At 44.1% G+C, this 279242-nt stretch overlaps 1 protein-coding gene across 1 annotated transcript; it reads right to left on the bottom strand.

Moving 5' to 3' along the window:
* Nucleotides 1–47191: 47191 nt before the first annotated feature.
* LOC147692409 (olfactomedin-4-like) lies at nucleotides 47192–229698 on the bottom strand. The gene is made up of 5 exons (XM_086939526.1): nucleotides 229642–229698; nucleotides 199107–199259; nucleotides 154188–154394; nucleotides 150180–150327; nucleotides 47192–49095 (listed from the first exon to the last, which is right to left on the bottom strand). Exons 1-5 carry the CDS (start codon nucleotides 229696–229698, stop codon nucleotides 48284–48286), a joined length of 1377 nt encoding a protein of 458 aa, XP_086795652.1. The 3' UTR covers nucleotides 47192–48283.
* Nucleotides 229699–279242: the final 49544 nt, after the last annotated feature.

Genomic DNA, 279242 nt, shown 5'->3' with positions numbered 1-279242 from the left:
ACACAGTCTATAGGGAGTTGTAGTTGTAATTACGCTCAACAGTGTCTGCCCCCCCCAAAAATAGTATTATATAGTGAACGTCCAGCCATTTATTACTCCACAAATGCTTGGAGCAGGGGGAAAACATTCGACGTAGTTGTAATTACGTTCAACAGTATCTACCCCAAACAGATACTGATATATACTAAGAGTCCAGCTAATTATTATTACGCAAATAACCGGATGGGATGGAAAACCTAAATTAATCAGGGTATATATGATTTCTCTCTAAGTGCTTCATTTCATAACCCTGACTGTATGATTTTTTTTTGGAGCTCTTTAAGATAGGAAAGCTTACTGTTTGAACTTATATCGGCACTAGAGTCAATGCAAGATGGCAACTCCCTCTGTACCTCGTCTAAAGTACATCACATTATACACTGATCCAGATATATATATAATTGTATATAAGTGTGTTTCTAATCATAGGGACTTCCAAGGCATGTCTTCATTCAGACCTGCCTTATCAGTATTGAGTTTGTAGACCCATTTTTGTTCCTTACTAAAAGATATTTACCGGTATCTACAATGTGAGCAGGGATAACCGGTTGTTCAATCACTGTCCAAGCGAAATCAGTGGGGCCATGACCAGTCTACAGAAAGTGGTTGGTTAAACGGGTCGCTTGCTTCTTGCACCGAATGGTGCTTTTGTGTTCTGATATGCGAACCCTGATTTTTCTGGTGGTCATACCCACGTATTTCAGCTGACACGGACAGGTTATCAGATAGATGACATTTTGACTGTTGTAGTTTGTGAATCGCCACTGCTGCCAGGGGCGATTACTGCCAATATCAATACTGGTTGATTTGGAGGTTTGTGGACATGCTGCACAGTTACCACATGGGTGATGTCCCTCCACAGCTGGCATGTCCCATAAGGTGCCCACAGGACGTGCAACTCTGGTCTTCGGTCTAGTGTGCACTAGTCTCTCAGATTAGAGCCACGTTTGGAGGCAAAGAGTGGAGGTGGTAATTGCTCTGTGCCTGTATTGAGGATTTTCCAGTGTTTCTTAATGATCTTCTGAATGTTATTAGATTGGGTACTGAAGGTGTTGACACAGGTAATCCTTTGGATATTTTCTTTAGAAATAGGTGGTTCAAGTAAAGCCTCCCTGTTGTTATTTGCTGCTCTCTTCATGGACTGGCGCACCAACTTCTTAGGGTACTCCCTTTTACACAACTGCTGCTCAAGCGTCTTTGCATGCTCACGAAAGGCTTCCTTAGTGGAACAGTTTCTTTGAATGCGCAAAAACATGTCCATAAGGTAGATTGTCCCTGAGTGCCTTTGGATAGCAACTGTCGTACCGCAATAGAGAATTTCTGGTCATGGGTTTCCTGAAAGGTTCTGACCTCAGACCTCCTGGTGTAGTTGTTATTAACAGGTCGAGGAATGCTAGCTCCTGTTTCTATGTTCAATGGTGAAGTTTAGGAAGTTATTTCTAGAGTTCATCCACTGATGGAATTGTAGTAACTCTTCCCATGTGCCTCTCCACACGACCAAGATATCATCAATATATCTTCGCCATACCCGCAGCGAAGCATGGTACGGGTTTGCTGCTGTTAAAATGTGGTCTTGTTCAAATCTATGAACATATAAATTAGCTAAACTTTGAGCAAAAACACTGCCCATACTGGTCCCAGATGTTTTTAGCAAGACAGTGTCCTCAAAGTGAAAGAAATTCTCTTTCATAGCTATGTTATTAGATTCATGATCAGATGTACTGAAGTAATAGAATCCCACTCTCTCTCCAGAAGAAGGTTCTCAATTACTTGTAAAGTCTCATCCTGTGGGATTGATATATAGAGAGATTCAACGTCGAACGACACCAGAGTGTCGGTCAAGATGTTGAATTCTATGTCAGGAAGGATACAGAGAACATCTTTTGTATCCTGGAGATTGGTGGGCATCTCCTTGACTATGGGTCGTAAAAATACATCCACAAATGTTGATAATGGTTTCAAAAGGGAACCAATCCCCGATATTGTTGGGCGTCCTGGAGGGGATCTTTGAGCTTTATGTACCTTAGGCAGCACATAGAAGTCTGGCATTGTGGGGTTGGTAGTTCGCAGATATTGTGCTTCATTGGCAGTTACCCATCCTTCAGATGAAGCTTCATCTACTATGTGCCCTATGATCTTAGTCAGCCTATCTGTGGGGTCTTCTTTTAGGGGTTTGTAGGATCTAGTGTCCTGCAATTGTCTTAGGCATTCATCACGATACGTAATAGTATCAAGCAAGACCACCCCCCCACCCTTGTCTGCAGGTTTAATTGTAAGCGAGTCATCATTAGTAAGGCTCTTCAATGCTTCCTGTTCTGCTTTCGTTATAGAGAAACAGGGTTATACCCACTAAAGTCAAAGGGACCTGGGTAGCTATCAGTACAAAAGGAAGGGGTCTCAGACAAGAAACAAATAATTCAAAATATAACTTGGTTTGAAAAAATATACAATTATTTCAAGAAGCAAAGATATTAGATGCAAAAAAGTTTAATTCAGTTTTGCATATATTGCCTTTCATTGGTTAGAACACATAATACACTTTTCAAAGTAGCAAATTTTATTTATATGTGTCCACATTCACAGCGGGGAGGGGGTGAAGTGAGGGAAGTGTCAAGGATAGGAAAGGATAAAGGGATAGTCTGATTCATTCAGTGACAGGTATTATTCTCAATTCAAAAAATGAGTACATGTGGTTCCTTTAGCCAAAGGCCACAACATAAGGCTCATAGAGAGTCCATAAAACAACTGATGCAGACAGCCAAACTCCACTTCAGCCGCTAGAGTCTTGCTTGGGGTAGGAGTTGGTGAGTGTTGTGTGGTCTACGTTTCGACCCAGAATATATGTAGGAAAGTGGTCCTTACAGAACGGTTCTTCTTCAGGACAAAGGAGTTGTGGGTGGGCGACCTCCTAGCGGCAGTTAAAAAGAAATCAATTAGCACACACCCATCCTGTTAATTATTACAAGGAGGCCGGATTTGAGAATTTTTTTTAGTTAAAAACGTGTTGTCAAAATTTACACAAGACACATAGTGAGGGGTTGTAATTCAGATACACAAGATCTGGTAATAGCTTACCTATCGCGGAGGGCGAGAGGAACAGAATCACCAGGGGCTGATGTCTCCCGGGCCACGTTACAAATTTACAACTGAAAATTAGAAGGAAAGGGATTATCATCTCCTATTTCGCTAAAGGTCACATCTCATTGGGTTTAATCTCTGTACTTCGGAAAGTTCATTAACCAACAGATGCAACTCTGGACATTTTAACTTCGGGCTTTAATCAAAAAACATAAGGGAATCCCCAACACTTGTTAGACCGATTTTTATTAATTTGAATACATAGGGCAAAGATCTCCAAAATTTAAATCGGTGGTTCGGGAAACAAACCAAAGATGTCTAGTCACATAGGCTTTGAAAATGATATACCTCAAGTGCATTTGCATGATGTCAAGAGGCACGTATATTATGTGTGCAATATATCGTCTCTCTGTAACCAATTTTTGGCAAACTTGGGTCTACCAATCTAAAAAGATTATCTGGTTTTACATTCAAAGAATAACGTATTGTAACTGTAAAGATCATACCTTCTGGTGCTAAGTTAGTTCATGGAATCAAGTTGATGGTTGTTGATTCCTGATTAAAATACACCTGTATACGGGGGACAAAGTTGGAAAATAGTGCTATCGGTAGCTTACATGAGCACAATTTTAAAGGCCTAGCTGTACACTAAGTCAAAGGCATACCTCTGAACTCAGGAGGGTTCTAGAGGCGTCTTGCCGATAGATATTCTTTTATTTCATATTTCTTCTGCCTTAAAGTGAGGAGAAAGGCATTTAGCATTCAAGCCGTATTACACCGTATTTCATCCAACTAGCACGGTTTCTCACATGAGGCTTACCTCATATGCTCAATTGGGTTGCAGGCAGGGTAGATCCTATATAATCGGCACACCTTTTGGTGTTTGATTAGTTCGTGTTATCAAATTGATGATGGTTGATTCAAAATACAACTGTGTATGGGGGACACGGTTGGAAAATAATGCTATCGGTAGCTTGCATTTGCACAATTTTAAAGGCCTAGCTGTACATCAAATCAAAGATATACCTCTGAACTAAGGAGGGTTCTCGAGGCGTCTCGCCGGTAGATATTCTTTTATTTCTGATTTCTTCGGCCTTAGAGTAAGGAGAAAGGCATTTAGCATTAAGGCCGCATTACACCACATTTCATCCAAGTAGCACGGTTTCTCACATGAGGCTTACCTCCGATGCTCAATTATGTGGAGGCAGGGTAGATCCTATGTATTCGGCACAACTTTCTGCAAAATAACAAAGTGCCAGTGGGTTCATATATTCGACCCATGTGTAGCTCGTTTTTTTGGTCCCCAACCAAAAGCGGGACAGACCCTTACCTTCAAAGTGTTTAATTGGACCGGAATATATCCCGCAACTCAACGTGTTCAAAGCTCTGCCACAAAAACGGGGCCTCGTTCACTTCCTGGTTGGTTTCAAGGGGTGGAGCATAAACGCGAGACCTCAATGGAGGTAGTAAAAAGACTACGTCCCTGCTAGTCGCAGTAATCTAAGCCGATTCAGTGCCCTCCAGTTATTATCGGAAAATAGCCTATTATTGAAGGCAATTACGGGCATAGATATTTAATTAGCAAAAAATAAATATTGAACCTATATTATTCAAATGGGCTCAGAGACCTTAAAGGGACATTGTTCATCTAGACAATTAAGGGGAATCATTTATAATGACTTTGTTTAGAAAAAATTATATATATAACACCAATCGAGCGCACCGCGCCTCTTCTTATTGAGTAATTTTTTGACACACATTTTATGTTATTCAAATAACATATAATAATGGATCTCAGGTTGACACATTAAGTACACACAATTCCTTCATTATGACATAGGATCTATGGCTTGCCCACCAGACAGGTTAGCAAAAATCACATATTAATGACAAAGTAGTAGTATATACAGAGGTTATACATCCAGGCAATATGCACTTATCTCCCATGATATTATAAATCAAGCCATTTTCTAGATTTTTCATCGGAAGTACATGTCATATTTGGAGGGCAGAGTGCACTTATCTCACAGGATAGTGTAACCCATACCCCGTTTCAAGGTTTTGTCCACTATCGTGCAAATCTATGAATAATGCATTTTTCACGCAGAGTAATGTAGATTGTTCAACGTGTTACCCTGTTGAAAAAATCAAAGATTAGCCAACTGTACAAAACTGCTTTCAGATGTGTTTAAGTAATGTAGATTGTTCAACATGTTACCCTGTTGAAAGAAATCAAAGATTAGCCAACTGTACAAAACTGCTTTCAGATTCATTTAAGCCCTCAACTACAGAATTGAAAATATGGATCCACTTCAGCTCTCTGACATTTAGAATGCTGGATAAATCACCACCCCTTGGGCCTAGTGTCACATGTTCCAAAACCACCCATTTCAATGTTTCAGGCATGTGGTTTTCTTTTGCGCAGTGTTCAACCAGGGGAGCCCCAGGCACCTTACATCTAATACGGCTGCAGTGTGCAAGGAATCTTGCTTTTACACGCTGCTGGGTCTGACCTACATATATGAGATCACATGGACAAATTATGCCATAGATCACATTCCTGGTGTTACAGTTCGTGTGGCTCTTGTGTGTGTGTGTCGGTGATTTTTGAAAAGAAAGTCCTTAGATTGGATAGTAGAAGGGCAAGCCTTGCAGTTCCCGCATCTAAAATGTCCAACTACAGGTGGTTGTTTCCAGCATGAAGCCAAGGTTGGCGCAGATGGGCACTCTAAAAAAGATGATACTACATAGTCTTTTACATTCCTCGCTTTTTTGAAAGCGTGCATTGGTACATTTTTAATCTCCAAATCATCTGCAATTAGACCCCAGTGCTTGTTTATTGTCTTTTTAATTGCATGACTCTTTTTTGAAAAGGTAGTCACGCAAATCATGCGTTCTTCTGATTGACAAATACGTGAGGTGGGTTCCAAGAGTGTTTCACGGTGACAGAACCATGCCCTCTTCCTGGAGCGCTTGATCAACCATTTTGGGTAGCCTCTCTCTATCAAACGCTTCATCATTATGTCGGATTGTGCCATATAGTCTTCTTTCCTAGTACAGTTTCTCCGAACCCGAAGAAACTGGCCATAGGGCAAGTTATCTCGAAGGCTCCGCAGATGATGACTTGAATATTGCAACAACGAGTTTCGTTCCGCAGGCTTTCTAAAGAGTGTGGTATACAGTGTGCCTTCCTCTGCTACTATCGTGATGTCCAGGAAATCAATTTTGCTGTTACTGGCTTGCATCGTAAATTGAATGTCTGGAGATTGCAGGTTTAGCCAAGAGTGGAAGCGTTCAAGTTCACTATCGCTACCCTTCCAGATCACCAAAACATCATCAATATAACGCATCCATAGTTGTATTTGATGCCGAAATGGATTGTGATCACTGATGACAAAAGTCTTTTCATAAAAAGCCATGAACAAAATTGCCAGGTCCGGGGCAAAGGCTGCCCCCATTGCCACGCCCTTCGTTTGTAAATAGAATACATTTTGGAACATAAAAACATTTCTCATCATGGCGATCTTCAATAGAAGGATGATAAATGAAGTAGGTACTTGTACCGGGGCTTCCCGACTGTCAAGGGCTGCAGTGCTATCATAAGGGCCTCCTCCTGGGGGATACTTGTATAAAGTGACACAATGTCGCAGGTTACTAGTAGTTCCTCATCAGGATTGAATGGTTTCCCATCTACCAAGTTAATGGTGTGTGTGGTGTCTCTCAAATAGGTAGTAGTTGCCTCCGCTAGAGGTTTTAGGAAAAAGTACACATAACGGCATATAGGCTCAAGGATGGATCCACATCCGGAGACGATGGGTCGTCCTGAGGGGTTATGTATGTCCTTGTGCACCTTTGGTAAGGTATAAATGGTTGGTATGCGTGGGTGGCTCTGATTAATGTACTTGTTGAACTCCTTCCTGCGTAACCCTCTGGATCTCAGCCGCCATGTCTTTTGTTGGGTCGGATGTCAGCTTCTTATAGCTGACGCCATTGTTTAGTTGACGCCAGATCTCTTCTTTGTATTTCAATACATGCTGGATGATGATGGCCCCACCCTTGTCAGCTGGCTTCACCACAACATTGCAATTGGATTTTAAAGTTTCAAGAGCTGTTCTTTCGGTCTTCCTAATATTGTATTTCACATATGTCTTCTCACTCAGGATCTTCTTGACTTCTCCAGTGATGATGCTTTCATATGCCAGTATTCGATGGCTCATTGTGTTAGTAGGAGGTACAAAAGTGGATGGTATCCTGAATCCGGTTACAGATATATTCTTGGGTGGTGGTCTGTTCTTGAAGAAGAATCGTAATCTTATTTTTCTGAAAAATTTGGAGAGTTCCATTAGTGTATTGAAACAATTGGGGGTGTTGTTGGGACAAATGACAAGCCCTTGCTCAAAACTCTGAGCTCATCTTCATTGAATTGTTGCGATGACAGATTGATGACTGGCGTGCCGGTATTGTTCACCACCTGTAGTTCTTGCGCCTGGCCGTGCGTTCGCTGTGCTCCTCCGGTTGGAATCGAACCTGTTTCATCCCGCGACCTCTGCCGCCATCATTGTCCCACTGCATCGGAGGACCTTGCTGGCCACAACCAGTTCCTCGGTTCCAGTTGTTGCCTCGTCCACGGGCGGTCTCCATGTCCCTTGCTCTAAAAAAGAATTGGGTTGATATTGGGGACGATGTGTATCCTGATAGCCGTAAGAGCCACTGGTGCCCGCTTGGTCGGAGTCTTCTTCAGAACTATAAGATGAGGCTGAAAACGTGGTGAAACACCCTCTCGATCTGCCGCCTCTGTAGCCACGATTTGTAAAGCGGCCCTGCTGATCCTGTCGGAAATAGTCATCGGATAGGTAAGGATAGGTTTTCTTTTTGTCATAAAATTTTAGATCTCTAGCTAATTTTTCAAGCTTCTTCTTGATGGTGATGGTTTCAAAATCCTGAAGGGTAGCGACGAGCTTGGTTAGTGCCTCTTTAGAGTTGGTGAGAGTACTGTCGCCCGAGATGGTTGCCTTCAATTCTGATATCTGTTTGGTAAGGGCCAGGACCTGTTCAGCCGCAGTCTCTATCCCCAACACCATCCAATGACGGGAACAATTGTTGGCAACAAAACTGAACCCCTCACAGAATTTCGGAATATCTACAAAGATGGCAGGTTCTTCTCTAACTTGTAAGCCTGAAGGTATGATGTTTTGTTGAAGGCACTGTGCGAGAAAATGTCCATGTAATTTGGTGCGAATTAATTTCTTCTCTAACCTCTCCAGCTGGGAGATTTTATCATAAAGAGTAATGTCAATAATAGGTGTACTAGCTGACAAGAAATTGTTGGCCGGATCATGCAATTATTGATCTATGTAATCTTCTGTGTAGGTAAGTATTTCCTTATCTACCATGTTTGTGAATCCTAAACAGTTTAAAAAGGTGACAACACGCAAGGACCTCCAAGAGGAGGTAGCGTAACCTCACAGGCCAGCGCCTGTACAGAATACGTTATAGAGAAACAGGGTTATACCCACTAAAGTCAAAGGGACCTGGGTAGCTATCAGTACAAAAGGAAGGGGTCCCAGACAAGAAACAAATAATTCAAAATATAACTTGGCTTGAAAAAATATACAATTATTTCAAGAAGCAAAGATATTAGATGCAAAAAAGTTTAATTCAGTTTATGCTCCACCCCTTGAAGCCAACCAGGAAGTGAACGAGGCCCCGTTTTTGTGGCAGAGCTTTGAACACGTCGAGTTGCGGGATATATTCCGGTGCAATTAAACACTCAAAATTCCCCGCATTAGGAAAGCCAGAATGGGTGGTCGTTCCTTCCGGGTAATGGCCGCCAGGGAATGGAACGCTCTCCCTATGGGTATCAGACTAGCGGACTCTGAGACCACCTTCAGGAAAAGCTTAAAAACCCATCTGTTTTCCCTGTAACCCCCTCTATTGGCTTTTGACTCTTCTCCACAGCGCGGGGACACGCCGGGATGGCGTCACCATGCGCTTTACAAGCCCCTTTATTATTATTATTATTATTATTTGAAGGTAAGCGTCAGTCCCGCTTTTGGTTGGGGACCAAAAAAACGCGCTACACATGGGTCGAATATATGAACCCACTGGCACTTTGTTATTTTGCAGAAAGGTGTGCCGAATACATAGGATCTACCCTGCCTCCACATAATTGAGCATCGGGGGTAAGCCTCATGTGAGAAACCGTGCTACTTGGATGAAATGTGGCGTAATGCGGCCTTAATGCTAAATGCCTTTCTCCTTACTCTAAGACAGAAGAAATAAGAAATAAAAGAATATCTACTGGTGATACGCCTCAAGACCCTCCTTAGTTCAGAGGTATATCTTTGATTTGATGTACAGCTAGGCCTTTAAAATTGTGCAAATGCAAGCTACCGATAGCATTATTTTCCAACCGTGTCCCCCATACGGATCTATGACAGAATATCGACTACAAAAATATCGACCTACAAGAATATCGAGTCAACAATATCGAGGGCAAAAATATCGACATCCTATCTACAACATGGTAAGTACAAAAATATCGAAAAAATAATATCGTTGTAAAAAATATCGATGTTAAAAATATCGATTTTTTTTTAATATATATAAATGTAAAAGTAAGTATATAACACTAATAAATAAAATATACATATTTAAAAGTATCTAATAATGTTTAAAATTAATAAATAAAAATATATACAGTAAAGATATAATATATATGTACTGAACAATAAGTATTAATAATTAATTTACTAAAAATACCCCATTACCCAAGAACTGAAAACTGACCCTGAACCCTAAAAATACCCCTTTACCCAAGAACTGAAAACTGACCCTGAACCCTAAAAATACCCCTTTACCCAAAAACTGAAAACTGACCCTGAACCCTAAAAATACCCCTTTACCCATGAACTGAAAACTGACCCTGAACCCTAAAAATACCCCTTTCCCCATGAACTGAAAACTGACCCTGAACCCTAAAAATACCCCTTTACCCATGAACTGAAAACTGACCCTGAACCCTAAAAATACCCCTTTCCCCATGAACTGAAAACTGACCCTGAACCCTAAAAATACCCCTTTACCCATGAACTGAAAACTGACCCTGAACCCTAAAAATACCCCTTTCCCCATGAACTGAAAACTGACCCTGAACCCTAAAAATACCCCTTTACCCATGAACTGAAAACTGACCCTGAACCCTAAAAATACCCCTTTACCCATGAACTGAAAACTAACCCTGAACCCTAAAAATACCCCTTTACCCAAAAACTGAAAACTGACCCTGAACCCTAAAAATACCCCTTTACCCATGAACTGAAAACTGACCCTGAACCCTAAAAATACCCCTTTCCCCATGAACTGAAAACTGACCCTGAACCCTAAAAATACCCCTTTCCCCATAAACTGAAAACTGACCCTGAACACTAAAAATACCCCTTTACCCAAAAACAGAAAACTGACCCTGAACCCTAAAAATACCCCTTTACCCAAAAACCCAAAAATGACCCTGAACCCTAAAAATACTCCTTAACCCAAAGGTAAATAATATTATTTAATTAGCAATTAATAATTAATTAACAATAACAATAAAATAAATATATTAGCACATAAGCTGTAATTAATATAATTTAATAATTAATATCATTTTCCCCAATTAATTAATTAACAGTAACTAAAAATTATATATATAAATAAATTACTCTAATAATGTAATTAACTAACTAATATTATTTAATTACCAATTAATTACTAATTTAAAATATGTACCAAATTATATTAATTAATTAACTAATTAATATTAATTATTTGCCAATTAATTAGTTATAAATATTTAAAAACATATATTAATTAATTAATTATTATTAAATTACTCCCCACCCTATTCCCCTATAAACCCACATCCCGCTACAGAATATATATATCAATTAATCAATTAATTATTTCCCAATTAATCAATATTAATTAGCAAATAATTATAATTAATTAATTAATCCTACTAATTATTAATCAATTTACCATAATTAAATTACTTCCCACCCTATTCCCCTATAAACCCACAACCCGCTCGGTACTAAAACATCAAATTTCCTTATAAATTTCTATATTATTATAGAAAATGTATACACATATAATAGTAATTATTTTAAAAACTTAAATTAAACATATAACACATACATAATAAAAAACTATAAAATAATACAAATATCGATATTAGTGTCATCGAAATTATTAACATCGATATATATGCTATCGATATTACTAACTTCGATATTACTTACATCGATATTAAGTATTTCGATATTACTTACCTTGGGTCGATATTCTGTCCTACGATATTCTTGCCTTCGATATTATGCTCCTTCGATATTACAGACTCGATATTATGGTAAGTCGATATTTCCAACTCGATATTTTGACTGTCTACCCCCCCATACACAGGTGTATTTTGAATCAATCACCATCAATTTGATAACACAAACTAACCAAACACCAAAAGGTGTGCCGGTTATATAGGATCAACCCTGCCTGCAACCCAATTGAGCATCTGAGGTAAGCCTCATGTGAGAAACCGTGCTAGTTGGATGAAATGCGGTGTAATACGGCTTGAATGCTAAATGCCTTTCTCCTCACTTTAAGGCAGAAGAAATATGAAATAAAAGAATATCTATCGGCAAGACGCCTCTAGAACCCTCCTGAGTTCAGAGGTATGCCTTTGACTTAGTGTACAGCTAGGCCTTTAAAATTGTGCAAATGTAAGCTACCGATAGCACTATTTTCCAACTTTGTCCCCCGTATACAGGTGTATTTTAATCAGGAATCAACAACCATCAACTTGATACATGAACTAACTTAGCACCAGAAGGTATTATCTTTACAGTTACAATACGTTATTCTTTGAATGTAAAACCAGATAATCTTTTTAGATTGGTAGACCCAAGTTTGCCAAAAATTGGAACAGAGAGACGATATATTGCACACATAATATACGTGCCTCTTGACATCATGCAAATGCACTTGAGGTATATCATTTTCAAAGCCTATGTGACTAGACACCTTTGGTTTGTTTCCCGAACCACCGATTTAAATTTTGGAGATCTTTGCCCTATGTATTCAAATTAATAAAAATCGGTCTAACAGGTGTTGGGGATTCCCTTATGTTTTGTGATTAAAGCCCGAAGGTAAAATGTCCAGAGTTGCATCTGTTGGTTAATGAACTTTCCGAAGTACAGAGATTAAACCCAATGAGATGTGACCTTTAGTGAAATAGGAGATGATAATCCCTTTCCTTCTAATTTTCAGTTGTAAATTTATAACGTGGCCCGGGAGACATAAGCCCCTGGTGAATCTGTTCCTCTCGCTCTCCGCGATAGGTGAGCTATTACCAGACCTTGTGTATCTGAATTACAACCCCTCACTATGTGTCTTGTGTAAATTTTGACAACACGTTTTTAACTAAAAAAAATTCTCAAATCCGCCCTCCTTGTAATAATTAACAGGATGGGTGTGTGCTAATTGATTTCTTTTTAACTGCCCCTAGGAGGCCGCCCACCCACAACTCCTTTGTCCTGAAGAAGACCCGTTCTGTAAGGACCACTTTCCTACATATATTCTGGGTCGAAACGTAGACCACACAACACTCACCAACTCCTAAAAAACAGCTTGGAGGTCTTTTAGTTTTCCAGAATTACTAGGCGCACTACCTGGGTGGCCGCAAGGTGATATGTTAAAACGGTAGTCAGTATAGGCAATGAGGCGAGCGGTAATACCTCACAACCGCTCCAAGATGGACCAGCAAGCTGATCCACACAATTTAGAAAAAACAACAATGCCCCTGCACTATACACATTCAATAAGAGGATAGTATTGGTGTAAGTTTGTTTAGGAAGATAATGAAAGTTGTTAGGACAAATCTAAACATTTAGTGACTCTCCAAGAATGAGTATCAAAGAATGAAGATACATGGATGGAGAAACAATCTGTTCTTGGTGTAGTCACTTCTGTTTAATGTCCATTTCAAAAGCCAGCGCGTGTTTCATCGCAGGGAACAAACTGCGAATCTTCAGGGCTTGATTGAAACACTTCTAGGATTAGATACATTCCATCCGGATGTCTAATCCTCAATCATTAAGTGATAATGAATTTGGTGGAGAAGGCCGGTCAGTGTGTAGAGTCTGTTGAGTGTCCTCGTGGAAAACGATAAAGGATGAAAGTTTGTTTAGGTAAAAAACCCAGTCCGGGCGTTGTTTGGAATCCATAATTCGGATTTCCAAAGATTTGTTCATATTCGGGCTGTGCGGGATTTCGATTATTCACGAGTAATGTGAAAACCGGGAGGAGAAATAAGTTCGTGGTTGGGCGGGTATGCCTTTTCGTTCACGTAGGCAGTTCACCTAGTCTGTGTAGTTCCCCCTCTCTTGGTTTCCCGGCGCCGTGTAACGGACGTTTTTAACTAAAAAAAATTCTCAAATCCGGCCTCCTTGTAATAACTAACAGGATGGGTGTGTGCTAATTGATTTCTTTTTAACTGCCGCTAGGAGGTCGCCCACCCACAACTCCTTTGTCCTGAAGAAGACCCGTTCTGTAAGGACCACTTTCCTACATATATTCTGGGTCGAAACGTAGACCACACAACACTCACCAACTCCTACCCCAAGCAAGACTATAGCGGCTGAAGTGGAGTTTGGCTGTCTGCATCAGTTGATTTCTGGACTCTCTATGAGCCTTATGTTGTGGCCTTTGGCTAAAGGAACCACATGTACTCATTTTTTGAATTGAGAATAATACCTGTCACTGAATGAATCAGACTATCCCTTTATCCTATCCTATCCTTGACACTTCCCTCACTTCACCCCCTCCCCGTTGTGAATGTGGGCACATATAAATAAAATTTGCTACTTTGAAAAATGTATTATGTGTTCTAACCAATGAAAGGCAATATATGCAAAACTGAATTAAACTTTTTTGCATCTAATATCTTTGCTTCTTGAAATAATTGTATATTTTTTCAAACCAAGTTATATTTTGAATTATTTGTTTCTTGTCTGGGACCCCTTCCTTTTGTCCTATTCTACTTTCGGCAGATTCATAAAAGGGCGATGTTCTTGTCGGAATAGTTTTTTCAAATCACTCTCTACGGCTTGCTCAAAAGTCAGGACTTTGGCTGGTAGGCCCGCTGTTGGAGGATTAAAACTGGATGGTCTCTTAAGTCCAGTATTCTTGTCTATGACAGTAGCCTCATCCACTGCGTTTTTAGTGAAGAAGAAGTGAAGACGAATTTTCCTAAAAAACTTCGCCATCTCTATTTGGGTCAGAAACGGGTCTCCGGTATTAGTAGCCACAAACCCGAGACCCCTATTGAGGACCTTCTCTTCGTTTTCAGTAAGTTGTCTTGAGCTCAGATTAATTACGAGGCTGTCTCCACACTGGGTCCTGCCTGCTCCTGTGGAACCTTCCTCCCGCTCCGTAGATCCATGGAGGGGGGTTCCAATGAACCTGACCTTGCTATGCCCGTCTCCTTCCCCGTGATCGACCCAGGCCATACCCTAAAAAAGGCTGCATATTAAAATCGGGATTGAATGGGAGTGGACCGTAGGCACCTATTTGCCCTCAGGTTCACCAGGTGTTCTGAGTGTCTGCCTACACCCTCATCCTCGCGCTCGTATTGGAGTAGCTGTGCCTCTAGGTGAGAGAGTGACAGTGCTAGCCGTTTGCGTATGTTCCATGTGGCTCCAAGACAATGACCCCTGACAGTCGTTTTGTGGGCTTCCTATTCCACCAGTGCATTTCCTGCCGTCCCATCATTTTTAAATTTTTTTTATTTAGAAAGTTTTGTAGAGTGCGAACAAGATCCTCACGGATATCAGAGTGCTTTACACACTTATGGGATATAAAGACAAAAGAATCATTAACAAAGCATTTTGTGCAAAGATGAGCAAATAGTTACCCATTGAGTCAAGGCAACAAAGGTGCCTAGGTGGTCTGGCTGGTCATTGTCATAAAAGGAAAAATATTGAGTCTCGAGATTTCCTTAGCCTATATTCATGTGAATTTAGCCAAGAGGATCGATTTTACCTCTTTTTTGAAGGATGCCGTGGATGAGATAAGTCTGGTTTCTGGAGGGAGAGAATTCCAGATACTAGGCGCCATCCCTGAGAAGGAGGGTTTATGTTTTTTCTTGTGGAATGTTTGTGGTTTCAATAGAAGATTTTCTGCGCTTTTTGTGTCTCTAGAGCCACCAGAGATTGTCAATTTCTGAGCGAGGTAACTGGGCGAGTTGTGATGTATAGCCTTATGCGTCATGCACGCGATTTTCAGGTGTATTCTAGCTTCGTATGGCAGCCAGTTCAAGGATTTCAAGTCTGGAGAGATGTGTGAGCGTTTTTTTGAGCCAGTGATGAGTCTCGCTGCAGCAGTAATAGAGGCTCTTAGGGGTGCGGTTGTCAATATGGGAAGGCCACAGAGGGTGACACTTCCATAATCTACTCGAGGGATAACTAGGGCTTGGACTGCAGTCCTGAAGTCATGGGCTGGGAGGAAGGGTTTCAGCTTCCTCAATGTATTGATTTGGAAATTAGCTCCCTTCATTGCATTACTGTTATGATGCTGCATATTGAGATTGCAGTCAAGGGTTATGCCTAATGATTTCGCTGAGTCCATGATGGTTGGTTGAATGTTGAATGCACTACTAACACAGTGATAATTAATGGGTTTAGTGTTCCCATGAGGAAGGCCTCTGTGGCTAAGTTGTCTTTGATTTCTGACACAGATTTTTACGGAAACATTTGAAGGGAAAGATCAATTGTGTGATACTAATGTGATATGGGGTGGGCGGAGTTGGCAGAGTGCCACTAAGTGGACTTCCACTTTGCCCTAATTACCATGCATGAAGGCAGTAGACCTGGAGAGTTCCTGACTCCCAGACTGCCACCTGCTTTACAAGGCTTACCTGGATCTGGCTTTCTCTGCCGTGCCTGGACTGTACTCCTCCTGTTTCCTCGTTGTTGCAAAATCCCTATGCTATACGACTTGGGGAGAATGCACATGCATTCACGTGCATGCGTGTGCAGTCCTCCCAAGACGTACAGCGTAAGGCTTTGCACCGACGTGGAGACAGCCAGGAGGAGGACAGCCTGGGCATGGCGGAGAACACCAGTTCCAGGTAAGTGTCCACCTGGGACCAAGCCACTTAGGGGTGGGTGGCAGGGGTAAACTCTGTCATGCTGCAGAATCAGAGTTTTTGCCGGCCCCCGCATTCCCAGCGGAGCTGGCAAACTCTACAAACTCCGCTGGTGGAGCAAAGTTCGCCACCCACCCTTAGATATGACTCCTTACAGCTGTGGGGTAAAGCCTATTGACTTGATAGGGTATTTTGAAGCTAACATAACATTTTGAGGAAAGGTATATGTGCCTGTGAAAAGGGGATACAGTGTTGAGTTGGCCCCATCAAAAGCTGTTAGGGATTTATCTTGATCCAATCACAAACCCACAAGTCCAAATAGGAAATATGAAGGAGAATCCTAAAGTGTTGTCTACTAAGGTGGGGTGCATTAAGGAATACATGCATTGTATCCTCTTAAATGAAGATGCTGTGCCTGTCTCTAGTAAGGTGAGGAATATCCTATTTAGACAACAAGGGCCTGTTGAAACAGAATTGAAGAAACTATAGGAAGAAGCGATCATAGAAACTGTAGAAGCTTATCCTTGGGATGCTCCAGTGGTGATTACTTCTAAAAACTCTTGGGACATTAGGCTGTGTGTCGATCTGTGCCAATAAAACAAGGAGGTTATTGAAAACAGGTTCCGGTTACCTAACATAACAGAACTGAGCAGCATACTGGTGAAAGTTAAGAATTTCATAAGCATTAAATATTAGTTCTGCTTACCATCAGAGGAAATTGTGTGATGATTCCAAAGACCTAGCGGCCTTCATAACCATTTGGTGTTTATAGATTTAATACAATGCCATTTGATCTATGTTTGGCCTCTTCAGTATTCCAGAGACTTCTGACCAATTTGTTAGGAGAAGTTTCTGGAGTAAGATTTTTCCAGGATGATGTTCTCATTTTCACAGATTCTTTGGAGGTACACAAGATAAAAGTCAGGGAGTTTTTACATTTTTTTCATTCTAATGGAATTACTCTAAAGAGTGAAAGTGGAAATCTTGTTGTTTGAAAATAACTTATTTGGGAAAGGAAATTAGCAGAAAATTAGTCAAGCCTAAGGATGAACTATTGAACGCCATTGTGCAGCTCCTGCAACCCACAAAATAAGCGATTTTTTTGGGGTGTGCAGTTCGTTGTGCAGTAAATCTACAAACGTTTGTAGGAGATTTTGGGCAGGGAAGGCTTGATAGTGTATCATCTCTCATATGTAAGTTGATAGTTGGATTGCACGATTTTCAATTTGCTATGAAGTACATCCTGAGTGTGGATAATAAATCTGCGGACTGTTTATCAAGGCTACATTGTGGTGTACAAGACTTAGAGTCAGCAGAAGAAGCATGGCAGATGGAAAATTGCATCAAGGTGTGTGCTGTCACTATACGTTGTGCTACTGAAAATTAATGGTTGATTGAGTTTGCGAGAGCTGAGGCATTGAGGGGTGTATAGGATGGAGTGATGTCTGGGTTGGAAAGATGTACTCAGGATAAAAAGTTCAAGGGATTTGCTAAAGTTTTTGGTGAGTTAGCTGTTGCCATTGTTGTACAAAGAGGTTGCAAGTTGATACCTCCCTCAGAGTATTGAGAGTGTCCCACGAAGGGCATCACGGCATTTGTAAAACTAAAGAGAGACGAAGAACTGATTACTGGTGGCATGCAATGAGATTTAAGAGTGGTAAGAATAGTCAGGAAGTGTACTGAGTGCACATTGGCAAACAAAACCCTGCAAAGCAGGACACCACCTATGGTCTGCAGGGAAAGGCCTAATTATGTGTGAGAGGAAGTTGCATTAGGCATAATGGGACCTGTAAATTGGGTATTCACTGTCAGACACTTATTAGCATTAATTGACACTCTCTCTAGGTGTTCAGAGGTTATAATTACTGCGAGAAAACTGCAATATCAGTATTGAAGTTTTTGACAGAAGTGTATGGTCAGGAATGCAATCCTAATCAAATTTTGATGGATAATGGAGTGCAATTTACTTGTAAAGCCATAAAAAGAGTTTTGGATGGCAAAAGGGACTAGTCACAAGAAATGTACCAAGGAGGTGTATTGTATGGACATGGTGAGATGCAGGGTGGAGGAATATAGGTATATACCACTTACCACCACAGGGCTAAGTCCATTTGTACATTTTAGGTAGTTCAATCCTTGCACCAAGGTAGTTCAACATGGATGAGTGTATATCATGACTCTCACTCTCGGATGACTGAATTATTGATGGGAAGTAGAGTGAGGGTAGTTCACATTCAAGGAGAAAGAAAAGCAAAGGATGATCTTCACAATGTAGTCAAACAAATGGATGTTGATGTGGGAGTTGCTGTGAGAGTGAAGCTGCCAAGGTGCACAGGTAGTTCTTTTCTACACTTTAGTAAATCTCACAAAATGGTCAGGGTTTTCCAGGGGGAGGTAAAATTGGATGAAGGTAGGACCTGGAACCTCAATCCAGTGGTGGTGGTGTCTAAAAAAGGAATCTGTACTTCACTTTTGATTCAGACCATGCTTCCTGTGCTGTCATTTTGCGCTTACGTTTTTTAAAAATTGTTCTAAGTGTACAAAACATTGCTTTTATAATAATTATAGGACATTTTTATGGTTGTTTCTGGCCTTCTAGGTCTTTTTTGCATTTACGTTGTTTGGATTAGGGAGAGGGGTGTGTGTTATCTCCATTTTGATATTCCCTACTAGTGTCATCCTTCTACCCTGTTTGTTCTTTGAATACTGCTCTCCAGTTCTAAGATGGAATATTTAGGTTTGAGTATGTGGGGTTGGGGCAGGTGAGGGGAACTGGAGCCATGAACTGCTTTTACCTGTGGCTGGAGCTTCGTGTATGAAATAAAATACTTTATGTTTCAACCCTGATTCAACCCTGACTTATTGTCCGCTGTTCCTGGCATGTGTCCTGCTTTAGAGGATTCCTCAGCTCCCTTGCAGGAAATCTGCTCTACCCATGGCAAGCATGAGAATTCCTTGGAGTCCCTAATGACTTCCTACGCCCCCAAAAACAGAGCCCACACTTACATAGGAGAACACTGTGAGTCATTGTTTTTACAGTTTATTCCCACCATTGGCACAGGCAAGAAACCACTGGAAGGGTGAGTCGGAAAAGTACCCAGAAGTAGCTGATCATCCCCTAGGGGTTTGCACCAGGAAGGTGTGAGGTCCCTGAGAAATTGTCACCTGGTTGGGGTGAGAGAAAGTTGTGGTTCCCATGGTTTCATTGGTTATCTGGGGGGAGCTATCCAAGGGTGGCCCATAGTAGTGGGTTGCCCTGTGAAGGGATGGTTCCAGAGGTTGAAGGTGTGGTTGCTGAACCTGTGGAGAGAAGAGTAGGACTCCATATTGACTTGGGATTGATTAGTTGTGGACCCTAAGTCAGGGTAGGGTAGGTGACTGCCCAAGAACAGTGAAGGTGTCTACCTGAGGTGGTGGCTGTGGCGATACCCAGCTGGATGTCCAGTCAGGCAGGTCCTTTGAGTACAGATCCCAGAATGAAGAAGCCGGCCAAGTAGCTGGTGGATGTAGCCGCCAGCATGGTGTCAGGGTGTGCAGGAGAATCTGCCCCAAGTAAGCCCCTATAGAATACAAGTGGTCCTAGACTAACATCGTATTAATTCATCAGCAAAACCTAGCTAAAGGATAAATATATATACGTCAAAAGACTGATAAGGCACCAACAGTCTCTACAAAATGAAGAAGAAAAATAAATAGAGAAAAATAAAGAAAAATCAATTCAATGCCACTTTGATTGATAACATTGTTTAATCAATCAAATGAAGTATTATGTCAACATACAATTCTTATCACATGGTTATCGTCATCAGACAGGAAGTGATGAGTGAAGGGGCCTTGGGCTTTAGTCTGGGATCGTGGTTGCACTTCTGTCCGGCGGGTTGCCCTGAGCTGTTCCAGGAGCAGTTGACAAAAACTGTACCCAGCAGATTTCTGGTGGATGCACTTTAAGTGTACTGGTGGATCGGATGCCCATGGCGAGTGTATATGGAAAGTGTGAGCCTCCACAGTGGAGGTATCATGTGGCCAGGTGAGCACTTTTGCAGGGGAAGGGACCCTGTGCATCAGTTTGGAATCATGCTGGCCTCTTCTGTGCAAGAGGTTTGCTTTGGACTGTCAAATGGACAGCTGTTGAGGACTGAACCGGGCAGACACCTGCAAGGTGCACTCTAGGTGTGCCAGTCTAGGGTGCATCCCTAGACTCTACGAAAGTTCTGGTTAACCAGGCAAGGACTCAGCAGGTGGGGCCAGCCCTCTTCTGAGGATTGTGAAAGGTGGCAGTGTGCGCCTTAAGGTGACATTTTGAACCTTTCGCTGAGGGATCTTTATGCTACCTGATTGGTCTTTGTTTTGATAGTACGGAGGCTCGGAAGAGGCTTTAAGAAAGGCTTGAGTGAGGTACGTCTGACACACTATCCCACAGCCCTTCCTGTTTACCCGGGATAGCTAGTCGTGATGAGCTGAGAGTTCTGGGATTGCAGATGTGTCTTAAAATGTCGGATGAATTGAGCAAGGTTGATGTCTTTTCATTGAATCATTACACTTCCATTGTCTATGAGTTATGTATTACATACATTTTAGAGGGAGAATTATGTTGGTGAGTTAAAAAAGGGAAAGTCAGGATTCTTCTCGTTGGGCCTGTGCCTTGCATCTTGAAAAGAATCGGTTTCAATGCTTTATCAAGCATAGCATTCTAGTATACTACAAACGTTTTCTTGCACTTGAGGAAATCTTGATGTTTGTGTTTTAGGATATCAAAGATCCCTCTTCTCCAACTCACAAGAGGGGGAACACGATCCCACTGTGATCATCAACTGCAAAGTGGACTACATCCATATTGCTGTTAGGTGCACAGAAACTTTTAGTTGCACAATAATTACTAATTCTGTAATAACTCACTTGCCAATATCATCTCTGACAGATTTACGAACATTTCTTGTAAATTGTTCCATAATTTTACTATAGTCATAGTTTATTAAAGCATCTTGGACTCTGATGGATTTCAAAGAAAAACCGTCTTCTATGTGCCTATGGAGTTTAAGGGTGTCTCCAGCAGAATATGAAAAATGTCTGTGAACGTCAAGATTAACGAGGTGGCAATTTGTAGTAGGAGAGTTTGAAAGACAGGAAAGGGGGTTTAGATGTTTTGGAGGGGAAGCACAAGACATCTGTGTTTATTTAGGTATCTATAATAAAGAAAGGGCAGATATGACATTCATTTAGGTCTTTATTCCAACTAAGTCAGAAGCAAATATTAAGTACCATTACCACAGGGTGAGGTATGCACCAGTTGTGGTAAATACTTCATTTTCCAAGTTTTTCGTTTGAAATTATGGAATCAGTTTCTAATGCACAGAATTCTGTATGTTTGCTTTTTTTCCCCCGAGCCATTTTTCTGATGACCGAAACCTCATATGGAAAACCTGTGGTGTTCAATTGGTTTTGTAGAGGTTGGAATTTCGATCCTGTGAAAACCTGTGTTTGCATAGAGATCAGAGCTATCATACACACTTAAAATCAGGATGTCTTTGAACATGTAACTCAAAAAGACGTGTGGCAAACCTTCAGTTCAAGTCAAGAGAGTAATTAAAGCACGACTGACACTGGCTCTGAAATATGGAAATGCAAACTTCTTAGTGAGATTATTTAAAAGGGTGTGTCTGTCACAAAGCTGTACATTTAGATATGTAGGTGAACTATCTAATGCCACAGTGAAGGAACAAATCAGATTAGAATTTGGTCTTGAAAAGCAACCCAGTGCCCTTGAAGCCCATTTTCTTACAGCCTAGTTTGGAAAAAGGGAACCGTTTCAAATGCTTTTCCGGGATACATTACACCCTGCAATCGACTTATTAACAACTCATGGGGAATCTATCTGTATAAAAGGTTCTACTCGTTAAAAATTAATGGGAATGTTATTTAAGGAAATAAATGCTGATAAAATGAAAATAAAATAGTATGACGAGGAAAAACACGCTTGGCTCTCCATAGATATATAGAACCTGGGTAAAAAGGGAGACTTGCATGTATAAATATTTTGCCCTTACTGTAGAATTCAAATTAATGATGCTTAGATTTTGATCCATTTACTTGGGTAATTTTAGAGCAGGTGTTCCTACCCGCGTACTATATCCCTGCCCGGTTTTGGAGAGGTAATGTAGGCTTTTGTGAAAGCCTGTATTCCACAAATTTGGACTGCATTCTTTTTCACAGTACTATTCTACATTATATGATGGGCTATTTTCACAGACTGCTGAGGAGATCTGTGTATTACATGGCTCCCATAAGGAGACTTTTTTCATAATCTCTTGTAATTGCTCATGGGAATAAGAAATTTTATGTGGTTAATGATATCTTAATAAGCATATTTACATTTTGTTTATTTGTTCCTTTTATATTTAAAATGTGCTCCACGTGTAGCTTTTATTTAAAAGGCCAGGATTATGGCTGATGTCATTTTGTTGTAAATGTATATTACTATGTGTCATGATTTTAAGTGACATATTAAATAACGTTTACATTTCATTAATGCACTTTAAAAGGCCTCGAAAGAAGATTTTAAAACGTCCAAAATAAATATTACCTCACGTAGGATTAGAGTCATCCGTCGTAGTGGCCTTGATATGAAGCAAGGTTTTGACTTTACATTGCGGTTTAGCAGCATTTTGGAAAAATAAAGATTACCACTGCCTATTTCCTGGTTGTACTTTGATAACTAAGTGGCACTTTCGGCGGCATATAGAAAGCATATGTAATCATATATGTTAGGTAATTAAGATTAAGTCAGTCAGTCAGTCAAAAGCTTTTATTATCGGTTAAAAACCAAATAAAATACATAGATATTACATCATATACAACAACAGTACTATATACAAATAAGTTAATAATTTTAAGATTCATAAAAGACCTTCAGAAAGCAGCGTGCTGAGTTGGTAAGCATGCATTGGTGTCACTAACACTAAGGCAAATTACAGTCTGACCTACCACAAAAAGTAGATAAAAGGACGCCACCCATGTTATAACTTTTTAGACCCTTTAGTGTTGCACACCTTCTAAACCACATTGACAAAAGAAATTTTGAAGTGGCGAGGACAAACATAAAGGACGTGTCTGATTTGAAGAGTCTAAAAGCTTCTCTATAGTCCCTTATGCCTCTAGACCGACAACACTGGATTAACCATTTGGTTCTATCCCTAGTGTAAGAGGGGCAGAAGAGGAGAACATGAAGATCTGTCTCTCTGCTGGCCTCGCATCCTGGGCAAGAACTTGCAGGGGATGGAGTTTTTAACCACTTATCAGTGGTTTCCCTTAGAGGGAGTGTGCCATGCCTAAACTGGAGGTAGAGTTTCTTAGCCAAAGGTGGCTGGACTTGGTCTAAGAATCTTTCAAAAGAAGGGTGGGACTTAATCTCAAGAAAGGTGTTGGTGAGCCTGCCCAAGGACGGGTTTGATGAAGTCGGGAAAAGCCTGCGGGATTCTGGTGCATTAACGAGGTCTTAGGGGTGGGCGGAATTTGCGGAATATACTATCGTGGAGAGGCACGGAGATTGAACAAATCTCCGTGCCTTTCAGCGATATCTCCATTTCGCAGAGCCCGTCCGCCCACCTCCAGCCTCTCGCCGGCCTCCCACTTCCCGCCGGCCTCCCGCTTCCCGCCCGCCTTAATAATTATATTTACAGGCTGGAAATAAAGTTAAGTAAAACGTACCTTATTATTGAACTGCAAACTTCCCGATCCGGCTTCTTCTTTGAAACTGCGCATGCGCGGGAGCCTGCTCATGAGCATTCTTGGTGAGGAATGTGCATGCGCAGGCTCCCACACATGCGCAGTTTAAAAGAAGTAGCCGCAATCAGGAAGTTTGCAGTTCAATAATAAGGTAAGTTTTATTTAACTTTATTTCCAGCCTGTAAATATAATTAATAAGGCGGGCGGGAAGGCGGGCACGAAGCGGGAGGCGGCTGGACGGCCAACTTCCGTTCCGCCTGGGATTGTGCGGAAATTTGCACCGTTTTTCCTCCTTCTTTGCGGAAGGCGGAAAGTGCAAATTATCGCACATTCCATGGGCGGAACAGAAATGTCCGCCCACCCCTATAAAGAGTAGTATATCTGTCTTTGGATTTAATAATTTTTAGATTGTTAGAGATATATCCTCAAGGTAAATGTATATTAGGGCTCAGAGATATATACATGGCAATTGTATATGAATTATTGGACCAGTCATTTTTCCTTACTTTTTTACCCTTTGGTGTTTTCAAATGTGCTTTTATGGTCAATATTGGCCGAATAAAGTTTACTTGACTTGACTTGAAGCTGGGTTCAACCCCATGATACAGATTCTATCAGGTGACTGTCAGTTGGTGAATGACAGTTCATGGGTACCGACCTTTGACCTGGTACCTGCTCCCTGGAAGAAAGGTAGCCTAAAAACACTACCCATGTCCTTTACAATCCCAGGATACAAGTGATATATGGAGGAATGTGTTAGATATGTTTGATTTGTGTGGGACCAAGAAACAGTGTTTGGGGTAAATAGTGCCCATAGACGACATAATAGATGGGTCAGCACAAAATGGTGATCAAACATTTGATGAGATAGAGGGGTCGCTCCTTCTCTTTCGTGGCAGCAACAGCATGGAATGTGCACCCTCTAGAACTCCAGACTATGGGGTCCGAACTGTTATTTCAAATAAACTAAAGACATGGTTGTTCTCATCGTTTTAACTGAATGTAGGGCCTGTTTGAGTTTTACAATCTCCAGCTCCGGGACACTCTGTGGAGTAGCTGTGTGCTATATATAACGCACTTCATCAGCCATTCATTCATTCAACTAGCATATTGCTCTCATCCTCTGCAGATAAGAACATCTGTGTGTATTAGTTCTCCTTGATCTATGCCACTAACCTGTAACTGACAAGTTCAGAGGGGAAAACAAGTGTAATCCAATGCTATATGAGCTTATTCCATTATTCCAGAATCCAACGTGTTCCCTTTCCTGTGTTGTGCTGAGTGTTGCTTATAATCAGGGAAATATGGCTGAAGCGTCCTGGTCTCATTCAGCAAGCACCCTGCACTGGTTGGATCCTGTCCTGATTCTGCCTGCCAGCACAGCCAGTTGCAGATATAAAAAAACACTGGCAATACCCCTCACTCCTGATTGGACAAGTTTTGGATTTTTTTTCTAATTAAGTTTACAATTTGGTTTATTCCGACATACTGTTAGTGACTAACACAAGGATATTTTCTTGCTCCCTCAGAAAAGTATATTGTAATGCAACTTGGCTTCAAGGAATCTCTATGGACTAGACCAGAGAGGATGTTTGCAAGGAGCAAGATCTTGCTGTTAGGTGGTATTCCTCCCACGTCCAGAACCAGTGCTACATATTCATGAAGCCCATTTGCTTCTATCTGATTGGAATAAGATATATTGCCCAATGAGCAGACCTGTGATCAACAGGATAGCCAGCACATAGCACAGGAGACTGAAACCTGCATTGTAGGAAATTAGGATCTGCTACTTATGGTTAACCCAACTTTTTGCTGAATGCACTGCTGTTTTTGACTAGTCTGGATAGGATCCTGCTAATCAGGACACCAGCCTATCTGCTTTCTCCTTTAAACTGTTATGTTATGTACCAGGTACACTCCAGATTGGATACTGGGGTAGCCTTGTCAGTCCCTAGTATATGGTATACACATACCCAGAGCATAGGTACCCCAGAGGCCACCCACGGGCTGCAACATGTATTATGCCACCCCTGAGAGGCCATGCAAAATGGAACTACAGGTCTGTCTTTGCAGCCTCTGTAAGCTGGTGCTTGCACCACTTATGGGAGATTTAGGTTTACTATATCTATAGGTCACTACACTTAAAACAGTCACCCCTCTAGCAGGCCTTAACAATCCTGAAGGCAGGGTGCTGGGTTTTATGTGAGAGGGTTCCCCTGCATGATCAGAGCAATCCTGCAGCCTTCGGAGACCATTCTCCCAGGTTGTCTGTGATGCAGCCAGACATATATGTAGAGGTGCAATATATGCTTGCGTAAAATGCTATCTCGAAAACGGCTGCAAAAAAACATGTTGTGCTTGGTATCAAACACCTTGGAATCATACCTCCACACCGGTATCCGGTGTGGGAGGTATGATTCCACTCTTCTGAAGCAAGCTTGGTGGGGTACCTGGTCTTCTCGGTACCAGCCTTCTCGACCCAGACAGCACAAAATGGTTGCTGCCAACCGGAAACCCATTTCTGCCCTCCTGCTGCTGATCCAAACTCGAGCAGGGGAAGGCAAAACAATAGGCATCCTGACATAGGGAGCTGTGACCACCTCCCAGATAGGATTTAATATATTGGGTCTGGGTGGGTGCACTTCCAAAATGCCTGAAAGTCTAAATGAGGGGCACATTTGGTGTCCCTGTGCATAGTCCAGATCAAACCAGTTCAGGGAGCTGTTGCTTCCTGCTCTGGTGCAAAACTGTACAATGGACATGGGAGTATCCTCCCCACTGTCTAAACCCTCCCTTGGGAGGGTACACTCAATCTGCTCAACCCTATCCTGTGAATACTTAAGGGCTTACCTGGCTGTAGGACCCTGGATTTGATGTGGACAAGATTCTGAACAAGAAACCACTGACCTTCGACCCCCTGGACACTCTGGAATTCGCTGGACTTTGACTGGGTCCAACTTCGTCTCCCTCTCTATCCAAAGCATTGTCTGTGCCTGTTCACCTTACAGGCTCTGTGCAGGACCTGTGGAGCATCAAGGACAACTGACGTTGTTCCCTCGGGGTGAAGGAGTCCCTCCCCTGCATTCACAGGCACCATATTGCAACTGACCGGTCTGCTGATCCGGAGCTCCTGCGGACTCTGAAGGCTCCAGCAACACAGGAAATGGGTTCCTATGTATATTGAAGTGAGCTGCCCTCTCACCAAGTTTGAGGCCAGAATCCCTTATGGGGACTGCATAACCAGATCCCCTGTGCACCGGGTACTTTTGCAAGTGCTTATGCTTGTTGGTGTTCCCCAACTAAGTGCATTTGGCTGTCAATAGCCCCAACCTCTGAGCACATTTTGTACAAAGGGCTTCAGCCCCCTCTCACTGAGTGCCCTGCAAGCTGCTACTTTGTGAAACTGCTTGAGGTACCTTTGCGACTCCTGTGCCTCTGGCCTGTGGGTCCACTTGAGGGTCAACACTGCTTTTCTTGGGCTCCCCTGGTTGCTTCTGGCCTGCCCTGACTCCTCTTGTGTGGTGATCTCCTGGTCCTTGCTGGGCCCGACCGTAACCTTTCTTGTCTTTCTTCGTGGGTTGCTGTTGCCAAGGTTTGTTGGTGCTCCCGCCGAACAGCGACCCACTCAGCACTCTATATCTTTTGTGGGACAGCTCGTATCCGGCTCCTAGTTGTCCTTGACATCTTCTGGTCCCCGTGGCTGCAGAGTCAAGTTCTCCATCAACACACCTGCAGCACCCGATATCGGTGGGCATTCGTCTACCGAGCCCCTGGTCAGTCCTGAGTGACCCATACTCTGTCCCCTCTGCTTTCATGTTCCTTCCATCAAGAATCCACCTTTGGGGTCAACAAGACATTCTCTTTCTTTCCAGCAGTGGCATTTCTTTGAAGTCTCCAATTGAGATCGACAACGGTTTCCGACACCACTTCAGCCCTATGCACCTGGCTCCCTGGGATAGGTAACTCTGGTACTATGGTATCTACAGGTGGGATGGTTCTCCAATCGTCTAGGATTCAAAGGGTTTCTTCGTACTCCAATGGGAAGGGTCCGTAAACATAAAAACTTCAACCGCGACTTTCCCATAGAGATGTACGGAGCACGCTGTCATGTTCACACACTGCACCCGTCCTCCGGGGGGCCCCTACTTACTCACCTTGGGTGATTCCTTGGGGTCCTAGCGATTCTACATACCCTAAACACTGTCTTGACTCAAGTTGTGGTTCTTATACCACTATTTTAGTATATGCTTTGGTCCCCCACTGGGGCCCACTGTGTATTATTGCTACTTACTGTTTATTCTATACTATAGTATTGTGTATTGTGTTGTTATCTCCGTGTAGGAGATACAGTGTTATACTAGAGAGTGTTATATTAATAAATACATATTCGTATAACTACTGTGTGGTTCTCCTTTCATTTAATCTATACTAAAAGGTTGCATTCTGGTAAAACAAGCTGCTTAATATTCCTTCAAGACAATGCTTGAAGGTTGCTCTCCACAGCTACCACTAGGATAACTTTCTAAAGGTTATCTTTGACCTCTTAATCACTATAAGGGTTGTTGGGACTGGTGCAAGGTGCCCACTTAAATTAGTAAACAGCATATACCAGGCCAACTTCTCACATGCATGGAATCTGTCTAAAGAGTTTTGTATACGCAGGTTTCAGGAGGACCAAGTGGTCTAGCAGGCCAGAACCACCCCAAGAAGAAATTGATACACCTGAGTCTTTGAAGCTGCAAAAATATATTCTTGACTGTTCACGAAGAGAGACAGCACAGTGACTAACCTTCTTGAAAGATCTTATCATTGTATCAAATTGGCTGTAGCCTATTGCCATATTTCTGGGACAATTAGAAGAGTCTTTCTACTCCATACCATTCAGGATTTACGCATGTATACATTTGAGCTAGTTATATACTTGAAATGTAAGTTTCTGGTTTCAGCTTGTTTTTCTATTGGGACTAGTATTAATTTCCCATCCCAAGGACTCCCCTCCAGGCTGAAAATAATGATCATTGCGTGTGAGTTCTATGTGTGATCCACCGAAGTTAAATATTCCCCTGTGTGAAGAAGCCTTGTCGTGTTAAATTAATTATTTGGGGGTGAAACCCTACTCAAACGGAAACCACAATCCTTGTCAGGCTCTAGGCACAAGCAAACCCCAAATTAACCTGTGCCAATCCCTCTAGCAGCAGGCACAGAGCAGTCAGGCTTAACTTAAACGTAATGTGTAAAGTGTTCATGCAGCACTTCAATCAGTAATGAAGTGAAAATACAACACAAGAAAAATCTCACACCTATTTAGGAAAATAGAGACAACTTTTACAAATAAATCAAGATAGAAACGTCAAAAACCAGTAGAACCAGAGATATGCATTTTTTTAAGATATAAGTGAAAATAGCGCCAAAAAGCACAAATCACCACTCATTGCTATCTGGTTTTGTGATACTGGGAAAAAGTCACAAGTTCAGGCCGACAGCGATGGAGCAGGGTTGGATACAGGGACCAGGTTAGTTGTGCTGAAAAGTTAAAATCTCAGACCGGCGCAGAGAGTCCCGTTCGTGGTAAAGTGGGCTACTGAGAACTGAGAAGTGTCACTGACAGTCACCAATGTAGCACGTAGAGCATGCCTGGTGTCATGGATGATCGTTGCTGTCGTGCAAAGATCGTCATCATGAGCAGGCAGGCTGGTGCTTCACGATGGCACTCTCAGCGAGTGGCCAATGCTATAAGGGTCGGGCTGACAGAGCTTTGCTTTGGTGGGCTGTGCCAGTAACAAGGTTTTGGCACCAATGGGCCAGTTCACGGTTGTGATTGGCCCAAAATTTCAATTCAGTCTCTCTGAGGCCACACCAAGGGTCCGGGATCTGAGGGACACCACTTGGGGGTCAGGTGCTGGCTTCAGCTGGTTCTCTGTGCTGGTTCAGGTGGATATGAGCCTGTTATGTCCCTGTGGCTCTGAACAGTAATCCATCAGACTAGCCATTATAGTCACTCTGGGAGTCCTGGGTTAAGGTGCAGATCCAAATATCTATGACTCATGCAGCAGGGCACCGTGGCAAAAATGTAGTAAGGCAGCATTTCAGCCAGGAAGTAGTCCGACAGGGAAGCAGAGTGGCAATCCTCTAAGCTGCACAACAGCCCTTTATCCTGGCAGAGTTTCCACAGGCCCAGAAGTGCACTGAAGAGTTGGTGTTTCAAGTCCCATATTTATACCTGGCCTTCATTTGAAGTCAGAGGACCTTCTAGAGGATTCTCTTTGAAGTCCACAGGCATCCTGCCTTCCCCTTCCTGGCTCCAGATCAGCTATATGGGGTATGCAGCCCTTTGTATGACAGCTAAACACAGCCTATCTAAGTGTTGGTAGGACTATGTCTAGCTTCACCCTCCCATCCTGCCAGTGATGGCCAATCCTGGCACAGCTAAGCTCTCTGTTGTGTGTGCCTGACTAGGAGGAATGCACAAACCTCAAATATGAGCTACCCCCATTCGTGTGACCCAGAGACAGGCTGCAGGTACTAAATGGGTAAGGCAGAAAAATGCCAGCTTTCTAAAGTGACATTTTCAAAAATGGAATTTACAATCTTAATTCACCATGAAAGATGATTCCTAATTCCAATTCCAAGGACACCATGAATTGTTTCCCATAGGAAGATTATCACTTATTAAATGTAATAAGGTAACTCCAATGTAATCCCATGGGCGAGGCAGACCTTACAGTAGTGAAAAACAAATTTAAGTGTTTTACACTACTAAGATTTTTAAATTTTAATAGTGGATGTTCAACTTCTTAAATACACAGCACATTCCCACTCCACTGTCCAGGGCCTACCCTAGGGGTTGACTTATACATATTAAATAGAAAGGTTTGGTACTAGCCAAAGGTTTACTTTTCCAACAGGATGTGGCAGTTTAAACTGCACACACAGGCTGCATTGGCAGGCCTGAGACTAAAGGGCTACTTGAATGTGTGGCTCAATCAGGGGTGCAGGCCCACTAGTAGTATTTAATTTACAGGCCCTGGGCATGGGGTGCCACTTCACTAGGGACTTACAAGTAAATTAAACATGTCAATTGGATGTAAGCCAATTCTACCATGTTTTAGGGGGCAAGCACTAGCAGTTTACCATTGGTTAGCAGTGGTAAAGTGTGCAGAATTAAAGCCAGCAAAAATATTGGGTCATATTATCAAGAACGGCGTTAAAAATTATCGCTGGTTTAGCGGCAGAAAACTGCCGCTAAAGCAGCGATAATGGGCTTGATAATATGCCCTTGAGAATTTCAATAGAAGTCCATGTTCTGGTGTGAACATGGGCTTCTATTGGAATTCACCAAGACATATTATCAAGCCCATTATCGCCACTTTAGTGACAGTTTTCTGCCGCTTAACCGGCGATAATTTTACCGCCGTTCTTGATAATATGCCCCAAAGTCAGCAAACGAGGCACCGTGAAAGCAATACGTTGGAGGGAAAACCACGCCAAGAATGCCAGATCTAACAATCGAGATTATACTAAAGGCCAGCCCGCATTCAATTTGGTTTGGGGAGACCACAGTCTATGCAGTATGGCTGCTCCTTTGGCATTGCAACTAAGTATCCATACTGCCTAGATATACATCAGGTTCTCAATCTCTTGTGCATAGGATTGTAAGGAGTCACACAAATCTATCATTTTGACATCTTTAGACGTTATTGCAAAGCCACTCTATGAACTCCAGAATTCCTACAAACACAAATGTTGGCATTTTATAACATATTAGAATTTATGATGAATTATTCTCATGCAGGTCATTCTAATCAGAATTATCATTATAATATTCAGAGAAATCAAAATTGAAACAAGGGAGAAAACAATCAAAAATGAAATGATGGTGAATGTCAGATACACCACAAGTTGTTTATCACACATTTCTCACCACAGAAACTGAACAAAGTTCAAGCAGATTTAGGTAATGTGAAGCAGAGAATGAAAAAAACAACTTCTCTGGCTATTATAACATGATCAGCAGAAAATATGTGGCAATTTCACACATACAGATTCTGTTAGCCTGCAAAATATATTAAGTTCAGGAACCCATGCTAACAGAGGTCGGCATTAGGCCTAGCACAACTATGAATATAAATGAAGCAAAGCCAGCCCCTGATCTCAGTGAAAGGGGTGTACTTTATGCACTGCTACTAAGCAGAACAATGTTTTCGCTATTGCATGAGCTGTAGCTTGGCAGTGAGCGGTATCCAAAGCAACTACAGGGATCTACCACTGCTAGTATATACTGTTAACTGGTTTGAGTGGACTGATATTGGAATAAAGTATTCTGAATGACTGAGCAGCTTTTAGGAGAGGCATTTTAGCTGCTGGTTTTGATGGTTTAGGTAGCTAGGGGATTTTACACTGCATTACATACTGCTAGTTGCCAGGGCCAATATTGGCCACCAAAAATCAGCAGTAGCATACACAGAGCAGCCAAAGCTCTTACATGACCTGAACCTATTCATTTGTGATCAGATATGATCATGTTGAATTAATTTGGAATGCTGCTGCCACACACGGCTTTTGGGTGCTTATCTTGTCACGGGAAGTAAATGTAATTCAAATGAAAGCCAAGCAGCTTGTAACTTGTCAAACCTATAACGATGTGGTCCTTCGGCTAGTCTGCCGACTTTGGTGCTGGCAACCAGGGTTTGATCCTCGGGGTCGCGTCCACATCCTGTGATTCTGGGCAAATCACTTAGGGCCAGATGTAGGTAAATCTAATTTACCACTTCTAAAATACCGAATCATACCGATTCGGTATTTAAGAAGTGGTAAATTAGAGGGGGGGAAATGTAGGTAATTCTGAATTGGTAAATACCGAATCGGTAAGATTCGGTATTTACCGATTCTGTAAATACCAAATCGGTATCCCCCATTGATTCCTATGGGCCTTGAAGCCCATAGGAATCAATGTGGAATACCGAAACGGTATTTACCGATTCGGTAAATTCCGAATGTTGCAAGGGTGCAGGGGGTGTCACTTTGACACCCTCTAGCACCCCAATTCCGGACTTGTGTGCCATGTGGCACACAGACATGCCCTAAGGGCATGTCTGTGTGTCACATTGCACAGGTGTGCATGCACAGATGTGCATGCACACCTGTATTCGGTATTTTACCACCCAATAGGATTGGGTGGTAAAATACCGATTCTAAAGGGCCTTTGGGACTCAGAAGAGTCCCACCTACATGTAGATTTACCGAATCGGTAAATATACCGATTCGGTATTTTACCGATTCTGTAAATTTACCGATTCGGTAAATTTACAGAATCGGTAAAATATAGGCCCCCTACATCTGGAAACCCTAATACCGGTCGGTAACGGCCGAATTCGGCCGTTACCGACCGGTATTAGGGCTCCTACATCTGGCCCTAAATCTCCCCGTGCCTGAATGTGTAAGTAACCGGTGCTCATGTAAAGCGCTCCAATACCTTCAGGTCGAGTTGGCGCTATATAAATATGCAACAAAAAAAAAAATAAAAACCAGGTTACGTCAAGAGCACAAGCAGCCTCTGCTTTAGAGGGAGGGCTCAGAGGTAATCCTACTTCTCCTACAGTAAAAAGATCTTCCCCCTTGGAGGGAAATCCCAGACCTCAGAGACTACTTAACTTCTGTTTTCACCCAAAATAGGGATTACAAAGCCTTACCTTTTCAGACTGTCTTTCACCTCCTGATTCCTCTGTGCTGTGGTACTCTTTTTACAGTCTAGTTCTTTCAATCTTATGGTTTCCACCACGAACATTCATTCATTAATCTATAGCCTTAGGTATCACAGCTTCTTTTTTCACTGGCAAAGTCAGATGCTTTTTAACCATCATCAAAAGTCACTATCTTCTACCTGACTCTTTGGGACTGCTGGTGCCTCAGTCCCTACCATGTCAGTCTGCTCAGAGCACACATCATCTGAATCAGGTCCTAATTATTGGGTGGGAAACCACTGTGGGATAAACATAATGGTCCCATAGTCACAGTGTAAATAGTTGGTCATGCTTGTTCAGTAGACATTGCTCTGATACCACTATCGGCACACTCACATTTGAAACAAGAAATTAAAAGATGGGACAAACCTGCCTAAAGTCTCCTGGAAGCACTCATTGGGCCACATGTATCAAGCATTGTAGTGTTTGAAAAAAAACGGTCCGTTTGTGAACACAAAAAATGATTTTCACATGTATCAAACCCTATTTTGTGATTCGGTAACCTGTTACCGAATCGCAAAATGGGTTTGCGATTCGCTATTTGGAAGGGGCATGTTTAGGGCATCCCTTCCAAATAGCAAATCATAACGGTATGTATGAATGTTTTGTGACTGTGAATGCAATCGCAAAACATTCGCATTTTACCACCTACTTCAAGTAGGTGGTAACCCATTCGCAAATGCACCCCTTCCCTTCTGGGAATGGTAGCAAAAGTGATTTTTAGGTCTCTTCCTATTAATCCCGCAAGGGATAATAGGACGAGAGTATTGAGGGCAAACCAAGCTCTGAAACCACCAGGCGGATTACGTCGAGTGCATGTGCTCGTGCACGCGCTTGTCATTTGCTCCCCGAGCCACCTGCCTCCGAGAGTTTCACTTCAAAGGGATCCGCTCCCCCGCCCCCGGCTTCACACTTCAAAGGAATGCGCCCCCCGCCCACGCAATGCCGAGAGCCAGCGCTTCCCTCCCACTCGCTCACTCCCATTCTCCCCCGCCCCCCACCCCATCCGACTTGTTTCTTCTTCATATTAAGTACTGCTCCCTCTAATCTGGTAATAATGGATTCTTTAGCACATTAAACCCAGACCTACTAGCTTTGCCAATGCTTATTCTACTTGCCCTTCCATTACTGATGGTTTTTTGCCATTTTCTTACTTTTGAAAGCAAAGTTTGTCATCTCTCCAGCCGCTTTATAGTGCATCACTGGCAGTGCATCTGTCCCGCGCTGCATCCATAGCGCCACCTGCAGGTGGAATCTGTGAAATAACTGCCTTCGTAGCACTAAGAAAGGAAGACCTCCAGCTGGAGCACAGAACAGTTGGGACTGCCTGTAGTACTGAAAAGTTCAAGACCGTAACTAAATAACGCAGTTTATGCCTGACTAACTAGGTGCTATATCCTCTGTAGCGGGTGCTTTCTAGATTGCTACGCCGACACTGCTTCTACCACTAAGACACCGATGCCGTTCTTGGCGAAGGAAAACTGGTGTTTGCAGCACTGGATTTCTATAACCTTAAAAACTTACAACGGGATTGAAAAGATGAAAAACATGTTTTGCGCCGGGAGCCACACATTGCACGCGCTAAGCCATGCACTTTACGCTATTTGCTTTCTTCGCCGCACTAAGAAACTTTCACACAAGTTCCGGTTTCCTGGTGCACTTGAACACTTCTGAGCTTTTAATTATGCAGACGAAACGCCCAGTTTTTGATTCTCTCCAAGTTTCTCGACTTTGAGTTCAACCGCGAATATTTTTTTCCGACGCTCTTCAAAAAAACGTCAACACACCGTAAGTAATGTTGACACTAATTAAATCCAGCCTAGATGCAAGTAAAATCACTGCTGTGGCCATTCTCTTAGGAGGCTGCTGGCGGGGCGGAGGCACAGGGGCGCAATATCAGGCTACCTGGGTTTGATTCCATCACCCTACACTTCCCGCAATCTCACGCTTGTGGATTCTTTAAAATGCCTGATTTTCTTCCTGTGTCACTCTTTTCCTATCTTTCTCTTCCTTCTTTCTTGCCTGGGTGAAAGTTTGAAGAGGGAGACAAAATCACTGTCCCCGGATGAGCGGCGGTGTTTCCGGATTGCAGGTGTGATCCTCGCCTCATCTGGCAACCATTGAGGCAGGTAATGTTGGGCAAAGTCCATCTAAAGCAGGTCTTCAAACTGGGGGGGAGGCCTTAAAGGGGGGGGGTTGAGGCTCTAACCAAGAGAAGCATCATGCTTTGTTTTAAGTGGTAAAAAATGAGCAGTACTTTGTGAAGGGCCATCACTAACATGTTTGTCATTTATATCCTCACTGGGAGGATGTGTAAAAGGGGTAACAGAACTTAACTTCAATGTTTCAATATGTTTAGACATATCTAAACATTGCCAATTTAACAGAATAATTGTGAAAATTTGAAGGCTGGGGCGATTGTTAGTTTTTTGTTTTTTTTTTAACATCGAGGCACGGCCTCAAGATTGACGACCACTGATCCTGCCAAGGTAATTCACAGTTAACTATTCCCTACTCCACCCATGTGGATCCACCCTTTCGGCCTCAGTAGCAATTATTGCAAAAATTAAACCAGCAATAACTCTGGCTGCTTACAGCGGGGATGGGTGACCTGTCACTGATTGCCTACCACACCCACAAAAATAATCACAGAAGGTGTTCAGACAGTGCCACTTCTGTCCCTTTCTTAATAAAAGTTTTTAATTCTCCCCGACCCTTTAAACATACAAAAGATACCAACAGGTGCTGGGGCATGAGCACACCCCGCCATAATGAAGCATGCCACCTAGCGTGCGAGAGGTGCTGTGTTCCGTTTAAAAAAACACTTTATAGATCCCAATATGTGTACATTTACCATCAAAACTGGAAGACATATACACAAGCGCTTCCATGGCCGTACTTTCACTTTCACGGCCGCCAGGCCGAGTCTCTTTCAACATCCTCCCCCCTCCCACTTGTTGTGCCTTTCTGCCCTTTGTTAGACTCGTTTTTTTTGTGCCTTTCTGCTCTCTGTTAGACTCGTTTTCCCTTGTTTTTTTGTGCCTTTCTGCACTCTGTTAGAATCGTTTTTTGGGCCTTTCTGCCCTCTGTTAGACTCGTTTTTTTGTGCCTTTCTGCCCTCTGTTAGACTCGTTTTCCCCTTGTTTTTCTGCCCTTATGCCCTCTGTTAAACTCGTTTTTTGTGCCTTTCTGCCCCCTGTTAGACTCGTTTTTTGTGCCCTTCTGCCCTCTGTTAGACTCGTTTATCCCTTGTTTTTCTGCCCTTCTGCTCTCTGTTAGACTCGTTTTTGTGCCTTTCTGCCCTCTGCATCACCACATCATCACTCAGCGCTACCCCAGCATACTCAGCACCACCACATTATCACTCAGCACCACCACATTATCACTTAGCACCACCATAGCACCACCACAACATCACTCAGCAGCACCACTCAGCACCACCACATTATCACTCAGCACCACCACATTATCACTCAGCACCACCACAGCACCACTCTGCACCACCACAGCATCATTCAGCACCACCACAGCACCACTCAGCACCACCACATTATCACTCAGCACCACCACATTATCACTCAGCAGCACCACAGCACCACTCAGCACCACCACAGCACTGCTCAGCACCACCACAGCACCACTCAGCACCACCACAGCACCACTCAGCACCACCACAGCACCACTCAGCACCACCACAGCATCACTCAGCACCACCACAGCACCACTCAGCACCACCACAGCACCACTCAGCACCACCACAGCATCACTCAGTGCAACAACAGCATCACTCAGCACAACCACAGCATCACTCAACGCAACCACAGCATCACTCAGCGCAACCACAGCATCACTCAGTGTAACCACAGCATCACTCAGCGCAACCACAGCATCACTCAGCACCACCACAGCATCACTGGTTCAAATATGTTCTCTCAATGTTTCAAGATTTATTACAAATTTCACAAAAAGATGTTAATATTTCACTTCTGTTCTTGGATTTTCGTCACAATAAAATACACTGAACATAATCTTCACAAAAGTTATTTACAAAAGTTTAAGCTATTGCCATTGTAAATTACAATCACTTTTATTTAAGTATTAACTATTTAAAAAAATTAAAAGGCACTGTTATTTGTAATATCAATACTTCTAAGTCACGTAAATACAAAACATGTTGCATTACAAATGCTATGGGTGTCACATTTGCGAAAGTTATAACATTGGCATTGTAAATGACAAAGCTATTAATTTAGCTATTTTCAAAAACAACACATAAATAAAAAAATTGTCATTTACAAGACCAAAAGCTCAAACTTTCCTAATGCAAGTCCTATAGCATTGCAAATGCTTTTTTTCAGAGCAGCAGGCAGTGGTCCCACGGACCACTGCCTGCTCTTAAAAAAGGAAAAGAAAACTTTACATTTTTCTTTATTAAATGCAACCCATTTTCCGTCCAGGAAAATGGGCTGCATTTAAAAAAATGTTTTTGCTTTTTTTAAAAGCGATCATGGACATCGTGGTCTGCTAACCCCAGCATGCCACCATCCCTGCGATCTTAGCGATTCCTAGGCGGTCGCAAATTGTGATTTACCTCAATAATATTCAGGAGGTAGGTCATTTGGGACCCCTGGGTATCGCAGAAAGTGTTCAACACACTTTCATACATGCCGTTTCGTGATATCCTAAATGTGAATCGCAAGGATTCGCAATTAAGGAATCGCAAAACGGTTACTTGATAGATCTGGCCCATTGTCCCTTATTTGCTGACTCGGGTCACCCCAAAACTCCTTATTCTAGTAATTCTCAGTGAAGCCAATGAGAAGGAATACCTGCTACTCACCGGCTTTCAACCAAGTGCTCATAACCCTCCTACATCTACCATGCCCACCCCCTGGAAGAATCAGGCGGCCTTGAGTACTCTAGACCCATACTTCCAAATATTAACAAAACTGGGTTTCTCTCATCTGGATGAAAAAACTGCTCAAAGAGGTCACCATGCTGATGATTTGCCGGTGTATCACAATAAGCAGCTGAGCAAATTGATGAATACCCTTCTTGGTAAGCAGAGCAGAAAAGCGCAGTTGACAGAGGAAAGCACTGGGAAGATACTGCCATAGGAGAGATAATTTACCCCAGGTAGTAAGTAGGAGAGGGTTTGGGAGACGAAGGGTGGTGGAGGATAAGTTTCACGCATCAGAAATATAAAGATATATTAGAATACCTCATTCTAGGAAGCATGTGAAAGAGAGGAAACGGATTATAAAACATACTATATGTAGATACATATACTTACCTGCGATGTAACGACTACTTGATGTACTGGCTGCCATGTAAAGGTAGCTCAATAACTAGTGCAGTGGGGAGTACGTGAGAAGTAGAAAGGTTTCAGGGAAAAGGGAACACTTCTTTGGCTTCTTTTCTTCAACTCAGAACAGGTTTAAAAGAAAGTATTTTATGCTTTTCAGGATTTTTCATCGAGGGAGAGTATTTGTGAAACAAAAGGCTGTAAGATGTCAACTTGTATTCTAACAAACACCATTTAAACAGCTTGTACAAGTATATCAAAATATATAAGGAATTTTAAAATAATATTTTTTGTAATTCAGAAGTGTAATGTAAACAGAGATTTCAATAGGAGCAAAACAAATCAGAACACTTTGCTTGGTGATGTGCCATTGACACATATTTGCAGAAACTTGATTTCCAAACATTGTACACTATAACGTTTTACCCGGTGAACCACATTAGTGGAAAAAGTTGTTGCCATTTCAATGGAAAATCTGCTGATTGCAAATAAGTGTGCTACAACTTTATGCCTCAGGTATGTATTTATAAAAAGTGATAGCTTTTAAACATGATTTGAGAAACATTCTTGCCCCCGCCATGATGGCAATGCAGTTAATGAACTAAGAGGTAAGTCAACGGTCATGTGTATCCTATATGTGGCTAGATTTGCATTATAAATGGTGCAAATGTTTAGTCAATTAAATCAAGCAAAAGTGTTTCTTTGTTTAGTAGATATGCTGAACTCTGGTATATGACGGTGCTAACATATGTGATAAAGGCGTCTCAGTGAATTCAAATATTTACCCAGGATCACATATTTTTAAACCATTTTATGGGTCAAGAGCATTATAATTAGATTGGGTAGATTTTTTTGCGTCAGTATACCTGCAGGTCTAATAAAATTTGTATAATTTTTTCGGGGCCTCAAAATTATATTACACAACTGTTGTGTAATATTAAGCAAGATTACATTGATTTGTGTCTAGAAGGTCACCTTTTGTGAATGTCTTTTTGGTGTAGGTCTGACCATTTTGACAAAAATACTTTTAGTAAAAATGACTTTGGCAGGCACTATGTATGTTTAATGCCCAAGTTAAGGGACTCGTGTTTTCTGAAAAATATAAAATTGAGTTACTCCTACCAGGGTTTGAATTTGTGACGTTGTTACTGGTGTGAAGACAGCATTCAACTCACTGATCTTAAACCTGTCCTTTTGGGATTTCAATAAATCAAGGATTCACAGGTCTACTGCAACTGATCCCTTAATACAATGCACAATATTTGTTTCATCACTTCCAAAAATCCTCTTCTCTAAACATACAGTATTTCACTCCTTTATCACAATTGGTGAATACATATGTCTCTTTTGTATAGTAGTGCTCCAGATGTACAAACTTTAGGAACACCGATTTGCTAATTGGGATTATCTCTGAATCCCAATTCGGAAATTGGAATTCCTAATGTATGAATTTTTGAATTCCCAAATAGCGATTCCTAGCAGGTCGCAAAGCAACCTACCTCATGAACAATAATGAGATAGAACTAAATTTGCAACCTATATGCAATCTCCGCCATCACAGGGATGGTGGCCTGCTGGGGTCAGCAGACCATCATGTGTATGATTGTTTTTAATAAAGTATTCCTTTTTTAGGTCTCGCCTGTCAATGCGCATGCGCATTGAGCTTGCGAGACTGTAGGGGCTTAAACAGAGTTTAACTAGACTGGCGAATTGATGCAGTGCATGTGCGCTTTTAGCTCAATGCACAAGCGAAATGAGTTAAAATGCGCGTGCACAGCATCAAATCGCCAGCCATCTGTTGCCCAGCTTGGTGCCGCCAGCAGCTCTTCCCGCTCCACCCCCTGCTGCATCAAAGGCTTTCACGGCCGGCCGTGCTTTCAGTTTCACGGCCGCCAGGCCGTGTCTCCTTATTTAACTTGTGCCGCCAGAAGCTCTTCCCGCTCCACCCCTTGCTGCATCAAAGGCTTTCACGTCCGGCCGGCCGTGCTTTCAGTTTCACGGCCGCCAGGCCGTGTCTCCTTATTTAACTTGTTTACATTGTTCTAAACTCACTAAGTACACCATGGCACTTATCATGCTAGACCTCAGCGCCGCGTTCGACACCGTAGCACACTCCACCTTGCTACGGTGTCTGAGCAGCGCCGGGGTTACAAAGGCTGCTTGGAGATGGCTCAAGGATTTTCTCTTGGGCCGTAGTTTCCAGGTTCAGAGAGGTATGTTCCTCTCCGACAGTGTGGCCTTGGAACAGGGGGTGCCTCAGGGCTCTGCCCTGAGCCCCACCCTGTTTAACCTGTATATGGCTCCACTGGCAGCGGTTGTTCAGTCATACGGCATAGATCTTGTATCCTATGCCGATGACACGCAGCTGCTCATCTCCCTGTCTCAGTCTCCGAAACTAGCAGCGGCGAACTTTAAAACCTGCATGCAGGAGCTTGCTGGATGGATGAATCAGCACTGCCTCAAGCTCAATGGGGCTAAAACGGAGGTGTTGGTGATAGGGGGAGATGGGGCGAGCTGGTCTCATGAATGGTGGCCGCCTTGCCTTGGCTCCCTGCCCATCCCTTGCAATGAGGCTAAGAACCTGGGGGTCTGGGTGGACCCTAAACTCTCGTTTGAGAGTCACGTGGACAAGGTGGTGGGAAAATGCTTTGGGGTTATGAAGACCCTGAATCGCACTCTGGACCTACTGCCTCTGGAGGCCAGACGTATTATGATCCAAGCCCTGGTCACCTCTCGCATGGACTATGCGAATGTGCTGCTATTAGGCACTACGGAGAAGAACCTGAGGAGACTTCAAGTGCTGCAAAATACGGCGGCCCGGTTAGCCCTCAGACTCCCTAAAAGAACAGCTTCCAAGCCTACTTTGGCTGCCCTCCATTGGCTGCCTGTAAGGAAAAGAATCCTTTTTAAAGCCCTCCTGTTCTGTTACAGAATAACCTCTGCAGAAGCGCCTGGGTATCTGAAGGATCTGGCCATCCCCTATTGTCCCCAAAGAGCACTTCGCTCGGCGGGCAAGGGTCTCCTGAAAGTTCCTCATGTCAGAAAGGCCAGGCTGGGAGGCCGCTCTTTTCGGGTGCTGGCCACTACCCAGTGGAACAGCCTTCCACTTGGGATTAGAATGGCCAACAATGAAACCATGTTCCGAAAACTGTTGAAAACACATCTGTTTGCTAAGGAGGGATAGTTGTTCCTCCTCCTCTCTGACTCTTTCTCCACAGCGCGGGGACACGCCGAGATGGCGTCACCAGGCGCTTTAGAAATTCCTTTATTATTATTATTATTATTATTATTGTGTAGTAAGTAACATGAGCGTGCTTTCATGCATTGCTTTTGAATGCATAGTGCCGCATGCAAATGAACAATTAATAACAATTGTTTTTAGAGTTTTATATATAGTGCGAATTACACCTGAACCAATCTGATATCAGAGCGCTTTATATACCATCAGTTACGTTACATGAGGACACACATTCATTTTTGTTAGGCACAAGGAGATTACGTCATTTGAGCATATGCACATGATGTTAATTTTGTTTAGTGCCCTTACTGAGACTGGAACCTAGGTCTCCAGGTCCGAGATCGAAGCATTACCTAAACTTCAATGCTAGCATTCATTTAAAATTCAACATATTGAAAAATCGCTTTTAATATTTTTTTTAAATGCCATCACATATTTCTATACGCCGCATGCATTTCCTGTCATGTTAATTGTTATCGTAGCTTAGCATTCCTATGCATCTTAGCTGTGATCATATTCATCTTTTACATGCACACTTGCATGCAGTCAGATTTGCTGCGCAACAAAAGTGCAGTGTTAAAATGTACTGATTACGGCAGGTAGTGACCCTTCGTACAGCCATATACTCTGCCCATGCTAATTCTGTTGTTGTTTACACATAGCTACCAAACTTTCGATTTGCTTGTGTGTAACATTGTAATAATTTCAGTGCAATTAAGAGTAACATTAAAAGACTATGAGTAACAGTATGTCGCAATCACATTCAAACCATGAAGAGGAGGCAAATGTGTTAATATCTGTAATTGCGCCTATTACAGTAATAGCAAACTTTTGTTCTGGTTAAAACGCAATACTTAGGAAGCGTAGCTTCTCTTTTACCATCCTTTGAGCCAACTACTTACAAATGCTGTGCAGCTAAGAGGAAATGTATGCTTTCCCGGGCACATTGCTCCTATAGTAACGTCTTCAACCAAATATTGTACACAGTTAGGTCTTTAGATTTTAGAATAGAGCAGAGCGATGACTTGCATATACATATTTCTCTTGCACTAGCATTGCCAACATTGCTGCTTGCCGATTTCTTCTGCTTTCAGGTGTGCATGTTATGCTTCTATAGATCCAGTGAATTATATGTTTTACTAAAGTTAGTAGTTTGGCTAACATGTTTTACATGGGGTTCTAAGGTTTTACAGAGATGTGTACATGTATTAGTAAATCAGCGTGTGATTTTTATGGGTTAGCTGGTGCAATAAAGTCACATGCGGCTGCAGATTTATGTGGCAATATTAAGATTAGTCTTTTGTTTAAGCGTGCAGTAGCACCCTCTCTTCGATTGACACCTAACTGCCTGTCTGTGTGACCAATGCACACCTTTAATCGGTAGTCTATATCATGTCGAACATACGTTTGTTTCATTTAGATTTATGTAGGGTGACAATTTGAAGTTCTCCAATTAATAGATGGAACTCTTATGAAATCACATGCTATGACAACATCCTAACATGTTTAATGTGGTCGGCAATATCAGTATTGTGTTACAAATAAGTAAAACATAAGGTATGCCTCTTTTTGAAGCAAGGCTTCCCAGTTTTCTATTTTTCTTTACCTCTCTCCCTCTCCCACTCCACGCCCTCTCCTCTCCCTCCTTCCCTCTCGTCCTCCCTCCCCTCACTTTCTCACTCTCCCTCTCTCCGTCTACCTCTCTCCCTTTCCCTCACTTCCCTCTCTCCTCTCTCACCCTCTCCCTCTCTCACTCCTCTCTCCCCCTCTCCCTCTATTTACCTTCCCCCTGCTCTCCTGTTTCTCTCTCTCCCCATCTCTCCCTCTGCCTGCTCTCCTCTCTCTCTCTCCCTCTCTCCCTCCCCTCTCTGTCCCCTCTGTACTTCGCTCTTGTCCTCCCCCTCTCTCCCTCTACCCTCTACCCTCTCTCCCTTTCCCTCTATCCCTTTCCCTCACTTCCCTCTCCCTCTCTCCCTTTCCCTCTCTTCCCTCTCCTTTCTCCCCGTCTCCGTCTCTCTCTCCTCCCTCCCCCTCTCTCTCCTCTCTCCCCCTCTCTCTCTCTCCTCTCTCCCCCTCTCTCTCCTCTCTCCCTCTCTTTACCCTCTCCCTGCTCTCCTTTTTCTCCCTCTCCCCATCTCCCACTCAGCACCACCACAGCATCACTCAGCACCACCACAGCATCACTCAGCACCACTCACCATCACCACTCAGCACCACTCACCATAACCACAACATCACTCAGCATCACCCCGCACCAACACAGCACCACTCCGCATCACCACATCATCACTCAGCGCTACCCCAGCATCACTCAGCACCACCACATTATCACTCAGCACCACCACATTATCACTCAGCGCCACCCCAGCATCACTCAACACCACCACAGCATCACTCAGCACCACCACAGCATCACTCAGCGCAACCACAGCATCACTCAGCGCAAACACAGCATCACTCAGCGCAACCACAGTATCACTCCGCACCACCACAGCATCACTGGTTCAAATATGTTCTTTCAATGTTTCAAGCTGTTTTCAAGCTTCCAAGCTTTATTACAAATCACAAAAAGATGTTAATATTTCACTTCTGTTCTTGGATTTTCGTCACAATAAAAAACACTGAACATAATCTTCACAAAAGTTATTTACAAAAGTTTAAGCTATTGACATTACAAATTAAATAAATTATTTAAGTATTAATTATTTAAAAAAATTTAAAGCCATTGTTATTTGTAATATCAATACATCTAAGTCACGTAAATACAAAACATGTTGCATTACAAATGCTATAGGTGTCACATTTGCGAAAGTTATAACTATTGGCATTGTAAATGACAAAGCTATTAATTTAGCTATTTTAAAAAACAACACATAAATAAAAAAAATGTCATTTATAAGACCAATAGCTCAAACTTTCCTAATGCGAGACCTATTGCATTTCCAATGCTTGTTTATGCAGGCCATTTTCCTTAAAAGAAAACAGAATGTGTTTAAAATATGAAAATGAAACGTATATGGTTTCATTTTGTCGGAGCAGGCATTGGTCTCAAGGGGGCCCCTTCCCATTTACGAATGGGTTACCACCCACTTAAGAACTGGTGCTAAAGAATTTCAGCTAGATTCATGAAAGGAAATTGCGCTTGCAAAGGGCCAGGTTCTGAGAATCTGGCCCTTTGCGAGCGCAATTTTTGCATTTGGGATTCATCATCCCAAATGCAAAAATCGCTATTTGCGAAATCGCATATTTGCGAGCAATTGCATGTAAGGAATCTCTATTAGAGATTCCTTAAATGCAATTTATTAACCAATTTTAAATTGCAAATTCGCAATATTTGGCCGCTATTTACCACGAAGTCTGACTTCCTGGTAAATAGCGAAAAATTGAAAAATGCACTTCAGTGCATTTTTCTGTGTTGCATGGTACACACACATATGTCCTTTGGACATGTGTTTGCGCAACACCTGTGTAAATTTGCATTTCAGGGGTGCTACAGGGTGTCCTTTGGACACCCCTGGCACCCTTGAAATCGCTATCTTATTTGCGATTAGCAAATTGCTAATCGCAAATAAGGAATACTCCCCATTCATTCCTATGGGCCTTTAGGCCCATAGGAATGAATGGGGAGTTATTCCTTATTTGCGATTAGCAAATTGCTAATCGCAAATAAGGAATGTGTAGGAATCGCAATGTATTTAGCGATTCCTACATGAATCCCGTTTTGCGAGTCCTTAATACCGATTCCTTAATAATCGCTATTAAGGACTCGCAAAACGGCTCTTTGATGAATCTAGCTGTTAATGTTTTGTGACTGAAATTTGTTGCAAAACTGTAATATATACAATACTCATTCGGTATTTGGAAGATACACCCTAAACGGGCCCCTTCCAAACACAAATAGCAAATGCAAATTGCTATTCAGTAACAAGTTACCGAATCTCATATTGCCTTTTGAACATTTGAAATTGCATTTTTGCGGTCCCAGACGGATTGATTCTGAGAAACGGGCCGTTTGCGACTGCAAAAATGCTTTCTGCCAGATTCATCAAAGACCCGTTTTGCGAGTCTGTAATAGCGATTCATAAGGAATCGCTATTACAGACTCGCAAAACGGGATTCATGTAGGAATCGCAAAATAAATTGCGATTCCTACACATTCCTTATTTGCGATTAGCAAATTGCTAATCGCACATAAGGAATAACTCCCCATTCATTCCTATGGACCTTTAGGCCCATAGGAATGAATGGAGAGTTATTCCTTATTTGCGATTAGCAATTTGCTAATCGCAAATAAGGATGCGATTTCAAGGGTGCTAGGGGTGTCCAAAGGACACCCTGTAGCACCCCAGAAAGGTAAACTACATTGGTGTTGCGCACACTCATGTCCAAAGGACATGTGTGTGTGCAACATGCAACTTAGAAAAATGCTTTTAAAAGCATTTTTCAAAGTTTTCGCTATTTACCACGAGGTTTGACCTCGCGGTAAATAGCGGCCCGAAATTGCGATTTCGCAATTTAAAAATGGATGATGAATTGCATTTAAGGAATCTCTAATAGAGATTCCTTAAATGTTAATCCTCGCTAATTAGCGATTTCGCTATTACCGATTTTTGCATTTGGGATGATGAATCCCAAATGCAAAAATTGCGCTCGCAAAGGGCCAGATTCTGAGAATCTGGCCCTTTGCGAGCGCAATTAAGCTTCATGAATCTGGCCCTTTGTACATCTGGCCCTTAGACAAGCTACCCCCATGTAACTAAAAAACCATACCAGTAATCCATGGAACAAGGCAACAGCGCAAAGGTGCAACACCTGTGGCAGTAGTACGTTATACAATCAAAGATGAATGGCAACCAAGACAACAGCAGGGCAAATGAAACTAATAATAAAACTTAAATGCTTTATTAATACATTACAATAAACATTTTATTCAAAGGCATGTAGATAACTAGTTACCTGTACAACGATAGCAAAGCTCTTTCACCAAACTGATTAAAGCAAAGTCTTTTTGAGCCACTGGCATTTCTGAACCATTTAGTCACAAACATTGTTGCTAAAGTCTGATCCTCGAAACAAAACTTCTTGAGACAGCAGACACTAACACATATGTAGATAATGAGGTAGAGGACTGTAGGTGGTAAGTTTTACATTCAGAATTTCTAGGTTTTAGTCCCAGCTTCCCACAGTTTCCCGAGCACATCTTTTGCATTTTCTTGTGAACTTAAACAAAATGTTAGTTGGAAGTTAAAATGGAGTCCGATGTGGAGAACATTTTTATCAAATAGTAAATTGGGGTGCCTTTGATGTTTATATTACAAGGATATGAAAAAAGGTAAAATAAATACTACTGCCTAAGATCACAGGAAGGTAATTTCCCACTTCTGGGCCGTGGTCTGTTAGTCAGAGGTAATCTGTGCTTGAAGAAGCAGTCTTATGAACCAGTTTGGGCTGTCAGACCATGAGGTTCATGCCCAACTCCAGGCCCAGACTTAAAACTGAAATAAGACTAGGTAAAATTCTTCAAACCAAGCTGCAGGAGCCCATGACTAAAATGGGATAGTGGAGGTTTTTGTGTTTGGGCTATGGTATTTCGTCCTGCCCTGAAGCAGTTCTTTAGCCAGCAACCTACCTGGGAAATGGCAGAATGGCCAAACCTACACTGCCCAGCTCTCAAAGACTGTGTTTGTAGAGTAATGCCTTATGGTTGAATTGCAATGAGTGCCTTAGAGGCGTCACGTCAACAACTGTTCTTCATCTATAGAAGCTTTTCATGTCAACACAGACACAGTAACTTACAACTCTAAATGAAAGCTTAAAGTGCGGACAGTTAATATAAGGTGCCCAAAACGTAAACTCTGTAGCAAAAAAAGTCACTATTTAAAAACCTCAACACCCATAGCTCATTAACTACAGCCCCTCTTTTCCTTAGATTGCATGCACAGTAATTCCCTAGTTGTTCCAGGTGGAGATGAGGTGGATTATCAGTTCTTGACTGAATCGGTTTTGAAGTTTACCTCGTATGTGACCTCATAGCCATCGTTGTACATATAGAGCTTGTGGTCATTGGGGTTGTAGCTCAGGCTCTGCACCGTCTCCATCATCTTGTCAACAGCAATGCTTAACGTGCCCTCCTGGCCTATATTGGTATCATACATGTAGAATATCTCCTCAATGCGGGTGGTCACTGACCGAGTTGCATACATCACCCCGCAGATCATGAAGGCATTGGATGCTGATCGTTTGTAAAGGGTGGTGACCCAGCTCTTCTCTAGGGTCAAGGAGGTGGGATTCAGTTTACCAATGACAATATTTCCAACACTATCCTCTGTGGCATAAATAACCCAAAGCCCAGATTCATCAGCAGCAAAGTCTATATCCTGGTAGGACACACCAGCATAGGAGAAGCGGTTGTTGAACACTGCATTAGGCAATACCTGGCATTGCTCTACACTGCTCTGTACATTATGAGTGCAAATGTCCCCCTTGGTGTAGCTGTTGAAGTATAGAGTATTATTATACATAATCATGCCACCACCCTGCCCAAAGTTTTTGGTAAGCTGCTTGTCAGTTGGCTTTTTATACAGTAGTAAGTCGTCTAAGGTAGGATAGACACGGAACATTTTCACAACGCGACCATCTGTTTCAAGTGGAGCTACCCAATATTGGTGTTCCTTGCTTGTATTCAGTAGTGAGTCCTTGCCCCAGGCACCATATTTGTAGCTAAATCCTTTCCAGTTCAGCTGCACCATGTAGGGTTTGCCTACACTCAAGATACCTCCATGGTCACAGGTACCTAATGAAATAAACAGAAAAAGACCATAAGACATGGTTGCAACACAATATAGTGGGCACATTCTGCTGACTACATCTGTCAGTTGACTACAACATATTCAATTCTCAAGTCATTTAAGCAGGAAACCCTATGCAATATCTTGTCCTTCAGTGACACATTGATGAACCTCTTAATGGGATTCTACATTCAGGGATGTCACTGAATTCCATGGCAGGTTCATAATGTGGTGTGGAGTCAAAAAAAACGATGGATTTAGGCCCAGGTCTTTGTACTGGGGTGAATGTAAGACATTGTTCTGCATTCTGGCCATCAACTGTGTTTTTTGCATAATGTGGTTGCACAATGCTAAAAGGCTCTTTGTCCAATTAAAAATTTAAGGAGGATATACTCTTCAAGGGGCACAGGACCTTTCATCAAGGTCATGTAGTAAAGGTCATAACCCTGACTGTTTTCTTTGTATTATAGGCGGAATATTCAAATACTGTTGCAATATGATGGCAAATGAAACATTTGAAAGCAACACTTCTAAAAATACTGCTTCCCGATAATTAGTTTAAAATATACATCTTGTGAAAAGGGAACACTTGCTATAGTGGTTGTCACTAAAATATATTGAAGTAAGGACAGAGTGAGAGGGCCCAATAGGTTACGACTAAGGTGAAAAGCGTAGGATATAGGGCATAGGATGTAAACATTAAGGTTATGAGTACATGGTTGAGGGCATAGGGCTTTGGTCGCAGGCTGTAGAGTTAAATATTAAGTGCGTCAGTTATAGGCTAAGGGGTTGGTGTACAAGGGCTAGGCTTTAAGAGTTAAGTGTTAGGGTGAAGGAGTAAGGGTTTAGGGTTAAGAGCAGAGTGATAGGTCTTAAGGGTGTAGGATTAAAGGTACAGGTCTGAGGATTTGGTATTTGTCGTTTTAGGTATAGTGGTTAGGGATACAGGGTTAAGGGAGGAGGGTAGACTAGTCAAGGTTATTTGGTTGTGGGAATAAGTGGATCTAAGGGTTGCGGTTAATGGTTAGGGTTCTGGATAACTGTGTTAAGCATTTGGGTTAAAAGGTTAAGGATTAAGGGTTGAAGTGTAGTGGTTAAGGATTACGAGTAATTGGTTGATGTTGTAAGATTAAGGGTTCCAGGTATAAGGTTAAAGCTCAGATACATAAGGTTAAGGGTTCTGGGGTAAAAAGTTAACGGTAAAGAGGTTTGGTCCTAGCCTAGGCTTAAAGAGTTAGGAGTTAAGGATATAGTGTTAAGGATTAGGAGCCAGATGTACATAGAATGAGGTTTACGATTCCCTATTACGAAATTGCACACAGCAATGTACAACAGTGTGTTTCATACTGTTTATGATTCGTAGAGGGTCACAATTGACGTACCTCATTAGTGGGACCATTGCCTGCTCTTAAAAAACGTTTTTGCTACCAATGGCATAGGGTGAGGGGTCCCCTGGGGACCACTTCCCCTTGCAAATGTGTTACCACCAACTAACCAACTGCGAATGTTTTGCGACCGACTTCCAGTTGCAAAACATTCATACATCTCCCTTCAACTCGCTATCAGGAAGGGACGCCCTTGACACGCCCTTTCCTAAAACCGATTCACAAACTCAATGTGCGATTCGGTAAAAGGTTACCGAATCGCATATGGGGCTTTGAACATTTAGAAAAGCATTTTTCCTGTCGCAAACAGCCTTATTGTATGAATTGGGCTGTTTGCGAGCTGGGAAAAACTTTGTACATCTGGCCGTTAATGTATAGGGATTAGTGCTATGTCAAGGGTTATAAGTATACCATTAATTGTTTGGAGTGTAGGATTAAGGGTTTGGGTATAAGGTTATGGGTGTGCAATTCCAATATGAAATTAACCTCTATGATTGCATTGGTGTAGCGTCTAAGTAAAAAAAAAATACTTAATTTGTGATGTGTTAATGTGTGCTTTTTTGTAGTCTATCAGCATGAGAAAAAACAAATCTAAGCGTTCCTTTTTGCATTTAGGCTGCATTTAAATGATTTCAATGTAACAAACTACAATTGTGAAGTGACACAATTACAAGAGTGAAAAATGAACGTGTGCAATTCCTAAGTAATAAAAATGAAATTAATTTTTTACAACCGTTCAAATAGATCTGGCTTGTTATTTATGGGGTAGGCAGTAATTGTTAGTTTTGTTGAAATTCCGGTTTAAAGTGACGCATGTTCTGTTATATTTTATTTAGTTGAACAATATTTTTTAATAGTAATCAATACATATATTTATTTAAAATATTGGAATAGAAAACATAACATGGAACTGTAAAACATTTAAAGCAAATAGAAAGTGTTAGAAATAATGTGGTTGTTTGACTGGGGTGTATGCCCTGGTCAAGCAACAACCACAATCCTAGTCATGATAAGTCACAAGCAAACACCTGTGCTCACCTCTGGAAGCTTGCACAGAGCAGTTAAGCTTAACTGGGAGGCAATGTGTAAAGTATTTGTGCAACACTTTAAACAGTAAGAACAGTAAAAACACCACAAAAAAGATCCCACACCAGGTTTTGAACGATAGATTATATTTTGATAAATAAAAAACCCCAGAAAGATGAAACTCCAATCAAGCAAACCAAAGATATTGAATTTTGAAGTTTTAAGGTGATAAAGTGCCAAAAAGAACAAAGCACCAACAAGGGATATCTTGCTGCATAGGACCAGCAAAAAGTCACAAGTTCAGGCCGACCAGGACGGAGCTTGGGCTAGATACAGGGACCAGGTTAGGCCTGCTGAACAAAGTACTCTAAATACTGGTTGAGGAGCATTGCGTGAATATGAGGCAAAGAAGAGTCATTCAGGCAAAGCGATGAGTTGGTTCCAAGAAGCAGCGAGGCTGCGGTGCGAGATCCTGTTGTGTCATCAACGAGGATCTCATGGATGGGGCTTGCGATGCAAAGTCCGGACGTCAAGAATGCGATGCACATCTGCGATGAGGAGGCCGTCATCGAGCTGCCATCGACAAGAGATGTGAGGACCTGAGTTAGAGATGCATCATGCCATCAATGATGTGTTTGTTCCAAAGATGAGAGGGTGATGCGGACCTTCTGCAGTAGGACTAACCCACACACCTGCAGCAATACATTGGTACTGCTCGTAGATGCACTGCTCGGCCCACAGGGTCCAGGACTGGGGTGGCACCACTTGGCAGGACAGGATAAACTCAGAGTCCAGGTGCAGATGCAATATTTTTGGAAGGCTGTTATATCCCTGAGGCTTCAGATCAGGAGGCAAGCCATCTAGATCTTGGAGTCACCCTGTGTTCTGGGTTTAAGTAATGTAGGTCCAGTTTTACTCACCCAAGCAAGAGGGCAGCAGGTAGCAGGCCAGCACTGCTGTGTTGGCATTTTCTTACCGTAACCATTATATGGCTCTGCCTGTCTCAGAATACTTTTACAGCTCTGGGTTGGGTGACAGCTGGGCTTTGTTCATTCCCTCCAGATAGCCACACCAAGGGAGTTTGGGTGAGACTGATGGGCCATCAACATCCTTATGGGCCTTCCTAAGCAGGTTGGGAGGGAGGAGCTGACACTTACACCTGAATGGGCTGTGCCTGTCCCCATAGAAAGAGCTGCATACCCCTATGTGGTGAGTCTGGAGCAAGAGCAGGGACTTTGTGCATTTCAAAGGCCTCCCTTAGAAGTCTCACCCACTTCAAAGGCACAACTGGATATAAGTACTGGACCTCAGACACCACCACTTCAGGGCACTTCTGGGCAGGAGGACATTCTGCCAGGACTCTGCTGTACTCCTACTTTGCCTGCCCTTCTGCCTGCTGCCCTTCTGGCCTGGGAGTGAGAAAGACTGGACCTGCATCTCTACATTCCCAGAACCTGAGTGACTCCAAGGGCCTGCTAGCTTGCCTCCTGTTTTGGAGTCTCAGTGATATCAAAGACTTCCATCAACTCTCCCACAACTTCTGTGAGTCTTACCCACCAAGTGGTGCCAGTCCAGTCCTGGGCCCCTGGAACTGAGTTTTCTGAGTTTTGGCAGCAAAATCCAAACATTGCTGTTCTTGCACCAGTAAGAAGCAACGCATCTTCTCCAGCCCTCATGCATCACCTGCTTCAAGGACATCGCATTGCTGGCTACATGGCTCAATGACATCACAACACATCACCTACATCACAAGGAGGCTGTCGCATCTTGGATAGCACGGCTCAGACCTGACACATCGCCTACATCCAGCTGGATCGATGATGACACATTACCTTGCCTGCTCCATGCATCATGCCCTTTGACAGCGCATCCAATTTACCTTTTTAGCGGTATAAGGTTGGTCCCTGTATCCGACCCACACTCAATTGCAATTGGCCTGAATTTTTGGATTGACCCCGGGTCAAGCGCGACCAGATGTCTCAGATTTGCGCTTTATGCTTTTAAGCACTACATTTCAGTTTAATCTTTAAAAGTCATAACTCTGGTTCAAATTAAAGGGACTAGGTGTGGTTTCTTTTTGTATGGTGTTTTCATCATTTTACTGTTTTAAGTGTTGTACAACTACTTTACACATTGCCTCCTATGTTAAGCCTAACTGGTCTGTGTCAAGCTACCAAAGTGTGAGCACAGTTTAATTTAGGGTATGTATCTAACCTACCCTGACTAGGATTTTGGTCCCTACTTGAACAGGGTGTGTGCATCTACCATCTAGAGACTCAATTTCTAATAGTATTGAAAAGGAACATTTGGACCTGTCAAGAGGTTTAACTTGCCAAGCCGACATGGAAGTTTAAAACTGCACATACAGGTTTTGCAAAGGAATGCCTGAGATATGCTTGCAGGACTACTTAAGTGGGTGGCGCAATCAGTGCTGCAGGCCTACTAGTAGCATTTGATTTACAGGCCCTTAGCACTGCACTCTACTAGGGACTTATAGGTAAATTAAATATGCCAATGATGGGTATGCCAATCAAACCATGTTTAAGGGAGTGGGAACAAGTACATTAGCACTGGTCAGCAGTGGTTAAGTGCACAGATTCCGAAGGCAAACAGAAGCAAAAATCCAGCAAAATTGGAGACAAGCAGGCAAAATGTTTGTTGGAGGGCCACCCTAAGGCTATTGGGTCTAACAGAAAGCAAATTAAGCAATATTTTGCACATTTATGTGTCTATTCACAGAAGTAAATCTACATATCTTGATGTGCTACAAGTCAATTTACTCTTTTTTTGTACATTTACAACTTTTGGCTATCCACTATTAACACGTGTGGCGGTAAACACAAAAGTGTAGGCTTAAATGTCCCTATCCCCTGAAATAAGGTAAGGGAACCAAACCTTCTAAAGTTTAGACATTTTTATAATTCTGGACATTAAACTGCAAAAAAGCCATGAGCAGTGAATGTAAAATCACAACTCTCTGACTCCAGATGACATTACATGACTGACTCCCTGTCTCATGTTTATTCCCTAAATTGCCTCCTATTTATCCTGCAATGCAATGGAAAAGAGAAAGGACAAGAAATGGTAAACTGCTCTTAGACCTTCATTGTGAGTTGAATGGAGCAGAATCTCAGTGGGAGACACTACTCCAGCAGTAGTGGGCTGGTGTTACCACATCAAAATTAAATGGTGTGGAAATGCAGGGACTGTGGATTATTACAGTAATGATTTCAACACAAACGGTACCTCAGATTATCAGCTGCTAGTTTCTGTTAATGCTGTAAAACATGAAAAATGTGATCCAAAGCAATGCACCTTTTGACGATAAAGATTGTATGGGGTAGGATTATTGATTTTGGAGGGGGGTAATTTTGGAAGGGGGTACCCGGGATAATTTAATAAAAACACTCTGGAACAAAATTCTGAGAGAATTCCAGCTCAACCCTTGGTAGCTATGCAACAAGCAGTACACAATCTCTAGAGAAGTATGTGCTAAGTTAAAGAAGTACCAACAAAATCAGATAAAACAAAAGAAAATTCCCAAACAAATTTAGAAAAATATAATGTAATTTATGATCAAAAAGGTAACAAGGTCTTCAAACTAGGCTACAGGGAATATGAGCTATAAAGTTTTTAAGTTTTAGGGAAACAGCACAAATAAAAAGTAAAGCGTTAATCAAAAGTCACTGTTAAAGGTTGACTGAGACCTAGGAATGATTACAGGCCAATCATGATGGAGCAGGGATAATATACACCAAGCAAGGTAACCCGAGTGAAAATTTCTACTTTCTGATTTGCTCTCAAAAAAGGAAGTTATAATTTTCTGCAGCGCAAAGTTTAAGGTGTTAGCTGGCAAAAGTCCCTCAAAGTTGAATATGTTGTTGTCGAGCTCCAGCTGAAGTCAATGGTTTTGGCAACATTAGCTCCAAATGGGACAAACCAGGATTTTGTAGCCACCAAGGTTGCTTTTTGGATTGAATTTATATGATGCCACACTGTGGTCCAAGATTTTACCTTAGGGCTTAGTCACTTTTTTAGAAGTTGAAATCCTCCAGTGGGGCAAGACTAGAAGCTACAGCTGAGCACCCCTCCATGAGGATGGATTCCTGAACAGTGAGGTCCCACTGAACTCGTTTTCAATGAAGCAAAAAAGCTCTGAGTGGGACAAAGCTGTTTTTCTTGCCCTCCTTGGATGCTCCCTTCCTGGGCAAGTCTTAGCACCCTGTACTGGTTCTCCAGATGTGGAAAAGTCCCAGCTTTTCCAAAGTGCTAGGAAAGTTCCTCCTGGTCAGCCCTGTATTTATTAGCTCCTTAGGACAGGCTTCTTTGCAGCAGGGGACATACTTACTAACATTTTACTCTATGTAGTTCAGCAAGGTAAATTGCTACACTTGCTGAGCTGCATTGCATGAAAGAGAGACATCAAAAATGTGCCATATTTACAAAAATATGGAGCTTTTCTGCTGCCTCCTTGCTGCCTATCACTATCACCAACACACTTGCACCAAGGAGCAAGGGCTCCCGCATTATGAGCAGGATTGTTTTGATGCAGAAGGGACAACTTCTTGCACAATAAACAATTACCTTTTTTTTATATGTGATGCAGAATGCATCACACATATAAAAAGAGGAGAAATTAAGCTATTTATCCTTGTTGCACCTGGATCTGGGAGGTGTACCATTTTGACGCATTCCCAGGTTTACTCTTTGTAACACCCACACTCCACCCATGGGTCGCCTCCCTGCCGCAAGGTGATGCATTGCGGCAAATGCTTTGCCTTGTATTATGTTTGATTTACTGAACGATTTAGAGCCATGCAAGGTGACTGTGCGTGGCTTAGTAAAAACCAGTTAAGACCTTGCTTTGACTTGCGTGACACAAGGGCAACACAGGTCTTGGGTAAATTTGGCCCCATGTCTCTTCCAAGCAAGGTCTCCTGTAGGGTGCAGTTCTCAGTGTCCAGCTGGGCTCTCATTGAACCAGGCGTCCTTTTGTTTTTCGTGTCCTAGAAGCAGGCAAACAGGATACTAAGCACTTGACTACTGGAGAGCAGTTCCAGTCCTTGGGAGGCGCAGGTTTCTGGAGTCCTGGAGTCCTGGGGTGAGTCCACTTCTTCCAGCAGGAGTCAGGAGGAAGATTTCTAGGTCAAGGAATATTATGAAGAGGTGGTGGTTGAGGTACCATATTTATCCTGTGGACTAGCCAGTAACTAGTGAAATTTACCAAGCAATCCTAACAATTTTCTTGCAGTCCCGACCACCTTTGCCAGCATTTCCCCCTTGTTACTCTGTAAGATTACCCAGATTCCTCTTTGGCAGAGCCCTACTGCACCAGGCAGACCTGTCATCAGCTCCTTAGCCACATACCTATTTAGATGAGTTCTCCTCCCAACTGAGAAAGGTCAAACTGGGTCTTTCCTCTAGTGTGACTAGAACCTAGATGTCTAGGAGGATCCTGAGAATGAATAGGTGAAGCCCTCACAGGTATTTCCAAGTCAAAAGAGGTAGTGATCAAGTTTCCACTTATTCTTCCAACTATTCCTGTCCACTACTAGGTTGCCAATCCCTGCTGCGCGGTCATAAATTAACTACTGTCCATTCTTACTAGGCACAGAGGAAAGTTATTATCCCCTAAGCCAGAAATGTTAACTCTCCTGACCAAGGATGTGTATACAAGCTCTGATGGGCCTGAGTGCGATAACTGTTTTTAAACCAGTTTTACAAAGTTACTTTTCTGCTCAAGTTATCAAAACCCTGATTTCACAATTAAATATGATTTTGAAATGTAAGTAGGAAATAACTTTCAAGCATCTGCATAACATCTTCTCCGGCATTTGTTCAAAAGAAATATTTGATTCCAATCTAGGCCTGTTCTGTGAAAAGCTTACCAAAGACTATACAGTGAGATAGTTTTTTTTTTTTTTCACTGTGAGAACACAGTATCCTCAAAATGTAATATATTCTATTTCTATACATTAGCACCCTGCCCTATCCGCTTACAAGGCACACTTTACGGGTTACTTATGAATATATAAAAAATAGGCGTTTCCCTGTGTTAAAGATTGCAGGAATCGCTGTTAGCATGAGCTGAAAGCCATTTTGTACTTGACAGCCATCTTAGTTACAAAATAGAACATCTTATCAGGCCTGTCTGATTTGGCAAATGGCAATAACTCTAATCACAATATTAACTATGCAGCATAGATACACAGAAGAAAATTGACTTTCATTTGCATTGTGTTTATTTATAAAAAAGTTTTTTTTGTATATTTATTTTTTCATATTTTCACACTTTCTTTATCAAAAGATTTTTTCATTGATAAACACATTAAATAAAACATATTCACAATGTTATTTCAAAGGAGAAAAACCTTTCTTCACTTTTCTGAGTATGAATTTATCTTTCGGTAACCCCCAAAGAAGAAAATATATATTTTTTTAACTTTCCATCATTCAATTCAATTCATAAGCTTTTATTCGATTTGAAGGTACAAATCATACAAGCGACATTAAAAATAACACCATATATATACAATTAATACTCAATATTCACATTAATGGTGCAGAAAAAAGGCTAAGATAAAAGAAGCATATACATCTATCATTGGGCAGCAGCTAAATTTTTTTTAAAAAGGAAGCGATATAGGGATATATACAAATATGTACAGACAGGAAATCAGTAGATTTAACACACAGGTGGAGTTTCCTGGCAGCTGTACGTTAAAACAAACCAAGTCCAAACCGTTCTAATAACATAAAAAAGGGCAAATGTTTTTGGTGTAAAAAAAGGACCTTACAATGCATACTATGGGCATAAAACACAAGTGACCGTTCCAAAAGTTTTAGCTAATAAAATTTGTATGTACAGACAGGGATGCATAAAAAAGTAACAACACTATACATTTCCTGGCAGCTGTACATCTCAAAGAATTACAGACAGGTAAGTATAAAGGTAAATATAAAAGGTTACAATACTATACTTTTCCTGGCAGCTGTACATTTCAAAATATAGGTGGCCATAAAAAAACAAATATCCACATTCTCCATTGAGGATAATAGTGTTAATGCGGCCTTTGTGGTTCGAGTATTGTATTTTATAAAAATAGGCTTAAGGTATTTTAACCTAAGAAAGTAATAAAATTTACAAAAAAGTAAAAAATGGCAACAACTCTGGCGTGAAATGTTATCACACGGACAGGGAGTCTCTGATCTGACTTTCTGAGTTGGAAACGCAACAAGGTGGTGGACGATTCCCAATCTGACCCGGGTTAAAACAAATTGGTGGGATGGGCGAGTCACAAATACAAGGTAAGATTGTAGCCCCGGAGTTAAATTCAGGTCTTTATAAAACTTCACGGTGGCTAATTTACCATGCTCCTGGTCCCGCTCCCCTTTTTTAAAGTTTAAGAATGTTAACTTAATTTCTTTTTTGGGGATGGCGACAGCCTGCTCTGGATCAAGCAGAACATCGATGTCAAATAGAAGGTTATACCAGAAATGAATATATCGCACCCACTGTATGCGTAATGAATGGTCAAGACCTATACAATCAAGAATAACCTCTTGAGTGAATCGAGTCTCTGCCTTAGCCCAAATAGAACGCCACAATAAGAGTGGCCGAACGGCTGCTAAGTCAGATATAAACTCGATCCCTACCTCGTCATGGATCAATTGTACTGAGGCGGAGGGAGGAACACATAACAATCTCTTTAGGAATTTGTTTTCATCAGCTTGGAGCGAAGGACCTACACTGTGGCCCCATACACCTGCCCCATACAGTGCAGAAGATACACAGCGAGCGTTATAAATATTAATCATATCTGGTATACTTCTAGAACCAAGTTTAGAGGTAAATCGGAATATGCTGCTGGTGGACCGCAACATTTTCGATCTGATGTTGTCAAATTCAGAGATCCAGGACCCACTGTTGTTATAAGTAATACCCAGGTAACAGAAAGTTTTGACATGTGTCATTTTATCTTTATCCAGAAAGAAGCTATGCTTGGTCTTATTTACAGCCTGCCCGCATGCCATGACATACGTCTTGGATTTGTTCACACAGAGTCTCCTATTTTGAATGAACAGCATAAAACTATCAATTAGGCGCTGAAGGCCGATCTGTGTGCGTGATAAAAGAACAGCGTCGTCCGCATAAAGTAAAAGTGGGATAGGTTTTCCTCCTATCGATGGGGCATCTGCAGGAATATCAACCAGGTTGCGGTCAACACCATTAATAAAAAGTGAAAATAAAAGAGGGGCCAAAACGCATCCCTGGCGAATTCCCCGTGAAACTTTGAAGAATGGTGTACATTCGCCTAGGGTGCCGTAACTGACCTTACATGAAAGCTTTTCATAAAGCCTGGCTAAGAAATGGACTATTTCCTTTGGTGCCCCAGATTCAATTAAAACCTCCCAAAGAATAGCATGGTTAACTAAATCAAACGCGCTGCTCAAATCAGCAAAACATAAAAAGAGGTTGCCTTTTTTGGCCACAGTATATTTGTTAATAATAAGGTCCAAGTTAACACATTGTTCCAGGGTGCCCATACCTTTACGGAACCCATATTGTACTTTAGTTAAAATATTCGAATCGGTTGCCCAGGTTTCTAGCCTTTTAAGCAGGATACGACTCATAACCTTAACCAAAGCATCCAGCAAAGAGATTGGACGGTAGTTGGATGCCTCGGATTTACTGCCTTTTTTAAATAGGGGGATTATAACTGATTGGCCCCAGGAAGGGGGGAAATTATCTACTGCCGCACAATTAAAGATCCGCACCAGGATGGGGGCCCACAAGTGAGGTTCGGCTTTTAACAAGTCGATTGGGACCCCATCCGGGCCCGGGGCTTTTCCTCCTTTGCTATTGGAGAGCCCATCATAGACTTCCTCCAGTGATACTCCCAAAGGTAAGGGTGTCCAAGATGTAACCTCGATAGTTAGTACCTCGAGCGGTATCCCATCGGGGTTAAAGATGTTGGTAAAATGGGTTATCCAGTCATTGCATGCGATATAGGAAGTTAGTTCCGGGATATCGTCTTTATTAAGAAAAGGGCTATTAATTGTTTCCCAGTATAATTTGCAGTTTTTGGTTTCTGCTGCTTCCTTTAACTTATCCCATGCCTCACACTGCATAAACTTTTTCCTGTTGGTGATGGCCGTTTTATAGTTGACCCTGAGGAGTTTTACACTGTCCCTGTCTCGTGGTTTGGTACCCAATGCCCTCTTCAATTCCCGGAGTGCAACCATGCAAGGTTTGTCAAACCAACCCTGCTTTGCCCCTCGGGCTGATGAGGGTGCCCTAGTAAAGATACTTTCGATGATAGAATTGATGTTAATGAAATTTGACAGTAGGGACTTGGGAATAACTGCATCGCTTAGACAATAGCTAATTTGGGGTTTACAGCTAATTATTATCTCCTTCTGTTTAGCCTTTGAATTTGTACCAGACCATCTGATCCTTGGACCATTAGGTCTGATGGGTGCTAGGTCAGTAGAGCACTTTTCTCCTGGCTCTGATGATGGTATACCATGACCCAGAAGTGTAATACAAATACTATTGTGGTCACTGAGACTTTCTACTTTAATATATAAGTTGGTGAAGTCTCCAGTGCTGGACAGCAAGATGTGATCTATAAATGTCCCAGCATCCCTTCCTGTAAAAGTAGGACATATAACTGCCTGTGCATTTCTATTACAGTTTAACAGGTAAAGGTCTAGCTTATTTGACGTTTTATTGAGCAGTGAGCCGTAATGGCAATGTGGGAAATGGGGGAATTCCTCCCTCTCTCCCAGTCCCCCCCATTGATCAGACATTACTACTCCTAGACCACAGGAGTTCCCATTGGACAAATGACATGGCTGTAGGTTAAAATCGCCTGCCCATATGATCTCAGCCTTTCTATTCGAGATGCCCATGACCCTTTCAATCTCTTTTTCAAGGGGGTATAGAATGTTCCCTCTAGTGGCATCGAAGATATTGTTATAAAAATTAACAATAATCAAATCGATCCCCTTACTGCACTTAACCCTCACTACCTGGCTGTGAGTTCCCACAGTCGTACTGCTTCTAACTACCCAGTTATTCAACCTGTTAGACAGGAGCAGCAGGAGGCCCCCCTTAGCCCTGCCTGAACTGGATTTGGTAGCTTTGTGGCAATGGGATGAGTACCCTTCGATGTTAATTTGTTCCTGGCACCAGGTTTCCTGGAGGAGGATTATATCGTAACCTTCCCCAATAAACCTGGTCCAAAAGGGTGAATCTAGTTTCCCTGCAATGCCAGCGATGTTCCAGGAGATAAGGGTAACACCAACTAGCTTGGTGGAATCCTGGGTGGCAGCTCCAGGCTGTGTAACACAGGATATAGTTGAGATAGTTTCCGAAGGGCTGGCAACTAGACCTATTGTGGGGACGTCAATTGGTGTATTCACATCGGGACTAATACAATGGGTACCCTTAAAGGGAGGAGTGTTTAGGTCATTACTAGAAACAGTGTGTGCTGTAGGTTGTACATTGGGACTACCCTCGTTTACCATATTGAATCGTCTGCTCACCCGTGCAACAGCGGGTACGCAGTCCGACCTGCGGGATGTCGTAACTTTAGCATAGACTGATACCTTAGTGGCAAGCTCGCTAGAGGGTGTTGGGGCACTACGTCAATCGACCATCTCCAGACAATCGAATCTGTTGCTAGTATGGATACCTTGCCATCCGTTCCCCATATGTTGGCCTTTATTGGGGTACCAGGGACGTGATAACCAATCCTTGTTTCTGCTTTTTTGCGTTACCCAGGAGCCTCCAAGATTCCATGGTTGTTCTTGAGGAATAACCCAATTAGGGGCTGGTATAGGGGCATGAAAATTAAATACAGATGGGTAGAAAAAGGAGATCCGCTGAGTATCGATTCCCCCTTTCTTCTCCAACTCAGGCCAAGAACAAATATGGTTCACAGAGGATGCGTCTTCGCAAGTAACAATGATGCAATCCCCCTGAATGCTCTTTGGAGTCGCCCCCACCCATGGAACCCTACGAACAGAAGAAATTCTACAAGTATTAGTAGGCTGTAGTGGCCTGTTGATACTAAGCCATTGAAGGATTTTGTTCAAAAGGGACCAGGAAGGTTCATCAGTACCCACTGGAAGTTCCGGAACTCCTGTTAGGATAACCGTGAAGGGTGTAACCTCTGGTGGAAGGTGAACTGGGCGTTTAGACCTCGGCCCCCTCTTGGCATCCGTATGATATGATTTTTGAGTGACAGGGGCTTTATCTTGGGACGGCTGCAGTGACCCCTGTGCAGCGGTGTTATTAGCAACAGGGGGTAAAACTGCAGGGGATTGTTGGGTAATGTTTTGTTGACTGATGGGATGTGGCTGCGATGCTGGTTGTGACTCAGGTTTGGCATTATTTTTGGCGGATACACTCTTATTTGGAGCAGGTACAGAGGTAGTTGGAAGCTCTTTGTTTTTGCCCTGAACTTTAGGCGTAACCGGCGGCCTAGCTGGGTTGGTTGGTATGGTCCCTGGGTTGGTGGTAATGAGTCCCCCTCCGGTTTTGGTAATACCCGCCCTGGTCTGATTAGGTAGTTTGGTGAGGAGTGTGGCAAGCTGTTTTTCTATTACCATAATACTCTTCTCCAGGGGTTGGAGGTGGGTTTTTAATATGTCCCTGAAGGCAGCAAGAAGTTGTGATGTGTCGCAGTCTGGCGAACTATGGCCGCCTTCTTGGACCTTGCCCAGTTCAGGACATTGTAAGGTAGAAGGATCTGAAATAACAGAAGTTTTACTGGGAGAAGTATTCTTGGATGAGGCAGTAGTTGGCCCGTTCTTTTTACTGATAGTAAGGGGGTTTGGCTTAGTATTCCTCTTTTTGTGCTGTACATGCAGCTTTGGGACTGCGCCTTCCCTGGCCCCCCTACGGTTGTTAGTTAGTACAGGGTCCTGAGCCGGATCTACTGAAAGAATATGCTCAAGGTCAGGGGTGATCTCGAGATTCTCAGCCGAATCCAAATCTAAGTCCAGTGACAAATTAGTTGCTGACAAATCCACCGCACTGGGGATGGAGTGGACTTGTACTGTAGTGTCAGATTGTATTAGGATAGGAATTTGGGTTACTGAAGGTAATGGGGTTAGGGCAGTTGCTAAGGGACCCAATGAAGATCTCCGGGCAATTGCAAGGTCCTGTGAGACCCTGCGTTCTAGGACAGCAATATTCTGATTGATAGCCTCAGTTGTTTTAGAAATAAATAGGTCAATAGGACCTGTAAATGAGGCAGCTTTGAGGGCTGTTTTGCTTCTTAAACCCCTAGTCATAGTTATAATACTTTGAGGAGTTCACAGTAAATTAAACAAGTGTCCAATGTCAGTGTTTGGATAATCAGTACCTTTAGGCGGTGTCCATATAGAGATGTCGAAGGCAAGGGGGGTGGCCCAGCCCAGCCTGGAGCAGTCTGGAACGGGCTGAAACGGGCCCGCCCTTGGCCCGGGCTTCGCCCGGCGTCCCGCTCGCGTCCCGCGAGAGGGAACGGGGACGCCCTTTATGCGCCTCCTGTCGTGTCGTGAAGGGGGTGTGTCTGGAGACCTCGAGGGCTGCCGGGACTTGTAGGCTGCCCCTCGCCTCGCTCCACTCGGCGGCCCCGCTGTCAGGTGGAAACAGACTGCAGGACGGCGGGAGGGAGGCGGTGGGGGGTCTCGACAGCACAGGGACCCGGTGAGCTGGCAAAATCTTCCTCTCTCGTGGCGTTGCGCAGGTCAGAGTTTACTGCGGGGCAGATGTGGCTTAACAGCGTGACACTACCTCCTGTAGCGGGGACGCCCTTTATGCGCCTCCTGTCGCGTCGTGAAGGGGGTGTGTCTGGAGACCTCGAGGGCTGCCGGGACTTGTAGGCAGCCCCTCGCCTCGCTCCACTCGGCGGCCCCGCTGTCAGGTGGAAACAGACTGCAGGACGGCGGGAGGGAGGCGGTGGGGGGTCTCGACAGGACAGGGACCCGGTGAGCTGGCAAAATCTTTCTCTCTCGTGGCGTTGCGCAGGTCAGAGTTTACTGCGGGGCAGATGTGGCTTAACAGCGTGACACTACCTCCTGTAGCGGGGACGCCCTTTATGCGCCTCCTGGCGCGTCGTAAAGGGGGTGTGTCTGGAGACCTCGAGGGCTGCCGGGACTTGTAGGCAGCCCCTCGCCTCGCTCCACTCGGCGGCCCCGCTGTCAGGCGGAAACAGACTGCAGGACGGCGGGAGGGAGGCGGTGGGGGGTCTCGACAGCACAGGGACCCGGTGAGCTGGCAAAATCTTCCTCTCTCGTGGCGTTGCGCAGGTCAGAGTTTACTGCGGGGCAGATGTGGCTTAACAGCGTGACACTACCTCCTGTAGCGGGGACGCCCTTTATGCGCCTCCTTCCATCATTCATTCATTCTCACCTTTCATTCGTCTCATACATACCAACTATCAAACTACACAGACAAATTCACAGAGAAACCACACCTGAGCAAGAGTCCTACTACAATAGTGCTGTTAGTCTTATATCAGTACATTTTACAGTTTAAACACAAACATGAGTCCGTCACTTTGATTTTGAGTAATCGTTTTCTTGACTTGATTCTTAGGTGGAGCTCACAGATGTGTGTTGCTGGCCTACGCACGTTTCGGTGAAAACAAGTTGTTATCACCTTCTTCAGGGCCAATTATGTAAATGTTCCATCTTTAAAATTGTCTGGGGGTTTCTATATGTCTTAAAAAGAGCAGAAGGCGTTTGTTTGTTTTCCAGAGTATGGAGATGTCCACACTATATATGGAGACAACAGACTTGGGTAAACTTCGGTCTTCTCTGCGATATTAGAGACTTGGGATCCCGAATTAGGGATTTTTCAACTAGCACTGATTATCCAGATATTAAAAGATGTTGTGGCTTCCAACTACGAACTAATTTCAAAAACAAGATTTAGTATTACTTCAAAGTCCTTCTGCAATTCTTATTCATAAAGAGCCAATTGTAGTCTGAGGCTTCCATTAACGTCTGTTACCGTCCGGGACAACTCTGCCTGATGTAAGGAGAAATGTATCTCCTCCCACTTTGTTGAGCAAGCAAATTTTGTATAGCCATATTAATCAGTAAGCATGCTGGTATGTGCCAGGACCTCACCTTGGTTTTATGCTGGCTATTGTAACCTATGCATATATAAGGCCCCTGTTCTCTGTACTCCTTAGAATGCCTCCTACAGTGGCCTGAGGGTACCGTACCGTGTGACGTAGTCTCCCTCATCTGAGGTTAATAAATATGTTTTCTTGATATTACAGCTTCTGTGCCAATCTCTTCTTTGTTGGTTATAAGGACCAGGTGTATCAGTGAACCACTTGGGAGGTTTTTATTACTTCAAATGGCGCCCGACGGGGACCTCATCAGAGAAGCGGCTATCCAAGGGAGTGGTCTTGATGGGAGACAGGAATCTACTGAGGAGGACAGGACAGGAATCTACTAAGGAGGTACCCTGTGCACGGAAATTCTCTGTCTCTGCAGCCCAGTATATTTCTGTCTTCCTGATTTGATCCTCCAAATGTTTACCGCTCCTGACTGAGAACCTTTTTGGCTTGAGTATTCTAAAACGACCGTTAGGTCACTCAGAACTTGGCAGTGAGAGGCTGAAGATTTGTGTTTGGAAAGGTCGTCGACATGTGATTTTCTTTGGTTCGCCAAAGATTTTGGAATTTGAAAATATATTAATTGCAATTTGTGTAGGCAGGTAATGAGGAGACTTTTCTCTAACTTTTAAATAATTCGTAATGGCACATATGGTGTTAGTTTGAAGATTACTGTGCAAAGGCTGAGATAAGAAGCCAATGGGATTTAGTTTGAATTCATTCACCCTCATGTTACAACTACTACAATTGCTAAGGGATTGGTGGTTGGATTTTAATGTTTTCTATCTAGCTAAACTTGCTATTTACCTCCTATAACTGTGTTTATGCCCAGTTGCTACAAGTATGGGTTGATAGTGTCGACAGAAGTGAAACCTGTTTCAGGTTTTCCTACTGTCGAAATGGGGGAAGGAGGTTAGCTCCACTACAAATTAAGGGTAGGAAAATGTATGTTTTCTCTCTCTTTTTCTTAATCTCTTTTGAGCCTGTCTAAGCTGTCTGTGAAACAGTCATCAGACATTCAATTGGCTATTCTGTAATACTGTTTTAAAAATTGTTAGCATTAATAAAATGAATAAAATATATATGCCATGTTACTGCCCATTCAGTCTGATGAAATGATGAAAGGATGAGTAGTCTAGATTGCTGTTCCCTTATTTGCCTTTCAAGGGGAACTAGATGTGGGTAGATTTTGTTCTAAAATTCTCAGGTGATAACACCATTATTATTAGCTAGTCTGTGTAAATAAACTGACAGTCCTTATTAGAGCTGATGTTGCATAGTCTGGATTGTGAAAAGTAGAATCCAGGAAAGACGCCCATGTGATCCTCAGCAAACATTTTTGAAGAAAATATTGTTTTATAGGAGTTTTTTTAGTTCTTTTTGTAATACGAATCCCTGTTAAATTAGCAGTTTTAGGTTGTCCTGCTGCACCTATAATAAGAGAGCATGGTCCTAAGCGTACAATGCAGGTGCTTTTATCAAGAGAAATCATTTTAGAAGTGTCTGCAGTCCTGTACAAGTAATGTAAAGTCTATGAGTAAAAGTGTAGACCATTTCCTTTTTTCTTGAGGGTCTTTAGATGAATAATATAGGAATACACAAATGTAAAGATTTGGGCCCATATGTCGGTAGAATAGATTTACCGATTCTTAATTACCGAATTTTACCGATTCGGTAATTAAGAATCGGTAAATCTGAGGGGTGGATATGTAGGTATTCCAGATGTGCTGGAATACCGAATCGGAGCCATTCGGTATTTACTGATTCGGTAAATACCGAATCTGTAATGCCCATTCATTCCTATGGGCTTCAAAGCCCATAGGAATGAATGGGCATTACCGATTCGGTATTTACCGAATCGGTAAATACCGATTTTCACAAGGGTGCAGGGGTGTCACTTTGACACCCTCTGGCACCCCCAAAACAGGCTCGGGTGCCATGTGGCAGACATACATGCCCTATGGACAGGTCTGCCAGTCACATGGCATAGGTGTGCATGCACACATGTGCATGCACACCGGAATCGGTATTTTACCATCAAATTGGATTTGATGGTAAAATACGGATTCGGTAAGGCCTGTGGGACTCAGAAGAGTCCCACCTACATTTCAAAATTACCGATTCGATAAAATACCGATTCGGTATTTTACCGATTCGGTAAATTTACCGAATCGGTAAAATGTAGCCCCTACATCTCAAATGGCCATTTACCGGTCGGTAACGGCCAAATTGGCCGTTACCGGTCGGTAAATGGCCACCTACATCCGGCCCTTGGAGTATGTCTGTATTCTTTTACTCTTTTCCTCAGAATTTAGTGAATGAACACAGACTTCCTCAGCTGCTTCAAACAGAGTAATAGGTCCAGGGGTTTTACTCTCAGATAGATGAAGTGGTTCTTGGGTGCCTTGCTAATATATGGGGCGTCCCAAGACTAGGAAGTATTCTGAGACTATCCTCTCCGTTGATAGATTATTTTTATGCCTTGTCTAAAGACCTTTTGTTCTGTCCACCAATAGATATTTGCTGCCTTACAACCATTGCCAGAGGGGCCGTACATCAGATCCAGCCCGGGGAGTCAGCACCAGTCCAGCTTGAAGACAAGGTGAAGGTACCCAGAACAGGCATTGTTGGCAACTAGGAACTCAGTGAAGGCGGAAACACTGGGATGTGAAGTGTGTGCCCCTGCCACTGTCTTGGGCGAAAGATGGGGTCACAAATCAGAAAGAAGAAGTCATGGATCAAGTTTTTGATGCCCAGCTGAGAGAGTCACAGACCGACCAGAACGGCAAGGAGGTTTTTTCTTGCGGTGCCCCCTTTTGAAACGAGGGTTGCTTCAGAGATCCCAGCATCAGGCCTCTGAATCCTGGTCCCAAAGTGAATGCAAGTTTGCACCTTTGTTTGTTGATCAAGAGTGACTGGGCATACTGGATAATTTTTGGCCCCAACAAAAGAGCAGTGCGCCAGCAGAGCAATATAGGGGTTAGGGAAGGACTTGAGTTTAGGGTACAGGTGCTGTGTCTTTGGTGTCTGTTAGATTGAAGTGAAGAAAACTGGTGCACTGCCTGAGACACTGGACAGGATCGTTGAAAGACTTTTTCTTCTTAAACTGGGCTGTGAATTCTGATTTGCGAGTTGTGCAGCTCCACATTAGGAACAACAGGAGCCTGCCTGTGAGGCTCAAATGAACACAGAGAGAAGACTCCCCTCTGGCTGGTTGTTCAGCGGCTTCAATTTCCCAAGGACTTCTTGTTAATAATGTACCCTTTTGGATGTCCCATTTTTGAGGAGGTGCAGCCCTTTTGCGGCTCCTCGTCCTAATTCCTATGACCCTGTGTGGCCCATTGGTCCCCTGGAACCAGGATTGTTTTTGTAATATTTTGTCTGACTGCTTTAATATTTACATTAGTTATAATGTTTATTCTATGTGATAAACGTTTTTCTGAGCAATTGATAAATATTACTTTGCCCTTCCTTTGAATATAATAATTAATACTCTAGCCCTCATAAAAGGAACACTGGAAAAGTCTATTGAAAATGTTCTTTACATAGAATTGGACTAGATGGTTCTAAGATTTGCTTTTAGCTTAGGGCTGGAAAAATTGATAATTCTGTTTGTGATAATAGTCATTACTCTCTCCTGCTATCTGCATGACCCAATGCTCTGTTCCCTTTGTACTCCTGCTTATACCTTATATATACCCGCTTAATGAAATGTTTAGAATGAAAAATGCACAACTAGCAATGAATTAGGATATTGATAAATTTATGAAAATAAATGTGCAAAATATTTTCTATGTTCCTACTAGATCAAAGGAATGTCTTTAACTCATGCTAAAATGACTATCTGTTAAAGATTGCAAGGATCGCTGTTAGCATGAGCTGAAAGCCATTTTGTACTTGGTAGCCATCTTAGTTAGCCATGTGCCTGCCATGTGCTTTCTCCCTCTTCCAGAGCCTTTCACATGGTCAGAAAGGCCTAGCTGTCAGAATGCATCGGCTCTTATGTTATAACAGTCAGGCTATTCTTGCAGATGTAAGGAGAAATGTCTATCCTCCCACTTTGTTGAGCAAGCAACTTTTGTATAGCCATATTAGTCAGTAAGCATGCTGGTAGGTGCCAGGACCTCCCCTTGGTTTTATGCTGGCTAATGTAACCTATGCATATATAAGGCCCCTGTTCTCTTTACTCCTTAGAATGCCTCCTACAGTGGCCTGAGGGTACTGTGTGACGTAGTCTCCCTCATCTGAGGTTAATAAATATGTTTTCTTGATATTACAGCTTCTGTGGCATCTCTTCTTTGTTGGTTAAAAGGACCAGGTGTATCAGTGAACCCCTTAGGAGGTTTATATTTCTTCACCTGTGCGAGAAAGGACATTTTCCTTGCATGTATCACTACAGTGCATTTAAACTGCAGCTCCATCAAATGACGCCTTTGGCAAAATATATTTTTGTCAAATGCGGGTAGTGTAAATACACTCTGCAACCCACATATGACATTTAACATCCATGCAATAGGTGCATTTACAGCGTCATCTACAACGGAATTACTGTACAGTTGAACAGACCGATTGGGTGAAACACATTTTACTAATACAATTTTAGAGCCAAAGGTCAGACACTATGGGACTGAATAACAGTGTCCCTGTACACAACATTCTAATGCCCTCAGCAATAGGGTCCAGAAAAAGGTGGAAAATCTTGATTGACGATGCAGAAAAGGCAAACTTGCTACAAGAATCCTTACCTCAGTCCAGAAGATTACAAAAGCCTGTTCTGTTATCATTGTTATGGTAATTGGTTCAGTAGTTGGTACAGTCACCAATCTAATGGATGCCAGTGAAGACAGGAGGGGTGCTTTTTGCCTCCAAAGACCCCAAAGAGGAGTGGGGACTCCGACATTTAGCAGCCCAGGTGCCAGGAGTTTCAGCTGCAGATTTTCTGTAAGGAGGTGGGGCTTCCGTGATGAGCCATATAGTCCAATCACCATCCCTGCAGCACGGGACGCCAGTGAAGACAGGAGGGGTGCTTTTGGCCTCCAGAGACCCCAAAGAGTAGAAGGTACTCCAACATCCAGCAGTCTGGGCGCCAAGAGCTTCAGCTGCAGACTCACTATAAGGCATGGGACTTCCTGTGACAAGCCATATAGTCCACTCAACAGCCCTGTAGAAGGGGACGCATACGGGTGTGCGTTCGGGCAAAGCCAGGGCCAAGGGCGGTCCCGTCTGCTCCTGTCTGCGCCTGGACAAGGCTGAACTGGGCCACCCCCCCTGGATTCTGTTGCTGTGAATTTGGCAGGGGTCTTGAACATTTACACAGGACTATAGTACTGTTAGGATCTTTGTGACCTGTGGTTGCTGTGAAAATTTGCGTTTTTGTTTATGGGGGCCAAGTGTGTATCTTTTGCCTAACTCTCACTATTGCAATATGGGTACTAGGAAAGCTGAGGTAAAAAATGCAACTGTTAAAAGACCAAGGAACTGCACCTCAATTGTGTCTTATTTGAATAATGCTGTGGGGGTTCTTACTGATTAAATCCTGTCTGTCAAAGAACAACTAATTTCTTCTAAAGAGGATTTTGATTCAGTTTCGGTAGCTGTAGCTCCCATTCCCGTTGACCTGGGAAGCGTTAATGAAATTCCTTCTGGGGAGATTCCGGCAACCTCTTTGATTGACACACCACCACAAGAGTTGCAAAGCACAGTGACTGTGGGGGATTGTACAGCTAAGTCAAATGGGGAGGGTAAAGGTAAAAACCTATTATGAGCTTCCTTGCTCTCTAAACCCTCTATTTCAGGCACTCCATAAAGAGTGTAGAGAGGAAAGCAGACCCTGGTTAAAGAGAGCTCTACTCAGAAAACCCCCAAGAGTTTGCTTAATAACGTTTTAACAGCTATAGATAATCTTTCTTCTAGATTTGAAATTTTGGAAGATGGAGTGGGTACCCAGGCAAACTCTATAACTATTCTGAGAGCTGATTGACATCATCCTGAATAGATCGCGTGTGGAAGCGCGGGCCAAGGGCGGGCCCATCTGTGCCTGTCTGAGACCAGAGGAGGCTGGGCAGGGCTGGGCTGGGCTGGGCCTACCCTCTTAGTTACCTTTGTTTTTGGACGTTCTCCTTTTATTTCATCTTGGATAACACCTCAGAGCCCTGATACAACTAGTTTGAGCTTCCTATAGTCCCATCTATAGTGACAGCAGCAATGGTAGAGGAGCAGGCGAAGACTTCGCAGCTGGGATGGAGATCTCCACATGGTTAAGTATAGGGAAGAGCACCATATACCCACATTCGTGGGCGCATATACTTGCCAAGATTGTCTGCTGCTGTTGGGACCTTGAACTTTGGAGGCACTTGCTGGCATTGCCACTGGGGCGTGGGGGTATTCAGCGTGGGTCTCCCCTGCTGTCGCTGCCTTTTTCGAACCCAGTGCGCAGCCGCCGAGGGGGGAGACTACATACCCCAAGAGTCCTTATGGCCAGACACCGCATACGCCCATTCCGCGCCCGGTGGCGCATAAAACACCGTCAGAGCTCCGGTGGAGCGGGTGCTCTGTGTAGCATGGGCACATATACTTGCCTGAATTGTCTGCTGCTGTTGGGACCTTGAACTTTGGAGGCTTTTGCCGCTGGGGCTTGGGGGTATTCAGCGTTGGTCTCCCCTGCTGCTGCTGCCTTTTTTGAACCCAGTGTGCGGCTGCCGAGGGGGGAGACTACATCCCCCAGGAGTCCTTGCGGCCGGATGCCTGTAATGGCTGCCTTTTTGCTAGCTCTTTGGAGAAGGAGAATGATGGAGAGTGACTCCAGCCTATTACCCCCATAACATAGGGATTAGGCCGATAGACAGGGACCCTGTCTTACATATATTAGGGCATTTTCGTACCATTTTCCTTAAAGTAAGGCTTATGAATTTAAGTTAGGGGATAGATATATAAGTATTAGTTATGATTTGCTCATTTACTAACATGCTGGGCTATTTTCTATGGAGCTATGCATATTGTGGGCTCCGTAGGCCTTAAACGAGACAGACTCCATTTTGCTTTTTGCCCGGTAGCCGAGAAGGCTTTCTAGGTCAAATGTAGTGTTTTAGTTTCAAGCTGTTGTTCGCTTGGAGAGAACCGGTTCAGGCTGACCCTTATCGAAGGAATGTATTTTTCTCCACTCCGAAGACACAACTTCAGGCCGGCCGGCTGGGAAAGAGTCCTTGGTACGGGGAGGTACAAGAATTTGGTGGGCGGCAGGTTACTGGCCGTGAATTTCCATGAAGGAACGGGCTTTGATATTAGCGAAGGTGTTAGTCAGTTTGTCAGTTAGTCCGTAGGCGGCATCTAGCCGTTAGCATCTCTGCCATTATTCATCTCATGGTGGACAAGTCGCCATCTTTGAAGTCGGAGAAAGATTTAAGACCGAAACTCTCTGAGAAAGACTGAATGAGAAGCAGCGCGGAGCGCACTGCCAGAGAGAGAGAGAAACGGTAGCTAATAATCAGCAAGGTTCCGGTGTCCTGAGGGGAAGCAGACGAGGTTGAGCCTAGCGGTGCAGACGTGTACTTGTGACGGCTGAGGGTGACTGCAAGGCGAGCCAGGATACAGAGACGAGAAGGGAACCTAGATGACTGCCGAGTCCAGACTTCCCACTAATAAGGTGACCTCTGTCTAACTTTAATAGAATGTGCACTCTAATCTTTACCTTTTTCTTGCAGGAGTTATGTTGCATAGTAATGTGATTTGTGTCTATTGTTAATAAATACCCTAATTCTTACAGAATTATTGTGTACCTGGTGTTCGTGTTCAATCTTGGTAAACTGCATTCCTAGTTGAAAGCTGTTTAGGTGAACGGATGAGAAATCCCGATCAGGTAAATGGTGATCGAATAAAGAGGGAGTGAGTGGACCTTTGATGCCAAGAGCAGGGAGTACACTATACAATCTGGAACTATATTCAAAGTTATTATTGAAGTCTTATCCCGAGTAGAACACTGAGATATTATCCCAATAATGATTCATAGGAATGTGGTCGTCGTTGATATGCGGCGTTAGTGAGAACGTTGGGGGGGAGACCAACGCTTATACCCACTGGATTGTGGCTTGAATAAGTGAGAACGCCAGGGAGGATACTGGCGCGTAGTTTCGCAGGATTGCGAACAGTTTGGAAAAGGGAGCATTAGGTTCTGCAGGCCCATGTGTAGACGCACCGGATTGTGTGTCAGATCTGCCCTAGGGTAGAACGGTCTGGGTCGGGGTGGCCGCGAGACCAACTGATGTGAATAAGATATTGTAGAAAATCCGTACATGTATATTGTCATTCCCCATCCTTAGGTGCGACCTGTATATATATCTGTATATCTATTCATTGTGAATACGATCTGAGGAGGGAAGGTGAGTACGTTTTGGCTGGGTCATAGGGGCCCCTGGGGGCTGATCCCATCTAAACAGAAAATCCAGCCATTACATCGCCGCATAGCCCATTTTGCGCCCGGTGGTGCATAAAACACTGTCAGAGCTCCCGCGTCGCAGGACGTGCTTGGGCGGTGCCGGGCTAAGCCCGGGCTAAGGGCGGGCCGTCTGTGGCCATCTGGGGCAGAAAGGGGCAGGGCAGGGCCACTGATTTTGAGCCCGACAAAAGGTCATCCTGCCTACAAAACTGAACTTGGTTAGTGACTTTTGCACCATATTGCTCTAAACTTCGTCTACATTATTTGGTTCAAGTAGGAGTGTTGGTACCTGTAAAGGGACAGGGGGCCAAGGGGTTGTGGGTACTCTAGACGCCTTCCTTATTAGGGCAGAGTCGGTCTTGAGGGCAGAGTCGGTCTTGATACACAAAATAGAACTTACACAAAGAAGACTCTCCCTGGACACACGTAGAGTCTCCATGGAAGCTATTACAGCCGGGCCCATTCTTAATGAAGTGAGCCCGGTTGGATATAACTCGGCTAGTGTGCACCAATTGGGTCCAGAGCCCTTGGTAGTAATCTTAGAAGACTTACCTATGTCAGCTACTGAATCAATTCCTATACATCTACCCTCAGCACTATCACCACCCGCCATTGAGACTCGGTTGACCCTACAATCACAGTCTAAAGTAAAGGTGGGTACCGACCCAGTGATCACAAGGAAAAGAAAGGCGGGTGGTGTACCTCTCACTGTACAACGAACTGGCAAAGTGGCAAAAACAAGAAGTACTGCTCGCGGCAAGATAGAACCCATTAAAGAAGTAGCGGTTGGCAGTCCGAGTACACCCAGGAGCCAGTGTCTCATCGTGCATGCTCAAGTTGAGCTGGAAGATGCTATACTGGCGAAACTTGAGGGGAAGTTAATAGTTTTGCTAAAACCTTTACTAAATAAACTTGTAGATATAGACACTCGCTTAAACAACATAGAACAAAAACTCCTCTCATCAGTTAGTCAACCACCAAATGGAGGCACAACAGTTCAGGGTGATCAAGAAATACGTTTGGCTGTCGACTTGAATCGGTCCCCAGTCATTAATGATGCCATCACTAATGCAGGCTCACAGGCTCCCACACCAAACACTGCTAATATCCAACCACCACAAATTAAGCCCGCTTGGGCAGGAGTAAAACCGGGGGAATTCACAAGGGCTTGAATAGGGGGGCCTCGGCCGCTACTCATCGTAAGGGACATCTTAATCTACACCCTGAGTCCACACCCTATACAGTTGTGCTCTCAAATGTACCACCATTACCATCTAACTCTGAGGATTATTGGACCACTTTAAAAAATAGGGCACTCCATAGGCTAGATACTAAAACGGGACTGGGTAGGCATTTGTTTCAGGAGTTCAAAATGATTCGTAGGGTCCCCTGGATAGGGAAATCGAATATAACTAGTGGGGGTGATTGCAAAGTTTTGAGTTTTGAGTCTCCCGACCTAGTCAGAACAATCCTAGAAAGAGGAGGGGCAACACAAATGAGTAGGGAGGGGATTCATATTTTACCTTTGGGTTTTTTCTATCGTTACCCCCTGACCCTACCTATATATACATGCAACAACCCAATTATTTCCCAAACCCAGGGAAGGTACGTATATAATGTTCCAACCTTCAACCGTTTTGATAAGGCCTTCTCAGATTTAGATACACAAGACTGACAATCGGATAGGTTGGTCAGCGCTAATGGTCATGAGGGGAAAACATTAGGGAATATACTAGCCCACCGATCAATTGTCAGAGTGATGGAGCAAGAAGTACAGGAACCTATAACTACACACCTAGCTACTCTAGTTGATCACCACCCACAGGTAGAGGGCGCCATGGGACCTGTACCAGTCACTAGCGTTGAAACACCTAAGAGCTCACATAATCTAAAAGGAAGCAAAAATGACTCCGACCTCAAGATTTTGAGTTGGAACGTTGCAGGTCTTGAGCCGAGATTAGCTGACACAGACTGGATGCACATAATATCCGCCCAAGACATTATAATGTTTCAGGAACATGGGCCACACACAATCTGTATATAGAAGGATATCATTGCTTTAGCATGACAGCACCTAAACCAAACTTTTGGCGCGCATCTGGAGGTCTATTTATTGGGATCAGGATAGCCTCTGGAGGGAGTATCAAGGTGATATCAACTAACAGTCCCAATATACAGATATTGGAATATAAAAGACGGGTTCCACTCTACCTAATTAATTTTTATAACAACAATTTTTATTCTGTCCCGAATAGGAATTTTATCGAGCTTTTTAAAATTATTTCAAATTTAGATAAACATCAAGGCGCTAATGACTGTATTTGGATACTCTTAAGAGGGGACTTCAACACTAAAGTCCCGATGGATCACAAGGATATGGATAAATCATATGCAGACCCAGCAGTACGAAGGGGATTCAAACTAGATACTTTTCTTAGTAAACAGATCCTAAGTAATGTAATGGATTTGATTTAACCCTCCACAAACCAGCGGGTACCGACTTTTAGAGGCAGGGACTGTTTTTCAATTATTGATTACATCTTCGTCTCACCTTGTCTTGCAGATTGCCTAATAACCGCTGAGGTGCATGCAACAGATTTTGGGGATCACAACCCTCTGACAGAGGTATTAAGATTAGCATCCCGCCCAGTGTATACCATCTTTCATAGGGCTAGGGATGTTATTCCATCAACAGACAATCTGAGGTTGAAGTGGAGGGGAGTAGACAGTGGTAGAATAATTGAGACAGTAATAGAAGAGTATTCGCACCTAATAACTTCATGTTTATCAACTAACTGCCTAAGTACAATTGAGGATTTCACCAAACTCTGCTCTGTGATTAGATCCCTCCTGTTAGTGCCATTATCCCAGGTTGACAAAGAACGGAGATGGTTTGACCATAAATGTTCGGAGGCAAATAAGAACTTACGTAAGGCATTAACCTCCAAACCTAGGTGCCCCATGGAAGTAAGAACGGCAAGGAAAATGTACAAAATAGTAATTAGAGAACGGAAGGATATTCTCCTGGGGGAGCGCTGGGAGGCACTAGCTGATTCAGGTGGGGGAAAGAATGGCAATTCATTCTGATCCGCAGTTAGGGACCTGGGTAATATGGGCAACCAATTAAAACCAGTCAGCTGTACTATCGCCAGCAACTCATGGGAGAATCACTTCTCTGAAATCTATGCTACACCATTACAAGGCACAGATCACTATGTGCATGGACATCTCTGTTGCCTACAGATCACGTTGCCGGAGGTAGAAGAGGCTATTGCACAGAGCCTTGGCTACAAGGCTTCGGGCTTGATGGGTTACTCATTGATATAATAAAGTGGAAACCGGAATTTTGTGCCCCAATTCTCTTGAATGTTTTTAATAGCTTACGCCAAGCTCCCATGCCGGATACCTGGGCAACAAGTATCATCGTCCCAATTTATAAAAAGGGGGATAGATCTGATCCAATTAATTATAGACCGATTTCATTACTCGACAATACATTAAAGATCTTGGGTCGAGTAATATATAACAGGGTCCTTGAATGGACAGAGGAAAGTGGAATGTTGGAACCATGTCAATTGGGTTTTAGAAGCAAGACCAGTACGATAGAACAGTGCTTGAACCTTAATCTATATCAGAAGACAGAGCCACCCAATAATCCCACAAGGACTGGGTATAATCAATAACAAAATTACAAATTGTCCCCGTAGGAATTAATTTATACAATATTCTTCAATCAATTTCCGTCACAACCGTGATCATGAATTTATAAAGCAGCAAGGAAATTAAAGTTTTAAGAACTGTTATTTTATTTTGTTTTTATCAAAAAGTTTTTTATGGCAACAAGGAATACTACACAATATATACACTTTTGATTGTAGTATTGGACACCTTTTGTTTTTTAGCATAGGAAACACATTACCATGCAAAACAATAGTAATTATAACAAAATTCATTCATTGTAACAAACATTCAAACAATGAAACAAATAAAGTGGTGTCGTGCGTCGACGTTTCGGTCCCTCGTTGGTTACATAGAATCCATCGGACCATCATCAGGACTGGTTGCACGTATATATCTAAAAATAGATACACCAAATTATACCTTGCCTGCTAGGTATCGTCTAATCACCCAAGGGGGAGAGCAACAGAAACATTCTCTAGAAAGTACTTTCTAGAGAATGTTTCTGTTGCTCTCCCCCTTGGGTGATTAGACGATGGATTCTAGAATTTAGCCTACAAGAAACACTTGTGGCTATTAACTCAGTTAAAGCTAGTAAAGCTCCTGGATTAGACAAGATTCCGGGAGACTTATTCAAACACGCCCCTAGCGTATGGGGTCCCTATATCAACCGCCTATGTAACTCTGTAGCAGCCGGAGCAGAAATTCCTGAAACATGGAGGGGTGCTGAAATCATTTGTGTTTTTAAAAAGGGTGATAGGAACGATCCAGGGAACTACCGCCCGATAAGTTTAATCGATATTTTACAAATTAGTTTACCTGTACTCAAGTTTAATGCTATTCACTCACTTTCTAAACTACCTGTTGCCGGAGCTGAGTATAATTTCGTAAAGTGGTCTACCAAGGTTGTTTTGTCCAAGTATACTTCCCTGGCGTCCCTTTCTTTCCTATTACCATTTTTGGCAATGTTCCAAAAAGTTCTATGAGCCCCGCTTTTTGCTGCCTCCAGCATTGCTCTCCATTTTACTTCATCCCAGGCTAATTTAGCATCCTTTAGTACTTTCCTATATCTGGCCCTGGCTTCCCTGACTGTCTGACCTTCTTTATGCTTGATGGCTAATAATAGTTCAGTTTTGGCACTACGGCATTCATTATTGTACCAGGCTTTTCCATTCGATGTGTGGTTACCTTTTCCTTTCTCTTTTTAGTTATTCTTGTAATCAGTGGGACAATTGCCTTAGAATAGCTGTTATGTAATTCCATAAATGTTTCCATATTCTCTTTTTCCATGCTATATGGACTGAAGGTATCCGCCAAGGGATTGTAAATTTGTGCCAAAATGTTACCATGCTCCAAAATATAGGCCCATTTGACTGAGCGACAGTTGTTGCTCACTATAACATTGTCCGTTTGATTGGGTGGAATGCTCTTGTTGTTCAAAGAGCTGGGTAACAACCCACCATCTAGGACAAGAGTAAGTGGGCGATGATCACTCTCCATCCTCAACTCAATTACAAGGTCAACAGCGTGTGGCCATACATCATAGGATAGCATTATATAGTCTATTTTGGTTAGGGTAAGACCTCTGCAAAATGTGGGGTGTTTCCCACATCCGAGGGAAGACGAGGACGACCATTACATGCCCTTAATCTGTGTGACACAGTTAATCTCAATATTTGCAGGGCTAGAGCAGAGCAAGGGACCCTTTTCGTATTTATTAGAACTGGGATTTTATTTGCCAGGTCTTCATCATCTAGGATCTTATCGAGCCCATTGATGTGTTCGAAGTTGCAATTGAGGACTCCACAAATTACTATTCCTACGCCTGAATCTACTGAGTTTAATATGCTGTCCAGCTGCCCAATTGTCTTTGACTCCTTTGACCCAGACCCTGGTCGGTTATATACATTGTAAATATGGATTATCCTCCTGTTTGCCCTGGTTGGGATTTTAATACCTAAAATATCTAAGGAGTCAATCACTATTTGTTTTATATTAATACTTAGACTGACTTTCACCCAGATTACTAGACCTCCAGAGGGTCTTCCTCTTTTTGACGGAACAGCTGGTATATAAAAACTTTTGTAGCCCACTCTATGTGGGGTCTTGGTTGACCAGGTTTCCTGCAATGTGCATATATCACAAGTGTCAATGAAACTGTTCCACTCGGGGTCACTGATGTTCCTATTCAATCCCGCTATATTCCATGAGATAATTTTCATATTTGTCTGCTCTATATTATTTAACACTCTCATGGAATCTCCAAGGGTTATTTGGTTGCTGTCACTTAGTATTGGGGGTTCATAATCATTTGCACAGCTATTTCTGTTCTCATCACTCCCTTTATCCCTAGTCCCTGATGGATCATTATCCGACATCACCAGCTGGCTGACTTTGGCTATGGCTACGCCTGACCCTTGCAGTCAGTCTACTTCTTCTAGTTGGGATAAACCTTGGAATCTGTTATGTGTTTCTGGGCCGTGGGATTTGTTTTCATCTTTATTCCTTTCTTGTTCTAAGGGTTTATAGAAATAACCCAGTGGTAGAGCACATATATTTGTTTCCCACGTTAGAGTTGCATCATGGGCTCGCAAAAGGGAACGGATTACACGGGGGTGTCTAAAGTTGACAACAACGCAGTCTCCCTGTATGTTTTTCTGCGTGCTTCCTACCCACCCTACCCTTCGTACCATTATAATTTCATAAGCTTTATTAGGCTGGAATTTTTTGTACTTGGACAACCAGTCTACCACCTTATTTTTGAAGTTTTGCCAGGTTTCTTTCTGATCCCTTCTTAGCACTGGTACGCCTGCTAGGACTAAAACGTATGGACACGTGGCGGGGGCAAATTTAAAATGTCTGTATTAGGGATAAGGTCAGTCCCATTTGAGCTATAGGTCCTTTCCCTACGTGGGGGGGCTTCTGAGTTAGATGTAATACTATTGGAGTTAGCGCAGGCCCTCCCACCAAACTCATGAGCCCCTACAAGGTCTCTTCTATCACTTGAGTGTACCCTGTTAGGGCCTACATCATTTTGCGTCCGGTTTTGTTCCCCATCCTCATTAGCCATGTTGGTCCTTTTAACTGATTGCAAATCAGCAATACGTTTTTCCCCCTCTGCGATGATACCATTGCCTTCTTTTATATTCTTGCTTAAGTGGTGCACCATGTCACTTAGTTGAGCGATCTCAGTGTCCAGAGTTTTTAATTTACTGTCCATACAGTCATTATTTTGTACCTGGATAGAGGCTAGGGCAGTGTTAAAAATATCAGCCACTGTCTGCTCCATAGCCCCTATTATCTCTTGATCTCTACTTGCTCCAATCTGGTCAATAACGTCTGTTTGCACCGCTATTGATCTCGTGCTGGAGCCCTTTTTAGGTTTTGCCTCGCCGAAAAGATGCGCTCTGCGCATCTTTTTCGGCGCAGGCGAAAACCTGATGAGAACTGTAGTGTGCTTTGGGTCGGCCCTCGTCATTCATTGGCTGGCTCCGTAAATGGAGCCTTGCCATTGGACGAGGGGCCTGTCCGTCAATGCCGGACCAGACACGGGGGCGTTCCCGACATTCTTTGGCTTTTGCCGACGTCACGCGACGCCGGGAACGCCCACGAGTCTGGTCCGGCATTGCCGGCACCTGCCTTCCTGTTAGCAGTAAACACGGGTCATATCAATTACAAGACACTTAGGATTGAGGGCAAAGGTGTGCTTTACAAACACACACTATGCTGCTATGTTATTCGCTGTTCTAGCTATTGAAATTAAATCGTGTTTGTCACAAACGACTTTACAGTAACAACGCAGGGATTATTTGCCCACAACCCTCCTAATCATGGTTTCAGATTGGTTTTCCGCAGTAGACTGTATAGATACATTTGAGCCCAGTTTTAATGGACCGGTAAAGTTTTCAATGCTCTCGCTGCTCACTTTAAAGTGGATTTAAACGTGCGGTGAGCAGGCTCAGGGCTCGGCTTGTACTTTCCCCTGCAGCAGCAGACACACCCTGGTCGGAAACTGTTAGAGGAACCCATGCAAAAGTTCACTCTAGCGCGCGCACACATACCCCGAAGAACCAGCGAGCAAGCTTCAGCGTGTGAAAGGCTCCAGGAAAAATGCACCGCAGCCTGTGCGAGGTGCGGGTTCAGTTGCAAGAACGGGCCCCTTCTGTAACCCATGTGAAGGTAAAAAGAGAGACTTGTGCCCGCGCTGGTCTAAAACTGGAATTGTCTCTCTGTCAGCAACTCCCTCCATCCAAGAAATCCGTGCGATTCGAATCCCGACACCCTGACCGCACCTTTCATCCTTCCAGGGCAGATAAGAGTGTGAATGGGCTTGGTACTCGCAACTGTTTGTCAAGATTAAAACTAAGTTGAGTCTATTGTTGAACCTTATAAAAGCTGTTAATATATAACGAGAGTGCGACGGTGCTGCAGAAAACCAGGCAGAGACAGGCAAAGGCCAGCCTCGGGGCCCATAAAAAGACCTGCTGCAGTGTGAGCCTTTCTTTCGCGAGTCCAGACAGTTTGAGCGTGGAGAGTGAAGGAGAAATGCCAACAGCAGCACACGCTGCATTCACAGAGCTGGATGACTGGAGTTAGATGCACTTCTCCGGTTCTCGCAGGACCGCACGTACGCAAAAACACACACGCGTGCTATCGCAGCATTTACAAGGCGTTTACTATCCATAAGCGGGGCTTCCATACACAGTCACGTGCATGGACCACTTCAGCTGTGACAGGCCAGGGGCCCAGCCTTCCTGGGCTCAAACAGATGTCTGCTCTGAGCCGGATTAGCCAAAAGGGAAATCGGAGATTTCCAGACAGGCCTGAGCTTCTGAAAGGCCAGAAGGGCTGAGGTTAAATCAGTCGATTGCCACTCGCACTTGGCTTGCAGAGACTTTAATCCAGCCATACAGAGGTTTCAGGGGGAGGGGCTTGTGCAGAAATATGTTCAAACATGCCGGCCAGCCTTCCCTTAAGGGGGCCGCAGCCGTGATATGTACACATGAAGAAGTGGCAGGTGTTTCGGACCCTCGGATAGAGGGGCTGGCTCTCACGAGGGAGTCTCAGACCCTCGGCTAGAGGGGCTGGCTCTCACGAGGGTGTCTCAGACCCTCGGATAGAGGGGCTGGCTCTCACGAGGGAGTCTCAGACTCACGGATAGAGGGGCTGGCTCTCACGAGGGAGTCTCAGACCCACGGATAGAGGGGCTGGCTCTCACGACCTGCCCAAGCATGCTTGTCCACCGCACTGGAAACTGAAGGTTTGGCCGCCAATATACTAAGAAATGAACCTCCACACAGCCTTGAACAGTCGGTCTCCCTGCACTGCGTGGCCGGGCAGAGGTCAAAGGACTCTATCGGGGGCAGCTGCGTGGCCCTCCAAACTTCATACTCAAGCGCCTCAATCTAGCGCCAGAGGCGCTATGCACGAACTAACCGCTGATGGTCGCTCACACAGCTCCCCATGAGCGCGACTTCTCGCAGGGCCCTCTTGAGCCGGACGATCATGCTTCGGGGGTCCTCGGCGCCATGGATCCGGCGCAGCCTCTTGGAGGGCGGCGGGGAGCAGGCCTGAACTGTGCTCCCTGAGCTCACCTGCGCCAAAGTGTTTACCTTCGGGGATGGGGCTGGGGGTGTGCCAGGTGGCCTCGGGGAAGTGGAGCAGGCAGGCGGCCCAGCCCGTTTAACTCCTTCTGCGCCGGGGTTCCTGTTTTTCTTCCCTGACTGCAAGGCACACCCCGCCCCGGTGTACCCTCCGCAGGCGCGCTCCGCCAGCCGCTCTTATCAATGGACATCCATTCACCTTTGGTGCGCCTCGCAGTCTCAGCTCCAACTGCTTCTCCATAACTTCAACTTGGTTAATGCCGTCACATGAATTAAAATAATCCTAAACAAAACACATGTAGGTATATATATATATATAAAATAGCTCTGCTATTGGGTCTGTAACCTCGATTCAGATCTCCGACCCCCGTATCCCCCCTCCGTCCTTTTCAACAGCTTTAGACACACACTTATGCTCGACTTGCCAAGTCCCATCTTTCTCTGTCGTAATACGTAAAATCCCAAAGCGCTCCCGTTCGTGATGACATCAAAATTCAGGTGATAGCCCCCTCGTCCCAAAGCACTTTCGCTTTGCCCTCATTTTCTCTGTGTCTCGCCCTTCTGTACAACAGAACTGTGATAACACATCACCCCTCTCTCCTCGTGTCACTGCCCCCCCCCCCTGCCATCAGCACCCTCCACAGTGACAGTTTCACATCGCCCACTCCCAAGTGCCAACAACGACCACAGAAATTCTGGATACGATTGGCAGCCACAGATGTGGGCGTGGTTTAGGTCGCTCTGAAGCACCCTAAGTGATTTCCACTTGTATTTCCTGTTTTACATCTTTCGTCAACAATATAAAATAGCTTTGGATGACTTTTCAATTGTCTTTCACAAGTCTTTAGGTAATCGTATAATTGCTTCTCTCTCTCCCTGGGGCGACTTTATAATGCCTCAGAAACACACAACAAAAAAGTATTTTGATAAATATGAAAGGTATGTTTGGAAGACCGTCACCAAGCGCGAGCGAGCTCTCCTCTTCACGGCTCCTGGTCCAAGGTCACTCCATGGTCTCTCCACCGTTGTCCTTCTTCTCCTCTTTGAAGCACACTCTTCTCTTTTCTACCGCCATGCCCTTATCTGACCAGTGCGCTCTTCACCCTTGCTCCGTTCTGAACCCCCTTGAACCCCATCCTGCTGCTGTCTGTTCACAGGCCACCCTGTTGACTCACCCCTCATCTTCTTCTGTTCTCAGGTAGTTCTCTTGTCTCCCCAGGTTTTTCATTTCCTTGTTCTCAGTTATTCTTGTCCCACTGTTCAGCTCTTTGTTTATGTTCTCAGGCCATGTCTTTTCCTCACCACTCTTCCATGATCAGGGCCACTGGAATTATGTGATTTGGCGGGTGCAGCGTTTTCTGCATAATTATGCATTTGCCCTATACGTGTATCAACTGCCGGCTGCATAATATCAAAAGCACGACACGTTACTAAACAAGATGCGGTGCCGCTCGTTGGAAGGCCCTTCGCAAAGGTTGACTGGTGACCTTTCTGGTGCTTTTTAGGTTTTGCCTGGCGAAAAGATGCGCTCTGCGCATCTTTCTCGCGCAGGCGAAAACCTAATGAGAACTGTAGTGTGGGTTTGGGTCGGCCCACGTCATTCATTGGCTGGCTCCATAAATGGAGCCTAGCCATTGGACGAGGGGCCTGTCCGTCAATGCCGGAAGAGACTCGGGGGCGTTCCCGAGATTCTTTGGCTTTTGCCGACGTCACGCGACGCCGGGAACGCCCCCAAATCTGGTCCGGCATTGCCGGCACCTGCCTTCCTGCTCTGCGTGTTTGTTCCCGCCCCTGCCCCCCCCGCCCCCCCTCCCGCTCTCCGCGCAACTGCCTTCCTGCTCTGCGTGTTTGTTCCCGCCCCTGCCCCCCCCGCCCCCCTCCCCCCTCCCGCTCTCCGTGTGTTCGTTCCCACCCTCCCCTCCCGCTCTCCGTGTGTTTGTTCCCACCCTCCCCTCCCGCTCTCCGTGTGTTTGTTCCCACCCTCCCCTCCCGCTCTCCGTGTGACCCACTGTTGACACTATGGAAAGAATGGAGGAAGTATCAAAGAAAGACAGGTGGAGCATAAGAACCGCGCTAGGGGATGCTCATCCATGAAAAAGGAGACTGCTGTTCTTTCCATGCCCTCAGAAAGTTCTCTTTAGGCCACAGCCCCCTAGATTTGAAATGGCTTGCTACCTACCATTTTCAGAACAAAGAAAGGGGTGTGGCAGTTATTTTGATGAGGAGAAAAGATAATGGGCCAGAAGGTGTGTGTGTGGGGGGGGGCTCTGTGTGGGTGTGTGTGGGGGGCTTTGTGTGGCTGTGTGTGGGGGGGCTCTGTGTGGGTGTGTGTGTGGGGGGGTTTGTGTGTGTTGGGGGGGCTCTCTGTGGGTGTTGGTGTGTGTCATTTGCGAGAGATAAAGCTAGTGGCATTGTAAATGACAATGCCATTTATTTATGTTAAAAAAAACCATAAATAAAAATAATGTCAAGAGCAATGCCAATCGCTCTAACTTTAACAAAGGCAAAACCATTGCATTGTAAATGCTTGTTTCCTAATGTGGTGTTATAGTGCCCATTACGAGGATTCCCTATCTCTCCTGCTTTGCCTTTCTTTAACTGGTTTTTCCTTCCCTTCTGTGTTTTTTCACTTTTTTCTCCACTTGGTTGGCCCAATATCCCTGTCTTTTTTTGTGTTCTTAATCTACATGCTATCCCTGGGCTTGGCTGTACATTTTCCCCCTGTTGTCCCAATGTATCGTCTTCTGGGGTATTTACTGGTAGGCTAAGGTTGCCAATAGATTGCTGATTTTCAGGGAAATGGCTGGGTTCCTGAGTATTTACTAGGGATTGCCCTCCTGTTGTTATATATGTGGGTAATTTGGAGGGATCTAACGAAAGTCTCCTTTGTGCGATTTCTATCTCACGGGTCAGAACAATCTCTGCCCGTGTGATAAAGTCGTCCAGGGTCCCAGCAGTTCCCTTCCTTGTGCTCATCATAGTTGACATGGCCATGCTAGTTTAATTACACAAATAACCCCAAGTGGTGCGAGTACACAACCACTGTTATCCTAAGTCATATGTGTGCCCGCCACCCGAATTGTACAGAAACCAGCAGCACTGATATATAGTGATATATAGTGAGGCCCCTTTAGTTGTCCCCCAGTACCAATACAGTACAGTAATAATTGTCCAATAGTGTTCCAAATGTCCTAAATATGTATCAAAACTACCTTATTCAGTTCCAAGGATTAAGAGGGGGGGCTCGGCCCGACCTCCTCTGGCCTTCGATGGCCACAGACGGCCCTCCCTACGCCCGGGCTCAGCCCGTGGGCAGTCCCGCGAGGCGGGGACTCTCCTCCGTTTTAAGCGCCTCCAGGCGCGGAATTGGTGGTGGCGGCTTCCGCCAGAAAAGAATCCCGGGAGATGTAGTCCCCCTCCTCACTGCGGCCGCAAGATGGAAAACTGTGGCAGCGGGAGGGAGACCGAGGCGACCAGCGGAGATGTCAGGAGTACAGGAGGTGAGTTTGTCCGCCCCAAAGAGTGTCCAAAGAGCACCCGCTCCACCGGGGCTCTCCTCCGTTTTAAGCGCCTCTGGGCGCGGAATTGGCGGTGGCGGCTTCCGCCGCAAAGAATCCCAGGAGATGTAGTCCCCCTCCTCACTGCCGCCGCAAGATGGAAAACTGCGGCGGCGGGAGGGAGACCGAGGCGACCAGCGGAGAAGTCAGGAGTACAGGAGGTGAGTTTGTCCGCCCCAAAGAGTGTCCAGAGAGCGCCCCGATAATTAACTCCTATTAAATATTAAATAACTCCTGATTCCCTCGGAGGCGGTCGCTCCTCACGCTGCTCCCTGCCTCGCGAGACTGATTGGTATCGTAGCGCCCACAGCCAGCCAGACTTGTGCCTGCATTGATTAAATATTGCATTGCTCGTTGTGCCAGATTGACTCAGAACGCTTTAATTACATGATCTATTGTGCTGCGCTGCCTTGCCGATTTCACGAGCGCTAATTTGCATAATATTGTGGCGCTAGTCTGCCAAAGCGCGCTGCAACACTCTGCTCAATTGTGCTGCCTGTATCTTGGATTTTTGTGCCTGATTGTGCCTTGTGCCGGTTCCACTGACATACAGATCGCGTTTTGATGTTCGTAGTGTGCCCCAACCCGGTTTCGCTTTTGGGCTGACTGCCATTTTGTGTTTTGTTGTTGTTTGTGCCTCCCTGCCCGGCTCTCCGCCCCGCTCCCGCCTCCCAGCTGCTCCTCCCTCGCCTCTCCTCCTCCTCTATCCACTTATGACAGATGCTTTTGCGTGCAGCGTTCACGCGCAGCGGTCGCGCCCCATGCGCGCCAAAGACGCCCCAAAGGTAAGCCCGTCTACGCCCGTCCGCGCCTGGACCGCGCCCAGTGCCAGACCCCCTGTCCATCGCAAAACCCATCCCTCCCGCACAACGTATGACGCCGCTACCCTCTTCGCCCTCAACCCCGGACGCACACCTCAATGCTGCGAAGCTGCTCCATGACACACGCATTGTCCATTCGCCTGCCACTCCTGCAAGTTCACATGCATCAGGACCCACACCAAATCCACTTCCACCAAACACAGCTCCGACTCTAACCACCTGAAGTGCTTCCTGCTGAACACCCGCTCTGTCCACAAACACGCCACTGAACTCTGGGACTTTCTCGACACCACATCACCGGACTTCGCCTTCCTTACAGAAACCTGGATGAACGCCTCATCAGTGCCCGACATCGCCATAGTCATTCCGGACACTTACAAGATCATCCGAAAAGACCGCACCAACCAAACAGGAGGAGGCATCGCCATCGTCCATAAGAACACCATCCGAATCACAACCAGTTCCGACGATAACCTCGTGACCGCCGAACACCTTCACTTCCAGATCCACACCGACCCCAGGACCACACTTAGAGGCACCCTTATCTACAGACCACCAGGAACCCGCACTCAATTCAACGAGGACATCATTGACTTCATCAGCCCACATGCCCTCACCTCAGAGAACTACATTCTACTGGGAGACTTCAACTTCCACCTGGAAAAGAAAAACGACAGCAACACAACCACCCTCCTCGACAACCTGATCAATCTCGGACTTAAACAACTTGTTGATACACCCACCCACCTAGCCGGACACACGCTCGACCCTATCTTCACCTCCAGCAAACACATCTCCTTCGATCACACCACAGCTCTCCATTGGACGGACCACAGCTGCGTTCACTTCAGCTACAAAAAGACCACGACCCACAACCCCCTACTACCTATTCCCCGAAGAAACTGGAACAAAATCACCACCGACCAACTCTTCACATCGCTTAACCAAAACCCTCCCGGTATATCATCGGACCCAAACCAAGCTGCCACCAAACTCACACAATGGATCACCCACAGCGCTGACGAACTAGCACCCTTGATAAACCACCAGATCAATCAAGTTAGCAAAAAGGCCCCCTGGTTCAATGATGACCTTAAGAAATCCAAGAAGTTATGTCGTACCCTCGAGAAAACATGGAGAAAAAACCCAACCACTGACAACCTGACCACCCTCAAAGACGCCACCCGCAAACACCACCAAACGATCCGATCCACCAAGAAATCAGCATTCAAGGATCGACTCAACAACAACGCTCACAACAGCAAGGAACTATTCACCATCGTCAAAGAATTTACCAACCCCACCGCCGGCACCAACAACATCACTCCCTCCCAAGACCTCTGCAACTCTTTATCCTCTTTCTTCTACAACAAAATCGCCGACATACATAACAGCTTTGAAAACCAGTCCGATGAACAGTCCACTCCACCCACCTCTGAACCAAAACAACACTCTCACAGCATCTGCACCTGGAACCCAATCACTACCGAAGACACCATCCGCCTGATGAACTCCATCCACTCAGGTTCACCAACCGACCCCTGTCCCCACCACATCTTCAACAAAGCAGACTCCATCATCGCACCTCATCTCCGCGATGTCATCAACTGTTCCTTCAACTCCGCCACCTTCCCGGAAAGCTGGAAACATGCCGAACTCAGAGCCCTTCTGAAAAAACCCACAGCAGACCCCACTGAACTTAAGAACTACCGCCCTATCTCACTCCTCCCATTCCCTGCCAAAGTCATTGAGAAAGCCGTCAACAGTCAGCTCGCCGCCTTCCTTGAATCCAACAATTCTCTCGACCCCTCACAGTCTGGCTTCCGAGCCAAGCACAGCACTGAAACCGCCCTCATCGCTGCTACAGACGACATCCGAACGCTACTGGACAACGGAGAAACAGTTGCCCTCATCCTACTTGACCTCTCCGCCGCTTTCGACACAGTATGTCATAGCACCCTCATACAACGCCTCAGCAACGTCGGAATTCAAGGAAAAGCTTTGGACTGGATCATTTCTTTCCTTGCCGGAAGAACCCAGAGAGTCCGCTTCCCCCCTTTCAGATCGGAGCCCACTGAAGTCATCTGCGGCGTACCACAAGGATCATCACTCAGTCCCACCCTCTTCAACGTTTACATGAGTCCCCTCGCATCCATCGCGCGACAACACAACCTTAACATCATCTCCTACGCAGACGACTCCCAGCTGATCCTCTCCCTCACCAAAGAACCAAACATCGCCAAAACCTATCTACACGAAGGAATGAAAGAAGTAGCCGATTGGATGAAGAACAGCTGTTTAAAACTAAACTCGGACAAAACGGAAGTCATCCTCTTAGGACCATCCCCCTCTGCCTGGGACGACTCATGGTGGCCACCGGCCCTGGGTACAGCACCCATACCTACAGATCACGCACGTAACCTGGGCTTCATCCTAGACTCCTCCCTCTCGATGACCAGGCAAGTCAACGCCGTCTCATCTTCATGCTTCAACATCCTTCGCATGCTCAAAAAAATCTTCCATTGGATCCCTACCAAAACAAGAAAGACAGTCACTCATGCACTGGTCACCAGCAGACTGGATTATGGAAATACCCTTTACGCTGGAACCACAGCCAAACTTCAGAAAAACTCCAACGCATCCAAAACGCCTCAGCCAGACTCATACTGGACATCCCCCGTCAAGCTCACATTTCCGGTCACCTGAAAGACCTCCACTGGCTCCCCGTCAACAAGAGAATAACGTTCCGTCTCCTCACCCACGCACACAAGGCCCTCTATGACCTAGGACCCGAATGCCTCAACACACGACTGTCCTTCTACACACCCACCCGACAGCTAAGATCATCCAATCAAGCACTCGCCGCAATTCCGCGCATCCACAGATCCACCATGGGAGGAAGATCCTTCTCCTACTTAGCGGCCAAAACCTGGAATTCTCTCCCCACTCACCTCCGCCTTACACAGAACCACCTCTCCTTCAGAAAGCAGTTAAAAACCTGGCTATTCGATAAGTAATGCACTCACACTCCCTCAAGCGCCTTGAGACCCTCTGGGTGAGTAGTGCGCTATACAAATTCCTGAACTTGAACTTGAACTATAATTTAGTCAAAGAGGTATCTGGGCCCCTCACTAGGATAGAACCAGTTGGTCATGGAGGTCCACTGCATTCTCTGGTGTCTATAGCTGGGGCTCTAGCCATTGGTTCTTCCTCTCAGCATATTACACCTCTTCCCCCGGCCTGTACAGCTTATGTTTTGGCCAACGTTCCACCTGTAGGAGCCATTGAACAGGACGATTTTCAGTGTCTAAGAAACAAGGTAGTTCCTTGGCTAGTTGGCCAGGCTTCTCCAGAATTAAGATTGCTACTCAATAATTATGGTATGCAGAGTAGGTAGGATAGGGAATACTCCTAAATCTCTTAGTGGGGATTGTATTATAATCAACCTCTCTAACAACTATAGGGCAGGTCATTTGTTCTGTGCATTTTTTGCATTTCTGCCTTACCACTGTGTTATTTCTATAAACCATTGTTTCCCCAGTTGGTCCATCAGGGGGCTTCATCTTAGCTGGCTCCACAACCCTCAGAATGGGTTAGAAGTAAGAATTCTGATTGGAACATTGCTGTGTCCAACCGTTATGAACCACTACATGGCCAAGATTGACAGGAGTCGATGTCTATACTCAATGTCACCTCTGAGGGCCCGCTTGCTATCAGATCATTCCAGGTTACGTCATGGAACATTGCAGGGCTGCATGAGAAACAAGACAACCCTGATTGGATTTCATCACTTGCTGTGTATGATATTATAACTTTGCAGGAGATGTGGGACATGAGGGGAGGATTGCATTGGATGGCTATATTTCTTTTACAATCAATGCCTTTCCTTCAGTAAGGGGAGGACCAAACGGGGCCTTGTACCCTTTGTCAAAGTGGATGTATGCCATAAAGTTTACATCTTTTAAAGGCAACTCCTCGCACATTTTAGGTGTTCTCTTTTCTTTCACGAATAATACCAGGATCTTCTACATTAATGTTTATAATGCAGTCCATGATAGGGAACCAGAGGATGTGTTGGTTTCTCTAGATATTTATCACCATACGTTTTGTGGTTGTAGCCTTGCCACCTATACCGCACTTCGGATTTTGGTGGACTCAAAGTACATCCTTGTTCAGACTGTTATTTATATGAGGTGGGGAGCCTGATGGGGGGGGGCATTTTTTTTCAGGACCAACTTCATCTGAAACAATGCGCTCAAGGATAAAATGAATGAGATGTTTGCAGAATTTCATCTGGTAAACCTTTTTAGCCACAAGTGTTTATATAAGGAAGGAATACCACCCACGTTTACCGGTTTTGGTGGCGGCTCTATTATTGATGACATTTATGTCTATGTCTCTGCAGGCATATACTGCTCTCTTAATTCTTTGTCTGTTGAGTGGAACCCACTTAGCAACCATAATCCCTTGGTCACTATTTGTTGGTGGGAAACTGATCCAGTTGAACTTTTCCATCACTTTAAGGCCCAAGTTTAGACTATTGATCAAAGGCAAAGACTGAAATGAGAAAATATCTCCCCCATTATATTTACCAAGAAGGTAGTCAATTACTGCTGCTTAGAGATTCAGACTGGCCTGAATGTAGAGGCTTCCAGTTATGCTAATTTGATGGCTTGTGACAATGTCAGATGCTATATCAGTAGGACCTTTTCAACTCAGCCTAGATCTGGCCCATCCCCCCCTTGATGGTGGTTTGATAACAGCTGTACCATTTCATATAAGACAATTCCTGCTGAATTTTTTAAAAAGCATGTGATGGGAAACAAGTGAGATAAAGTAGGTTGGCTTACAAAGTAGCTATCAATAATAGGAAGTTAGAACTTAAGCAAGAGCTTTGGGAGGAGTTAACTTTGGCCATCTCATTAAAAGATGTGCCCGGTTCTGGAAGGTTGTTAACCATTCTATCTTTAAAGAAGATAAAAGGATTGATTTAGCAGCTTTAACGCCAGCCCAGGCTTGGGGGGGGGGGTCACTTTTCTGTCCTATATCAGGAGGATTGCCCTGCTGATGAATCTCTTCCTTTGGGTCAGGATAGAAAAATTGTCACTAGAATGGGAAGAGGTTATAGATGAAATTGTATCCTTACCAACGGGTAAGGCTCTGGGAGCCAATGGGATCCCTGGTGACCTGCTTAAGACATGCAGATCTCTAGGCTCCACTTTTAACACTTTATTTTAATGCTGTTATTAGTACTTCTAATCTGGATTCTTAGCAGCATTCTATTATTGTTATTATTTACAAAAATGGGAGCAGAAGCAATCCCTCCTGGTATTAGCCTATTGGTTTAGTAGAAATAGAGGTAAAATTATAAGCAGAGTTATACTGAACAGGTTAACTGCGTGCTCTAATGCACAGAATATATTATCTGATATTAAGTATGGCTTCCACGAGGGAGGGTGTGTTGAGCAGAACCTTAATCTTCAATAAATTTGTTTGGGCAAAGAAAGGTTATCTTCATCTTGCCTTCGTGGATCTCAGCTCTGCATTTGATTTGGTTAACAAAGAGCAACTCTGGACAGAGCTGAGGTCCATGGTGGTTGATGGGTGTCTGGGTAATTTCCTCAAGGACCCCCATTGCGGTTTGACAGCCTCAGTGCACTATGGTGACAATGGCGAATGTACTAAGAACTCTAAATGTCGGGAAGGGGGTCCAGCAGGAATGCATTTTGGCCCCATTTCTTTTTATTATGTATGTTAATCACCTTGAACAAGCACCCATGGTACAGGGTATAGACATTCAAAGAGCCAAGGGCAGATTGCTCCCGGCTCTCTTATACGCAGAAGATGCTGTTTTAATTGACCGCTCTGCTAGAACCCTACAACAGCTTTTAGATTTGTTTGTTGACTTCATGAATACTTTGGATTTGCCCACTAATTTTGGTAAGTCTCATGTAATGATTTTAGGACCAAATAATACTAAAAGCTTAACTTTGTTCTGTTCAGCACCACACATTGTCTAAGGCTCGACAATTTTAGTTACTTAGGTGTTTTAATTAATTCAAAACTTAATTGGGAACCTCTACTTAAGAAGAACACTGGTAATTTGATAAGAGCCTCCGATGGTGGGAATGGATTTTGGTCCCGCCTAGGTCAAAAGCCATTAAAAATCATGTAGAATGTCTATAAGGCCAAGTGTACCCCGATATCAACGTTGTCAATATTGATACTTTGTGTATTGTAGAGAATACATTTCTCAGAGGGCTCTTGGGTTTGGAACAACCAATTCCCATTGATATTCTTCATGAGGAGTTGGGACTGCTGTACATCATAGATTACATTTGTTTTTGCCCTCTCTTGCTTTGATGTGATATCTGGTTAACAGTTGTGTTAAATTTGAACAGATTAAGTATATTAGATTGCATGAAATTGGATCAGGTATCTAAAATTCCCTGTCTGGTATATATTTGTGAGAACTACACATCTCGGTATACCCAAATTCGAATTTAATACTACAAGCTTTACTAAACATGGTGTTGTGTGGCTCAATGATACTTATTTCCTTAGATCAACATTAGAGAGGGAAGCAAAGTCCTTGAATAAGTTGATAGTTCACAATTTTATTATGGTTAAATCAGTGCTTGGGATTGGGATATATTTACCCTATGACATGCCTATCTGTCACCTGTGTCTTTTGATATTTTTTTAGATTAGGTTTGTTTCCCCAGCTGTTGTATCCTGAGTGAATATGGTATAAGTATACCGAGCCCCCTTTATGTACTTGCAACCTGCGTTTTCAATGCAATACTTTGCCCATTGTTATATTGTGCCCTTTGTATGCACATCCTTGACACAAGTTTTTAAAACCATTTTTTTACTCATGGTTTTATTAGGCCAGGCCAACCTTTTTATTCTTGGAACTTCTAGATTCACATGCAGTTTGTTACAATGTGTCAATGCTTCTTGTAGGGGTTTATAAAGCTATTCGGCAGGTACAACATTAAGTTAGGATGTCTGATGAAACTATTATGATATGCCCTTGCTTTTTATCATGGTGATTTTTATGTGTTGCTCTGTTACTAGTGTACTTGTATGATTTTATTGATAAAGTCGAGTAGCGTTTATGATGATGATATTTACCATTCTAATGCCTCTGATGACCTTTTTAATTGCAGATAGTGGGAACAAATCGCCACATGTGGACACAGTCCATACCATTTAATCCCTTCAGTGGTGAGGATGTGCTGGAGCTGTCCTTAGCACCTGTGCTCAGGTTCTAAGGATGGCTCCAGCATGTCCTAACACCCATCCATGTTGGAAGCGCTGGTGCTCCCCTCATGTATCCCCCCTCATGCCCCCTCTGGGGTGACAGCAGAAACATTTCTGCTGCCACGCCGGGTTCTCTCTCCTGGTGATCCAATAACGTCAGCGCGCGCACTGTGCGCCAGTGTCATCAGTAAGCATTGGGGAAGCCATTGCTTCCAGCGTGTCCAGGAAGTGGTACCCTTGGTAAGTTCTCGCTCTCGGGAGGAATTGGGAGGGCAGAGAGACTCTGGGAAAAAAGAAAGAGTTTTTCCTTACCCCAATGGCTCTCTAAAGTTCATTCCTGCTTGGGAATCGCTGGTGGGACCGTGATCGTGCAGCTGGAATTCACCCAAAAGACACATGGGATGTCTTTTTTGTTCAGGTGTGGCACATTGGGCAAGAGTCTCTCTTCATATTTGGGACACATTTTTGGACCTTTTTCTGCTCCCACTGGGGTTAGATCAGCCATTTTCTAGGCCATTCTGCCCCTTACAAGGGCAAAAAATCACTAGACACTAGTGAGATTATTTATGTATGTTGGGTAGCGGCCCCTTAACGGTTGCTCCTCATTTTGAAAATGTGATCTCCTTTGTTTTGTGCCATCCCCAGGGGCAGAGCTGCCTTTACTTAGAACTATCTCCCACCAGAAAACGACTAGACACCAGCGAATAATTATTCATATATGTTGGGAGAGCAGCTCCTTTAGCAAGAATTGCTCTCCATTTTGAAATATGCATGTCCTTTTTTTCCCGGCCACTCTTAGGGCTAATTGGCTACTTGTTAGGCCGATCTGTCCCTGTGGGGGTGGAAAACCACTAGACACCTGGAATATTAATTTATATATGTTGGGGGAGGGCCCCCTTGGGCAAGGGTTACTCCCCATTTTTAAATGGACAATTTCTATGTTTTCGCCACCCCCCTGCCTGAGGCAGATTGCCCATTGTTTTAGGCCTCAGATTGACCATTTTTTTAGGCCTCTCTGACACCAGGGGGCTGAAACTACTAGACACCAGGGAATTCTTTTTTATATATTATGGGAGAGCAGCTGTCTTGGGGAAGGGTCGCTCACCATTTTGAATTGAGCGTGTCCTTTGTCTTCCATCCCCTTAAGGGCAGAACAGCCATTTGTAAGCTGATCTGCCTATAGGGGCTTTCTAGACACCATGGAATGGGTTTCTGTACGTGTCTGATCTGGCATTTTGCTGGCGGTGTGTGTGAACTGCTGATTGGCTGGCAGTGTGTGTGGACTGCCGTGTGGCTGGTAGTATGTGCGGCTGCTTTTTGGCTGTCGGTGTGTGAGAACTGGCAATTGGGATTAAGCTGTATATGCTAAGTGAAAGTGTCACTGGATAGCCGTATGATTCAGGGTGTACACTTGCAGGTATTCTTCAATAGTCCTCGCTGGTTGCCCTTCCACTTTTGGAATCAGTGAAACAAATGTGTGAACATTTGCCAGAGGACATTTTAATAAAGGTCACCATTTAAAAGTGGACAATTTTAACACAGGTGTGCAATTATATGAGGAATTTTTCAAAGTGGGCACTGTGACATATGCCACAATCTGCTCTAGTTCAGTTAAAAAATATATTATTTTAGAAAAGCCATAAAGGTTTTTCATCAATACAATTAATAATCGACATTTCTCATCCATTCCCCATTAGAAGAACTTATCATGTAGTGCAATCTAAAACCATTTTGCATTATATACTTATACACATTAATATACACAATAAAACCTATTTAAAACTAGCATAAAAATTGATAAAACCCATACTTAGCGATCATCACAATTTTTACTAGAATCAACCCTTATCATTGAAAAATGTCTCTTCTTTTAGCCCACATCTGCCCCAGAAAGTTGATAATTGCACTATCATACAGTGCAGAAGAATCAGTTCTTAGTATCCACAAGGTGGTACAGTGGCACAATTAGCATAAGCCTACACACATGTGCCAACCCCGCTGAGCAAGTCTGGGCATAACCTGTGCATGCAAACAACATATGTGACGCGGTCTCCTCTGGTTAGGGCAATGAGAGAAGTTACCTGTATCAGAGCCTGACCACTGAGCCATAAACAATTTCAAGTGGAACACCCCTACTCTAAATTGATGATATAATTTCCTATCTAACGGGATTAGGGGGCCCTATGGGAGATTTATGAAGCTAGGGAAACGTAATTGAATTTGTGTGTTGTTTTTCTTAGTGTGAAACAAAACCCAATAAAATTTGCTTAAAAAAAAAAATCCTATCTTACGGGACCATAATTAAATCCCGGCACATCTCTATCTCATGTGCTACTTTAAAGTTCAAAAATTGCCCCATCAGTAAGGTGCCTACCATGATTTGTCCTCCCTCTGTGTTACCAGTGCCCAATACTGATGGTTCAGTGCCCCCTTAGATGGAAAATAACCCATAGCTGGATGGTACCAGAGGTTGCCGTGGCCTACTGAAATCAGCAACTTCTTGATCAAATATAGCCAAGGTATTTTATGGACTATTTCAACGTTAGTAATATCTTGAAGGGCAGCAGCATAAGGGCTAAATTTTGGGGTCAACCATGATATTTGCCAAAACAGCAAGGAACATAAGGGGGCCTTAGGAACAATCTTTTTAACACCCATTTCCAGTAGCAAGGTGTACGGGGGGTATTGGATGGAAGGGAAAACGATGCTCTTAAGAAACCATTTTCTGCCCTTTACAGAGTGGAGACCTCTCCAAAACTCCACAATTCTGCGCCATATAGCGCAGCACCAGTAGCCTTAACCTCATGAACCTGGAGGGTTGGTTTCACAGGTTTGGTTAAGGATGTACAATGTTCTTTTAAAATAGCTCCAGTAAGCTGTCTATGCTTTTAACAAGTCTTTTTAATATGCTTAGACCAGGACATATTAGAGGACAGTTTTATCCCCAGGTAATCGAAAGAGAGTTGGCCCTCTCTAGGACCTTGTCCCTCAGCCTCAGTTTACCTTAACCTTTTTTGAACTGCTAAACACCATAAATGTAGTTTTAGCTCGTTGATATTTTTAGCTTGTGATCCTTTAAAAAAGAATTGAATTTATTCAAAAACATTTGAAGGCCACTCTGGGTTTTTGAAAGTAAGAGTGTCTTCTGCAAACAAAAGTAGGGGGGTGGTGTTGGCTATAGTTGGGGCGTACGCTAGGCACTCAAAGAAATGATCTACCATCCAATTCAAATATAAGAGAAAGAGAGTGGGGGCTAAAATGCACCCTTGCCTTACACCTTTAGTTAATGGAATCCTGTCCGTCAGTTGGCCTTGTGACCCCCATCTAAACCTGGCAAAGTTATTCTCATGAAGCCTGATCAACAAAGCTACAATTTCATGAGGCATACCCATCTCCAGCAGGACCTGTCACAGCCTACGCCTTGGGACCAAGTTGAAGGCAGATTTAGGATCAACAAAAGCAGCAAACAAGTCACCCCTCCCGATCAAGACAGTATTCCAGTAGATTAACACAAACCGGAAGACCTGGTCTATTGTGGATGTTTTGGCCTTGAACCCTGCTTGAAGATTGCAAATAATGTCCCTGTCCAATATCAATTCTTGAATTTTTACTAAAATCATATGGCAGAAGACCTTTTGTATAAATCTATAAGGCTAATGGGCCTATACTTAGTCGGTATGGATTTATTCCCTTTATTTCTACACCGGGATCACTTCAACTCCCTGCCATGATTCTGGAATAGAGGCCCCCATTGCTATAGCATTAAATAAAGTTGCTATGCAATCTCTCCAATTATCACTATCATATACTAGCACTAGCAGCCCGTCCCGACGTTGTCCGGGTATGAATTGCTGCCAGCCAGTAGTATATTGTTTTGTAGGATTTCGTTTAGATAGCATTTCTCATCTGTGACAGGCCTGTGAAACTCTCCGATTCACAGTGCACTGCTGATGCACTTAAGAGTGTGCATTCAGTAGTGTGTGAACTCGAGTATCCCTACTTTATTTTTCCTTGCAATATTATATAGCGCAAACTCGACAACATGGCATGAGCACAATTTACATTAGAGAAGAACACATTTATTTGTGGTAGTCACGGGGAGACAAGGCGATTTGCCTGGAATCACAGGATGTTGAGCTGATGCCGAGATTCAAACGTAGCTCCCCAGCTCTAAAGTTCGCAATTCTAGAACTTGTGGCGGGAGGTGTGTCTAAAAGTGTATGTCAGTGCTGGCCATCAATGAGAGAGACCTGTGCATTTTTCAAATGGGTGGTGAAAAAATATGAGTTTGTTGCTGGAGATGTGGGCCGCCGTGCCACCAATGTACTGAACGGGGAGGGTAAACCCCCATTATTACGCAACTTTCTTTCCGCATACCATCCCTCTGCATACTTTCATTACGAAAGTACCATGACTCCGCAATGCCATTATAACGCATGGCATTACATTTTATATGCTTTTACCACGCATACATTTACAACGAAATTCGTTGTAAATGCATGAATGGTAAAAGCATGTTTTTTTTAATGTTTGGATAAGGTATGTATGGGTATAGGGGTATATGTTTTGGGGTACTGAGGTATATGTTTTGGGATGTTTGGGTATTTTAAGGGTTCATATATAGTTTTGGGTTATGGGGTACAGGGGTAGTTTTAAGGTTTAGGGATAGGTATGGGTTTTGGGGTACAGGGGTATTTTTAGGGTTCAGGGCTAGGTTTGGGTTTTGGGGTATAGGGGTATTTTTAGGGTTCAGGGGTAGGTTTGGGTTTTGGGGTACAGGGGTATTTTAAGGGTTCAGGGCTAGGTTTGGGTTTTGGGGTACAGGGGTATTTTATGGTTCAGGGGTAGGTTTGGGTTTTGGGGTACAGGGTTATTTTTAGAGTTCAGGGGTAGGTTTGGGTTTTGGGGTACAGGGGTATTTTAAGGGTTCAGGGCTAGGTTTGGGTTTTGGGGTACATGGGTACTTTAGGGTTCAGGGGTAGGTTTGGGTTTTGGGGTACAGTGGTATTTTTAGGGCTCAGGGCTAGGTTTGGGTTTTGGGGTACAGGGGTATTTTTAGGGTTCAGGGCTAGGTTTGGGTTTGGGGGTACAGGGGTATTTTTAGGGATAGGTTTGGGTTTTGGGGTACAGGTTATATTTATAGGGTTAAGATGGGTTAGTGTTTAAGGGTGTTGGGGTATTTTAAGGAGTAAGGGTGGGTTATGATTATGGGGTGCAGGGGTATTTAAAGGGAGCAGGGTGGGATTAGCACACCATATGAGACATGGCATGAAGGGTGGAATGTACCACACGCCCCCAGTGTTTCTCAGGCTCCCAGCACATGCCTACAGCACAACGCAGACACGCCCACAAGGGACTACTTTGCTGGAACGGTTCTTTTACCTTTTAAATGTATATGGTGGGCGTCTGCATAGCCTATGTCCTTCTGCTGCAACTGCCCTTTCCAACGCTGTATTGGGTGTTGTGATTGGTGCTGGTGTTCCTGAGATTACCCGCCTCAAAGGTTTGGGCTCTCTCTTTATTATATTAGTATGGATGTCTTTGGGCAAACCATCTGGACCAGGAGCTTTCCCTCTCGCAAAGGAGGCCATGGAATCTATAACATCCTGCTTGATAAACGGATGTTGAAAACCTTGAGTCCACTATGTTACAAAGTACCCTTTTCATAATACAAACCTGAGAAATGCAAAAACCATTGCGCAGCTGGGACATGATTTATAGGCTCAAACCCTGCAGTGGTCCCCCCGCTGGCAGTCAGCTTCCAGAAACGAGTTTAGTCTCCGGCCATACAAGCATCAGATAACTCTCTCAATGTTATCTTCCCACTCTTTCTTGGCCCTCAACAAGAAGTCCTTATACTGCTTCCTAGCCTTAACAATCATATTTGGGTCTTTTAGTTTAACCAACCCTTAATCACCACTGCTCTAACCTTAAAGAGTACCCAAAAGCGCTTGTGTGCAAAAAACCTCAAAGGGTATATAGCAGTGCCTTGCATAGTAATAAACTTTTTACTTTGAAATATTTAGACAGAAGTGATCTCCACATGCATAGAAAAACTAGTCATGATGAAAACACATCACCTGTGCCTGTTTAGTGTCCATAGCAGAAGTGTGCAAATCTGTGTGCATTTTATATTACAACAAGCACTTATGGGGTGTAGATAGAGTAGATCAAAGGTTTGAGCCTTACAATGCTGCTCGAAAGTAATACATCATGTAAAATAGTTAACTATTCATTTGTTTCATTGCATTCCTTCCTTCAATGCTATTTTGTTTTCAAACATTCTAATTACACAATCAGGCTTTAATGCGGGCTACAGCACAGAATCTGCTCTCCTGGAAGTGTCAAATAAATGACAGACAACCTCGATCAGAATGCAATGGCTATAGTCATGCCTTTTAATCTGTCTTTGGCATTCAACACTGTCTTGCATTCAATCCTCCTTAGCAGGTTATGGTCTGCTGGAGTCCAGGGCCAGAGTGGGCAGTGCTTACATCCTACTTGGAAGGCAGGTCTCAGGTGGTTTTCCTTGCCTCATTTACATCCAATTTCAAACCTCTTGACGGTGGGGTGCCCCAGAGCTCGGCCCTGAGACCTACCTTTTTTTTTATGTCTTTCTGACAACCAATGCCAGCCTGATAGAAGCCTGGGGCATATGTGTGATCTTGTATGCTGACAATACCCAGTTAAGGCTGTTCTTTCAGAAGAATGAGGTGGAGACTGTGAGGTTTTCGTCACCGCGCCTGCCTAGACTACAACTTCCATGAGCCTTTGCTGTAGGAAGTATTTGAGGAGAAGCGCCCGGACGTCGGTGCGCGTAATTCGGAGTCCGTCGTTTGTTTTGGCGGTTAGTTCCAGTTTTCGTCGTCTGCAGGAGCGGCTGCTTCTGCCACGGAGTTAGCGGTTGCGGAGCCATGGAGATTGGAAGGTACTGATTGGGGTTTTAACTGCTGGGAGCCGTAGCTTGCGTTATTCCCCTGAGCCTTAATTCTTGTACTGTTGTGCACTCGTATCGGCTGATGCGAGGTAGGATCGTTCTGGTTGTTTGCTCTGCTTCGGAGCGCTGTGGCCGGTGCTGCGCGCTGCATTGAAATCTCCTGCATAGGAGTCTTTCGGATACAGAAAGGACTAACATCGGAGCGTGGTGGTGTTCCACACATTGCCGTGTGTTGTTTGTTTACAGGTCTGGGGTGGTGAGGTGGTCGCAACTTCCCGCTGCCGGATAGTTAATTGTGGTTTCTAGGATTTATGGTTTAAGCGGAGCATAGGGGTGGTCTCAACTCCATGCTGCCGTTTATTTGTGTTTCTCGATTGGATAGCTATCTAGAGGAGCATAGGGGTGGACGCAACCTCATGCTGCCTTTACACCTTTAAGGAGAACTGATTTCCATTTACGTTAATATATTGGTATTACCTTTTAGAGTGCTACGAGAGATTTATCTCTAACTCTTTAGGTCTTTCTATACTGGGGACAAAAAACTCACACTGGATTCTCTGTGAAAGGGGTCATTTAGAAGTTCATCTCCTCATAAAATGGTGTGTGTTTACACATAAGGATTCATATATGTATTATGCTGCTATTGTGGAATTGTATAACGTGTGGTTTTCTTTATAGGAGTATAAACCAGGACTTACTTGTCATTGCTGGAAGACTGATTACAGCTTGATAAGGTATAGGAGTTCTAGCGAGAATTAATGAGTGTAGTGTAGTATGTTGCCTAGTATTTATCCTTGTCCTGTGTTTTGTCATTGCAGAACCCTTGTCCCTGCTGACCCCTTCCCTTCCCCGGTCCTTTTTGTTCTCATTTCTCCCTCACCTGCTGGTTCGAACACCCTGTGATTTACACTCGGGGTGTTCTTAACAGCTGGAGGTGGAGCCATTTATTCATCAACCGGATCCTGCAAGGCGGGCCCTGACAGAGACTCTATGCTTTCAAGCATTGTTTGAAGGCGGTTTGGGGCTGGATGACTGATAATTTTTTTATTTATAAAAGACCTATATTAACATCAAAGTCATCGTCGTTACATATGCACTGACAAACGTACATTGCTTGGCTACACAAATCTCAATAACTCCACAATCAAAAGTTTTACACAGCCATAGTAACCGGCATCCCGGGGGCCCGGCGGCAAAATGTAGTGGAACCAGCCCAGTATTGTTGGTATTGTCTCCCCCTCAGAGGTGGCTCGTAGTGCAGCACGACAACTGACCATCCGTTGATAAAAACTCGTAGGCAAGGTCTCTTGTTATGGAAAGGTCAAAGGGAAACAAAAACAATCAGGAACCTACCAAACCCCTATTCCCAACTCCCCCCTACCACCCGTGTGTGTGTCCGTGGAATGTCAAGCAGGTCTGAACAAGAGTAAACGTGGTGTGTGTGTACCGTGTCCCGTCCTATCCCGTACCCCCGTGTGCCTAACCCCTTCAGTGGCCCTCCCTCCATACCCCTCATGTGCTCCGAAGCGTCAAGGCTATCCCAGCACCCCCCCACAACACTCGTCACTCCTCATCCCGTAGGGAGAAACCCCCGTCAGTCCAGCCCTCTACTCTGAAACTTGGTCCTGAAGATCCACCACCTCAGACGTGTCCGAACCTCCCTCCTCCCCCTTCTGTAAATATTCCTTATAGAGGTCCCAAAAGTTTTTCGGTCTGCTCCTAGGCGGTAGCAATTCACTGTACAACTCGGTTTGGGTACAGCAGTACCGCAGATCCCTCTTCCATCTCTCCACGGTAGGGAGCGGCCCACGCATCCAACAGGCCGCCACAACTCTCCTGGCAATCAGCAACGCCATATCGGCCAGCCGGCGAAGTGATGGTGGGAGTGGTTTAGAAAAGCTGAGTAGTGCCAGTGCCGGAGCACGGGGCAGCGCCTCCCCTAGCATCTGATCAAGCACAGCGAACACCTCCTCCCAGAATGCGCGCACCCCGGGGCAGAGCCACGCCATGTGAAAAAAGTCGGCAACCGGCGTGCGACAACGCTCACACTCCGCCGAGGGTCGTAGGCCATAGCGGTGCAGTCGTTCGGGAGTGTAATACACCCTCTGGAGGAACTTAAAATGCACCAGCCTGTGCCTGCCATTAAGGGAGATCTTACGCGTACTGGAGCAGCAGTATCGCCACATGATGTCGTCTATAGGCGATTGTAGATCCTCCTGCCACGCCTCTCTGGCTTTAGATCGTAGCAGCCGCTGGTGCACCACTCCCATCCTGTTAACATTCGAGATTAGCTCAGCCGGAGTTTTAGTTTTAATGATATAGGTCAGCTCAGGGACCTCCTCAGGTTCCTCCACAGCCAAGCCCATCACCTCCCAGTAAGCGGAGCGCAGTCTGTGAAACTGGAATTGCTGGAACAATGAGGGGCACGAGGTCTGTGGAGCAAGCTGATCCCAAGTTTTAAGTGTGCCCTCAACAAACAGGTCCTCCATCCTCACGATTCCCAGAGAGCGAAGGGACTCAACAACGCCTCTCTCTCTCAGGGGGCCCAGCCAGAGCGCCCACTCAATCGGCATCAGAGGTGAGTATAACCTTGCACAGTCGCGTGCATGCATCAGGGCATGCCATGCATGGTTGGTCACCTTAAGGGAGTCCATTCGCCCGACCGATCGATCCAGTGGGAGGCTTTTCGTGGCTGGAAGAGTGAGCGGGTCTGCAAACAGCCGTTCCAGGATCAAGTGCGGTGTGCGTGCTTCGCCGTGGACCCATGAATGCAGGTGAGCTGCCTGCGCTACTCGGTAGTAACGTTCCATGTCCGGGGCACCCAAGCCCCCCATTTCGCAGGGAAGAATCAGCGTCGCCCACTGTATTCTGGGTTGTTTGCCGCCCCACGCCAGCCGAATGAGAACTTGTGTGAGCTGCTTGAAGAAAGCCTTCGACAGCACCACTGGTATATTCGTGAAGAGAAACAGAAACCGGGGCAGTACGACCATCTTCATAATGGCAATCCTGCCCAGGAGGGACATTGGGAGTTTACTCCAAGCGTCCACATCCTCTACCAGTTTAGTAAAGGCCACGCCGTAGTTATATCGTACTAGGACCTCCGGGCCAGTGTGTAGCTGTATACCCAGGTACCGGACCGAATCAGTGGTCCACCTTAGGGGGTACTCCATTGTGAAGGGTTGTGTCACAGGGGTGAGAGGGAAAGCGATAGATTTATCCCAATTCACCCGCAAACCTAGAGTGAGCCAAAGCGGACCACCTCTCTGAGGACCGAGGACAGGTTCGACTCCGGGTCTCGGACGTACAGCAAGGTGTCGTCAGCGTACGTCGATATCCCTATCTTATAGCAGGGGAAGCTGATCCCCTCCAAACTGTGGTGCTCCCTGATAGCGCAGGCCAGAGGTTCCGCCACCAGCGCATAAAGTAGCGGCGAGAGGGGGCAGCCCTGCCGAGTCCCCCTACTAATATGAATCGGTGCCGACACCCTATCCCCCAGTTTTAGTCTGGCCGACGGATGGTGGTACAGGGCGCCAACCCTCTGCAGAAACGGTTCTCCCAAGCCCAGCTTCCGAAGCACTCGAACCATAAACGGCCATTCAACAGAGTCGAATGCCTTTTCCATATCCAGGAAAATCGCCAGCGCACTGTTCTCCTGCCACACATGCTGCATGGTGCCCAGAACTGTGCGTATATTATACGTCAGATTCCTGCATGGAACGAACCAAGACTGTTCAGGTGCCACCAGCTCCGGGACTAAGAGGGCCAGCCGATTGGCAAGCACCTTGGCGTATATCTTAGCATCCACGTTGAGCAGACTAAGGGGCCTGTATGAACTGCACTGATTCAGAGGTTTCCCCGGCTTTGGAATGGTGACCAGCAACGCCTCCCGCATGGAGAGGGGCATCTCCCCATCTTCACAGATCTCGTCGAAGAGGGTGACCAGGTGCGGGAGCAGGATTCCCTTGTAGGCTTTGTAGAAGCCCACCGTGAGCCCGTCAGAACCCGGTGCGCTACCCGCCCGCATGCCAGCGAGGGCCTACAGGATTTCGTCTTCCTGAAAGGGGGCCATCAGGAATTCCCTGTCCGAATTCCGCAGGAATGGCATAGCGATGTGTCCCAGATAGTGGTCCATAGCATCTTCAGCGCCCAGAGACTTGGACTGATAGAGGTCAGCATAATATCGTCTGAAGGTTGTCAGGATTTGCTCCTCATCAGCGACCACGTCACCCTCTGGGGTGGTCAGCTCGTCAATTACCAGAGGTTTGCGAGAACCCCGGACCATACGGGCCAGAAGGGCGCCCGGCCTATCCCCCTCTCCGTATACCCGGGCCGTAGCATATTTTCCCATGTAGAGAACCTCCCTGTCAGCCAGCGTCTGATACTCCGATAACAAAGGGGTGAGCAGCAAGTCAACGTCAGGGCCAGGGTCCCTAAGCTGCCTACTCTCCAAGTCTGCCAGCTTGATTTCTATCGCTGTTAACTCCCGTCTAATAGTGCGCAACGTACTGGAGTGTTTAGACATAGCCATACCTCTGATAAAAACCTTGAACGTCTCCCAGACCGTGGAGAAGTGATCTACAGAGCCCAGATTCGTAGCAAAGAACCCTTCAATATCCTCCGCCAATTCGCCCCTAAATAGATCATCCAACAGGGCGAAGGGAGGGAACCTCCAGGTAAAGGCCGGGATACCCCTCCTAACTGTGGTGAAATGCACCAGAACGGGAGAGTGGTCAGAGAGGGTACGCGGGAGAACCTCGCAAGTGCCAATGCAACGCAGGACCGAAGGAGTCGCCAACCAATAGTCTATCCGAGTGTGGACATTATGAAATGCCGAGTAGTGTGTGAAGCCACCGAACGTGGGGTGTTTCTCCCTCCAGACATCAACCAGGTCAAGTTTAAGTAGTTCGGCCCTCATATAGGCAGCGGATGCCACCGGCCAGGGCTGGAGGAGCGGTCCCTCTCAGGGTCAAAAACAAAGTTAAAGTCACCCCCCCAGAACATCCCAGGCTGTGCGTGTGTTCTACATAGCGCGGACAAGGCAGCATAGAAGTCAGGGTTGTCATAATTAGGGCCATAAACATTAACAATTAGCAGGTCCAGTCCCTTGCCCACACATCTAGCTAAGACATATCGACCCTCCGTATCTGCCACCACTGGGATCAATTTTAGTTGCGAGGAAGGGCTAACCCAGGTCAGTACCCCCCAGGAATGTGTTGTGAAGCCAGACGCCACTGTGTGTCCCGCCAACCCTCGTGTCTGTAACATCCTACTGTGGGTAGGCAGATGAGTTTCCTGCAGAAGGGCCACATCAACCCTATGTCGGTGTAGATAACTAAGGACCTTCCTCAACTTGCGGTGATCATTCAAGCCCCGTACATTCCATGTCATCATTTTGAGAGTGTGCGGGGAGAGTGCGGGATCATTCAGGGCGGCATTCGACATTGCAATTGTGTTTGTACCATCATAACTCTAAAGATGGCGAGAGCTGCGCCCCCCAGGCCGAGGGCAGCCACCAGCAGCACCAGACAATAAACAAGACACAGCAGTACACATTTCCCCATCGCAGGCCGCAGTCCCCTCAATACTGGAACATCCCCACATGACCGACCACACAAGACCCCCCCCCAACTACCCCCAATCATCATACACAACATTCCCAACAAAGGAATAAGAGAACAACCTCCCGCCCGCCCACAGCCGACCATCCCCAACCCGGTCAGACAGACCCCATCACCACCCACCATCCCCCCCCTGTCCGTCAACAAACTCTACAAATCCCAAAGAGCTCCCGAAGGAGCCAAAAGCCAAAAGCGCAGGGGCGGAGGTACCCAGCCAGACAACAGCTCAAAAATGGGTCTATGACCTTAAACTCCTTACGCTCCCCCACCCCGCCCAGCATTCGACATCCCTGCCAGCTCTTGTCTTCTCAGTCAAACAATGTAGCTCCCGCACGCGGGAAGGCCCTCCCCACAGTAACACATAGCTAGCTGAGCGTCACGCCACCCACTCCACAGCACAGTCAAACCGTTCCGGTAGAAACCAGGAAGATCTCACCCCAAACTCATGTCTCGACGGACCCGCACCGACTGTGCCCCGGCCCTAGCGCAACCCGGCGCTGTCAGACCATCAACGTCACCCACACTCTCAGTTACTCCTGTTCGTCCATGTGGGATGTAGCATCCATGTCCTCCCGCTGACTCCTCGGACTATTGCGTTTGTCCTTTGCCCACTCCTTCAGGGATTTCTTGAGTTCCGCGGGGTCGGTGAAAAAGTGAGAGTGTCCCTGCCTGTTGATGCGAAGCCTCGCAGGGTACAGCATGGCGTAGTCAAGCCCTAGGCCTCTCAGTTGTTTCTTGTATGGGGCAAAACGCTTCCTTTCCTCCTGCACTCTTGCCGTGAAGTCCGGGTAGAGGGAGATGTTCATACCCTCAAACTGCAGCTCTCCCTTCTCCCTGGCCAACCGAAGCGCCAAGTCCCTGTCTCGATAGTTCAATAGCTTCGCTATGATCGGCCGCGGCGGGAGTCCTGGTTGCGGCCTCGGCCCCAGAGTGCGATGGGCCCTCTCGACAATGAACATAGGGGAGAAGACATCCTCCCCTAAGAGGGTCCGAAGGAGTTTCTCAACAAACAGCTCCATTTTACCGGTGCTAGTGGACTCGGCCACCCCCGTAATGCGAACGTTAGAGCGCCGCGAGCGCGCCTCCAAATCCTCAGTCTTATCTTGAATGACTTGGAGGAGCCGTCCGAACTGCTTGCGGTCTGTATCCCATTCCGTCTGGGTCTCCTCTGCCTCCGTCAGCCGCCTTTCTGCCATGTCCAGCCGCTCCGCGTGCTTATCAACCCTCTCGGACATGCGGTCCATCCGATATGTCAGAGCATCAATTTTAGTACTGATCACTGCCATGCTGTCTTGCAGGCCTTTTTCCATAACCCCCAGCATATCGCGGATTTCCAAACACAGGGAGTTCTCAGAGGTGGCGGGACGCGGCGAAGTGGCCGGAGCCGGCCCTTCAGCCCCCTTCGTATTCCGTTGGTCGAACGACAGCTTGGGCTGGGTTCTGTCGCCTTTTCCCATGGCGTTCCTGGTGGTCATGGGGCCGATGTGCCCAGTCGCTAGGAACACACCACATGTGACTGGTAGTTGGGCAAGCAGTGGGCGCTGTGGCAGCGGCTACTCCGGGCCGGGGTGTTGCGCAGCAAGCCAGGTGCACAATATGGCGGCCGTCCGCACTGGGATGCGGATAGGCCCTGCCTCCAAGAAGCTACACTGATCAGTGTCCCTCCTTAACCTCACGTATACTGGGCAGCCAGTCCACCTCTATTCCAGGGCGCCGTACACTCACAGTCTCGCCGTTCTCCTCTCACTGCGTGGGGCCAGGCACAGGCAAACAGGGCGCCCCTCCAGTAGGCTGGCAGGTCACTTGGGCCTCCCTCCAGCGATCGCGCGCCTCTCCCACACCTTTGCTGCTGTCCCTCTCGAGGCTTCACAGGACGGGAGCTGATCCGCTCCAACACCGCCCAGAGCCAGTCGTGCGAGCACCGTCCAGGCCCAGCCGATCAGCAGCTGTCGAAGAAGGCCGAGCCCGCCTCCACTCCGCAAGCCGCACGCAGTGCGAAGCAGCCCGGGCAGCCCCCTAGGATAGTCCGGGGATCGCGGCCTGGTCCGTCCCAGCGCCGTCCACCAAGCAGCTAATCTTCCCCTCACCGGATTTCAGCAGGGCAAAGGGCCGTCACCAGACCGGAGCTTAGACCAGAGGTCCGCCACAACTTTGAGCGCTGGCAGGGTGTCAGAAGGATTAGTTTGGCGAAGTTTGGCGGGGCACAGGCGAGGAGCTCAGCACTCACACGTCTTGCATGGACGCCAGCTAGCTCCGCCCCCCCTGGGTGACTGATAATTGCCTTCAACTAAATTCTGAAAAAACAGAACACTTTTTTTCTGTGCCAGCATCCACCCAGACTCTCACAATTTGGTGGCCATTGGAACTGGGCCCCACTCCTCTACTCTACACGTGTGTAAGAAACCCTGGGGAAGATTTACGAGTTCTGGCGCATCTCTTCAAACCAGCAGGGGTGCGCCACAAAAGATGCGCCCTAAGAAATTCCCTTCCTGCGCCACCACAAATGTGTCACATTTACAATGCGGCGCACCGTGGCGCAAGGGTAGGGTGATGCATCTTGCATTCTGTGGTGCAAGAGCGGCCCATTGCTGGAGTAGTGCCGCAAGCGTGATGCGGCTCCAGCAATGCTCAGGGGTGCCCTATGCCTAACATGCTGCGTCGCTTCTTACGCCTGCTTCAAGCAGGCGCAGGGTTTTGATGTAGCATGGACGTAAAAGTGACTCAGGGAATCTTGTAGATTTCACTGCGTCACTTTTACAAGGGGTTCCTGCGACGGAACGCCCACCCTGCGTCAGAACGCCCACATGAAACCTAACGCAGGTTTCATGTGGCGCAGGGCTTTACAACGTGGTGCATCTCCCTAGGTGCATCACGTTGTAAATAAGGCGCAATGCCGCGCATGGTTTACGCCACCCCTGCATCACAGAAGTGACGCAACAGCAGCGTAAATGTGGTGCACGGGGCTTGAAAATATGGCCCCTGTTTTCAAATTCGATTCTAATCTGTCTTTTGTGCCACAAATTAAGGCGGTCTCGAACCGTTGCTCTTTCATTCTAAAATCTCTCAGGAAAATGCTTCATCTAGTTCTGGAAACTAATTGGAAGATATTAGTTCATTCCTTGGTGATATCCAAACTGGATTATACAAACTGTCTGCGCCTAGGCTTGCCTTCTTACCTGCTCATCGCCTATGAATCATTCAAAAAGCTACAGTGCATCTAATTCTGAAGGTGCCTGCATGCCTATCAGTTTCCACCTCCCTTTGCTGTTTGCATTGGCTGCCTATCAGCAGCCTATCAGCCGCCGCATCAAATTTAAAGCACTAATTTACGCGTACAGAGTTTTTCATTGAAAAAGTGCTATGTATCTGAGGAGAAGACTGAAAGTGTACTCTCAGAGCAGAGCAGTGCATTCCGATGCTATGATGCAATTACAAGTTCCAAGAGTGAGCAGGGCAAGAAGGGGTGGAAATCTTTAATTTTCCAGACTTCTAAGTGGTGGGGTGACTCTTCCAACCCTGACGTCGCTATGGCAATCCCTCCTGATTATAACATCTACAGGAAGGATAGAGCCAAGGGTAGGGGTGGTGGAGTGGTGATAGTGGTCAAGAAAGGAACCCCTTGTGCGATCCTGCCAGCAACGGACATCCGAGGCTCGGAGACCCTAGCGTTCTCTATTAATCTATCGCCTCATCAATCCTTTAAGGGACTGCTCGTGTACAGGCCACCTGGTGCACCCGGTACTTTTTTTGAAGATCTGGATTCGGTGCTGGTGGAGTTGGCCCTGAAAGCTGAACATGTTATTGTGGCAGGTGATTTCAACTTTCGGATGGATGATCCATCCGACCCGGCTGCCATTAAACTCTCTGAGGCGCTGACCCCGCTGGGGCTGATCCCTTACCTTCAGGAGCCTACGCACGAGAAGGGGCACACCATTGACCAGATATTCTCGTCCTCCCCTCTCGAGGGCATAGAGATTACTCCTGTCTTATGGTCAGACCACTTTCTTGCCAATTTTGTGATCAAGGGCATAGTCAAATCTGTGCCTATCTCGGCACATCAACAGGGTCGTGTCCACAGGGCATACCACCGAGTGACCCCAGAGATGCTGGCCCAGGCTGCGGTGGTCCACCCCTGCCTCCTTTCAGGCGATCTTGACAGGGATCTGCACACCATGCAGGACTGGCTTCTTGACAGGCTAAACGATCTTGCCCCGGAATTAACATCCCGCCCGACGCCGAAACGGGTCTCCGCGCCCTGGTTTACCGCTGCACTGTCGGCTACGCGTCAGCAGTGCAAGGTAGCCGAAAGAGCCTGGCGGGCACAATATGATACTGCTGCCAAGGTGACCTACAAAACGGTGGTTAAGGCTTACTACCGGGACATCCGCCTGGAAAAAAAAACTTATCTGGCCAGGAGAGTAGAGGCTGCCTCCAACTCCTGCAAGGAGATTTTCTCCATTGTGAGAGAATTTACCTCCCCTTGGTCTAACACCTCGGACGAAAAACCTTCAGGTACCTGGGCTACGGACCTTGCTGATTTCTTCACGAGCAAGATCCAACGCATTCAGGAGTCATTCCTGGTACCAGTGTCTGCGGGCCAGACTGAACCTGACAACATCATATCGCCACAGGCCGGGCCAGGGGTGACGCTGAGTGTGTTTCCTCCACTCTCTGCTTCCGACTCCCTGGCTCTAATGGGAAACTTAAAATCGGGTTCACCCCTTGACCCATGCCCTGCTAAATTTCTAGCGAAAGTCGCGGAGGTGATCAACCCGCTGGCTAACCCGCTGTTAAATCTTTCGCTGAGGCTTGGTGTGGTCCCACAAGCCTGGAAACAGGCGATGGTGATCCCCTTGCTCAAAAAGCCTGGTTTAGATCCGAAGGCCCCTGTTAATTACAGGCCCATCTCTCTGCTGCCGGCTCTCACGAAGATTCTGGAAAAGCATGTTCAAGGCGTGCTTTCCAATTTTCTTGAATCTAATGAGATCCTGCATGCCACCCAATCGGGCTTTCGTCCCCATCTCAGCACAGAGACTGCGCTCCTTGAGGTCTCGAAAACCATTAAAGGGGTTCTGGACTCTGGGGGCAAAGTCATGCTGGTGATGTTAGACCTGTCGGCGGCGTTCGACACCGTTCCCCATGATGGTCTTCTCGCTAGACTCTTCGAGATAGGTCTACGGGGGACGGTGTTCGACTGGTTTTCCTCCTTTCTAGCCGGCCGCCGGCAAACGATCTGGGCTCCGCCTGATTCCGCCGCGATGCCGCCTCTGGGAGTCGGGGTCCCTCAGGGCTCTATCCTGAGCCCGACCCTCTTCAACATCATTATGACCCCATTGGCGGCGTTGGTGGAGTCGCATGGCGCCCAGATCGTATCCTACGCGGATGACACCCAGCTCCTCTTTTCTTGTAAAAGAGGAGGTGACTTTGATGGGGAGAGTATTCGGGATTGCCTTGGGGCTGTGTTTCATTGGTTCCATCTGAACAGCCTCAAGTGCAATTCCGACAAGTCCGAGGTGCTTTTCTTTGACACAGAGCCAGACTGGCAGACCTGGTAGCCAATGAATATGTTCCCTCCATCTTGTTCCTCTCAGGTTGCTAAAAATCTGGGGGTTAGATGGATAACAGGCTAACCTTGAAATCCCAGATCCTGGGGGTGTCGGGCACCTGCTTTGGCATCCTTAGGATGCTGCGGAGGTTTCTTCCCCTGCTATCCGAGGAACATAGGACGCTGACAGTCCAGGCTCTAATTGGGTCCAGGTTGGATTATTCCAACATTCTTTACCTGGGCCTTCCAGAGTACTTGCTACAGCGGCTTCAAGTGGTGCAGAACGCCGCTGCCAGGGCAATTTTTGGTCTTAATAGGCGTTCCAGTGCCTCGGGCCTGTTGGCAACTTTGCACTGGCTTCCCATCCGCAAGCGGATCGCCTTTAAGGCATTGACCCTGGCCTACAAAGCTCTTCACAAGGAGGGAGCTAAGTACCTCCAAAAGAGACTGGTCTTTTATCAACCGACCAGGTCTCTGAGGTCGGAATCCCTGTACCTGGCTGCTGTCCCACGGGTTAAGAAAGCGCGCCTCGGTGGCCGCTCTTTTGGACTGCTGGCACCACAGCTGTGGAACTCTCTGCCGCTGAGTCTGCGGGGAGCCACTAGCCTGCTGGCTTTTAGGAAGGGCCTTAAAACTTGGCTGTTCACTCAGTAGCCTGTCTTTTGTAAATTTTCTGGCTGATTCTTCTTCTTTTTTATCTGGTGTTATGTTAGTATGTCGCAGTTTCCTTTCTTTCTCCTATAAAGCGCCGGGACACTCTTTTTGAGTAGCCGAGCGCTATAGAAAAGATTAAATAACATAACATAACATAACATAACTCTGCGCCGCTCGCTCTGAATATATATTATTGGAGTTGTCTTATTATATTATATAGGTATAATTTCCAAATTGGTAGAGATCACTTGTTCACCATCATACACCATATTGGTCTGCAGTTGGCAGGGTCCTCTCTAGCCCCCTTTTTATATATCGTGACCACTTCTGCTCCTTTCCACGACTCGGGGACTGAAAAGCCCTGAGTCCGGAGGTTCATTAGAGGAAGAATAAGATTAGCCCATAGGGTCGGATCATGTAATAAAAGATCGCCAGGCAAGCCATCCGGGCCAGCAGCCTTTCCCGGGGCTATGTTTTTAATATCTGCTTGGACCTCAAGAAAAGTGAAGGGATCAGCTAGTTCAGTATTCAAGTTGGCTAGCTCAGATTCTAAATGTACGACTGGCAGTTGTTCGGAGTCAGCCTCACAAGAGTAAAGATTCAGGAAGTGGGAGTGCCATTGTTGTTCAGTTATATGGTATAAGACAGAGTCCACTCACCTTCTTGATGATTTATTTATTAGGTCCCAAAAAATGGTTAAGTCCTTTAGGAGGGCGGCCCTCCTAAGTTCCTGCCAATGATCTTCCTCCCATGTCCGTTTTGCCAATTCTACAGTTTTTTGTATTCTTTTTTAGCTACCCTTAGAGCTACTGGGTCCTTTTTTCGAACGGCTAATGAAATGTTTTTTCTCTTTTCCCTGCAGTCTGCTGTGAACCAAGGATTGCCCTTTTTAGATATGTTGTTTTTCCGTCCGCTGGGTCCTGTGGTCTTAAAGTAAGAGCCTATTTTTTCTATAAAGTCACTATAAATGTTACCCAGGTCTGGGCTGGGGATATCAACCTGTAAAATGTTAAGCTTACTAAATTCCAAGCCCTTGGATGCCACTAAGAGGCCTAAACTTTCCAGAGTTTTCTCATGGGTTGCCACCTTGTGCCATTTTAACCTTCTATTACAGTTAGATGGGACTACTTCTTTAGTGTATGGGAAGTTGCTTAGAGTTTTCCTTTTTAGGTCCCATCTAATTTCTGCACAGAGCGGGTTATGGTTGCTATCCGGCATCTGCTTATCTTCCATATCAACAACATTCCCCCATAATCTTGTGTCCAGGAGGATGTAATCAATACGAGATTGGCCATTGGGGCCATTAGAGTCTGAAATCGTTCTACCATTTAGTGCTCGTAAGTTGTGTTCCAGTGTCAGGGCATTATTCTGCAATGCCCTAACCGACCATCTCTTAATGGGTCTTAAGTTCAATGGGGGAATAGACTGTTTAATGTCCTCCTCAGTAACCCCCAGTAGATCATCCTCAGTTAAGGGTTCATACGAATAATTAAGGTCTCGTCCCACAATGATGTTGGATCGTGGGGGGGTACCCTCTAGGGCGATTTCCAATAGAAATATTGTTGCCGAGTTTTTACTGGCTAGCGTTCCTCTAGCATAAACATTAAGCAAATCTATTCTGTTACCATTTAGTGGGCCCCTAAATGATAGATGCAAGATATCTTCTGAGTTTGAATTATGACAGGCAATATCCAAATTCAGTGTTACCTTGACCCATATAATGAGACCACCTGATGGACGGCCCCTGCCTTGGCTAACAGCAGGGACAAAAAAGGTGGAGTAGCCTGATTTATACAAGGGTGTCGTACTCCAAGTCTCCTGGAACATGCAGATCTCATGCTTCTCAATAAAATCATTCCATTCTGGTATTACCAGATTTTTTTTAAGGCCTGCAATGTTCCAGGAGAGGATATGAATTGTGTCTAAAGTGTCCCTCTCTTCCATGTTGTTTCCAATTCTGTTCTGCTTTGGGGGGTCTATACTGTGAGGGCTGTGGGATTCATTAACTGTAGTAGGTATAGTTCCAACAGTACCCAGATCGATACTAGAATTGTCTTCATGTAGTCAATCTATTCTATTTAAATATGAAAAATCATCATCTTTAGTAATTGACCACCAAGGGGAAGATCTAATCTGGATATTAGAATGTTTCGGGGGGGAGGTTCGAAACTCTAACGCCACTAAGTTTTCTGCCAATAATTTATTACAAAATTGGATTTCGATGCAGTCAGTGTGGGAGCTGGGCAGAGACAGTCTCTTGATACTAGTTATATCATCCCTGATGATGGATCTACAGCCCCTCACGTGTCTAATCCAGTGGGTGGCTTTGTTGAGGATGGATTCTCTTAGCTCGTGCCCTGAGTTCAGATTTAGTTTAGGAACCCCTGTCATGTAGACTGTTGTATCCGGATTACTTATAGCACTTAATTGAGATGTTGTGTTTTGGCCTGTATTGGGATTCCCAGGTCTTCCCAGCCTTGTACCCTTGAGAGGAGATGCCTGATGATTTGAGGGCTTATTTCCCAGTGTAATACCCTTTGACTTCGTAATTCCAGCATATGACATAGTACTATGACTGTGCTGCGCCATGGTCGTGCTTGTTCCTCCCACACTACTATCCAACTGCCCTTTTTTTGGTAAAACATCTTTATTGGGCATTCCAGGGGTTAAAGATTTTGTTAAAATAGATGTTGTCATGGGTAATGCAGATGTTTTAGGCTGCTGAATTTTATTTCTCGTATCAATCTTTCCTTTCTGGGTTGGGGGATTGAGTAGTTTTTGTATAAAAACCATGTCCCTTCCTAGCTTCTCTAATTTCTTCACGATCGCCTTAAAAGATCCACATTTTAGGCAATCTTCTTCTAAATCTATGCTAGCATCAATGACTCTAGTACCCCTTTTGATAGCCTGCGCAATTACATCTGCGGCTTCCCCTGATTCCCCTTCCAGCACAGCAAATTTGTTGTTACATATAGTAACTAGTTCCCCTACATTTTTCGGAGTGTCCCCCTGGTCAATGCTTCCGCAGATAGTATTTACAGAATTAATCTCTTCAGGAGAGTCAAGAATGTCCAAACCAGGGGCACCCTCTTGAGGATTGTGAACAATGCAAGTTGTTATAATTTGCGGAGGCTTTTTATTAAAGATAGAGGGTATCACTTTTTCTCGGCACTGTCTTTGGCATTCTGCCCCACAGTCAGGGTTCTTCTCCTGTTGGGTGTTGGGGTTATCTACCAAAATTTCCTCAAGGTCATTCACGAGAGCTTCAATACGAGTCAGAGTGCAGTTTGTACCAGGATGGGTGATCTTTTTAGCCTTTTTCCCTTTTTTTGATTGTGACTGTTGTGCCACCCCTTCCATAGTCTTTCTCTTGCCCATTGTTAAAATGAGCAAATAATTGGAGGCACTCTCAGGACCTAAGTTAAGATGAGTCAATACGAACAGGGTAGGTTATGTGGACAAGATTTCTGGATAGACAGACCCCCCCTAGACACCCCACAGTACCTTTTAGTCCTTTGTTCTTTAACCGCGATACAGCGATACAGTGTTGGATGGGCAGATGTTAGATGTGTGGTCCAGCCCAGCCTCGGTCGGCCCCGGACGGCCACAGACGGCCCGCCCTTTGCCCGGGCTTAGCCCGGCGCAGTCCCGCTCGCGTCCCATGACGCGGGAGATGTTCTGCGCTGTTATAGCGCCTGTGGGCGCTGCAGGAGTGTCACGGGAGCGCCGGGGTGCCGGGGCTGCTGGGGGATGTAGTCCCTCTGACGCGGCTGGTCCCGCTGTAGCCGTTCCCCTCACGGCAGAGATGTGCTCGTTGCTGGCCGTTCCTCTCACGGCTGGAGTGTCACAGGGAGTCGGCCGTTTCCCTCACGGCAAGGTAAGGCTGCCAGATGGTGTATGATCATACTTAGATTTTAAATTCTATGACAGGACCTGGAGGCGAGGATTAGGCGGAACTCTCTTCGCTTTATTAATGATCATGTTTCACCAGCAACCATTTTTTTATAAGATTATTCAAAGCGCAAACTACAACTCCCATGAACACTTGGGAAAAAAAGATAGAAATAGGCCATCCACTCATGGAATAGAACACAGTATAATGCTCCTTATAGACACTCCATCATCCTCTTTCCTCACTGCTCCAGCATAGGTTCAGATAAGTGCTTTGCTTCTTTTATCTTTTGATTGCTGATTGTGTTTATTATGCACAAGGCGTGATCCTGCTGTGGCTGTCAGTTGAAAGTGACCGCAGGAGCTTGCTCGCGCCTACGCAGTCACGGACCTGGTGTCTAGACGTCTTGCGTGTGTGGTGCGATCTTCTGAGCACCAGAGTGCTCCGCTCACTGGCGAATTAGTGCACTGTGCTTCTATAACCCCCCGGCAGCCGGAACACCTCAATTAATCTGTTAGATTACAGTGAAGTGCTCCGGCTGTGGCTGACACTGGGGAAGATCCTGTTAATTACCGTTCACATTTAATTTGAGCAAAGGTTTCTGAGAAATTAACCCTTAGCAAGCCACCGCCTGAGGCATAACACCCTTCGGGGAAAGACCTGGCTATACTTGGGACAGCCCAGGTGTTTATTAATCCGAGATACCACAGGGGTGCTGTCCCACCTGTCGTGCTTTCATTTGAATTAAGGGCTTAGCCCACTTACTGCCCTCTTGTTAGTCTTGCACCTGTGTGCACCACATCATGGAGTTTGAGGAAGCGGGGGACTATATTGAGGAAGAGGAGGATTCCTACCTCCCAGTGGATGACCGCTTCTGTGAGGGATGGTCGCATCCATCCTCAAAGCAGTCTCCTAAGTGGTAGTCCCCTGGAAGGGAAAATTCAGGCGCTCCAAGCACAATGCCAACAACCCCTTCAAGGGAGGGAAGACCTCACAGGCCCACTGGCCCCCTTACCTCCAGGGAAGTCAGCTACCCCAACTCTCTACTCTCCCCAAAATGTTGAGAAGCACAAGTGTTTGGAAGACCCTGGAGTCGACCTAGATGCTTTTGTGCTACTGAAGAAGTTTTTCCTAGCTTCACAACCCCTGCTAGACTTACAGTCTCCTGGCCCTTCAGGGATGACCGCGATTACACCCTCTAGGGACCAAGGGGATGAGGACGATTCACCCAACCCCTCGGATGGGGATGGAGACAGATCAAGACCTTGATGCCATATGGCCAATCCCTCGCCTGATTCCCCCTCACCTTCTGATCGCATGCAGACTCTGGCTGCAGATCTGCTGGGCCCGATGATTTGTTACATCTGTGCTCAGTGGAAGGGTCCCCTGCACCCAAGGTGGCAGCCTATATGGCAAGTCACCTGAGAAAACCCCTAGATAAAGAAGTGAGGGGCCTGCCTTAAGTCGGAGTGTCTCAGACCATCATTGGAAGGGAAGGCGACCGCCACTCTGGATATTGTCTCCAAGATGGCTACCTTCCTTGCCAAGTTTGTACGGGACCCAAAGAAAGGCATTGACAGGTCATGGCACTTCATGCCAAGATAAGCTTTTAGATGCGGCCGGGCCTTTGGTGAAAATAATGGATATTTCAGAGGACACGAAATCTCCGCTGACGCTTTATCCAGCTGGGCTCAGAAGGCTATCATCTTTTTGGGGAATGCAAACTTCACAATTTCTACAGAACTGCGCAGGTCACTATTGATTAAGATAGACCTCAAGATGGGGGAGTTACCCACGTCAGAAGAAGGGTCCATAGCTCAAGGAAACCTTTTAGGTGGCTCATTCATTACAGAATGTAGCACATTTGACAACATGTTTACTTCTCTAGATAAAGCTCAGCCCTCTATCAAGAGGATATTCACACCCCGTGTGTTTACTGCAGCCAGGTGAGGTAGGCGGCGTTCGACCCGCCGTCACACCAGCAAGTTTCCAGAGGTAACAATTCCCACAGCCGACAGTGGCAGGACCCAAAAATGTTCGGAAACTTTTACCAGACTAAGTCCTATCGACGCTGCCATGGAGGCAGAGTTGGAGGTCGAGACGGCAACTTCACAATACACAAGGTAAAGTGAGGACTCTCAGGATGCTGGGGACATTCATGTGGGGGTTGACTGGCCCTTTTTTCAGTCGAATTGGGAAATGTTCTCCTCCTATTCGTGGGTTTTTCAGATGATTGGGGGTTTCCATATCGAGTTTTACTGTACTCAATGCCAAACCCACTTCCCCAGACCACTGGTCTTTTCAGAGGATGAATGTGTTCCGGTTGATCAAGAGATAACCAGCCTTCTGGAGAAAGGGGCAATAGTGAGGTCCGCGATTCATCCACATGGCTTCGTCAGCAACCTTTTCCTGGTGGAGAAGAGGGATGGCGGCAACGCCCAGTGATAAATCTCAGAGAATTCAACACTTGGCTCCTATACCGACACGTCAAGATGGAAGGCATCCATATCCTGAGGGACCTCCTTCAAGGGCCGGATGGGATGGTCCACTTGGACCTGAAAGACTCCTACCTGGTGCTCCCCATATTTCCACCTCACAGGTGTTTTCTGCAGTTTCAGTGGGGCTCGCTGGTTTTCAAGTTCACATGCCTCCCTTTTGGACTATCATCAGACCCTTGGTGCTTCACCAAGCTGATGAGGCCGGTCCTCGAACGTCTCCGAGCTCTCGGGGTGCAATTAATCACCTACCTGGACGACATTATGATTAAGGACCAGTGTCCATGCCGCCTCACATTGAAGGTACAAATGGTGGTGGATCTTCTAGAATACCTGGGTTTTGTCATCAACACGGAGAAGTCTGTATTAGTTCCATCCCAATCAGGAGAATTTCTGGGATTCCAGATTAACCGAGGCAACCCTCAGCCTGCTGAAGCAGAAGCTGTCAAAATCAGATACAAACTGCGAAGGACTGGTTCCAAATCCCAGATTTCCCTTCCGCACTTGTCACGGATGGTAGGCCTCCTTTCTTTGTCCATTAAGGCTATCTTCCTGGGCCTGATCCATTAACAGGCAATGCAAAGCTTGAAAATAGAACACCTCCGGAAAGGTCTCAGTTATTCACCACTGATTCCGCTCGAGGTCGAGTCAAAAGAGGAGATGAGTTGGTGGTTGGCCCACATGGAGGCCTGAAATGATCAGGTGATCTTTGGATTCCAACCCGACCTGGTAATCGAATCAGATGCCAGCGGCTCAGTGTGGGGCGCATATTGTGGGGAATTCTCCTCCGGTGGAAAATTGTCCTTCACAGAATGGTTTTTACACAATAATTGCCTGGAGCTAATGGCGGGCACCTTTGCTCTTTGGTGTTGGACAAAAGAGAAAGTCAAATATTCGGTCCTGCTGAAAATGGACAACATGGCAGCGGTCTGTTATGTCAATCACATGGGGGCACACAGTCTAAGACTTTGTTGGACCTCGCCTGTGGCCTTTGGAAATATTGTCTGGCCAACCAGATTTCTCTGGCAGTAGAACATCCTCCAGGCCACGCCAATAAAGTGGCTGATTGGCATTGTTGGCACCGGAAGAATACCAGCTGTTGGACCCTCATCTCGTTTGGACAACTCCAGACCCAGTGGGGTCCTTTCTCCATAGATCTCTTAGCCTCCCGTCTGGATTTCCAACTCGAACGGTACTGTAGTTGGAGATCGGATCCCCACACCGGTGATGATGGAACTTTCTTGTGATTTTCCAATCCTCAACCCTTGACTCCCACGTATCTCTCAGGTATACCCAGATCAATCCTCACCCACTGGTCCTAGTGGGATCTCTCCGCCTCATGGCTTGGAAGGTTACCAGCAATGTTGGGAAGTTCCGGGCCTTTCACAAAAGGCTTTCTTCCTGCTTGCCAGGGCATGAGCAGACCGTACAAACAAACGATACAGATCAGCCTGGTCGTAGTGGACAGGTTGTTGTATTCAACAACAGGTGGATCTAATGGGGGTGGATGTTATCCACATCTTAATTTTCATGGCAAATTTGGTCTTGCAGGGTTTAGCTTATCGGTCAGTGAATGCCTTCAAATCGACAATCTCCGCGGGCCACCTCCCGGTAGACGTTAAACCGATTGGAGAACATCTGCTAGTCTGTAGGTTATTGTGAGGCATCAGGCTCACAGTGCCCCCAGAACCAAGGTATTCTGCATTTTGGGACATTACCACGGTCCATTCTTTGTTTAAATCCTGGCCCTTGAATAGATACCTCTCTAGGAAACAACCATCTGCAAAGTTGGCGAGGCTTCTATTCTTGATATCTTGTCACAGATTCTCGGATGTACGAGCTTTGGATATTACAGGTAGAGTCTTCACCCCGGATGGGGTGACTTTCCATATTTCTCATAGAACACTTATGAGGTATGAAGTGGTTACAGATGAGATTCGTTCACGCGGTGAAATGCAATTGCTGATTGCTCTCACAAAACCCCACAGTGCGGTTTCTTCCACTACGATTGCCAGGTGGGTCAGATGGGTCATGCAGGAAGCAGGCATTGATACATCCCGATTTGGAGCCCATTAAGCGAGAAGAGCGATGGTCTCTAAGGCCTTATACCTGGGTTCAAGACTTGAGGACATTCTCAACGCTGCAGACCAGTCTTCGGACTCTACCTTTAAGGCTTTCTATTTTAAGCCAATCCCATCCGTGGCAAGCATGGTGGTAGATAAGCTTTAAACCAGCCTAATCCTCGCCTCCGGGTTCTGAAATAGAATAAAAAATGTCCTAGCTATCGTACAGGAAAGTTTCAATTCTATTAAGGACACAGAGGCAAAGATTAGTCCACCCTCTATCACAATAGATAAATCTGTCTCACCCTACGACAAGATATGCATTTTCAAGTATAAATTGATGTTTTGTTTAACTTGGGGGGAAATAAACTTTCCTGTTAATATGTATTTTCTGATATGCTTCAATGTGTTCTGTGCAATGGTGACAGACATTGTGTATCTTTTGGTCCATTAGAGTGGGAATTTAACAAGCAAGAATAAATTGGATGAGGAAATGCAGCCTTCGCAGGAAGAAAGAGGGAGATGGTGTATCTACAAGGAGGATTACACCGTATTCTATGCCATGATTGGATGGACTATTTCTATCTTCTTTCCCAAGTGTTCATGGGAGTTGTGGTCTGTGCTTTAAATAATCTTATGAAAAAATGGCTGCTGGAGAAAAATGATCATTAATAAAGCAAAAAGGGTTAAGCCTAATCCTTGGCTTTGTGTCCTTAGTAGAATTGAAATTTTCCTTTACAATAGCTAGGAAATGTTTCATTACAATTCTGAAAATGCAACTTATAGAAAATTGGCATTGTCTTGCCTTAGTCATTTGGTGCCTGCAGCCTGTCTCTGGTCACATGACTGGGTGTCATTGGCAGTTGGGCTTTGTATATTCTTCCTAGGCAGCCACACACAATGGGAGCTTAGGTGTGACTAGATGGGCCTTCACTGGCAGAATGGGAGGGAGGAGCTGGGCCCAGCTTCACTTACATCTGAATAGGCTGGGTCCTGTCTCCACACAAAGGGCTGCATACACCCTGTAGGTAGTCTAGTCCGGAGCCAGGGCAGGGAAGGCGGGGCATCTGTGCACTTCAAAGGCTTGCCTCTAGAAGCTTCTCCCCACTTCAAAGGCAGAACTGTGTTTAAAAGAAGGAACTCAGTCACCACCACATCAGTACACTTCTGGATCTGTGGATATTCTTTAAAAATCATAGAGTATGCTGTTTCTCCCCATAATCAGGGAAACACTATTTGTGCACCTGCGAATATAAGTGCTTAGTGAGAATGTTTTCAAATTGGAACAAAAGCCTTCACCCAACTCAAGAGTTGGCATGCTTCATCAACTGGCAGCTCATTGTTGGGTGGGTGAAGCAATACCCAACAGGCCACTGTAAAGGGCTCTTTGCTGGAGTTCTTTTTCTAACTTAGCCGCAATTTATCCGCTATTATTGGTCGAGAGCTAAATTTGAAAAGTGAAGATTCGAGTGGAAGTGAGTTAAAATTAACTTTGGTACCCCACTGAAAATGATTTTATTCTGGGGTCCCTGTTAATGGGCAAAAACTAAACTGAATATACATTATACATGGAAATGATGTTCCTGAATAGTCCCTACAATTGGTCAACATGTTTCTTGCCTTATTTTGGCGATAAAGATCTATGGCAATTCATCAGAACCTTGATACCTTAATCTACAGATAGTGGGAACTGGGCTCAATTCACAATGTGAACCCACAATCATAAGTCACCAGCTGTTTTTTCACAAATGTATTGCATTGTATTTAAAGAGACAGTACAAAAACATAAAACTGACCTACAGAGATTAAAAATAAAATAAACACATCACGAAAATATTCCAGATCAGATTCCAATATGATTTTCTCACATGTAATCAAGTTTTAGTGCAACAACAGTGCACAACTAGTGACCATACTAATTATCATGTGCTCAGACAACGTTCTCATCTTGGAATTGTGCTCTACTTTTATATAAAATTCAATTCAAAATAAAGGTTCAAGATTTCCTTACCCAATCCCCATTGAAATTATGCTCCTCAGGGCACAGGAGATTGCTAAACCACTCAATGAAGATTTATAAATGAAATGACCAAAAGATGGGCATGTTGGTAAAGCTTGCACTCTCAAGACAATGCCCCTGTCTTAAAGCCTGAAAGATACTCGTAGTATCCCCTTGTGGACACTGCCATTATCTTACCCAGTCTCCGTAGTCTCGAAGGTGCTGGAGTAGAAGGATAGTAGTATTTCTACCCAGAAGTACACGGTCACATGACACATAACTGACGTGATCACATGACCGCAAAAGACGTCAGTTCCTAATGCTAGTCGGGTTACATGGCATGTAGCTGTGGTTATCACGTGACCTGGAAGTGGCGTCATATCCCAAAGCTGGTTGTTAATAATGGCCCAATGGTGATGCCATGTTGGAGATATTAAGGTGGTAACACATACTAAACAGCAAAGCCATACTAGAAATATTAAAGTAATAAATGAACTAAATGGGACGTCGTTTCTCACATCAGTCAAAGAGTCCATTACCACAAAGTGTAGGTTATGGTTATGTGGATATTAAGTATCTAAAACAGGCGAATTATACTGGAAGTATAGGTAGTGTCTAGATCAAAGGTACAGAATCAGTGTTTAAAACTAGTTAATGTTGTACTGAGAAAACCTACTAATATCTCACATATAATTGCATAAGTGTAAGATATCTGGGGCAATGGGTAAAATTCCTCTCATAGAGAACATTTTTGGGGTTTTTACTCCAGCAGATGTCATAATTTAACCTGTTGATATGTGTTTTTTGTCGGAACACCCTTCTTTGTTCTCTTAAAGTAGAAGACAGTGTGAATTATCAGTTTGTGTCACTGCTTCTAAGATGATCCACTCCATGTCATCGGAGTGTGGTTCATTTTCAGGAAGTGTGCACTCATTTTTGTAGTGACATTTTTATGTCTAATCCCACTCCAATGTTCATTGACACATGTTTTACAGCCCTGGCAGTCATCCTTATGCATCTTAATTTGCAGGGACACAATCATATATATGCAATTTTTTGTGTTGGGATTAGTGTGTTTGAAAAGGGACCAATTCTTTCCATTGTCCAGTGTAATCTCTTATGTATGTTTAGTCTGTCTACAGACATTGCATTTACCAAATGGGAAATAACCAGTGATGGCTGTTAGTCCCCATATATGTTGTTTACTTTTTGTCTTTGTCTGTGGTCTAGAATGCACCAGCATGCCTCCCAAATTTTAGGCGCGTTTAAATGCAAAACAGGGCCGATCAAAATTAAGTGAGCCGCAATTCACAATGTTCCACTATTTATTAATAATCTTTTGATCCTGTTTGAATTTGGAGTAAAAGTGGTAACATAGGTCCATGTACATGATGGTTCTCGTGGTCTGTGTTCCAATAATACCGCTAGATCATTGCTCCATGCTCTTTTACAAACCTTGTTGATGAGGTTACTAGGATAATTTCTCTTCATCAGTTTTTCTTTTAGTATGCTTGATTGCTGATCAAATACCAGTAGGTCACTACAATTTCTTCTAATCCTAAGGAATTAGCCAAATGGAAAGTTATTCCTTAGTGACCTAAGATGATGACACTCGAAACACAGAAGGCCGTTGTGGTCTGCAGGGTTTCTAAAAGTCTTAGGGCCATATTTATGACCCCCAGTTGTGTCACGCTTTCAGCACGCAACATGGTACATGCGCAACGGACCTCAAAATGTGATTTATGAAGCCATGCAAGGCTACTTTGCGTGGCCCTGAGTGGGTTTATAAATCAGGACTAATGCAATGCCGTGCAAATCGCTGCATTGCCTCACTATGCCCTGGGAAGGCATTGCATAGGCATTGCATGGCTGTTCCTATGTAACTCCCATGGTTTTCAATGCATTCCCATATTTACCAGAACTGGTAAACCTGGGATTGTGCCAAAAAGATACGCCTTCTCTGAGGAGGCGTAATGAGGAGAAAAATCATTATTTCTGCTTCTTACTTCCTGCAGCACACATAGAGAAATGGAGGATGCCTCTCAGGATTGTTTTTGTGCAGGAAAGTACCCTTTCATGCACAAAAACATCCTGCATGCAACACAGGCACCCTTGCACCATGACATGATACAAGGGTGCTTACATTGGCGCTGGGCAGCCAAAACCTCGCCAGCATTGGGAAAAGGTAGGATTGTCCCATATTCTTTTCAATGCAGCACATTCCTGCCCTTTCCCTTTAATGTAGTGCAGCCCTGCCAGGTGACTGGCTGCACTGCACAGCATGACAATGTCATAAATATAACACTTAGGGCCTGATTACGATGTTGTTTGGAAACCATCCCGAACGAATCGGTTCTGGAATAGCTTCCGAACGAATCAGGTTCTGTGAGTCCGGACGACCGATTACGATGCCTCCCAACATCGTTCGGTTGGACTCGCATTGGCTTCAATGCAAGCCTGTGTTCAAAACGAGAACATAGGCTTCCATTGAAAAAAGGGGTGTTTGGGGAAACCATGAACTCTGTGGTGGGCACCCCATGGTGCTTGCCACATTGTGCATGATTAGCTAGAGGGGTCCCTTGGGTACCCCATGGACCACATTTGGAAGCCTCTGGTTGAAGTGGGGCTCGAAACTGGCCTCCAAAGACTGATTCCGAAAGCTGTTTTGTCTCGGGCAAACCAAATCAGAACGGCTGTCTGAATCGGTCATCACAATCACTCGTCCGAAAACCGTGTCCATAGAGCTGTATGATTCAGCTCTGAAAGACTTGGGCTGTCTGGATGCATTCTGGAACTGATTCGGACTGCTTGAACGGTTTCCGGGCATCGCATTAGGTAATTGGGAAAACTTTACTATTCGGTAAGAAACAAGGGTTCCGAATCGGATTCTACTATTCCATCCGGAGCCCTTTCTAACAACATTGTAATCGACCCTTTAGTTGTTAAAAGGCCATAACTAATAGTGATGGTGTAGTATCTTGGTTATTATGTTTTACGTGTTATCCACTGCTCCTCCAGTGGATTCCTCTTGAGATGATGGAACTTAGAATGTTGGTGTATGAAATGCACAGTTGGAGAAGGGCTGAGGGCCTTGCTTGCAATAGGATGGAGAAGAAGGAGTTTTATATTGTATTTATCTTCTTCTCTGTCATTTTCTTTTCTCCTGATGTGGATTGCTCTCTTGCATACTTACCTGGTCAGTTGGTGTACAGAGAGTACTCATTGATGGTTTCTTTTTCTTCTCTTTATTTCTTTTTCTCATTTATTAGAAAGGAGGATGGGAAACAGGTTGTTAACTGTTTCTTTAAGATTTTTGGTTGCTTTCTTTGTCCCTACTTTTACTTTGTTTCACTCTTGTACTTTCCTCTCTATTTCTTTCTAATAGCTTCTACTTCTGATTATATTTTCCTCTCATCTGTTTTCTTTTAGAAGAAAGGAGGATATGTAGTATCTTGGTTATTAGGTTTTACATGTTATCCACTGCTCCTCCAGTGGAATCCTCTTGAGATGATGGAACTTAGAATGTTGGTGTATGAAATGCACAGTTTGAGAAGGGTTAAGCGCCTTGCTGGCTGCTCCTGGTGGGGCTGAATACTATTGTACTACAGATCTTCCAACTAACTTGAATATATCCTCCTAAATATCATCTACCTGCGTGGAGTGATTTCTACAGATGGTTAGATCCAAGAAGGATAATTCTCTGTCAGACACATTCTTTGTAAATCTCAAGTAGGGATATAGAGAGTTGACCCAAGTTACAAATTCTTCACTCTTCCTGTTCCCCTTTCCACACTAGGATGGGTTTCATCAATCTATCAATGCCCTGTTTCTGTATGGATTGTTGTCACACAATATAAAGTTTTTTTTCAAAGAAGGATATGTAAAGGCAGGCCAGGCTGGGAGCAAAGGCGCTCCCTATCAAAGTCCTTTGTATTTGTAGATGTAATTTATCTTCAAATTTGAAGTTCTCTTTCAATGCTATTGATGCACTGTCAATGATGAAGTGTAAAGGAGTGATGGAAGTCCAGTTTCTAGTTCTCATTACTTACTCAATTAAGTCAAGGGTCGCATCTTGAGTGATACTGGTATAAAATGCCTCAACATCCAGAGAAATAAGTAGGTCTATAGATACACTCTGATTGATATTGATAATAAGGTTGAGTAACACTTAATTATCTTTCAGAAACTAAGGTTTTTTCCACCAGTGGTTGTAATAAATGTACGTAGAATTTGTAAAGGGGCTCCAATAGGGAGCCAATACCTGAAACAATAGGAAAACCTGGAGGAGGATCCTGGCCTTTGTGCATTTTAGGTGAAATGTAAAAGTATGGGATTCTCACATGTTTATTAATGAGGAACTCTGTCTCTCTTTTTGGATACTCTGTCAGGAAGAAGGAATGCTATGCTGCTACAAGGACTGCCACTCTGTTGGACTGCTGCTCTACAAGGAACTGCTGACCTGTTGTGCTGACCTGCTGCCTGCTGCCCTTATGCCTGTGTGTGGAAGAAAGAATGAACCTGTAATTTGATCTTGATCCCAGGATCCCAGAGTGACTCAAAGGACTAGTCTGCTGGCCTCCTGATCTGAGCCTTAGGGACATAACAGGCTTCGCAAAAGCTCCTGGACCAGTTATTAGGAAGTTCCTGACCCCCAAGTTTTGCCTCTGAGGACCAGGACCCTTGGTGCATCTCTAGAACTCTAGGGCCTCATTTATGAGGCCTTGCGTCAGTTTTGCGCTGCGGATGCGTCACTTTTTGTGACGCATCGGCGGCGTAAAACATGCGCCTTGTTGCGCCATATTTAAAAAGTGACGCATCTAGGTAGATGCGTCACTTTTTAAACCCCTGCGCCACATTATACCTGCGTCAGGTATAATGTATGCAGAGGGGGCGTTCCCCCGCAAAAAGCCTCGTAATAGCGACGCAGTGAAATCTATGAGATTTCACTGCGTCACTTTTAGGACGCTTTTGCGTCAAAATCTTGCCCCTGCCTCACAGCAGGTGTAAGACTGACGCAAGCCCTTTCACATGGGGCTTTCCCCATGTGAAAGGACGCATTGCTGGAGTTGCGTCACTTTTGTGACACACTCCAGCAATGCGACTTTTGCGCTTACAGATGCGTCAGAAATACTGACGTATCTGTAAGTCCTTGCGACATGATGCGTCATACATTAAATATGACGCATCATTGGTGTCGCAAGGAGTGCGCAGTGAAAAGTGACGCATCGCTGTTTTCACGCAGCGATGCGTCACTTTTCATAAATGAGGCCCCTTGAATCCAAGCTTTTGGGCTCTTTGCGAGTTCAAACAGATGTGTTAGTTAGGGAACCACGCCGCTCACACCGTAAATCAGCCCAAGACGCCACTAGCCCCTCTCGTCATGCAGCAACATTGACAGCCCATGGGGGACTTCTAACACAAAGCTCCATCCCACCTGCGTCAGTGAAGCCCAGCCTACTTTTCGCACCACACTGACTGCCGCTGTTGACGATCTCCTTGCTCCTCATGAACCTCTCCAGCACAAATCGGACTCTTGGCACAAAACTTGAGAAGGTAAAACAGCAGCTGGACCTATCTGGGACTGTAACTGACCCGTGCTCCATTGCGGTTGTCCTGAACACTTGACTTTGACATGGTCCAGTGTGACCAGATCATTCTGCTTTCAGGCGTTATATTGCAGTTTCTTCTTTGAAAATTCATAACTCTAGTCCTACTGATTAGATTTTTTTCATGTTTTTCTTGATTTTTAAAATTAAATTAAGCTCTATTTTTCTATCCTGATGTGGTATTTTATTGTGTGATGTTTTCACTGTTTTACTGTTTGAAGTGTTGCACAAATACTTTACACATTGCCTCTAAGTTAAGCCTGACTGCTCTGTGCCAAGCTACCAGGTGACTGAGCACAGGTTTATTTGGGGTTTGCTTGTGCCTTACCTTAACAAGGATTGGGGTTGCCGCTTGAACAGGACTCATAACCCAGTCAACCAGTAACTCAATTTCTCACACTTCCATAGATACTGGCTGAGCTGGGGCTCAAAATCCACAGCTACCAAAATTACAATGAAACTGTATTCAGACAAAATATTGAATTTAAAATATTGTCGTACCAAAATGTCACCTTCCAAATTTGGTGATATAAAAATATCATCTACAAGAATATCGTTATCAAGAATATCGATTTTGAAGTAAGTAATATTGATTTTTAAAATATAGAAGTAATTAATATTGTTGACAAAAATATAGTTGTTCATATTATCATTTTTTAAATTATTGCCGTGTATTTTATTATATATTTTAAATATATATAATGTGAATTTTTGGGATATTGTTTATGTTTTTTAATATTTTTAGTAGTTATGAAATTTAGGGCCTGAAAACTATGGCGCTGTGACCATCACCATCAGGCTATTGGTGGCGGTCCCACCGCCATCCAGCCCATTGGATCCAAACACTGCATTAGAATGCAGGCAGTCGGATCTCAGCTGGGGGGGAAAGACCACTGCATCCGACAGGATCAAGGATCCCGTCTGCGGTGGTCGGACTCCTATTCCCTACAATAGGGCAGTGCCAGCTCATGCACTGCTGTAGGATTTAGGATGCCCATTTTCGCCGGCCCTTAACCCGCTATGAAAAGGCAGGTGAACAGGGACTTTGGGGGCATCTAGCAAGGCCCCTCTCCCCCCTGGCCCTCTGCTATGGCCCTAGGGGGCACCCTAAACTTCCCTGCACCATGTGGCAAGCACCATTAAGTAGTTGCTGAGAAATGAAAAAAATGTATATATCTGAGCTCCGAGGAGGATTTGGGAACCCTCCTGAGCACGAGCTATATTCTGATTGGCAGTCAACACTCCACACCAGGAAGTGTTGGCTGCCATCTTGTGACTGCATAACCGAGTCACAAGAAAACAGTGCAAAAAAAGGTGAAAAACAAGAAAATGGGGCAGGGGGGGGGGGGGGTCCCACAAGGACCACCAGGGCCAAAAAAAGCATTTTTAAATCGGCCGAATTTTCGCTGGATGCGCGATTCCAGCCCAAGATTAAAAATAAAACATAGCGCAGGCTGCCGCGCTTCGTTTTCTATAAACCCCGGGTGGGTAAATATATAGCAGTACCCACGGGGGCCCCCACAGCCCCCGGGACCAACATCTCCCCGAGGCTATGCTAATTTTTAGAAAGTGGGCTAACTCTTTCAAAAATGCCAAAACGGTGGTAAAAAATGTTTTTGATTTAGCTCTGCATGTTCCTGAAAACTGGGAAAAGGGTGACTTTACACCGCACAAAGTTTGTTGATGTCATTCTTAGGAAAGAAATCAGACACTTGGGGAATCCACAAACCCTGGGTACCTTTAAAATCCCTTGGTTTTTGGAAAAAGTACGCAAATTTGATGTGATACCTCATGTGGAAAGAAGTTATGGAGGCCTAAGTGTGAACTGCCCCACATATCCCAAATATTGTATAGCATTCTAAAGCGAAGAAGCTTTTATTTCTTTGTTTGCTTATATTTACTACGGTTCCAGCATGATTCAATAGCCCATTATTATTTAGAGGTAGCCAAGATGTTTCTTGTTGCAAAACCTAGAGTAATTAATTTTATTGCATTTATTGACATATCGAATTCTTAATTTTGGAAAGCAGATTTTCCCATCAACCGTACTAAGGTAAGACAATTTTGAAAAATCAGTGGGAAGAAACATTATTACCTGCTTACATGGATCCATATAATTTAATTTTCTAAAATAATACTTTCTCACTTGCATACCTCTCTAGCTCCTCAAAAGAAGATTTTCCCTGTGGGAGGGAACTTTCAAGATAAAGTAATTAAGGCATACTAGATAATGGTAGAAATGTTGTTATCAAAGGTTATCCTTCAAATAAATGGGTATTTCAACCGGTAGTTTGAAGAGATACATCTTAGGGCATAATTACGGGGTTGGCAGTCCATGGGACCGCAAAACCAGTGACAGGTTTGCGGTCCACCTGCCAGATTACAACTACGGCAGCGAGATGGCCACAGAACCGCTATAACCGCTGGGGGTCTCTGATCCTGCAGCGGTGGCACAGCGGTCTGAGGCTGTAATATGCTTAAGTCCATGGGGGTGCATGCAGGGGGGCACAACTATATTTTTGCACCCTCTGTTGCACACAGACAGAAATAGAAATACACAACATTGTGCATTTCTGTCTGTGAAGGAATGGGCTGCAGCGTTCCTATGGCCTTAGAAAGGCACCACTCTGGGACGACAGCCAAAGGGCCACCCACCAGGATTACAACTCATAATCCGGTGGGCAGACTGACTTTGGGTTTGGTGGTCGTGGAGCGGGGTGATGGCCTGGTGGCCCACTCCAAGGCCACCAAACTCCTAATCAAGCTCTTAGTCCTTTGGCTAATACACCACACAAAAGATATATCCCTGTTATAGTCATTACATGAGGAGAAGGTGAATAGTGCTGGTTCCCTGCATCTATCATATCTCACATGCAATAAATTACTGGCAACACGAACATAAGCACATTCCTTTCAGGACCCGGTTCATTAGTGAAACAATAACATGAGTTGATAATCTCTGCAATACATGAACACATGTCCACAATAGCCTCTTAGGGCCACATGTATCAAAATTCCATTTTGCATTCCCTAAATAGCGAATTTGAGTTAATCCCTATTTAGGGAATGCAAAATGGCATGTAACAATATAGCAAACCCCCTAATAGTGATTCCTACTTAGGGGCTGATTACAATACCGTTCGGAAGGGCTCTGAATCAGATTTGGACTTGCCTAATCAGATTCAGAACCCTTGTTTCCGACCGAATCATACCCAGTTCCGAACAACGATTACGATGCCTGGAAAACCATTTCGCTTGTCCGAATTGGTTCCGAAAGGCACTCGTACAGTTGAGCCTTTCAGAGCTGATTCGTACAGCTCTACGGACACGGTTTCTGAGCGAGCAATTGTGATGACAACCGTTCCGATTTGGTTTGCCAGGAACTAAAGGGCTTTCGGAATCGATCTTTGGTGGCCCGCAGCAGGCCCCTTCTTCACCCTGGGCTGTCCGAAGTAGGCCTGTAAAGGTACCAAAAGGACCCCCCTTTCCTGCCATGCACAGTGTGGCAGGCATCAAGGGGTGCCCGCCACAGGGTGCACGATTTTCGCCAGCCACCTCTTTCTTCAATGGGAGCCTGTGTTCTCGTTCGTAACACAAGCTCCCATTGAAGTCAAAAGGAGTCTGTCTGAATCCTATCCGGAAGCATCGCGATGCATCCAAATCACTCAGTCGTACTACCCGATCCGAGTCGTTGGGATAGCATTCCGGAACAATTCGGTCACAATGTTTTCCAAACTACATCGTAAACAGCCCCAGAATTGCATTCACAATTAGGGAATTGCTATTAGGAAATTCTATTCCATTAGTTCCTTTGGCCCTAAAGGCCCATAGGTGTGAATTGTTTTGCATTACCTAAGTTGCGATAACCTAATTGGTAGTTACATATTAGAAAATGCAAAACCAAGGGTGCCTGGAGGACTAAGGCCCCCCTGAAGTACCACAAAAACAAATGTGTACAGGTAAAGCGCACACATGCTCTAAGGACATGTGTACTCTACATAGAACTTTGACAAATTCATCTTTTTACATTTTTCAGAAATTGCACATGGTTACCATCAACTTGGAGTCAATGGTAATAACATTTTCTAAATGCCCAGTTTGCAATTAGGAAATGCTTGGAGCATGTGCTTGGAGCATGTGCTTAGGGAATTGCAAATTGTGATTCCCTATTTGGACTCACAATTTTAGATAATCACAAAATATTGTGATTACCTAAATGCACTGTCAAAGCCTTTGAGACATCTTTAAAGACTATTTTGCATTTGCAACGGTCACAATTGCGATTCCCACTGTTTGCGAATGCAAAATAGGTTGATCCATGTGGCCCCTAGTCACAAAGTAAATTACTCAACAAATTTATAAGGAAATTCTGATAATATGCTCCATAAAATTACAGTAATTGACAATAAAATGCACATTCTCAACAAGAGAATACGTTCTGTTTTACATATCAAATCAATCGTGTATAGTCACAGAGTGAAGTTGACTATTGTAATTACTTAAAACACACACGATTCACTATACCTTATCCAGTGTTACATATTTGTTTGCAAGTAAATATTCAAAGTAGGGAGTGAAGAGGTTATGCCTGGAAGGCAAAAAAGGTGGATAAGTCCCAGTGTTTGTGATCGTGTCTCCGGGATTGCACACCACCCACGCAGTGTGGTCAGATTTACTGTGCTTCATCCCGGTCTCGAAAAAAGACTAGACCGTTAACCCATAATGGGTACAGGAAGCCTAATTGAAAATTACAAAGTTGGAAAAATTGTAGTGATGCCAGAAGGGAAATGCATCACAATCATAATGAGTGAAGGGATGATGGAGTACTTGTGAGGCAAACCTGCAGCTAGTTCTAAGATCGATCTTATTCCACACCCGTTTCTCGAGGTAAAGAATAATTACATTCCAGGAGAGTTTTTTTAACTTAAACAGATAGCTCCCATAGTGCAAGAGAAAAGCTTTGGTGTTAAATCCATTAAAAGAAAACGATCAGGGGTGATGGGCCCTGAATGTATTTGGGTCCTCACAACAGTCATGTCTAGTATGGGCCAAGGCCCTACTTAACTGATTAATTGAAAGGGTACTTACAGGCAAATAAACGATAGTTCCCTGAGGTTCAAGGGACCAAAGAGATATCACATGAATTGTCCTCATGGTATATCGTCGTTGAGTCCTCAACATGTGTTCTCAACCGGAACACCCACCATTGTTCCTTTTGAAAAAGACCAGTCTCACTATTCAGCTGTTCAAATACCATCCATTGTAGGTCGTCCACTGTGTGCTTGTACACCAGATAGTGGTTCGCCATTTTGGTGGTCGTCTTTTTGCAACGTACATTGCTTTTGTGTTGCCCAATGCGGATCTTCGCTTGTCTCTTCGTCATCCCGGCGTATTTCAAACCACAAGGGCAAGTTGCCATGTACACTACATTCTTGCTGTTACAATTGAAGAATTTCCTCTGTTCCCACTCGGTGCCATTCCTAAACCTAATGTGTCTGCTTTTCCAGGTTAGGTTGCAAGCGTTACAGTTACCACATGGGTGGTGGCCCTGTACTGGTGGTAGAAGTACACTCTCAATGGTCCTCGTCGGTTCGTGTTGTGGTCTTGTGTGGACATGTTAGTTCACACAAGTCTTCAGATTCCTGCCCCTTTTGTATGCAAACATGGGTTTTGGAAGTTTTTGGTCGAACCACGTGAGGAGTCTCCAGGCTTATTTATGATTTTTGATACCTTATTGGAGTTGGTGTTGAATGTGGTGACACATATTGGTCTATCCTCCAGTTCCTTTGTGGTTCGTTCCTCCAGAAGGGCATCCCTGTGATTGTTATGGGCCCTTTTCATTGCCTTGTTAAAAATTGCCATGTGGTAGTTCCTTTTTTTTAGTTTGACTTGTAAGTCAGCTGCTTATGTTTTAAAATCCAATAGTTCTGTACAGTTTATTTATTTATTTATTGCTTATATAGCGCTAGAATCGAACCCCGATGGGGTATCTCTGCGCTTAAACGGAACATGAGGGTGATGTGTGGCTCCAGCACGTTAGCAGGTACAGAAAAGTCATTTTGAGCAGCTTCTTGAATTGTAGATGGTCTAAACACTGTCTCAGAGTTAGAGGAAGCTCATTCCAGTATCGGGGGCCATGATGGGAGAGAGCCCTTCCTCCTAGTCATGCTCTTCTTACTCGCGGCACTATCAGCATATATTTGGTACTCGAGCGGAGAGAGCTCGAGGGAACATAAGGCAGGAATTTCTCAGAAAGATAAGAGGGGCCTGAGTTAAGCAATGCCTTATGGATGGTGCAGCAGATTTTACACTTGACCCTTTGACGGATGGGGAGCCAATGTAGTTTCATCAGAAGAGAGCGGGAGGGAGTCCTCGAATGGCATTAATGACCATCTGTTCCGCCGTGTTCTGAACTACCTGTAATCTAGCCAAAGAGGCATCATTGGCAGAGACTAGCAGGCCGTTACAATAGTCAAGGCGACTTAATATAAGTGCCTGGACAAGGGTTTTCCGGGAGGAATCAGGAAGCAGAGGGAAAATTTGGCGGAGTAGGCCCATTACATGGAAGCAAGACCCCGAAGTCTGAGCAGCATGCTCCTACATAGTAAGTGCCTGATCCAGCCGGATCCCCAAATTTTTGACTGATTTCTTGGGTGCAGAATTGGGACCTAGATCTGTCGGCCAGCAGTCGGGTGTCCATAAGAGTGGTGCCTCTCCAAAGAGCATGATTTAAGTTTTCCCCAGTTTACATTGGAGGAAATTGTTCCTCATCTAGTGTGATATTGCTCTCATCCCATTGGAGAAGGCCGCCTGTACTTCTGGGGTGAACTTGTTAAATTGAAAAGTAATTGGGTGTCATCGACATATGGTATGGGGATGAACCCATGGGAGCTCAGGAGATTGGCCAAGGGAGCAACATAGATGTTAAATAATGTAGGGCTCAAGCATGAGCCCTGAGGTACTCCCTCAGACAGTTTTGTGGGGGCCGATCGGTACAGACCTAGGTTGACAATCTGAGAGCGATCAGATAGAAAGCTCCTCATCCATTGCAAGGCCGTTTTTCTTAGCCCTACCTCTTCCAATCTTATAGTCAAGATGTTGTGGGAGACGGTGTCGAAGGCTGAGGATAGGTCCAACTGCACCAGAATCATAGAATGTCAGGAGGTGGAGGAACTGCCCGTAAGGGAGGTTATCTCGGAAGTGGCGAGGGTGGAAACTGTCATACAGCAATAAGCAGTTTTTGGCTGTAACCTTCAAATCAACAATGTGTATTCACAGAATGAAGTTGACTATTGTAATTACTTGAAACACACACAATTCCCTATACCTTATCCAATGTTACATATTTGTTTGCAAGTAAATAATCAAAGTAGGGAGTGAAGATGCTATGCCTGGAAGAAAAAGGTGGATACGTCCTCCTCTGGTCAATACATAAGAAACAAAAAGGATCCACCCCTGAAAGGTATGTAACCCTGTTCTCCCAAATTCGATGTTACATATTTGTTTGCAAGTAAATAATCAAAGTAGTAAGTGAAGAGGTTATGCCTGGAAGGCAAAGAGGTAGATATGTCCTCCTCTGATCAATATATAAGAAATAAAAAGGATCCATCCCTGAAAGGTGCTGCATGTACCCTTGCATTGAATTTAAAGGGCAGTTTGTCATGAAGATGATTTGTATACTCTACTGACAGTACATTAGTTGGATCTCAATTTATCTATGTATGAAGAATGACCACAGATGTTCTGATTTCTTCATGTTATCATAACATTTTCAGTATTTGCCTACTATTATATAGATTGTTCTAAACTAAATTTGTTGGGCTGCTACCATCAAATTCATGACTCCTATTTGTACCTTTATTGGAGCATGCCATAGAAATATCCTTACCTACCTGAAAACAAACCTGTTCTAATTAGTACAGCAGGTTATAAAAGTTTCCACTGGGTTATACACTGATATATGATGGGATCATTGGCCACTCTCACTGTGACTTCACCTAGCCTGGAATGTGATGTCAGCCCAATGTTGCCTCATAAGCTTTGATCATTTTCTACTGTCTACTAATTTATATTTTGTAGCAGCTGTACAGTGGTGTGGATTTTATTTGTTACCGATTCAAAAATACCTTCTTTTCTTCCTCACATCAATTTGATACCTATGCACTTTTATACACTGATAGGTATTTGGACAAAAAATTGAGTACAAAATATGGAGATGCAGGAATATTGAGTTTTTAATTTTGTGAGCCAAAATATCATAATGCATGAATTTCATTGACACGAATATACATTTTCTACAGTAAGTAATATCGATGCCAAAAAAACCTATGTTGTTCATTTCATTAACAAAAATATTGCGGTTAATATTATTGTTTTTTAATTGTTTGTATGTATTTTTTATATTTTAATTGTTTATGTTATAAATTGTATAATTATCGTTATTTTTTTAATATAGTTTGTAAATTTTTTGTTGCTTTTAAATTCAATGTAATGATTTATTGTGATATTTAGTGTTGTAGCGTGTTGTGGGGTTTGCAGGGGTCTAAGGGGAGAAGTAATTTAATTATAATGAATTAATATTACATTTTTAATTATTATTAATTATTAAATTGACAATTAATTATGTAAATTGTTTAATTATAGTTTTCAAGTTCAGTTTTAGGTGTGTGTTGTGGGATTTGTAGAAGTACAGGTTGGGAAGTAAATTATTTATAATTAATTAATAAATACATTTTTCCCTACTGTTGCACTGACTGGAATGGGAATAGTAAATTTCACCCTTCCTTAGTCCAATACTTTACCTGCTATTGCACAGAATGGAGTAGTAATAGTAAATGCAACCTCTCCAGAGTCCAACGCTTTCCCTACTGTTGCACATTGTGGAGTGAGAATAGTAAATTGAACCCCTCCTGAGTCCTACGCTTTTCCTACTGTTGCTTACACTGGAGTAGGAATAGTAAGTTTTACCCCTCCTGTGTCTAGTGCTTACCCTACTGTTGCATTGACTGGTGTGGGAATAGTACATCGTACCCTTCCTGAGTCTAACACTTTTCCTACTGTTGGACCTACTGGAGTGGAAATAGTACATTTTACCCTTCCTTAGTCCAATGCTTTTCCTACTGTTGCACACATTGTAGTTCAGTAATTTCATGATATCAATATTTGAGCAATACTAGAAGATTGAAACAAACATCCGAAAGACCAGCGTGTTCCGGTGTGAGCCAGGGGAGCGACCAAGTCCCAAGGGGTAGCCATGGCAGAGTCAGGCAAACCCTGGCCTCATACTGAAATTAGCAAGGAAATAGAATAAACAAAGTACAGCATGGAAACATTACAAATAGCTGAAAGATGTCTGAACACCATGGCAGCTTCTTTGTGTTTGATCTTTCATAATTAAAACTGGTGGCTTGCATAACCTTAAGGATGCCTCAAGGGATGACCAGAGTGTGAACCCTTTAAAAGAAAAATAAATTGCAGGCATACCCCGTCAGTCGCCAGAAGCATGTTTATTTCCAAAGGATTATCTTGCACTGTACATGCTAGCTGCGGCTCTTGTTGCTTCAGCCGACCTGAGAAAAGAGTGTCTCCTTTGCTGGAGGATATTAATGGCTTGTGAAAGAGGGGGGAAAGGTGTAGGTGTGGGGTGGGGGGTTAGCGAGAGCGAAAACGAAGTGTGCGGAAGTGTGGAATGTAAACTTTGGAAATCATAACATTTTACAGCAGGCCCTCAAGCCCCCAGTGTGATCAGAGTGAGAGCAGGGTCCAATTCACAAAAGTAATCTGAGACAAACTCCTAACCTTAATACTTTCGGTATCCACAGAAGGCATTTAGGAGTACTAAAGTTAGGATTGTGTCTCAGTTTAACTTAAGTTTTGGTCTTAAGTTAAACTTAAAACAAACTTAAGTTTAACTGAGACAAAATCCTAGTCGTAAAGTTAGGAACTCAGGAACACCCAAAAGCAGAAAATAATCGCAGTTGAGCGGACTGTGGTTCAGTAGAGAATCCTGGGCTCTTTATTGTGAAGCGCTTTAGACCACAGGCAACCATACCTTCATTAGCTTGAATGGTGGAGAAAATATTTCCACCCGAACAGGGGACAGACAGGGAACTGTTAATCCAATGTCACTGGATCCCCTAGAGCCCATTTTTGTTATTGAGCAACCATGCCTGGATGTTCTGTAAGCAGAATTCACGGACTCAGCAGGTGGAAAGACAGCCCAAAATCATTACACACCTGACGGTTATGGGGTCCACCCTAGCTTGCATGCAGTAAGACTGTATCATTTATTGATTCAGAATATATCACTGCTCAATCTGATGAGAAAGAGTGGGAAATTCTCATTTATGCAAGCGTAGCTGTCCTCTGCCTAGACCTGTGGACTTGGTAAAACTGGAGCCCGCTGATTTTTAGCAAGGCTCCCTCTACTTTAAATAATGCCAAAGGGCTGTTATTCAGAGACCTAATTCATTGCCCTGGTATTTTAAAGAATTTGCAGTGCTCAAAAACAAAAAATATGATGGCCAGTAGCATAGCAGATTCACTGTGTTAAGGAGGAACCTTTATAAAAATGAGTTTATAATCTCTTTTTTAAGGTATACACAACAAATGCACTTCACTCAAAGGATTTATTTTGCTCCCTATGTTTGAAAGGAAAATATTAGTTGAGATATTTGATCCAAATGCCACAAGGTCAATTATTATTTCCTGCAAAGACCTCTGTAATAACCTGTCCTCATTCTTCATCTCTAAAGTAGAGAATACCTGCAAAACATGTTTTTGATAAACCCTTCAAACATTTCTCCATCTCTAACCATTTCTCTAGATTTATCTGAAGAAATCAATCAAACCAATCTTCTCTCTCAAATCAAATACATTTTTCTATGGCTCCCTGCTGGGTGCACCTACTCAGACAACTTGATGGATGGCCAACCCAGTGTGCAATAACATCACAGCCTCTTTAAACAGTGGTGTAGTGCCTTATCCGATCAAAGAGGCAGCGATGCTGTGCTTACTGAAAAAGCAGGATGTGGGCCTAGTAGACCCTTATATTGTCCCAGCTAGCTTGCCAGTTATAGCTAAGAGTCATGAAAATCATGGTACCCTTCAATAACATTCATTCTTGAGGAAAAGGATGTCCAATTCAACGTCTGACCAGTTTGGAGTACTGACTCTGCTGCTGTGGCCATTATGGATTATCTCCCAGTGGCAACTGAGTTTAAAAGCACCAGTATCATGACTGTGTTACGCCTGTCAATGGCAAATGACCCTGCTGACCATGGCCTATTGATATTAAGATGTGACAGAGGAACATTGAAAATGGTGCGGTTGTGGTTTGAATCTTTTTCATCAGATCAGTGTCAATGTGCCTACCTGCTGCCTTTAGTCTCTTGCACTTCACTAACCTGTGGTGTGTCTACCAGGGCTCTGCAATCACACAATACTAATTTAATGTTTATCTGACCTCTTTGACCCCCCACATATGGCCCTTTTGATTTGATTTCATACCTGCCTGCTGAAACCCAGCAATTTTTGATGAAAGACTACTGATCCATCAGCAGCCTTTCTGCACATGCTCTTACTGGGTGAAACTGAACTCAGGGACCGACATTTTATAATCTATGGGAAGGCAGAAGTTGTAATTAACTGCCCATGGAGATGGGTCCATGCTCATTGTCAGCTGAGATAGTGAAGATCCTCGGAGTAATAATTGATGCTGATCTCCTTTTACAACAGTAAGTTCCAGCTGCGATCTTGGATGCTCTTATCACAAGATAATCATAACTTCATACTATATCTGGCTTTGAAGGGATGGAACTCAGCTGGTGCTTACTCTACTTTGATGAACCTGACTACTGAAATTCCCTTTACCACGGACTTGCTGAAAGGTGATTTTTCAGATCTGAAACCATTCAGAACACACAGCCAGAGTGGTTATGAGCGCACCTATTGTTTGCGGGCACCCCTTATCTTAAAACAACAGGACTAACCACTCATCAGAAATACAATCTGATTCAAAGTCCTCTGTAGGACTCCTAAAAACGTGTTTGCTACATTTTCCAAAGACTCTGCATAAATGGTTATTTTTGTAGATCAACAAGAGGAACCTTTGATCATATCAGATAATTTTCAGATATTCCCTCTTTTGAAGTGAGTGAGAACTGGAGGCAAACATTCTTTTGTTTTGATTGCCAGGCTATAGAACTCTCTTACTTTGTCACTCAGAGAAATCTTCCAATTTGTTGTCTTTCAGAAGGAGGCTTAAAACCTGTCTGAACTTTAATATCTACTGCTGAAGTGTTTTGTCAGGAGCGCTATGTTTTGTTATCCTTTCTGCTGAGCACCTCGAAAATCTGTTGGGTGAGTTATCATGACTGAGCTTAACATAACACAACACAAAAAGCATACTTATATCTGCTCCTCCTTGGAAAAATTTTACCCATTTTCCAGTTTATAAAAACACTCTCACCTGCCAAGGGGTATGTCAATAAACCAAAAACATATGAGCTTGCTAGTGAGTGTTGACTTGCTTGCAGGTAGGACCTCCCTGGATCAATCACATTTCTAAATTAAGAATTTGGAAGTTTCGCCATACTTTCAGAATTTCGGCATTTGCAAATCCCATTAGAAGCTGAAAGTTCTGGGAGGGTGGTGCCGAAGGAAATGGACGGGAGCTCCGCAGGAACTTAGTCGTGATGGGAGGCTTTCGAGTGCTCCCAACGACTACGCGGTCTTCAAAGCCACATATTTTACAACCGGAACACCTGCAGTCCACGTTGGTGTCTTCTTTGTCGAAGGAGGTGAGCGACGTTATGCTTTTCTCCGTCTCTTCAGCACGGACTAATTGCGCCTGAGCCGCGACTGCCATTTTGTCTCCTCAGCTCACAAGCTCACAAGCGCTCCCTGCTGTTTCCTCATGCTACTTGATAAAAATGTCTTGCACATCTTCACAACACTATTTTTGTGGATTGTTTTGCCCTCAGTGAAGTATGGGCAAAATAACCTTTTACTGCTGACTAAATATTTTCATTTATACAGTCCAGAGTTCTTCTCTTCTGCCATTTTCTTGTGGGTTTTACCTCACCAGCATATTCATTTCTCTGTTTTTTCCATGCTGCAACATTTTCTTTTTGACAAAAGTGCATGTACAGTGTATTTTCCACAAATGCTTTCAAGGATAAAGACTGCTTTTAAGGAATTTTTACGCTTTGCTCTGTTTATAAAATTCATTCCTTCGCCAGGCTGTCTATTTTGAAGTCCTGTGACGCTGTCACTACAGTTTTGGATCAGTCCTTCTTCTGCACTGATTTAGTTGGTTTCTTTATGATAAGCGGAAATTATTTCTCATAAAGTTTATCGCTGCACCATCATTTCACGCACTCAGAATACTTACTTTGACTTTTGAACCTTGCTGTTTACTTGTATTTATCTCTTACCTTCTCGATGGCGATGCCATGCCACAATCGAAGCTCCTCTCAACAAGTTAACGCCGCCAGCATGTCTTTAGAGGATGCTAACCTCTTTAGTGTTTTTCAAGAGAATTTGGAGGATGCAGCTAATGACTCTCCTTCTATGAAGAGTTCCTCTCCTCATACCTCTCGTTCAAATATAAAAAATACTTCTAAATTACCTTCTGCGTCTGCCTCCACTACAGAGTAATGAATGAAAACGAATCCTCCTTCTCCAACTAATACAGCCACTTCTATTTCTATGGAGCTTCCACAGGAAGAAATTTGTTCTCTCAAACCCTACATGGAGGAAATTTGTTCACTCAAACCCTACATGGCTGACACAAACGCTCACCTTCAAAACCTTGAAGTCAATTTGTCGCATACGGAGCAAAAATTTGATCATCTTGAAAAAAACATTTCCTCAGTTCAAGTTCTTACTGATCAAGTTCCTAGTATGCACAGAGAGATTCAAAACCTCAAGCAACAAGGGGAAAATTTAGAAAATCTAAATAGATGCAATAACCTACGCATTTTTGATCTTGCAGAGGGGCTTGAAGGGTCAAATTCCATATCCTTTTTTCAATCATTTTTGCCTACGCTTCTTGGTCTTCCAAATTCTCCAACTTTAAACATCCAATGTGCACATCGCCTAGGTCCACCCTCTCGCATCTCTACTTCCTCAACTTCTACAGTTAAACCCAGAGGTGTTATTTTGTACTTTTTGGAATATACGGATCTACTCAAGGTCCTTTAGGCTGCCAAGCAAAAAGGGAAAATTACTTGGAATGGTTCCAACTTCTTCTTTGCACAGGATTACGCCAAAAGTACTGCACATCGTCGCAAGACATTTCTGGATATGAGACCTGCTCTTCGCTCTTTGAATGCTCGATATGGCTTATTCCACCCATGCCTTTTTAGAGTGACTTACAACAACAAGACGATGAATTATGAAGATCCGGTTATGCTTCAGCAATTTCTGGACTCATGTACAAATGTATCGATGGAAATCCCTCGACCATAAATACTCTGTAATTAATTCTCTACATATTAGAGGAATGATACGTCATGTTGTCCTTTCTGTATTTCTCCCCCTTTCGTATTTTGTATTTTGTATTCTGAATTTTCTTTTTTGCATTGTATTATTATCATGTTGTGATATTAGTTATGTTAACATCATTTCTTTTGATTTCTTCCAGATGCGGTTTTGTGACCCCTTGAATTGTCTTTTCTTCATGTTCACTTGGAGGTCGTTCTCCCTGCACGCGTCCCTGTGTTTTCTTTGGTCCGGTGTGCTACTTTCCTCATGTAGTTCCACCACCCCCAGTCTCAATGTTTTATTGTGGTATGTCTCTTTGATGTTTCTCTTCATTATCAAATGTTATTCTTGCTTTCCATTTTTGTTCTCTGTTTCCTTCTTTTTCAGTGGTCTTTTTCCTTGTTCTTTCCTTTCCTCTTCCACTCCCTCTTTATTTCTTCTTTTTGCAATATTCTTTTTACCTTTCCACCGCTTGACCTTTCTTGTTTCTCTACTTATTCCAGAATCTATATCTCTTTCTTTCCTTCTCTATTTTCTCTTCTTTAGGTAATATGATTATGCAATGTTATACTGTTTGCATACTAGTTGTCCACAGCTTCTTTTATAGTTACTCTTCATTTGTTTTTATAAGAAGTCTGCATGTTCTTATTCATAATATAAGCCTGGATTCTTCCACAGTTTACATTCTTATGACTAGTTTATATGTTCCATTTCATAGATGTTATTTTGAGGATTGTTTTTATAATATCTGTGCATGTTTAATTTCATGATTCTCGTTTATAGTCTTAACTTGGAATGTTAAGGGAGTTCATATCCCTATAAAGAGACAACGAGTGTTAACCCATTTAGCTAGATTGAATGCTGATATTGCCTTTATTCAAGAAACCCATTTATCAGATGCTGAGGCAGTCAAACTGAAAAGAGGTTGGGTTGGTCACGTTTTCTCTTCCCCAGCCTTTGGAATGAAAAATGGCTTATTTATATTGTGTCATAAAAAGCACAAATTTACAGTAGTCCATCAGGAAAATGATCTTGAAGGCCGTTGGGTAATTGTTAAATTACTTATTGATCAAATACCCTTGGTATTGTTTAACGTTTACGCACCTATTAGTGTTGATAATATGTTCTGGAATCAGATTTCTGACAAACTCCTTATGTTTGCTGATGACTATGTTATCTTTGGAGGTGACTGCAATCAGGTCCCCGACCCTATCCTAGATAGACACTCCTCTGTAGGATTCTCAAATACCAGGATGCATTCTCAGTTCACCTTTGCTATACGTCACAAAGCTTTAACTGACATTTAGAGACTCTGTAACCCAGATCTACAGGAGTATACTTTTTATTCTCCTCCTCACAACTCACAATCTAGAATAGATTATCTTTTCTTCAGTAAACCCTTATCCCAACTCTTTTCTCATGCCGAAATTGGATACTTCTTAATATCAGACCATGCCCCAGTTTTTGTAGACTTTGATCCTCTACCTTTTACTCCTCATACTGGTAAATGGTGTTTCAATAACTCATTATTATCAGATCCCAACTTCACAGGCCAATTCACTTCTTTTGCGTCTGAATTCTTTTCTATTTATTCTACTCCAGATTCTTCTCCTGTAATGATTTGGTATTCCTTTAAAGCGACGGCTAGAGGATTTATCATAAGTTTTGTTTCACGGAAAAATAATTTTTTTAAGCCAAAAATGCTAAGTTATTAGCCAAAATTAAACACCTTGAATATTCTTATTACCGCTTTAATTCTGAAATCTCATTAAAAAATCTCATTGACACAAAAATCTCATTTAATAAATCATCTACGGAAGCTGCATCTTCCTATCTTTTAAAAAGCAGTGCCGTTATTACGGAGGCCAGAATAGGATGGGCAAACTACTTGCAAATTATTTAAAGATTCGTCAGGGAACGAACTAAAATTGAATCCAACCGTAACATTGCTGGTGTTTTGTTATCAAAGATAATGATATTTTAAATGAATTTGTCTCTTTTTATAAAAATGTGTACACACAGGAGCAATGTCCAACTTCTGCTGCCCTTTCCTCTTTCTTTCACTCATTACATCCTCCCCCCACATACGACACAGACTTTGCCTCACTAGACTCGGATATCACTTTATCTGAAATTACACATGCTGTTTCTAAATTAAAAAAAGGTAAAGCTCCTGGTCCTGAAGTATTCACTATTGAATTTTATACTCACTTCGCCTCTTTATTACTCCCTCATCTTTTATCACTACATCAACATTTTGTAAAGGAAGGTTCCTCTTCAGGTTCTTTTCAAGAAGCTGTGATTTGTTTAATCCCCAAAGAAAATAAGGATCCCTCATTTTGTAAAAATTATCGTCCGATCTCCTTAGTTAATTTAGATTATAAGATTTTTGCAAAAATTCTTGCTCTTCGTATTGATCCCGTTTTACCAAACATTATTGGTCCGGAACAATCCGGCTTTGTCAAAGGTCGTCTATCTTCCGACAATTCCAGAGTTTTCTTTAATATTTTAAGTAAGGCCTCTTCCCTTGATTATCCCATTGCTGCTATAGCATTAGATGGTGAAAAAGCATTTGATAGGATTGGATGGGACTTCATGTTCCAGGCACTTAAATTGATTGGTTTTCCTGCTAAATTAATTTCTCTCATTTCTTTATTATATTCCGGCCCCAAAGCCTCTATTTTTGTTAATGGTAAATCCTCTGACTATTTCTCTCTTTCTAGAGGAGTTCGTCAAGGCTGTCCTTTATCTCCCCTTTTATTTATCATTGCTTTAGAACCTTTTTTAATGAGAATTCGGCTTGACGACAGAATTATATCTGTCTATGCTGATGACATCCTTTTATACTGTTCCAATCCTTCTATTTCTCTTGTAGCTTTTCCTAAGTTGATATTTTTTCTAAGTTGTCCGGATATCGTTTTAATTCGGATAAGTGTGAAGTTCTCCCTTTAAATTTTCTTTGTCTAAAACAAGATTTTATTTCCTCTGGCTTCTCCTGGAAGACCTCTAAAATCAAATACTTAGGTTTATGGTTTTCTCCCACTATTCCAGAAACTTTGAAAGAAAATTATGATAATCTTTCCAAATCTCTGTCTGCATCTATTGATCGATGGCATCCACTTTTTCTCTCCTGGTGGGGTCGCCTAAATTCAATTATAAAGATGCTCTCTCCGCTTATTCTTTATCTTCTATCTATGATTCCAGTTCACATTCCTGGTCTCTATTTTAAGACAATTGATTCTATATTAAACAAATTGCTTTGAAAAAATAAGTCTCCTCGAAAAGCTCTCAAAGCTGATAAAGCCTCTGCTGGCCTCAAATTTCCTGACTTCAAATCATATCATCATGCTTTTTCTCTGAGGCAATCCTCTCGCTGGCTTGATCAGGAATAATGTGTCTATCCTCCTTTTTGGTTGAATATAGAGAAACACTTTATAGCCCCCTTCCATTTTCGTGAATCTCTAGCTTTTACTAACAATATTTCTTCCTTTCGCCCTCAAGGGATCTCTCATACACGTACAATATTAATACCTCTTCTTCCGTCCTCCTATCCTGCCTTTGCTTCATTAGATTGTCAACCTATTTGGCATAATCATCTATTGCGTATCAAGGGTCGTACCATCTATTGGAAAAAGTGGAGACTCAAAGGTTTTCTCTGGATTTCGCAATTGGTATCTAATTCCCTTCTCCTCTCTTTCTCAGACCTTCGATTACATTTTTCTTTACCCTCTTCTTACAAATCTCAATATGATGCACTTCTTCCTTCTCTTCTATAATACCTTCTTTCTTTACCTCCTAGCCCCAATATTCCTGCTAAATCTTCTAATCTTTTTCCTCTACTATCTATTCATACATCGGCCTCTTCTCTATACAAACACCTGTTTTTCTCTTCTGATAGGCCTAAGGGAAAGTCTGAATTGGCCTGGGAAAAGGATCTTGGGGAATGTTGGTCTATTCCTTTTTTGGACAAATTATGGTTAACAATTCATAAAACATCAAGAGCAGCTAATACATCCCAGACCCTGTATTTTATTTACATACGCCTTCTTTTCACTCCAATGAAATTAGCCTCTTTTTCCGCAGACCTTTCCCCAATCTGTTGGTCGTGTAAAAACACCTCAGCGGATTTGAAAAATATGCTTTTTGATTGTCCCTTCCTCTCTGGTTTCTGGCTTTTAGTCTGATCCCAAATTAATAAAATGTATAATATCCAGATCCCTTTTTCCACTTCCAATATTTTTTCAGGCTCCTTATCACCCTCTTGGCCACACCCAACTCCAATTCCCTCAATAATCGACCTGTAATTAGCGATAGCCCTACACTTAATAACTTCTATTTGGAAACAAGCAGATAAAGTTTCTTTTAGAGCCTGGTGGAATGCTGTTTGTTTTCATCATAGATTAGATACAAGCAATGTTACCCCCTCTCACTACACATTAAAAGATATCCTTTATGGCTTCCTCTATCCTCCTACCTTACGGATTTAGCCTCAGCCTCTTCTACTAAAATTAACACTCCGGATGAAGTTAAGAATCCTCCATAAATTTCCTGTTGTCTCCTTATCTTATATTCCAAAGGAATATTTTATGATATTACTCCTTTTTCCCTTTCTATTATTTTATTTCAATGTTTATGTTTTATAGTATTCTTGCCAAGGTTCTTGTTGTAATTTAGAAGTAAGATTCACTTATACTATTATAAATGATATTCCCACTCCTTCTCTTTCCATCTCTCTCCTCCCCCTTCTTTTTATTCTTTTATTAGATATGGATTGTAATCTGCTGTATAATGTACAACTTATTTTTTCATTGTGATTTCTCCTACATGATATTTCTTTCTATTTGTATTATGATTTCCTTTCTCAATAAACTTTAAACTTACAAAAAAGAAGCTGAAAGTTCCACTAATATTAATTAAGTGACTCAAGGTTGGGATTTTGGTCTCACAGATGCATTTATTTCACCTAAGTTGAATTCTAGGACCGGATGTATCAAGCAGTTTTCTGGTTGTAAATGGCCCGAATCTCAAAATCGGTCTGTTTGCTGCCAAAAACAAGCATGTTTGGTATGTATCGTTTCCAAATTGCGATTTGGTAACATGTTACTGAGTCACAGTTTGGAATTGACAAGACATGCCAATTTGATATTAGGAAGTGATGTGTTTTGAGTGTGCCTTCCTAATACCAAATCACAGAGGTATGTAAGAATGTTTAGCGACCGAAATGCGGTTGCTAAATATTTGCATTTTTCCACCTACTTTAAGTAGGTGGTAACCGATTTGCAAATGCGAAGGGACCACCTTCCTCTTTGAGTATGTTCATAGAAACGTTTTTTAAGAGCAGGCATTGGTCCCATTGGCCACTGCCTACTCTTAAATTTTTTTTTTAAATTAAACCCATCTTTAAGGTCAATGGGCTGCATTTAAAAAAAAACTGATTGCTTTATTTAAAAGCAATCACAGACATGGTGGTCTGCTGACCCCAGCAGGCCCCTATACCTGTGATTTTAGTGACACCTAATGGGTTTCAAATTGAGACCAACCTCATTAATATTCATGAGGTAGATCACTTGGAGACCCACTAGGAATTGCTGAATGAAACTCTATGAATTTCATGAATTAGGAATAGAGATTACATAATTGCAATTTGCTGAAAATTGTAATTAGGTAATTGCTATTGCTGATATTGATACATCAGGCCCCAAGTTAGCAAAATACTTGGTGAATCTGTTTTTAGTCTTTTGATCATTTAGAGATAAAGTTCTACCTTTCCAATCTCTTTTCAAATGTATTCAACACAAGATCCAATAATCTCAGCACTTTCCTATTTTCGAAAATGGGTTGAAATACAACAAATATTATAGATAAAAGGGTCACTGTCAGTCGGGAAAACGAGTACTGACCGTAGGTTGGCGGTGGGATGGGCTTTGTCTGGTTCTTCTCACAGTCTTCCAAACGTTTCCGAAGGGCCACAATCTCCCGCCGCACAGCCAGAACATTATTTTTGTCATATGTTTCCAGCTGATTGACAATAAGTGAAATGTTGCGAATCTGTCAAGGTCCCAGGAGATAGGGAGACATTAAAGAAAATTATGAGGAGAAAGTAATAGAGCCTGAAGTAGCAAAGAGAGGAACATAGTTCACGTAGATGGTTTATTTAAGATCTAGTAATAAACTCTACAGACACAGCTGTATCTTAAAAACAAATCCGATTTGAGCACTGTCACAGTAGTGATACACTCCACTTTTACCAATAGTTCCTTCCACCATCCAGAAGGTAAATTAGACCTCAAGTCATTATAGTTCACCAAAAGTGCTTTTGCTGACATGATAGGAGCACTTTTGGTGATAACTGACTATTCCAGCTGGCACAACATGTCGTGGTGTGTGACAGTGAGAACACGCGGGCACCACATTACGATCCTCATCAAGCTGCACAGCCAATCTCAAAACAAATCCAATGAATTACATTCATAAAACTTTTCACTTATTCCACAATTTTATCTATTATAATTCATCCTCTTTAATCCTTTGTTTTCTTCAATTCATTTTACTCATTTTCATTTCACTTCAGTATTATTCAAATGGGCACAGGAATGATGGATGTTTCCACATGTCACACTTTATTGGAAATCGCCCAATGCATTTCGGGAAAAACCCTTCTTCAGGGGTATCTATAATGCAAAAAAATCCATCATCAACAGTTACAATTATCATGCTACGTGCACTCATATTGTACAACACTGTTAACTTTTTAAGCGCACCTTTATTCAATTCTTGCTATCTGTCTATTTGTCATCATTTTAAACATTAACCTCTGTTCAGTACCCCTGTTACTCAACTAACTTACGTTTCTTAAATCTAAACATCAATGCTGTTCTAACTGGTTCATGGCACCTTATTGACCCCTCCAGCCTGCCATTAACATGTTGACAATTTCTACAACGGGCTTACAGTGACACCTGCTAATCTGTCTCCGAGTGATGTGTGACAGACCATTTGTCATTTTTGTTTACATTTTCCAAAGACAAACATCCAAAAGATGAGTTTTGGATCAGTAAATATAAAATGATTTCATCTGATGTGCTGTAAATTTGACCTAGCTCATGGAACACATTGATAATTTCCTGCACAACAGTCCTGGACAAGAAAAAACACTGCTGACATGGAATGAGTAGGTCATATAGTGGGCCTTCCAACACCCGGTCAGTTGGTGGACCAGCCCTAGGGGGAGTGTTTGATGGCAAATCTGTCTGTCACTTAGTACTTGGAAGCATAGCCCTTTCCTTTCTCTAAGTGAAGCTGGTGGAATCGAGGGCTGGGAGGACAGGCCCTACACCAATTTCAGGCAGATGCCCGATTTCCTCCTCAGCTGTAAATGACAACCTAAGACTTTAAACCAGAGGTGACTCATGGCGCAGATCCCATATTAGGCTATGACACAGCAGGTTGATTTGCAAAAGGGTCATAGAACAGTCACCTTCGTCACGTAATGTGCCATCTTTAGAATCCGTTACCTATATAACTTCTATTTTAAAATACAATGATTAATTCTACTTTTTACAGTAAAATAGGAAAGATGCCGTAGAACCATAATGAGTCAGATCTTACAATCTTTAGAATAATGCAGGCAACTTTTTGCATTGCTGTGTCATTGTGGAAAAACTTCAGAACATTTTTGTGATGTGACTGTTAAGTGAAGGCTCCTTGCTTAACACATATACACACTTGTTCTCAGGGCTCTTGTGCCCGTGGTGACACACTGTCAGGATCTAATGCACAAAAAAAGCGTTCCATGCTTCTCTCTGATTTCCGCTGCATCGGCTCCTAATACATTTCCTGAGCTGAAGATAGCACTGGATAGTTCTGGCTGCTAGAATTTCTAATACACACAATCGTCCACACTATTTGGCCACCTTGATTACATTTAATGAGCACCATGATTAAATGTAATGGGCACTAACACAGAGTGGGTCCAGAAGGAAGAACTATAGAATGGATACACAGGCAAAGCTAGGTACCCCCTACATTCTCAAATTATAGTTTTACAGCTTTATTCGGCAATATAATGCGATAATAACAACAAAAACCAATAAAAACACAAACATATTAGAAATACAACTATAAACATGCTTAAAAAGAATGACCTTATAGAGTAAAGTCCTAATATTATCAATCATATCTCAAACAATCATACTTTATGAAACTAGCCCATACAATAAATAGTCACAGGTGAGGAACACATTTGTAAATTTAAAAAGGCAGGTATATGAGTAGGCCACCCTCATAATTAACTTGTGTTCATAAACATTGAAAACTAAATCAAGATAATACTTTAGCAGTGCATAGTGCTTACAAAGCTAATAGGATCATACTGAAGATTTATTAGTTTCAAATTCTTCTCTCAGTAGTGAACTACGATAAGAAAATTACTTCTTGATACTTAGGAGCAGATTTACAAGAAGCTGAGGAATCTGTAAAGATGCGTCAGTTTATTTGCGCCTCCATGCGAAACCCTTGCTCCACCATGGATGTGCCGTATTTACAATGCTGTGCACCATGGCGCAAGGATTGACAGATGTGTCAGAAATTCTAACGCATATGTTGTCGCAAAAGTCACGCATTGCTGGAGTTGTGTCGCAAGCACTGGGGAGCAGGCCTGGCCCGTGCAGGGCGTTATACCGGGGCGGTGACGTCAGGCAGGGGAGGGTCAGGGTGGGGGGTTGTAAAATGCGGGATATTGACCATTACAGGTAAGTACCGAAAAAAAAAAAATTGTTGCCCACGCTGCATCACATTTGGCGATGCAGTGTGGGCAACGAAATTGTTTTTTTTTTTTTTTGGTACTTACCTGTAATGGTCCATATCCCGCATTTTACAACCCCCCAACCTGGGGTGGGGTGTTTTGACGCAGTGGCGTCCTAGAAGTGGCGCAGTGAAATCTTGTAGATTTCACTGCATCACTTATATGAGGCTTTCCTGCGTGGGAACACCCACCCTGCCTATGTTATACCAGACCCAGGTATAATATGGCACAGGGCTTTACAAGATGACACATCTCCCTAGATGCGTCTCGTTGTAAATGGGCTGCAAGTGGCGCATTGTTTACACTGACGCCGAGTCACAAAAAGTGACGCAACGGTGGCGCAAAAGTGCTGCAAGGGGCTTGTAAATCTGCCCATATATGTCTTTGCCTTTCTTATACCAAAAGGACTATCAAACACTTTACAGCACCAATTTCGCCACAGACAGTTTTCACCTATTTAAGCCATGGACATATGGCTCATACAGGTGATATGCCATTCTGACTTAAACAATCTTGAATTAGTAGCTTTACTAGTCCAGATTAAGACCCACAAAAGAAGAGGTGCCACATGAATGAAAATTTTCAAGATAGTGTAGTACCCGCTCATTGTGGCAAAAAATGACCAGTACCGTGGGTTGGGCCCTAAAGTCTCTTGCAAAACTGTTTTTTCTTCTATTTGATGCAGCTTACCATCTATGAGGCCCCCAATCAACAGCACCATTAGAGGAAACAAAATTGCACTTACTGGTATTAATGGATTTTATCCAGTTTAAGAGTGTTTTGCCAATTGCAGCTGCAAAATTAAAAATGGCATCCGACGATCTGACAGCTTTCTGATACATCATAGATTAGTCAATTTTGGGGTATTATCAAACCATGTCCATAAATAGAAGAAGCAAGGTACCTTGGCTAATATACAATATCCTTAACAGGGAAAGTTACAGATTTCGTTGATTGAGGGCCAGAGTTAAACCAAAAGCTTTGGATAGATTGGTCCTTAGATCCAGAGTGTCCCAAAAATGTTGTTCAGAGAACACTCTCCAATGGATCCATGAATGTAGCACTGGAGTTCTGTTTTATAGGATCAGATACAAACTGGTCTTACCTCCTGATATAGGATCTGTACAATGACATTGGTTCCTTCCATAGACATATTCAGTTGTAAAATAAGAGTCTCCATCTCTTTGACTTCCAGTTTCAGCAGCTCAAAGTCCAGCTCAGTGTATGAGGATCCTTCCATTGCCTCCAAACGAACTGTCAGATTTGTAATCTTCTGTAGGTAGATGTTCAAGGTTTGTTGGTAGCTTTGGATCTGTAGATGGGAATTAACAGTAGCTGATTATCATGAATGCAAGATGTTTCTGAAATGGGCCATCCTGCAAATGATATCATAGTATATTTCAAACCTAAGCAGACATCATCAAATAAAGAAATGTCCTCAAATGACTGTTGTTGTTCATTGTTTGCGATGCTGTTTTTCTATACACTGCATATTGCTTTAAGAGCCAACACTGCGTCCAATAATAATGCTATATGCTCATTTGCCAGATGCACAGTTTAATATTGCTGATCAATGAAGCCTGAATATTTCACAGGATCAGGGGAAGGACAAAAGTCCATAGTATACTATATTCAGTGGAGATGGCTCCTTGGGAAAAGATAGAGTGTGTGAAAGAGATATTCAGAACTATGCATCACTATGCACTGTTAGGTGCCCTTCAGTGCTGGGAAGGTCACTTAGGTACTGGAGAATAATCAGACTTGAGACAAAGGGCTTTATTTAGAATTTGGTGAATGTCCAGAATCCATCAAATGCTAAAAAGCCCCCTCTTTAGACTGTATAGGGCTTCTCTATTGTGAGAAGTTGGCCTGGTATATGATGTCCATTAATAAAAGTAGGCCCCTTGCACCAGTCCAAACAACCCTCATGGCGATTTAAGAGGTCAAAGATAACCTTAGAAAGCTATCCAAGTGGTAGCTGTGGAGAGAAGCCTTCAGGCTTGGAATTGAAGGGATGTTAAGCAGCTTGTTTTACCAGAATGCAACCTTATAGTATTGGTTAAATGAAAGGATAACCCCAAAGTAGTTATAAAAATATGTATTTATTATTATAACACACCTTAAATACCTCACAGTATCTGCTACATGCAGATAAACACAAAGCACACACAACTGTAGCACAGAAACAATCTCAAGTAGCACTAATACACAGTGGGCCCAGGGGGACACCAAACCATATACTAAAATAGTGCTATAAGAAACACAACTTGAGTCAAGACAGTGTCTAGAGGATGTAGAATCACTGGGACCCCAAGGTTAGTAAGGAGGGACCCCACGGAGGACTGGTGCAGTGGGAGAACACAACCACATGCACCGTACAATTCAATGGGAGGGTCGCCGTTGCAGTTTTGCTGTTTAAGGACCCTTTCGCGTGGATTATAAAGAATCCCTTTGGAACCTAGAAGGTTGGAGAGCCACCCCACTTGCGGATACTGAAGTACCAGAGTTACCTATCCCAGGGAAGCCGGGTGGATAGGGCTGAAGTGGCGTTTGAAACCGCTGTCGTTCTCAATGGGAGTCTTCAAAGAAATGCCACTGCTTGAAAGAAGAAAAGTGTCCGGTGGAATCCACAAATGGATTCTTGAAGGAAGGAACCTGAAAGCAGAGGGCACAGAGTCTGGGTCACTCAGGAGTGACCAGGGGCTCGGTAAACGATAGCCCACTGATGTTGGGTGCTTCAGGTGTGGCGATGGAGACCTTGACTCTACAGCTGCAGGGACCAGGAGATGTCGATGATAACCAGGAGCCAGATACGAGCTGTCCAACAAAGGATGCCGAGTACTGAGGGGTCGGTATCCAGAGGGAGCACCAACAAACCTTGGCAGCGGCAGCCGACAAAGAAGGTCAAAGAAGGTTATGGTCTGGACCAGCATGGACCAGAGGACTCAACACAGAAAGGGGAATCAGGGCAGACCTGGAGCAACCAGGGCAGCCCAAGTAAAGCAGTGTTGTCCCTCAAATGGACCAACAGGCCAATGGCACAGGAGTCGTGAGGGGACCTCTTAGCAGTTTCCCAAAGTCACAGCTTGCAGTGCGCAGTGTGTGAAGAGGCCGGAGTGTTTTGTATGAAATTTGCACAGAGGTTGGGGCTATTGATAGCCCAATGCATGAAGTTGGGGAATAGCAACAAGCGTATGCACTTGCAAAAGTATGCTTTGCACAGGGGTTCAGGTTATGCGGTCCCCACGAGGGATACTGTCCTCAAACTCAGTGAGAGGGCAGCTCCACCTCAAAGAAGATAGAAACGCACATCCTGTGTATCTGGAGCTTTCGGAATCTGCAGGAGCTCAGGATCAGCAGATGGGGCAGATGTGTTTTGGTGCCTGCGAATGCAGGGGAGTAACTCCTTCACCCCAAGGGAGATAACTTCAGTTGTCCTTGATGCTCCACAGGTCCTGCACAGAGCCTGTGTTGTGCACCGGTACAGACAAGGCTTTACACCGAGAGGGAGACAAAGTCAGGCCCAGTCGAAGTCCAGCAAAGTCCAGAGTGTCCAGATGTTCGAAGGTCAGTGGTTTCTTGTCCACGTCAAATCTAGGGTCCTACAGCCAGCTAAGCCCTTAAGTACCCACAGGAGAGGGTTGGACAGATTTAGGGGATCCTCCCAGGGGAGGGTCAGGACAGTGGGGAGGTTACTCCAATGTCCAGGGCCGGACTGGCCATGGTGCGCTGCATGGGTGGGAGCCAGTATTGGGCCCCTGGGGGCCATTTTTGTTACAGGGCAAAATCGGCCCTGTACCAAAATCGGCAGAAAACCGGCCCCTGCAAAGCGCTCGGTGGCACCTCCACCCCCCCCCCCCAAGTGCAGAGGGGAGTGGGGGCGGCCGAGCACTTTGCCAGGGATGTATGACACAATGCATGCTTTTACATTGCATGCTTTTACATCGCAACATTTACAACGCATGCCTTTACAACGCATAGTGTTGAGGGGTGCTGGATAGTGAATAGTTTAATTTACTATTCCAACTCCAGTCCCAGTGGATAGTAGGGAAGGTGTTGGATAGTAAATTAAATCTATTCCCTATCCTAGAGCGCCCCCCAGCGCAATGCGTTGTAATGGTTTGCGGTGTAAAAGTTGCAATGTAAAAGCAGTGCGTGGTAAAAGTTGCGTTGTAAAGGATGTTTCCCCTTTGCCAGGGCTGGTTGTGGTTCCCAGTCCGGCCTGCCCATGTCCTTGGTCCAGTTTTGCCCCAGAGCAGGAGACAACAGCTCCCAGGACTGGTTTGAACTGGACTATGCACACACCAAATGTGTCCCTCGTGCAGACTTTCAGTCACTTTGGAAGTGCACCCAACCATCCCCAATACACTAAATACTGTCTTGGAGGTGGTCACACCTTCCAGCGCCAGAATGCCTTTTGTACTGCTTTCCTCTACTCGAGCTTGGATCAGCAGTAGGAGGGCGGGAATGTGTCTCTGATCGGCAGCAACCATTTTGTGCTGTCCGGGTGGAGACGGCTGGTACCGGGAAGCCAAGGGACCCACGAAGCTTGCTTCTGAGGAGTGAAATCATACCTCCCACACCACTTACCGGTGTGGAGGTATGATTCCAAGATGTTTGATACCAAACACAACATAGTTTGTTGCAGCAGTTTTCGAGACAGCATTTTACGTGCAACTCTACCTTTATGTCTGGCTGCATCACCGACAACCCAGGAGAATGATATCCGAAGGCTGCAGGGGTGCTCTGCTCAAGCAGGGGCACCCTCTCACGTAAAACCCAGCACCCTGCCTTCAGGATTGTCTAGGCCTACTGTAGGTGTGACTTATAGGTTTTAAGTCTAGTGACCTATAGATATAGAAAACCTATATTTAAAGAAAGTGGTGCATGCACCATCTTACACAGGCTGCAATGGCAGGTCTGTAGTTACATTTTGTATGGCCTCTCATGGGTGGCATAACACATGCTTCAGCCCATGGAAGGCGTCTGGGGTACCTATGCCCTGGGTACATATGTACCATATAATAGGATCTGACAAGAGTACCCCAGTATCCAATCTGGAGTGTACTTAAGTACATGGCATAACATTTGAGGGAGAAAACAGATAGACTGGGGTCCTGATTAGCAGGATCCGAGTCAGACTTGTCAAAAACAGTGTAACATCAAGCAAAAAATAGGGGTAGCCATAAGAAGCAGATCCTACTTTCCTACATGAATGCACTCTAAAGAGGGTGAATGTGACATCCACAGCTTTCTGGCCAATGTCCTACATCTGCTAAACTTTAAATAATGCCCCAAATATTGAATGAAGAAAGAAGAAGGTAGCAATAATTGGGGTAGAACGTTAAAACAAAACAAGTCTTGACTGACTCGAATAGTTTGAAACCATATTTCTAGTAGAATACATTTCAGGAAAATCTTTTATCAAGTCAATTCTAGCAATAGGGGCATATATATAAATCTATGTTTAGCAATTGGAGTACTAAAATAATCACTGCATCTAATCCATCATAAAAGCATATTGACTTAATAACCCATCAGAAACACAACCCAGGAACTAAGACACATCTTTCCCTTGACCATGTTTCATTTAAATATCTGTATGATGGCATTTCAGATTTATTGTAAGACAGCAAAACAGATCTGAAAAAATGCAGAGTTGAAGGCAGGAGTTCCATTGGCATTTTGGCCTCACTTATGGAGTGGTGTGGCTCACTGGTTAGAGGCGGCAGACCCATAAGCAGAGGACGGCCCGGGACCAGGGTTCGATTCCCGATGCTGCAGGGTCGTGGACCATGGTCAGCGGGCTCGATAATTCTCGCCTCGGTGCCTACTCCAGTCAGGGACCACACTCGGCAACTCTGGGCATTAGCTTGCCTCATCTTCACAACGGCCCCCCCAGACCGCCGGGGATGCTTGGTCGCACCTTAGGGATACCCATTAGGGACCATCTCTCAGGGTGAGCCAGGACGGGTTCCCCAGCGGTCGAAGCGTGGAGATACTCCTCCGGGAGTCGATTCCTAGCGCTATATAAACCCACAATTAAATTAAATTACTTATTCTTTTTATTTTATGAATATTTATTTCTTCTATTTTATATTTTTGGCCACATGCATAGATACATAACAAAAAAAGACAGAAATAAAATACCAATGATCATTATCAGAGCATGTGAGAATATAAAGAGCAAAACAAAATTGTAGACACATCCTTTTACAATTACCACAAATATAGCATGAGGGGAGACAATTAAGACTTGACCACACCCGTCTAATTTTTAGCCAAGAATGCAGACCTCTGGCTTTAGCTAATGCCATTTCCATTTCCTAATTTCCCTCAGTAAGATCCAAAATTCATTAATATTTGGACTCGATCTTTAAATCCAAAATCGAGCAATACATAAGAGGGTGCATGCCAAAATAATTGAAGCAAGTTATATCGTGAAACAGCCCCACACCAAAAGTACCCCAGCACTATCCTTCTCTGAAATCTGGATATCGTGGCCAGCCAATGTTGCAAGTGCCAGGGTTACATCAGACCAAAATGTATTCAACATTGGACAAGTGATAAACATATGACGCAGGTCTGCAGCATGTTCTTGACACTTCGGACAGTAAGACTTAACAGCTGATTGAGTATTAGCCCACTTAGAGATTCGCTCTGGGGTATAATAAAGCATAAATATAATTCTATGTTGCTGAAATTTCCAATTAACTGAGGTCTCTGCGGAATTTATAATTTCCAAAGATTCCTGTACCTCCTCTTTTGTTATATTAAAATTGAAAATCCGATTTAACTTAACTGCTATCAGTATGCCGTCATCACTAACAGCTGCTATAGTTAAAATGAATATCTTCCGAAGTTTTTGTATTTTTTCCGCATGATCCCGTTAAGGGTGCCACTGACGTTTTTTAAGCGTTTAGAAGGAATCATTGGTAGCTTTATTTGGGGATAACGGCGCTCAAGAAGAGCCAACCGGTATATAAAACTATCATAAAAACAAGGTGACTTTTAACTACCAGATTTTACACTGTATTTTTGGGCTGCATAATTTGTCAGTCGAATACAAAGTTTACTTAAGGGGTCCGGTACTAGTACCACTTGGCTCTCATATCAGCTGGCTTGCGGATTAAATACTGGGGTTTTATTGTATAAAACGTCTGACCCTAATTACTATAAGCGGGTCCGATTCAAGGTAGTTAGGGATATTACTAGGATATGGCATGAAATCTGTAAGGAATATACACTGCCAGATCTGCATGTATATACTGTATTCCCCATTGCAGGTTTGTCTGGTTCACCGTGGGATGGACTTGGAGCTGCAAAGAGGATTGTAAAATATTTTAATAGCGTCTTTAAATAACACAGGTAAGCACTATGAACTAGATCGACTCTCTCAAAGGCACTTTGGATGATTGGGAAGGTGGAGGAGGATTATTCGTTCCCATATTTGTTAAGCAGTGCCAAAAGGATTATTAATTTCTGAAAGTTCTGAAGAGTAATTCTAAAAATATTCTAACCCTTCCTGGTCGGCAAGGAACTTAGGAGCATCGTTTTCCTTGGGAGCAAATGAAGTATGCTGCTCTAAGAGAATTGCATTCTACTCCCAAAGGGCAACTGATATTAGTTGAGGGATTGGGGAGCCCTTAGCCTATCCGTCCTTCAAAGTAGCTGCTTGCCCTAAAGTGTTTCACATGGAATCAGGGTTTTCTTTAATTCCCCCATTATTGTTCGCTGCTTGCTTGGAATTGGAAAGCAAGGACACTAGACCAGAGCTTTCCTTATTAAAAGTTATGGAGGGGAATATTATCAAATTGAGATTCCTTTAAAAAAAATCCCGGCATATAGACAAGTTGCTATCAAAGTAAGCACTAAACAATAAAAGGGGGACTAAAGTAATCCCTGTGTGGAGGATCATTTTACAATTACTAAGAAAGTAGCGCTATCTCCTCATACTACATGAAATAGTGGGTGATAAGGAAGTACACATAGGATATACATTCCGATAACAGATTATGGGCCATATGTATCAAGCAAATTCGCATTCGCAAATGCCGAAATTCACAGAATTTCGGCGTTTGCGAATGCGAATTTGCTAAATGGAATGTATCAAAGAAAAGCTGGTGCAAAACAAGGAATCGCAAAATTTGGGATTCCTTATTTTGCAATTGCATTTAAGGAAACACAAATTTTGCGATTCCTTAAATGCAATGTATGAAGCCAAAAAAAATGCAAATTGTCCTTAATGAATCGCAAATTACCACCAACTTCAAGTTGGTGGTAATTTGCGAATTCCTTGAAAAATGCAAATTTTTTGCATTTTTCAAAGTGCCATGTGACGCAGATACACGCCCTTAGAGCATGTATGTGCGCCACATGTGCACCCATGCTTATTTCAGGGGTGCAACAGGGTATCCTTTAGACACCCCTTTGCGATTCTCAAACTGCGAATCGCTAATTGAGAATAACTTCACATTCATTCCTATCGGCCTCCTGGCCCATAGAAATGAATGGGAAATTATTCCTTAATTGCAATTCGCAATTTCCTAATCGCAATTAAGGAATAATAAGGATTCATAACAAATTAGCAATTTTCTACATACATCCCAATTTGCGATTCTGAAATAGCGATTTCTAAAAAATCGCTATTTCAGAATAGCAAATCTGGATGATGATACATATGGCCCTATGTGTTTTCTCGTTGTCTGGTGGCCTGTCCTTTGGCGGTCCCAAGGCAATGCCTTTTGAAAAAGGCACTGCCATGGGAATGCCAAAGCCCGTTCCTACGTGGCTTTGACTCTGCAGTCCATGCCATGCAGGAAAGGGAGGGTATCCACACATGGGGGCACAATGTGTGAGCACCCCTGCATGAATCTCCATGGCCTGACACACCAGGTGGCCCTGTAGGGCCCTGAGTTCCCTCACTGCCAGCCTATTCATGGCGGGCTCACCACCATGAAAAGGCTGGCAATGGGGAACTCATAATATGCTTGGCGGTGCCCCAATGGCACCACCAGCATATTACTGCCTCACATTGCTGGGGAACTGTGGTTCTCCAGCGGTTGCAGTGCACCTGCGGTGGCACACCAAACTCATAATAGGGTAGTCGAATTGCCTTTGCGGCATTGTTCCCCCCTGTGTGCATGCACCCCCTTTCCTACACAGCATGGACTACAGAGTCAAAACAATTTAGGACATTTTACTTGATGATGCACAAATTATAAATATTCACTGAATCTGACTTTTCACACATTATCATTTGTGTGATGTATAGTTTTCTCAACAAAACTACAAGTGCAAATGTATTTCCAATGTCAATGGAAAACGTGCTGTCTGTAAACAACAGCGTGCTACCACACAATGCTTTAATAAAATATTTGTGACTGTGTGCTCCATAATGCACCACCAACTACATGCCAAACCATACTGATGCTGAATGGGCATGGCTAATCTTTTCACAATCCTTATTATTTCAGTGACATAGCATGGATGGCAGCACCCCTACTCTGAAAACTGTTTGAACACCACTACTACCTCATACTGCAGAAAAAAATATTCTTTTTAAAATGGGCCCCAACTTTAATGTGCCTTAATTCTGAAAAAGGTAGTGCAGTCTTGAGAAACAAATGGAGCACTTGGGGCCCTGTGGTGACATGTACCTAGTTTACTGCATTATCGCACTAACCTTTGCCTTTCAGCAGATGTAAACAGTAAGTAGCATGTGTATGTTCAATACCTCCTTTCTCCATTTAATTAATCTGATGAGTGTTGTTTTTTGTTTGTTTAACAGCTTTTCACTGTTCCATGTGTTATCTGCCATTGCATTGTTGTCTGGCTCATTTGGCCCCAGGGAAAACAACAGGCCTGTGTCAGACAATATTCTCTTTATACGTGCAACTAAAAGTATGCAGCTTGTTGGTCGCACAACCCCAGTGAGAAGCGCAACCCCTCTGGAAGGTCTTCTCAGAGCAATTGAAGGGGAAGGAAATTTTTAACAAATTAAAAGTTCAACAATTTTGTTTTGTTTACAGTGGAGTGGTGTAGAGTGGAGAGTGGATTGTTGTACAGTGTAGCAGCGTGGAGTGGAATAGCATATAGTGGAGTGTTATAGAGTGCAGTGGCCTGGAGTGGAGTGGCTTACAGTAGACTAGCATACAGTGGAGTGACACAGTTGAGTGGGGTAGAAGGAGTGTGGCACATTGTAATAGTGTACAGTGGAGTACTGTAGAGTGCAGTGGTGTAGAGTGGAGCGCTGCACAGTGGAGTGAGGTACAGCATAGTTGCATACAGTAGAATAGTGTAGAGTGACGTAGAGTGGAAGTGCATAGAGTGTAGTGGTCTACAGTGGAGAGGTGTAGAGCGTAGTTGTGTAGACTGGAGTGGTATGCAGTGAAATAGTGCACAGAAGAACAGCATCTTCTGAAATTGTGCACTGTGGAGCAGTGTAGAAAGGAGTGACATACAGTGGTGTGGGGTACACTGTTGTGGCTTACACCGGACTGGCCTAGATTGGAATAGCATAAAGTTGTTTAAGAAGATGGCAGTGGTGTACAGTGGAGTTGCGTACAGTGGGGTACAGTGGAGTACCGTACAGTGGAATAGAGTACAGTAGAGTGGTATACAGTGTAGTGGGGTAGAGTGAAGTCGCATAGAGTTGATTAGCATAGAGTTAAGTGGCATAGAGTGTAGTTATGTATAGCTGAATAGTGAATACTAGAGTTTTGTAGAGTGGAGTGGGGCACAGTGGAGTTGCGTACTGTAGAATGGCATAGAGTTGAGTGTTGAAGAGTGGATAGTGTGGAATGGAGTTGTGTACAGTGCAGTGGCATAGAATAGAGTGGCATACAGTAGAATAGCATGCAGTGAAGTGGTGAAGAGTGAAGTGGCATAGAATGAAGCGTGCTAGAGTGTAATAGCGTTCAGCACAGAAACTTAGAGCACAGTGGTGTGAAGTGGAGCGACGTACAGTGGAGTACATTACATTATAGAGCGGAGTGTCATAGAATCGAGTAGCGTAGAGTGGAATAGTGTATAGTGGAATAGCATTGAGAGGACTGGCATAGAGTGGAGTGGCATAGATTGGAGTGGTGTAGAGTGGAATGGCGTAGAGTGGAGTGAGGTACAGTGTAATGGCAAAGTGCAAAGTGGCATAGAGTTGAGTAGTGTACAGTGGAATGTCATGCAGTGGAATAATGTACACTGAAAGAGCGTAGAGTGAATTGCATTGGTGGCTGGTGACATTTTAAAGTGGTGGGGAGTAAGAGTGCCTATACGAGTGTAATAGACAAGACAGAGAGAGTAAGGAGATAGACGTGCATGCATGGCATATACTAGCAGACAGAGTGTGGTGGAAAGGGTTTACAACATTCCAGATGCTATTCACAGGTTCCAGAAAATCTGAGGACTGTTGATTGAGTTAGTCAAATTCAATCTTATTTGCTTTGATATTATTGCACCATTGCCTATAATTGTGTATGTTATGTTGTATTTTGTTTGCTAACTGTATGAAAATATAATGCAGTTTTGGCAATTAATTGCATTTTGCTAATAAAATATGATTTACAAAAAAGACAGTTGATAAGTGATGTGTGAGGAGACAAACATTGACATCATGGTGCTCAAAGGGGCTGAAAGACAATCTGCATGAATGGGGCAATGACCCTATATATTTTCCTTAGTTTACTTTATATACATTAGAGAATATATACATACACTTTGATTATTTTTGCTACTAAATTGTAACTTTTGCTTCAGAAGATTTATTCATTTCTCACCATTTATTTAACTGTCCTCCTTCCCCCCAGGCCTGCAGAAATGTGAATTCACTTCCACATATTTTCACATGTTATTTAAGTATTTGGAGTGCCTCTACACTTGTTCACTACTCTTGGAAAACACTGGACTAGTAAATAAACTAGGTTTTGCTAAACCCAGTAACTAACTATGACTAAACTGATGTGGAGAAAAACCCTGCTGGTATCAGTTGCATCATGCAGCTCCTTATTGGTGCATTATATGATGTAGAAGCACCTGTGGGTTTCTATTTTAAGTGTAGAAAATTGCAGTCCTGAACAACAAACAAAAACCCTGTGCCGCAACTGGATCCAGTAATAAACAAAGTGTAACTGGTCATATAGAAACTGCAACCTCACTAATGTGCCCTCTTAGCTCTCCCCCAATCAACAGCTACCTTTTCGGTCCATCAAGAGCTAGGGTTGAGCTATATCTCAGACACTAAAGCATAGCCCCTATTCTATTATGGATAAAAACATGGTTGAACCCTAAACTCACTCTGAACCATGCGATTATAAGGGACTCTATGAAACTAGAAAAAGCAAAGGAAATCCAATGGCTGTCTTTTATCAAAACAACTACCAGGGAACTGGGGCGCCCGGAGATCTTTACAAACCCAGAGGGTCTGTTAAAAGCTGATATAAACTGGGTTAAAATTAATTGTACTAAGCTTTGAGAGCAGGAGCGGGAATATGTTCAACTAAATAAACCTACGGTTAGGGCTCATTTCCTACTCATCTCGACTCTATCCATACAACCATTCCTTAGTACTATAACGGTTCCTTTTCATCGTTGGTTGATAACGAAATTCAACCAAATTCATTGGTTTTTATCTGATCCTAATGGGTGGTGTAGGCCCGAGGATGCGGTCCCTTGTAAATGTGATGGCCATTCACCCCAAGACAAGATGCACTTTATATTCTTTTGTTCCTTTTATAATATAGGTAGGAAAAAGTTTATTCTCCCACTTTTAAAAATTAAGGGTTTTTTACAAACTAAGACAGCTCTACTTTACCTGCAATTAATGGAACTCCCTGTGATAATGTTTGGTGTTGCAAATTTCCTTGTGGCATCTATTCGCTGCAGGACAGCTAGATTGGCGATTACGATATAATAGTTCCATAGTTTGTGATCATGTTTTGTGTTGTATATTTCCTTGTGGTATCTATTCGCTGCAGGAAAGTTAGACTGGCGAATACAATATAATAGTGCCATAGTTTATGATTTTTTAAGTAATAATGAATTGATGATTTTAATGTGGTATTCAATTTTTTTAACTTGTTTTTATTATAAACTGAAACTGATGTAAATGTGGCATTATTTATTATTGTATAGTATACTTTTATGATTTTTATTAATCGAATAAAGTGCTTTTGACTTGACTTGACTTGACTAATGTGAACCTAATCCTATGAGTGGTGCACCACTTGTTATTACAAGATGGTTGGTCAACAAGTCTATAAGTCATATGTTCTAGTTGGAATTGTCTTGATCAATCCTTTATTTAGAATAGCTGCTTGCCACTCACACACTGTGAGCGGACGGTCACTATCATCAGAGCTATCAGACTCACCATTTTCTGGCCCTTATCAAGGAGACCCAAGCAGCTATTCTGCACAAATCCATTGTCTCTCCCAGGACCGTTATTCTATGCCTTGAAGAAATTCATTGTTTATGAACGAAACACTTTGGCTGACTTTTTTGTATTTGGACACTTTTGAAAATAAAGGATTCATCAAGACAATTCCAACTAGAACATATGACTTATTGACTTATTGACCAACCGTCTTGTAATAACAAGTGGTGCACAACTCCAAAGTTTGGGTTCATTCTTTATCTGCATGGCAGCTGGCACCCAACAATGGCAGGTGCCGGAGTAGTTTGTGCACACTCAGCCAGATTGTCTTTATAACAAATACGAAGGGAACACAGCACGGGAGTGCGGTCACTGTGTCCGCCATTGCCCGCAACAGTACTCAACTTCACTAATGTGTTCAGGAAACAAAGGTACAGATGTGACTGACCTCTTTGGATAATCAGACTAAACATGAGCGAGATTAAATGTTGATTAAATATGCCCATGTAGTAGAAGAAATCTTGACATAGAAACCGCCTGTTACAGGTTTGCCTATTAAGTGAGCTGGATTTTTTAAAGTGTGGCGATGTTGCTTATGTAAATATTGTACTGTGTGCATTGGGGGAATCAAAATAAACATGATTCAAATAGATCTCACACGGCCATCGTTGTGCTTGTAAACCCTGCTCTTCGGTATAAAACAAAGCTGTTTTAACACACGCACTGTGTGAATGAGTGCAGCTCCTGCTCTGGCCCTATCCATACACCATACCCGCGCACTCAGCCTGGAGCTTCTGGACTTGCCCTGCTGCTGACGAGGGTGTTAGTGTAATGGTCGCAGCTGACAGCATTTATATAGAAATATCCCCTCCTGTGGAATCAGGTCCCCCATACAATGCACACCGGAGTCGAGACTGGGGCTCATGGCAATGAAGGAATCTACGGGGAATCCAAGTCCTTTTGACCCAAAGGTTCCATGTCAACCAACCCGGCTCTGCCTGCCTTCTTAATGCATGCTGAGGTCCCAGCGCAGAGCTGTATACTAGTGTTGCCTGCTGGTGCCAACTACACCAATCCGGATGCTGTCTTCATGTTGTGTCTACTAGTTAACAGCATAACAGCAGCACTCTGATTGGATGGTCGTGCTCCTCTGTGCAGCGCCCACAGCTGATGCGCATTGCCAATCACGCTGCTGCGTGTGGTATCGTAGCCTAATTTATTTAAATAGCATATGTAATACCGTAGCCTAATTTATTTCATTCAATTGCGCTTCTACACGAATATTGTGCCTAGTATCGTAGAGCCACCCTCACTGCCCTGCCAAGCTGCGCGTCATTTCACAGACTCTCACTTTGGTTATACTTTTTGCATACTCTGTGTTGTTTTTACGTACTGCCTGTTGACCCGGTCTCGCTTTCCATTCCGCCCACCATTTTTGTTGTGCTTCCCCCTGGCCCACCTCCCCTCCCCGCTACCGCCTCCCATCTGACCCTCCCACGCTCTGCCCCCTCCACTATCCATCTATGACAGATGTCCCAACGCGCAGCGTCCATGCGCAGCGGTCGCACCGAAGGTGCGCCAAAGGTAAGCCCGTCTACGCCCGTCCGCGCCTGGACCGCGCCCAGCGCCAGACCCCCTGGTCCCGCATCACCCACCCCTCCCGCATTACTTACGACGCCTCCACCCTCCTAGCACTTAACCCCGGCCGACTCCCTAACTGCGCCCAAGCAGCACCAGGACACACCCATGGACCCTTCACCTGCCACTCCTGCAAATTCTCCTGCATCAAGACCCACACCAAACCCACAAACACCAAACAGAGATCCAACACCAACCACCTTAACTGCATCCTTCTCAACACCCGCTCGGTTCACAAACACGCCATCGACCTTTGGAATCTACTCGACACCACTTCTCCGGACATCGCCTTCCTAACAGAAACCTGGATGAATGCCTCTTCAGCTTCAGACATCACCATAGCCATCCCGGACGGCTACAAGATCATCCGTAAGGACCGCACCATCCAAACAGGAGGAGACATCGCTGTCGTCCACAAGAACACCATCCGCGTCTCAACCAGCTCAGAAGACAACCTTGCTATCGCCGAACACCTTCACTTCCAGATCCACACCGACCCCAAGACCACACTCAGAGGCACCCTCCTCTATAGGCCACCAGGACCCCGTACAAAATTCAGCGAAGACATCACTGACTTCATCACCCCACACGCCCTCCCCTCGGAAGAATACATTCTACTGGGAGACCTCAATTTCCATCTGGAAAAGAGCAACGACAGTAACACTACCACCCTTCTGGACAATCTCGCCAATCTTGGACTCAAACAACTTGTTAACACCCCCACACACTACGCAGGACACACACTCGACCCTATCTTCACCTCCAGCAAGCATATCTCCTTCACTCACACCACACCCCTCCACTGGACGGACCACAGCTGCATCCACTTCATTTATAATAAGACCACGATCCACAACCACCCTCAACCAACTCTGCGAAGAAATTGGAACAAAATCACCATCGACCAGATCTCCTCATCGCTTCTTCAAAAACCCCCTGCCTATTTAACAAACCCTAACCAAGCCGCCATCAACCTCACACAATGGCTAATCCAAACCGCAGACAAACTAGCACCCCTGAAAAAACATCAAATCAAGCAAGGAAGCAAGAACGCCCCCTGGTCCAACGATGACCTTAAGAAATCCAAGAAGCTCTGTCGCTCAATTGAGAAAACTTGGAAAAAAGACCCAAACACTATCACCCAAGCCGCCTTCAAAAACGCCACCCGCAAACACCACCAACTAATCCGGATAGCCAAGAAATCAGCACTCAAAGACCGACTAGACAACAACGCTCCCAACAGCAAGGAACTTTTCAACATCATCAAAGAATTCACCAACCCCACCGCCAGCTCAAACGACATCACCCCCTCTCAAGTCCTTTGCGACTCCCTCGCCTCATTCTTCCATGACAAAATCGCCAACATTCATAACAGCTTTGACAACCAACCCGTAAACCAGTCCACCCCACTCACCTCCGAACCTGTACCTCCTCCGAATAACCTTTTCGACTGGAACCCAATCACCACAGAAGACACCATTCACCTGATGAACTCCATCCACTCAGGATCCCCTACAGACCTATGCCCCCATCACATCTTCAACAAAGCAAACTCCGTTATCGCACCCCATCTCCGAGACGTCATCAACTGCTCCCTCAACTCCGCCACATACCCAGAAAGCTGGAAACACGCCAAACTCAGCGCCCTTCTGAAGAAACCCACTGCTGACCCCACCGAACTCAAAAACTACCGCCCCATCTCACTCCTCCCATTCCCTGCCAAAGTCATTGAGAAAGCCATCAACAATCAACTCGCCGCCTTCCTCGAAACCAACAAATCACTCAACTCCTCACAGTCTGGCTTCCGAGCCAAACACAGCACCGAGACCGCCCTCATCGCAGCAACAGACGACATCCAAACTCTACTGGACAACGGAGACACAGTCGCCATAGCACCCTGATACAACGCCTCAGAAACATCGGAATTCAAGGAAAAGCATTGGACTGGATCATCTCATTCCTCGCCGGAAGAACTCAGAGAGTCCGCCTCCCCCTCTTTCAAGTCAGAGGCCTCTGAAGTCATATGCGGCGTCCCGCAAGGATCATCACTCAGCCCCACCCTCTTCAACGTCTACATGAGCCCCCTCGCAACCATCGCACGTAAACACAACCTCAACATCATGTCCTATGCTGATGACACTCAGCTGATCCTCTCACTCACCAAAGACCCAATCACCGCCAAAACCAACCTACGTGAAGGGATGAAAGAAGTAGCCGAGTGGATGAAGCACAGCCGTCTGAAACTGAACTCGGACAAAACGGAAGTCCTCATCTTAGGTGCATCCCCTTCCACCTGGGACGACACTTGGTGGCCAACGGCCCTAGGAAAAGCTCCCATACCGACTGACCACGCACGGAACCTGGGCATCATCCTGGACTCCTCACTCTCGATGACCAGACAAGTCAACGCTGTCTCATCATCATGCTTCAACATCCTACGCATGCTCAAAAAAACATTTCGCTGGATCCCCACCGAAACAAGAAAAACGGTCACCCACGCACTGATTACTAGCCGTCTGGACTACGGAAACACCCTTTACGCCGGTACCACCGCAAAACTACAGAAAAAACTCCAACGCATCCAAAATGCTTCAGCCAGACTCATACTAGACATCCCTCGCAAAGACCACATCTCCGGTCACCTGAAAGACCTGCACTGGCTCCCCGTCAACAAAAGGATAACGTTCCGTCTCCTCACCGACGCACTCAAAGCCCTCTACGAACGTGGACCGGATTGCCTCAACACGCGCCTTTCCTTTTACACCCCCACCCGCCAGCTGCGTTCGTCCAACCAAGCCCTCGCCGCCGTCCCGCGCATCCCCAAAGCCACCATGGGTGGAAGATCCTTCTCCTACTTAGCGGCCAAAACCTGGAATTCCCTTCCCATCCACCTCCGCCTCACTCAAAACCACCTAGCCTTCCGAAAACAGAGGGGACCAAGTTCTGAATCACTAGCCAGTGATTAGATGGGCACCAGGATGGCACCGGATGAAGTCACCTCGACCAGGTGAGTGGGCGACGCTGGGCTCTGCAGTCTCACGGACCAGGAGGCGTTGTCGGCGACCAGGATGGAGGTGCGAGCTGTCCCACGATGGTATCTGCTGTCGACGTCGCTGGACCCAGGATTGGGGCAACAAGTCTTGACAAATGCAAGCCCACGCGGTGGACTCAAAATGGCGTCTGGAGTGGACCAGGAGGGTCCGGGGTGCTCCTCTGTTGGAGGGGAGCAAGGGCCAGTCTGGAGCAACCAGACCAGCGGTGTTGTCGTCGTGGTGCGTTGTCAAGAGGGCCACAAGCCAGCAGGCAAGTAGCCGGACAACGCGGTGAGCAGCAAAGAGCAGAAGGGCCCCACGCAGATCTCGTGGATGCTGGGGGGCTGGACTTCGGTGCTGGAGCTGCTCAGGGTTAGGGCTTCTCAAACCCCAAAGCACTCACTCGAGGATCCCTCAGCGGTCATGCTGGATAAGCGTCGTGCAGTTCTGAAGATGGCCGGTCCCTCGAGGTCTCGTCACACCACGGATCTCATCTGGGCTGATGATGTAGGTAGAGGTCAGAGGTGCCAGGGAAGTCGGGTCTCGTCGTGCTGGTCGGTCGGATTCCGGAGGAAGGACGTGCAGCAAACCGCAGTGTTCTTAGTTGGTGCCCGCAGATGCAGGGTGACTACTCCTTAGCCACAAGAGAGAAATCTTGAGAAGAAGTCTTGAGTTCCTTTCGTAGAAAGTAGTTTCAGGATTCAAAGATGATCTAATCTGGAAGGGTCCCTGCTCCCACCTTTATACTAAAGAAAGGGGCTGGTACGGGACTAGGTCCTGCCCATGGGTGGGACCAGGAAGGGGGGTGGTTACACCCCTCTCCCATGCCGGACTTTCCCCAGCTCAGGGGCTGGTGTGCCCCTGGAACCGGTTCAAACTGGAAGATGCACAGTGAGCACCGGGGTGCCACTTGCAGTCACCTTCCTATTCAGCCCTGCCTACCTAGGATACACAAAACCCTGTCTGGAATGGTGCTAGCACTGCCCCCGACAGGAAACCCTTTGTCCAAGCTCCCCTCGCTGGAAGGACTCCCAGCTGCAGAGGGTCAGACTTGTGTCTGTGGTGGCAGCATCCATTTTGCGATGCTGAGGCTCGAGTTAACTTTAACCTGGGTTCACAGTTACATACATGTTGTGTCCCTCTAGAAGGGTGGAATGCTAACCCCGTCGCCAGAATTGGAGAGGGGTTAGTATTCCAATTCGTATGACACCTTACTCGACATGTTTTGATAAAGCGATACTAAAGATAGCAAATAACTGCGAGGATTATAATGCACTTAAGAGTATATGGTATGCGTTATCATACAACAGCTATTAGGACTTGGTTCCGCAAGCTGCAGACAGGCTCAGCTCATGCCAGAGCACCATCTCACATAATTTCAAGCACTCTGCCTTCAGGATTGTTAAGGCCTGCCATAGGAGTGACTGATAGGAATACATGTGTCTATTTTAGGGTTAGATATAGGTATAATATATCTACAGCAAAGGGTGATTACACCACTTTGCCCCAGCTGTCGTGCAGCCAGTTGTGTCAGATTTAGATGGCCAGTGAGGGGTGGCATAATACATGCTGCAGCCCCTGGTAGGCCCTGGGTACACCTATGCCCTGAGTTACAGGGTCTGATAAGGTGGCCCAGTACCAATTGGTAAATGCACCTAAGGTACATGGAATCCATTTTAGAGAGAGAGCAGTAGGCCTGGGGCCCTGAATAGCAGGGTCCCAGGTCAACTAAGTCGAAAAACCAGCAAAACACTAGGCAAAAAGTTGGGGGTAACCATAGTCAGGTATCCACCTTCCTACACAACCCCCCCCCCCCCCCAAACGAAAGGAGATAAGGCTATCCTTGGCCAGGTAAGCCTATATATAAATGTATTTTGCCTCTGAAATTATTGTCTCTTCACCTGTCCACTCCGTCAATGATGTACTGATATGTATTATTTAGATTAACTATGTCTCATCATCTATCCCCTCCATTAGGTGTATTATGTTTACGCATACTATTTTGCTGAAACTGTTGTCTCTTCATCCATCCACTCAGTCAATGATGTATTGATATGTATTATTTAGATGAACTATTGTCTCTTCATCTATCATCGGTTAGGTGCATTATGTTTCCCATATTATTTTGCTGAAACTATGGTCTCTTAAATCTATCCACTCCTTCATTTGCATAAAGTAAGCCTCACTTCAGTACTCCATCCCAGCACCAGCCTTTTACTTTCCCAAGACACACCAAAGACAGAGATTCCCTATGGTGGAGACCCTCCGATACCCTTAGGGTGAGGGATTGCTTATTGGACCATGATACAGGGGGTAACCATGCCAGTGCATGTACCACCTCATATGGCCACTCAGGCACTACTTTTGGGCTCAACTTCCTCCAATCCCTACTCACCAAATCTGCCTTTCTTTCCATGACTGAGTTGCTATGAGCTCTCAACCTCTGGCTACCGAAAGCTGGAGGCTGGGTCCCTCTGTTTGGCTTACTGGAGGGACAGGTCAGGTTTGGGGTTTTTAGGCCCCAGGTTTGGCTGTGCCCAACAGTGTCCAGCTGTGGGAGTTCCCTAGCTACTTTTAAGGGGGATCCCTCGGGAGTTTGTTTTATTTTCACTGGGCTAGGATTACTAGCTTCAGTGCCCTTAATCTGCTGATGGGGGAGTTCTTGTGGACAGGGGGGCCTTTGGGGTCCACCACTGGCCTCCCTGACCTCTACAGCCCTGGGCTGACTGAGGCAGGGTAGAGAGGGGCAGGTTACCTGCTCCAGACTGGGTCCCACCTTGGAAGGGTCCACTGACATCAGGGGCTCTGCCAGGCTAGGCCTGACTACCTCTGGGGCAGTTCCTTCACAAGGGGTCAGATCAGTTCCCTGAGGAGGCTGATCCTTTCCTAGAGTCTGGTGGGAGGGAGATTTCTCTTCCTCCTCAATGCTCTCTGTCTGAGTGGAGTGATCCATAGTTTCAGGCTTCACAACACTATCTGTTTGAGTAGAGGCTGAGACCATTACAGCCTTACCAACCTTTTCAAGAAGGCACTCAGTTTGTGTTTGGGCTGTGACTGTCACAGCCCTCCTATCTTGTTCTGGAAAGTCTGTCTGAGCCTGGGCAGTGGCTACCACTGCCCTTCCAACCTTTTCAGGGAGGAATAGTGCTTGGACTGGGGCTGTAGCTATTACTGCCCCACTAACCTTTCTGGGTAGGCCTATCATCCTGGAGTGGGTTTCCTGCTCCACCTCAGCCCATGCTGAGAGTTCCAGGTCATTCCCCAGTAAGCAATCTACAGGTAGGTTGTCTGTCACTGCCACTCTCATGGGCCCTGTGACATTACCCCAGCTGAGCTCGATTACTGCCAAGGGATGCCTTCTTTTCACTCCATGAATGTCTGTCACCTGATAAATGAAACCAGGGGTCAGTTGAGCAGAGGGGACCAGATGGTCAATCACCATGGTGATGCTGGCCCCTGTGTCTCTGAATGCCTCAACTTTCTGACCAATGATAAGGAGCTCTTGTCTATACTTCTCCAAAGTGTGGGAACCAGTAGTGAAGTTGGCAAACCCCATGCCAGTCTCACAGACAAGAGTTGTGTTAGGGGACCTGGCTAGGCCATAGTCCACCTGGTTTCCCAAAGTAATGCCCACCACATTCTTGGGGGCACTCCCACCACCTGGGGGAATACCACTAGTGGTAACAGGAGGTCTGGGAGTAGTACCTGGGGGTATGTTTTCCTTATTGTTTTTGGCCTTGGGGCAACTGCTGTCACTTTTGTAATGGCCTACATGTTTGCAGGTATGACAATAAGGTTTCTTTTGGGTGTTGGGAGAAGTTTGGGACCCACCCTATTCAGAGGATTTTTTGGGCCCTGTGGTTTGATCAGAAGATTTATTCCCACCCTTCTCTTGAGGCTTGGTTGATTCCTTCTTTTGGTCACCACCCTGGTTCTTAGGTCTAATCCTGGTTCTGACCCATTTGTCTGCCCTCTTACCCAATTCTTGTGGAGAGGTCAGATTAGAGTCTACCAGGTGCTGGTGTAATAACTGGTTCTGACAATTATTTAAGACTTGCTCTCTCATAATCAGATTGTACAATCCTGTGTAATCAGTAACCTTACTACCCAATAGCCAGCCTTCTAGAGCCTTAGTGGCACAATCAACAAAGTCAGCCCAATCCTGAGACTGAGTTTTCTGGGTGTCTCTGAACATCAACCTGTACTGTTCAGTTGTTAAGCCAAACCCATCAATCAGTGTATTCTTCAGGACTTGGTAATTGTTAGCATCCTCAGCTCTAGTAGTGAGGACCTTATCTCTACCTTTGCCTTCAAAGGAGAGCCACAAGACAGCTGCCCACTGACTCTGGGGGACGCACTGGACAGTGCAGGCCTTCTCCAAAGCAGTTATCCATTTGTGGATATCATCCCCTTGCTTAAAGGGGGGCACTATCTTACTCAGGTGTCTAGTGTCTAAACTCCTGTCCTTTTCTCTAGGTAAAATGTTGCCACCAGTGGGGTCTACCCCACTCAATTTCTGCTCTCTAGCAAAGGCAAGTCTTTCTTTGGCCAGGGCAAGTTCTTCCCTTTCAATCCTCAGATTGACTTCCCTCATCTTAGCTTCATGCTCTCTTCTCTGAGGGGATGTCATCCCTCTGTGAGAAGAGGTCTGAGAGCCATTGGTTCGAATGGATGTGTTAGAGCCTCTAGATAGAGACCTAACTCGTCCACTCCCAATGTTAAGTCTGCCTGAGAGTGGCCCTGGGGGTCCCCCAAATCCATTCTCATGCCTACTTAAGTTGGTCCTGGTGAGTCTACTGACTTCTACCTGACCCTTGTCTGCCTCATCCCCTGACAACTCCTGTTCCTCCTCCTCCTCTTCACTACCAGTGCCATTGAGTTGGAGGTCAGGGTCCCCAAGGGTTCCCTCTAAGGGGGGCATGTTCCCATCTGGATTAGAAGGGTCTGTGTTAGCAGTCCTTCTGGCATCATACGTCTCTAAGAGACCAATCAGAAAGGGAATTGTAGGGTTAGAACCCTGTTTTAGCTTCCTGGAGGTACATATCTGTCTCATCTCCTGGAAGCTAAGAGCTGCATATCTTGAAGTGACCTGTGGAGGGTCCACTGACACAAGGGGGGCCTCTGAGTTCCCTCCTTTGTCTGACATGCTTTTCTAGTGAGGTGTAAGTGGTGCACTTACCTACACTATTTGTTTGCCTACTGATCCCTTGCTAAGAGTTGTAGTCAGGGTGTGCTAGGCCCTGTTGAACTACAACAGCTGGTTCAGTAGAATTCAGAGTATTCTAAGCTAAGTTATATGTACCTTGGTACTTATGTGATCTTTCAAATGATATTCTTAGGATACGTGTGGTAAAACAACAGCAAGCTCAAATCCCAACCGCTGCTCACCAATGTGAGAAGTTGGCCTGATATGCAGTGCTCACTATTCTAGTGATCACTATGTATCAGTCCAAACAACCCTTATTGATGATTGGTTGTAAGTCAACCTGTAGACCAGCTATCCTAGTAGCATGGACAAGAGCAGTCTTTAGGCTAAACTCTAGAGGGCGTGTTAAGCCAGCTGTTATACCATCACATATACTCCTTGAACACCAAGTGAAATGACACCACACAAGTTGTTATGAAAATAAAGTATATTTATTTAGAACACAACAGCCCTGGACTCTTTATGAGGACAGGGCGCTAAGCACAATACAAAGCTCTTAAAGAATTTCTGAAAGTCGCACAATTTACGCAAATGCCCGAGGGGCACGGAAAACCATATACTACAAAAGTGGAATGCGAAATACTAGCAGGTAAGTAACTAATCTCAATGACTATAGGATCGCTACGACTTGACTACTGAACCTTCAGATTACTAGCAGGAGGCCTAGGGGGGAAACACCAATGACATCGATGTAAACACATCGCGGTGCCATCGCACCGCGACTTTTACATCGCAGAATTGTTTGCATCGCATGCATTCACTACGCATGCGAGCACGGCGCAATGACATTAACATTGCATGCCACTACAACGATCCTGCGATGTAAAAGTGGCAAAAGTGGCTTTCTTTTTTCATGTTTTTAATTTCATCCCCTCATTCCTCATCTATTTCATCTCTGCTCTGCTCTCATTCGTTATTTCTTCATTGAACTGTCTCACTTTTGCCTTGGACCTGTCTCCCTCTCCTATCCCCTCCCTTTCTGCCCTACCCCGTTGTTTGCTTCTTTTTATTGCTTTTCACTCTTTTCTCCCCCGTCCTCTCTTCTAGCGCTGTCTCCCTGCCTCTCTCTTTCTGCCTCGCGGGTGCAGTGTGCAGATCTAAGAGCACAGCAAGCTTTGTCAGGAGCGCATGGTGCACGAACATAGTTTACTGTGTACAGATTCCAGGGGGCAGTGCAGTTCGCCATACCCAGTTACTGTATACAGATTACAGGGGGCAGTGCAGTTCGCCATACCCAGTTACTGTATACAGATTACAGGGGGCAGTGCAGTTCGCCATACCCAGTTACTGTGTACAGATTCCAGGGGGCAGTGCAGTTCGCCATACCCAGTTCACCAGTGTCACCCCCACTGCACGATGCAGCAAAAGTGCACATGGCAGCCGAGAGCACTGACAGCAGTGCATGGATCACTGAGCACAGGGCGGGCGACAGTGCACATGGCAGCCGAGAGCACTGACAGCAGTGCATGGATCACTGAGCACAGGACGGGCGCAGTGTGCAGATCTAAGAGCACAGCAAGCCTTGTCAGGAGCGCATGGTGCACAGTTCAAGATGTACAGATTCCAGGGCGCAGTGCGGTGCCCCGACCTCTCTTCACAGTGTACAGGTCAGGGCTCAGTGCAGTGGAGCGAACATAGTTTACTGTGTACAGATGCCAGGGGGCAGTGCAGTTCGCCATACCCAGTTACTGTGTACAGATTCCAGGGGGCAGTGCAGTTCGCCATACCCAGTTCACCAGTTTACAGGTCAGGGATCAGTGCAGTGGAGCGAACATAGTTAAAACTTTTAGGTGAACAAATTCCAGGGGGCAGTGCAGTGCACCGGGGTCTCTTCACAATGAACAGGTTAGGGCTTAGTGTAGTGGAGCGAACATAGTTCCCTGAACAGCTTCCAGGGGGCAGTGCAGTGCACCATACTCAGTTCACAGTGTACAGGTTACAGGTCCTAATGCAGACAAGCGAACATAGTTCTCAGTGTACAGGTAACAGCAGGTAGTACAGGGGAGTGAGCATAGCTCAGTGTGTACAGATTCCAGGGGGCAGTGCAGTGCTCCGTACTCAGTTCCCAGTGTACCGGTTACAGGGCATATTGGAGTGAAGCAGGCGTAGTTCATAGTGTACTGGTTTCAGGGGCAGGGCAGTGCACCGAACGTAGTTCACACTGCACAGATCTCAGGGAGCATTGCGATGAAATCACATAGTTCACAGTGTACACATTTCACCGGGTAGTGCAGTGCACCGAGTATAGGACACGGTGTACAGATTCCAGGGGGCAGGCTGCGTCAGCGTAGCTTTTTTCTATGACAGAGGAGCAGCATTGGGTAGCCAGTGCAGCAGGGGGGAGGGGGGGGGGGGGTAGGTAGAGCAGAAGGGGTTGGGTGCGCCATCTCCATGCAGAGGGTACGCGGCCCTTAATTTTAGCAGCGGGTAAGAGTAGAGCAGAGAAGCCTGGGGCACGCATGGGTATAGTGACGGGGAGGCCCCTTCAAGTTGAGGGTGGGGTGTGCGGAGAATGTCACCAGTGGGTTTGCCTACAAAGAATAGCCGAAGGGTGTCCCACAAGCTACAGGCTGACCAAAGGACAGCAACGCCAGTGTGCAGGCATTGTAACACTACCGACACACATGAGGGACAAAAGCAGGCAGGAGGAGCTGCAGCGCAAGAATGCAGACATGTTCAAGCATTAGCATGGCACATGTCGGGAGGGGAATACTGCAATGCTGCAGGAGAAGTGGTGGGGTGCTCATGGGCAGCCAGGTGGGGAGGTCAATTAGGACAGCGGCAGGAAGGAGTAAAGGGCAGCAGGGACGAAGGGATGTAGGGCACAAACATCGCGTTGTTATGTCTCACGATGTAATGTCGGCGATGTAACAAGCGATCCAATTTAAAGGCCGCATTAGCGGCGCAACAACGCGCGATGTTTAAATTGCCGATGTCATCGCCGTTGCGATTTAAAAGCCGCGATGTAAATGCGCGTGATATCTATGTCCGCGATATCGCGTCATACAACCGGCCTAGGGAGATCGGGTGCAGAGTGTGCACTCTCACGCGGGATGCGGGACAAAGTCTATGGATGCTAGATTTCGTAAAGTTAGTGTTATCGGACGAATCCGACTAGGTAGAGCTGAAACGAAAAAGGATCTGGACACTTAGATATTTAAGCTATGCTGGAGCACCGAAATGCTCAGGTTACCTAGCCCAGGGGCTGCGGCTGCATAGGTCTGAAAAGACGTCGGGAATCCTCGTTGCAGTCATGGAGCCTGAAAGAAGAAGCTGCTGGCAGGCGACCAGTGATGAAGTTCGAAGTGATCCAAGCCTGGACCGAAGATGGAGGATACCTGTAAGCAGAGGGGACCAAGTTCTGAATCACTAGCCAGTGATTAGATGGGCACCAGGATGGCACCGGACGAAGTCACCTCGACCAGGTGAGTGGGCGACGCTGGGCTCTGCAGTCTCACGGACCAGTAGGCGTTCTCAGTGACCAGGATGGAGGTGCGAGCTGTCCCACGATGGTATCTGCTGTCGACGTCGCTGGACCCAGGATTGGGGCAACAAGTCTTGGCAAATGCAAGCCCACGCTGTGGACTCACAATGGCGTCTAGAGTGGACCAGGAGGGTCCGGGGTGCTCCTCTTTTGGAGGGGAGCAAGGGCCAGTCTGGAGCAACCAGACCAGCAGTGTTGTCGTCGTGGTGCGTCGTCAAGAGGGCCACAAGCCAGCAGGCAAGCAGCCGGACAACGCGGTGAGCAGCAAAGAGCAGAAGGGCCCCACGCAGATCTCGTGGATGCTGGGGGGGCTGGACTTCGGTGCTGGAGCTGCTCAGGGTTAGGGCTTCTCAAACCCCAAAGCACTCACTCGAGGATCCCTCGGCGGTCGTGCTGGATAAGCGTCGTGCAGTTCTGAAGATGGCCGGTCCCTCGAGGTCTCGTCACACCCACGGATCTCAGCTAGGCTGATGATGTAGGTAGAGGTCAGAGGTGCCAGGGAAGCCGGGTCTCGTTGTGCTGGTCGGTCGGATTCCGGAGGAAGGACGTGCAGCAAACCGCAGTGTTCTTAGTTGGTGCCCGCAGATGCAGGGTGACTACTCCTTAGCCACAAGGGAGAAATCTTGAGAAGAAGTCTTGAGTTCCTTTCGTAGAAAGTAGTTTCAGGATTCAAAGATGATCTAATCTGGAAGGGTCCCTGCTCCCACCTTTATACTAAAGAAAGGGGCTGGTACGGGACTAGGTCCTGTCCATGGGTGGGACCAGGAAGAGGGGTGGTTACACCCCTCTCCCATGCCGGACTTTCCCCAGCTCAGGGGCTGGTGTGCCCCTGGAACCGGTTCAAACTGGCAGATGCACAGTGAGCACCGGAGTGCCACTTGCAGTCACCTTCCTATTCAGCCCTGCCTACCTAGGATACACAAAACCCTGTCTGGGATGGTGCTAGCACCGCCCCCGACAGGAAACCCTTTGTCCAAGCTACCCTCGCTTGAAGGACTCCCAGCTGCAGGGGGTCAGACTTGTGTCTGTGGTGGCAGCATCCATTTTGTGATGCTGAGGCTCAAGCTAACTTTAACTGGGGTTCACAGTTACATACATGTCGTGTCCCTCTAGAAGGGTGGAATGCTAACCCCGTCGCCAGAATTGGCGAGGGGTTAGTATTCCAATTGGTATGACACCTTACTCGACATGTTTTGATAAAGCGATACCAAAGATAGCAAATAACCGCGAGGATTATAATGCACTTAAGAGTATATGGTATGCGTTATCATAGAACAGCTATTAGGACTTGGTTCCGCAAGCTGCAGACGGGCTCAGCTCATGCCAGAGCACCATCTCACATAATTCCAAACACTCTGCCTTCAGGATTGTTAAGGCCTGCCATAGGACTGACTGATAGGATTACATGTGTCTATTTTAGGGTTAGATATAGGTATACTATATCTACAGCAAAGGGTTATTACACCACTTTGCCCCAGCTGTCGTGCAGCCAGTTGTGTCAGATTTAGATGGCCAGCCAGGGGTGGCATAATACATGCTGCAGCCCCTGGTAGGCCCTGGGTACACCTATGCCCTGAGTTACAGGGTCTGATAAGGTGGCCCAGTACTAATTGGTAAATGCACCTAAGGTACATGGAATCCATTTTAGAGAGAGAGCAGTAGGCCTGGGGCCCTGAATAGCAGGGTCCCAGGTCAACTAAGTCGAAAAACCAGCAAAACACCAGGCAAAAAGTTGGGGGTAACCATAGTCAGGTATCCACCTTCCTACACCCTCCACGCCGAACTACTCCATTAAATTCAACAGTATGCAACTCTAAACCATGCTACTTCACTCTATGCTACTTCACTCTACCCTACTTTACTGGACGCCTCTCCAATGTATGCTACTACAGTGTACATCACTCGACCATATGCTACTCCACTGTATACTATTCCATTCTATGGCAGAGCACGGTGTGCCACACCAATCTGTGCTATTCCGCTGTATCACAACCCACTCAATACCACTCGAGCGTACGCCACTGTATGGCTCTCAACGGTATGCTATTCCATTGAACGTCAGTCCTCTCTACCACACTCCGCTATATGCTACGCCACTCAACCACACTGTAGCTTACTCTACCTCACTCTACTGTACAACACTGCACTCCACTCTATGCCATGACATTGCCCTCCACTCTACACAGTTTCATACACTCTACAACACAGCATATCACTTCACTGTTTGACACGTCACTCCACTCTATAATAATTTACTCAACTGTATGTTATGCCATTACACTAATCTACACTCCATGGCACTGTAATACAAGACACCACTCCACTATTTGACACTTTAGTCCACTCTACATTACGCCACTCGACTCGACTACACTGTGCGACAATTTAGCCTGCTGTATGCCACTGTACGACACTCCAATGTATGTAATTTCAGATGCCATAAGTCTTATTATAAGTGCTATGATTTCCAATGCTATCAGTTATATTTTATGCAAGGTGTAACCAGTGTATGGAGAAATGGCAAGTTGTAGTTATTGTAGTGTGGCAATTGATGCGAGCAGAATGTGTACGGAGGTGTTTGACATATAGTAAATTGAAGGAGGTACATAAATTCTAAATGTAAGTTATAACTACAACCTTATAATTTCCCCTGTTAGTGTTGTTCAAGTTCAACAGCGCTGGTTATGCCCGGAAACCAGCAATTAAATAAATCCAATTTGCACATAGTAAATGCACACTCAGAATCCCAGGTTTGGTTTCAGTAGCTGTTTATTGCTTGCTCGTTACACGTTTCATCAGAACACTTGTTGAACACACATATATATATATATATATATATATATATATATATATATATATATATATATATATATATATATATATATTCGAGAAATCGTCATTCACAACCGCTTCCTTTCAAAGATGCAGAATGACTAAAGAGCAGAACCACCATTTCTGTGCTTATCTCAGTGTTTTATTCGTGCAAAGTTTTCAGCCCGCAATCCGCCATGGCGCGTTTCGCCTCCACCAATGAGGCCTGATCACATGACGTGTCATAGACATAAACAAGGACATTTATAGCCCAGAATATCTTAAGGGAGCAGCTGTTACCATTTCATTCATAGGCAGCGAGGAAGTACTGCATGTTTAAAACGACAGTAGCAATGTAATAAAGGACATAGTGCCCATTGAATATTGTTAGAGGTTCTACATATAATTTCATAGTTTTTTAAGTTTATCCACATTTTCATATATATACAAAAGTAGTAATTCATATATATACACACACCATTTCTGTACAAACTAATTACAATATATACAAACATGTTTTTTGCATAATGATAAAAAATCAGAACCTATATATATATGTTATGTCGTTTAAAAACTGAATATAACTCCCCTCTGTCATGAACATCTAACCCCATTGGGTCATAAAAAAACCAAGTAAAACAGATGATCATACCCAAATTGATAATTCCTCCCTATAACGTCCTCCTTGGGGTCCTGTAGTAATTTAGTGTATTTGTTTCAAGTGCAAGTGGCTCATAAAAACCATTCTACATTTCTTTACAGGTTGCCGAATCTATCTATGAATTCTCCCATCGGGAGCTCTGCCATTATCATATTTATGGTTGATAGGATTATGTTCAGAGTTTATAGAGGCAAGTATACATGTCCTCACTGGCATTTAAACCTCCAGGGTTTTTGCTGTTTAATTCCAATATATATCTCGTCTCTAACAGGCGTAACTTATATATCCTGGAAACTCCACTGCACAGCAGCTATGATTCTTCAACAAAATGGAGCACGGACCACGGACCATACATAGTTTATTTCCTCCAAGCTCTGTCGGCCATTACGGGTTTGATCACATGACACGTAAGCAAGTCATCTCACTGTTTTTGTACCATTTTTTTCAACATTTTTTTCAGCAGTGTTAAAGTGACAGTGCAATTTGTAATTGCATACGTGTTTGAATACAAAAGTATTAGAAACCATTCTGGCTGTATCTATTGAATACAAGATATATACAGTATGCACTGTGATCAGACAATTAAAGTACAAACTGAATCATGGTATGAATACCCCTTTAGTCTGTCTTGATATATCATCAGCTTTTAATATCACTGTAGACCCTAAGTCTATTTGTCTGTGCAAATTCAGTGCCATTTACATCCATTCAATATTTGACATTAATATCGATTTTAAAATCAATTAAAATCTATGCGGAAGGAGGCAATATCAACCATCAGGGTTTAAATACCAGTACATCCATTTCACCAAGTTGGCTCCCAGTCAATTTGCCTGTGCAAATCAGATGCAATAAAATATAATATATGCTGTTAAAAATTAGATTTTAAAATACAATAAAATCTATATGAGAGGGTAAATAATCTGCAATCAGGGTTTAAATGCCGATACATCAATTTAACAGTAAACACTGTTATCATATCATTGATTGTATTTTGCAGAATTATACTCAGTAAATATATAAATAAATAAATACATACACAAATAGTTATTAGACACCAATTTTGATTATAAAAGTGCAGTCTAAAAATCATTCTATAAAATGTAAATAAATATAAATACTGATCTATCTCCTCTATTGTATATTGTGTTATATTGCTAAATCTTGGTATATGCGCTTGATATTGAATGTTGGTGTGTAGCTGTATATATTGTCCTTACCTGGTTAACACTGAGTGCTAGTGCAGTAACACTTCTTTTATCGGCAAAAGCCTTTGTCGATAGTGTTGTGAATTAAAGTGAAAAAAAACTATAAAGGGTATTTAAAACACGATAAAAGCCTTTATCTTGATATGGACTTTCTTCGACCGCGAGGTAAAGAATATGCTTAATTATCGGAAATCCGTAGCCCCATCATTTATAGTGCTCAATACTATTTTGCTTGCAACATTTCGAACTTAGAATTAGATATCAAGAAGCCCAGATATAACAAATAAATAAAAAGCAGACTAAAAAATTCATTATTGATGTTATCTTACAAGCATGTGTACAGGTCTTCAGATACGTTAAGACCATTGGGGCTCTTGGAATCCAGTTCCAAAATATATCTGGTTTCCAATTTGCGTAAAGCTTTCTCTCTATTGCCCCCTCCTCTGTTAAAAGGTACACAATCAATGACGTAATATTTCAGATGTTTAGGGTCTGCTTGATGGAATTCTTTGAAATGTCGGGCGACTGTGTACACTGGATTTTGATTTTGTAGTGCTCTGATGTGCTGTAGAATCCTCTTATGCCCCTGCAGCTTGGTACTTCCCACAAAGCGAAGCTCACAGGGGCCCTCGAGGATATACACCACAAATTTAGTTTTACACAACAGAGCATTATTGATCTTTTGTTCACTCCCCATAAATGCAGTTTTGAAGGTTGTAATGTTAATGCCATATTGACAGGTTTTTACAGGGTTTGCATCTGTAAAAACCTTTCCTTTGGCTTAGCCAGTTTCCCTTTGGTTAATCCACTGGATTATTTACAAATAACCTGTCTTTCATGTTAGGGGCACGTCTGTTAGAGATCGACAGTCTAGTGGGTAATGTGTGACCCAGCACCGGATCGTTTTTAACCAGAGGCCAATTTCTTTGTGTTTGCTGTACACCACAATCATTCTTGCGTCTCTAGTTGTAACAGAATGTCCCTGTTGGCTGTATTGTTTTGGAGATGGCAGCATCTATGCTTTTGCAGTGTAACTCCGTTTAAGAAACCTGCGTTGACTATTTTGTTGGGCTATTTGCAATTTGATATTAGTGCTACAGATTCTTTTTACTCAAATCATTTCCCCGTATGGGATACTCTGAATGAGGTGTCTTGGATGTAGGCTGGTGGCATGTAGGACTGAATTCACAACGGTTTGTTTTCTGTGTATTTTAGTTTCACTCCTACCCCTCTCAATGTACACCTCAACGTCTAGAAAGAGAACCCTGTCTGCACTGATATCTGCAGTGAATTGCAAATTAATATAATTTTGGTTTCATTCATCAATAAATGATATTGCTTCTGTTTCTGAACCCTGCCATATTAAAAACAAATCATCAATATATCTCCAGCAACATTTCACATTTTGTCTAAGGGTGCTTACATGTTTCCTGTGGAGGACCAGTTCCTCCCACCAGCCCATGTGGAGACAGGCATAGCTAGGGGAGAAACTGGCCCCCATAGCAACCCCTGTAACTGTTTAAATAAAACATGTTGGAATAAAAAGATGTTGTTATGGAGGCAAAAATCAATCATATCATTGATCATTTTGTTGTGATTTTCCTATACAGTGGGTCTTTGTCCCAGATAGTACTTAACTGCCCTCAAACCGTCTTTGTGGCTAATGCTTGTATATAGAGCAGTTATGTCCATTGTTATTAATAGATAGTCACTACGCCACTCAAAGTTGTGTATCTTTGCTAGAAAATCGCCAGTATCCTTTAAATATGAGGGGAGTGTCTGGACAAAATCTTGCAGTAAATGTTCTATATATTGCGACGTATGTTCAGTTAGGCTGTTGTTGGCAGAAATAATGGGGCGTCCTGGTGGTTTTGTAGGGTTTTTATGTAGCCTAGGTATGAAATACAGAACTGGGACTGTAGGTGAATTGTTCCTCAGAAATAAATATTCATCCTTGCTTATGAAGCCCAAACCCTTCCAGGCCATCAATTTGGTGTAATAGTTCTCATATGTTGCTTTGAGCACCCATTGATCACTTCATTAGAGATGTCATCAGTGATGTCATGAGTGATGTCACTGACCATGTTATGAGTGATGTAATATGTGAGGTAAAAATCAGTTTATTTGAATCAAATGTCAGCCTGATATATATATATATAAAATGCAATTGGTTCTCAGTGCAATTACAGTGTGATCAAGGGCAAGTCAGCCCGAAACGCGTAGCTGTTATCCTGTGAATAAAGAATCCATCTTGCTGTACCTGGTTGGTCCGTCTCCCTCTGTGCTAGCGTGGTGTGCTGTTGTGGCTGCGCATGGCGAAATGGCAGGGAGCTAATTCGCATATATATATATATATATATATATATATAGAACAGCCCACTTCCTCCATTTACACCGGGACCTTCCAACTGCGGTGCATTCCAGGGGCGGAGGTCGCCCTGTCTCAATTGTTTTCCACAAAAACACTGCGGCCGCTGTGTATATGCACTCCCATCCAGCGTTATTAGAAATCCACAGAAACAGTGCGTGTGCTTCAATTTATTTATCCATAACGTTCCAGCATGTAATCACGGCAATAACGGAACAAAAACCCAACGCGTTTCGGCGAGTAAACCTCTCGCCTTGCTCACGGGTAACTTGTTTGTGAAAAACAACCATTTAAATAAAGTTAAAGTTTTACAAAAAATGTGCTCATGTGGTCAGTGGTTTGGTAATGAACATAAACAATGGACACAGGTAGCGGTCACTTTGGCAGACATCTTAACCTGGTACTGGTAACAATTTACTCAGTGTCTAACATATTCCGATCGGAATGTTATATATCTCAATTTGACAATACATTGTTACAATAGAGATGAGTACCTTCATGCTTGGTGTGTACAAAAACAATAATATGCCCAGTGGCTGAATTAAGACAAAAAAGGGGGAGGACCGCCAGCATATCCCCTTGAATAGATTACTGCATACCCTCTAAGTGCAGTCACTGCAAAGTAGAAAGTAAAGACTATCGACAGGCTGAAGCTTAATACGTGATCCCAGTGGACCTGAAAATGATCTTGTCTTTTGATGTATTGATTACATACAATAAATTGTTGAAATAAAGTGGCTATTCGGGTGCAGTGCCAAGTGGCCAAATAATGCCTCAACTGGTCAATTCACACATAAGTAAATCAAAAAATTCATTCAAAAAAATATAAGCAAAGAAAATTGCTGATGGGTAAGTGTGAACCTTGCTACGCTCATCTTAGTGTTCCCATCACTTCATCCCCAGTGGGAAATTCAACACCTATTCAGTTCAGGTGACAAGTCCTCTTGATCCTGTATGATAGCGGGAAAAAGAACAGATATACAGCCTGTCAGCTTATACGAAATGTCAGGTTATGCATAATTAAGTTCAGATTATGTTCAAAATTTCTTATAAAATACTAGTGCTGTAGTGATATCGAGGTGATAGACAGTTAAAATAATGTTGTTTGGCAGGATTCTAGGGACACATATTGAAAATTATAACGTTATTTACACTCTACAGTCTTTCTGAAAGAAACTTGAGAACCAAGGCCTGGGGGACCCCAAGCAGGAAACCACAGCATAAATATCAATCTAATTGATTACTCTCCCAAATGCCAGACCATCTCTTCCTCCGAATTCAGACCCCCCGGGATCAGGCTATCTAGGTCAATAATGTACCTGTTCTCCAGCTGTCGTAGCTTACGAATCTTGTCCCCCCCCTCTTTTCATTTGTGGTCATTTATCCACCACAAAGAATTTTAGAAGGTTTCGATTACCTCCATGTAATTCCTCGAAGTGTCGGGCAACCGGGGAATTCTGTTCTTTGTTTTGGATTGCCCTCATGTGTTGCAAGATCCGGGTCTTTGCTGGAAACATGGTACTGCCTACATATTTTTTCGGGCAGGGGCACGTGAGGACATAGACGCAATATTCTGACATGCAAGTTAGATGTTTCTCAATCATTCTTTCTTTGTCCTCTACAGGGAAATACACTTTCTTCACATTTGTACTATACTTGCAGGCTTTGCATTTCATGCAAGTATAGAAACCCTGGATCTTGGAGGTATTAGATTTCATCATACTCACCTCATTACAGCTCACCTTGCTTCTAAGTGTATCTGCTCCACGGTAGGTGCTACTGGGTCTCTCTTTGAGGATATCATTGAGGGTAGGTTCAGTCATAAGGACTTTCCAATGTTTTTGCGAACTTTTTTGTACCCTCCATGACTTGGAGTGAAACGTGGAAATGAACCTGATTGTTTCATTTTCCCCGTTCTCCTTACCCTGTTCTGGTGTCAAGAGGGATAAATGACTGATTATTTTGGCCTTCTCATAAGAACACTCTATGATGTCTTGTTTGTAGCCTCTTTCCATGAATCGTTTTTTCATACACTCTCCTTCTATTTCAAAGTCAGAGTCCCTGCTGCAATTCCTCCGGGCCCGGAGGAATTCTCCATACGGTATGCTCTCAATCAGGGCCCTTGGGTGGCTGCTTTCTGCGTGGAGTAAAGTATTTCCTGCGGTCTTTTTGCGGAATAGTTTCATCGCAAGTTTCCCTGCAGCAACCTCCACATTAAGATCTAAAAAGACTGCCCCAGACTTGCTGATATTGCCCTCCAAGGTCAGATTGAGATCATTTCTGTTAAGTTCCTCAATGAATGACTTGGCGATGTTGTTTGGACCTTCCCAGATGATAAATAGGTCATCTATGTATCGCAGCCATAGTTTCACATGGCTGCGATACAGATGGTTGGTCCTGGCAACTTGCTGCTCCCAGCTCGCCATAAAAAGATTAGTGAAACTGGGAGCAAAACAAGTTCCCATCGCCGTCCCTTAGCACTGACGATAGTACTTGTCATTGAACACAAAATAATTGTGTTCCAGACAGAACTCCATCATTGTGATGATCATATTTGTATGTTCTAGATAAGAGATCGATCTTCTCTTAAGGAACATACGGCAGGCCTCAATACCATTACTATGTTTTATAGACGTGTATAGACTACACACGTCTAATGTAATGAACAGGTAGTTCTCATTCCAGACAAAGTCTTTTAGCTTGGTGGTAAAATCTCTACTGTCTTTGAGGTAAGATGGGGTTTCTTCCACAAAGGGGCGTAGGAAGTGGTCGATATACCTGGATGTATTCTCCAAAAGGGAACCAATTGAAGAAACAATTGGTCTCCCTGGAGGATGTTTGGTATCTTTGTGCAGTTTGGGTAGCAGATATAACACTGCTATCTTAGGATTGCGGTTCAGAAGAAATGAATACTCATTCCATTCAATCAGCCCTTCATCTTTCCAACCCTTCAACATTGCAAAGTATATGGTGTTAGTTTCTTCAATCTTTTACAAAGATGAAACCTCATAGCAGTCTGCACAGTTCAATTGACGCATACCTTCAGCAACATAATCTTTAACATCCCAAACCACCACATTGCCCCCCTTATCGGATTGTCTTATCACAATAGAAGAATCATCACGCAGTCTTTTATGGCAATACGCTCACATTTGGTCAGATTGTCTCCTGACCAATGTTTTTGTTTTGCCAAATGTTTAAAGTCAGCAATCATAAGGGATTCGAAAGTGTCAATACCACATGTTGGCAGAGAGGGATTAAATGTAGATTTCGGTCTAAAAGAATTGGGGCAGTTTAAGTTCGTTTTAAAACCCAAAGACTTGGCATCAGACAATTCGCTGGTGGGTGTACCCATTTCTAAACTCTTTAGAGTAATCAATGCCTCTACTTCAATTATACTTTCACTGGCTGGTTTAGTACTGGGTGGGATAGAGGCAGTGTTTTTTACTTTAAGCTTATTCCACTTGTGTAGTCTTAATTTTCTAGTGAATTTAAAAAGGTCTATGTGTTCTTGTGAGTAGCAGAAATTAGATGTAGGACAAAAAGAAAGGCCAAATTGCAGTACCTCATGCTCACTCTTGGATAGCGAGCGTGATGATAAATTTATCACATTCTGTTGGTTCATTTTCCTCTTCTTTTTTGGCCCCGTGTTTCCACTCCCATGGGGGCTGTATTTCCTCTTGCCGCTTCCGCCCCGCCTGACTTTTGGTTAGGCTTGTTGTCGTTTTCTCCTTGATTTCCTCTGCCTTTGCCTTTTCCTCTGAATCCTCGGCCCCTTCCTCGGCCCCGGTCTATTTACCAATTCTGTTGTTGTTGGGTTTGATTCATGCGTTTGAACTCCTCCCAAAAATGTGACGACTTGGTCGGATCTTTTGTCATATTTTCAGTGAATCCTGATGCCTGTTCCTCCACAGACACGTCGCTCTCTACTACTTCCTCTCCGGATTCAGCTTCCATCTGGGTTTTGTCAATGTTGGCTTGTATTCCTTTGCGTACCATATGATCATATTTCTTGCTGAATGTGAATACTCTCCCGGAGCTGTAGTCAATTTGATCCCTTAGGAATTTGCGTTCCTTTTTAGCTATTATTTCGTCTTCATGTTTGCTGATTCTTTTATTGATTTCCTCCATTTTCTTAGTAAAGATGTCTGTTGTTTCCTCCTTGGAGATCTCCTCCTTTAGTTCTGCTATTTTCTTTAGTAATACAAGTCTATCCTTCCATGCATGTTTTATTAGGATAGATAACATCCTATTGGAGCAATCCATGAGATTCTCTGCCCACTCTTCCGCAAGCTCCATATCTGGTTCCTCATAGGAGGGTGCTATCAAAATCCGTAGACCCCTTGGGATTCTCTTTTCTTCTTGGTACTTTTCCAAGGTTATTGCCTCCCACCATTTGGAGACCTCTTTACGGATTAGCTTTTCCAGTTTGTTATATTTGTTCTGTAAGCTTAATGTTGCAGACTGGGGTTCTTTGTTGGATTGTCCAGGGGTTGTTACTACAAACATTTTCTGAGCCCTGAGTCTCCTGCGGGACTCTATGTCATCATCCATATTGCCGTGCCACTTAAATTGGTAAAATACCTTTGTAATGCTGGTAATTTGCAAATGTTCGTATTGTGCACGCACTGTTTATCTTGTAAATAAATCATATACACTGGAGGCCCGTGTCGCCTACCCGCAGACTAGCATTCTGCTGCCGGTCGAACACAGGACAGTAACGTCCCCAAAAAAATCAGTCATTTATCCCTCTTGACACCAGAACAGGGTAAGGAGAACGGGGAAAATGAAACAATCAGGTTCATTTCCACGTTTCACTCCAAGTCATGGAGGGTACAAAAAAGTTTGCAAAAACATTGGAAAGTCCTTATGACTGAACCTACCCTCAATGATATCCTCAAAGAGAGACCCAGTAGCACCTACCGTAGAGCAGATACACTTAGAAGCAAGGTGAGCTGTAATGAGGTGAGTATGATGAAATCTAATACCTCCAAGATCCAGTGTTTCTATACTTGCATGAAATGCAAAGCCTGCAAGTATAGTACAAATGTGAAGAAAGTGTATTTCCCTGTAGAGGACAAAGAAAGAATGATTGAGAAACATCTAACTTGCATGTCAGAATATTGCGTCTATGTCCTCACGTGCCCCTGCCCGAAAAAGTATGTAGGCAGTACCATGTTTCCCGCAAAGACCCGGATCTTGCAACACATGAGGGCAATCCAAAACAAAGAACAGAATTCCCCGGTTGCCCGACACTTCGAGGAATTACATGGAGGTAATCGAAACCTTCTAAAATTCTTTGTGGTGGATAAATTACCACAAATGAAAAGAGGGGGGGACAAGATTCGTAAGCTACGACAGCTGGATAACAGGTACATTATTGACCTAGATAGCCTGATCCCGGGGGGTCTGAATTCGGAGGAAGAGATGGTCTGGCATTTGGGAGAGTAATCAATTAGATTGATATTTATGCTGTGGTTTCCTGCTTGGGGTCCCCCAGGCCTTGGTTCTCAAGTTTCTTTCAGAAAGACTGTAGAGTGTAAATAACGTTATAATTTTCAATATGTGTCCCTAGAATCCTGCCAAACAACATTATTTTAACTGTCTATCACCTCGATATCACTACAGCACTAGTATTTTATAAGAAATTTTGAACATAATCTGAACTTAATTATGCATAACCTGACATTTCGTATAAGCTGACAGGCTGTATATCTGTTCTTTTTCCCGCTATCATACAGGATCAAGAGGACTTGTCACCTGAACTGAATAGGTGTTGAATTTCCCACTGGGGATGAAGTGATGGGAACACTAAGATGAGCGTAGCAAGGTTCACACTTACCCATCAGCAATTTTCTTTGCTTATATTTTTTTGAATGAATTTTTTGATTTACTTATGTGTGAATTGACCAGTTGAGGCATTATTTGGCCACTTGGCACTGCACCCGAATAGCCACTTTATTTCAACAATTTATTGTATGTAATCAATACATCAAAAGACAAGATCATTTTCAGGTCCACTGGGATCACGTATTAAGCTTCAGCCTGTCGATAGTCTTTACTTTCTACTTTGCAGTGACTGCACTTAGAGGGTATGCAGTAATCTATTCAAGGGGATATGCTGGCGGTCCTCCCCCTTTTTTGTCTTAATTCAGCCACTGGGCATATTATTGTTTTTGTACACACCAAGCATGAAGGTACTCATCTCTATTGTAACAATGTATTGTCAAATAGAGATATATAACATTCCGATCGGAATATGTTAGACACTGAGTAAATTGTTACCAGTACCAGGTTAAGATGTCTGCCAAAGTGACCGCTACCTGTGTCCATTGTTTATGTTCATTACCAAACCACTGACCACATGAGCACATTTTTTGTAAAACTTTAACTTTATTTAAATGGTTGTTTTTCACAAACAAGTTACCCGTGAGCAAGGCGAGAGGTTTACTCGCCGAAACGCGTTGGGTTTTTGTTCCGTTATTGCCGTGATTACATGCTGGAACGTTATGGATAAATAAATCAAATTGAAGCACACGCACTGTTTCTGTGGATTTCTAATAACGCTGGATGGGAGTGCATATACACAGCGGCCGCTGTGTTTTTGTGGAAAACGAAAAAAAAAAAATATATATATATATATATATATATATATATATATATATATATATATACATATATATATATATATGCAGTTCCACTTCCTTCGCGTTTGCCGGGACACCAGAACAGCGGTGCAATCCAGGGGCAAAGGTTACCCTGTAAACAGATTCAGGCTCACAGCGCGTAGTCAGCACGGCTACGCAAATGCACTCTCCCCGACAGAGAAAAGATCACTCCCAATCCTTCTTGTGCATTTTCAAAGTTTCTTTAATCCATCATGTGCAGCATCGTGAATATAAACAACGAAAACAACCCCAACGCGTTTCGGCGACCCTTCGCCTTGGTCACGGGTCCAAGGCGAAGGGTCGCCGAAACGCTTTGGGATTGTTTTCGTTGTTTATATTCACGATGCTGCACATGATGGATTAAAGAAACTTTGAAAATGCACAAGAAGGATTGGGAGTGATCTTTTCTCTGTCGAGGAGAGTGCATTTGCGTAGCCGTGCTGACTACGCGTTGTGAGCCTGAATATATATATATATATATATACATATATATATATATCCAAACAAGTTTGGTCCACGGTGACGCTGGCGCTCACAGTTTAGCGCGGTGCGGTTCCCAATCGGCAGGACCAGCCGATAATTATTTCATAAAGTCCAACTTGTAGTTGGAAATGAAAACGCACTCACTCAGATGTTGGTTTTCAAAAGTTACAGCGGCTTTATTTCACCAAGCTTTTCATCAAAGCCCAACGCGTTTCACCTTAAACAAAAGGCTTGATCACGGGATGTTGAGCCTTAACATGTTTGTGCATAGTGATAAAATAATATACATACTAGTGTATTCTGGTTAATGTCGTTTTCCACATTTTCTAACCATTTCAAAGAAGAAAATAAAAATGAAAAGGTGCTCCATGTGTTTGCAAACAACTTAAAAGGAGATTTTTTGCAATGTCACGGATAGTAATAGTTTTATTATTGTTGTTTCTTAATGATTGTTCGTTATTTTGTAGTCTCTCTAGTGAGATGTATCTTTTTCCTTCGCCGTTTATATCACTTGTTGCTTTAATTTGTTAGGATCAAATGGTCTTATTTTTGCTGTCCTGTCTGAGATGGTGAATATTTTTACTCTCTAGTGAGTGTAAACATTTGTGTTTTAAGAGATCGTCTCCCATCTGATTGCTATTTCATTCTTGATGTTTCCATTTTTTACAGGTGTACGTATAATTCTTCATTCTGGTTTAGGCCTCTCGGGTCTAAAGTCCTGAACAAGATAATGTATTTTGATTCCTTCTGCCTGAGAGTCTTGGTCCGATTTCCTCCTCTTTCAGATTCCTGTATTTGTTCAAAAGCACAATATCGTAATGTTTCCCAATTGTTATCGTGATGTTTATCCATGTGTTTGGCAATGGCGTTTGTTCAATCTCGGTGAGTGGTAGCTCGTGTGTGCTCCAGAATTCTTTTTTTCACCTCAAATATGGTGCTGCTGATATATCTTTTTTCGCAGGGGCATGTGACCATGTACACTACATGTGTGCTTTTGCATGTGAGATGTTGGCGAATCTTCTATTTCTTGCCTTTCTGTATCTCAATTTCCCTTGTCGGAGTTGCAAATTTGCAAACTTTGCACTGCCTGCATGGCCAAAACCCTTCTCTTTGCAACCAGGTGGTTTTAGGTGGATCTCTGAAGTGGCTGTGCACTAACCAGTTGTAGGAGAGTAGGGTCTGCTATCCTATGGTCACCCCAAATTTTTGCTTTTTGCTTCACTGGTTTATGACTTAATGTGGCTGTGGGCCTGCTACTCAGACCCACAGCCTGCTGTTCTCTCTCTAAATTAATGCCAAAGCACTCTAGGTGCATTGCGAATTAAATACTGGTTCACCTTATAGGCCCCTGTAACAGTGTACCATAGGCGCATCCAAGGCCTACCAGGGGCTGCAGCATGTATTGTGCCACCCCTGGCCTGGCCTCAATATTTGACACAACTGGCTGAACACTCAGCTGGGGTAAGTTGGTGTAATCACCTCTTGCTTAGATATAGTATCCCTATATCTAACCTTAACTGGACACATGTTAACCTATAAGCCATTCCTATGGAAGGCCCCTGCAATCCTGGGGGCAGAGTGCGTGGTTTCATGTGAGATAATGCTCTAGCATGAGCTGAGCCTGTCTGCAGCTGTCGGGAACAACTCCCTTAGCTGTTCCGGGATATTGCCATACCATCTACTCTTAAGTGCATTATAATCCTTGTGGTTATATGCTAACTTTGGTTTGGCTTTATCAACACATATCGAGTAAGGTGTCATATGATTTGGAATACTATCCCCTCGACAGTTCTGTCGACGGGGGTAGCATTCCACCCTTCTAGAGGGACACAACATGTACATAGCCTTAACCCCGGTTAAAGTTAACCAGAGCCTCAGCATCACAAAATGGATGCTGCCACCACAGACACAAGTCTGACCTCCTGCTGCTGGGAGTACTTCCAGCGAGGGAGGCTTGGACAAAGGGTTTCCTGCCTTGGGAGGTGCGAGCACCACCCCAGACAGGATTTTGTGTATTGGGTAGGACAGGGCTGAATAGAATCAGACATGCCCGGGGCACACAAGGTGTCCTCGTGCATAAGCCAGTCCAAACCGGTCCTGGGACTTTCCAGACCCAGGCCTGGTGAGGAGCTGGACAAAGGAAAGGGGGTGTAACCGCCCCCCTTCCTTGTCCCACCCAGAGGAGGGACCTAGCAGGTGATCCACCCCTCAGATTGGGAATAAGAGTGGGAGCAGTGCCATAGCACCTCAGATCATCCTGAATCAACTTGAAACTAAGAAGACGACTGGACTTCGACATTCTGCTGCACTGAAGACTGAAGAGCATCTCCCTTGTGGCCTAGGAGTGGCCACCCTGTGAACACAGGCACCATCCAGCAACTCGACGTCTGCTTTGCTGCCGCCTCCCGCCGGAGCCCGAGCCCAGAGCCTGACAAGACCCAGACTCCCAGACTTCTCACAGCCCTATCCACAGTCCCTGCAAAGAAGGGACCCTTGGAGGCACCGAGACGTGGGACCGGACCTCTTGAAAGACCCCCGAGGCGCTGACTGCGCAGCACCCGAGGCACCCTCGATGCTGTGCTTTGGGGTTTGAGAAGCCCCACAACTGAGCAGCCCTTGCACCGAAGATCAGCCCCCCAGCATCTCCACGATCTGCGTGGGGCCCTTTTGCATCATGCCACTTGACGTGCCATCCCGGCCACTTGCCACGTGGTCAGCGGACATCTTGGCAACAAAACCTACAATCTACATTGCGGGTCTGGTTGCTCCAGACTTGCCCTCACTCCTGTAAAAAGGAGCACCCGCTCTGACCTTGCTGATCCGAGTGATAAGCCTTTTTCACTTCCTGTGTGACTTGCATTTGCCAAGGCCTGTTTGCTCCGATCAAGTTGCCGATACCGCCATCAGCTAGAGCATTCGTGGGACAGCTCGTGATCGACTCCTGGACGTCCTCGATCTCTTCGTGTTTACGTGGCTGCTGAGAGAAGCTACACCTCAACGCCTGTTTGCACCCAACATCGCCTGGTTCCAATCTGGTTCCACGGTAGTCACTGGCTAGTGACTTTGAAAATTGCTTTCAGGTCTTCACCACTTCAGATCCACCCTTGGATCCACCGGAACTCTTCTCATCGAGCCGCTGCAGCATCTTCAGCAGCATTTTCAGCTCCAAGCACCATTGACCTGCGTGACGAAACCCGACACTACTTCGCACCGGTGCACCCGCTTTCTGTGGATGAGGTAACTCAGCAACGCCGGTGTTCCTACATCAGTACACACCTCTAGTGTCTGTGTCTAAAGTTTCATCTCTAGGTCACTCGGAAGGTTCCTAAAACACTAACTTTGCAACTTTTACGCACCATAGACTTAACATTGGTGAATGCGTGCACTTTAGACACTGCACCCGAGTCCCGCGGGCCTTTCCCGACTTAGTCACTGCTGATCCCGATCAGCTCCAGCGATTCCCAAGGCCCTAGGCCTATTTCCTTTTCGATTGGTATCTCTTATACCACTTTCTCAGTATATGGTTTAGGTGGCCCCTAGGGCTCATCCATATTGTGCAACATTTGGGTATTTAAACTGTGTTTTGTTTTAACGCTTGTGCTTCTGTGCTCATAAAGAGTATAGGGGATATTTGTAGTTAATAAATATATATATATTTTCAATATATATCTGTGTGGTGTCCTTTCATTTGGTATTCAAGGGGATTGTGTATGGTAAAACAGCTTGCTTCACATGCCTTTCAGAGTTTAGCCTAAGACTGCTTTTTCCACGCTACCACTAGGATAGTTGGTCTATAAGGTTGACTTACAACCAATCATCATAAGGGTTGCTTGGCATGGTACAAGGTGATCACTAGAAGTAGTGAGCATCATATACCAGGCCAACTTCTCACACCGGTCGCCTATGTTTTTGTCTCTTCTGTAAGTGATATTAGGATGGTTTCCAATCAATTTTGCCAAGGTTTGGTCCGATTTTAAGATTCCCCAATGTTTCCTGATTATTTTTGTAAGTTGTTGGTGTTCTGCATTAAATGTGGTGATTAATCTGATTGTTTTATCTTCAGTTGTGTCATCCTTTTTGTTATGCAGAATTTATTTTTGGTCTTGATTATTTACTCTGTTGAGGCATTTTTCCACAACTTTGGTCGGATACTTTCTTTTGAGGAATCTGTCTGTGGCTTTTTTGCTGTGTTTCTGAAATTCTTGCTCATTTGAACAGTTTCTTTTTAATCGCAGAAATTCCCCGTAGGGAATGCTCCACTTGAGTATTTCATATTGGAAGCTCTGCCCATGTAAGGATGCATTAGTTGCAGGTTTTTTTGGTGCAGCGCAAGTCGTTCAAACGAGTTACGATGTAAAACCCGCATTGTAAGATACCACGATCAACATGATCGCATAGTATCGCCATACATTCGCCAGGCCCTGCTGCCAAACCTACTGCATATGGTCAAAGGCTGTATACAGTGGGGAGTGGCTGCCCATGGAGGATAGGACACAGGCCCTACAGTCAATCCACACTGCTCACAGCTAAAGTAAAGACTTCAATTATGTCCAGAAAGTGTCACCACAGAGCCTATACCAACTGAAGTATGTTCATTTGGCACAGGAGGCTTAGCATTATAGTATCATGCACATTGTGTTGTTTAGTAGTCCTTTTTCATGACAGATATTGTTAGTTGTGGAACATTTTTCTTTATATCCTGCCTCACCACTCATTGCAATAATCCTTCAAACTGTTGATTACAGTTCTAAAATTCTGCTGGCACATAAGAAGGGGCTATGCTTTTAGAGTACAAGAAGCTCAGTTGTGGACTTTGCTCGAAAAAATACTCAAAAAGAAAGTCTAACGTCTCAAATATAGTAAACTAAAACAGTTTTCTTCCCTGTTCAATGTTTAGAAGTCTGCTTCAAGGCAGGTTATCTTTGTTCTCTTTATCTATTTTTCTAAGACACTTCTGACTGAAAAAGCACTGTAGAAATGAAATACAATATTACATGACATAATATGAGAACAGCAATAAATGCATTCTGGTCAAGCTCAATCAGCCTCGTTCATTGATTACTGAATTGATTATTTTACTGAATGTGATGTCTCACCTTGGTGATTTCCTGCTGGACGCTAATGGTTAGATTATAAGAAAGAACTTCCAGATATTCTACTCTGTGTACTGGGAAGGTGTTGTCCGGCAGGATCACAGTGCAGAGGCAAACTCCATTCTCATCCACGGATCCAGTTACATTCTGTACATCCTGTATCAATACAATGATAAGCTATTGATGTAAAATTAGACATACTACGGTGTTGCCTTTGAAGTCGCAGAGGTTTCTAAATATACAAAAACTTACAAGTAAGAAAAGAAAAGAAACATTTTCAAAAATGTAAAGGACTCTCAACACTAGTTTTAACCCACGTACTCTCGAGGATAGCCATCAATGTGTTAGTAAAGGGTTGACTCTCCCTACTACTTCTCCAAGAGATGAATGTAAAATGTAACTCCATCAACTTGTCTGAAAAGGAAACTCTTAATGCTACATGTTTATTCGTGTATAGAGGTCACAAAATGCAAGCCACATGAGCAAAGAAACCCCCTGTAAGCAAAATGATCATACTTGGCAGTAGAAAAGTAGGAACAAAATGTACACTCTGTAGATATGGAGAGAGAGGGAGAAACATACATGGGAAAGGTAAACTGTAGGAAATAAAGTGAATTTCAGCAGCAAATATGTTAAAGTTATTTGCCGACCTTCCGCTTCATGGAACATATCCTTCTCATAATCCTCTTTTTCTTAAGATGATTGTTTTCTACCACCCACGCTGTCCAACAGAATCATTAATTAGTGACTGTGGCTCAATAATTAAGCAACACAGCAATTCCTACCCTTTCTTCTTCTGAAATTCATGAACCTCAGACAGTAGTATCATACACAGTACTCCTTGTGGCGATTCCCTCTGATTGTTACGTCAGCAACACCAAGAACTCTAACATGTACTGACATTATAACCCTCTTGGTCTCACATAGAACTCACATATTACTACTTCATTTACTCATTAACACATTTCTGAATTGTCCCAAAGTCCATGTTTTCCCAAGGACATCATAGCAATAGAAACAGGAAATTCCTCTCCCTAAGATCCTAACAAAGAAAACGAAGCAAGCAAGACAGGCGTGAATTATGGCCTCTCCAGAACGCACCATGACTTAACAGGGGAAAAACTCATTTTGTATTTACTGTGGGGCAGGCAGCCCTTGGCGGACTAGCGAGGCAGAGCACCGAGGACTGAGGAGCAAGGACCGGGGAGTGCGATTCCGCACTACACTTCCCAGGTGCCCCAGCGCCACGTACTCCGCGCCATCATCTGGAAGCGCCCGGAGGCGCTTAAAAGAAAGTAGCGCCTCCCGCAGCGAGGGACGGGCGCGGGTCAAGGGCGGGCCCGTCCGTGCGCGTCATAGCCCGGAGGAGGCTGGGCTGGGCCACCCCCCTAACCTCCAACCTTGGACCTAAGCAAGCAGAATTACCCTCTATGACTTTGGCCCAAAGAGCCTTTGTGTATTTTTCTATGTGTGAGGAGCCCACCTTTGGAGGGACTACCGGAAATAGTACAATTACCTGGTGAATGCAATTATTTTGTCAGTTATAGCCGGCTTAATTGTTTATTGTCTGAATTGTTGACTTTCAAGCACTTATTGAATTTACTAAGGTTGTTACATAAAAATCCATTAAGAGTGCAATAGTAAGCGGGGACTATGGCTACCAAACATAATGGAGTGGGTCAAAAGGTAGGGGGAAGTGTGGTAGGCACTCTGGATGCCCTTTTGATTAGGGCAGGATCCATGCTTCAGCATGAGATAATGCTAACTGAGAAAAGGCTCTCGTTAGGAGTTTACGCAGAGCAAAAAAGATCTTCAATGGGATACATCCGATTGGCCAAATCACCTGTGGTAGCGGTACAACCCACAAGCCTCTTAAATATAGACCCCATAGAACAGTCACAGGGGGACATGGTGGGGAAAGTACAGAGTCAGACCCTGGCCTCAAGAAGTGGGCATAACCGAGAGTCTGCACAAACTGGACTGCCCCTCATCTAATGCTAAAATTTATGTCATATAGAATGGGTGATCATTGCTCCAAAGATCTAACCTACTTGGAAAAGCAATCAGCAAGAAAAGACATGCCGCCTGTGTGGGTATCATACAGAAAGCTTGCACCACTTAATGTGCACGTGCGATACAGTAAAAAACAAAAGAAGACATTTGTTGAAATCAATTTTAAACGTCTTAAGAATTGGCACCTGCAGGCAGGCTGTCACAAACTGGTTGGGCGCATCATCAAACATCCTTATATGCTGCGGAGTAAAATTCATGACTCTGGTAGAGACTTTACTCTTGAACAGCGAGACAGATTAAAACCTGGGCGTTCTTTTTTATTCGTAAATTTTAAGGAACATATTTTTACCTTGTTTTATACTGATGTTTATTTTATTACATGTACACTTTTAAGGTTGTGATAAACCAAATAAAGTACATTTTGATTTAATGCTAAACCCCATTCTCCTATGGATAAAGGGAAAACCTGTGATACTCGATCAACTAGGCCTAGGAGGACGGCAAGGGAGTGCATCGGGCAGTAGATAGTTTGGGGGAACCGTTGGCTAAGCGAACAAGGGGTGGCCTAGCAACACGGTCTCAGAACAAGGCTAAAGGGAAAAGTAACCAACAGAAGGGAAAATCACCCCGAACTCCTGATCCTGGGGATGCGCAAGCTGTAAATTCTGATGTGACCGAGGAATGTGACATAGGGGTTAGCCAGGCTTTTTGGGAGCGCATGGAATCATTAATATTAACCATCCTCGCTCCATTCTGGACTAAGGTATGGGACATTGAAGATAAGGTTGCCTGTTTGACAAAAGCCCTTGAAGCAAAGGATAGTACTAATCTATTGAATGCCCCAGGGGAAGGCAGTGAATAGATTATTCATTTAGGTAGCATAGGACCAGGGGGTACTTTGGGCAAGCCATTGACCCTAATGGCTGCCGATAACCTGAACGGTAGAAATCCTATCCCAAATCTACCAACGGTGGATGGGAGTTTGTACTCAGGTGGACAGACACCGTCATCTGGTAATATTCAGCAGGGGACAGCCCAGCAAACTTTCCCACACTCTATAGGTGTCTCACATTTGCAAAGCTTGAATGACCTGTGTGAGTCTTTGAACGTCCCCCTAGCTGGTCAAGACAGTGGCCAGAACAGACTAACTAATAACACTTTGATGAAACCTACCCAAGATATTATTGATTTATCACCAGCTGCAGGCCCTCTTGTAGTATTCCTGGCTGGTATCCCTTCACTGAGATCAGATCAAACTGAATCCTGGTCTCAGTTAAAAAATAAAATAGTGGACTGGTTGATGAGACATAAAGGCCTTAGGCCTTTTCTAGCGAACAACATTTTGATGGTGCGTAGAGTGGCATGGCTTGGTAAATCACGAAAAAAGATAGGGGGGGAATGTGTTATTGTTAATTTTAGAAGACCTATAATTGCCCAAACAATCCTTGAAGCACAAGATTATTTTTCAACTGCCACTTGTATCGTGGCTCTCCCACTGGGCTACTTTTTAGGCCCTTTGTGAGGTCACAAGGGGAGTTTACTCCGCTTATTGCGGTTTCAAATAGATTTGAGGCTTTGTCCAATTTAGACAAACAAGGTTGACAGCAAGTCATGGATGTACCTACTGTGAAGCAACCAATAATCTGATTATTGGCAGAAAAGGAATCCCCAATCTCAATGCCTGACCTTGAAGTAGTGGTTTCACACCAGATTGTACTGTGAAATCCTGTGAACACAACTGAATTGGAAGTAAAACAAACGGGGAGATTTTATCCGAAAATAAAGTATAGATTCTTTCATGGAATATTGCTGGATTACGATCGAAAAGAGGGGATACAAACTGGGAGGCTTTTCTGTCAATGCAGCACATTATTGCTCTGCATGAAACCTGGGACGCAAATGATTCCTACTATCTGGACGGGTATTGTTCATTTAGAAAAAATGCTGAACCATCTGTAATGGGGAGACCTAGGGGGGTCTTTTGTTATTGTTTAGCCTTAAACTATTGTATAGGTCTGAGTTGATAGTGACAAGCTCCCCAAACATCTTAGCTGTCAAACTCGTAGGTGACAATCTTCCAGCCATGTTGGTGGTACATTTTTATAATTCTTTTACAAGAATAGACGATTTGGAGCATTTAAGAGCACTGTCTATTTTTCTGGATAATTATGATGCCAATGATGACACGCCCTACTATCTTTTAATTCTTGGCGATTTTAATATTCATATTTGTCATTTGAATTGTATGCAAGGTATTGAAGACGAGTATGGCCCACAGGGGGTAACCCATTTTGAACACACGAAGAATGGGGCATATCTGGAGAGTCTTTTATCTGCCTATTATTTGTTTTGCCCAATACAATTGGAAATGTTATGTCCGGTGCCAACCTACACAGGGCAAGGTCATCACAGCATAATTGATTATATTTTAGTATCATGCCCTTTGACGGACTTAATAGGTTAATTTTGCGTCACACCGAGTGGTCTGAGTGATCATAATTCCCTTATCATGGATATTAAAATTCCGGCCCTGGTAAATGTGAAACCTTTGGCACTTATTTCTAACTCTAATTTAGCTGCCAAGGATCAGGGTCGAAAGCTACGATGGAAGGTAATTTCCCCAGCAGATTTCCTTGATAATTTATATAGTAGTCAATCTGAGGATTTGAGTTTATGTTTAAGTGCTGACTCTGAGCCAACGGTAATCCTAGGTACCTTTGACTGTTTAACAAAACAGGTAGCGGCTAACTTGACTTCTTGTGGTAAACCAAGTCCAAAGAAATATAAAAACTGGTTTGATCAAGCTTGTATTACCGCACATACTGCACTTCTGGGCGAGTTGAAAGAGCCCGTAACGGACATTAATATAATAACAGAGGCCAGACGGGCATAAAAAAATGCAACTAAAACAAAGAAGACCCAGTTACAAGAGATGGCATGGGATGAACTCAGCCAAGCAAGTGTCCTGACAAGTAGTACTCAATTCTGGACAATGATTACCAGCCCATTATTTGATGAGAAGGCTAACACTCTCAATGAATGTCTTATCCCTCCAGAAAGGTGGGTGGAACACTTCAGTGGTCTATACACTGATGTTAGCAATCCACTGCTTACTCCTCATGGGGAAAACATCCATGCCCCAAAAATTACATTCACTGTGGAGGAAGCTATTGAGGCGATTGTGTCTACATCAAAGGGGTAAGCGCCAGGCCCAGATGGGGTGCCGGTTGATCTTTATAGGGCAGACCTCACTGTATAGGCGAGGATTTTAACCCTTGTTTTTAATGCTGCGACCAAAGTTGGTTTTCCATTGTCTTGGGCTAAAGCAGTCATAATCCCAATATTTAAAAAGGGTTCAAAAGAGGACCCGGCCTGTTATAGGCCAATTTCCCTTCTGGACTCTACAGCCAAGATTATGGGGAAAGCCGTGCTAGCCCGCCTTACAGACTGGCTGGATAAGAATTGCATTGTCTCAGACCTACAGTATGGGTTCAGACAGGGAAAGGGCACGACGGGCCAATGTCTCAATTTACATCTTATTATAGGGAAAGACACGGTCGCTAAGCAGGGGGACATACTTTTAGCTTTTATGGATCTGTCCACTGCTTTCGACTTTGTAAACAGGCAAAAGCTGTGGGATTCCGTTTACAGTATTGGACTGGAACCGGCTCTATATTTCTTGGCAGCTATCCATGAAAATACCTCGGCAGAGGTCCGCTATCATGCGAATGGTAGCCTAACAGAAGCATGGCCAGTTAAGCAAGGGGTGCGACAGGGGTGTATTCTTGCCCCCCTGTTGTTTACGCGATATATTAACAACCTGGGAGATGTTTTAACTTCTTCTTGTAAGGACGTCCCAAGAGCTGGCTCAAAAATGATCCCTGCATTATTGTATGCAGACGATGCAGTTTTGGTGACAAGGACGGCACGAGGGCTACAATCTCTTTTAGGCTGTTTTATTGATTTTATGGACTCTCTAGACTTAATAACAAATCTTAAAAAGTCAATTGGTAGGGGGCGGGCCAAAAAGGTAAAATGTTATTGTAAAAGTCTAGAACTTACGAAAGTTCCGGCCTTTCCATATCTAGGGGTTCTTTTTGACGAAAAAAGATCATGGGTCACGCAGCGTGCACATAAAAAGAACACCCTTGCTAGGGCAACCGGGGCTCTGTTAGGTTTTGGTAGACGGTTAGTTTCTAAGCCACTCCGGCCCTCATGAAAATTTATAACGCCAAGTGTATCCCAATGGGGTTATATGGGAGCGATGTATGGGGCTATACCTCAGCTAATGACATTCAAACAGCAGAAAACGTTTTTTTTCGTAAGCTGTTGTCGCTCCCAGCCTCTGCTGCAACTTTTAACATTCATGAGGACCTTGGTGCAGGTTTTGTTTCAGATCAGATCACTGTAGCCCCATTATTATGTTGGTTAAGAATCTGGGCACAGCAGCCACCTAATCTAAATCAATTGATTATTCAGGATTGTATGTCCTTAAACAAAGGTCTTGACATTCCGTGGATCCGTTATATCAAGACACAAATGGACTCACTGGGCAGTCCTGATTTGTTTTTGAACCCTAGAGCTCCTGGTAAGATGGCTATTAAAGCTGTGAAGTCTCAATTCCTGAGTAGGGTGATGTTGATAAGGGAGGAAGGGGAATTGGCAAAACCTTTAGTCAGGAGTTTTGTAATGCTGAGTTCAGGTAGAGAAATTCAGCCATTTAATGCTAAAATTTATGTCATATAGAATGGGTGATCATTGCTCCAAAGATCTAATACCTACTTGGAAAAGCAATCAGCAAGAAAAGACATGCCGCCTGTGTGGGTATCATACAGAAAGCTTGCACCACTTAATGTGCACGTGCGATACAGTAAAAAACGAAAGAAGACATTTGTTGAAATCAATTTTAAACGTCTTAAGAATTGGCACCTGCAGGCAGGCTGTCACAAACTGGTTGGGCGCATCATCAAACATCCTTATATGCTGCGGAGTAAAATTCATGACTCTGGTAGAGACTTTACTCTTGAACAGCGAGACAGATTAAAACCTGGGCGTTCTTTTTTATTCGTAAATTTTAAGGAACATATTTTTACCATGTTTTATACTGATGTTTATTTTATTACATGTACACTTTTAAGGTTGTGATAAACCAAATAAAGTACATTTTGATTTAATGCTAAACCCCATTCTCCTATGGATAAAGGGAAAACCTGTGATACTCGATCAACTAGGCCTAAGAGGACGGTAAGGGAGTGCATCGGGGCAGTAGGTAGTTTGGGGGAACCATTGGCTAAGCGAACAAGGGGTGGCCTAGCAACACGGTCTCAGAACAAGGCTAAAGGGAAAAGTAACCAACAGAAGGGAAAATCAGCCCGAACTCCTGATCCTGGGGATGCGCAAGCTGTAAATTCTGATGTGACCGAGGAATGTGACATAGGGGTTAGCCAGGTTTTTTGGGAGCGCATGGAATCATTAATATTAACCATCCTCGCTCCATTCTGGACTAAGTTAGGGGACATTGAAGATAAGGATGCCTGTTTGACAAAAGCCCTTGAAGCAAAGGATAGTACTAATCTATTGAATGCCCCAGGGGAAGGCAGTGAATAGATTATTCATTTAGGTAGCATAGGACTAGGGGGTACTTTGGGCAAGCCATTGACCCTAATGGCTGCCGATAACCTGAACGGTAGAAATCCTATCCCAAATCTACCAACGGTGGATGGGAGTTTGTACTCAGGTGGACAGACACCGTCATCTGGTAATATTCAGCAGGGGACAGCCCAGCAAACTTTCCCACACTCTATAGGTGTCCCACATTTTCAAAGCTTGACTGACCTGTGTGGGTCTTCGAACGTCCCCCTAGCTGGTCAAGACAGTGGCCAGAACAGACTAACTAATAACACTTTGATGAAACCTACCCAAGATATTATTGATTTATCACCAGCTGTGTGCCCTCTTGTAGTATTCCTGGCTGGTATCCCTTCACTGAGATCAGATCAAACTGAATCCTGGTCTCAGTTAAAAAATAAAATAGTGGAATGGTTTACGAGACATAAAGGCCTTAGGCCTTTTCTAGCGAACAACATTTTGATGGTGCGTAGAGTGGCATGGCTTGGTAAATCACGAAAAAAGATAGAGGGGGAATGTGTTATTGTTAATTTTAGAAGACCTATAATTGCCCAAACAATCCTTGAAGCACAAGATTATTTTTCAACTGCCACTTGTATCGTGGCTCTCCCACTGGGCTACTTTTATAGGCCCTTTGTGAGGTCACAAGGGGAGTTTACTCCGCTTATTGCGGTTTCAAATAGATTTGAGGCTTTGTCCAATTTAGACAAACAAGGTTGACTGCAAGTCATGGATGTACCTACTGTGAAGCAACCAATAATCTGATTATTGGCAGAAAAGGAATCCCCAATCTCAATGCCTGACCTTGAAGTAGTGGTTTCACACCAGATTGTGCTGTCAAATCCTGTGAACACAACTGAATTGGAAGTAAAACAAACGGGGCAGATTTTATCCGAGAATAAAGTATAGATTCTTTCATGGAATATTGCTGGGTTACAATCGAAAAGAGGGGATACAAACTGGGAGGCTTTTCTGTCAATGCAGCACATTATTGCTCTGCAGGAAACCTGGGACGCAAATGATTCCTACTATCTGGACGGGTATTGTTCATTTAGAAAAAATGCTGAACCATCTGTAATGGGGAGACCTAGGGGGATCTTTTGTTATTGTTTAGCCTTAAACTATTGTATAGGTCTGAGTTGATAGTGACAAGCTCCACAAACATCTTAGCTGTCAAACTCGTAGGTGACAATCTTCCAGGCATGTTGGTGGTAAATTTTTATAATTCTTTTACAAGAATAGACGATTTGGAGCATTTAAGAGCACTGTCTATTTTTCTGGATAATTATGATGCCAATGATGATACGCCCTACTATCTTTTAATTCTTGGCGATTTTAATATTCATGTTTGTCATTTGAATTGTATGCAAGGTATTGAAGACGAGTATGGCCCACAGGGGGTAACCCATTTTGAACACACGAAGAATGGGGCATATCTGGAGAGTCTTTTATCTGCCTATTATTTGTTTTGCCCAATACAATTGGAAATGTTATGTCCGGTGCCAACCTACACAGGGCAAGGTCATCACAGCATAATTGATTATATTTTAGTATCATGCCCTTTGACAGACTTAATAGGTTCATTTTGCGTCACAGCGATTGGTCTGAGTGATCATAATCCCCTTATCATGGATATTAAAATTCCGGGCCTGGTAAATGTGAAACCTTTGGCACTTATTTCTAACTCTAACATAGCTGCCTAGGATCAGGGTCGAAAGCTACGATGGGAGGTAATTTCCCCAGCCGATTTCCTTGATAATTTATATAGTAGTCAATCTGAGGATTTGAGCTTATGTTTACGTGCTGACTTTGAGCCAATGGTAATCCTAGGTGCCTTTGACTGTTTAACAAAACAGGTAGCGGCCAACTTGACTTCTTGTGGTAAACCAAGGCCAAAGAAATATAAAAACTGGTTTGATCAAGCTTGTATTACCGCACATACTGCACTTCTGGGCGAGTTGAAAGAACCCGTAACGGACATTAATATAATAACAGAGGCCAGACGGGCATATAAAAATGCAACTAAAACAAAGAAGACCCAGTTACAAGAGATGGCATGGGATGAACTCAGCCAAGCAAGTGTCCTGACAAGTAGTACCCAATTCTGGACAATGATTAACAGCCCATTATCCCTCCAGAAAGGAGGGTGGAACACTTCAGTGGTCTATACACTGATGTTAGCAATCCACTGCTTACTCCTCATGGGGAAAACATCCATGCCCCAAACATTACATTCACTATGGAGGAAGCTATTGAGGCGATTGTGTCTACATCAAAGGGGAAAGCGCCAGGCCCAGATGGGGTGCCGGTTGATCTTTATAGGGCAGACCTCACTGTATGGGCGAGGATTTTAACCCTTGTTTTTAATGCTGCGACCAAAGTTGGTTTTCCATTGTCTTGGGCTAAAGCAGTCATAATCCCAATATTTAAAAAGGGCTCAAAAGAGGACCCGGCCTGTTATAGGCCAATTTCCCTTCTGGACTCTGCAGCCAAGATTATGGGGAAAGCCGTGCTAGCCCGCCTTACAGACTGGCTGGATAAGAATTGCATTGTCTCAGACCTACAGTATGGGTTCAGACAGGGAAAGGGCATGACGGGCCAATTTCTCAATTTACATCTTGTTATAGGGAAAGACACGGTCGCTAAGCAGGGGGACATCCTTTTAGCTTTTATGGATCTGTCCACTGCTTTCGACTTTGTAAACAGGCAAAAGCTGTGGGATTCCGTTTACAGTATTGGACTGGAACCTGCTCTATATTTCTTGGCAGCTATCCATGAAAATACCTCGGCAGAGGTCCGCTATCATGCGAATGGTAGCCTAACAGAAGCATGGCCAGTTAAGCGAGGGGTGCGACAGGGGTGTATTCTTGCCCCCCTGTTGTTTACGCGATATATTAACAACCTGGGAGATGTTTTAACTTCTTCTTGTAAGGACGTCCCAAGAGCTGGCTCAAAAATGATCCCTGCATTATTGTATGCAGACGATGCAGTTTTGGTGACAAGGACGGCACGAGGGCTACAATCTCTTTTAGGCTGTTTTATTGATTTTATGGACTCTCTAGACTTAATAACAAATCTTAAAAAGTCAATTGGTAGGGGACGGGCCAAAAAGGTAAAATGTTATTGTAAAAGTCTAGAACTTACGAAAGTTCCGGCCTTTCCATATCTAGGGGTTCTTTTTGACGAAAAAAGATCATGGGTCACGCAGCGTGCACACAAAAAGAACACCCTTGCTAGGGCAACCGGGCTCTGTTAGGTTTTGGTAGACGGTTAGTTTCTAAGCCACTCCGGCCCTCATGAAAATTTGTAACGCCAAGTGTATCCCAATGGGGTTATATGGGAGCGATGTATGGGGCTATACCTCATCTAATGACATTCAAACAGCAGAAAACGTTTTTTTTCGTAAGCTGTTGTCGCTCCCAGCCTCTGCTGCAACTTTTAACATTCATGAGGACCTTGGTGCAGGTTTTATTTCAGATCAGATCACTGTAGCCCCATTATTATGTTGGTTAAGAATCTGGGCACAGCAGCCACCTAATCTAAATCAATTGATTATTCAGGATTGTAAGTCCTTAAACAAAGGTCTTGACATTCCGTGGATCCGTTATATCAAGACACAAATGGACTCACTGGGCAGTCCTGATTTGTTTTTGAACCCTCGAGCTCCTGGTAAGATGGCTATTAAAGCTGTGAAGTCTAAATTCCTGAGTAGGGTGATGTTGATAAGGGAGGAAGGGGAATTGGCAAAACCTTTAGTCAGGAGTTTTGTAATGCTGAGTTCGGGTAGAGAAATTCAGCCATCTAATGCTACAATTTATGTCATATAGAATGGGTGATCATTGCTCCAAAGATCTAATACCTACTTGGAAAAGCAATCAGCAAGAAAAGACATGCCGCCTGTGTGGGGATCATACAGAAAGCTTGCACCACTTAATGTGTACGTGCGATACAGTAAAAAACGAAAGAAGACATTTGTTGAAATCAATTTTAAACGTCTTAAGAATTGGCACCTGCAGGCAGGCTGTCACAAACTGGTTGGGCGCATCATCAAACATCCTTATATGCTGCGGAGTAAAATTCATGACTCTGGTAGAGACTTTACTCTTGAACAGCGAGACAGATTAAAACCTGGGCATTCTTTTTTATTCGTAAATTTTAAGGAACATATTTTTACCATGTTTTATACTGATGTTTATTTTATTACATGTACACTTTTAAGGTTGTGATAAACCAAATAAAGTACATTTTGATTTAATGCTAAACCCCATTCTCCTATGGATAAAGGGAAAACCTGTGATACTCGATCAACTAGGCCTAAGAGGATGGCAAGGGAGTGCATCGGGGCAGTAGGTAATTTGGGGGAACCATTGGCTAAGCGAACAAGGAGTGGCCTAGCAACACGGTCTCAGAACAAGGCTAAAGGGAAAAGTAACCAACAGAAGGGAAAATCACCCCGAACTCCTGATCCTGGGGATGCGCAAGGTGTAAATTCTGATGTGACCGAGGAATGTGACATAGGGGTTAGCCAGGTTTTTTGGGAGCGCATGGAATCATTAATATTAACCATCCTCGCTCCATTCTGGACTAAGTTAGGGGACATTGAAGATAAGGTTGCCTGTTTGACAAAAGCCCTTGAAGCAAAGGATAGTACTAATCTATTGAATGCCCCAGGGGAAGGCAGTGAATAGATTATTCATTTAGGTAGCATAGGACCAGGGAGTACTTTGGGCAAGCCATTGACCCTAATGGCTGCCGATAACCTGAACGGTAGAAATCCTATCCCAAATCTACCAACGGTGGATGGGAGTTTGTACTCAGGTGGACAGACACCGTCATCTGGTAATATTCAGCAGGGGACAGCCCAGCAAACTTTCCCACACTCTATAGGTGTCCCACATTTTCAAAGCTTGAATGACCTGTGTGGGTCTTTGAACATCCCCCTAGCTGGTCAAGACAGTGGCCAGAACAGACTAACTAATAACACTTTGATGAAACCTACCCAAGATATTATTGATTTATCACCAGCTATGGGCCCTCTTGTAGTATTCCTGGCTGGTATCCCTTCACTGAGATCAGATCAAACTGAATCCTGGTCTCAGTTAAAAAATAAAATAGTGGACTGGTTGACGAGACATAAAGGCCTTAGGCCTTTTCTAGCGAACAACATTTTGATGGTGCGTAGAGTGGCATGGCTTGGTAAATCACGAAAAAAGATAGGGGGGGAATGTGTTATTGTTAATTTTAGAAGACCTATGATTGCCCAAACAATCCTTGAAGCACAAGATTATTTTTCAACTGCCACTTGTATCGTGGCTCTCCCACTGGGCTACTTTTATAGGCCCTTTGTGAGGTCACAAGGGGAGTTTACTCCGCTTATTGCAGTTTCAAATAGATTTGAGGCTTTGTCCAATTTAGACAAACAAGGTTGACTGCAAGTCATGGATGTACCTACTGTGAAGCAACCAATAATCTGATTATTGGCAGAAAAGGAATCCCCAATCTCAATGCCTGACCTTGAAGTAGTGGTTTCACACCAGATTGTACTGTCAAATCCTGTGAACACAACTGAATTGGAAGTAAAACAAACGGGGCAGATTTTATCCGAGAATAAAGTATAGATTCTTTCATGGAATATTGCTGGGTTACGATCGAACAGAGGGGATACAAACTGGGAGGCTTTTCTGTCAATGCAGCACATTATTGCTCTGCAGGAAACCTGGGACGCAAATGATTCCTACTATCTGGAAGGGTATTGTTCATTTAGAAAAAATGCTGAACCATCTGTAATGGGGAGACCTAGGGGGATCTTTTGTTATTGTTTAGCCTTAAACTATTGTATAGGTCTGAGTTGATAGTGACAAGCTCCCCAAACATCTTAGCTGTCAAACTCGTAGGTGACAATCTTCCAGCCATGTTGGTGGTACATTTTTATAATTCTTTTACAAGAATAGACGATTTGGAGCATTTAAGAGCACTGTCTATTTTTCTGGATAATTATGATGGCAATGATGATACGCCCTACTATCTTTTAATTCTTGGCGATTTTAATATTCATGTTTGTCATTCGAATTGTATGCAAGGTATTGAAGACGAGTATGGCCCACAGGGGGTAACCCATTTTGAACACACGAAGAATGGGGCATATCTGGAGAGTCTTTTATCTGCCTATTATTTGTTTTGCCCAATACAATTGGAAATGTTATGTCCGGTGCCAACCTACACAGGGCAAGGTCATCACAGCATAATTGATTATATTTTAGTATCATGCCCTTTGACAGACTTAATAGGTTCATTTTGCGTCACAGCGATTGGTCTGAGTGATCATAATCCCCTTATCATGGATATTAAAATTCCGGGCCTGGTAAATGTGAAACCTTTGGCACTTATTTCTAACTCTAACATAGCTGCCAAGGATCAGGGTCGAAAGCTACGATGGGAGGTAATTTCCCCAGCCGATTTCCTTGATAATTTATATAGTAGTCAATCTGAGGATTTGAGCTTATGTTTACGTGCTGACTCTGAGCCAACGGTAATCCTAGGTGCCTTTGACTGTTTAACAAAACAGGTAGCGGCCAACTTGACTTCTTGTGGTAAACCAAGGCCAAAGAAATATAAAAACTGGTTTGATCAAGCTTGTATTACCGCACATACTGCACTTCTGGGCGAGTTGAAAGAGCCCGTAACGGACATTAATATAATAACTGAGGCCAGACGGGCATATAAAAATGCAACTAAAACAAAGAAGACCCAGTTACAAGAGATGGCATGGGATGAACTCAGCCAAGCAAGTGTCCTGACAAGTAGTACCCAATTCTGGACAATGATTAACAGCCCATTATTTGATGAGAAGGCTAACACTGTCAATGACTGTCTTATCCCTCCAGAAAGGAGGGTGGAACACTTCAGTGGTCTATACACTGATGTTAGCAATCCACTGCTTACTCCTCATGGGGAAAACATCCATGCCCCAAAATTACATTCACTGTGGAGGAAGCTATTGAGGCGATTGTGTCTACATCAAAGGGGAAAGCGCCAGGCCCAGATGGGGTGCCGGTTGATCTTTATAGGGCAGACCTCACTGTATGGGCGAGGATTTTAACCCTTGTTTTTAATGCTGCGACCGAAGTTGGTTTTCCATTGTCTTGGGCTAAAGCAGTCATAATCCCAATATTTAAAAAGGGCTCAAAAGAGGACCCGACCTGTTATAGGCCAATTTCCCTTCTGGACTCTGCAGCCAAGATTATGGGGAAAGCCGTGCTAGCCCGCCTTACAGACTGGCTGGATAAGAATTGCATTGTCTCGGACCTACAGTATGGGTTCAGACAGGGAAAGGGCACGACGGGCCAATGTCTCAATTTACATCTTGTTATAGGGAAAGACACAGTCGCTAAGCAGGGGGACATCCTTTTAGCTTTTATGGATCTGTCAACTGCTTTCGACTTTGTAAACAGGCAAAATCTGTGGGATTCCGTTTACAGTATTAGACTGGAACCTGCTCTATATTTCTTGGCAGCTATCCATGAAAATACCTCGGCAGAGGTCCGCTATCATGCGAATGGTAGCTTAACAGAAGCATGGCCGGTTAAGCGAGGGGTGCGACAGGGGTGTATTCTTGCCCCCCTGTTGTTTACACAATATATTAACCTGGGAGATGTTTTAACTTCTTCTTATAAGGACGTCCCAAGAGCTGGCTCAAAAATGATCCCTGCATTATTGTATGCAGACGATGCAGTTTTGGTGACAAGGACGGCACGAGGGCTACAATCTCTTTTAGGCTGTTTTATTGATTTTATGGACTCTCTAGACTTAATAACAAATCTTAAAAAGTCAATTGGTAGGGGACGGGCCAAAAAGGTAAAATGTTATTGTAAAAGTCTAGAACTTACGAAAGTTCCGGCCTTTCCATATCTAGGGGTTCTTTTTGATGAAAAAAGATCATGGGTCACGCAGCGTGCACACAAAAAGAACACCCTTGCTAGGGCAACCGGGGCTCTGTTAGGTTTTGGTAGACGGTTAGTTTCTAAGCCACTCCGGCCCTCATGAAAATTTATAACGCCAAGTGTATCCCAATGGGGTTATATGGGAGCGATGTATGGGGCTATACCTCATCTAATGACATTCAAACAGCAGAAAACGTTTTCTTTGGTAAGCTGTTGTCGCTCCCAGCCTCTGCTGCAACTTTTAACATTAATGAGGACCTTGGTGCAGGTTTTATTTCAGATCAGATCACTGTAGCCCCATTATTATGTTGGTTAAGAATCTGGGCACAGCAGCCACCTAATCTAAATCAATTGATTATTCAGGATTGTATGTCCTTAAACAAAGGTCTTGACATTCCGTGGATCCGTTATATCAAGACACAAATGGACTCACTGGGCAGTCCTGATTTGTTTTTGAACCCTAGAGCTCCTGGTAAGATGGCTATTAAAGCTGTGAAGTCTCAATTCCTGAGTAGGGTGATGTTGATAAGGGAGGAAGGGGAATTGGCAAAACCTTTAGTCAGGAGTTTTGTAATGCTGAGTTCAGGTAGAGAAATTCAGCCATACCTGACCTACATAAACAAACATATCATTTGTTTGTATTAACAAGATTTAAGTGTAACATGCTCCCATGACTATTGTTGTTCCAAAAAGGCTTCTCTAAGGAGGGGTCTTTGGGTCCCTGTCCCTGTGATAATTTCTCTGAGCAGAACACTCTTCATATGGTATTTTTCTGTGACTTTTATGTTTTATTACGTAGGAAATGTATCTTGCCCCACTGCTAAAAGGCTGTAACTTCGAGCAAGTTAGGCCAGCGCTAGCCTTCTTGCAGATGCTTTGGTCCACAGTTGTATGTTTTGGGGTAGCTAGTTATATCTCGGGGGCCATCAGGCGCAGGAATAAATTAAAGTTATAGCTCTGACGGTGCACAGACATAATATCGACTCCAAAATATCGTTTGGACAGAATATCGAGTTTTAAATATCGTTTGGACAAAATATCGACTAGACAGAATATCGACAGCCAAAATATCGTTTTTAAGGTAAGTGAAGTAATATCGACTGTAAATAATATAGACAGTGAAAATATCCAAGTATATAATGTAGATAGTAAAAAATATAGTTTTTAAAATAATATTGAATTATTTATAGTGTTTTTATGTTATAATATGTGTGAAAAGTGTCATTTAATTTTATAATTATTTTTAATTAATGATTTTTTTAATTATTGTGTAATTTTATTCTGTAGCGGGTTGTGGGTTTATAGGGGAATAGGGTGGGAAGTAATTTAATTATAATTAATTAAATATGTAAATTCATTAATTGGTAGTAATAATTAATTAATTGGTAATTAAATAATATATGTTAATTATTTAAAATTTAATTGGTAATTAATTTAATTTAATTGATTAATTTCTAATTATGTAAATTAAAATAATGTATTTTCTGTAGCGGGTTGTGGGTTTATAGGGGAATAGGGTGGGAAGTAATTTAATTATAATTAATTAAATATGTAAATTTATTAATTGGTAGTAATAATTAATTAATTGGTAATTAAATAATATATGGTATTTAATTAAAATGTAATTGGTAATTAATTTAATTTAATTGATTAATTGCTAATTATGTTAAATTAAAGGGGTATTTTTAGGGTTCAGGGTCAGTTTTTAGTTTTTGGGTAAAGGGGTATTTTTAGGTTTCAGGGTCAGTTTTTTGTTTTTGGGTAAAGGGGTATTTTTAGGGTTCAGGGTCAGTTTTTAGTTTTTGGGTAAAGGGGTATTTTTAGGGTTCAGGGTCAGTTTTTAGTTTTTGGGTAAAGGGGTATTTTTAGGGTTCAGGGTCAGTTTTTAGTTTTTGGGTAAAGGGGTATTTTTAGGGTTCAGGGTCAGTTTTTAGTTTTTGGCTAAAGGGGTATTTTTAGGGTTCAGGGTCAGTTTTCAGTTTTTGGGTAAAGGGGTATTTTTAGGGTTCAGGGTCAGTTTTTAGTTTTTGGGTAAAGGGGTATTTTTAGGGTTCAGGGTCATTTTTGGGTTTTTGGGGTACATATACAATATTGCCTATTATTTAATTAAATTTTGTTACTATATATATATATGTTTTAAGAAATATGATTAAAAAAATATTATTTATTTACTTTCATTAATTATTTAATTATTAAAAGTTATTTTAAGTATTGTTAAATATATTTTTGTAATTAAATTTTTATATTAATGTAATTAAACATTGTTTTTAGTAAAGTCGATATTTTTTACAACGATATTTTTATAAACGATATTTTGTACTCGATATTTTTGTACTTACCTGTTTGTACATACAAACTCGATATTTTGGTTGTAGATATTTTTTCCTCGATATTTTGGGTAGTCGATATTTTGGTAGTCGATATTATTTCAGTGATCCAGCTCTGACTGTCTTCTCCTTTTTTAATCATGTTATGGAAAATTGCTTTTTTAAATGGAAAATTTGTTGTGTAACAAATCTGTTTATGAAATATAGATCTTTTAAATGGAAAAATTGCTGTATGAGAAACGTTTTAACTTATTTATTTGAACACCAAGTGTCCCTTTTGATGGTGGAATGTGATATATTTGGCTTATGAATTATACCAAATGTTCGCTTATTTGTAATGTGTTATTGTATTATGAAATTGTCCTGTGCTTTGATGGTTTTATATTTTAACCGAATAAAGCTAACTTTTGATTTTGACTTAACAGGCAGCACCTCTCCTGGCTGGGGGCAAGTCTGCATGGCTCTCAGATTTTCAACAAGTAAAGGGTCTACTCCTTATTTCCCTTTAATTTTTAATACAACAAATGTTTTAACGGTTACAATTATGATTGCAGTTGAACCTTCTACTCACTATCCGCGAATCCCCATTACAGCTCTCACTGTTTATGAACTATGAGAATGAGGAAGGACACATCTGGGTGAAGAGGTCAGAGAGTGGGTCAAGCAGCCCACTCTGTTTGAGGAGTCTCAGATTTGTTAAGAAAACAAAGAATGACCGAGAGCGCACAGAATGGGTAAGAGGCAAAAAGTGGGTGAGAGGTACAGAGTTGGTAAGTGAGCACCATGCAAGGAAGGGGGAACAGAATGTGTGAAGGAAGATAGGGCCAGATGTACAAAGCTTTTTTGTGGTTGCCAAAGCTCTGGTTCAATATTTGCGACCATAAAAAATGCACTTTGTATGGGTATTAAATCCATTTTGAGTCAGTAACTTTTTCTAACTCCTGAAAAGGGTTTAGAGATCGATAAGGTATCACTATTTGGAAGAGGCTTCCCTTCCATATGGTGGATCCTGTCTGTATCAATGGTTTGTGACTGAAATAGTGATTGTAAACAATTGAAAAGTTACTTACTGGCAAGTTGGGCCGCTAACCCGTTTGCAAAAGAGAACAGGACCCCTTACCCTTATGAATGTTAAATAAATGCTGGAAGGATGCAGTGGTCCAGGAACCAGTCTACTCTCAAACAACATTTCGAAATGTGTCAAAACAATGTTTTAAATGCAGCCTTTTTTCTTTAAGGAAAATGAGCTTCACTAAAAAATATTTACATTTAAAAAATCATCACTTACATGCTGACCCTCTTACTATTTATCTTTAGCAGTAGCTTCCTTCCGTTCAACCTTTTATTATTAGTTTTTTTAATCTTAACCACTTGCCCTTTACCGTACCTGCCTACTTACCCTTACATTTAACCACTTACTCATCACATCTTGACCTCTACCCTTACCTTTAACCCCTTACCCTTCTCCCTTTCCCTTACCTTTGCACTTACCTTTGTACTTGCACATCTTAACCTCTACCCTATCCTTAAACCTTTACCCTTAACCTCTTACCCCCAACCACTTAACTTTATACCGTTCACCTCTTTCACCTCAACCCAGTGGTTTTAAGACCTTTCAATTGTGGGACCCCACTTTTGTAAATAATTTCAATGTGCGACCAAACTGACAAAAATATTGATTCACAATTAGTCTATGTAATTGGCAACTCTAAACGAATTCATTCAAATTTTGCAGTGATGTTCAGTTATCCATTATAAAAATGCAGCAGGTCTCTAAAGTGTTAAAGTATCCACAGAGTGATCCTTAAGCAGAAATGTGTGGGTGGGACTTTGAGAGTTATTTGCACCCCTCCCCCTTACACTGACTCATAGCCCAGACAGAAGTGACAAAATAAATTATAATGATTTGTCATTCTTTTTTTCACTAAAAATACAACATTGTTTTCATCATGATGCTCCACTTGGCCAGAGCCTGTGCCACCCTCTGATCAATTAAAGTCTTTTAGGGCGACTCCCCACCACTTGTAAAATCTAACCCCTTACTATTTACCCCTTTACCGATTTTGCCTATCCCTTATGAATAACCCCTTTCACCTTCCCTTTAACCCCTTATGCTCACGGATTACCCTTAATGTTATCCTCCTACATTAATCTTAACCCCTTAACTTTAACCCCTATTTACAAACTTAACCTAGTACTCTAATACCCTAAGCACATTATTCTTACCTCTAACCCCTGCCCCTTACCCTTACATTTCACCCCTTAATATCCTTACTCTCAATGCTTACCATTGTTCCTACCCCCTTGTCCTTACCCTTTACTCCAGACTCCCTTACCCTTAATCATTTACTATTATCCTCACCCGCTTACCCCTACTCCTAACATTTTCTAAAAAATATTATACATTTTTACGCTATTACTTTTATTACACAGAAATGAGAAACATTGAGGAAAATGAGAGAAAGATCAAGGGTGATGAGATACACATTGGGATAAAAAGACTCATGGTAGGGGTCAACACGATAAATCATTGATGAATAGTATAAGGCACATACCACGCCGCCACACTTTGTTTAGCTAATAAAGCGTATAAACATTGAACTTCACAATTGAGGGAAAACATGAGGATTCATCACAGGAATTCACAATACAAACTGGAAACCTTTAACTTGTGGTATCTTTATGATACTGCTTGTTTGCTGTTCCCGGTCAATTTCATTATATTTTGTGGAAACCATGGTTTATGTTTGTGCACCATAAACACTGATGTGAGCTACGTAGCATACTCATAGTTCTTATGTATTGGATTACTGTTAGAAAATATTGTCTATCTCTATAAAAAATAAATAAATGAACAAAGAAAATAAATTATTCTCATTACACATAAAGACTCAATGGCCTGTTTTCAGTTTGTGGTTTAGCTATTGAGGTAAAACGGAAGTAACCTGTTTTTGAAAAATGGTAGGGGAAGTGGGAAAGACCTTTTGCCTGCTGAAGGATGTTCGGCCCAAGAAGGACTTTGATCTGCTTGCCATCTGCAACCCACCTTCTTTTACAGCTAACTATGGGGGTAACTGAACCTGAGCCTCTAATATTTGCCATCTAACACAATAAATAACTCTGATTTGAGCTGAGTGCAAAAGAACAGAGGAGATGCCTAGGATGAGGACCGAGAGTTTTCACAGCCAAGCGCACACATGTAGTGGGACTCTCTGGAGTAAACAAGTATTATTTATTTTAGTTTCATTTCATAATTTTATTTGCAAGCAAGTACGTTTAGGGGAAAGAACCAATCCTGTTATTCAGGCAACTTCAAATGAAGTTTCTCTGTCTTTTAACAAGGCTCTTTGGCATGCCATCTTCATTATCGTGAGTCATTTAGGAGAGTTTAGGAAGCAGGGGTTGGAGATCTTTATCTTGGAATAATGATTACTAAGGAGTTATTCTGGGCTGTTCAAGGGAAGATGCTTAAAATTGCCTTCTTAACAAAATTGTGGATTTCTCTAAAAAGAAAATCAATGGAAGTGTAATGCATCCTAGGTGAAGCGAGAAAACTCGCTTCTGCTATGAAGAAGTGTTGCTAAAAAATAATTGACTCCAAATAGTTAATTGGTCTGACTGAGTTCAGATTTAGGTTGATTTTAAAGTATTAGCCTTGATTTGATGGCAGGAATCAGAGCCATTTGGTAATCCTTTGAGTCCTATCTGCAGCTACCTATGTCCTACATTTTATTAGCAATTCAGCGTTTTGGCATTTGTATGTAACGCCCTGGAACAAGAAAGGCCCAACAGCAAATGAACAAGAGGAGATGATAAGTAGGAAGCAAACAGGGTTACTGGATGTCTGGGTAGGACAGAAGGGGGTCGGGTACGGCAGGGTAAAATGCAACATTGAACAAACTTTTTTTTTTTCATTTCAAGAGGATTTTATTGAGAGAAATAATGATCCAAATAATATCCAACAAAATACAAAGAGGCGATACATTCCAATATGAGAAAAAACATGAAACCATGGGTAATATCTGATCAAGAACGAAGCTCAATGTAAGTAAAATTGGATAACAGGCACCTAAAATGAAGGTAATGAATTGAGCCAATAGAGGGATACAATTTTCAGAACGTAGAACGTATCAGTCCCTAAGATGAGAATAGGGGCAGGGGAAGGTAATAGGAACCACAGGAAGAAGGAAGAAGAGCAAGGAAAAAAGCAGCAGAAAGAAGGAACGGGATGAGAGGACAGGAAAGAGGAAGAAAGAAAGAAGGACTCCCACAGGAACAACCCAATGTAACGCCACTACCAGACGAAAATTAGGTAGACATAACAGCAGGAAATGGAGGGACTACCCCATTCGCAGAAAGTTCCATATATTCATCCAGAGTTGCCCAAACCCCACTAGAGATGGAAGGTGACAGGTGTGCTAGATCTACTGAGGTGTGAGCACTGCGTAAGAAGGAAACCCATGCCCACCAAGTATGATAGGAGACAGACGAGAAAGACTTCCAATCCATAAGGATAACTTTGATCGCTACAGATAAAAGAAGGTCTAACAGTTGTAATTGTAATGGATCAAGGGGAAGAGGCGTAGGAGCCGCCCAGGGGCCTAAAATAACTAAAGGAAAAGAGAGCTGGAGCTCAACGTCAAAGATAAGAGACAAATGTTGCTGGATAAGGTCCCAGAAAGATTTAAGTAAGGAACAGTTATAGAACATATGTGGAAAATCACCTGCCTCAACGCCACAACTCCAACAGAGGTCATCCTCTTTAAGGTTGAGAGAGTGAAGACGTACCGGAGTCCAGTGGAGTAGATTGATCGAGAAAAACTTGGATTGTATTAAGGAAGGAGCTATTTTGTTACGTAACGCTAGTTTGCCAATGGATTGCCAAGCTTCGGAGGAGATACGATCCGTAATATTGTGATCAAAATGACGCGACCATTTTTGCTGCGCAACCGTCTGATCAGGAAGCGAAGTAGAGGATAAAAACCTATATATGTGGGAAGCAACATGACCCGCTTTGAGCCAGATAGAAAACAGTGAGATGGTGGACGAGGAGGGGTGAAGACGAGTTTTCGAGATCGCAACCTTGATTTTAAGAAAAGTATAGAAGTCTAGATTTGTTAGAGAGTATTTGAGCGCTAAGGTAGAGAAAGGTAAGGGCTCACCAGACTCATTATACAGATGTTGTACAAGAGAGACACCTTTCATCGCCCAATACGACATGAGAGTGGGAGTGATATTGATTTTAATTTTGGAATTACGCCAAATGGAAGACCATCTAGTTTTGTGCAGAGGAAATGCCATCTTCCTGTCCACTTTCTTAATTGCGACAATTGTATCAATAATGATAGATCGGGAGAACAGAATATGTAGAGTGGAAGTAGTACAAAAAGAGGCAAGTGGTAAGGGAGCAGCTAAATCCTGTTCTATGCGTAGCCATAGAGGAATATGACGGGTTGGGGGAGAAAACCATAGGGCACCTTGAGAGGCCAAAAAAGCAGTCTGGTATTTTTCCCAATCCGGGAAGTTGCAACCTCCCATATCACAGGGTCTACGTAAATATTTGTATGCTAACCGAGCCCGTTTTCCGCTCCATAAAAATTTGGAGGTGATACCATCGATTTCCCGAAAAAAAGAGTCAGATAATTTAATCGGAATCATGGAAGAGACAAAATTGATAATCGGCGTGATCATCATTTTAAGGGTTTGTAGGCGCCCCCACCATGAAATATGTTTTGGAGACCATGTGTCCAGAAGACGACGAACTTTAGCCAGCGTTTGAGACTCATTATACGTAACCGTGGTATGTAGTGTCGAACAGAAATAAATGCCTAGATATTTGAGATGGGTAGCTTGCCATTTAAAGCCAGCCAAACCCATATGCGCAGGAAAGCAATAGGCATTTAAAGGGAACATTTCTGTCTTGTCTTTATTTAGGGTATATCCCGAAACTTTAGAAAACAATGAAATGGTGTCAGAAATAGCAGGAATGGCTAACGCGATATCGTCCGAGAAAATGAGAACATCGTCAGCGTAGGCTGCAGTTTTAAGACAATGAGGGCCAAAAGAGAACCCTTTGATATCAGGGTGTAAATCAATCAGCCGAAGGAGAGGATCGATAGATAACAAAAACAAGAGAGGGGATAAGGGACATCCTTGTCTCGTGCCCTGGCAAAGATTAAAAAAAGAGGATGTAGAACCATTAACTCTAATATTAGCTTTAGGTTGGGAATACAAAGACATTACCATGTTAATAAATGATTCCCCAAGGTTATGTGCATGTAAGACAGCTCGAAGAAAAGGCCAAGAAACCTTATCGAAGGCCTTCTCCGCATCGAGGGCCAAGGCCGCGGCAGGTAATTGGGATCGCTTGGCCGCCCCAATAATATGGCAGAAAGTGCGAATATTGTCTCTTGCTAGCCTACCTTTAACAAAACCAGTTTGGGAGGGATGGACTAAGTTGGGAATAAAGGATTCTAGACGTTTAGCCAAGATTTTAGCAAAAATCTTCGCTTCCATATTGAGAAGCGAAATAGGGCGGAAATTCTTAGGGTCCGAATGGTCCTTCCCCTCTTTTGGGATCACCACTATGGTGGCTTCGGCAGCCGTACCAGAGACAGAACCATTACGAACAAAAGCGTCAAAGACAGCCTGCAACTTAGGAACAAGCAACGGGAGAAAGGTTTTATAAAATAAGATCGGATAACCATCAGGGCCCGGAGCTTTCCCCGACCGGGTGGCCTTGATGGCAGAAACTATTTCCTCAGGTGAAATAGGTTCATTTAGAGTGGAGCGATCGTCCTCAGAAACTGATTGAATCGGAATTGATTTTAAAAAATCTTGGCATTTATCAAAAGAGGCTTGGTTAGAGGGGGTATACAATTTGTTATAAAAATCACGAAAAACTTCAAGAATTTCCTCAGTTTGGAATTTTTTAGAGCCATTATGATCTTTAATAGAGGAGATCTGAGAGGATTTAGAGGAAGAGTCTTGGAATTTTAAAGTAGCAGCCAAAAGTTTGCCAGCCCGATTCTTTAAGAGTAATTTTTTGGACTTTTGTGCTTGGAAACCAATATGAGCTCTTTTAGTGACAATTGTATTATATTTGTATTTTAGAAGCTTAATTTGTTGTAGGAAAGTCGGATCTTTAGTATGTCTAAAGGACGCCTCCAGAGTCTTGATTTCAGATGATAAATCAGTAAGTTCTTTTTTAATCGCTAAATTGCGTTTGGACATGCATGCAATAACTTGGCCTCGGAAAGTACATTTAAAAGAGTCCCAAAGAATTATTGGAGAAGATACAGAAGCCTCATTTTCACGGAAAAAAGTGTTTATATCCTTGGAAAATTCTTCCACTTGGGTAGAGTCATATAACACCTCCGTATTAAGTCTCCAGGAACGACCACGTGGTTTCGGAGCAAAGGACGACAGCGTAAAAGTGACCGCAGCATGGTCGGAGATGACAATGGGATGTATAAGTGGGGAAGTAGAAGCTGCGACAAGAGAAGAGTGGACTAGAAGATAATCAATGCGCGAGAATGAGGAATGAGGGGAGGAAAAGAAAGAAAAGTCACTGCCAGTGGGATTATGGAGACGCCAAATATCATGCAATTGAGCAATGGAACACATGTTAAGCATCTGTTTGTGTGCTTTAGGCGGACGAAACTGAAATGCGGAATTTCTGTCCAATAAAGGATCCATAGGTAAGTTAAAATCCCCACCAACAATAAGATTACCCGCATGTGGGGTATCATGCAATTTTTTAGAAATGGATTTCCAAAAAACAGGGCTATCAATATTCGGAGCATAGATATTCATAACAAACAGATCATGTTGTCCATCTGATAGTTTAGATAAGAGCCATCGACCATCAGAGTCGTGCTCAGAAGAGAGAATCGATAAACCCGAATTTCTCGAAACCAACGTAACCACACCATTGCGTTTACCAGATGCATCCGAACAAGACACATCCGACACCCATTCTTTCTTCAAGAATACCGCTTCTCTACTAGTGATCTTAGATTCTTGAAATAATACTAAGTCCGCTGAGAGAGATTTACAATAGTCTAAGATTTTAGACCGTTTGACCGGATGGTTTAAACCCTTAACATTAAGGGATAATACATTTAAACCTGGCATATAACTGATGGGGATACACACGAAGGCAACAATGATAACAGAGAAAGGACGAAGTACAAAAATATAGTAGACCAACCACAAAACAAAATAGATGTTACGGGAGCAACCATGTGGGAGAACCATGAAAAAAGAAAAGCCAGAAGGAGAGAAGAAAGATTAGAAAAGAGAGAGAAACGAGGCAGAGGGGGAGGTCTAAAATAGACCCATATCATGCAAGGGAGAACGTGGAAAAGGCGAGTCGAAGACCCGTACTAGGAGCAAAAATTGGTAAAGAAGAATAGCCCATTATGAAAAAAAGAACAACTGTCAGTGAGCTAAAAAGCAATAGATAAACCATACACATAGAAACACATTTCATAATGAGATACTATAATGCTAATAGAAGAAAAATACCACTCAGAATATATTAACAGTACCCCAGCAAGCGCAAGAGCATGACTTAAATAACAATACTATAAAACGTAGGAAAAGCTTAATTATGTACGAAACATCTTAAAAAAACAAAAGCATATATCATTTTGTGACTAGAGGAACAAAAATGTGTTGAAATCGCATATGAATCATATAAAACACCTAATTATAACTATACTATAAAATGGAGGTACATAAGAGAAAGAGAAAAAAAAAAAAAAAAAAGGTGTATGAGAACAGCATGTAGAAAAGAGGAAGAAACCGAGAGGAAAGATGAAAAAAGAGCAGAAAGACAAAGGAGAAGTCTACACACGATACTACAATGCTACATAGTGTAATGCAAATATAATACAAGATGCTATTGAGAGAAGTAATAATACTTGAATTATAGACACTAAATCTGCAACTAATAACTATAAAACGAGCAGGTAAACTAGTAAGTAGAAACAGCAACAATATAGGTGAAATACACCGTAATAAAAATAGATAGGAGCAAGAAAGAGGGAGTTGAAAAAGAGATACAAATACGCACGAAATCAGAGAAGACGGGTAAAGGAAAGAAGAAGAGAAAATTGAAAGGATCTACAAGAAGTTCCTCGAAGGATAATGAAGAGAAAAAAGAAAGAGAGGTCAGAAACTAGTAAGAAGGAGATCCATCAGAGTAGTATAGAAAGAAGAACAGAGATAGGACATACAATAGCGGAGGTGTAGATCAACATGAAAACATGACTGGAGAAAAAAGAGAAGGTAACCATCCAGAAAAAGACATAACCAGAAGTAAAGAGAACAACAAATCAGGTCCCTGAGGCCCCAGGAGTCTGCGTCGTTGCTCTTTGAATCTCCATCTCTATCTCCTCCTGGTTGTCCAAGAACGTTGTCAAGTCTGCCGGTTCATCGAAGATTCTGGAACGCCCTTTATATGTAATGCGAAACTTGGATGGACCAGAAAAGGAAAAGGGAATGCCCAAGTCAGTGAGACGTTTCCGAAGATTCAAGAAACCTTTCCGTCTTATGACCGTGTCTCTGGCAAAGTCTTGGGAAATGGATATGCGATGACCCTCCCAGTTGAGTTGTTTAATCTTGCGCATATGGGACAAAATCAGCTCAGTGTGTTGATGTCGTAAGGGCTTAAAAATGATTGCTCTTGGCTGGGTGGCTGCCTTAGAACGGAACGTTGGAACACGGTGTGCTCTTTCAATCTCAAAGTCTCTGTGGAAAGATAATTGAAGTGTATCAGGAATCCAATGAGATAAGAACTCAATCATGGAGGAGGATGATTTCTCTGAGTCCTCCGGAAGGCCAAAAATACGCAGATTAGATCTCCTATTACGGTCCTCCTGCTCCGTGAGGTCTCTGCGCATCGCCGCCATAGACCGCTCCATTTGAGAGAGGGACCTGGATTGCTTTTGCATACCATCCTCTGCGGAACTTATCCGAGTTTCTGTCGCTGATACACGTAGAGAAAGGGTTTTAAAATCATTTCTGATAGCAGACACTTCCACTTGTAGTAAGTCAGTGTTAGTTTTGGTTGACTGCGCAATATCATGAACCTCATTAAGGCGCGCCAATATGGTGTCCAATGTGGAAGTATTATCCGCCTGAGGTGATTCAGGAGTCGGAGAGACTGACTTAAGTCGCTTCAAAGATGTGCCCGGGTCCTTAGAGTCTTTGGTGTTCAAGGAGCGACTCATAATGACAGTGTTGTAGCAGAAGACTAACAAAAATACCCCTGAAATAGAGTATAGCACCAGAGTTGCGCAAAATAGTCAGAAAACAGTAAAAAAAGAGGCAATTCACGCTCAAAACACGCTACGCTAATCTAGCGGTTGAAATATGAGCATAAATAGGAATACACCTCAATATATCGACATGAGCATCTCAATGAGTCAGTTAAGAGAGAAACAAAAACTGTGAGCAGCTTCGAACCCAGCCAAGCAGCAAGAAGTAACATTAGAAAAAAAGCATAAATGTTACCATTGTATCCGTTGTGTGAAGAAACCCTTAGACAGACACGAAAGACTGTTAAATTGTATCCGCGGCGGCGCCTCAGATGACAGATGACAGGAGCGTCATACGCGGCAAAATGGCGGCCGCTCCTCAGGAATGCGAGCGCCTGCGAGGCATGAAGCAGAACGCATACTTCCGATGATTTAAATCGCGGAAAAACAGCGTCGTGGAGCTCAGCACATGTTCCGCCGTAGGTGTGTGGTTTTTCCGGTCAAGAGGGCACGAAGAGACAAAGAGAAACGCTCGACGGGATCAACTCACCCCGGAGCTCAAGCGCAACACGCCATACCACAGCGGCGCGCAAGCCACGCCCCAACATTGAACAAACTTTTAAGTTCAGTCTTGCACAGACGTCTCCACTGACTAGGACTTGAGCTGGTTAAAATACACATTCATCAGGTTAATAAAAAGTCACCGGGTTTTCCATGGCTCATCTCTCAAACTTTAGGTTAGTGATAGCCGTGCTTTTAATTTTGCAAGTTTTTTTCATCCTGGTTGTGCTGGGGGGCAGAAAGCTTTGCAAGTTTGCTTAGTTTTGTGCAAGTTGTAAAATGGTCACCCTGTAAGTACAATGTACTGTCTTCGAAGGATGTTCTGTTAGCTTCTCTCCTTGCAATAGTGGTGGTGGGCCTTTAGTTATATCACTCTTTCATTCTCCTCTTTGTCCCCCTCCTGGTCCCCTGGGGAGGTTTAGCACCCTCTGTGGTTTAAAATTGGGTGCTAGGATGGATTCCCTTGACAACCTGCTTAGGTGTACCCAGCTGGAGGGCCTATTGGCCCTTTCAGGGTACCCTGTGGCTAATCTAAACGGCAAAAGGGTCAGTGTGACGTGAGATTTAATTGGACATGTCATAGCATGTGGATGCTATTTTCATCCCACTGTTAAAATTACTCCTAAAAAAGGCCCTTGTCCAACTCATCAGCTAGAGGGGGTGTGATTGCTATACTGTAATCATCAGATTGTGAGAATTTTGTTTTAAGCGCCAGAAAGCTATGTAATCATTCCTAGAGGGCCTCATTCAGGAAGACTCCTGGTCACAGTAAAAGCTGCAGTCTTGTCTATTGATTGTTTCATTTGAGTCAAGGAACTTTCAGGAGGAGGTGGGGCCCATTTGCTAAGATGAGGCTCAGGTCCTGTCACTCAGCTGACCATGTGATGCTTTTCTGCTTCTGGGCTGGTCTGTTTAAAGTGATGATGGGTTTCGCCGTGCCTAGCGAGAGTGCATCTTTGTTGCATGCCACTATGTTGGTCAGTTATTAAAAAAAATATTTCAACTTAAAATGTAATGAAATTTTCAGTTGTGATATGGTAAAGTTTGGGACACATTCATCAATTTTTTTTGGCAACTTCCTTTTTATATCATAAGGTTTTACCGGTCGCTAATTTACTCATATCCACCAAATCACGAATGATTTGAAGTGTTTTAGACTCGAGCTATATTTAATGTATTTTTTTTCTATTAGAAGCCTGTTGAAAGGTGAAATTGTTTTAGACCGGGTTAAGCAATGCTTGGCATCATCATCATATCTGTGTGTAAATTAGTCTGAGTAATATTACAGGTGAAAGTATCATTGTTTACAACGGCACTGATCTGTACCATCGAAATATTAAACATTATTCTGGATGCAGATTAGTTGAGGTGGGTTGGCTGAATTTGATTTACTTTAGTTAGATCTCATCATCACTGTATTTAAGGTTTATGGGATTTTCAATACATCTGCGTGCATGTTTGGTAGTTGTTTTGCGACGTTCTTAATCATTGTGTATTATAAAGGCTCTAGCGACACAATATAGATTTTAAGTGCATTTTTCTTTTTATTACATGCAACTACGATTTTTAAAGTGCATTACACCATTTTCTTTTTCTCGATCCTGCCAAGAATGGCTTGCAAATGAAACTTATGTTGATATCGTTTTTCTTTTTTTCTTTTAGCTATTGTTGCCTGCAATAGGAAAACTGGATTTAATATATGATAAGCATTCGATCTTAAACTTCGAATCCCTTACAACACATCAAAATAAGAGCATGAGCTATATTTAAGACTTTCTTTGAGAAAACCGAAATAAATACTCACCAAAGGAGTCAACTGCCCCTGCACCAAGGTCACAGCTAAAAGGACGAGCAGCAGCATCTTGCCTATTTCCTTTCAAATGTACCCAGTGTAGCCATCCAAACCCTTTTTATAGAAGTGCGCTGTGGGTTGGAGAAGACCAGCAAGGTTATCTCTTGTGCGTGATGAAATTGGAGCTGAAAATGACATATTTGCACATTGCAGGACCACTTTACTGCTGGTGCCGTCAAACAGGATCCACTCGATAAGATAAGGACACCATCTGCAAAAGCTCAAAACTCACTTTCCTAATCCTCCTCTATGCCCAATTCATGGGTTGTAAAACAACAAGCACTGGCAAAGGCAACAGGTGTGGATTATGATTGAAACTGCCTTGAGGGGTTTGTGTTTAGAAATACTCCGCCTCATTCAGCGAGTGACGCTCCACTATAAGCATTTAGGGGCAGATTTACAATAACTGGCGCATCCCCAGGGATGCGCCAGTTATTGTGCGCCGCAGCTCCGCCACCCATGATGCGCCACATTTACAATGCGGCGCACCATGGGGCAAAAACAGCACAGATGCGTGACACATCTGTGCCGTAAAGGTGCGCATTGCTGGAGTTGCGTCGCAAGCGCGGCGCAGCTCCAGCAAGGCTCAGGGGTGCCCTATCTGTCCAATGCTGCGTCAAGCCTTACGCCTGCTTCAAGCAGGCGCAGGGTTTTGACGCAGCATTGTCCTAAAAGTGACTGAGTGAAATTTTGTAGATTTCACTCAGCCACTTTTGCGAGGCGCACCTGCCCCGGAACGCCCACCCTGCGCCGGAACGCCCACATGTGGCGCAGGGCTTTAAAACGTGACTCATCTGCCTAGATGTGTCACGTTGTAAATGGGTCGCAGGGATGCGCCACGTTTACGCCCCCATTGCGTGACGCAAACGTGGCGCAAGTCCAACATAAATCTGCCCCTTAGATGCAATTCATTTCAAAATGGATTATCATCTAGGCTTTGTGGCCATTCACAGTTTGTACCTGCCATGTACTCTCTAGGGATCCACTACCATTAATTGTAGATAACTACTTACAAGCTGATTCCCTTTCTCAGCCTCTCGTACCACCAACTTTTACCTGATCGGCTCTGTGTATCGACATCTAAAAATCAGTATATATATGTCTCTTTTGCTATATCTGAGCGTATGCGGAAGGAACATCCATCTTTCGAGTATGAGCCTGCTTTTAATGCTTTAGAAAGTATTGTTTCTTTAATTGAATAGGTGTTAAAGTTTATAAGGATTTTTCTGGGCTTGTCTCTATTAGGATTCCGTCTAAAGGGATCCCTATGTATTTGTTGACAGTCCTGCTGGAGGTCTAGGTCCCTGACTTAAGGTATCAGCTCTTTTATCAAATTTAATAAACTCTTTCAGGTTCTCGCCTTCTTTTCACTCGGGATGTTAAGAAACCTTAAATTATTCCTACTAGAATTATTTTCTAATATTTCAATCCTCACCTTGAGAGCCTTCTCTCTCTCCTTAACATTTTGGATTTCTTAGCTGTTACCAGCTACCTCCCTTTTCATTTGTTGTGAATACGTTTCCAAGTTTCTAATCCTATCGGTTAAAACCTTTAGCTTACTTTCAAGACTCTTACAAGCTTCGCAGATTTTTGCTTGATTTGACTCTGACATTGCAAATCTGTTTTTTATCTCTTCCGAAAGTGTGTGCAGTAATTGCCAGGTGTTTTCCTGCCTCGTGGAATATGGTCGGGTACCCTCCACAGGTGGAAGTGTGGACACCCTTAGTTCGATGGGGGGGGGGGGGATGTTATTTCAGGGTGTACTGTTTCTTCTTCCAGAACCTGAAACCTGTTAGTTAAGGATAACTCCTGGGTAATTCCAGCTTTATGTTGTTCCACGTTGCTAGTGCCACCCGGGGGACCTAAAGCACATGTATAGCTGGAAGGTGTAACTTCGCCCCACCCCCCGACCTTAAAAAAATGACCTTAATGAGGGTGTCATTTTAATTTTAGTTCTAATAATCAGTATGTATGGACCAGTTATCCGAAGACAAACACATGGATTGCCTTTTAGGTTATCAAGCTATAGCTTTCCAATGTGTGCCTCTCCTCAGCACCTTCTGGAAAAACTAAATACACTGATTTGTCTCCAAAAGATGTTTAATATTAAGTTAAGTCAGACCACCATGGACCAGGGACCTGGACAATGCCTTCCACCTGACACAGTCTAGAATCTAATCCTTCACCTCCATCTTGTCACATGGTATTAGTGGATTCCACCACCCACATCATTCCCAGCGACAACACGTGCCCCCTCACATAATAATGAAAAAGAAAAGAATGAACAAAAAATAATGTCTCAACTGAAATGTATGTGTGTTTCGCATGATCACTCTAATAGCCCATGCAAGAACAGGACAACAACCCTTGAAGATGCATAATCATTCATCCAAACAGAACTCCTCTAAATGTTTCTGAACATGCTCACAAGTTGGTTCCGCTTAAGGCATCATGTTCCCCTGTTCACAAATGCAGCTCTCCTAATACACCCAATCCACCACTGTCTTCCCTTTCTTAACACTAATGCCCATGGTTCCCCTGAATACAACTCCAAAGCACTCTTCTTCACAAATCTATGTTTATTTACGAGAATCTTCTCAAACACCCTCCATTATGCCCTCTTCGATTTGTAGCTATTATCAAATCATCCTTTGCAATATTTCCAGTATCTCCCAGTCTTTTTACAAAGCAGGTCCTTCTGAACAATACTTCTTTTCTCTCCACTCCTCAACCACACGGTTTCCATCTTGACTCTGCCAACTGATCTTTCAGGTTAAGAAAAGGGGAAGCAACAGTCACACTGTTTAGCGTAGTCCGTTGAGCCCACACAGTTCCAACAAGACATATGGCAAAAGTGCCCTTAGCTCTACTGCTTTTCCTACAGCATTTGACCAACTTTTTCCTGCTATCCACATTTGAACAACCTGTTCATTTTGTCCATCTGAGGAGAGTACAACACAATTTTTAAATGAGTGATACCCATTTCAACGCATGCATCTCCTTAGAAGTGAACTGTACTCCATTGCCAGTTATGGTGACTTTGGTCATACCCTATACCAAATTACTCCTTCTGATATTCCATTACACTATTAGTTGTGACTGAGCTCAAAGATCTTGGTGTGACCCATTTGGTCACTTAATTCACCAGCAGCACCTCAAACCTTAGAGAGGTTTACAACAGATCAAGGATTTTCACCTTGGGGCATCCAGCACCTCACCTATTGAGAGGGGAGCATCACTTATAATTTTAAATTTGTCACACTTCACTCACAGCAAAGCTCCTCACCAACATCTCTATTGTTTGATGCATTCTAGGCCAGCAGCCCTGTTCCCTAACACAAAACTTAGCCAAATTCGTGCCTAGAAAACTTTCCTGCAGCAACTTTACAATCTTTTCTCTGACACCACCGGGAAGAACCCATTTGTCTCTCCTGCACAATTCACCATTATCTATACAAAGCTAATTTCTTACACTCCAGCAGTAACTTTCCAGTTCTGACAGAAATGCTTTAATCTTCCTTCATTTTCTCTTCAATAGACAAACTAGAAAAACAGTAAGTACCTTAGTATTTAACCTGGGCAAATATTCCACTACAAACTTGAACTGCCTAACTTCCTCTGTCCACCTGCTGATTCCTGGTGTGACTCACTTACTCCATTTGCATGAACACATGTTCATCAAGGGTTGATTATCATTTCTAACCGTGAAAGGTTTGCTAAGGAGGAGGGATGCTAAATGTGTAAATGCCCTTAAAAGGCCTGTAACTTTTGCTCTGCCACTGAGTATCTGGCTTCCCTTTCTTTATGAGCAGGAGAAGCAAATTATAATAGTTCCACTTCCCATCTTTCATTTGGGAAAATGCAGCACCCTGCCAAGCAAACTGGCATCTGTTGTCAACACTGCTGTTAATCTATGCTCATAAAAGGCCATTTTACCCATACCCATTGGGCCTGCATCAAACACACCCAGACAGTCCTTTGAAAATTAATATCTCAACGCAAATACTATGCAAGCAAGTTTATGAAAACAATTGAGTAAATCTGGACAGTAATAATGGCACTGGTTCCTAGGAAAGGGTGCCTTGAATATGGACCTCACTAGGGATGGTGGGACACATTAGCAACAACTTGCGATAATTATCACAAACTGCGCTTTTTTTATCGCCTCCTATCGCTGGACTTTATCGCAGAGATAACTCAGTATTATCAAAGTTTATCTCCACGTCGATAAAAAATCCAGTGATAGCGGCGAATCCCATCTTTAACGTGAGATTTCCAGCGATAAAAATCCTATTGCTAAGAAAAATCTCGCTAATAGGCAGGTGGGGACTTGGTCCTAGAATCCACCTCCCATTGACTATTATGGCTAAGTCAGGTTTTTAGCAGGTGCAAAATCCTGGTGCTAATCGCTGTTCGCGTGCATTTTTTCATAGCGTCGCGGGTATTGCTAATAGGCGATAGCTGTGTTAGCGACTGCTTTCAGTCACTACCAGTTTGGGTACACCCACTTTGCATGTCATTAGTGATAAATATCGCTGACATGCAAAGCGGGCACCAAACCGGTGGCTATCACCTGGAAGCTGTCGCTAACTGCTGTCAGCAACAACTTGGTAATTGGGCGATATAAAATTTGCCGCTTTAGCGGCAAAAAGTGCAGCTAAAGCGGCGATACTGCCCTTGCTAATATGCCCTGGTATCTCCTAGATAGGACACTGTTACCTTAGCACATAAAAATCTGCACTTCTCCCTCCTACCCTCAAGGCCACCTTTTCAAGTCTCTTCAAATCTTCCATCAGTGGTTTGTTATGTTCCCCTTCTGCTTTCCATGCACCAGGATGTTATCCTTAATGAAGGCCAACTGTTTAATTCCTTGTAAGCCCCTGCTCTCTGCAGCATGACTGTCTCTGGGAAGATGTTAGTGAATGGTGATCAGTGCATCGCCATTCAGTGTATTATTAAACTGCCTGGTTGATCTTTTTTATGATGAGCTTAATATCCATTCTATGAGCATTTCCTTTAATATAATGTGGTGGGTTTCTTTATTATCATGATATACTAATTTTGATTCATGTACGTAAATGACCCTTAACGTTTTCTCAGATAAAGTGTGTCATTGTGTATATGTCTTTGAGCATGGCTGTGTGTATACTGAGTGCCTGTTTCACAAAGGTAAACTTAGACTTTGCGGTACGTTTACAACAGTTGAGTCTCCGCACTCACGAAGGTGACTCCACACATAAAAGATAGGACAGTCCTATCTTTTTGTGTGTGGAGTCTCCACCACAAGGGGCAGCTCTTGGGCTGTGCGATCGGTGGCACCACACCTGGTGATGACTTTAGAACAGCATCGGCGCTGACTTTAGAACAGCGCCAGGGCTAACTTTAGAAGAGCGCTGTGCTTTCGAGTACAATGCAGTTTTATAAGTACCTACTACCACGTTCCTTGCCTCCAGCAAGTTTCAATCATCTATAAAAATGTTAAAATAACTCTGGAGATTGATGGACTTGCTGCAGCGAGATCAGAGTTTGTGTAGTGGAAGTGGAAGTTTAGACTCACCATAATGATGCAAAGCAGGTGAACATACAATGTAAATAGGTCAGTGCGTTACTGCTTCTGTCAGAGAGTCCCTTATGTTACTTGCAGTTTATAACTTTAAATCCTAATATAGAACAGTGAGCAATTAGCTGTCACCAAAGAGCTGTATGCAAACTGAAAGGTATAGGTTAAAGCATTATGATTCCCCCCCAGTCTTCCATTATCCTAATGTTGCAAAAAGGTTTCACTTGTACAGAAATCAATTCTTATTAGTAAAGCCAACCCCAACTGTAGTGTTACATTTTAATTTCTGAGTGTGTGCTTCTTCAGGCCAATCACTTTTAAACTATACTGTCTACCAGAATGGATAACTTGTGACTTCTACACCTTGTAGTCCTCTGACTGATTTAACATTTTCTATAAATTGATCTACACACTATGATTCATTGTTTCTGTGTAATGTGTATGTGATGTAAAGTGCTTAACACCTTACACTGGCATGAGCGGTGCTATTAAACAAAATAAATGCATGAGAGACTGAGAGAGAGAGGTTATTACACTTGAGGGGCACTGTTAAAGGGTGGTAATGAGGGTATCTGTGGTGGTGGTGGTCATTGGGGCACCAAAAACATTGTCGCACTGGGTGCCACCAGCACTAAAACCAGCCCTGAGTGAAGTTATTACTTGCGACATACCTTTGTGAATACGACAAAATCATACATTTACACAAAAGTATACGTTTACCTTTGTGAATCAGGCTCTGATTGTCCAATGTATCCCAGAAAAAAGAGTGTTTGGAGAGGAAATATAGTTCCACTGCTTACATCTGCATTATTTCTGCCCACATCATTCAATGGGATTTCTGCTGTAAAACGTAACTTTACACCAGTTGCTAATAAAAGTGATGTCCTGCATGGTGCCATTGCAGTCTTCGCTACATATACACAAAAATGAACGTGTGTTTTATTAGCAGGCAAATTAATATTTTTAAAGACGATAATTTACACTGGGAGGCTGATGTATTAATACTTTGCACCAGTGTAATATCTTTTCACTATTACAAAGTCAGCCGAACCAGCACAAAGTGCTAATATAGTATTTACTTTCCAGCTCAAAGCTTTTCATAAATTGGAAAGCTGTAACGTAGATACTGCTTTTTGCTGCTTTCTGTCAATAGGGCATATATGGGTGTCCCCACGCTGCCATCCATGTTTTTTTGTATGCAAAGCCCTATGAAAACTTGACATGGTTTTGCACCCAGAGATAACTATTCCTTACAGCAGGCATTAACAAAAAAACATTTCTCCTAACTTTTTACATTTTCCATGTCTGCTGAGCTCTGCAGCGCACATTCAAATTTTACAGTTAGTCTAAGCATTCTCTATGGGAAATAACCGTACAATACAGTCATTACATCGCACTACCTTTACATAGTAGTCATTACATCGCAACATCCTTCACATAGTGTGTCATTACAACACAGCCATTACATTGCATGTCACTACAACGCATGTCATTACAGCGCATGTCACTACAACGCAGGCATTACACCGCAAGTCATTACAATGCATACCATTAGAACACATAGTACCCTTACACTACCTAAAACTTACCCTACTGTTGCACTCACTGCAACTAGAATAGTCATTTTTACCCCTACACTAGCCAGCACTTACCCTACTGTTGCACTCACTGGAGTTAGAATAATAATTTTTACCCCTACACTATCCAACACTTACCCTACTGTTGCACTCACTAGAGTTAGAATAGTAATTACTACCCATATACTATCCAACTCTTACCTTAAATGCGATGTAATGGTATGCATTGTAGTGGTATGAGTTGTAAAGGTATAATGCGATGTAATGGAACGCGTTGTAAAGGTAGTTTCTGAAAATGCGATGGAATGGCATGCAAAGTAAAAGAATGCATTGTAAAGGATGTTGCGATGTGAAAGCTGCGTTGTAAAGGCATGAATTGTAAATGTATGCATTGTAACTTCATACATTCATACTACACTGTACTGAAAGACTACCTTTCCGGTACAGAACCTATACTGGACATCATGCACCCACTTTTGCACTATGGTACAAAGGGGAGTGCTTGGCGCTAGGCAGCCTATTTGTGTGCCAACACCCTGGTATGTTTTTGTCTGGCAAGTAGGGGAATCAATGCTCCCCAGCCAGAACTAATCTTCTACTTTCCTCCACTACCATTCTTATCCCCACCCTCTACTCCAGCCCCAAACAGTAGCCCCCACACACAGCAGATGGTATTTGTGTGAGTTATACCCCTTGGAAAAGGAAATACCACCGGAATACAACATTGTCATGTTGTGTCTGCAGTGATTCCCTATACTGAGGCTTTATCTCAATTATACAGTATTGGGAGTGTTACTCCACGTGTGCAGAGTTTGTACCTCACCAGTACCTTAAAACTCAGAATCAAGGCCACATGGTATAGCTATTATGTGTTAGGGAGAACAATGATTTTAAGGATAATTAGAGATCTCTACTAATATTTGTATTTTGATCTACAGTTAAGAGGAATTGTATTGTTTTTTTATAGGATCATAACTATTTTTTTAAAAATCACTAAATTACAAAAAATGCCTGATTTTGTGCAGGCAGTGACTGAGGAAGTTTGGAGAAAAAGACATATGAGTGATAATGGAGAATGTTGCATTGGTGGATTAACCATACTGAAACATGATACACCAACAAAATCAGCATCCTGATGTAACATTTTTTGGGGCTAGTACTCATGATAAATTATCTTGCCGTGAGGTTTTATGTAGTTCCCTATGGGAAAGGAGGCTATGCCTTAGATTTACGACTCACTTCCTTTGATGTTTGGCCATCACCTTATTAGGACTTCTACACAATATATAAAAAGTATTTCTTTGCCTCTATGTAGGAAGCAGGCTCTTTATGTGATATATCAATAATGTTATATACCATGTAAAGAGTCCAGGGGTTCCTTTACTAGTGGACAGGGGTTTGCTATGCAATCCCAAAGCACTCTATAAGGGGGTATTGTAGTTGAGAAGCTTTAGGCTTAACACAGAGGAGTGCAAGAGATTTGCAAAATGCACACAATAGTTAATGATGACAGACATAACTCAAGAAGGAGATCCACAACAATATCTAAAAATACCAAGTTCCTTTATATATGTTTATATATGTTTAGGCATCAAAGAAAAATCATTCAGGTAAGTACGTTTTTAAATAGAAATTCTTTCAAAGAACTGCCATTCTTTGATAAGGTTATTATGTCCAACTTTAAGTCAAACTCGGCACCTTCAAGGTATAAATATGCCCACACTTGCACTAGCAAACACACAGTGGTTTGGAGCAGTTCGACTATCTACTTGCCCGACGCAGGTCGCTACAGCAAGTGCCGAAGGAAGCCGACCCTCCAGCTGACGCACTGAGAGAGAAGCTGTCTTTTCTCTTGCCTAGAAATCCAGCTCTAGTGTTTCCAAGCTCCCCTTGCGGGGTGTTGGGAAATCATGTCCCGAGACAGAGATACCAGACCTTCTTCGTTCTAAACCAAGGTACAGAGCTGATTAGACCCTAAGAGAAATCTTGGATAGATTCTTGGCAAAGAATACTAAACCTATGCTACACCTAACTTACTTCTTCCCTCGTACTAGACTTTGCTTAGGTACATTGGGGTAGGCGTATTTTAGAAGCACCAGTTGAGTACTTTTAATCATTGTTATTTATGTATGTATTTTATGGCTTAGAAACCATGCTTTTACAGTATTGTTTTATAATACTCTTCTTGCTGTACGTATTATACTTTGCAGCCAGTATTACGATTGTAGCAGTTCATTTCTTCTGCATGAGGAAGAAGACTGTTCAATAAATACTTTTTATTGAAAACGCCTGTCTCTCTATTTCTCTGCACCTCTGATAAAACTAAGCATGCACAATTGACTAAGTGAATTATCTATCTATTGTTTCCACGAATTTGAAGATACGTTTTTCTTGGGGAAACAAAGTTGTCATGTTTATGCGGTCGTCAGAAACTAATCCCTTCTTGTTTATTCGAGAAAGTGTCTAGTGACCTCTGAGCTAGCTCGCACTCACAATTAAGTCTAATATATTCGATAGAGACCTAGTTGACCTAAGTCCTACGTCAAATCTATAGGATATATTATTCCAATGCGCAGAGCCTATTTGGAATATAGGAACTACACTACATTAGGTCTGAACTAACAAGTGGGCCCAGGCCTTGCAATGCTTGTGGATGGGGGACACCTTTGGTTCTTTTCTCCAGGGCCTAGGGGTGACAGGTGCAGAGGTGTAGTTAGGCAGCGAGTCTTTTCCGTACCGGAGTAGTTGTGATAGCCGGGCCTGCATGCAGAGGCTGCAAGCGAAGTCAGGGAGTGCAGGAGGGGTGAATCCACAATGGACTTGAGCTCTGGAGGGCCTTGTTGACACCAGTGGCCCACTTCAACTCAGGCTGGAGATGCCAAATGCAGTGGTGTCTTCAGGTGTAGGGTTTTGGTATTTCTGTCGATCAGGTCTGCTGTTCACAGGAGGTCTTGAGTCTTTTTTGAAGGTAGACAGTCCTCCCAAGTCTCTAGAGTCACAGAAGCAGGATGAGTCAACTTTGGCGCAGTTTTCAACGAAGGCTGCAAACAGGCAGGTGGTCCTGGGGCCAAGTCAGGTGTTCTTTTCAGTCTCTTCTGTTGTCCTCTCTATTCTTCGGCCATCAGGATCTGCTTCTCTGGTGCCTGCGGCTCCCCCTAATACCAACTTTAGGGGGTTAGGGGAGTGTAGGGTAATAACCATGGGCAACTGACCCTTTGGGTCACTACACCCCCTATATGATAACTTCCTGTGAGTCCCTCCCTCATGAAATATATTCCTCGGCGTGCTGCCAGAGTCCCCACATTTTATCAAATTTCTTTGGGCAGCCTTTTGCCTGATACACCATATGTCAAATTGTCGCCTGCATCAATCCACATTGGACTCCCAGGCCTTCTGCACTGGAATCTCTCCACGTCCCCACAATCACTACATCAAGTTTTGCCACATCAGTGCAGTGTTACAAACGAGGAGGGAGTGTCAGTCTATTGACTGTTCCCTCAGAGCGATCAGTTGTCGGGTCAGCTTCAGAGTGTAATATAAGACTGTGAAGAACCCTCCTAGTACTTCTGAATTTTGGGGTATCCCCATATTGTGTGTATTAGTTTGTCTGTCAGCCTGCACCCCCTCAGGCATGGATCTGTATCTACTCTCCCCATACAGAACTGTCTAGTTCTTGAGAAGTAGGCCCTATTAACCCCTTCGAAGCTAATGACGAGCTGGGCTCGTCATGGCGCTTACCTGCCGTGCGCGGATGACAAGGCCAGCTCGTCATGATTAATGGTCATTTTGGTTCTGCAGCGCAGGACGGGAAAACGCCTAGCAGCCATGTGGTTAAGAAGTTTCAGTTGGATTAAATAAAATCCGGTTGTATGGCTGTCTCCCATGGGTACCTGCAGGCAATTGTGGTTTAGCGCTTTTCAGCGCTACCGCTTTGTATGTAGTGTGCTGATTTTAATGGGCACACCGGCTCCATTCTGTTCTTGATCGCCGATCTCGGCGCAACGTTTATATTTTGATCGCCTCCCTTGGCGCAACGTCCTGTACTCATACCTGCATATTTGTACTTAAATTTCGCTGTCCCCGGCTCCTGGCACCGATCCGCCACGGCTTGTGCCGTTTGCAGCGGCGGTGGCCATACGAGCGCACACTCACTTCCGCCCTGCATCCCCACTTCCGCCCTGCTGGCTAATTGGCAGGTGAGCGGTCTAGTGGTTCTCTCCTCTTGTGTACTTAATGTCACAATGGCGGAAGCGCAGCGGACGAGCGCAGCGGGAGCGCCGACTTCGCGCCGAAGTCGTGCCAAAGTCCTGCCCGTCTGCGCCCGTCTGCGCCCGTCTGCGCCCGTCCGCGCCAGCACGGGCCCAGGGCCCAGCCCCTCTACACAAACTCCTCTTTCTTACTCGCGATCCGCTCTCCTGCTGCTGCGGGGATCAATTTGCCCTTCGCATACTGTGCTAAACTGTCAATATGCCCCTACTGTTTGCTCCCACTGCTCCCTGGCCCTGGACTCTCTTGAATCAAGCACCGACAGTATGTCGTCCTCGTTCTGGAACTTACCCTTCCCTGCGTGTAATGTACGTCCCACCTCACACAATTACTCTTCAGAACTGACCTTCATTAGCATTAACAGTAGATCGCTCTCTAAACATAAGAGAGATATCTTCGACCTCTTGGAGTCAGATCGTCCCGCTGCTCTGTTTGTGACCGAAACATGGCTTAATGATAGCTCTGGACCAGATATCACCATGGCTCTCCCCAATGATTATACCTACGTTGGGAGAAACCGAGCGCTCAAAGACGGTGGAGGAATTGCTGTTATTTTCAAAAGAGAGTTCTCCTGTAAATGGGAAGACCTCGACTTCCCTAACTGTGAGGCGGGCCTGTTCAAATTAACTCTTTCCCCCCAATTTACCCTAACAGGCATCCTGATTTACCGTCCACCGGGATCAGTGAGCGGTTGGGCTACTGCACTTCCCGAACTCATTGCTCCTTTATTAGCACAATCCACTCATTTTATTATTGTTGGGGATTTAAATATCCATTTTAATTCTGTCTCCTGTGCTATTGCTCAACGCCTCTTACAAGATCTTGAAGCTCTTGACCTGCATCTCCATAATTCCGACCCTACTCATAAGGCCGGTAATCTCTTAGACCCTATCATTTCTAATCTGACGACCATTTCCTATCAATCCTCTACCCCTGTTCTCTGGTCAGATCATTTTTTAGTTAAATTTTCTGTTAAAACATGTGTAGCTGACACTCCCAGGCCAGACCTTACCCATAAAGCTAGCAGGAACTGGAAACGTCTAGACCTTGACAGATTTAACTCTTTTCTGGCCAACTCCACCCCGTCAGTTTCTAATATAACGATCAAAGAGCTACCCACAATTACATCATGGTTAACTACAGCCCTGGATTCCTGCCTCCCTACCCAAAAAAATAAAACTCAAATTCATCACCCCCCGGCGCCCTGGTTTAATGACTCTTTACGCCTTGAAAAATCCAATTGCAAAAAACTTGAACGTATTTGGCGTGCAAAGTATAACCCCGAGCACAAAGCTAATTATAGGTCCGCTCTTAAATCCTACCACGCGGCATGTGACACTGCTAGAGCTAACTTTGCCAACAACACCATACTTACGGCTCAAAACAGGCCCAAGGCCCTGTTTAAAATTGTTAAGGAGCTCTCAGGTGCTTCCTCAGTTCCGAAAGACCCCTGTCTAGACACTGCACAGTGTAATGCTCTAGCCAATTTTTTCCGGGAAAAGATAGACAAAATCTATGCCATTTTTAATTCCACTTCTGCCACCCCTACTCACGTCGCTCAAAATCCCGATAACTCTCCCCTGGTTACTCCTCCCTGTTCCCTGCCTTCCACTTCCCTATTGCTTTCTTGGGATCTCATTTCCCCAGCGCTTTTAAAAAAATACCTTCAGGACATCAAATCTGGCTCTCCCCTTGACCCTCTCCCCCCTCAAGTTCTGGGCTCCCTCGACCCAGCTTCACTCCACATTATTTTGGATGTCCTCAACGCCTCATTGGTAGAAGCGACTGTTCCGAGTGAATGGAAGCACGCAATGGTGGTACCACTATTAAAGAAGGCCAATGCTGATCCCAACAATCCTTCCAACTTTCGCCCTATTTCATTGCTTTCCTGCTTCTTGAGGAAAATTAAATTTTGGCCATGATGTGTTCCCTAGCGCGTACCCCACCGACTCCATGTACCAGCTTAAAGTGCATGTAACTTCCCTCCTGTGCCAGCTATGAAGACGCAAATACATTTGCGTCCACCGTCAACTTGTCCTCTTTCAGATGCACCCTGAATGGATTATATAGTCCGTTCCTAAGTATGCTATGCCAACGTCTTTTTATAGTACACTTTTCACTTTTTCCTGCTCTAGCCAGAGTAGGCCCTGAATTCCTGCCATCTGAACCTCTTTTGTGGCTCCTGACTCTGCCCAGGCTACCTCTGTACCCGTGAACTCTGTCCCACATTCAGCGCGGCCCCTCGCGCTCAGCTCAAGCCTGCTTTCTGCCAAGACTGACTATAACCTTCGAGTTATCTGTTCCGCTCCCCGAGAATACATTCCTGCCTACTAGATCCTGTAAACATCCTCTCCAGCTGCAGAGCCAAAAGGGCCGACCTGTCTTAATACAAGTAATTCATAGCCTCCGTTGCCATGCTTCCATGGAAGGCCCCGTGCCCCCACGCTTCACATGTAGACACTCAGGCGCTCATATACGCATCCACAGTTAGCATAGAATAGCTTCTACCCTAGAGACCTTTCCGCCCAGATAGTATAGTTCCTAAACATCAGATATCAGATATGATAGAAGTACAAGTTGATCTGACATGCCAGACTTCTGTCTCTTTCCGTCAGTGTAAATGTCAAGACCCCTGCACCCCGTCAATCACACGTCATGCAGCTGCGCGCGCATCCAAGCTTCCGATTTCTGCTGACATTGCAACATTCTGTTAGCACCACCCCTTGGTGCCACCCACTTGCGTCACCTATCAGTGACGTTTCTAGCACACACCTCTAGTTCACGCCTAGTTTACGCCTCTTGATGATGTATTGGTACCACGTGTATACTGTTATCTTGTCTTCTCTCAGCTGTTACGCCTCTTACATTGAACATTATGATGTAAATCAAGTATATAAGCTATGTATTGTCAATAAACGAGAGCGCGCTCATCTATCCCTTCTGACACCCCTGTGGTGGTCAGAACATGATATCCTGATTCCTTTATGAGGAATAAACCCCTTAGAAACTCTAACACCACGGACTCTGTTTTCTTTCCTTCTGATTGAGTTATCATTGATTAAGTACTTACCTGCATAGAAATTAAGAGAGTAAATTAATTATTTACGTCATTTTGGCGCCCGAACAGGGACCCCTCCCCCACCTCACGCGCCGGTAGGTGCGTTGCAATCCGTGTCCCCTGCCATCAGTTAGACGGACTACACGTGTACTGGCAGGATTTCCTGCATCCCCCTCTGACCCACGGAGGTGACGAAGACTGCGATCAGTGCCCAGACGAGGCGGTGAGGAGTGCGGAGGATCCCGACCAGAGCCCAGCCGAAAGAAGCAAGGTCCGAGGTGTGAAGAGGCCCACCAGTTTTCCGAAGTTTTCCGAAGTTTTCCGAAAGTTCTCCGAAGTTTTCCGAAGTTCCGAGTCGAGTCCAGTCGAGTTTTCCCGAGGCCTTCTGTTTTCCGTGCTTCCCGGTGAGTACCATTGCTGGGTCGTATCTAGACGGGTTTGGGTACGCAAGTCCGGTCTGCACTGTTTTTAGGCAGTGTATCTGTACTGTTTAGCAGTATATAAAGTATTCCGAATTTTTTGCACTGTTACACCAGTGTATCCGTACCGTTGAGCGGTACATTCAGTGTAGGGGGTAGTTAGCTATGTCTTTAATGTTTTTATGTGATTAATGTTGTGGTATGAATGTGACTGTTTTATTGTGTATTATTGTATTTCTTGTATCAACTAGCAACTCGTATCAAGGAATAAAGATCTAGCGTTCAAGTAATAAGTAAGCAGGATGCCGTTCCTCAGCAAGTTAAAACAGATCGGAACTAGGAAAGGGTTACTAGAGGAAGAAATTCCTATCCCCCCTAGGGACACTCCAGGCAATTTTATGTATCAAAAGCACGGCATAGATGCCATATTATATCTAGATTTATGGGCCGATTACACCAAGCACCTAGACGAAAGACACAGATGGCCTGTTACCGGAACGTGGGATGCCGAGTGCATCATGAGGGTAGAAGAAGCATTATGGAAAAAGAAAGCTAGGCAATCCCAGAAGGACGCCATAGAATTTTGGCGTAAGGAATCACGTAAGCGTGCTGACAAAGCACTCCGTAGAGAAGACAGACTTAAAGAATCAGATAAAGAGCGAGAAAACGAATTAGTTACTGAAGGGATCCGAGTAAAAACAGAACAAATAGACCGTGCCCGAAATAATCTTGTAAACGGTATGTATCTCGTAGCAGATGGCACATCCGAAACTGAATCAGAAATACCGAAAAACTTACCGACACCATTAGTTCCAACTAAAGTAATGCACAAGACTACTAAAGACATATTCCTGAATTCATATCTAGAGGATGTAGCACCAGCTTACACCAATCTGCCTGTTCGTGCCCTGCCTACTGACAGGGATGGGGGTGGCACTACGCCCCCAGATACAGCTCCGCCGGTACCGCGACAGACCTCCCCTGTTCCGCCACCTCCGCCACTTCCCCCCCTCAAAACGGATCTACCAAAACCAGTACTACCTGATCTTACTAAACGACAAATTCAAGTCCAAATCCAGACTCCGCGAAGAGACAATGCCCAAGCCCAAGCCCAAGCATCCGCCTCAGGAGGTGCGACAGCGGGTCTACAAACCCCGCCACCGACACACAGATTGCATTTAAGGGACACGCAGAATACTTTCCAGTCTCCCTATTCAGCCCGGCTTGACGCATTTAAAGATAGGATGTCAGTTTGTAGATATGATCCAGTACCCGGAAAAGACGATTTAATGGTATTAGCATCACTCCGATTGAGATCTGCTACCGATAACTTGCTATGCTATGGAGGAATGCAGGAAATTCTCGACAGACTATATAAGTTCGTACGGACAGGGAAGGACCCCGAAAGTGTTAAAGCTGCCCTGCATAAGCAGAAAGTTGACGTTCAAGCACAGATATTACGATTTTTCATAAATTGTGTAATAAGAGAACGAGACAGGCCTGGGACAGATCAAAGTGAATTAGACGCATTGAACAAGTGGGGCCAAAATATAGCAGACGCAAGGCATGATAAAGGGACTTGCATAGCCAGTATGTCCCAGAAAATTAGAAAGGCAGTATTGACAGCACACCAAGAAGAGAATGATAAAACTTCCTCCGAGGAGGAAGATGAAGATGAAACATCAGAAAAGTCTACAGATATAATAGCGTATGTAGGTAAGGGAAATTACCTTAGGAAAGGCATCCGTCCGGAGAGCAAGAGAGTCCTTTTCTCCGCTTTAACAAATCCGAATTCTTCAGAACATCAGTTCCAGGAAACTGATAAAAGGCTTCGAGATCGAGTAGGGTACCATATACTCAATTCTATGGACGAACAGGAACTAGCCCGGTCAGCCGTGTTGTGGGCCGAAAACCCAGACATATATAATGATGACACGTTAGTGCAGACATTCTTGAACCTTTCCCCGGAAGAGCAGAAAATAGCAGGTGTATACATGATTCAGCACCTCCTCATCAAGTTCAGAAACCATCATTCTGATCCAGGTCCCTTACACGAAACATTAGAAGCACTAATCATGGATAGATGGAGAGGTTTTAGTACCAAATTAATACAAATAATTCTAGAACAACGACGCAAGTATAACACCTTCCTGAGCTCTGAATATGTTCCCGCCCCGCCTCCAGAAAGAAAAATGTACCACATGCAATGCGGTGGCGGCATTGAAAGCCAGAATCCCTTACGAGAAGTACATCCAGTTATGGGTGCCGATAATAACCTGAAACGTGTGTATGTTCACACACCACTGACTAAGTTAGAACTATTAGAAATGAAGAAATTAGTTCCGTGCCATGATAAAGACCCTGCGGGTTTTCACAGAGAGCTTAAAGACATGTTACTGATGGGAGATTACACGTATGATGATATTATGAAAATGTTAAAAGTACTGTTGCCCACGGGCATTTACGAGAAATTAAAGGAAAAGGATTGGGAAGTGGGAGAGTCAAAGATAGCATGGGCGGAGATAGAAGACGAAGAAAAGAAACGAGTCCCAGGGTTAGGCCTTGGGGATCTGACTAAAGCATTACCAGGTTTAATAGTACAGGTTCTGCCAAGATTATTGACAACTAGAAAGGAAGATTGGGACGCAATCTCGTCCTGCAAACAGAAACAAGATGAAGATACTAGCGACTTTTATTCAAGATTCGAGAAATGTTTCATTATCAATAGTGGCCTAAAAACTAGTAGCGAGTCATATCCACACCTTTTTGTAACAAAATTAGTAGAGAACGCCCTACCACTAGTTAAAAATAGAGTGTACAAGGTTGAAAGTACTTGGCAGGCAAATACGCCATCACAGATGTTACAAATGTTACAATATCACCAGAATAGAATTAGGGAAGAACAGGACCAGGAACAGAAACGTATGAAAGACACGAAAATGAAAATGTTAGTAGCCCAGACAATTCCAGCCGAGGGTCATAGAAAAGGTGGGGCCCAGACAAATCATTCTGCCGCTCCCGTTAAAGGGACATGTAATTATTGCAAGCAGCCAGGTCATTACGTACATGAATGTCCAGTCCTGAAACATAACATCGAGACAGGTAAAACTAAAGAAAGACCGCGTCCACCTAAGCCATATCAAAACATTCCCAGGACTGAAACCGGAACAAGACACACCCACCCCCACCAAAGACTGTGATCCCAAAGACTTTTCCGAATCCAAACGAGAAAAAACTCCTCAAGAACAATATCGTATGAAGTTACGATCTAGCAAGTCAGACAGTTTAATTGTTTAAGTCCTCCCCTAGGTGAATCGGTTAAATAGTTTCTGACATGTATCCCCTAGATCGAGTTAGAGAGAGAGAGGAAAAGAAAAGAACATACTGCAAATCACTTCGTAGCCACTGCATAGTGACATTAATAATCATGTTTATTCTCAGTATATTAATTATTGTTGCTAGCATCTTGTTACCTATATACTATCCTATTTTCAAGCGTGAACAATCTGCTTACAATGTCTCTGCTGAACACACTTTTAGTGAGTTACCTCCTCATGAGCTTTCCTACAGACTTGCGCTGCGCAACAATACATTCATTAGTATGTTACATCATTCTCATCAAACTAACAATGCTACAAATTGCTGGATATGTGGCCGACTCCCTCCCTACCAGAATTACAAGGGAGCGCTGCCTCTCTTTCCGTACCCGTTCACTCACAATGGCTCCTGCGGAGCATGGTTTAAGATAATTAATTCTTTAGATCCCGACATTGCTGTTTTCGATGGAGGTTGGGTTTGGGGAAACCTGAACTTGGTCCTACTAGACGTCTGTTACCCGGATAAGGAGGGACTGCCCATTAGAATAGGAACTGATCTAGAAAATGAAGTATATGGATTAGGTAATTATACAATTAGCCTTATGATTCTTACTGTCGAATCCGAAGCCGCACCAGTTCTACCTATTATGTCAGTACTGCCAGTCACTGGTGAATTATGTATCAAGAAGAAAGGTTCAGTACACTTAGGTCATAGTAAATGCACTACTGTGGTCGAATTCAGTGATGATGGAAAGTCATCTTTCAAAGCTATCAGTCATTCTTACTTTGTGTGTGGTCATACCGCATACATCCGTCTACCTCCAGATTGGGATGGTACCTGTTACATTGCATTCCTTTTGCCACCCGTTTTTCTAGCTCCCTCTGATTACCATAGAAATAGCAATCTAGTAAAGAATAGACCCAGAAGAGATGCCCCCCTTGTCGACTACACAGAAACGGCATGGGAACAGTACACTGATTTTAATAAAGGATTCTTTTTCTTTTTAGGTCCTGTCCAGAATAGTAAGTTAATACGCAGATTAACTAGAACACTTGAAGCCGTAGTAAATGAAACTACCTCCGCCTTAGGTAACTTAACAGAAGAGCAGTCCGCTATGCGGGTTGTTGTCCTTCAGAATCGTCTTGTAATTGACGTCATCTTGGCAGATAGAGGTGGAGCCTGTAAGGTCATCGGGTCAAGCTGCTGTGTTTTCATTCCACAGAATGCACCATCTGTATATCAAGCTATCACCCGTCTTCATAAAATTGCAAATCAGATACATCAGAATCCAGGCACCTGGACTTGGTCCGGTTGGTTCTGGACAACGTTAACAGCTTGGGGATGGAAGATCCTATCCTTCCTAGGCATTGGCCTAGTCCTAGTATTCAGTTGCTGCCTGTGCCTACAGTGTGGGCCAGCGATTTGTGGACTATGTGCCACTTCTTGTATTGAACATTCCAGTTTCCACTCAAAACGTAACCGAAAGAAAGAAGAACAAATGATGTTACAAGAACAGACTGATCGATTCATGAGGATCGATATTTTATGAAGGGTCCGTAGGGAACAAGGAGGGAATGAGGAAAATTAAATTTTGGCCATGATGTGTTCCCTAGCGCGTACCCCACCGACTCCATGTACCAGCTTAAAGTGCATGTAACTTCCCTCCTGTGCCAGCTATGAAGACGCAAATACATTTGCGTCCACCGTCAACTTGTCCTCTTTCAGATGCACCCTGAATGGATTATATAGTCCGTTCCTAAGTATGCTATGCCAACGTCTTTTTATAGTACACTTTTCACTTTTTCCTGCTCTAGCCAGAGTAGGCCCTGAATTCCTGCCATCTGAACCTCTTTTGTGGCTCCTGACTCTGCCCAGGCTACCTCTGTACCCGTGAACTCTGTCCCACATTCAGCGCGGCCCCTCGCGCTCAGCTCAAGCCTGCTTTCTGCCAAGACTGACTATAACCTTCGAGTTATCTGTTCCGCTCCCCGAGAATACATTCCTGCCTACTAGATCCTGTAAACATCCTCTCCAGCTGCAGAGCCAAAAGGGCCGACCTGTCTTAATACAAGTAATTCATAGCCTCCGTTGCCATGCTTCCATGGAAGGCCCCGTGCCCCCACGCTTCACATGTAGACACTCAGGCGCTCATATACGCATCCACAGTTAGCATAGAATAGCTTCTACCCTAGAGACCTTTCCGCCCAGATAGTATAGTTCCTAAACATCAGATATCAGATATGATAGAAGTACAAGTTGATCTGACATGCCAGACTTCTGTCTCTTTCCGTCAGTGTAAATGTCAAGACCCCTGCACCCCGTCAATCACACGTCATGCAGCTGCGCGCGCATCCAAGCTTCCGATTTCTGCTGACATTGCAACATTCTGTTAGCACCACCCCTTGGTGCCACCCACTTGCGTCACCTATCAGTGACGTTTCTAGCACACACCTCTAGTTCACGCCTAGTTTACGCCTCTTGATGATGTATTGGTACCACGTGTATACTGTTATCTTGTCTTCTCTCAGCTGTTACGCCTCTTACATTGAACATTATGATGTAAATCAAGTATATAAGCTATGTATTGTCAATAAACGAGAGCGCGCTCATCTATCCCTTCTGACACTCCTGTGGTGGTCAGAACATGATATCCTGATTCCTTTATGAGGAATAAACCCCTTAGAAACTCTAACACCACGGACTCTGTTTTCTTTCCTTCTGATTGAGTTATCATTGATTAAGTACTTACCTGCATAGAAATTAAGAGAGTAAATTAAATAATTCCGACCCTACTCATAAGGCCGGTAATCTCTTAGACCCTATCATTTCTAATCTGACGACCATTTCCTATCAATCCTCTACCCCTGTTCTCTGGTCAGATCATTTTTTAGTTAAATTTTCTGTTAAAACATGTGTAGCTGACACTCCCAGGCCAGACCTTACCCATAAAGCTAGCAGGAACTGGAAATGTCTAGACCTTGACAGATTTAACTCTTTTCTGGCCAACTCCACCCCGTCAGTTTCTAATATAACGATCAAAGAGCTACCCACAATTACATCATGGTTAACTACAGCCCTGGATTCCTGCCTCCCTACCCAAAAAAATAAAACTCAAATTCATCACCCCCCGGCGCCCTGGTTTAATGACTCTTTACGCCTTGAAAAATCCAATTGCAAAAAACTTGAACGTATTTGGCGTGCAAAGTATAACCCCGAGCACAAAGCTAATTATAGGTCCGCTCTTAAATCCTACCACGCGGCATGTGACACTGCTAGAGCTAACTTTGCCAACAACACCATACTTACGGCTCAAAACAGGCCCAAGGCCCTGTTTAAAATTGTTAAGGAGCTCTCAGGTGCTTCCTCAGTTCCGAAAGACCCCTGTCTAGACACTGCACAGTGTAATGCTCTAGCCAATTTTTTCCGGGAAAAGATAGACAAAATCTATGCCATTTTTAATTCCACTTCTGCCACCCCTACTCACGTCGCTCAAAATCCCGATAACTCTCCCCTGGTTACTCCTCCCTGTTCCCTGCCTTCCACTTCCCTATTGCTTTCTTGGGATCTCATTTCCCCAGCGCTTTTAAAAAAATACCTTCAGGACATCAAATCTGGCTCTCCCCTTGACCCTCTCCCCCCTCAAGTTCTGGGCTCCCTCGACCCAGCTTCACTCCACATTATTTTGGATGTCCTCAACGCCTCATTGGTAGAAGCGACTGTTCCGAGTGAATGGAAGCACGCAATGGTGGTACCACTATTAAAGAAGGCCAATGCTGATCCCAACAATCCTTCCAACTTTCGCCCTATTTCATTGCTTTCCTGCTTCTCCAAGATTCTGGAGAAACATGTTAATTCTTTACTTAGTTCTTTTGTTGAATCCACCAATTTTCTCCATGGATCTCAGTCCGGTTTCAGGGCTGGTTTCTCCACGGAAACTACTCTCCTTGGCGTGTCAGAAACCATCAGACGCCAAGTGGATAATGGTGAGACGGTGGCACTCATCTTGCTTGATTTGAGTGCCGCTTTTGACACCGTCTCCCATTCCATCTTATTATCCACCCTGGAGGCAGTTGGTGTTGGTGGTACCGCCCTGGCCTGGATTGCTAACTTTTTGTCTGATCGCACGTTTCAGGTTTTTTCTTCTACTTCTGTATCATCCACCCTTCCTTCCTCCCACGGTGTTCCCCAGGGTTCTATCCTCAGTCCCCTTTTCTTTAACCTGTACGTAAGGCCTCTTGCGTTCCTGGCCGAACAGGCTGGTCTCACAATTTATTCCTACGCTGATGACACTCAAGTCATCTATTCACTTTCTACTAACAAAAACCTCCCTTCCTCCTCTCTCCAAATTGGATTAAAGCATATATCGGACTGGATGTTGAAGCACAAACTGAAGCTCAACGGGGATAAAACAGAGCTGCTCCTGTTTGGCCCCGACACCTTTCTCTGGGGCCCACACCACTGGCCTCCGGAGATGGGTCCTCTACCCATTCCATCACTGTCTGCTCGCAACCTCGGTGTGATCTTCGATAACCAACTTACTTTCAAACATCATGTTGTGAAAGTTGCGGCCACCTGCACTACCATCATCAGGTGGCTGAGAAAAATCACTTGGATGCTGCCCACAGACACCTTGAGGACCGTTGTCCAGGCCCTTGTCATCTCACGCCTGGACTATGGGAACATCCTGCTCTTAGGTGCTGCCAAAGAGGTAACCAGAAAATACCAAGTGGTTCAAAATATGGCAGTTCGTTTGATTTGTCACCTTCCCGCAAGATCCTCGGTCACTCATCACAGGCGTAACCTGCACTGGTTGCGCATTGAAAGCAGAGTGCACTTTAAAGCACTCTGCTACATGCATAAAATCATGACTGATAGAGCCCCGCGCTATCTTGCTGCTCTAGTCCAGCAATATGTTCCCCCCCCGTACACTCAGGTCCTCGTCGCATAACAAATTCAAAATTCCACGCATCAACAGAGCCAAAATGGGTGGCCGCTCGTTTGCCCTGCTGGCCCCATCCTTATGGAATTCTCTTCCTCAACCTTTGCGCACGGAATCGTGTTTTCTGAAATTCCGTAAGGGAATAAAAACATGGCTTTTTAACAACTAACGTCCCTCCCTCCTTTCACCGTTCAGTTTGCTCTAGCGCCGGGAAACCTCCGGGTAGCTGTGCGCTTAATAAATGTAATAATAAATAAATAAAATAAACCCCCCATCCTTGTTGTTGTACTCCAGTCTGCCTAGGCCCCCCTCCCAGTTCCCATAGGGATGAGTGGAAGGATGCCATTATGTAGGAAAGTCAAATATAGTCTGGATACTACAAAATTGGTAAGGGGAGGCCAAGGACTCTATATTCCAGGGTCAATTCGTTCGGGCCACCCTCAGAGCCTCTGCGTGTGGCCGAAGGAGAAGTCGTAGATGTTGATAGCATAGATATTGACCACATGACAGTTCATTTTGGTTCTGTATCTCGGGAAACAGTATCAACTCATAGACCCTCCAAATATTCCCCACTTTATATATTCCTATGGGTTCCATTTACCGTGGCCATCAACCACCCACTGTCCCCTTAACAATTTGAAGGCCCACATCAGGGTTTCTAGTGTTAGTCTTCCTTTCCAACTCAGGGCTCTGGTGCCTTTGCACCAGGTCTTGACCACCACCATGTCAGGAATCTGGCCACCCCCTTTCTATTGTACAATTGGTAGACATAGTCCTCTGGGTCCATTGCCCACCTGTCGGCCACCACTGGGTGTTCCTGTCATGAGGAAAAGGCCTAGTCATTGACTGTTTGAAATTGGGTTGCCCAATAATAAAAGTGCAGGTCGGGGAGGGCAATAACACCTTCAAAAGGTTTTCTAGTGAGGAATGAACAGCAATCCTCGGTGGCCCACCACCCCTTATAAAGCTTTGTGTGATGTCTGCCACCTCTTGAAAGAACTCCTCGGAGACATTGAATGGGGGTTTTGGAAGACATAGAGAAATTTCAGGAGGCAAATCAGTTTATAGTGGGTTGCCTTGCCCAACAGAGATAGCGTCAGCTTCTTCCGCTGTTCCACCTCGATTGTATGCTAATCAGGATTTTACCCAGGTTTTCTGCCAGGAACAGGTCTCAATCTTTTTGTAATTAATATTCCCAGATATGTGAACCCCCGTGGCTGCCACGCCAGAGGATGGTGCCAGGCCAGGCCCGCCATACCCTTTGGAGAGTAGGAATGCTACAGATTCGTGCCACTTAATTCTTAGCCCGAGACGGAGCCTAACAGCTCCAGAATCTCCAGCCCCCCCCTGGGTAACGATTGATCAGGGTCTGCTAAGCACCACAGAATGTTGTCTGCATAAAGGGATATGATAACTTACCAATCTTAAGATGGGAACATCTTAAACTGTACAGTAGTGCATCTGTTCACAACCAGCATGCCAGTGCTTCAATTGCCAGTGCAAACAGTAAAGGAGAGACCGGGCACCCTTGTCCGGTACCCCTGCCCCTGGGGAATCCCCTGTAGAAGACCCCATTCCCTTTGACTCTGGCCGCTCGGTCCTTATATAATAAGCCCACTCAGGACATAAACCTCCTGCCAATCCCCATTCATCACAATATCGCTATATGAAAGGGCCATTTAAGGGCTCAAATGCCCTTGGGGTATCCAGAGAAAGGAGGAGTTCTGGTTCGGCAATCCGGTCGCAGTGCACCAGGCAGCCGGATAATCTACAGATTGTGTCTGATCACCATATAGGGCATAACGTGCGACTGGTCTGGGGCCACAGTGTCCCAAGTACCTACAAGAGAAGGTTGGCGAGGACCTTTGCCTAAATTTTTGTTTCCAGGTTAAGAAGTGAAATTGGCAATTAGGAGGCGCATTCTTCTCTGGGCTTTCCCTGTTTATCAATAAAGACTATTGTCGTCCTGCAGAGGTCCCATGCTTTCTCTTTTTGTTGCTGATTTCTGTTTTTTTCTCCCTCTTTTTCCTTATTCTGACATTCTGTTGCTTTCTTTCGGTCAAAGTTTGATGATGAAAAATAGGTTCTGGTCCCCAAAATTGAGTGCTGGGCCCCCCACCGTTAACTAGCAGCACACATAAATGAATGAATGAAATGGATTGTTTATGCATGTTGTAAAGAGACCAAAGTAGCAGCTTGTGAAAAGGATGTCATTATATTAAATACAACTAATGGAGTGGAGGAACCTAATACGAGGCTGAAAGGAATTAATTTTATGGAGAATGACTTTGAAATGACTTTGAAATGAGCAGGAGGATTGAGGAAAGAGGGGAATAACTGAAAGCAAAGGCTACTGAAGAGTGAAAGTGGCGAGTGAGCAAGATGTCTGAGAAGTGGTAAGTGCTGAATTTATTTTTGGTTTTGCTTGCGTAAAGCACACTTGAAGCTTGCGTAAAGCACACTTGAAGCTGTGCTGTGATATAAAGTTACTGGTTAAAGATCCAACATTTAAGGGGTTTTCGTTGAGTTTAAAATGTTCTGAATTAGACCAAATGAAAAAAGGGAGGCAATTCCAAAATTATGCCACTTGCACACAACCGGAGAGGCGGCCCATGTGTGAATTTTGATGGCAAGGGCCTCGTCAGAGGCTGTTGTTTGTAGATAACAACATTTGATCTGATATATTTAGAGATCAAGAGCTGTAGACTGTCTAGCCAATCATGCAAAAAGATACATAACTACACAAAGCTGAACAAGGAGCACATTGCATTTCCAAGGCAAATTCAATTGTATCCTGAGGTTCAAAAGTATCCTGACTGGCATGTTTTTCAAGTCATAGTGGTGCAAACCAACTAAAAACACAAATGCATTCATATCTCTAATCTGTGGGGTTGGGTTATGTGTCTGACCTGCTGAGAATAGCTCAGTTGATATGTTGACTTAAAACCTGGCTCAAACCAGATTTATCATTGAACCACCTAATTATGAGGGATGGTGTCGCCTTGGATAAAGCCAGTAGTATTCCATGAATTAAAGAAAAAGGGGTAACCCTCAGAACCTGGGTAATTAATGGTTAAGCAAAGATTGGTTCTGTCGGGTAGAACGGGGGTGATTTAACAATGCTAATAATGCAATTCGAAAAGAACGCCCTCTGACACAAACAATTGTAGGGCCTAGCGTTAAGGGAAAATAGGCCCGAAGAACAAATGGTTGTACTACGTATTTATCTGAATTAGTTAATTCTGATGTTTAAATACATGACGTACAGAGACTGTCAAAGTCAATTTAAAGTGCAATTGAGTGACATTGGTGCAGTTTATGATGTTTTGCGATTATTATAGTGATATTCGTAGGAGATTCCTGGTCCCCCTTTTGAGGGATAGGGGATTCCTACAGGTTAGACCTGCATTGCTTTACCTCCAGATGCTGAATAATACTTGGGACATTTTTAATGTTGCTAATTGTTTAGTTGCTGTGGTCCGCCTTTGGAAAAAGAGACTCCCCATGCTATCTGTTGTATGAAATTCCAAATTTTAAAAATGTTATGCAATTTTATCAACATTTTTTGCTGGTGAATCATATATGTGCTGCTGACACTTTTTATGCTTAATTTTATCATTGCACGTATGTATTGTCTGATAATATGCATTGGTTTTTACGAATCCTTTTGTATTGTACTTTTGTGATTTTAATTAATCGAATAAAGTAGTTATGCCTGTCTGTCTAATCTGTTGGGAAAATAAAAAATGGAAGACTGCAGAAGTTGGCTCATATGGGATACAATTTCTGTAGCTGCAAGTCTCATATTGCGAATTGGATGCACAGAAACTGCTTGAAGCTAAAGTCAGATAAAACTGAGGTATTGCTTTTTGAGAATCATTCCACTTCTGGGAATCGTCATGCTGGCCACCTGACCTTGGTTTCCTTCCTTCTCCTGCTCAAAAAGCTAGAACTTTGGGATTTATCTTTGGCACTAAGCTGTCCTTCTCAGAGTAAATAAATCAAATCACCTCTTTGTGCTTTTTCTTGCTCAGTATTTTAAAGAAGATCTTCCTGTGTTTTTTCCTCTGGAACTGATAAAAGACAGTTATTGTGGCACTCATTATCTCAAAGATAGACTATCGCGATCCCTTGTACCTGGGCACTCATAAGCATCTGGTGAAAAAACTTAAATCTCTACAAAATGTAGTTGCTAGACTGCTTCTGAAAATTCCTAATTTGCTCCCATCTCTCAATCATTGCAGAGTTTACAGCGGCTCCCACTTAGGAACAGGATCAATTTTAAGGCACTATGTCTGATCCAAAAATCTCTTTCCAGGACTGGGCCAGAATAATTGCAGAAAGTTTTCTCCTGGCACTCTCCTAGCCGGAACCTTAGATCTACTTCATCCAGAATGGAAAATGTTCCCAGAATAAACAAAGCTAGATGGGGTGGCAGGACTTTCTCCTTCTGTGCTAGTAAACTTTGGAAATCACTGCCACTAACATTGCACTCCCAATCTAACCTGTTGCAGTTTAGGAAGCAGCTAAAAACCTAGCTTTTTGTGAATCACTCAGTTAATTTAGTGATCTGCTCTGTCTTTGTCGACTTTCTGTTGATAAACTAGCTAGTGGTAAGACACCTTCGGGTAATTGCGTGCTTTACAAAAATAAATTACATTACATTACAACTGTTAGACCCCTCAGTTAGATGATGCAGTTGACAGTATTAAATTAAATCGAAGTGGTGACAGCTGTGATCCTCATTTTACCAGAAAACGACAGGTGGCCCTTCTGTTTTCCGGCAATCATTGGGCCTGCTTCATTATCTACACTGACATCAGGATTCAGGATGCAGTTGGGTTCTATAAAGCAATAACTTGAGCTTACATTGTGTTGCATATATGAATATTACATTCATGCTATTATCTTGAACACCTTTCCCAGATGCTGCCTTCATAGGACTGCAAGGCAAATAAAGACAGGGTCATAATTGATGACTAATGCAACCATCCCACCCAGGTTGATTGTATCTACAAAACATAAAGCTAAATCAAACATCTCCATCTCACACCTCTTGCACAAATATGTAGGGTTAGACATAAGGTGAGCAGATACATTCAGCAGATGTAGGCCTAGATGAGAGCCAACAGTCTCTTTCACAGTGACGGTAAATCAGACATCTTACTTCTACTCCACAGAGCACGCCTTTGCCCCTCACTGGCCTGGGCAGAGGCACAAAGCTCGCCTACAGGCCCTCTTGAATGCGTATATAAAGATAGTGTTAATTGGACAGTAGGATCAATGCTTAATTTGAGCATCTGGTGGCAGATAGGGCCCACCGACACTAATTTTTGGTCACCACCACTTATTTTTGCTTATCAGACCTTGACCAGAGCAAGAGAGAGAAAACATAAAAGTTCGGAAAAAGGACAAAGACAAAAGTGAGAAAACAAGGAGAAATTGAGAAAGCAGGGATAAAAAGGATCTGAAAGAGTGAGATAAGAAGGCAGGGAGGGTTTTCTGCTGGAAGAAAGAGGCAAGAGGAGGAATCAAGACTATGAAGCAAAAATATTCAGCACCCCCCATATTCAATGGCGCCGGTCTTTGGCTTTTGAGTAAAACTTTGGGCTTGCCCCTTGTGCTTCTTCTTTTGCAAAAGAAATACTGAGGATAATATCTAGGCTTTCCGGTTTTCAGTTTATATTTTTGGTAAATTCTGGAGGTTTTTTTTCAGTGTTTTCCAGTGATTTCAATACCCTAAAAAAACTGTGGTTATCATTTATCAGTGGCTCAATGGTTAGAGCGGCAGACCCTGATGCAGAAGTCTAGTCCGGGATCAGGGTTCAATTCCCCGCCTCGGCGGGTCTTGGGCTCAAAATTCCACGGACCTGATAATTCTCGCCTCTGTGCCTATTCCAATCATAGAGTCCCACTCTGCAACTCTGGGCAATAGCTTGCTTAATCTCCACAACGGCCCCCACAACGCTAAGGATACGTGGCCTCCACCTTGAGGGTGCCCAGGAGTGGACACCTCACAGGGAAAGCCAGGACGGGTTCCACAGCGGTATTCGTACAACCGCCTTGAGACCCTTGCGGGTGAGTAGTGCGCTATACAAGTATCAATTTACATTTAAATTTTTGCGCCATTAACTACAACGGAAACAGTGTTTTTCCGGTGCTTATGGAACGTTTTGCTTTTATTATTGCTTGCTTTCTGCACTGAAAGTGCATTGTATAATGACAGTGTACATACTGTGTATATGTGGTCCAAATTCATTTTTACAAATCAAACTTATTGTAGCACACCATACTATACGTCTTTAGTGAGTGTTTGGTCATGAGTGCTTTATCTTTCCATCCCATGTCATTTTTATATGTGAAAGGGCCCTCTCAACATTGCCCCTTGAGATGGGCAACGCCAACATAGTCAGTTCACAAATTAAAGTAATAATCAGCTCTTGTTTTTATTTGTTGCTCTTCTCCTTTCATAAAGTTCAGATCTTGAACCCTTTTATCTCTTTGTGGCTGGGCCACTGCAGTGCTCAGTAACTTGGTCTTACAGATTGTTTTCTTCATTCTCTTTAACTGGTCAAAATCTCTGGGCCCAGAATGGTGTTGGGTCCGGCCAGAAAAGACCATGCAACTTGTGCCTTAACTTCACTCCACTGGCTCACTGTTAAACAACAAGTATTTTTCAAAACCTCATGCTTGGTACCCGAAACCTTAAATGGTATGTTACATGCTCCCCTCAGATTGTGTGTAACCATGTACTACCACCCTCAGGCTCTCAAGCCATAAAAGCAATGTATGCTTCAAATCTCAAAGGTGGGGATATAATTGCTTGGGGGCTGAGCCTTCTCAGTGATGGCAACTTCCCACTAGTGTAAGACCAAGTTTCTGAACTTTTCTAAAGCACAAAAGACCTTGCTTTATCCTGTTATAGGAGTCTTGGAAAACAGTACATTGAAAACTTCAAAACTAAGTGGCACTAATATATTTGATGGCAATAGTACTATGAAAGCAAAGTTAAATCTCAGAGCCTCTGTGAAGTAGAGGCTGAAAATGACCTTCCAATGTGAGACTAGGTGCCTTTTATCTACTGCCACAGTTCATGTTTCTAGGAGAAATACATCTTCATAGAGGGATGGGCTGGCAGGAATTGATGCATAACTTATTCTAGAAAGATTTAGGCTACACTTTCTTTTATTATTTAATGGCTAATCGGAAAAAACTTTTGCAGTGAAAGGAATGGTGTGGAGAAATCACTTCCACTGCATGATATAATAATTAAATTTTTCTTGCCCATCCAACCCTTGCTCTCTTTTAAATGATCACCCCAGGTAACAATGAAAAGCACCCTGCATGCCCATCCCATTATTGGCCTCTTTCATAACGTAAATTCTGAATGCCCATGCCATCTTTTAATTATTTGCTGTAATAATAGACATGTAGCACTATCATTCAGATCCTGCCTCACTCTGGTATGAACATATTTCGAAATGAAAGTATTCACATAGTTCCTCATTCACCAATCATGTATCCATTCATGGGATTTCCTTTTTTGTAAACTACGCTTATCAAGTGTATTATTCTGGTGCAGTCACATAAGGTTAACCAAGTCTGCAGCTTTGATCCCAGTTTTGAGGTACTAATGGTTGTAAGACTGTTTGCGCAAAATAGCAGGTCAGTTTTGGCACCCAGTAGTTCTTCAGTGACAAAGGTGAATAACGTATGAAAATAGTCTTTTCGCCTCTCCCCGAGTATTGTTCTGTTGGCACAATTTACATCAATCAGTGAAAGCTATTTCGGTTCATCAGGTAATACACACAAAGTGAAAAGATAGGCACAGAAATCATCTCTGAACAATATTTCACTCTTGGACCCAGGACTGGCTATTAGCATGGCATGGGCAAGCTGTGCTGAGGCACCAATCTTCAGAGGGGTGAAAAGAACTATTTGCATAAAGGTCCTACAACCAGAAACACCTCTTACCTTGGCAGAAGTGATTCTGTTTAAAGTCCTTTCAACTATTCTTAACAAGCTGCAATCAATGTATTTTAGCACCTATTCACCCCATATATTGCCCTCCCATCTACCCCACCTCCTCTGCCGCAACTGATCTGTGAAAAAAGCCTACCAGCAAGGGCAACATATTTCCTTCTGTCCAAGGGTGTGACTGGGCAGCCTCTGTGTGCACCTCTCAAGTGGGGCCTATGCGTTTTCGATGTTTTAAATAAAAGCTCTGCATCCTAAACATAATGACATAATTTAGCATCTGCTGCATTATAATTTGCAGTTTTCAACACATTTTTTTCTTTCCAGTTTCATCAGATAAAAAAAGTCAACAGTGCCACGTCCTATTCATAGGTCACATGGTTGCGCCCTTTTCAGTTATTGCTTGCTGCTTTACGCAGTTAAGCAAGTACTAAAACTGCAAAATCTTTGTTCAGAGTCACATCATATAAATGCGTGTTAAAGAAAAAAAATGATTGTTACAGAAAAAGCCTCTGTCAGCCATATTCTTTGAGCATTTGGGGACAATTGCCAAGTTAAGACAAATCCTGTATGTTTGCAGCAGTGGTAGCCTTAATTACTTCTGCAAAAACAACAGTTGATGGACAGAATGCAGAACAATGTCATACATTCACCCCAGTACAGAGATGTGGGCCTAAATCCATCGTTTTTTTGCACTCCACACCACCCCAGTTCAGACATGGCCATATGCAAATCAACCTTGGCCCTGTGCCTCATGGGAACAGTCCAGCCCCAACTGCCAAGCCATGTCTTTCCTGGACCAGAATCAAGCATCCTAGGACCGGTTCCTGGCTATCAGCCATCTTCAGCCAGGATAGCTTGACTCCAGTGGTGTGGAGAGCATGGGACTCAGGTCTGAGCATACCCATCCCACTCGGGTGACAAATGCAAAAAAACAGTTGATGGACAGAATGCAGAACAATGTCACACATTCAACCCAGTACAGAGATCTGGGCCTAAATCCATCGAGTCCCATGCTCTCCACACCACTGGAGTCAAGCTATTCTGGCTGAAGACGGCTGATAGCCAGAAACCGGTTCTAGGATGCTTGATTCCGGTCCAGGAAAGTCATGGCTTGGCAGTTCGGGCTGGACTGTTCCCATGAGGCACAGGGTCAAGGCTGATTTGCTTATGGCCATGTCTGAACTGGGGTTGTGTGGAGTGCGAAAAAAAAATATGGATTTAGGCCCAGATCTCTGTACTGGGGTGAATGTATGACATTGGTCTGCATTCTGTCCATCAACTGTTGTTTTTGCATTTGTCACCCTGAGTGGGATGGGTATGCTCAGACGTGAGTCCCATGCTCTCCAAACCACTGGAGTCAAGCTATCCTGGCTGAAGACGGTTGATAGCCAGAAACCGGTCCTAGGATGCTTGATTCTGGTCCAGGAAAGATATGGATTGGCAGTTCGGACTGGACTGTTCCCATGAGGCACAGGGTCAAGGCTGATTTGCATATAGCAATGTCTGAACTGGGGTGGTATGGAGCGCAAAAAAACGATGGATTTAGGCCCAGATCTCTGTACTGTGGTGAATGTATGACATTGTTCTGCATTCTGTCCATCAACTGTTGTTTTTGCATTTGTCACCCCGAGTGGGATGGGTATGCTCAGATGTGAGTCCCATGCTCTCCACACCAGTGGAGAAGTGTGGCTCACCGGTTAGAGGCGGCAGACCCAGAAGCAGAGGTCGGCCCGGGACCAGGGTTCAATTCCCGACGCGGCAGGGTATGGAACTAATGTCAGCGGGCTCGATAAATCTCGCCTCGGTGCCTCTCTAACCATGGGTCTCACGCTGCAACTCTGGGCAATAGCTTGCTTAATCTCCACAACGGCCCCCTCGCTGCCGGGGATGCCTGGCTTCACCTTGGGGATGCCCAATAGGGACCATCTCACAGGGAAAGCCAGGACGGGTTTCCCAGCGGTACACAGCGCCAAGAAACCCCAGGGTGAACGTGCGCTCTACAAATTCATCATAACATCATAACATAACATAACACAACACTGGAGTCAAGCTAACCTGGCTGAAGACGGCTGATAGCCAGAAACCGGTCCTAGGATGCTTAATTCCTGTCCAGGAAAGACATGGCTTGGCAGTTCGGGCTGGACTGTTCCCATGAGGCACAGGGTCAAAGTGATTTGCATATGGCCATGTCTGAACTGGGGTGGTGTGGAGTGCAAAAAACGATGGATTTAGGCCCAGATCTCTGTACTGGGGTGAATGTATGACATTGTTCTGCATTCTGTCCATCAACTGTTGTTTTTGCATTTGTTACCCCGAGTGGGATGGGTATGCTGAGACGTGAGTCCCATGCTCTCCACCCCACTGGAGTCAAGCTATCCTGGCTGAAGACGGCTGATAGCCAGGAACCGTTCCTAGGATGCTTGATTCCGGTCCAGGAAAGACATGGCTTGCCAGTTTGGGCTGGACTGTTCCCATGAGGCACAGGGTCAAGGCTGATTTGCATATCGCCATGTCTGAACTGGGGTTGTGTGGAGTGCAAAAAAAACGATGGATTTAGGCCCAGATCTCTGTACTGGGGTGAATGTATGACATTGTTCTGCATTCTGTCCATCAACTGTTGTTTTTGCATTTGTTACCCCGAGTTGGATGGGTATGCTCAGATGTGAGTCCCATGCTCTCCACCCCACTGGAGTCAAGCTATCCTGGCTGAAGATGGCTGATAGCCAGGAACCGTTCCTAGGATGCTTGATTCCGGTCCAGGAAAGACATGGCTTGCCAGTTTGGGCTGGACTGTTCCCATGAGGCACAGGGTCAAGGCTGATTTGCATATCGCCATGTCTGAACTGGGGTTGTGTGGAGTGCAAAAAAAACGATGGATTAAGGCCCAGATCTCTGTACTGGGGTGAATGTATGACATTGGTCTGCATTCTGTCCATTAACTGTTGTTTTTGCATTCGTCACCCTGAGTGGGATGGGTATGCTCAGACGTGAGTCCCATGCTCTCCATACCACTGGAGTCAAGCTATCCTGGCTGAAGACGGCTGATAGCCAGAAACCGGTCCTAGGATGCTTGATTCTGGTCCAGGAAAGACATGGATTGGCAGTACGGGCTGGACTGTTCCCATGAGGCACAGGGTCAAGCCTGATTTGCATATGGCCATGTCTGAACTGGGGTGGTGTGGAGTGCAAAAAAACGATGGATTTAGGCCCAGATCTCTGTACTGGGGTGAATGTATGACATTGTTTTGCATTCTGTCCATTAACTGTTGTTTTTGCATTCGTCACCCTGAGTGGGATGGGTATGCTCAGACGTGAGTCCCATGCTCTCCATACCACTGGAGTCAAGCTATCCTGGCTGAAGACGGCTGATAGCCAGAAACCGGTCCTAGGATGCTTGATTCTGGTCCAGGAAAGACATGGATTGGCTGTACGGGCTGGACTGTTCCCATGAGGCACAGGGTCAAGCCTGATTTGCATATGGCCATGTCTGAACTGGGGTGGTGTGGAGTGCAAAAAAACGATGGATTTAGGCCCAGATCACTGTACTGGGGTGAATGTATGACATTGGTCTGCATTCTGTCCATCAACTGTTGTTTTTGCATTTGTCACCCTGAGTGGGATGGGTATGCTCAGACGTGAGTCCCATGCTCTCCATACCACTGGAGTCAAGCTATCCTGGCTGAAGACGGCTGATACCCAGAAACCGGTCCTAGGATGCTTGATTCTGGTCCAGGAAAGACATGGATTGGCAGTTCGGGCTGGACTGTTCCCATGAGGCACAGGGTCAAGGCTGATTTGCATATGGCAATGTCTGAACTGGGGTGGTGTGGAGTGCAAAAAAAGGATGGATTTAGGCCCAGATCTCTGTACTGGGGTGAATGTATGACATTGTTCTGCATTCTGTCCATCAACTGTTGCTTTTGCATTTGTCACCCTGAGTGGTTTGGGTATGCTCAGATGTGAGTCCCATGCTCTCCACACCACTGGAGTCAAGCTATCCTGGCTGAAGACGGCTGATAGCCAGAAACCGGTCCTAGGATGCTTAATTCCTGTCCAGGAAAGACATGGCTTGGCAGTTCGGGCTGGACTGTTCCCATGAGGCACAGGGTCAAAGTGATTTGCATATGGCCATGTCTGAACTGGGGTTGTGTGGAGTGCAAAAAACTATGGATTTAGGCCCAGATCTCTGTACTGGGGTGAATGTATGACATTGTTCTGCATTCTGTCCATCAACTGTTGTTTTTGCATTTGGCACCCCGAGTGGGATGGGTATGCTCAGACGTGAGTCCCATGCTCTCCACACTACTGGAGTCAAGCTATCCTGGCTGAAGACGGCTGATAGCCAGGAACTGTTCCTAGGATGCTTGATTCCGGTCCAGGAAAGACATGGTTTGCCAGTTTGGGCTGGACTGTTCCCTTGAGGCACAGGGTCAAGGCTGATTTGCATATGGCCATGTCTGAACTGGGGTTGTGTGGAGTGCAAAAAAAACGATGGATTTAGGCCCAGATTTCTGTACTGGGGTGAATGTATGACATTGGTCTGCATTCTGTCCATCAACTGTTGTTTTTGCATTTGTCACCCTGAGTGGGATGGGTATGCTCAGACGTGAGTCCCATGCTCTCCATACCACTGGAGTCAAGTTATCCAGGCTGAAGACGGCTGATAGCCAGAAACCGGTCCTAGGATGCTTGATTCTGGTCCAGGAAAGACATGGATTGGCAGTACGGGCTGGACTGTTCCCATGAGGCACAGGGTCAAGCCTGATTTGCATATGGCAATGTCTGAACTGGGGTGGTGTGGAGTGCAAAAAAACAATGGATTTAGGCCCAGATCTCTGTACTGGGGTGAATGTATGACATTGTTCTGCATTCTGTCCCTCAACTGTTGTTTTTGCATTTGTCACCCCGAGTGGGATGGGTATGCTCAGACGTGAGTCCCATGCTCTCCACACCATTGGAGTAGAGCTATCCTGGCTGAAGACGGCTGATAGCCAGAAACTGGTCCTAGGATGCTTGATTCTGGTCCAGGAAAGACATGGCTTTGCAGTTCGGGCTCGACTGTTCCCATGAGGCACAGAGTCAAAGTGATTTGCATATGGCCATGTCTGAACTGGGGTGGTGTGGAGTGCAAAAAAACGATGGATTTAGGCCCAGATCTCTGTACTGGGGTGAATGTGTGACATTGTTGTGCATTCTGTCCATCAACTGTTGTTTTTGCATTTGTCACCCCGAGTGGTTTGGGTATGCTCAGACGTGAGTCCCATGCTCTTCACACCACTGGAGTCAAGCTATCCTGGCTGAAGAAGGCTGATAGCCAGAAACCGTTCCTAGGATGCTTGATTCCGGTCCAGGAAAGACATGGCTTGCCAGTTTGGGCTGGACTGTTCCCGTGAGGCACAGGGTCAAGGCTGATTTGCATATGGCCATGTCTGAACTGGGGTTGTGTGGAGTGCAAAAAAAACGATGGATTTAGGCCCAGATCTCTGTACTGGGGTGAATGTATGACATTGGTCTGCATTCTGTCCATCAACTGTTGTTTTTGCATTTATCACCCTGAGTGGTTTGGGTATGCTCAGATGTGAGTCCCATGCTCTCCACACCACTGGAGTCAAGCTATCCTGGCTGAAGACGGCAGATAGCCAGAAACCGGTCCTAGGATGCTTAATTCCTGTCCAGGAAAGACATGGCTTGGCAGTTCGGGCTGGACTGTTCCCATGAGGCACAGGGTCAAAGTGATTTGCATATGGCCATGTCTGAACTGGGGTTGTGTGGAGTGCAAAAAACTATGGATTTAGGCCCAGATCTCTGTACTGGGGTGAATGTATGACATTGTTCTGCATTCTGTCCATCAACTGTTGTTTTTGCATTTGGCACCCCGAGTGGGATGGGTATGCTCAGACGTGAGTCCCATGCTCTCCACACTACTGGAGTCAAGCTATCCTGGCTGAAGACGGCTGATAGCCAGGAACTGTTCCTAGGATGCTTGATTCCGGTCCAGAAAAGACATGGTTTGCCAGTTTGGGCTGGACTGTTCCCTTGAGGCACAGGGTCAAGGCTGATTTGCATATGGCCATGTCTGAACTGGGGTTGTGTGGAGTGCAAAAAAAAACGATGGATTTAGGCCCAGATTTCTGTACTGGGGTGAATGTATGACATTGGTCTGCATTCTGTCCATCAACTGTTGGTTTTGCATTTGTCACCCTGAGTGGGATGGGTATGCTCAGACGTGAGTCCCATGCTCTCCATACCACTGGAGTCAAGTTATCCAGGCTGAAGACGGCTGATAGCCAGAAACCGGTCCTAGGATGCTTGATTCTGGTCCAGGAAAGACATGGATTGGCAGTACGGGCTGGACTGTTCCCATGAGGCACAGGGTCAAGCCTGATTTGCATATGGCAATGTCTGAACTGGGGTGGTGTGGAGTGCAAAAAAACAATGGATTTAGGCCCAGATCTCTGTACTGGGGTGAATGTATGACATTGTTCTGCATTCTGTCCCTCAACTGTTGTTTTTGCATTTGTCACCCCGAGTGGGATGGGTATGCTCAGACGTGAGTCCCATGCTCTCCACACCATTGGAGTAGAGCTATCCTGGCTGAAGACGGCTGATAGCCAGAAACTGGTCCTAGGATGCTTGATTCTGGTCCAGGAAAGACATGGCTTTGCAGTTCGGGCTGGACTGTTCCCATGAGGCACAGAGTCAAAGTGATTTGCATATGGCCATGTCTGAACTGGGGTGGTGTGGAGTGCAAAAAAACGATGGATTTAGGCCCAGATCTCTGTACTGGGGTGAATGTGTGACATTGTTGTGCATTCTGTCCATCAACTGTTGTTTTTGCATTTGTCACCCCGAGTGGTTTGGGTATGCTCAGACGTGAGTCCCATGCTCTTCACACCACTGGAGTCAAGCTATCCTGGCTGAAGAAGGCTGATAGCCAGAAACCGTTCCTAGGATGCTTGATTCCGGTCCAGGAAAGACATGGCTTGCCAGTTTGGGCTGGACTGTTCCCGTGAGGCACAGGGTCAAGGCTGATTTGCATATGGCCATGTCTGAACTGGGGTTGTGTGGAGTGCAAAAAAAACGATGGATTTAGGCCCAGATCTCTGTACTGGGGTGAATGTATGACATTGGTCTGCATTCTGTCCATCAACTGTTGTTTTTGCATTTATCACCCTGAGTGGGATGGGTATGCTCAGACGTGAGTCCCATGCTCTCCATACCACTGGAGTCAAGCTATCCTGGCTGAAGACGGCTGATAGCCAGAAACCGGTCCTAGGATGCTTGATTCTGGTCCAGGAAAGACATGGATTGGCAGTACGGGCTGGACTGTTCCCATGAGGCACAGGGTCAAGCCTGATTTGCATATGGCAATGTCTGAACTGGGGTGGTGTGGAGTGCAAAAAAACGATGGATTTAGGCCCAGATCTCTGTACTGGGGTGAATGTATGACATTGTTCTGCATTCTGTCCATCAACTGTTGTTTTTGCATTTGGCACCCCGAGTGGGATGGGTATGCTCAGACGTGAGTCCCATGCTTTCCACACCACTGGAGTAGAGCTATCCTGGCTGAAGACGGCTGATAGCCAGAAACCGGTCCTAGGATGCTTGATTCTGGTCCAGGAAAGACATGGCTTGGCAGTTCGGGCTGGACTGTTCCCATGAGGCACAGGGTCAAGGCTGATTTGCTTATGGCCATGTCTGAACTAGGGTGGTATGGAGTGCAAAAAAACGATGGATTTAAGCCCAGATCTCTGTACTGGGGTGAATGTATGACATTGTTCTGCATTCTGTCCATCAACTGTTGTTTTTGCATTTGTCACCCCGAGTGGGATGGGTATGCTCAGACGTGAGTCACATGCTCTCCACACCTCTGGAGACAAGCTATCCTGGCTGAAGACGGCTGATAGCCAGGAACAGTTCCTAGGATGCTTGATTCCGGTCCAGGAAAGACATGGCTTGCCAGTTTGGGCTGGACTGTTCCCATGAGGCACAGGGTCAAGGCTGATTTGCATATGGCCATGTCTGAACTGGGGTTGTGTGGAGTGCAAAAAAACCGATGGATTTAGGCCCAGATCTCTGTACTGGGGTGAATGTATGACATTGGTCTGCATTCTGTCCATCAACTGTTGTTTTTGCATTTGTCACCCTGAGTGGGATGCGTATGCTCAGACGTGAGTCCCATGCTCTCCATACCACTGGAGTCAAGCTATCCTGGCTGAAGACGGCTGATAGCCAGAAACCGGTCCTAGGATGCTTGATTCTGGTCCAGGAAAGACAAGGATTGGCAGTACGGGCTGGACTGTTCCCATGAGGCACAGGGTCAAGCCTGATTTGCATATGGCAATGTCTAAACTGGGGTGGTGTGGAGTGCAAAAAAATGATGGATTTATTCCTATATCTCTGTACTGGGGTGAATGTATGACATTGTTCTGCATTCTGTCCATCAACTGTTGTTTTTGCATTTGTCACCCCAAGTGGGATGGGTATGCTCAGACGTGAGTCCGATGCTCTCCACACCACTGGAGTAGAGCTATCCTGGCTGAAGACGGCTGAAAGCCAGAAACCGGTCCTAGGATGCTTGATTCTGGTCCAGGAAAGACATGGCTTGGCAGTTCGGGCTGGACTGTTCCCATGAGGCACAGGGTCAAGGCTGATTTGCTTATGGCAATGTCTGAACTGGGGTGGTGTGGAGTGCAAAAAAACGATGGATTTAGGCCCAGATCTCTGTACTGGGGTGAATGTATGACATTGTTCTGCATTCTGTCCATCAACTGTTGTTTTTGCATTTGTCACCCCGAGTGGTTTGGGTATGCTCAGACATGAGTCCCATGCTCTCCACACCACTGGAGTCAAGCTATCCTGGCTGAAGACGGCTGATAGCCAGAAACCGGTCCTAGGATGCTTAATTCCTGTCCAGGAAAGACATGGCTTGGCAGTTCGGGCAGGACTGTTCCCATGAGGCACAGGGTCAAAGTGATTTGCATATGGCCATGTCTGAACTGGGGTGGTGTGGAGTGCAAAAAACTATGGATTTAGGCCCAGATCTCTGTACTTGGGTGAATGTATGACATTGTTTTGCATTCTGTTCATCAACTGTTGTTTTTGCATTTGTCACCCCGAGTGGAATGGGTATGCTCAGACGTGAGTCCCATGCTCTCCACACCACTGGAGTCAAGCTATCCTGGCTGAAGACGGCTGATAGCCAGGAACTGTTCCTAGGATGCTTGATTCCGGTCCAGGAAAGACATGGCTTGCCAGTTTGGGCTGGACTGTTCCCATGAGGCACAGGGTCAAGGCTGATTTGCATATGGCCATGTCTGAACTGGGGTTGTGTGGAGTGCAAAATAAAACGATGGATTTAGGCCCAGATCTCTGTACTGGGGTGAATGTATGACATTGTTCTGCATTCTGTCCATCAACTGTTGTTTTTGCATTTGTCACCCCGAGTGGTTTGGGTATGCTCAGACGTAAGTCCCATGCTCTCCACACCACTGGAGTCAAGCTATCCTGGCTGAAGATGGCTGATAGCCAGAAACCGGTCCTAGGATGCTTGATTCCGGTCCAGGAAAGACATGGCTTGCCAGTTTGGGCTGGACTGTTCCCATGAGGCACAGGGTCAAGGCTGATTTGCATATGGCCATATCTGAACTGGGGTTGTGTGGAGTGCAAAAAAACGATGGATTTAGGCCCAGATCTCTGTACATGGGTGAATGTATGACATTGATCTGCATTCTGTCCATCAACTGTTGTTTTTGCATTTGTCACCTTGAGTGGGATGACAATGCTCAGACGTGAGTCCCATGCTCTCCATACCACTGGAGTCAAGCTATCCTGGCTGAAGACGGCTGATAGCCAAAAACCGGTCCTAGGATGCTTGATTCTGGTCCAGGAAAGACATGGATTGGCAGTACGGGCTGGACTGTTCCCATGAGGCACAGGGTCAAGCCTGATTTGCATATGGCAATGTCTGAACTGGGGTGGTGTGGAGTGCAAAAAAACGATGGATTTAGGCCCAGATCTCTGTGCTGGGGTGAATGTATGACATTGTTCTGCATTCTGTCCATCAACTGTTGTTTTTGCATTTGTCACCCCTAGTGGGATGGGTATGCTCAGACGTGAGTCCCATGCTCTCCACACCATTGGAGTAGAGCTATCCTGGCTGAAGACGGCTGATAGCCAGAAACCGGTTCTTGGATGCTTGATTCTGGTTCAGGAAAGACATGACTTGGCAGTTTGGGCTGGACTGTTCCCATGAGGCACAGGGTCCAGGCTGATTTGCATATGGCCATGCCTGAACTGGGGTGGTGTGGAGTGCACAAAAACGATGGATTTAGGCCCGGATCTCTGTACATGGGTGAATGTATGACATTGATCTGCATTCTGTCCATCAACTGTTGTTTTTGCATTTGTCACCCCGAGTGGTTTGGGTATGCTCAGACGTGAGTCCCATGTTCTCCACACCACTGGAGTCAAGCTATCCTGGCTGAAGACGGCTGATAGCCAGAAACCGGTCCTAGGATGCTTAATTCCTGTCCAGGAAAGACATGGCTTTGCAGTTCGGGCTGGACTGTTCCCATGAGGCACAGAGTCAAAGTGATTTGCATATGGCCATGTCTGAACTGGGGTGGTGTGGAGTGCAAAAAAACGATGGATTTAGGCCCAGATCTCTGTACTGGGGTGAATGTGTGACATTGTTTTGCATTCTGTCCATCAACTGTTGTTTTTGCATTTGTCACCCCGAGTGGTTTGGGTATGCTCAGACGTGAGTCCCATGCTCTTCACACCACTGGAGTCAAGCTATCCTGGCTGAAGAAGGCTGATAGCCAGAAACCGTTCCTAGGATGCTTGATTCCGGTCCAGGAAAGACATGGCTTGCCAGTTTGGGCTGGACTGTTCCCGTGAGGCACAGGGTCAAGGCTGAATTGCATATGGCCATGTCTGAACTGGGTTTGTGTGGAGTGCAAAAAAAACGATGGATTTAGGCCCAGATCTCTGTACTGGGGTGAATGTATGACATTGGTCTGCATTCTGTCCATCAACTGTTGTTTTTGCATTTATCACCCTGAGTGGGATGGGTATGCTCAGACGTGAGTCCCATGCTCTCCATACCACTGGAGTCAAGCTATCCTGGCTGAAGACGGCTGATAGCCAGAAACCGGTCCTAGGATGCTTGATTCCGGTCCAGGAAAGACATGGATTGGCAGTACGGGCTCGACTGTTCCCATGAGGCACAAGGTCAAGCCTGATTTGCATATGGCAATGTCTGAACTGGGGTGGTGTGGAGTGCAAAAAAACGATGGATTTAGGCCCAGATCTCTGTACTGGGGTGAATGTATGACATTGTTCTGCATTCTGTCCATCAACTGTTGTTTTTGCATTTGTCACCCCGAGTGGGGTGGGTATGCTCAGACGTGAGTCCCATGCTTTCCACACCACTGGAGTAGAGCTATCCTGGCTGAAGACGGCTGATAGCCAGAAACCGGTCCTAGGATGCTTGATTCTGGTCCAGGAAAGACATGGCTTGGCAGTTCGGGCTGGACTGTTCCCATGAGGCACAGGGTCAAGGCTGATTTGCTTATGGCCATGTCTGAACTGGGGTTGTGTGGAGTGCAAAAAAAAACTATGGATTTAGGCCCAGATCTCTGTACTGGGGTGAATGTATGACATTGATCTGCATTCTGTCCATCAACTGATCTTTTTGCATTTGTCACCCTGAGTGGGATGGGTATGCTCAGACGTGAGTCCCATGCTCTCCATACCACTGGAGTCAAGCTATCCTGGCTGAAGACGGCTGATAGCCAGAAACCGGTCCTAGGATGCTTGATTCTGGTCCAGGAAAGACATGGATTGGCAGTTCGGGCTGGACTGTTCCCATGAGGCACAGGGTCAAGGCTGATTTGCATATGGCAATGTCTGAACTGGGGTGGTGTGGAGTGCAAAAAAACGATGGATTTAGGCCCAGATCTCTGTACTGGGGTGAATGTATGACATTGTTCTGCATTCTGTCCATCAACTGTTGTTTTTGCATTTGTCACCCCGAGTGGTTTGGGTATGCTCAGACATGAGTCCCATGCTCTCCACACCACTGGAGTCAAGCTATCCTGGCTGAAGACGGCTGATAGCCAGAAACCGGTCCTAGGATGCTTAATTCCTGTCCAGGAAAGACATGGCTTGGCAGTTCGGGCAGGACTGTTCCCATGAGGCACAGGGTCAAAGTGATTTGCTTATGGCCATGTCTGAACTGGGGTGGTGTGGAGTGCAAAAAACTATGGATTTAGGCCCAGATCTCTGTACTTGGGTGAATGTATGACATTGTTTTGCATTCTGTTCATCAACTGTTGTTTTTGCATTTGTCACCCCGAGTGGAATGGGTATGCTCAGACGTGAGTCCCATGCTCTCCACACCACTGGAGTCAAGCTATCCTGGCTGAAGACGGCTGATAGCCAGGAACTGTTCCTAGGATGCTTGATTCCGGTCCAGGAAAGACATGGCTTGCCAGTTTGGGCTGGACTGTTCCCATGAGGCACAGGGTCAAGGCTGATTTGCATATGGCCATGTCTGAACTGGGGTTGTGTGGAGTGCAAAATAAAACGATGGATTTAGGCCCAGATCTCTGTACTGGGGTGAATGTATGACATTGGTCTCCATTCTGTCCATCAACTGTTGTTTTTGCATTTGTCACCCTGAGTGGGATGGGTATGCTCAGACGTGAGTCCCATGCTCTCCATACCACTGGAGTCAAGCTATCCTGGCTGAAGACGGCTGATAGCCAGAAACCGGTCCTAGGATACTTGATTCTGTACCAGGAAAGACATGGATTGGCAGTACGGGCTGGACTGTTCCCATGAGGTACAGGGTCAAGCCTGATTTGCATATGGCAATGTCTGAACTGGGGTGGTGTGGAGTGCAAAAAAACGGTGGATTTAGGCCCAGATCTCTGTGCTGGGGTGAATGTATGACATTGTTCTGCGTTCTGTCCATCAACTGTTGTTTTTGCATTTGTCACCCCGAGTGGGATGGGTATGCTCAGACGTGAGTCCCATGCTCTCCACACCACTGGAGTAGAGCTATCCTGGCTGAAGACGGCTGATAGCCAGAAACCGGTTCTTGGATGCTTGATTCTGGTCCAGGAAAGACATGGCTTGGCAGTTCGGGCTGGACTGTTCCCATGGGGCACAGGGTCAAAGTGATTTGCATATGGCAATGTCTGAACTGGGGTGGTGTGGAGTGCAAAAAAACGATGGATTTAGGCCCAGATCTCTGTACTGGGGTGAATGTATGACATTGTTCTGCATCCTGTCCATCAACTGTTGTTTTTACATTCGTCACCCCGACTGGTTTGGGTATGCTCAGACGTGAGTCCCATGCTCTCCACACAACTGGAGTCAAGCTATCCTGGCTGAAGACGGCTGATAGCCAGAAACCGTTCCTAGGATGCTTGATTCCGGTCCAGGAAAGACATGGCTTGCCTGTTTGGGCTGGACTGTTCCCATGAGGCACAGGGTCAAGGCTGATTTGCATATGGCCATGTCTGAACTGGGGTGGTGTGGAGTGCAAAAAAACCGATGGATTTAGGCCCAGATCTCTGTACTGGGGTGAATGTATGACATTGGTCTGCATTCTGTCCATCAACTGTTGTTTTTGCCTTTTTCACCCTGAGTGGGATGGGTATGCTCCGACGTGAGTCCCATGCTCTCCATACCACTGGAGTCAAGCTATCCTGGCTGAAGACGGCTGATAGCCAGAAACCGGCCCTAGGATGCTTGATTCTGGTCCAGGAAAGACATGGATTGGCAGTACTGGCTGGACTGTTCCCATGAGGCACAGGGTCAAGCCTGATTTGCATATGGCAATGTCTGAACTGGGGTGGTGTGGAGTGCAAAAAAACGATGGATTTAGGCCCAGATCTCTGTACTGGGGTAAATTTATGACATTGTTGTGCATTCTGTCCATCAACTGTTGTTTTTGCATTTGTCACCCCGAGTGGGATGGGTATGCTCAGACGTGAGTCCCATGCTCTTCACACCACTGGAGTAGAGCTATCCTGGCTGAAGGCGGCTGATAGCCAGAAACCGGTCCTAGGATGCTTGATTCTAGTCCAGGAATGACATGGCTTGGCAGTTCGGGCTGGACTGTTCCCATGAGGCACAGGGTCAAGGCTGATTTGCTTATGGCCATGTCTGAATTGGGGTTGTGTGGAGTGCAAAAAAAAACTATGGATTTAGGCCCAGATCTCTGTACTGGGGTGAATTTATGACATTGTTGTGCATTCTGTCCATCAACTGTTGTTTTTGCATTTGTCACCCTGAGTGGGATGGGTATGCTCAGACGTGAGTCCCATGCTCTTCACACCACTGGAGTAGAGCTATCCTGGCTGAAGGCGGCTGATAGCCAGAAACCGGTCCTAGGATGCTTGATTCTAGTCCAGGAATGACATGGCTTGGCAGTTCGGGCTGGACTGTTCCCATGAGGCACAGGGTCAAGGCTGATTTGCTTATGGCCATGTCTGAACTGGGGTTGTGTGGAGTGCAAAAATAAACTATGGATTTAGGCCCAGATCTCTGTACTGGGGTGAATGTATGACATTGTTCTGCATTCTATCCATCAACTGTTGTTTTTGCATTTGTCACCCCGAGTGGGATGGGTATGCTCAGACTTAAGTCCCATGCTCTCCACACCATTGGAGTCAAGCTATCCTGGCTGAAGACGGCTGATAGCCAGAAACCGTTCCTAGGATGCTTGATTCCGGTCCAGGAAAGACATGGCTTGCCAGTTTGGGCTGGACTGTTCCCATGAGGCACAGGGTCAAGGCTGATTTGCATATGGCCATGTCTGAACTGGGGTTGTGTGGAGTGCAAAAAAGAACGATGGATTTAGGCCCGGATCTCTGTACTGGGGTGAATGTATGACATTGGTCTGCATTCTGTCCATCAACTGTTGTTTTTGCATTTGTCACCCTGAGTGGGATGGGTATGCTCAGACGTGAGTCCCATGCTCTCCATACCACTGGAGTCAAGCTATCCTGGCTGAAGACGGCTGATAGCCAGAAACCAGTCCTAGGATGCTTGATTCTGGTCCAGGAAAGACATGGATTGGCAGTACGGGCTGGACTGTTCCCATGAGGCACAGGGTCAAGCCTGATTTGCATATGGCAATGTCTGAACTGGGGTGGTGTGGAGTGCAAAAAAACGATGGATTTAGGCCCAGATCTCTGTACTGGGGTGAATGTATGTCATTGTTCTGCATTCTGTCCCTCAACTGTTGTTTTTGCATTTGTCACCAGAGTGGGAAAGGTATGCTCAGACGTGAGTCCCATGCTCTCCACACCACTGGAGTAGGGCTATCCTGGCTGAAGACGGCTGATAGCCAGAAACCGGTCCTAGGATGCTTGATTCTGGTCCAGGAAAGACATGGCTTGGCAGTTCGGGCTGGACTGTTCCCATGAGGCACAGGGTCAAGGCTGATTTGCTTATGGCCATGTCTGAACTGGGGTTGTGTGGAGTGCAAAAAAAACGATGGATTTAGGCCCAGATTTCTGTACTGGGGTGAATGTATGACATTGGTCTGCATTCTGTCCATCAACTGTTGTTTTTGCATTTGTCACCCTGAGTGGGATGGGTATGCTCAGACGTGAGTCCCATGCTCTCCATACCACTGGAGTCAAGCTATCCTGGCTGAAGACGGCTGATAGCCAGAAACCGGTCCTAGGATGCTTGATTCTGGTCCAGGAAAGACATGGATTGGCAGTACGGGCTGGACTGTTCCCATGAGGCACAGGGTCAAGGCTGATTTGCTTATGGCCATGTCTGAACTGGGGTTGTGTGGAGTGCAAAAAAAAACTATGGATTTAGGCCCAGATCTCTGTACTGGGGTGAATTTATGACATTGTTCTGCATTCTGTCCCTCAACTGTTGTTTTTGCATTTGTCACCCGAGTGGGATGGGTATGCTCAGACGTGAGTCCCATGCTCTCCACACCACTGGAGTAGAGCTATCCTGGCTGAAGACGGCTGATAGCCAGAAACCGGTCCTAGGATGCTTGATTCTGGTCCAGGAAAGACATGGCTTGGCAGTTCGGGCTGGACTGTTCCCATGAGGCAAAGGGTCAAGGCTGATTTGCTTATGGCCATGTCTGAACTGGGGTTGTATGGAGTGCAAAAAAAACGATGGATTTAGGCCCAGATTTCTGTACTGGGGTGAATGTATGACATTGGTCTGCATTCTGTCCATCAACTGTTGTTTTTGCATTTGTCACCCTGAGTGGGATGGGTATGCTCAGACGTGAGTCCCATGCTCTCCATACCACTGGAGTCAAGTTATCCAGGCATCAGACGGCTGATAGCCAGAAACCGGTCCTAGGATGCTTGATTCTGGTCCAGGAAAGACATGGATTGGCAGTACGGGCTGTACTGTTCCCATGAGGCACAGGGTCAAGCCTGATTTGCATATGGCAATGTCTGAACTGGGGTGGTGTGGAGTGCAAAAAAACGATGGATTTAGGCCCAGATCTCTGTACTGGGGTGAATGTATGACATTGTTTTGCATTCAGTCCATCAACTGTTGTTTTTGCATTTGTCACCCCGAGTGGGATGGGTATGCTCAGACTTGAGTCCCATGCTCTCCATACCACTGGAGTCAAGCTATCCTGGCTGAAGACGGCTGATAGCCAGAAACCGGTCCTAGGATGCTTGATTCTGGTCCAGGAAAGAAATGGATTGGCAGTACGGGCTGGACTGTTCCCATGAGGCACAGGGTCAAGCCTGATTTGCATATGGCAATGTCTGAACTGGGGTGGTGTGGAGTGCAAAAAAACGATGGATTTAGGCCCAGATCTCTGTACTGGGGTGAATGTATGACATTGTTCTGCATTCTGTCCCTCAACTGTTGTTTTTGCATTTGTCACCCCGAGTGGGATGGGTATGCTCAGACGTGAGTCCCATGCTCTCCACACCATTGGAGTAGAGCTATCCTGGCTGAAGACGGCTGATAGCCAGAAACCGGTCCTAGGATGCTTGATTCTGGTCCAGGAAAGACATGGCTTGGCAGTTCGGGCTGGACTGTTCCCATTAGGCACAGGGTCAAGGCTGATTTGCATATGGCAATGTCTGAACTGGGGTGGTGTGGAGTGCAAAAAAATGATGGATTTAGGCCCAGATCTCTGTACTGGGGTGAATGTATGACATTGTTCTGCATTCTGTCCATCAACTGTTGTTTTTGCATTTGTCACCCTGAGTGGTTTGGGTATGCTCAGACGTGAGTCCCATGCTCTCCACACCACTGGAGTCAAGCTATCCTGGCTGAAGACGGCTGATAGCCAGAAACCGGTCCTAGGATGCTTGATTCCGGTCCAGGAAAGACATGGATTGCCAGTTTGGGCTGGACTGTTCCCATGAGGCACAGGGTCAAGGCTGATTTGCATATGGCCATGTGTGAACTGGGGTTGTGTGGAGTGCAAAAAAACCGATGGATTTAGGCCCAGATCTCTGTACTGGGGTGAATGTATGATATTGGTCTGCATTCTGTCCATCAACTGTTGTTTTTGCATTTGTCACCCTGAGTGAGATGACAATGCTCAGACGTGAGTCCCATGCTCTCCATACCACTGGAGTCAAGCTATCCTGGCTGAAGACGGCTGATAGCCAAAAACCGGTCCTAGGATGCTTGATTCTGGTCCAGGAAAGACATGGATTGGCAGTACGGGCTGGACTGTTCCCATGAGGCACAGGGTCAAGCCTGATTTGCATATGGCAATGTCTGAACTGGGGTGGTGTGGAATGCAAAAAAACGATGGATTTAGGCCCATATCTCTGTGCTGGGGTGAATGTATGACATTGTTCTGCATTCTGTCCATCAACTGTTGTTTTTGCATTTGTCACCCCTAGTGGGATGGGTATGCTCAGACGTGAGTCCCATGCTCTCCACACCACTGGAGTACAGCTATCCTGGCTGAAGACGGCTGATAGCCAGAAACCGGTTCTTGGATGCTTGATTCTGGTCCAGGAAAGACATGACTTGGCAGTTTGGGCTGGACTGTTCCCATGAGGCACAGGGTCCAGGCTGATTTGCATATGGCCATGCCTGAACTGGGGTGGTGTGGAGTGCACAAAAACGATGGATTTAGGCCCGGATCTCTGTACATGGGTGAATGTATGACATTGTTCTGCATTCTGTCCATCAACTGTTGTTTTTGCATTTGTCACCCGAGTGGTTTGGGTATGCTCAGACGTGAGTCCCATGTTCTCCACACCACTGGAGTAGAGCTATCCTGGCTGAAGACGGCTGATAGCCAGAAACCGGTCCTAGGATGCTTAATTCCTGTCCAGGAAAGACATGGCTTGGCAGTTCGGGCTGGACTGTTCCCATGAGGCACAGAGTCAAAGTGATTTGCATATGGATATGTCTGAACTGGGGTGGTGTGGAGTGCAAAAAAACGATG

This window comes from Lissotriton vulgaris, chromosome 9 (genome assembly GCF_964263255.1).
Source record: "Lissotriton vulgaris chromosome 9, aLisVul1.2, whole genome shotgun sequence".
Taxonomy (NCBI): domain Eukaryota; kingdom Metazoa; phylum Chordata; class Amphibia; order Caudata; family Salamandridae; genus Lissotriton; species Lissotriton vulgaris.
The sequence above is the reverse complement of the archived record's forward strand: the minus strand, read 5'-3'. Positions and strand labels throughout refer to the sequence as shown.

Coding starts and splice junctions, on each gene's coding strand:
- LOC147692409 (XM_086939526.1), bottom strand. CDS start 229,698: ATGCTGCTGCTCGTCCTTTTAGCTGTGACCTTGGTGCAGGGGCAGTTG. Junction 199,260..229,641: donor AGGGGCAGTTGACTCCTTTG/GTGAGTATTTAT, acceptor GTATTGATACAG/GATGTACAGAATGTAACTGG. Junction 49,096..150,179: donor CATCCCACCGCCAACCTACG/GTCAGTACTCGT, acceptor TTATTTCATTAG/GTACCTGTGACCATGGAGGT.